Source organism: Emys orbicularis, chromosome 6, assembly GCF_028017835.1.
Source record: "Emys orbicularis isolate rEmyOrb1 chromosome 6, rEmyOrb1.hap1, whole genome shotgun sequence".
In the NCBI taxonomy this organism is placed as follows: Eukaryota; Metazoa; Chordata; order Testudines; family Emydidae; genus Emys; species Emys orbicularis.
In genome coordinates this window covers 93,373,187-93,661,544 of record NC_088688.1, presented here as the reverse complement: position 1 = coordinate 93,661,544, position 288,358 = coordinate 93,373,187, and the positions used below count along the sequence as shown (strand labels likewise).

At 42.9% G+C, this 288,358-nt stretch overlaps 4 protein-coding genes across 7 annotated transcripts in view; 2 read left to right on the top strand and 2 right to left on the bottom strand.

Annotated features, from left to right (window-relative positions):
* VLDLR (very low density lipoprotein receptor) overlaps positions 1 to 1,973 on the top strand; it is a 21,896-nt gene extending 19,923 nt beyond the window's left edge. For all 4 annotated transcript variants that reach the window (XM_065406427.1, XM_065406426.1, XM_065406425.1 and 1 more), the window contains 3 exons: positions 260 to 337; positions 924 to 1,096; positions 1,938 to 1,973. In XM_065406427.1, coding sequence (XP_065262499.1) covers positions 260 to 337; positions 924 to 1,096; positions 1,938 to 1,973 — 287 coding nt within the window. The remainder of the gene's footprint in view (positions 1 to 259; positions 338 to 923; positions 1,097 to 1,937) is intronic.
* A 69,618-nt stretch (positions 1,974 to 71,591) lies between these two features.
* Positions 71,592 to 77,431, top strand: KCNV2 (potassium voltage-gated channel modifier subfamily V member 2). Its single transcript, XM_065405905.1, has 2 exons — positions 71,592 to 73,025; positions 77,162 to 77,431. The coding sequence occupies exons 1-2, from the start codon at positions 71,592 to 71,594 to the stop codon at positions 77,429 to 77,431; spliced, it is 1,704 nt and encodes a 567-aa protein (XP_065261977.1).
* Positions 77,432 to 94,406: 16,975 nt separating this feature from the next.
* Positions 94,407 to 131,276, bottom strand: PUM3 (pumilio RNA binding family member 3). The gene is made up of 18 exons (XM_065406478.1): positions 131,205 to 131,276; positions 129,698 to 129,789; positions 127,851 to 128,033; positions 123,232 to 123,367; positions 122,567 to 122,642; positions 121,491 to 121,584; positions 121,147 to 121,213; positions 119,648 to 119,822; positions 117,827 to 117,930; positions 116,644 to 116,722; positions 114,745 to 114,843; positions 113,103 to 113,156; positions 109,569 to 109,649; positions 106,012 to 106,154; positions 104,604 to 104,826; positions 102,628 to 102,715; positions 100,285 to 100,375; positions 94,407 to 94,660 (listed from the first exon to the last, which is right to left on the bottom strand). The coding sequence occupies exons 2-18, from the start codon at positions 129,777 to 129,779 to the stop codon at positions 94,531 to 94,533; spliced, it is 1,905 nt and encodes a 634-aa protein (XP_065262550.1). The 5' UTR covers positions 129,780 to 129,789; positions 131,205 to 131,276; the 3' UTR covers positions 94,407 to 94,530.
* Positions 131,277 to 157,470: 26,194 nt separating this feature from the next.
* LOC135880312 (histone-arginine methyltransferase CARM1-like) lies at positions 157,471 to 286,729 on the bottom strand. The gene is made up of 12 exons (XM_065406572.1): positions 286,408 to 286,729; positions 242,647 to 242,772; positions 222,637 to 222,743; positions 222,327 to 222,431; positions 216,571 to 216,681; positions 188,317 to 188,494; positions 180,573 to 180,663; positions 173,997 to 174,078; positions 171,121 to 171,206; positions 167,482 to 167,571; positions 164,394 to 164,531; positions 157,471 to 157,564 (listed from the first exon to the last, which is right to left on the bottom strand). The coding sequence occupies exons 1-12, from the start codon at positions 286,727 to 286,729 to the stop codon at positions 157,471 to 157,473; spliced, it is 1,530 nt and encodes a 509-aa protein (XP_065262644.1).
* Between the last annotated feature and the right edge of the window lie 1,629 nt (positions 286,730 to 288,358).

The following is a 288,358-nucleotide window of genomic DNA, read 5'->3' as shown; positions in this document are numbered from 1 at the left end:
ATAGCCTAGCATCTCATGTTGGCCATGAAAATTACCAGTGAGACTCTTTTCCTAGGAAATCAACTTTCTGCAGTTGCATGAATTTGCAAGAGTACTTAGTGGGCTACATGCTCTAGAATGCATTCTTTACTTCTCACTATCTTAATGAGTAGAGACAAGGTGATTCTTAGCTACAGTCTGAGGAAGCTGCTAGCCTTGGACTAAATTCTACCAACCTAGCAGTAAATAATACATGAGACTGTATTTATTCCTCTTCTAGGACACAATTTCAGCAGTGCTGTGTCAGAAGTCAGTTCTGCCAAAGGAACTTCAGCTGCCTGGGCTATTCTTCCTCTGGGTAAGTGTACTTGGGTGCAGATAAGAGTGAGGCCCTACCTTAGAGTGGCTAGGTACAACTCAACATCATTCCAAGGGATTGACAAGTCTGAAAATAAGTCCTTCAAAATAGAGATGGTTCCAAAAGCAGAACATAACATTCTGATGTCAATGCTAGGGGCACTGTCCATTTTAAGAGGCACTAAATCCACTAGTGTTGAAACTAAGCCCATTTAAAACTACTCCCTGTTCCTGACATCCCATACAAAAGGGAACCATGCACTTGTAAAGATCTAGTCATTCAAGTCTTAAGCATTCTCACTTGTTCTCTACCTACTTAATCTGCTATCATATTCCACCACCCCTAAAACCAACAGTCACTGCATGGTAACTTGTCTTACTGTAGGGTGGGGATGCAACTACTACAAATATAGTAGCACAAGCCTGTCCTAAAAATTCAGTTGAGGAAAACCAAGCTTCTGGCTGTCAATGGCTTGCACCCATAGGAAGAATTAAAACTGGACTACCACAAGACTTATGAGCTAAGCCAAACTAGAAATCATTCTAGCTGAATGTCAGCAACTTATGACTTGTCTCCTTTATTGCAGTATTACTGGCACTGGCAGCAGCAGCAGGTGGCTACTTCATGTGGCGTAACTGGCAACACAAGAATATGAAAAGCATGAATTTTGACAATCCTGTCTACTTGAAAACAACTGAAGAAGATCTCACTATTGACATTGGGAGACACAGCAGTTCAGTAGGACACACTTATCCTGCAGTAAGTACAGATACTTGGTTTCTAGGTGGGAGCCAAAATGGCAGTTGGAGACCATGCTCTTTGTAGTTGTCTTGGCTTCTAAAGTAGTTACTCCTGACAAACTTGGCCAACCTTCCTATAATACAGTTGGAAGGCATGATCTGCACTTCAGACCTGACAATCTCCTTCCTATACTTCAGTAGGAGACCAAAGGAAGACCCATAGCCAAAGCATTGGGCTGAACAAGGCAAAAACTAATGCCACAGCCGTTACGATATGCCACTTTTAGGCAGCAGAGACAGGCTTGCCACCATGGCCAGGCAGCCTGTAGAATTCCTGGCAGATACCTGGTACATAGAGCTGTAAGGCATTGGGATTGCTATCAAATGAGCCTTGAAAAATCTGAGTTTGGCAAACATCCCTGTTGCATACACTTGAATGGCTTGCCAACAAGCTAGTTACTCTAAGCAGGGGTCCCTTTACAATGTCCCTTGTACCAGTATTAATTGGCAGGTGAAGTGAGGCCAGTGCCCTACATATTTTTGGGGTATGGGAGGGCAGGTGGTTCTAGCATGTCTAGTGGTTCTAGTAACATGCAAAGCAGCAAGCCTGGCTTCATCACTTCAGCTACCAAAAACACACAATACTGAAGTGCAATAGGCTTTAGATGTCAGACTTTAAAAAGGAATGTTTTATGTTTATTGTAACATAGCTCTGGCTTGCCTTTTTCCAAAGAAACCTAAAACCTTGCAAAGATACAAATTGTATAAGTCTCTGGACAAGACATCTTGCACAGTATGACTAGACTTTTTTCTTGCAACCCAAGACTTGCTTTTAATACACATTTGCTCCTTCCCTACAGATATCAGTTGTAAGCACAGATGACGATCTAGCTTGAATACTCTAGTTGGCAATCTACTTGTGTTCTACAGTCTTTTGGATGGTAACAGGCAAATAGCTGAAGATTCTTCCAAGATGGAAGAATGAAGAAACCTTCTGTATGTGTGTAAATATCTTACACAGGTTACCAGAACTCTGTAAATATCTGTCCACAACTCAGCTTTTGATGGTTACTGTTTATCTGTAACCCTTGAATTAGTCAGTACTACCACTGACCAACTATTTAAAGCACTTTCCATAGAAAGCCATATTCCAGGAACAACTTGTGCTATAGTGTACCACCTGTACATATTTGTATAGGCCACTTGTAAATATTCCTGAACAATCACTATTAAGCACTTTGAAATATTTCAATGTAAATTATTGTAAACTTTTTTTCAATGGTTGGGTCAATGGCAATAGGAGAAAACGGGTTCAGATAAATTGCCAAAAACTTGTAAACATAAGTAATTTTGTATGTGAATGAATTGTGAATCTTTCCTGCCTCCTACACCTTAGGGGTGTACAGAGGATGAATGCTCTATCAAAACCACTGTAAAGTTAAATGCTAAAATTAAAACAGTCAAAGTGACTAGTCATGTTCAGTGAATCTTATTATACACAATGGAATTAGAGCAGTTTTTTGGGGTCCCAGCTAGGTATGTCACTTAGCTCTTGGCCCCTTTCCTGTGAGCCTAAAGCAAGAGGAAATATTCTAGGTTCTTTCTACCCTAAAAGTCAAATTGGGAAAGCTAGTCTAAAAACTAACTTTCCAGTATATCTGTTTTGGCAGTACCCCAAATAGCTAAGGCACCTACCAGATCTCTGCAATTTATGCACACTACTAATGCTGCAATGTAAGCAATAGATCAAAAGGCCACAGTTCAGGATGGAGCTGCTAACTGTAGAACTGATTTCTGGGAAAGTCCAATCTAGTTATCTTATTGAGGGCTTATTGCTGTTTTAGCCTTGCTGATTGCATAAGGTATGGTGCAATCTCTGCCTACCCCCACTCTAGCTGCTATAAGCTATCCACAAACTCGTCATCACAGGCTGTCCATTTCTACTATATTAATGGCGGGCGGGGGGGGGGGGGTGCCTCTGGGAGGGGGGTGCAGGGTCTGGGAGGGAGTTTGGGTACAAAAAGGATTCTGACCTGGAGCAGGGGGTTGGGGTGCAGGAGGGAGTAAGGTGTAAGCTCTGGCCATGAGGTGCCTACCACAGGCAGCTCCTGGCTGGCAGCACAGTGGCCTGCTCAGGCTGCCTGCCATGGTCCCATGCCAATCCCAGAAGCATCCAGCTGCTGGATGTCACTGCATGACCCTGGGTGGGTGGGGGGGAAAGCAGGTCTCTCTGCACTGCCAGTGTCTGCAAGTACCATCCCTATAGCTCCTATTGGCCAGTTTCCAGCCAATGGGAGCTGTGAGGATGGTGCTGGGGGGGCAGCACATGGAAACCTGCTGCCCCTTCCCCCAAGGGGCACAGACATGCCAGGAGCAACATGGAGCCATGGCAGGCAGGCAGCCTGGCTGAGCACCCCACGGTGCCCCAGGACTTCTAGCATCCTGGAGATTGCAAGGGGCAGCCAAAGAGCCTGGCAGGCAACACAAATGTTAGGTCACACTTTGCCCACCCCTGAGCTAGTGTGGTCAATTGCACTCTGTAGTAGATCCTTTTTTCCTACAACTCAAAAGGCCTGTGGGACTTGTGCCAAGTCACATTTGCTTCAGAAACTCATTTGGCTTGGGTAAGGCTAGATGGAGGCTTTACTACATAAATTAGACCGCGAGGACTACATATAAATATAAAAGCTCAAACTGCTGAACAACTTTTTTGTGTGCAAAGCCATCAACTTGGTGTAATTTGCCCTGTTACCACTTCTGATTCAGGACAAAGCCATTCAAATGATGTAGCCCATGGCAGTATTTAACTTCACTTTTTGTCTGTAGCAAAAGAAATTGCAGCACAAACTTAGTCTAAAGTGAGATGTAGCAGTTAGAGGAAAAAGTGATCTATCCTCTCATAAGAGCAGCTGGAAATACAGGCAAATTTCTAATGTGAAGTTGTTGAACCTGAAATTCTGCCTGACCACCAAAAGGCACTGAATAGCATCCCTTAAAATTGGCTTCCATGCAAAGATAGCTCAGCAAGGCCACTTTAGTGAAACTTGCATTTCACTTAACAGCTAAGCTTGAAACCTTGCCCATAAGGGGTGTCTAGCCACCAGAGTGCATGTGTAACTGCAGTATGGATCTAGGGCTAGCAACCTTAAAGTATCTCCAGAAGGGCAGACTACTGAGAAAGGAGGCATCTAGCTGGTATGGCAGTAAGGTGCAAATCTTGTTGTCTGATCTAACTCAGATGTGCAGTAGAGTTGAATGAAAGACTTCCTGTAACAGTCTTAAACTAAAATGGCTCCATCCAATGAGACCATACAACTTTGTTCAGAGGGTCTTTATGCAAAAACCTTTTACTTGGTCTACAACATTCTAGCTTCCCTTAATGCTCATAGTAAAATTCAAAGTAAGGCTTGTAATTTGCTCTGATAGGGAGCATTATGCTCCAGTAACTTGCTGGGCATAAATCTCCATGGTAATTGAAGCACAGAACTTTTTTTAATCCTGCTCCCATCCTACCCCTCAATACCCACTTCTGCCAGTCACCCTGTAGGCCTCAACACCAGTCCCATACAGCATTCTCTTACTTCACTTTGAAATGCCAGAAACTGGCTTAGTGTTAGGTTAACAAAGGTGAATGACCCTCTTCTAAGGGTAACTATGTCAGTGGAAGAAGCTCTCCTACTGACCTAGTGCTGTCTAGGGGTTAAGGTTGCTAGTGTTGCTTGGGTGTAGATTCCCCCCCCACCCCTGTGTGAGTTAGGGGTACCTAAATATTTAGTGTAGACCTGACCTTAGTCAGATAATTCACCTCTATCAAACACTTAAGTTTACTGCAAATCAACTAACTGATCCATTGCTTTAACTCTCACTATGCCAAGTGAAAGGCCTACTTTCCTCCTATCTAACCTTTCCAGACAACTATTTCATCTTGAGACACTGAACACTAGCTCTTGATTCCGAATAATAATATATCAGTTAATTCAGTTTAAATGCTTAAAGCATGCAGACCTCAACAGGAAAGAGCTGGGACCAAGCAGGTCTTGTCATTTACAGACTCCAAGTAGCAATACCTAACTGGATAATAGCAACCAAATAGTCATCTGCTACACAAGGATGAGGTTACAAAGGAAGCATAAAACTTGTAAATGAGTAAGGGTCCTCATCCACTTGGTTTTGGGGGGGGGGGGTGTTAAACCCAAAACCTACTTCACCTAATCTCACAGGAAGCCTGGGCCCATCATGAGAAATAACATGCTCATATAAACCCCTTGCAATCCCATGCCAGTCAGTCAAAACAGACACATCTACCTTCTATACAACTGATAAAACAGTAGTCATTATGAAAATTAGGTACTCAGGGCAGGGAAGTAAATAACTAGGTTGAAAAATTAGTCATTCATCCATATCCCTTCAGCAGGATTGAAAACCTCAGCCTAAGTAGAAGGCCCATATCTATGCACACTCCTACTGGCACTTAGCAACTTAAGTTCCCCATGCAAGTTCCAAAGTGCTGATTTAAGCATTCAAGGTGAGATTTGATTGTCATATTCAGTCACCTGAGCTTCAAAATTGGGCCCACAAGAGTTTGATCCAGCTTTGCAAGTCTGCTCTACTCACTGAATGCAGCAACTACCTTATCAGAATGGATGAACTGACTGTTACTGGACTGGCAAATTTTCATGGCAATTTTGCAAGACTGGTTTAGCCCCCATTCTGGTACTCAAATGGGGTAGCCAAGTCCAAAGCACGCTTTCCATGTTGTCCAGTCTCCTGGGAGCTTTTATTCCCCACTTCTCAATTGTTTTCAGGGCTGTGAATGCTAATGGGAAGGGGGTAGGTTTAGCAGATAAAATAAAAAAAGAACAAGTTAAAAATCACTTAGAAAAGTTAGATGCCTGCAAGTCACCAGGGCCTGATGTAATGCATCCTAGAATACTCAAGGAGCTAATAGAGGAGGTATCTGAGCCTCTAGCTATTATCTTTGGAAAATCATGGGAGACAGGAGAGATTCCAGAAGACTGGAAAAGGGCAAATATAGTGCCCATCTATAAAAAGGGAAATAAAAACAACCCAGGAAACTACAGACCAGTTAGTTTAACTTCTGTGCCAGGGAAGATAATGGAGCAAGTAATTAAGGAAATCATCTGCAAACACTTGGAAGGTGGTAAGGTGATAGGGAACAGCCAGCATGGATTTGTAAAGAACAAATCATGTCAAACCAATCTGATAGCTTTCTTTGATAGGATGACGAGTCTTGTGGATAAGGGAGAAGCTGTGGATGTGGTATACCTAGACTTTAGTAAGGCATTTGATACGGTCTCGCATGATAGTCTTATTGATAAACTAGGCAAATACAATTTAGATGGGTCTACTATAAGGTGGGTGCATAACTGGCTGGATAACCGTACTCAGAGAGTTGTTATTAATGGTTCCCAATCCTGCTGGAAAGGCATAACGAGTGGGGTTCCGCAGGGGTCTGTTTTGGGACCGGCTCTGTTCAATATCTTCATTAATGACTTAGATATTGGCATAGAAAGTACGCTTATTAAGTTTGCGGATGATACCAAACTGGGAGGGATTGCAACTGCTTTGGAGGACAGGGTCATAATTCAAAATGATCTGGACAAATTGGAGAAATGGTCTGAGTTAAACAGGATGAAGTTTAACAAAGACAAACGCAAAGTGCTCCATTTAGGAAGAAAAAATCAGTTTCACACCTACAGAATGGGAAGAGACTGTCTAGGAAGGAATACGGCAGAAAGGGATCTAGGGGTTATAGTGGACCACAAGCTAAATATGAGTCAATAGTGTGATGCTGTTGCAAAAAAAGCAAACATGATTCTGGGATGTATTAACAGGCGTGTTGTGAGCAAGACACGAGAAGTCATTCTTCCGCTCTACTCTGCTCTGGTTAGGCCTCAGCTGGAGTATTGTGTCCAGTTCTGGGCACCGCATTTCAAGAAAGATGTGGAGAAATTGGAAAGGGTCCAGAGAAGAGCAACAAGAATGATTAAAGGTCTTGAGAACATGACCTATGAAGGATGGCTGAAAGAATTGGGTTTGTTTAGTTTGGAAAAGAGAAGACTGAGAGGGGACATGATAGCAGTTTTCAGGTATCTAAAAGGGTGTCATAAGGAGGAGGGAGAAAACTTGTTCACCTTAGCCTCTAAGGATAGAACAAGAAGCAATGGGCTTAAACTGCAGCAAGGGAGGTCTAGGTTGGACATTAGGGAAAAGTTCCTAACTGTCAGGTTGGTTAAACACTGGAATAAATTGCCTAGGGAGGTTGTGGAATCTCCATCTCTGGAGATATTTAAGAGTAGGTTAGATAGACATTTATCAGGGATGGTCTAGACAGTATTTGGTCCTGCCATGCGGGCAGGGGACTGGATTCGATGACCTCTCTAGGTCCCTTCCAGTCCTAGAATCTATGAATCTGTCACTGGTTCAGTTTAGCCTGTGGCACCTCCCTCGCATTCCCTTGAGTGACAATTAGTGTTGTGCTTATTTCTTGCAGTGCTAGTCTACAATGGGAGTCTGTGTTTTTTATGCCTCTCTCATTAATCCAGAAAGCACATCGCATATATGGTAAAGAGCTCTCTTTGTTTAGAAAGGTGCTGTAGGTGCACTGTTTGCAGCAGCACTTTAGAAGTCTCCAATACTGCCTCCTGGTGTCATCTCCACTGTTGCCCTCCTTACTCGCATTGGTGAGCAGTTACAATAGTCCCATTGACTTCAGAGAATTGCTCACCAGTGTGCTTTGCAGAGTCACTGTTGTCTGGCCCTTAGGGAAATAAACCCAGTTCTGTAACATGGCCTGGTGTTGCACCATAGGTAGTAACTTGTTCAAACCTTTGCAGCACATGCACAACCGACAGGAGTATATTCACTAGAGACCTCACTCCCTGCAGAGGAATATGGGGGTCAGGTGGATAACAAAAAATCTTTTTCCTGGTTGTGTTAGCTCAGATGAAATGGTTGGGTTAGAACCTTTAGATGTATATTCTTGTCTCCAGGTTAAACTGAAGCTTGTAGCCTAAAAAAGGTTCACTGTAGCTCAGACCTCTGTAGAGTCAGACATTCTCTCTAGGAGTCTTCCTATTCCTAGAAAAGGTTAAAAAAAAGGCTTCTGACTTTTCCTCTTCTCCTTTAACAAAGAGATGGAGATTCACCAGGCCTCTTTCTCAAAACTTGAGACTGGTTAATCTTTCTATCTAGTCATTAAGATTATGCTGATTTACTGTGATCCTGGAGCACCTTTGTCACCTTGGTGTTCCCAGAATGTTCTCATAAGAGGCTGATTATTCTTAATTAAACAAGTGTCAAAGAAACCACAATCTTCTTATGTTAAAGAACAGAATGAGTAAATAAGACATGTTCTTACAAACTGACCCCCAAGGCATAGGATGTGGTGCATTCTTAATGCAACAGTCCTGTCACCATGTGACACTGGCAAAACCATGAACGTAAGATAGCCAATATCTTGTCTGACAATAGGATAATGGTGGCTAGTACTGGATGCTTCAAAGGAAGTGCATAGTTGACATTTATGGAATAATCAGCCATAGGGGAATAGTTAGCAATTGCTAACCCCTTTTTCTTTTCACCAGCCTCCAGCGCTGGTGTAACTTATGTTAAATGAGCATTGAGAAGGAACAGCTTTTTAGTTGTTTGTTTACACATAGCCCATAATGATGTCATGAGAACTGCTTTTTAAAATATTTGATATACTGCTTTCACTTCAAAGAGAAAGATCAATACCCAAAATACACTGCTCTCACTGCCTCAGGTGCCAAGTGAAAATAGCCACCTACTGACAAAGACTAGCATTTATGTACCAGTTTTGACCATCACTGGCTAATCTGCAAGCTATAGGCATGTACAGTTGTATGATACCAAATGGAGGCCTCTTGTTGACTTGCCGAAACCTTTAAAAGGAAATTGTTAAGCTCCATTTGTACCTAAAGTGCTTATCTTAACATTATTTTATTTAGGAACCTATACCAGTATGTTTGTACAGCACCCAGCACTGTGAGACCCTAGTCCAGATAGGGGCTTCTGGGAGCCACTGTAGTTAGAATATGAGCATAAACAATGTTTAATTTATTCTGCTCTTCGTTGTCTGACTCTTCAGCTGCAGTTAGCTAACCTAACAAACACTGCAAGTCTCAGATTTCTGTTTATCCACCCACCGTGTTTGCACACAACCGGAAAAAGAAACAGCAGACCCAGGATTTTAGAGTCCTATTGCGATTTTTGCTGTCCTGTTCAACGTTATGCAGACATTGAGCCTTTGTGTAAAAAAACACTGGGGTCAGTGGAAATGCTCAGTGAATTGGGACACAAGGTGTCTCAAAGCCACTTTGGCAGCTCCCAGATCTTGATACTTTGTGGGAGCTGTTTCAGGGCTACAGTTAAGTTATACCAGCTGCAGTAATCCCCAAGGGGCCTTTCCATCAGCTAGGGATTGCCACAGTGCAATGCCACCGCCTCCTCAATCTAATGTTCCCCCAAGCTGAGGGAATGCTCTGTTTTGTGGTGTTGGACTGGATAGTTTCCATCTTTTTCCAGTGTCAAAATGTAAGCAATACAGCTTTGCAACAAAAAACAACAACAACACTGTTTACAGACAGACAGCAGCAGCAAAATCTTCAATCCAAAATTTTAAGATTACATAATTATTTTCATTTTATTGATCAGTACATTTTAAAGTTGAGGCTAACTCCTCATCATTAGCTTGGTCATATTGGGCCTATCCTGGGCACTTTGTAGTAAAGATTTTAAACCATAAATTAGCATACTAAATTCCAAATTTAACAAGAAGAGGAAAATACTCCATACATGCAACATCAATCGATAGCAACTTTGGGCTAGATTCACAAAAGGACTTAGGTGCCGCACTGCCACTATAAATCCCCAAATCAGGCCTCAGTGGAATTCACAAAGCTCCCACTCAGCTGTTGCTCAATCTTGTTGTCTCCTAATCTCACTTGACACCTACATTTTTGCAGTAGAAGTTCCTTAGGCTCCTAAGTTGCTACCTGTAGGCATGCACACTGCAACCCTACACTAGGTGTCTGGATGCCTTAGTGCACAAACGGGGGGGAAGTTAGGCACTCCTCCATCTAGCTCGCCTGCAGGGCCTGATCTGACAAGAGTGCTCAGAGCTCGCCTCCTGGATCAAGCCTCTATAAATGAGCTTACACAAAATGGCTAGGGGGGGTGTCAGAGGGGAGAAGTAGGATGAGGACTTTCATAACTTTTAGCCCAGTGGTTACGGTGCTCAGCTGGGACGTGGGAGACACCTGTCAAATCCCCCCTTTGCGTGCGGGGGAGAAGGGATTTGAACAGGCATTTGCCACCCCTCAGCTGAGTGCGCTAACTACTAGACGACAGAGTCATTCTCATGCTCGTGCTCTCTTTCTGGCTCAATGATTCTTTCATTATTTATCCACAGTGGAACAGCTTCAACACTGGGCCAGAGAGAGAGAAAGCAAGCATGAGAATGACTCTATAGCCTGATGGTTGGAGCACTCCCCTGGGAGGTGGGAGACCCAGGACCCTGTTCCAGTGCATTTTTTGGTTATATATCCACAGTGCATCAGCTTGAACAGGCCAGACAGAGGGAGTCTGACTATCCTATAGCCCAGTGACTAGGACACTCACCTGAGAGGTGGCAGAGCTCTGTTCAAATCTCTTCTCCTCCTCTGGCATAGGGGGACTCAAATCAGGGGGTCTCCCACATCCTAGCTGAGTACCCCATCCTCTGATGTTTTTCCATCCAAAAAAAAAAAAAAAACGGTGTGGGTGCCCAAATGCCATGAGAAGGTTTGCCATTGAGAAACCTAAAAGGAGCGAAGCACCTCCCTGCAACCCGAACTTAGGCACTTCTCTCTGAGAGAGGGGCGGAACTTAGCACACATCCCTTGCCTGGGCACCTCCCCTTGGCCAGCGTTGATGAGGAGCCTCCTCTGATACTGGCTTTTGTGAATCCCATTCTAAGGCCCCTCTCTCTCCCCATTCATTGTATAGGGAGCCTTGGCACCTAACTCAGGCTTTATGAATCCCAATGATTTTCTAGGCACCTAAAAGGTAGGTGAAATGATGCTCGGCCTCACCACATCTACTTTTCTTTGTGCCTCTAGCCCTTTAGCTCTGGCATGTCTAGTCTTTCTTTTTGTTTCAACTGTGTAACACTGATGTTACGTTAATATAGTTTTTTTCATTTAACATTTTGTGATTTCCACCAAGAATGTTTCTACTGTTTGCTATTGCAAAATATGCTGCATTTTTCATTATGCAGGTACAGTAGGGACAGCTTAGAAAAGGAATGTGCATTTAAATCATTATTCCAGAATGGAAGGAAGTCAGGCAGACAGTCTAGGTCATTGAGAATTTTATAATCACATTAACTGGTCTATAAAGAGTTGAATTCATCATAGTTTGTATAAATCAGTTTGGACTTAAAGCAATAGATCTTTTTTCTCTTCCTTTTTATCTTTTTTTTACAAATAGTCATATTCAATCAAAAATAGATGTCCTAATTCTTATTTACACTAAGGCTGTTTTACACCACTTCAGCATTGTAAGGCCCTTTATACTGCCAGTGTGGTGTAAACTGGCCTTTATGAAAATGAGAATGAGGCCCAAAGTATTTTGTGGCACCTGGATGGTTTAAAAGATTGGTAATCATATAAGGATACAAATTTACTCTGTTGTTGTCTCTGGGAGACATAGATACCATCACTCCCTCCCATTTTTGCAGCTATTGGATCTTACATTGATTTTTTTAGCCATTCCAAAGCTTGATTTAGAGAAGGACCTGGCTGTCTCTTTTGTTGGCAGATTCAGAAGATGGTGGCTGGGGGTCAGTTCTGTTTGCTTCTTGGGGAGAAAGGACAGGTTGTAGGCAGGTTTCAAAGTTTTGAGGGGGCTAGTTCTGTCTGCTTCTGGGATGAGATGGTGATGTGGGTTCAGAAGAGGGGAGTAGATAGAGACTGTTGAATGCATTTTTTTTTATTTATTTATTTTTGGAAGAGGAGAGAAATTCACTAGTTGAGAAGGGCCAGGTTATTATACCCCAGTGCTGGGACTCAGTATCCAGGACTTCCCAGTGACTTGCTTTTTACCTCTAATTCCCTCCATGAATTCTGAGGGTACATCCACAGTGCAAAAATAATGTGTGGTGAGTCTCAGAGCCTAGGTCAGCAGACCTGGACTCATGGGGCTCATGCTATGGGGCTAAAAATATCAGGATAGACGTTCCTGCTCAGGTTGGAGCCTGGGCTTTGAGAACCACCCTGCTTGTCGGGTTTCAAAGTGTGGGCTCCAGCCTGAGCAGGAACAACTACACTGCTATCTATGTTTATGCCTGTAGCGTGAGCCCAAGTCAATTGACTCACTACCACAGGGGTCTTTAGACTTGTGACACTTTTAAGTAAGGTAGATATGCTTTTCATGTCTACCACAGATCTCACATACAAATTCAACCTTCATCGGCAGTGACCCAAAGCCACTGTCTGGATAAGTTAGAGCACAAGCAAGGCATGGAAAACCCTGACATTCAACTGCCCAAGTAGCCACACAAAACTATGCAACACAGACTATGCAAACAACATGATAACTAAAAAAAGGAAATCAGCTTCTGGAAGGTTTCCATGCTGCCTGCCAGTGATGTGCTTTGGGGTGTACTGAGGGAGAGAGAATTCCAGAGAAGCATGCCCTTGAGAACAAGGCCTGGGCTCCCACCCTCTTCATGAGTGTGCAGTACAATGTCAGCAGTTCCTCATCCTTCCATCTCAATTGACACAAGGGGACCTGGAGCTATACGGGAGGGGGAGGTCCTGTACGTAATTTACAGCTTTAAAATATGAATAGTGAAACTTGTAATGCATATGGCTGTGCAGAATAAATCTGGTTTCCATAAAATCTATTAAAATCTGAGGAGAGGCTGCCACCGAATTGTTAACTCATCTCTCAACAAGCTTTTGCACTGTAACACAGAGATTCCTCTCAGTATTGAGTGTTATTTTATGAGCTGCAATACTTTTGGAGAAAAGGATGGAGTGGCAGTCTGGATTTTCTCAGTTCAAGCCTGTCATTTAAGATTATTTTGGGTTTCTAGACTCGAAAATGGGAAGGAGCAATAGATTGCTCTGATGGTTCAAGGAGGGTGAGTCCTGTGATTTGTGTTCTACTCCTGATTCTACCACAGAACTCCCATGTAATCTTAGGCAAATCACTTAACTTTGCCGTGCCTCATTTTCCACATCTGTAAATTGAAGATAATTGAGCATTGTGAGCATTCATTAGAGTTTGTAAAGCACTTTGAGATCTTCAGGTGGAATATAAGATCCTTAGATATATAGATAACTGTATAGATATAAGTGGATACATGATATGTTATCCTTATATAGTACAGTATAATATAGTATAGTGTGTGTGCATATGCATGTGCCTGTGTACACACTGTGCAATACTATATATATAGTATTAACAAATGTCTTGTTGCTCCCATTGAATGGTCTCCGTGAAAAGGGTTAAATGAGTTCTTTTAGCATTTAGCTCTGCTCCTCCCCAGCAGTAGTGTATTTGATATGCACCATCTGGACGTTTTCTTCTCTATTAATCATACATGTTTAAAGTATGTGCTTTCTGGAAATCTGCATGGCAAACAAAGCTCTGTACTTTGTAGTTACATTATAACTTCTAGAATTACTTTTTTTGCCTCTTGGCTCCTCAGAATTGGCATTTCACCACTCTGAGATGCAAACTAAGGGTATGTCTACACTATGATAGTAGTTCGATTTTACTTAAATCGAATATGTGGAATCGATATTAGAAAGTCGAACGTGTGTATCCACACTAAGGACAGTAATTCGACTTTGTGAGTCCACACTAACGGGGCAAGCGTCGACATTGGAAGCGGTGCACTGTGGGCAGCTATCCCACAGTTCCCGCAGTCCCCGGTGCCCATTGGAATTCTGGGTCGAGCCCCCAATGCCTGCTGGGGAAAAAAATGTGTTGAGGGTGGTTTTGGTTAACTGTCGTCATCCAACCGTCACTCCCGCCCTCCCTCCGTGAAAGCGCCGGCGTGCAATCAGTTCGCGCACTTTTCTGGTGAGTGACAGCGCGGACGCCACAGCACTGCGAGCATGGAGCCCGTTGCGACCATCGCTGCAGTTATGGCCATTGTCAACACCTCACACCTTATCATCCACCTTTTCCAGAGGCAGATGCTGAGAAATCGGGCGAGGAGGCTACGGCAGCGCGGTGAGGACATGAAGTCTGAGAGTGGCACAGACCTGTCACAAAGCATGGGACCCCGCGCCGTGAACATCATGGTGGCAATGGGGCATGTTGATGCTGTGGAACGGCGATTCTGGGCCCGGGAAACAAGCACGGACTGGTGGGACCGCATAGTGCTGCAGGTCTGGGATGAATCACAGTGGCTGCGAAACTTTCGCATGCGGAAGGGAACTTTCCTGGAACTTTGTGAGTTGCTGTCCCCTGCCCTGAAGCGCAAGGACACCCGGATGCGAGCAGCCCTGACTGTCCAGAAGCGAGTGGCCATAGCCCTCTGGAAGCTTGCAACGCCAGACAGCTACCGGTCAGTGGCGAACCACTTTGGCGTGGGCAAATCTACCGTGGGGGTTGTTGTGATGCAAGTAGCCAACGCAATCGTTGAGCTACTGCTGTCAAAGGTAGTGACCCTTGGAAACGTTCAGGTCATCATAGATGGCTTCGCTGCGATGGGATTCCCAAACTGCGGTGGGGCTATAGATGGAACTCACATCCCTATCCTGGGACCGGACCACCAGGCCAGCCAGTACATTAACCGAAAGGGCTACTTTTCAATGGTGCTGCAAGCACTGGTGGACCATAGGGGACGTTTTATAAACATCAACGTCGGATGGCCGGGCAAGGTTCATGACGCTCGTGTTTTCAGGAACTCTGGTCTGTTTAGACGGCTGCAGGAAGGTATTTACTTCCCAGACCACAAAATAACTGTTGGGGATGTGGAGATGCCTATAGTGATCCTCGGGGACCCAGCCTACCCGCTAATGCCCTGGCTCATGAAGCCCTATACAGGCGCCCTGGACACTGAAAAAGAACTCTTCAACTACCGGCTGAGCAAGTGCAGAATGGTGGTGGAGTGTGCTTTTGGACGTCTCAAGGGGAGATGGAGAAGCTTACTGACTCGCTCTGATCTCAGCGAAACCAATATCCCCATTGTTATTGCAGCTTGCTGTGTGCTCCACAATCTCTGTGAGAGCAAGGGGGAGACCTTTATGGCGGGGTGGGAGGTTGTGGCAAATAGCCTGGCTGCTGATTACGCCCAGCCAGACAGCCGTGCGATTAGAAGAGCCCAGCGGGACGTGCTGTGCATCCGGGAGGCTTTGAAAGCTAGGTTCCTGAGTGAGCAGGGTAACCTGTGACTATTAAGTTTGTTACATACCCCGTTCACCCCGTTCCCCCCCTTCCAACACACATTTAAAAATAAAAAATAACTGGAAATTTGTTAATGAACACCGTTTTCTTTATTACGGTTTTCGCGGTAAAGTGTTGAAACTGGGACGCAGACTGTGGTGGGGAGCGGGTGTAGTGTAGTGATGCAAAGGACGCTTCTAAACTCGAGGAATGACAGGCTCCTGCTCCTAGAGCGGTCCGCACTGGTGGACTGGTTGTTTCAACGGAGCCTGCCACCCCTCCTGTTTGGGACTCTGTGTGTGGGGGCTATGTGACTTTCTGGCAGGGGGAGGACGGTTACAGATCCCCTGGTGCGTGGCTCTGTGATCCAGGATAAGGACCGCAGCATAAGATCTCTAACCGCCCTCCCCCGCCACAAAGTGACATAGCCCCCCCCCCCACACAGAACATGAAAACCACCTCCCAGAATGACCAGGGTGCCTAGTGACTGCAATGTGTGTGTGACCTGCTGCTGAACCTGCCCCCGTGTCTGTACCCTGGTAAAGGTGACTGTCCTGTCCAATTACCAACCCCCTTCCCCCCCTTCAAACACACTCTCCTCTAAAAGAACATGATGGAAACAGTAATTAACAGAAACGTATTTTTTATTAGCAACAACACAGTTAGGGGATAAAACTGGGACGGGGGCTTGGGTGAGGCGGGAAGGAAAGGACTTATCAAATTTTGGGGAATGACAGCCTTCTGCTACTTGAGCAGTCTGCAGGGGTGGAGTGACAGTTTTCACGGCCTCTGCCGCCCCTCCTTCTTGGGACTTTGGGTGAGGGGGGTATGGGACTTTGTGGCGGGGGAGGGCGGTTACAGATAGACTGCAGCGGGGCTCTGTCCTCCTGCCTCCGGTCCTGCAGAACATCCACAAGGCGCCGGAGCGTGTCCGTTTGCTCCCTCATTAGTCCAAGCAGCGTTTGAGTTGCCTGCTGGTCTTCCTGCAGCCACCTCTCCTCCCGTTCGCTGTGTGCTCGCTGGTATTGCGACATGTTCTCCCTCCACTGGGTCTTCTGGGCCGCCTCGGCTCGGGAGCAGCCCATAAGTTCTGAGAACATGTCGTCCCGTGTCCTTTTCTTTCTGCGCCTAATCTGTGCCAGCCTCTGGGAGGGTGATGCTAGGGTAGGTCGGGAGACAGTCGCAGCTGTGGGAATGGGAAAAAGGGAGTGAATTCCTCAGAAAGATTATGTTTTTTGTGAACAAAGAACATAGTCTTTCTCTGTGAACAAGACCATGCACAGCACCTATCACATGCACACTCAGGACAAGGTCGAATTTTCGGCCTTCGCATTCAGTGCCTGGGGTCTTGCAGTGCAGATCAGACAAGCGGGGCAGGACAGCGGAATTTGGGTAGCAGGCTGACATGGTAAGCCGTAGACTTGTGGCTCCTTAAAACTTAAATTATAGCACTGCCCTTCTTTCACGTTCAAAGCAATGCTCCTAGCGTTGGCCAGTTCCTGCTGCCAGCAATCCGGCAAGCATGAACTCTGTCCCTGTCCCACCCCCTCGCAGCTGTCCCCAGGAAAGATCCCTGTATGCTGTCCCTCTCCCGCCTCCACCGCGTGGCTGTAAACCGCCGGTTACAGTTCTGTAAAGGAACTGGCTAGCAGTCCCAATACTAACATTCCCCTAATTCAAAGCAGGTCACCATGAGCGACATCACTCTGATGAGGATTTCTGAGACCGAGAACGCATGCTTCGTGAAAGCCTGCAAAAACCAGGGCCGTATGCCGCCATGCTCTGCAAGGCAATGATCCCGGAGTACTTGCTGATAGCCTGGCGCGGAAACGTTTCCTACTACGGAGGACCCAATAAGGCCGCTTTCCCAAGGAACCTCATGCAAAGGCTTTCCAATTACCTCCAGGAGAGCTTCGTGGAGATGTCCCATGAGGATTTCAGCTCTATCCCCAGACACATAGACCGTATTTTACTGTAGCTGCACTGGCAAGGACTAAACAGTAGAGCGCCTAGGGCCAACCAATCATGATAAACCGGACATTGTTAGATTTTTTGGCAGTAGTTGCACTGCCAAGGACTAAAGCGCCTAGGGCAAACTAATCATGAAAAACCCACTGTTAATATTCCTGTTCTGTTCAAAATAAATGTTTACATGTTTAAAACACTTACCGACTGATCCTTCCCCTGATTCTGGGTACGGGTTAACGCCTGGGGACAGTTGGTAGGGGATCTCTATGAGGGTGATGAAGAGATCCTGGCTGTCTGGGAAATCAGAGTTGTAAGCGCTGTTGACTGCCTCATCCTCCTCATCTCCTTCCTCATCTTCCCCGTCCGCTAACATCTCCGAGGAAGCGGCCGTCGACAATATCCCATCCTTAGAATCCACGGTCAGTGGTGGGGTAGTGGTGACGGCCGCACCTAGAATGGAATGCAGTGCCTCGTAGAAACGGCATGTCTGGGGCTGGGATCCGGAGCGTCCGTTTGCCTCTTTGGTCTTCTGGTACCCTTGTCTCAACTCCTTGATTTTCACGCGGCACCGCGTTGGATCCCGGCTGTATCCTCTCTCTGCCATGGCTTCTGAGAGCTTCTCGTAGATCTTTGCATTCCGTCTTTTTGATCGCAGCTCCGAAAGCACGGACTCATCGCCCCACACAGCGATCAGATCCAAGACTTCCTGATCAGTCCATGCTGGGGCCCTCTTTCTATTCTGGGATTGCACGGCCACCTCTGCTGGAGAGCTCTGCATCGTTGCCAGTGCTGCTGAGCTCGCCACGATGTCCAAACAGGAAATGAGATTCAAACTGCCCAGACAGGAAAAGGAATTCAAATTTTCCCGGGGCTTTTCCTGTGTGGCTGGTCAGAGCATCTGAGCTCGGACTGCTGTCCAGAGCGTCAACAGAGTGGTGCACTGTGGGATAGCTCCCGGAGCTATTAGCGTCGATTTCCATCCACACCTACCCTAATTCGACATGGCCATGTCAAATTTAGCGCTACTCCCCTCGTTGGGGAGGAGTACAGAAGTTGAATTTAAGAGACCTCTATGTCGAACTAAATAGCTTCGTTGTGTGGATGGGTGCAGAGTTAATTCGATTTAACGCTGCTAAATTCGAAAAAACCTCCTAGTGTAGACCAGGCCTAAGAGGTAAACTGGAGAAAAACTGAAATTTACAAGAATTCTGGTGAATGAGGACTTCCGGTGCACAATACTCTCTGGTAAACGAAAAACATCTGTACAAAAAGTTGCATATATTTCCTTAAACATGATTATACTTCCATGGTTCTACCTCAATACTTTATAGCTTACAAATAGCTACAGTCTACTGCTTTATTACCTCATACTATAGCAGCTTACTTTTAAGAGAAGCTTTTGATTACAGAAAAACAAAATCTTCTTGTATGGAATATGTTACTGGGTGTGGGTCTGAAGGAAATATTTTTGAGTATATAATTTTTAATCTGCCTTCTACTTTTAAACTCAAATGAAAATCTTTTCCCAATGAGTGAATATTAGTATTCTCTGTATATTTAAAGTGGCATAAAAAGCATAGGATTATGCTTTTAAATTAGTTTTTAATCATCATTTTCAAAGTGTAGGACCTGTGTAGAATGGCCAGTCATTAAATAAAATGGGGAAGTCTCTTGATTTTGGCTGCTGACTTTAGGCTTCTAACCTTGTAAATAAAACTTCAGGACCAAAGTTCTTAAGTACGTGCTTAAGTCCATTGCTATTCAGTAAACTACTTTAGCACATGCTTAAGTCCCATTGACTTGGGTGCTTTGCTGAATCAGGGCCATTGTCAATAGTTCCAAGGAAAGACTTGTTAAATTTGTTCAGGGTATGTAGGAAGCTCAAAAATAACACAGACTTTCCTTGTGTTGTCTGAAAGTCACTCATACATACCCACTTGATTTATTATAGATTGACCTCTTACAGCTTAAGAGCAGTTCCCAAAGCAGCCAGCCAAGAATGGCATAAAACAGTAAAGCTGCTGATCTCTGGGTATTCATGTTCTATTCTATGGGGCTATTTGAGAGAGGAAAATTTAAAACAGCAAAGCAAGGCAGCTCTTGGAAAACATTTACAATCCTTCCAAAATATAAAGATGCACATAGTATTCCTGGGGTCATGACTCTAACTGATCACATTGCAAAAACCTCTTGTCCTTAAGGAATAGAGAGGGAGAGGCCAAGTCTGGCAACAGAGAGCAGGAACTTTGCAAAAGTGTAGGGGATGATGGAAAAAGGAAATGTGTGAGGAGCTAATCAGCTCATTCACCAGCTAGTGAAATCCAATGATTATGGTTTGCATTACTGAACCATTTTGTCTTATTAACAAAGGACATAGGCAGTGAAGCTGGATGAACTGTACCCACCTGACCATCTGTTGCTATTTTAAAAGTGGCAAGTAGACTAAAATCTGCTGTCAGAAAACAGTCTGATGGTACAGTATTTAAAAACCAGCAGCAATTTGCTAGACCCTGGCTAATGCTGCACTATTGAATACATGCCTGGCTTCCTGATTCAAGAAGGCTGTAACTTTCACTTTGCCAGTCACAGGCCAAATCCAGCATTAACTTACTCAGAAAATTAGAGTCTCACTAAAGTCAAGCAGGATTTGGGCACTAATTGTTAATCTTTAAGACAAGCACAATGGAATGGTTTCCTTTTAAATTTGTTTGCTCTTGTGTTTGCATTGCCTTCATGACTCTTTCATATTTAATTTCCCGAGTGCCACTTCACCTCTCAACAGGCCTCTTAGACCGTTAACAAGAGTGAATATTCTGGGATAATTAATGTTTTATGAAACAGAAGGCAACCTCCTATCAGTGGTTAGGTCAAGCATGCATTGCTTAAAATAGTCAAAAATTGCTGAAACTAGTAAACAACCATGGACTTTCTAGTTGTTTTGATAATATTTTTGGTTATATCATATTCTGGAAATGAAAGGTTTACAATTAGCTGTCCCCTTGCGGACAATGAGTTGTGCAAAAGAGATATAAACCTGCTCTAACAGGGCAGCTGAGAAGTCCCACAGAATTGGAGGCATGTGTAGAGGATTATGTGGCTAGGGATAGCATTTGGCCAAAGCATGTCTGCACTTTGGCAATCCCTGGCCAACATAATGGCCCTTTGGGGTATCACCAGTTTAAATAGAGCTGCTCTGATTTATACTGGAGGATTAACTGGCCCCCAGGAATCAGGGGAGCACAAAGGTCATGTTTGCTTTGTCCCTTTCCCCACACTTGGGTCACATGCCAAGCTCAGGCGGCTAGACTGAAGGATCAAAGCCACTGTGTTCATTCTCTCTGTACTGGGGCTACGCATTCCTGTTCCCCAGAAATCCAGATAATTCAGTGGGTTTTATTTGGTTGTTTTTAAACTTGGAGACTCACTTATGCAGCCAAAATACAGATTTGGGGGCCTGATTCTCCACTGTTTTGCATTTTGAGCAGTCATTTAATAAAGAGAGAGGAAAATGCGGGTAAAACACTACCAAACCAGAATTCACCTTTTGCATTTGCTTTGTACAAGAGTAAATGACAATAGAAGGTGCACAAGGCAAGATGGAATCAGGTCCAAAAAGGGGGAAGTGTATCCTAGCATGGTGTATAAGGGCCTGAGTGCGCCTGATACACAATGTCACAATTGCTCCAAAGCCATCCATATTCCATTCTAGTATGTAAATAATTATTTCAAGGGGAAATATTTTTTGAAAAACTAATATTGAAAATTACTGCATAGCATAGCCTCCAATCATTGAGAGAGGCACATTTCTAGTTACTCACATGTATACAGTCTTTGCAGAATTGTGCCTAGACAGAACAGAGTGAGGGAGCACCTCCTGTAGGGGAGGCCAGAAAATGGTATTTTAAAGGAATATTGGGGGAGGGGGGAAGCAACACCCAAAAGTTTCCTGCACATTTTCATGAAAAAACATGCATTTTTCACTTTTAAAAAAGGAACAATCTGAATATTTGTTGCTGTTCAAAAACTGAAATATTTTTTGGTTTTTAGTAAAAATTTTGTGTTTTTGTTTTGAAAAAACAAAAAAATTACTGAAAACATATATTTTTGGTTTTTGAAACATTGAAAAATTTTAGGGTTTTTTAAATGAAAAATGTTAGGTTGGGGTTTTTCTTGGAAAACCTGGAAAATTTTGAAGTAATCAAAATTTTTCTATGAAAAATTTCATATTAAAAAAAGGACTTTTTTGTAGAAAAAAGTTTCAATGGATCATTTTTTATCAGACCTACCTAGGAAAAATCTCAAAGCGGGCAGGGAGGTTACAGCACGTGGTCTCCCTGAAAAACATTTAATTAATAATTTCAAAATATTCAATTTTCAGTCATCTTATAAGGCACATTTTAAAATGTAGATACCAAACTACACATGTATGTGTGTTTTGCTCTGATTTTTATGTAGCCTAAGTAGGACCCTACCAAATTCACGGCCATGAAAAATGTGTCACGGACCGTGAAATCTGGTCTCCCCCCATCAAATCTGGTCTTTTGTGTGCTTTTACTCTATACTATACAGATTTCACAGGGGAAACCAGTGTTTCTCCAACTGGGGGTCCTGACCCAAAAGGGAGTTGAAGGGGGGTCGCAAGGTTATTTTAGGGGGGTTGCGGTACTGTCACCCTCACTTCTGCTCTGCCTTCAGAGCAGGGCAGACGGAGAGCAGCAACTGTTGGCTGGGCGCCCAGCTTTGAAGGCAGCGCCCCGCCAGCAGCAGCGCAGAAGTAAGGGTGGCAAAACCATACCATGCATACTTACTTCTGCGCTGCAACTGATGGCGGCTCTGTCTTCAGAGCTGGGCTACCGGTCAGCAGCCGCCACTCTCCAGCTGTCCAGCTCTGAAGGCAGTGCCAGCAGCAGCACAGAAGTAAGGGTAGCAGTACTGCATCCCCTCCTACAATAACCTTGTGACACCCCTTCCCCGCCCCAACAACTCCTTTTTGGGTCAGGCCCCCTTCAATTACAACACTGTGAAATTTCAGATTTAAATAGCTGAAATAATGAAAATTATGGTTTTTAAAATCCTATGACCATGAAATTGGCCAAAATGGACCGTGAATTTGGTAGGGCCCAATTCAAAACCCTAAAATGCACAAATTTGCCATGATAAAAAGGCAGGAGTCTCATGTCTTATCTCCCCCAACACCTAGTAGCAACCTAATCTGTCCCCATTTCAAGCTCCCATCCCACTTTTGAGAAGTGAACTAACCTGAACTGACTCCTGACTGGAGTCAATGGAGAGAGACAAAAAGCAAAACAACTAGCCACATGGTATAATGTTTTAAAGTAATGGAATATAGGGAAATTCACATTTCCCATGGCTTCATGACTGAGCTAGGTACTTAATTGTGATGTTTAAAGATCAGTATCCATATTTCCAGCACTGCCACCACCGCAGAGAAAAGTCAGCTTAAAAATTCATGGATAGACAGATGTATTTTTGACAAAAGCCTTGCAAAATTGTTAGGAAAATGTCTCAGCCCAGAGACAAAACCTATTCACCACATATGGCCAAGATAATAAAAAAACTACTGCGCTCACTCATCCTCAAAAAATTACTTGCCTTGCGCAAATAGGTGGGTAGAATGTCACACACTTGACTTGATTATGAGAGAAAAATAGTAAGAAATTGTACATATGGGTATGACATTCCAGGTTGCAATCCAAACCAGTTAGGGGCTGTGTCACCCCTGCCTTGCAATCTTGGATGCCTCACAGTGCTTTGCTGTTGTAGCTCCCGCATCCAGGTCACACCTGAGTATCTGTGTATGGCCACAGTTCTGGTTCAGCAACTCTGATGCCAACAGTCCATCAGCAAACACCAGCTACATTCTGGCGCCCACCAGCCTTGATCATTACTTTCAGGGTGACTCTAACACACGCCCAGTCCTGAAACTACCCTCACCCCACCAAAATGTGTGTCCTCTACTGTCCAGCCCTTTCCTGGACAGGTCGGATATTTTTAGGTCCATGGTCCTTGTAAAGGAACAATTTACAACAACTTGCCACCTTAAATGTAGTTCCCACACAGTTCACAACACTGGATTAATTTTGATTAAAGAACAACAAAAGTTTATTTAACTACAAAGAGAGAGATTTTAAGCGAGTACAAGTATTAAGGTATTAAAATCAGAAATGGTTACAAGGAAAATTAAGATAAAATGCTTCCTAGTACTAAACGTAACAAACTAGACTTGGTTTAAAGTGAAGTTCTTACCACAGGTTCCCAGTATCATTGCTGACCAAGTTTCAGGTCAGGATCTGCACCCAAAGTCCATAGGCTCTTTCTTTTGTCATCTTCGGTGGGAAAAAAAGGGATGGTCAGGGAGCGATAACTTGGGGTGTTTTTGCCCCTCATTTTTATAGTTCAGTCACCCTTTGAAATGCATTTTCCTGAGAGTGACCCCTAGATAAAGTTCTTTCCAACTGAGAGACATGTAGTCTGATAGGAAGAAGATTGTTGCTTTTCACCTGTGTTTGCTGAAATGCAGATTGTCTTCTTTCTTCACTCCCTCTCACTTCTGAAGACTCTTTTACAATTTATATGCACAATGAGGTAAACACACTTTCCTTTGTTTAAGACCAGTTCTACCTAAGTGGGTCTACGTGAGTTTGAGCATGTGCCTTTAACATCATACAGGGGGAATTTCATAACTTTACACACAATGTTATTATATGCAATTCACCATGATTCTATTGACCTATGAGTTATTAATTTTCAAATGATACCTTACAAGGCATATTTTGTAGAAAGATTATTACAATAGTGTGTAGGGTGTAAATACAGAGGTGCATTCCATCACAATGGGGCATATGTGTTTGTTACAACATATATGAGACTAAGTCAAACATATATATCTCTTTGAGGCAGGGACTGTCATTTCTTGTATGTTTGAATAGTGCCTGAAACAATGGGAACACAACTTTGTTGAAGCTTCTAGGTGCTATCTCAATATAAGTGCTTAACAACAACAGTAACAATCACTGTATAATAATAAATGAAGTCCAAGGGACACATTTTATGTATGTTGAATCTCCAGGACACACAGAATTGCCTCAGTTGTGCCCTTGCTGATTAAGTGAATTATTAAAAATGTGAGACAAGGTGGGTGAGGTAATATCTTTGTATAAGCTTGAAAGCGTGTCTCTCGCACCAACAGAAGTTGGTCCAATAAAAGATATTACCTCACCCATCTTTTCTCTAAAACATCTTGGGACCAACACCACTACAACAACACCATACAATTATTAAAATGTGTCAGTTAAATTCTCAAGAAAATGTTTGCCATTTTGTTTAATTATGAGGTTTTGGGTTGAATGTTCTGTGTGGGATACAATACAACTTTGTACAACAGGGAACTTTATATGATACTGTAAAGATCTGGAGCATGTACTTACTGTGTAACAATTTAATCTGCTTGATTTGATAGGTTTTGTAACAATTGAATGAGTATAGGAGACTATTGAAGCTTTAAAGTCATGCTCGGTGAGATTGAATATGCCTCAGATAGGAGGGAAATTTCCATCTGCCTTTAAGAAAAAAAGGTTCAGTCTGGTTTTATGGGTTTAGCAATCTATTGTTAGCATATTGTGTTTCACGGACATTCTGCTGCATAGGGGATCCCATGCTTGAGTTTCTGGTAATAAAATCCTATTATAAAGGATTCAGAACAGTCAAATGGTACCATTGCAAAATTCAACCTTACTTTGAATTATTAGTATGACAGGGTATATCTTCAAGTTTTTAAACTAAAGTTTTTGATTAAAATTATCCACCTTTATCACATTTTTAAAAAAATAAACGGATCCCACTAAAAATTTTTTTTGTGTTCATATGCTCCTTCTGGCATAGCTGACCTGGAGGATGTTGGCTCACAAAAGTAGGAAACAAACCAAACCTGCCAGCTTCATTTCAGCTCCACAGAATATATATATATATATGCACATACACACACACACACTCACACACTCAAATTTTGTGAAATAAAAAAGCATAATGGTAAAAAACCCACCTTATTTTTTATCTGCCTAAATGGTATTATAAACAACTAGTGGGGAAAAATAATAACAAATTACTAGCAGTAACCTAGAAGCTGTCACACTTGCAAAGTAGTATTAAGGCTTTTATCTTCTGCAGGCTGCAGCCACTAGAGTTTGAAATGATGACGCACATACACTTTGGAGATGAAAATACTGTTCCTTGTATTCAGCCACTAGAGGGCAACAAAATAACACACAATAAAACATCCCTTGGCTTTCATCCAAAAGAAGACAGTGCTATTCAACATTGAAGGAGGACAAATAGAAAAAGGAAAGTCCAAAAACTACTTTCATGATGATTGTATCCTTTCTGATTTTCCTCCACTTTTTGCCTAGGAAATGCCTAGAAAATTAAATGCAAAAAACTATGTTAATGCAATGCTAAGACTGCAGGATTGGGCACTCAAAAAATCAGGACCTATGAACATAAGAACAGCCATACTGGTTCAGACCAGTAGTCCATCTAGCCCAGTATTCTGTCTTCTGACAATGGCCAGTGCCAGGTGTGTCAGAGGGAATGAACAGAACAGGCATCCCCTCTTGTCCACTCTCAGTTTCTAGCAATCAGCAGCTAGAGACACTTACAGCATGGGGTTACATCCCTGATCCTCTTGGCTAATAGCTATTGATGGACCTATCCTCCATGAAATTATCTAGTTATTTTTTGAACCCCGTTGTAGTTTTGGTCTTCACAACATCCCCTGGCAATGAGTTCCACCGGTTGACTGACAGATCTGTGAAGAAGCACTTCCTTTTGTTTGTTTTAAACCTGCTGCCTATTAATTTCATTGGGTGACTCCTGGTTCTTGTATTATGTGAAGGAGTAAACAACTCTTCCTTAGTCACTTTCTCAACACCAGTCACGATTTTGTAGACCTCTACCATATCCCCTCTTGGTCGTCTCTTTTCCAAACTGAAAAGTCCCAGTCTTATTAATCTCTCCTCATCACAAATGCTAATGCTACTTCCAAAATGTTAACACCTCTCCATTTTACATCCTGTATATGTCATAGTATATAGTAATAACAAATATTTACATTTAACAAGGGAACAGGGAATCAAAAATAAATGCAATGTAGCTGATGTTAATGTTACTAGAGTTAATGTTACTAGAGTAACCATACTTGTGTTTTTCTTGATCTTGGAACCTTTATATTGCACCTTTACGCAGCATTAAAGTCCTTGTTGTCCCTTAGGAGAAACAGGAAGGCAGGAAAAAGAAAATCTGGAAGTACACCTCTACCTCGATATAACGCTGTCCTCGGGAGCCAAAAAATCTTACCTCGTTATAGGTGAAACCGTGTTATATTGAACTTGCTTTGATCCACCGGAGTCCGCCCCCCCCGGAGCACTGCTTTACCACGTTATATCCAAATTCGAGTTATATCGAGTGGCGTTATATTGAGGTAGCGGTGTAATCACCTTGCACAGTTTACAAGCTCCATTGCCTTTGCTACCAAACTCCTAAATTCTTTGATCTTTGCCTATTCCACTTGTGCACCTTACAGACTTACATGCAGTGCTTCTAAGTTCCTTTCTCCACAACTGTCCACCTTGCACAACTTACAAGTTCACTGGTTTGGCCCACAGAGCTGGTACGTTCTCTGAAACAAGTGTGCACCTGACCAACTATGCACAAATGCTCAGTGCATCTGTGCTTAAAGCCAACAGTTTCAAACTTGGCTGCCTAAAGTTAAGCTCCATATTTAGACTCTGAAATTGTGGCCTGATTTTCAAAAGTGGTGATCACCTGCCACTTCCATTGACTTCAACTGAATTTGTTGGTGCACTGCACTTCTGAAAGTCACTTTTATTTAGAAGTTAACTATGGGAGCCAGGTTTACAAACTCTGGCTCTGGTGCACACTTGATGGAAATATTCTACTGCACATGATTCAATTTTCAGCTATTACCCGATGATGCAGGCAAGTTTCAAATGTCAGCTTATTAGTCCTTTTTAAATATAATTTACTTACTGATTTCACCCTTGCTAAACTCATATATGGCGGAAGAGGTTTTGCTCAAATTGTTTAGAAATAGTCACCTTCTGGCAGCCACCAAAAATGGAAAATCTCAACCCGAAAAGGGGAATGTTTTGAAATATTTTCAGAATAATTTAAGGGGAGGGGCTATAATGGAAGCTCTTTTGCACCCTTAGCTAGAGTCTAACAGGTGCTACCAAGTGCTTTTATATACTAGATGGAAAGAAACACAACAATAATACATTTTCATATAATTTTAGTTAAACTATGGAACTCGTTACCATGGAATGTCACTGAGGCCAAAAACTTAGCAGGATTCAAGGAAGGATTGGACATTTATATGAACAACAAGGTTCTCCAAAGTTATAATAGTTGATGCTAAATAAAATTTCGGAAAGAATATAAAATCTCACCCAACAAGTTGCTAACTATTAGGAATTTGGATGAGACTTTCATGGGGGACAGGTTATCTCTTATCCTACTGTTGGGTTTCATGCACCTTCCTCACCATCATCTGTTGCTGGCCACAGACAGAGATAAAATACTGGACTGATGGACCATGGGTCTAATCCATGGCTGTTCCTATGTTGTCCTTTTATGGTTTTGAAAGACTGACAGCAATATTTCAATTGTTTTGATGTAACAGATGGAGGTTATATAGCAGGTTTGGAGAACTCTAGTCCAACTCTGGAACACATAGGGATTCTTGTAATGAATGAGAAATTGAAAAGTATCTCAAGAATTGATGAGTTGGAAAATACTGGCATACAGTCTATGAAACATCTTCGACTGATTAATATTTTTGAATGAGCAATACAGGAAGATATTATTTGCTTCATTGGCTGCTTGGATTAGATCCTGTGATAATGAGTGGCACCACATTGTTTTTTACGTGGAGCCTGCCAAATATGAAAACTTCTACAACAACAATGCCACTGACAGTCCGGTGACCTGTGAATTACTGTCTACTGCACAGGCACCGACTTTCCAAAGTTCTGGGAGGTGCTTGACCCCCAGCTCTGCCACAGGCCCAGCCCCCACTCCACCCCTTCCCCAGGCCTCACCCCGCCCCCTCCTGCTCCACCCCCGCCCTGTCTCTTCCCGCCCAGTTCTACCCCTTTCCCTGAGCACGCCGTGTCCTTGCTCCTCCCTCCCACCCTCCTGCTCGCCACGAAAAAGCTGTTAGCAGCGGGCGGGTGGTGCTGGGAGGAAGGGAGAGGCGCTGATCCATGGGGCACGCTGGCAGGAGGCACTGGGGAGGTGGGGGAAAGCTAATAGGGGAGCTGCCAGTGGGTGTTTAGGGGGGAGGGATAGCTCAGTGGTTTGAGCATCAGCCTACTAAACCCAGGATTGTGAGTTCAATCCATGAGGGGGCCATTTAGGGAACTGGCATAAAAATCTGTCTGGGGATTGGTCCTGCTTTGAGCAGGGGGTTGGACTAGATGACCTCATGAGGTCCCTTCCAACCCTGATATTCTATGATTTTTTCCCTGTGGGGTGCTCCAACCCTGGCACCTATGGTCTACTAGGAATAAGAAATTGTCACCTATCAGGGATAAGCCAGGTCACAGATACCAGACTTCCTCACATTTTCTAGGTCTCAATGAAGTCTTGGTTAGGAACAAAATATTTTCAGAAAATTTGAACTCTTAATTTGAATGCTTTCCTCTCTTGTAAGCAATGAGGCTTGGATTTAATTGGTCTGAGTGGTCATTTTTAAGTATAGGGAGATTCCAGAAGAGGAAGAGATTTTTGGAATGGAGGATGCTAATTTTATTTTGGTTTATCTTCACATGGAATTAAACCATAGAACTTATCTTGAACTTTCAATTTAAGATTTTAAGATTTCATATCATGTATTGTGCAACTGAATGCCTTTGTGATTATAATCTTGCAAATAGCACTGAAACCACCACAGGGATATTTATTTTTCCCTGGTAATGGTATTCTGTTTGCTTTCCAGACTAGATTGTGACTTGAACTACATGCCTGCACAAGGAGGTAAGAATTCGCCTTATGCCATTGTGTGGGTTACCAAGAATTTGGGTCTGGGAAGGCAAAAGAAGGCAGGTGTCATGTGCCTGTTTACTCCCTACATGGAGCAGGGGAGAAGGGAGGAGGCAGGGAATAGGTAGAGCCTTGGCTCAATCCTCTACTCACTGGCCACCAGCAGTGTACCCTGCCATAGGTTTCTACCACACCAGGAGAAGGAGAAATACTGTAAGTGTAGAAATTGTGACTTAGAGGTGTATTTCTGAGTCACAGTGCCTTCTTCCTCCACCAATAGTAACCCTTTCTGTTCATCGTCAGGCTGGGACAGATTTTCATTGGTAATGTTGCAGTGAAAGTCTCATACACATTACCAGTTCCACAAGCTGTCCACTCTTCCAGTGCAATTATTTCCAAATTATGAATACCGCTGGCTGTGTAAAACGATCAGAGAAGTGATTAACAAATCATCCCACAAACATTCTTATAAAGACATGCAAACAAGGGGGAAGGGAGATGCTGGCTGTATTAGAGTCAGCTTCAGCAGTCTGACTTTTTAATAAGGAGCAAAATATGCATCCCCCATGACTAACTCAACACAGCTGGAGGAATTTCAGATGAATTTGTAACATCCACCAAAGCCTTTATTGTAAGGTGGCCAGGAGAGTAATGGAGACAAAACATAACTTTGGGTGCCAGCAGGGAAGTAGCCCCAGAATTCTGGACTGTTCCAAGAGCTCATTTCTCTGCTTGCTGAATGCCCTCAGCTCCCTTGAAGGATTAGTATATGAGAAATGCCCAGATATTACAGGGTGATGAGGGCCAAAATAAATACTATGAATCCACTCCAAAGTCTGAGATGAAACACTGGGCCAGATCCTCAGCTACAAATGAGCAGATCTCAGCACAGCTGAGGGGGTAGATGATACAAAGGTGCCTTTTGCATTTTGCAGTCGTAGGGCAACTCTACACTGGGCATGAATTAGAGCAGACTTTGCACATGCTGATAGCAGTTGATAGGACTAGCCTAGGGTTCACCGGGATGCCCCTGCACCATCATCATCCCCTTAGCCACTCCCCCATGCCAACAACTGAGGGGGATGGGAAGGTTTAAGAGCTACTATAGTGTCTCCACAACACCCAAAGACACCCTTATGCAGAGGAAATCCTCCAGGAGCTGGCTAAGCCAGTTTTAAGGCTGTTCCACACACCACTGCTAAGGCAAATCAGGCAAGGATCTGGGCCCCTGGAATGACTTTGAATGATTTGATAGCTGCTTTCAACTACCTGAAAGGGGGTTCCAAAGAGGATGGATCTAGACACTTCTCAGTGGTACCAGATGACAGAACAAGGAGTAATGGTCTCAAGTTGCAGTTGGGGAGGTTTAGGTTGGATATTAGGAAAAACTTTTTCACTAGGAGGGTGGTGAAGCACTGGAATGGGTTATCTAGGGAGGTGGTAGAATCTCCTTCTTTTAGAGGTTTTTAAGGTCAGGCTTGACAAAGCCCTGGCTGGGATGATTTAATTGGGGATTGGTCCTGCTTTGAGCAGGGGGTTGGACTAGATGACCTCCTGAGGTCCCTTCCAACCCTGATATTCTATGACTGTGAGAGTACAGAGTGCATGATTTAACATCCCTGCTTTGTCTTCTTTTGATTAGAACAAAGGGATATTGCAGGCAATGCATATGCAAGTGATATGTTGGTGGCCATGTGGCTGTCCATTGTCCTGCCTGGCATGTAATCTAGTGGAGGAAAAAATGTAGCAAATCTGATAAATTACTGGGGGCGGGGCAATTTTTTAAATATTTATTTCTTTATTAAAATGATTGTGCCTGGTGAAATTATTAGGAATACTGAACCTCTTATTACCCTCTTGTTCTTAAATTCAGTTTTGTCTATAAATTCTGGGTTATTTTGCAGATTTTTATTGTCATTAATTATCTCTATAATAAGCACATAATGTCCCTCCATTGTCAACTCCTGTCGGGAAACACTTCTCTCTCTCTCTCTCTCTCTCTCTCTCTCTCTCTCTCTCTCTCTCAGGCAACCCCTTCTCCATATTCTCACATTTTTAGCTTGATTGATATAAGAGTTGCTTTCAGGGAATCCAATCTTTAATTAACCAAATCATTATCAGACACTGTCTGTAGGCTATTCTTATAATTTAGGGAGATTGTATTCAACTTTTTTTTTTAAGTGGATTTAGTGTGGGTGAAAGTTGCTGACCTGGTAACCCTAGTCCTTTATATACCCACATGCCCTTATGCTTCATCCCATTAGCAATATAGCTGTTTGGTCTCCATGACCACTCAGCCTTTGTCATTGCTACTGACAGTGCCAACTAGTGCTTTTTTAAATATAGAGACCAGCTCTCTGGAACACAGACTGAGACACCAACTAATTTCACATAGATCACCAAACAGCCAGTAAATAGTAATGACTTTTGGTCATCTCCTGGCCAGAGCTGAGTCTGAAGCAGTAATCCAGAGGCAGAAGATACTGAATTCCTTTAGTATTCCTCTTCACTATTCAGTTTCCTATAGGTTATAATCCTACAGAGATCCACATGTGGAAGTTGCCCCCAAATTTATTGATTCATCTCTAGTTAGAGAAATATTAATTTTAAGAAAACTCTGTACAGTACCTAGCCCTGTGGGCACTGATCCAGAATGAGTAATAATAATAATGCTTTTTCAGCCCTTCAAATATTTGTTCAGCTGGATTCTAGCCATATGAATAGGTTTGTGTTGCCATTTAGATCATTTTTGCTTAACCACCTAGTTCCCCTTCTGCAGAGAATAAGTACGGCAGTGGCAAGCAAGCTGATTTTCAGTGGCACTCACACTGCGAGGTCCTGGTCACCGGTCCGGGGGGCTCTGCATTTTAATTTAATTTTAAATGAAGCTTCTTAAACATTTTAAAAACCTTATTTACTTTACATACAACAATAGTTTAGTTATATATTATAGACTTAGAGAAAGAGACCTTCTAAAAACGTTAAAATGTATTACTGGCACGCAAAACCTTAAATTAGAGTGAATAAATGAAGACTTGGCACACCACTTCTGAAAGGTTGCCGACCCCTGCTATATAGAATCATAGAAATGCAGGGCAGGAAGAGCCCTCAAGAGGTAATCCAGTCCAGCCTTCTGCACTGAGGCAGGACCAAGTAAACATAGACCATCCCTGCCTGGTGTTTATCCAACATGTTCTTAAAAACTTCCAGCGATGGGGATTCTACAACCTCCTTTGAAAGCCTATTCCACAATTTAACTACCCTTATAGTTAGAAAGTTTTTCCTAATATCTAATCTAAATCTCCCTTGCTGTAGATTAAGCTCATTACTTCTTGTCCTACCTTCAGTGGACATGGAGAACAATTGAGCACTGTTCTCTTCATAGCAGTCCTCAATGTATTTGAAGACTGTTATTAAGCCCCCCTCAGCCTCCTTTTCTCAAGATTAAACATGTCCAGTTTTTTTTAACCTTTTCTCATAGGTCAGATTTTCTAAACCTTTCATCGTTTTTTTGTTGCTTTCCTCTGGTTTCTCTCCAATTTATCCATATCTTTCCTAAAATGTGACACCCAGAATCGGACACAGTACTCCAGCTGAGGCCTCACCAATGCCGAGTAAGTGGGACAATTACCTCCCATATGTTACATAAGACATTCCTGTTAATACACCACAGAATAATATTAGTCTTATTTGCAACTGCATCACATTGTTGCCTCATATTATATGTGATCCATTCTAACCTCCAGTTCTTTTCAGCAGTACTCCCACCTAGCTAGTTATTCCCCATTTTGAAGTTGTGCATTTGATTTTTCCTTTTTATGTGTAGTGCTTTGCACTTGTCTATACTGAATTTCAGCTTGTTGATTTCAGACCAATTCTCCAATTTGTCAAAGTCATTTAGAATTCTAATACTGTCCTTGCAACCCTTCTCATTTTAGTGTCATCAACACATTTTATAAGCATACTCTCCACTCCATTATCCAAGTCATTAATGAAAATATTGAATATAACCAGACCCAGGATTGACCCTATGGAACCCCACTAGATATGTCCTCCCAGTTTGACAGCAAACCATTGATAACTACTCTTTGAGTATGGGTTTTCAATCAATTGTGCACTCATCTTATAATAATTTAATCTAGACCATATTTCTCTTGTTTTCTTATGAGACTTTCATCTGGGATTGTGTCAAAAGCCTTACTGAAATCAAGATATATCATGTCTACTACTTCCACCCTATCCACTAGACCAATAACCCTGTCAAAGAAGGAAATTAGGTTGATCTGGCATGATTTGTTCTTGACAAATCCATGCTAGGCTATTCCTTATCGTCCTCTAGGTGCTTGCAGACTGATTGTTTAGTAATTTATTCCATTATCTTTCCAGGTAATGAAGTTAGGTTGACTAATTTATAACTCCCCAGGTTCTCTTTCCCCCCTTTTTAAAGACAAGTACTATGTTTGGTCTTCTCCAGTTCTCTGGGACCTCACCCGTCCTCCATGAGTTCTTGAAGATAATTAAAAATGGTTCCAAGATTGCTTCAGCTAGTTCTTTAAGTACCCTACGGTGAATTTCCATCAGGCCCTGCTGACTTGAATTCATCTAACTTATCTAAATATTCTTTAACCTGTTCTTTCCCTATTTTGGCTTGTGTTCCTTCCTCCTTGTTAATATTAATTATGTTAAGCATTCAGTCACAATTAACTCTTTTAAGGAAGACTGAAGCAAAATAGGCATTAAACACCTGAGCCTTCGTCATGTCATCAGTTATTTGCTCTCCTTTCCTGCTAAGTAAAGGACCAATATTTTCCTTCATCTTTTGCTTGCTCCTAATGTATTTGAAGAACATCTTCTTATTGCCTTTTTTCTTGCTAGGTATAACTCATTTTGTGCCTTAACCTTTCTGATTTTGTCCTGGCATGCTTGTGCTATTCATTTTTACTCCTCCTTAACAATTCATCCATGTTTCCACTTTTTGTAGGATTCCTTTTTGATTTTCAGATCATTAAAGAGCTCCTGATGGAGCCATTTTGGCCTCTAACTATTTGTCCTATCTTTCCTTCTCAGTGGGATAGTTTGCAGTTGTGCCTTCCATATTGTCTCCTTGAGAAAATGCCAGCTCTCCTGAACTACTTTATCCTTTAGATTTTCTTCCCATGGGATCTTACCTATCAGCAGTAGAGTGCCATGACAGTTTTAGTAAGGCATGCCTTAAGCAGTCCAAAATGGCATCCTCCATGTGGCAAGACCTTTCACATATGGTGCACACAGCTGGTATGGCACACACGATATGCAGTGCATTCTTTGCTTACATAGACAGCATGCCACTGCCTATCAGTTCTCTGAGTTTGTTAAAGTCTGCTTTTTTAAAGTCCATTTTCCTTATTCTGCTTCCTTTCCTTAGAATCAGGAAATCTATCATTTCATGATCACTTTCACTCAAATTGCCTTCCACCTTCAGATTTTGCAACCAACTCCTCCCTGTTCATCAGAATCAAGTCTAAAATGGCTGTCCCCCTGCTTACTTCCTCTATTTTCTGAAACAAAGTGTTGTATCCAATACATTCCAAGAACGTCCATTAGATGACTGGATAGTTAAAGTCCCACATTACTACCAAGTTTTGTGGTTTAGATATTTCTGTTATTTGTTCTAGAAATGCCTCATCCACCTCCTCTCCCTGGTTTGGCGGTCTGTAGTAGACCCTCCCTCACTATGACATTTCTGCTATTTCCCCCCCCCCCTTTTATCTTTACCCAGAGACTTTCTACTGGTATGCCTCTCACCTCCTTCTGGACCTCAGAACAAGTGTATATATTCTTGACGTATAATGCAACACCTCCTCCCTTTTCTCCCTGCCTGTCCTTCCTGAACAAGCTATACTCCTCTATACCAGTCATGAGATTTATCCCAAGTCTGCTGAGCCGATTCCCCCCACTAATTGCTCCTATGACCCTATTATAACTTTCCATGTCCCCACCCAATATTTAGTTGTCTGTTAAGGTCACCTTTTTTATGCTTACCTGTGGGCTTTTGTCACGTGCCCCCTTCGTAGGTAGTAAAAGACCTGCTCACTAGGCTGGTAAGTCAGTACACAAAGGTGCTCTTCTCCTTCTTGGTCAGGTAGATCCCATCTCTTCACAGCAGTCCTCCTTCCTGGAACAGCATCCCATGGTCAGGGAAGCTGAAGTCCTCCCATCATCACCATCTGTGCAGCCATGAATTCATCACCAAGATGTACATGTCACTGACTGATACCCTCAAGTAGGAGGATGTACGAGAACGCATCCTGCACGCCCAACTCTTTCATCCTTGCCCCCAGAGCCCTGTAGTCACTGATGATCTGCAGAGGGTCATGTGCCCACAATTTGTGCCCACCCATCATTAGTGCCCACATGGATGAGCAACAGAGGGTAGTGGTCAAAGGATGGATGAGCCTTGGCAACCTTTCTGTAACATCTCAGATGGAAGCTGTGGTCAGGCAGCATACCTCTGGGACACTGTGTCAGGTCAGCAGATGAATGCCTCCATCCCCCTCACAAGGGAGACCCCAACCACCAGCACCCTATGCCTTCTCCTCTTGGCTGTGGTGGTCATGATCCTCCCAGCCTGGGGGACAGGTGGCTCCTCCTTCTCAGCCCTTGGGGTCTGCTCTTCACCTCCAATTGCCAGTACAGTATATCAGTTCTTGACTGCAAAGGACGGAGGACCTGGGTGAGAGATGGAGCACTTAGGTGGCCAACAGCCAGTTTCTTCCCCTTAAAGCAGTTGGTTCTCCTTCCTCCTCTGATGCCACTGTTGTTATCTGTAGTTGGCTAGCATCCTGCATCCCAGATGTTTCGATATTCATTCTGTTATGAAGTCCTTGTGCTTCCAGATGCTACGCAGACGAGCCACCTCCTCTTTCAGCTCTCTTACCCGCTTCCTGAAGCACTTCAACAACAGACACCTCTCACACATGGTGGTTTCCCCCACCTGGCTTTCGTCAATGGGAGCATGTAGGCCACATTCCCATTCCTCATTCAAGACCAGGGCCCAAATGGAAGCCTCCAGGGTCAGGATGCCGGTCTGGTGGGTGAGGGGGCGGGTACAGCCAGAGGAAGAGCTAGTGGTGGTGTTGGCAACATGCTGTTTTTCTCCCATTGCAGGTTCTTCCTTGCAGAGTATCTGCAAGTTAAGGAAAGAAAAAAAGGCTTTGTGCAGTGCCAAAGGGATATTGTGTTCTTTTTCATGTCCTACCCTCCACATTTGTATAGAGTTACTGTCTGCTCTTAAATAGCTGAATACATGCTCTCAGCCACCTGGAAGCAGTTGTGATTCACTGAGGGTGAAACAATCCCTTTACATAGTTTATATGAGTTTCTATAGCAGTGTGGGGGTCTAAATTGACTGGATCATAGCCTCAGTTGGTGTAACCAGTGCAACTCCATTAATCACCTATGCTGATCTACGCCAGCTGGGGATCTGGCTAGGTGGGTATAGTGGAGTTTGGATAACATTAATTAGATCAGTGATTCTAATACATTGTATGCTTACCACACCACAGGTCTTACAGATAACAGGTTTGCACTGTTTGCAGTAGGTTAGCCATTTTGTAAAGAAAAAGGTGTCCAGGTGTGCAGTGGTCTTTCGTCTCTGAAGCTCTAGGATTAAAGTTTGATACAGGAACTGAATTCAGTTTAGCAATCTCACTTTTTGAACTTTCACTGCATCCCCAGGAGAACTGAGATAACTGCATATCTGAGAGCCTTCTATAGCACTAATTAAATACAAGTACGATTTTGTTTCATAGAGCCTAAGGTAGCTGAGGCAAAGAGGTCAGCAGGGTTATCCAGCCTGACATGTTACAGTCTGTTGGAACAATCATGCTTTTCCATCTTTTTTATGACCTTCATTATTTGTCTTGACAGTGCCCAGAACAGACTTACCTCCCGTCTCGGTTCTACAAATGATTTGGAAACATTTTTCTGAAGAATTACTAACTTTGCACGGTGTCATCCAGATAACTGTAGTCAGACAATGGGATGACTGCTGAGATAATTATTGTTTTCCTCTTTATTATCTGAATCCTCTCTACATGAAAATAACCAAAATCAGACTGATGTTCACATTAGCAGTTTGAACCTTTGCACAGAGTGATGCTGTTGGCCTCAGTGACTCCCAATCAAATCAGATACAGCAAATCCAGTGCAATTCTGATCACCTCTTCCTGTGATATAATATACACCTTCGTCTTTGTACTTGTAATAGGATAACATACTCAAAACTTCCATATTTTTCCAGGTGAGAATGTTTAAAGGATCCAACCCCCCGACTCCTGCCCTCCCCATGCATCACCCATGATTGTTTAAGACAAACTCTGAGGCTGGATTTGCCCCTTTGGGCATAATCTGAAAGCAATAAAATGCCATGGGTGTTACTGAGGGCATAATTTGACCTGCAGAATCTTTATTGCAGGTGAAGATGTGCAAGAGAGGAGAAAAGCAGCTTGGTTTTCAGATCCCAGGATGAGTTTGCAAGGCTGGCAGTTTAGAAAACACCTTTTTACTTGTAATCTGAGCAGTTTTGCTCTGGTAATCACTGAGTGACAACAAATATGGAGCCCCATAATGCCATCTTTGCAGCAGAACCACAGTTTTGTTGTGTGAATCCAAAGGTCACATTCATATCCCACTTTTATAATGAGCTGAAACAAAGCCATGAATCTGAATGCCCCTTAACATTGAAGAGGTTAAAATCCAGATTGAAATCTGTATCTTGCAGCTGAGGCTGATGCCTTTTTTTAAAAAAAAATTAAAGAATGGCAAGAATGGCAAATGTTTGATGAGTAAATGACAAAAATTAAATAATCAAACCCACAGATCACTTTTACCCACTTTCTTTCCTTCCCATTTGTTTTAAATGTGGGAAGTAATTAAGTAGTAAGAACAGTAATATAAATGGCTTATAAAAATGCAAGCCTGATCACTACAGTATGTTAATTGCTAGTTCTGTCCTTGGATATTTTCCTCCTATGAACAAACTAAAATGTAACTTAAAACTATTGAAAGTTTTTATTTGGCTCAGCCCCCACACACACACATGTCATGTACTTCTCTGGAACACATCTCCACACTTCATTTCATCTCATGAACTCCAGCATGCTTAGAACTCTTTCCTTCACGTGGTATAACACACTCCCTCCTTTGCACCTTCCAGTCCCTTCTTAAAACACACTTCTTCCTAAAAGCCAGCAAACTCTTGTCCTTAGGCCAGAGAAGTGCTAGCACAATACTGAACAAATCTGAGCAAATATCACAGCATAGCTAACAAGTGTTGTGCTAACTCTTCCATTCTCTCACTTTGGTCCCTCTTGTGCCCCATCCGCTATCCTTTTTCTGTACGTTGTCACTTGAGGTTGCAAGCTTTTCTTTCCTTTTATTTTCTCAGTGCCTATGCAGCGCTCTAGGTACTTTTCAGGCCAGGAAGCTTGTTTTCACACTTCTCTGTTAAGCACCGTGAGCCAGATTTTCAACGGTGTTTAGGCAACCAAAGATGCCTAAGGAGGCACCTAAGGAACCTTCAAAAGTGCCTTAGCAAGTTAGGTGCCTAACACCCATTGAAATCAATGGATCTTAGGTGCCTAACCTCCTTAGGTGCTTTTCAAAATCCCACTAGACGCCTATCTGCGGCTTTAAGTGCCTAAACACTTTTGAAAATCTGATCCCTTCCTAGTACACAGTTTTCTCTATACAAATTCACTAATTAATTTGGATTACGAACCCCCTTCCTTTCTGTGTGGAATTCATCCCCTGAGCAGAGAGCCAGCACAAGTCCTATGCACCAGTCAAACTCCATTTAAACCCTACTCTGAGGCCTTCGGTGGAACTTTACGTGGTTCATAGGCCTTGTGGTGCTCTCTAAGGAGGACTGAATTTCACTCTCTATGAATAATCTCACTGAGAAGCATGCTCTGTTATATTTGAAGTATCTACAGATGAATGCTTACTGTACCTTCAGTGATTGACTTTATGCTACATGTCTTAGTTAAATAAAATAGTATTTTTTTAAACCTGAAATACAGGGGAGAGTGTGATGCTGGCAGGCCAGATGCCAGCTCTTGCCCAGGTTGCAGGCATTAGCTAAGAACAGACAATCTTGTAGCTGGAGACCAGACCAGGAACCCTATATGTTAGTTTTGTTCAAAAGAGGTATTAGTCTTATAAGAATGTATTTAGTGTTTAGACTCTGTGAAATGTTTGTAAGTTGCTGCATTCATTAATCTCATGTGTAATGTCTGTATTCCATGCTATAAGGAAATATGTAAGTTTTGCTTTATAACTTTGAAAATATTTGCCCTGAACTTGTGAATTCAGGCACGAGAATCATTCCTTCCTCTCCCCTTCCCACTTTCCCACCACCCATCCAGAAGGATTATCAAAATCAGATGAGCCATCAAGCATCATTGCAATACAAAGGCTGGTTAATTGCCCTGTGATGGGGTGTTTGTCCGACACAAGTGCAGAAAGGGTTAACCTCAGCAGGGGGCAGTGAAGGTGAGTCCTCTGAGCAGCCCAGAGAGGCTGCGTGAGGTGCAGCCAACAGGAGAGAGCTTCAACAAGCATCCAATTGGGGCCCAGCAGGCTTACATAAAAGGACCTGCAGGGCAGAGCTAAGGCCAGTTGCTGCTGGGCGCCCAAGGGGTGAGGACTGTGTCCCTAGCAGGCTGAAAGAAAGCTAGCACCATGGACAGGTCAGTTGCTGGCGGGGAGCAAGAGAGAGCTTCTGTTGGGCTGCAGCGATTGAGCAGCTGAGTACCCTGAGGCAAGGGCAAAGAAGGTGCTAGGGTCATGGGGAAGTGACCCAGGGGATCATAGCAGTTGTGAGAGGAACTAGAGACACAGCAGGATGCTGCTATCCATAGGGTCCCTGGGCTGGGCTGGGCTCGGCCCGAGAGTAGTGGGTGGGCCCAGGTCCTTCCCCACTCGCCACTGGGAAAGTGACATGATTATTGGACTGAGACACTAACCCCTGGAACAGGGGAACACCGATGGTGACACAGCCGGAGGGCTGAGTCATGAAAAGGATGCTGCAGTTCCTGAGGCTGCAAGAGGGGCTGCAGGCAGACAACAGGGATAGGGCAACACTGTGGAAACCATGGATGGGGAGGTGTTGGCCTCAAGCTAATCCCCAGGAGGGAGACAGCAGACCAGCAGTGAGTGACACACCCCATGACATTGTGGTGGAGAACACAGGCATACAATCACCCCTGATACTAGAGGACGGTGAAAGACTGTGGAGACGAGTGCCCCTGATACAAGGGGAGGTAGCAAGACCTAGAGGGACTATGGAAAAACTGCAACAGGCAGGGAAAGAGACAATGGAGCTGCAATACGGAGAGGCATGTTTTGCTGAGGGCTCAAACCTTCCCAGGCTGGACTCCAGAGTTGGTGCCCCTGTGGAAAGGGGCTGACAAGCAGCAAGGGTGGCTGCAGGCCCTGCTGCTGCAGGCACTCAAAATCCAACAGAGACAGTGGGAAACACAGGAGTACCTACAGGCCTATTTGGCACAGCTAGCTGAGCAGCAGCTGTATATATTCAAGCTCCCGCAGGAAGAGGCCAATAGAAGCAGCAGAGAGCAAGAGAAGAAGCAAGGTACCAGAGCCAGGAGGCTGTCTGCTGGAATAGGACTGTGTTACGCCTGTGAGCAACAGCGACCCTTGAGGAGGGAGTGCCCCCAGCCAGGATGGGGGACAGAAGCCTCACCCAGAGAATGGGAAGAAGAGAAAGCCCAAGAGAGTCTGACCTGTGAAGAGAACAGGGAAGGGATGAGCATGTTGGGCCTGTGGGCAACAGGGACATCTGCAGAGAGAATGCCCATACATGAGTTATGTTGTCAAGGCTAGCCCAGGGGAAGGGGCAGAGCAAGAGAAGAACAATGGGAGGCCCCAAGACAAGGCAGAGAGATTGCTTATGGTGCCATGGGGAGGTCCATATAAAGAGGCATTGCCCCCTTAGGAGAAGGCGAGATAGAAAAGGGGAAGACGGACCCTGTGAAAGAGAAAACAAGGAAAGCGTATCTGCTCTGTTTTCTGACAGTCTGCTCAGGGGCAGGTACTCAATTGTGAGCCCCTCTAGATAGTGTGACAGGGACCATTTTGAAAAGGGCCCCGGACTGTCTTTTGTTTTCCAGTTTCTCCAGCAGTTCTTCTCCTCTTGCCATTCCAGCAACATCTCTTCAGTACTTTGGTGAACGAGTTGTTATGTAGTTCGGTTATGTGCTGCAAGAGGGAGACAGAACCATGCGATGTCTCATGACAGAATGCTCCTTTGAGAATATTTCATCTTGGATGTTGATTCTATAGTACCTGTAGTAATTGACATGGCGCGCTGACTTTGCAAGACACTGTGATTCATTTTTCTGGACTGTTGAGTGGCTTAAGTTCTACATATATGCAGATATTATATTTAACCATACACATGTTTTTGTGCATCTTGGGAGCAATTGCTGCAGTTGGTGAGAGGTGCCATAACAATGGTAAATTGTGCACACAGGACAAGGTACAGAACAAAACAAGTTAAGGAACTGGTACAAACTGGTGGGTTGGATTTTAGTGATGTGTAAAGAGTTTTTTAACTTGTAAAATCATACAATGAATGCTACTGGCTGAAATGCATATCTTTGAAGCACACCTACTGTGTAAAACAAACATGCTGCAACAATTTGCATCCCGGAAGGGGGGGGGCATACCGGTCTCCTTTTCATATTGTACTGCTTTGTCTTTAGATAATAAACTTGGTTATTTGATCTCTTGAACATTTTGAGGAATGAACCACAGGTGCATTCAAACAATCGGCTCTGCATTTGAGACAATATTATGCCTTGTACTTTTTGAGCTATGAAATTTCCAGTATTTCATTGGGAATTCTAATACACAGCTATCTCAAATGTAGCCATACATATACTCACTACTTAACACATTGCTCACAGACAGGGAAATTGTGAGGTCTCTCTCCTTAAACATCTCACAATATTCATTCAGGCAAGAAGTGAGACTCTGTCTGGTCTCATCAACATACTAAATATTACACTCATCACACTGTGCACAGCGTATAACTCCAGGGTGATTAATTACCTAAAGTACTTCAGCTCTCAGAAACACAGTAATCCATTAATATAATTTAACTTTACAGCCAACACTGCAAATTAAAATACAGAAACAAATCCATTTTTTTCAGTTCATTAGATAGGGCACAAACTATCCTGTGAGCAGGCCTGATAGCTGGAACTTCCCTTCAGGGCGTTACTTATGAAAACTGACAAGTGTAACATTTCCATCCAGCACAGTGCTGAGTTTCCGTCAGCAAATCCCAAACCCTTACACGCTTCCAAATTGCTTAGAGGAAGATTCCCCTTTCTGTGGATCTCATTAGGAGCCCTTTTCCCCATAAAACGTATCTGGGCTATGACATTACAGGCTCTCCACTGAGGCTACGTCTTCACTACGGGGGGGGTCGATTTAAGATACGCAAATTCAGCTACGCGAATAGCGTAGCTGAATTCGACGTATCGCAGCAGACTTACCCCGCTGTAAGGACGGTGGCAAAATTGACCTCCACGGCTTCCCGTCGACGGCGCTTACTCCCACCTCTGCTGGTGGAGTAAGAGCGTCGATTCGGGGATCGATTGTCGCGTCCCAATGAGACGCGATAATTCGATCCCCGAGAGTCGATCGAGAGATCGATTTCTACCCGCCGATTCAGGCGGGTAGTGTAGACCTAGCCTGAGAATCCTCAGAAAGCCCTCAGGCATGGCTTGTTGGCAGGAGGCCAGGTACAACTGATTAAAAATAAAAATTCCAATGTCTTGCCAGCTAGATGGACGTGCTGTGCTGGCACTCACTAGTGTGTAGGGAGAAAGGGGAACCCTTAGCTGAACTGACACTTTATGCCATAGAAAGCCACTATCAAGTTAACCCATCAATCTTTTTCTGCACCCAGTCACCCTGGTATCTTGTCCCAACAGAAACCTCTCTTTATGTATTATCTACATATATAGGGCCATCTTTCACCTCCAGGGCCAGATCATGCTTGCATTGCCCATCCAAATACAGTAGTCCCAATGGCTTCAACTGGGCTACTTCTGTGACTTAAATGAGCAGGATTTGGCCCATAATAATGATACATGAAGAATCAAATCCTGAGGGTCTTTACTCTATTTTTACTTGGGCAAAACTTCCAGGGGATTTTGCCTGAGAAAAAAATAAAAGGAATTTGGTTTGTAATTATTTATCGTATCTGTTATGCAAACTATTATACATATATAATATGCACATATAATGCCTCAATTCTGATTTAAATATGGGATGTAAATATATTGGTCTAGAATCTCAACTGATGTAATTGTTGTAGCTCCAATGAAGTCCATGCAATTTTTATAACATATAATAGCATAATGATTTACACTAGTTTAAATGAGAGGAGAATCAAGCCTGAAACATACTAAGTACTGTTGTTGCAATGAGGGAGACGTGTTAGAAAATAATATGTATCTTCAATTATGCCTGTATAAATTAGACTACAGTCAAGTAAACAGTATTCATTTTAAGCTTCTGCAGTTACTAATATACTATAACATCTCTCGAGGAATCATTACCATTTAGTCTGTAAGTGTTCATGCCTTCGTGGAATGGATATTTATTTGCTCTTACTGCATTTTCTGAAAAGATAGCTGTGAAAAAAGGAAATGGAAGTAAATAAATTTCTAACTTAAACTGACATTGCCAGGGCAATTTAAGATCAAAACTTAGCTTTTACAAAAGCATAGTTTTAAAAAAATCGAAGTCAATAGAATTGTTTCTTTTAATTATTTAATTCCAATAATTATGGTTTATTTGAAATAAACAAATATTTGTCTGTAGTGTTGGTGTGATGGAATTGGAGCTGTTCTGTGACAATTTCTGAATACTTATGTTGGCCTGTTATTGGTGTGTTTACTATATGAACATATTGGTTTAGTTCAATATGAGCCTGTTTAGAAAAACAGGTGGGAAAGAAAAGAATGGTTCAAGATAAGTCACCTCTCAGCAAACACGTAAGGGTTGTTAAGAGACAATGCCAGAACTATTAGCTTTGGCTGGAGACAGAAAAAAAAAAATCATCAATCTACAAAACTGGTTTAGACCAGGAACAGAAAAGGCCAAAAACCACAGAAGAACAAAGACCGATAGCCGCGTTTAAAGTGGAACATTCTCAAAAGAGTCTTTCAGGGAGAACCAGAGGGAGTTTCAGGAACATGTCAGGGACATCTGAAGAAGCGAGTCCTGCCCAGGGCAACATCAAAGGATGGTAAGGCTTTAGATAAGACAGATATGTGTGGATGGTTTGTTCTTTAAAGATTTTTTTTTCTCTAATCCTTTGTTCCTGTTGATAAAATATAAAGGTTTGTTTGTTTGTTTGTTTTAAGTAGGCTGTCTGATCACTGGATACCACTGGCCACAGGCTCCCTAAAAGAAAAGCCACAGAAGCCTGCATTCAGACCTGCAGGGTAAGTACAACTGATGCACAGGGCCCAGTCTAAGGGTATGTCTACACTACGAGAGTAGTTCGATTTTACTTAAATCGAATATGTGGAATCGATATTACAAAGTCGAATCTGTGTGTCCACACTAAGGACAGTAATTCGACTTTGTGAGTCCACACTAACGGGGCAAACGTCGACATTGGAAGCGGTGCACTGTGGGCAGCTATCCCACAGTTCCCGCAGTCCCTGCTGCCCACTGGAATTCTGGGTCGAGCCCCCAATGCCTTCTGGGGAAAAAAATGTGTCGAGGGTGGTTTTGGGTAACTGTCATCATCCAACCGTCACTCCCGCCCTCCCTCCCTGAAAGCGCCGGCGGGAAATCAGTTCGCGCACTTTTCTGGTCAGTGACAGCACGGACGCCACAGCACTGCGAGCATGGAGCCCGCTGCGACCATCGCTGCAGTTATGGCCATTGTCAACACCTCGCACCTTATCATCCACCTTTCCCAGAGGCAGATGCTGAGAAATCGGGCGAGGAGGCTACGGCAGCGCGGTGAGGACCTGAAGTCTGAGAGTGGCACAGACCTGTCACAAAGCACGGGACCCCGCGCCGAGGACATCATGGTGGCAATGGGTCATGCTGATGTTGTGGAACGGCAATTCTGGGCCCGGGAAACAAGCACGGACTGGTGGGACCGCATAGTGCTGCAGGTCTGGGATGAATCACAGTGGCTGCGAAACTTTCGCATGCGGAAGGGGACTTTCCTGGAACTTTGTGAGTTGCTGTCCCCTGCCCTGAAGTGCAAGGACACCCGGATGCGAGCAGCCCTGACTGTCCAGAAGCGAGTGGCCATAGCCCTCTGGAAGCTTGCAACGCCAGACAGCTACCGGTCAGTCACGAACCACTTTGGCGTGGGCAAATCTACCGTGGGGGTTGTTGTGATGCAAGTAGCCAACGCAATCGTTGAGCTACTGCTCTCAAAGGTAGTGACCCTGGGAAACGTGAAGGTCATCATAGATGGCTTCGCCGCGATGGGATTCCCAAACTGCGGTGGGGCTATAGATGGAACTCACATCTCTATCCTGGGACCGGACCACCAGGCCAGCCAGTACATTAACCGAAAGGGCTACTTTTCAATGGTGCTGCAAGCACTGGTGGACCATAGGGGACGTTTTACAAACATCAACGTCGGATGGCCGGGCAAGGTTCATGACGCTCGTGTTTTCAGGAACTCTGGTCTGTTTAGACGGCTGCAGGAAGGTATTTACTTCCCGGACCACAAAATAACTCTTGGGGATGTGGAGATGCCTATAGTGATCCTCGGGGACCCAGCCTACCCGCTAATGCCCTGGCTCATGAAGCCCTATACAGGCACCCTGGACAGTGAAAAAGAACTCTTCAACTACCGGCTGAGCAAGTGCAGAATGGTGGTGGAGTGTGCTTTTGGACGTCTCAAGGGGAGATGGAGAAGCTTACTGACTCGCTCTGATCTCAGCGAAACCAATATCCCCATTGTTATTGCAGCTTGCTGTGTTCTCCACAATCTGTGTGAGAGCAAGGGGGAGAGCTTTATGGCGGGGTGGGAGGTTGAGGCAAATAGCCTGGGTGCTGATTACGCCCAGCCAGACAGCCGTGCGATTAGAAGAGCCCAGCGGGACGCGCTGTGCATCCGGGAGGCTTTGAAAGCTAGGTTCCTGAGTGAGCAGGGTAACCTGTGACTATTAAGTTTGTTTACAGAGAAGCTGAACCTGCCCCCGTTTCTTTACCCAGTGAATGTTCACTATCCTCTCCAGTTACATACCCCGTTCACCCCGTTCCCCCCCTTCCAACACACGTTTAAAAATAAAATCACTTGAAATTTGTTAATGAACACCGTTTTCTTTATTACTGTTTTCGCGGTAAAGTGTTGAACCTGGGACGCAGACTGTGGTGGGGAGCGGGTGTAGTGTAGTGATGCAAAGGACGCTTCTAAACTCCAGGAATGACAGGCTCCGCACTGGTGGACTGGTTGTTTCAACGGAGCCTGCCACCCCTCCTGTTCGGGACTCTGTGTGTGGGGGCTATGTGACTTTGTGGTAGGGGGAGAACGGTTACAGATCCCCTGCTGCGTGGTTCTGTGATCCAGAATAAGGACCGCTGCATAAGATCTCTAACCGCCCTCCCCTGCCACAAAGTCACATAGCCCCCCCCCCCCCCACAGAACATGAAAACCACCTCCCAGACTGACCAGGGTAACTAGTGACTGCAATGTGTGTGTGCCCTGCTGCTGAACCTGCCCCCGCGTCTGTACCCTGGTAAAGGTGACTGTCCTGTCCAATTACCAACCCCCTTCCCCCCCTTCAAACACACTCTCCTCTAAAAGAACATGATGGAAACAGTAATTAACAGAAACGTATTTTTTATTAGCAACTACACATGAAACTGGGGGATGAAACTGGGACGGGGGCTTGGGTGAGGCGGGAAGGAAAGGACTTATCAAATTTTGGGGAATGAGAGCCTTCTGGTACTTGAGCAGTCTGCAGGGGTGGAGTGAGAGTTTTCACGGACTCTGCCGCCCCTCCTTCTTGGGACTTTGGGTGAAGGGGGTATGGGACTTTGTGGCGGGGGAGGGTGGTTAGAGATAGACTGCAGCGGGGCTCTGTCCTCCTGCCTCCGGTCCTGCAGAACATCCACAAGGCACCGGAGCGTGTCCGTTTGCTCCCTCATTAGTCCAAGCAGCGTTTGAGTCGCCTGCTGGTGTTCCTGCCGCCACTTCTCCTCCCGTTCCATGTGTGATCGGTGGATTTGGGACAAGTTCTCCCTCCACTGGGTCTGCTGGGCTGCCTGGGCTTGGGAGCAGCCCATAAGTTCCGAGAACATGTCCTCCCGTGTCCTCTTCTTCCTACGCCTAATCTGCGCTAGCCTCTGGGAGTGTGATGCCAGGATAGGTCGGGAGACAGTCGCAGCTGTGGGATGGGAAAAAGGGAGTGAATTCCTCAGAAAGATAAAATTTTTTGTGAACAAAGAACATAGTCTTTCTCTGTGAACAAGACCAGGCAAAGCACCTATCACATGCGCACTCAGGACAAGGTCGATTTTTCGGCCTTCGCATTCAGTGCCTGGGGTCTTGCAGTGCAGATCAGACAAGCGGGGCAGGACAGCGGAATTTGGGTAACAGGCTGACATGGCAAGCCGTAGACTTGTGGCTGCTTAAAACTTTAATAATAGCACTGGCCTCCTTTCACGTTCAAAGCAATGCCAGTCCCTGCTGCCAGCAATCCGGCAAGCATGAACTCTGCCCCTGTCCCACCCCCTCGCGGCTGTCCCAGGGAAAGATCCCTGTATGCTGCTCCTCTCCCGCCTCCACCGCGTGGCTGTAAACCGCCGGTTACAGTTCTGTAAAGGAACAGGCAAGCAGTCCCAATACTAACATTCCCCTACCTAATTCAAAGCAGGTCACCATGAGCGACATCCCTCTGATGAGGATTTCAGAGACGGAGAAAGAAAGGATGCTTCGGGAAAGCCTGCAAAGACCAGGGCCGTGTGCCGCCATGCTCTGCAAGGAAATGATCCCCGAGTACTTGATTGTCTCCTGGCGCAGAAACGTTTCCTACCATGGAGGACCCAATAAGGCCGCTCTCCCCAGGAACCTGATGCAAAGGCTTTCCAATTACCTCCAGGAGAGCTTCGTGGAGATGTCCCAGGAGGATTTCTGCTCTATCCCCGGACATATAGACCGGATTTTACTGTAGCTGCACTGGCAGGGACTAAACAGTAGAGCGCCTAGGGCAAACCAATCATGCTAAACCGGACATTGTTAGATTTTTTTTCAGTAGTTTCACTGCCAAGGACTGAAACGTTAAGCGCCTAGGGCAAACTAATCATGAAAAACCCATTGTTAATATTGTTAATATTCCTGTTCTGTTAAAAATAAATGTTTACATGTTTAAAACACTTACTGACTGATCCTTCCCCTGATTCTGTGTCCGGGTTAACGCCTGGGGACGGTTGGTAGGGGATCTCTGTAAGGGTGATGAAGAGATCCTGGCTGTCGGGGAAATCAGCGTTGTAAGCGCTGTCGACTGCCTCGTCCTCCTCATCTCCTTCCTCATCTTCCCCGTCCGCTAACATCTCCGAGGAACCGGCCGTCGACAATATCCCATCCTCAGAGTCCACGGTCAGTGGTGGGGTAGTGGTGGCGGCCGCACCTAGGGTGGAATGCAGTGCCTCGTAGAAACGGGATGTCTGGGGCTGGGATCCGGAGCGTCCGTTTGCCTCTTTGGTCTTCTGGTAGCCTTGTCTCAGCTCCTTGATTTTCACGTGGCACTGCGTTGCATCCCGGCTGTATCCTCTCTCTGCCATGGCTTTTGAGATCTTCTCGTAGATCTTTGCATTCCGTTTTTTCGATCGCAGCTCGGAAAGCACGGACTCATCGCCCCACACAGCGATCAGATCCAAGACTTCCCGATCAGTCCATGCTGGGGCCCTCTTTCTATTCTGAGATTGCATGGCCATCTCTGCTGGAGAGCTCTGCATCGTTGCCAGTGCTGCTGAGCTCGCCACGATGTCCAAACAGGAAATGAGATTCAAACTGCCCAGACAGGAAAAGGAATTCAAATTTTCCCGGGGCTTTTCCTGTGTGGCTGGTCAGAGCATCCGAGCTCGGACTGCTGTCCAGAGCGTCAACAGAGTGGTGCACTGTGGGATAGCTCCCGGAGCTATTACCGTCGATTTCCATCCACACCTAGCCTAATTCGACATGGCCATGTCGAATTTAGCGCTACTCCCCTCGTTGGGGAGGAGTACAGAAGTCGAATTTAAGAGACCTCTATGTCGAACTAAATAGCTTCGTTGTGTGGACGGGTGCAGAGTTAATTCGATGTAACCGTGCTAAATTTGACATAAACTCCTAGTGTAGACCAGGCCTAAGAGTGAGAGCATTGTGAAATTTCAGGCTGGGAGAAGTAAAAGCACACGACCTGACACCTGAAGGAGTGCACTCAGAGGGACCAGAAAGGAGACAGAGGTGCAGCTAGCCCTGTAACACACTTCACAACATAGACATTGCAGAATTTTGCTACCGCTGGGCAGTCTGAAAATTATACTGACTAGGGACAAAAGTGAAAATGATCTATTTTCATGGTGCAAGTTGAAAGAATGGAGAAAGTTTTTAAAAAAACAACAACCCAGCATTAGTGGTGAAAAGAAAATTCTGCCAGTTTGAAAACAAGCCTTAAAATGAAAACCATGTATGGACTCTGGCCCCTGCAGTGAGAATCATGTGAGCTCAGATGTTAATTGAGATCTGTTCATGAGTGACCTTTTAGTGTATTTTGGTTTTTCAACCAACTGTTACACATCCATTGGCATATACGTACACATGCATGTGCACACACACCTACATATGATCAGTGTCCTCATAATTAATAAAATGTAAGGTTAAAAACATAAGAATTCTTAAGCATCAGTCTTCAACTGTCAAAAGCAAGGTGGTCTAATGAAGTAGATAAAACTCACAAGGATAGGTTGAATGAGTCTATATATCAGGGGTCGGCAACCTATGGCACGCGAGCTGATTTACAGTGGCACACTGCTGCCGGCCTGAGGTCCCCACCGCCGGCCCCGCTCAGCCCGCTGCCGGCCTGGATGGATGGAACCCCGGGCCGGAAGTGGGTTGAGCGGGGCCGGTGGCCAGGACTCCAGACTGGCAGTGGGCTAAGCCAGGCCGGCGGCTGGGACCCCGTCTGGCAGGGACAGCAGGCTGAGCAGCTTAGCCCGCTGCCGGCCTGGGGTCCCGGCCGTGGGTCCCACTCAGCCCGCTGCCAGTCTGTTCCATCTGCCAGCCCCTGTAAATGTAAAATGTATTACTGGCATGCAAAACCTTAAATTACAGTGAATAAATGAAGACTTGGCACACCACTTCTGAAAGGTTGTTGACCCCTGCAATATATGTTTAAAAGGTTCCCAGATTTTGGTCATAAAGAACATTCAGGGGATAACAGAGATGAATTCTCTATTTCTGGGAATGGGATCAGATTGTTATAGTATATCATTGTTTCTTGACTTGTTCCCTTCTCCTTAAAACCCACCTCTGCTGTGATGTCTACAAAACACTCAATGTTTAGGCAGCTGGTGAGCTCTGACTGCTGCTTATCTGAGTGATCACAACCATTTCATTGTTACCTTGTGCTTCACCCATCTGTTTGTCATATCTACCTGTCTCAAACATAGATAATATCTTTTGGGATGGAGCCTAATTATGATATTTTATAGTATCCCGCAGCCTCCTTTGACACAGATGGATTTCAATACTTCTTCCCATTGCTCCATATTCAACGGTTCTTTAATTCTTCAAAGTCTGCTTTCCTGAAATCTAATACTCTTGTATTTTGTAAACATATTTCTGACTATACTGAATACAAGGAGTTCACAGTCACTGGTTCCAAGTTTCCCTATTCTTTGTAACCTGTTGGTCTCTATCAGGAAGGAAGTGGATCATAGAAGGTTTCTTTTGTGGCTTTGCTCTCTACTTTTGGGATTATAAAGTTGCCTTTTGTGTAGCATAACACCCGCTAGTACAACGGTTCTCAAACTGTGGGTCAGGACCCCAAAGTGGGTTGGGACCCTGTTTTAATGGGGTCGCCAGGGCTGGTGTTAGACTTGCTGGGGCCCAGGGCTGAAGCCAAAGTCAGAGCCCCACCACCCAGGGCTGAAGCCGAAACCCGAGGGCTTCAGCCCTGGGCAGGGGGCTCAGGTTACAGCCCCCCTGCCCAAGGCTGAAGCCCTCAAGCTTTGGCTTTGCCCCCCACACACACACACACCCCGTGTGGCAGGGTTGAGACTTTGGGTTTGGTTCCCCTGCCCGGGGCAGCGGGGCTCAGGCTTTGGTCTCCCTGCCCAGGGTCATGCAGTAATTTTTGTTGTCAGAAGGGGGTCATGATGCAATGAAGTTTGAAAAACCCTGCTCTAGTAGGATGTATGGTTGGCTATATTACCCTACAAATATCTGAATAGTTAAACCCCTGCATGTTTGTCATATTACTGTGATAAAGCATCACAGAAACAGTTATTTTCTTCTAACACTGAATAAGGATCTTTATTTGAATAAGGAAAACAGTGTTATTTTTAAAACTATTGTTTCTGTCACTCTACTTCACCTTAGAGAGCCTAGCTAATATCTTCCCTAGTCTCCTTCCTGTCTGGCTTACTGCTACAAAATTATAGAAACATACATATAGCCATAAAACATATAGAAGGCAGTCTTTAGATTGAGCTCCTTGAGTCTATCACTATATTCAGTTAAACAAAGAGAAGTTTAAAGGGTGACTTGATCACAGTTTATAAGTACCTGCTTGGGAAACAAATATTTTATAATGGGCTCTTCAGTCTAGCAGACAAAGATGTCACCAGATCCAATGGGTGGAAGTTGAGGCTAGACAAATTTAAGGTGCAATGTTTAATAATGAGGGTAATTAACCAATGGAACAACTTACCAAGGGCTGTGGTGGATTTTTCATCATGGGACACTTTTACTGCAGAACTGCAATTTTTAAATCAAGATTGGGTGTGTTTGTAAAACATAAGCTACACTGGCACAGCCCCATTGACGTTAGTGGAACTGCACTGGTTTACACCTGTAGAGAATTTGGCCTGCAAAGTTATGACAGAGTTGGGAGGGTGCTGGGCTCATGAAAGAGGATGGTAACTGGGAAGGTCCTTCATCCAGTATTAGACCATATGTCCTCTTTTTTAAAGGTTTGTCCTCATCTGGTACTGGGACAAAAACTCACGTAATTTTGGGGGGATGGGGGATGCCGCTCTGCCTCCTCCTGCTCTTAAAAATGGTGCCCCCCCCCCACCCCCCGTGGCGTGACTTCACATGCTCTGTGTGTGTGAGGTCACACCCGGAGGGTGGACCCAGGCCATTCCCAGAAGTAACGGAATGTCCAGTATTCTAGGAATGTGTGAGTGGCCAACCTAATGGTGACATGGGTTTGTTTTTTTAAGGGGCACTTTACCCTGGAAGGGGATTCTAGTGGATTATTGGGGTGGAAGTGTTTTGTATGTTGTCACAGGTCCTAGTGAGTGCCCGTTGCTGGCCACTCACTGGGATTACTGTAAGGGGAATCCAAGCCTCTGGATTTCCAGGGGGTGTTTTAAGCGCCTGGAGCCTGAACGGAGTTCAACCGCTGCCCCAGCCTCAGGATCCCAAGCCGCACGCTCTGGGTGCAGACCCATCTGGCACCCCCTTCCAAGTACTGGGACCTGCTGTCAAACCACCTACCCCCTCTGGGCAGAGCCCTGGCTACTTACATACCCCCCTCTCACCAGGGGTAAAGCTTCTGGTTTACAGTTAACACCCTTGGGCACATGGTAGTTGTGAAGCATATTCACACATGTACACTTTGTACTATATTTCAACTTTATGGTCATTATGTTTAATCACACAAAGCGTAGGAGAGTACAGATCATGCAAAATAATAAAACATCCTAAACACAATGTCCCTCACTAACTCACCCTTCTCTTGGGAGCTCTTGGCCTTGGGAGAATCATCTTGGTTCCAGCAGGCAAGCAGGGTCCACTACCCCCTTGCCTACCCCGCCCCTGCAGCAGCCCCCCTCATCTGAATCCAGTGCAAAATGACTCTCCCCTAGTTTCCACCTTTGAGGCCCTTTATAGACTGAGACTGGGATCACCTGCTTCTTTGTTCTGCCTTTGGTAATTTTCCATTATTTCCAAACCCCCCACCCCACCCTCCTTTCAGAAAAGAGGAGAATGTGTCTTCCCCAGATAGAACAAACCTATTGTCCCTAGGTACTTTGCTTTGAATAGATGATCATGGAATGCTGATTATTCACTATTGGCTCTGGCCTGGCAGAGACATGACACAACCCTGCTAACAATGGCGAGAGCCACATATACAGCGGCTTTCCATGACACAGTAATTTCATGCTACAATTTCATAACATTATCCAAAATTCAGAAGTGGTACAGACAAAACCCTCCATTTGTCACATGCATCTTGTGGAACTTATTGAGTGATAGGACACATGCATAACACCTAAATAACCACAACCTTATATTTGTAAACCTCATCCACCCATCCTCCTATTTGCCTGATTTGTCCGTAGCTCTCCTTTATTGCACCTTGTCTCACATTAGACTGTGTGACCCGGGTCCCAGGGGAGCCATGCTGAGGTCACTCAATTAAGGCAAACTGCAAAGAGTGGGGCAGACAATCCCCAAAGCTGGGGGATATTCCAATACTTAGATTTACCCAGCCAGCAGAAAACAGCTTCTGTAATACCTTACTGGTTACCCAGAAGCCAAAACACAGTTCCCTTTAGCAACCCAGCCTTGGGCTTCCACCCAGACATCCAGGTATGATGAAGATTACTGAAAATCTTATTCATCATATAAGAAAGTTCTACCAATCCCAAAGGATCGGACACATTACGTCCCAGGTTAATGAATATTCCAGATCTTACCCAAATACACACTTACAGCCAATTCTTATTAATTAAACTAAATTTTATTTAAAAAGAAAAGAGAGACAGTATTGATTAAAAGATCAGTATACATACAGACAGGAGTTCTGAGATCAGTTTCATAATAGAGATGGTGAGCTTTGTAGTTGCAAAGAGTTCTTTCAGAATTAGTCTTTAGGTGATAGGCCAGTGTTTATATGCAGGGTGATCTAGTTGGGACTGGAGATCTCAGTCTTACAACTCAAGCTTCCCCTGCATAAAGCAGCAAGCAGATCTGAGATGAAAGGATCAGATCTCAAGAGTTTTTATATAGTTTTCTGGCAGCCTCTTGACCATACAGTCCTGGGTGAACAATAGGCTTTTGATGTAACCTTCTGTTTCCCAAACATCACCGGTAATTAACTACATGTATTAACATAAGGTAATTTATCCATTTAGCAGTTTATCACAAACTTTAAAGAGACATATAGACAGTGACATTATTTTACCCAAGATTCATCTAAATGTTAATATTCCCTTTTGATCTCTGAATCAATAGCGATAGTAATAGCCAGGTCCTGTCTAACATCTAACAAGATATAAGTAAACACATACAATTAGGCTTTGTCTACACTGGACTTTTGTCGGTAAAAGTTTTGTCATTCAGGGGTGTGAAAAAACACACACATACCCCAAATGACAAAAGTTTTACCGACGAAAAGCACCAGCATGAACAACGCTTTGTCAGCAGGAGAGCTCTCTCCCGCCAACAAAGAATGGCTACACTGCACACCTTTTAGCAGCACGGCTGTAGCGGCACAGCTATGTCGCTAAAAGGTGCGTAGTGTAGACATAGCCTTAGTATCACCTCTAATTTTCTAACAATACAGGTTTGCATTTCAAAGTTCTAGCCTATCTAACATGGAATGGCCCTAATTACCATTTACATACTTTTCTGACACGTCTCTAAAAGTTGAATCTGGGTCAATTAGCCTGCAAGCTGCTTAACCCTTTCTGGTCATGTGTCACAGACTGGTAAGGTCTTCAAGGTAGGGAATGTTTATAAATATGTTCTGTAAAGTGCTGAATATACCATGATCTCTACAAATAAATAATAATTATACTTTTTCTTCCCTTTCTATCTCCTGATGCAGATTGCATGGTGACATTCTAGTTAGGAAAATAATTTCACTGTTTCAGTTATGCCTAATTGATTATACAGTTGTCCTTATCATTTATTAACACTGTTAGTATGCCTGGCTTGTTTTCCCTGAGATCCCTCTTATATTTGTGAATAACTTGCACACTTTGGTACCTTACTGCTGTTCTTATTCTTCATTTGCTGTTTCAGAACAACTCCATCCTCTGTTTCATTTTCTGTGTGGGCAGTACATGCCTGATCATTTGAGTTAAGCAAAAGATTTCCCCCTCCTTCCTTCCTACTTAGTTTTAAGACAACCTAACATGACCTGCCAGTTTTGAATCCTGAAAGATAGCACCCCATCTGCTTAAGTGGAGACTGTCTAGTCCCAACAATCATGTCCCATCACAAAATGCATTCCAGTGCTGTGTGAATCCATAACCCTCATCTTTGCACCATCTGCACATCTGTCAGTTGTTCTCTAGTGTCAGTTTTCTCTTCTCGTCACTCTGTACTTGGCACCAGAGGGTTCTCTAAGAAGATCATCTGGGCCTGACTTGTCTTTACTTCTCTCCCAGGCTCCTGAAGTAATTCTTGATTATACTGATTTATATTAAATCATCTTTCTCTGGTATCATTTATTCCCACTAGAACTACAAGCAGTGGCAGATCTCCAGCATGTTTAGGCTATCTGGCACCCTGATTTTGATATCTTTTATCCCAGTGTCCAGGAAGCAACATATCATGTGCCAATATTGTATCTACTAAGAATTCTCACATGACCCTCGTTTTGCGGACAGCTGGTATACTTTCTTGATTTTATTCTAATTTCAACATATTTGAATAAAATATTTAAAAGAAGCCAAAGGCAAGGAAATGCATAACGAAGGATGAAAACTCCATGTTAATTCTTATCCTCCCTAATGCTATTTGCCTGGCTCCTGATATTTAACACTGTATTTAAGTTGATGCAGTTCCTCGGTCCGGTGAAAAGAAGGAACACTTGCCTTTAAGGCACCAGGCCAGATCCTCAACAGATATAAATTGTCTCAGCTCTTTTGAAACAAATGAGTCTCTGACAATTTGCACCCACTGAGGATCTAGCCCACCTACTTTTGCAGAGCATAAACACCACAGTGGAGGGGGGATCAATCCCCCTGCATATCCCAGTGGGCGAAGTCCTGGCAGTATGGCTACAATAGAGCTGAACCCTGCCTAGGGAGCAGAGGAAGTGGGGCAAACTCCACCTCAGTCATGGTAGAATTCAGAGGAAACTCCTGTAAGGGACTTTCACAAAGTTTTCCTCCCCCTCAGAGCTTCTGCTTGAGAATCAGTGATCTAGCCCATAATTACTCCCTGCAGTACTGGCAGCATGTGCCTACAGAATACTTGGTAAATACTGTCTGCCAGGTAAATCTGAGAATAACTACCTTGCCATGTGGAGGTTTGAGATAACCTGGCAACTCTGATATGATATAAAGCATCATGCAATTAACCTGTCATTAAGTCTTCATCAGAAATTGGCATTCAGTATTAATAAATCAGGCTTTGGGGCCTGTTTCCAAAAAGTTGTGCCTACTATATTTTCTAAAAGGAATTATTTTCAGTATGATTTTTCTAAATGGTATTTTATGATGGTGGTAATGAGGTTAAATAGGCAGTTGGCTCTCCCCTCCCCTTCCAGTGACCTTCTGCAGATCACTCAACTGCAGCTCGGTCTGCCTTTCTTTCCTGCTGGCTATCCTGAGGGTGCTACAGCCTTTTCCAAACGACACAGAAAATGGAAGTTTAATAAAGGGTATATTAATGCTTCTCCTTTCCTTCAGAGACAGCACAGGCAAAATGTCTTTTCTGTCTCTCACTCTCAGAACAATGTAAGGAAACAATTTCTGAGAGCAGTAGAGGACACAGAAGTTGAACTCTTGGATAATTACAATACCTTGAGAATGCAGAGGAGTACAGAATTAGAAATTGAACTTTTATCCGAGAAACAATGGTCTAGACTGTAAATCAAACAAGCAGTACATAATGTTCAGTGGGTGTGGGAGACTAACAGACAATGCAAATAACCTTTTAAAACCACTCACCTATAAACTTATGAAATGCATGATGAGAGTTCAGGCTATTAAAGTGACTGACAAATGGCACATGGTTATGGTATGGATAACAATTCTGAGAATGTAAGGGAGACAGAGAACCACACACACAAAATATGACAGGAGTCCAGGTTGCAAAACTTTTCTCTGCCCATATAGACTGATGTATGCCTCGGTACACAGCTCTGTCACCTGAAGTATGCCATTCTATTTGCTCTCAGAAAATCCTCCCTGCAACTTAAATCAGAGCTTATTACTGACTGAAGTGTCTTCATCAGGAGTGAAATCTCTTCTTCCGCAGCACGAATTCTTTAATACCATTCATTTTCTCTGAAAAGACCACTGAGTAGCTTGATTATTTTTAAACAGCTTTTTTTGTGTAAAGAAGCGCAAATAATTTTGCAGGCAAATATTTCAATTTGTATGCTACAACTCAACAGAGAGAACTTCACACTGACAGCATATTAAAGTCTCATAATGAATCTGAGAGATAAGCCCTTCAGTGTGCTGTATATAGAGTATATTTCATTCTATATACAGACAAGCCACAACTGAAATACACTCAAATCATTGGTTATACTTGAAGGGGCAAATCTTGGTTGCCACTGCACATACGCCTATGCAAGGTAGAGCAAGTGGAGTGAGAGATTCAAGGCAGCATAAGACAAGAGCACTATGTGCAGAATAAGTAGCCAATTACCAACTCCAGAAACAAGTGGCATAACAGCAGTTATGTTGCAGCTGATGTGTGAGCCTGTAGAATGGCACAAAGTGGTGTCATTTGTGCAAATGAATAATCCACATGCATGAAAAAGCAAAACCAGCTGCACAAACCCCCATGTGAGCTTCGAAAACCCACATAAGTATGCAGCACCAGAGTGCGCCATCTCTGAAGTGGAGTCAAAGGGGTCCACAAATGGGTTGAGGTGAAAGCAAACGTATCGGTGACATCCTTCATAATAAGGAAGCTAGGTTCTGCTCCCAGTGGGACCAAGACAGGATCCCTGGGATGTGTATCTTGCAGTTACAAGGGTTCTGGACACAAAGTTCAACAGCAAAGCAGAAGACCATGGGGCAGAACACAAGGGTGAGTGATGCCAACTAATTGCTAGGTGGAGTGCCTCACTCAGCAGGAAAATCAAGGACCCAGGAGTGGGAAGAAAAAGAGTCCATCCCTACCAGCTGAGAGGAAGGGCTTACCTAGGGGCATGACTAGGACGGAAGTGTCTGTCAAGGGAGGCAAGACTTGGAGGAAAAGTCTGTCAGCAGGTCCCCCAATGTTAGTAGATCTAGACCTTGTTGATGCTTTATCCACTCCTAGAGGGTTCTGCTGCAGACCACACGAGTTACCTTTTTCCTGTTAATATCCAACTTCCATGATGACTGCCTCTTATACTGAGTATTGGTGCCTCTAGTCTCTGGCTAAGGCAGCATGGAATAAATTATAACAATGAGAACAGGCATTCTGAGCTCATGGAGTGTCTATTCAACCCAAAGCAGGTAGGTGTGTACCTTGTGGTTCTACCATCTTGTCCAGCATGACACCATCATTTCACCACAATGAGTCCACAGCCTGCTGATCACATGCACTGTCCCAGCTGTGATGTTTTCTGTGCAGAGATGGGGGTGGGGTCTGGATCCTGACAATATGGCTCAACAGTGTGCCTGGAATTTATGGCACCTGTCCTCAGAATTACAGCCACTACCCAAGTAGCCATTATCAGGATGAGCAGTTCCTGCTGTCAGATGTGATTATGCAGGGCTGTTGGCAGGCAAACATAGAGCAGCAGTATGATAAATGTGGTGAATGGATTCATGAGATTCTTTCAAATTGGGTTTACAGCAGTGAAGTGGCCAGGTACCAAGGCTCCAGCACACCAGAGGGACACAGAGTCCTGTAAGTGGATGTGTGCTTTCAAAAGGACCTAGTAATATTTTGTGGAATGATGCATTAACACTTCTGTTTCCTAGTGGAAAGAGCACTCGACTGAGACTCAGGACACTTGGATTCTATTCCTGGCTCTGCCATTGCCTACCCTGTGGCTGTGGATCTATCATTTCACCTCCTGTGCCCAGTTTCCCCATATGTAAAATGGGGACAATGATCCTTACCTGCCTATGCTTATGGCGCCGACTCCCCATAGGTTTGATTTCTTCCCATCCCCACTTATTCATAATCCCTTTGCCAAAGAATTGTTTTATTCTGTTTTCCTCTGATGCTATCTGCACAATGATATTCTGATATCCTTATGATATTTTCAAGCATCCTGGTTTGGTCAGAGTTCTCTGCTCTGTAGCCAGCATCATATGCTTTGTGTGAGCTAGGTCTAATTCAGAATAAATAGCCCACTGCTTGTAACATACTTCACATTACTCACTTTTCCAATGACCAGCTCACACTTTCTATTTTGAAGATAATGTCTTACCTATAAATGCTTTTTGGATGATATCACAGAGGGAATGACTGACTGTGTATGTCCCTTACTGGGCTCTTTTAAGTGCATCTGGGGTCCACTTCTGATTAAAATTGTATAGTATGGTTTTATTTTATTAAAATATGTGCAACTTCTGTAGATCAGGACAGGTTAATAGGGGCAGGGAAGAGGCACTACAGAGCCAGCTGGCTGAGACGGGAGGGAGAAAGAAATGGATAAGGACAAGGATGGGCTGTCTGGATGGGATTGTGTGCTGAAACAGAAAAAGGAAGAAGCAGACAGCAATGAAGCCCCCAAGTGAGGAAAACATAAAGCACCTGGAGAGGGGTTGGATTTAGGAGGAAGAGGAGGGATAGGAGAGACGCCCCAGAGGAAAGGGAGAGGGAGAGGAGAGAAGCCCCAGAGGAAATCTCCAAGTGGGTGTAGTGTGAAGGAGCCAGGAGGGGGCGCTTGTGACAGTCTCTATTTGGAGGCAGCAGCAGCTGGAGCATGCATGGAGGAGGAGGAAGCTGCCACAGAGGAAACCCCAAGTCAGAAGCAGCATAAAGAGCTGGGAGCAGAGAAAGTCTTCAGCTGAGGACAGCAGGGAACTAGAAGAGACTGACCCTTCCCCAACCCAAAGCTTCAAACATCCCCTTGCCCACTGTGGCTTGTTTTCATGTCTTACGTAACTGGACGCGGGGGAGGTTCTCAGTGCTGAGGGGATCTAAGTCTTGGCATGGTTCTAGTTGAGGACTTTTTCCCCCCCCTCACAATCACTCCTTATAATGGATTGGTGTGTGGAGGAGGAGAAGCAAAGAGCAAGCATGAGCAGAATGCTGATGATGCTCCTCCTTGTGAGGGCCCCTCCCCACACACAACCCTCTGTCTAAGTCCTGCTCCCTGTTCTGCCTTGTGAGTGTTTACAGCTCATGTAGAACTTCTGTTGTCCAAATTCTCACTGGAGTCTAATGGTGAAATCCAGACCTATTTAAGTCAATGGCAAAACTCCCATTGGCTTCAATGGAGCCAGGTTTTCACCTGAGCTGTCCAAGCCCATTACCCCATACTGAGACTAAGTGAAAGAGCTTCCATTGAAACTAAACATACAAAGATTTGGTGTATCATGTTCATCAGCATTACCTAGTGTGAGTTTTCCAAAGAATTCCCCACTCACTAAGCCTGAGAGATTGTTCATATAGTGCCTGAAAATTAAGCTTAAAGGCCCATTACCATATACTGGTAAAAATCTAATTTAAGTCAATAGGAAATGCATTCGTATCTGAGGGCAAACTTGGTGCCCTAGCTATTTTGATAATTATACCCTTTTCTTGGAACTTACATCCTTGACAGATTGATTTTTTTTAATTACTTGCCACATTCAGTCTTAAAAGTGTGATTCTTTGCTGAACAGTGATTTTGTGAAAACGGCTTTGTGCCTTGTTCAGTTTACAAGTAAAAATGTTTTTTCTAACTGCCAACCTAGCAGAGTCACCCTGGGATCTGAGAACCAAGCTGGGTTCTTTCTGGTTTGTGCATCACCAGTAAACAAAGGTCCTGCAGACCAAATGCTGCTCTCCATTACACCTGTGCTGCCCTTCAGTGTCTCTCTGCAAGTGTAACTGAGCACATAATTTGAAGCCCCTAGGGTTGAACAAAGACTCATGTTAATGGAAGTTGTGTTAACTTTAGTTGAACCACAATTGGCTGCAATGCAGGGATTGCAGGGTCAGGGTGTAATTCTGTGGTCAGTGTTGGGTAGGACATCAGACCTGATTATCTTAACAGTCCTTCTTGGCCTTGACATCTATGAACTGATATTTCCTTCCAATTCACTTTCACAGAGCTGTGCTGGTTGTGCAGGGCCAGGGGCAGTAAAAAGTAGTAAAATCATACTTTCTTTCAACCAAGTAAGCAGATCTGGCTCTGAATACACCCACGGAGCAGATCTGCTCAGTAAGAAAATGCCACTTTTATACTGTCACTTTTCAAGGAGGAATAGGCGCACTTCATGGCTTGCTTGCTCAGCTTTGTCTTCCCATGGCCTTTGTCCATTTTAATTCTAGATAGTTTTACCTTTTGTAAAAATGCTATTTTCAGGAAGTCTGTTATAAATGTGTCATCTGATTGATCAGTCAACATTTTCTCAAGGGATGCTGGCCACTGCCTGGTTACCTAAGCCTACTTTCTTCTTCCTCCAGCCCATAAAAATATCTGCACACACATAATTACTGCACATAATTGAAAACCTGCTACCACTATGACCATAAGCAGTACAACTGTACTGGTCAACGCCAAGTGCTGGGTGGCGGTTAATTAACCCAGAAACCTCAGGAAGTGCCAACAGCTTCGGGCTGATGAGTGCCTGAGGGGGTAGTGGAAACCTTGATAGAGGAAATCCCATCAAAAGGTGGTTGAGCACACTCACTCAGTGTTTTTGCCAACGACATCCACACAGGACAGATTGGGCCCTTCAGCGGTGGCTGATAATCAATCTAGGAGTGGAGCCCTAAAAGGCAGCCAGATGGAAGATCTCGTCTGCACTGGCAACTCCTGCAGTGTAACTGGTTCCAAATGTATCGACTCCCGTCCTTCCTTTGGTCCAAACCAGTGAAATCAAGAGGGGTATTTTGACACCTGGGCAAAGCAGTGCCTCCTTATCAACTGCCCAGGCTATTGCAGCCACATCACATGGAGAGGACACTCCGTCCTTGCTTGCAACATTGACACAACACGGAAGGTGACAGTTATGGGTTATAAGTTCTCACTTGATTGACGTAGGGCGGGCTCAAAGGGTCACCTTCGATGGTGGGAAGAATCACTGCATTCCATTGGTCAGCCACAGCCTGCCACAAAGACGCGCAGCCCCCGGACAGTTAGGTACTAACCCGCCACGGTCTGTCTGCCTCATGGGGTGCGTGGGGCTAGACCAAAAGTTGAAAGGCAGACAGGAACCTTGCACCTGGCAAAAATAAGAAAAGAACCCGTAGGAAGCAAGCAGCTCCCAACCAATATACATACATTTGCAGTAACTGCCAAAGATCATGCAAATCTCGGATTGGACTATTCTGTCACATGAGACATTGCAAACCATCTCTTCATAGGCTGCAATTCCCACCGTCTCTCACAGACGAAAGGATGCTAATTTTGTGATTTGTGAACATAACACATCAGGCTTTTATCTTTTTCTTTTTTCCCCATTCCTTTTACTTGTTTTATTCTTTTTTTTAACCACTAGGAAATGTCGGCTTGTAATAAAAGCTGATGGTGGACAGATGCACAAAGTATTGACTAAAGTGGCTAACAAGAAAGGAAAATTTGTTTTACGTGTTAGTTTATTTCCTCAGAGACGGCAAGCCCACTGTCCATCTTATCTACATAGGCTTGGTACTTAGCACCTTAATACCCGAGCAACTCCCAAGTGTAAGAATCACACCAATAGCATCTCTCTCAACCTCCCCGGTCAACAGGAAGCAAGATTAAGGGTGTGTATTTTCTTTCAATTGTACATAAAAATGTGTGTGCACTGGTGTATGTAAGAGTAAAGCTCACGAGAAAAGCTGAGACAAGGAGGTGTGTTATACATTTAGTCCTGAAAGAGGAGAGATGAGTGGTAATTCTTCCTCTTTCTAGTAGGCATTTCCATGGTCTTGGTCCAGCCCCTGAGAAGAGTCTGTATCCCACAAGTCACCCTCTAGTAGTCAACATTTTTATTGTTCCAGTGGAATGTAGCTGCCTGGTGAGTTGGTTACTTTAGAGAGATGATCTCTCAGGTAGCTAGACCCGACCCCTATTACAGCTTTGCAAATCAGGACAGAGATCTCGAATGGGGAGCTTCAGCCAAGTGTCGGCCTAGGGCAGTGTTTTTCAACCTTTTTTTGGGCAAAGGCACACTTGTTTCATGAAAAAAATCACGAGGCACACCACCATTAGAAAATGTTAAAAAATTTAACTCTGTGCCTATATTGACTATATATAAAGTAATTCTCTTGAATAGGAATCAAATAAACACAAAGAAAGTATTTTATAATTACTTTATTATGAAATAGTAAGTAAACAGAAATATGAAAAATTATAAAATACTTTATTCAGTGCGCAACCTGGGCCTGTTTGGCTGAACACAAAGCTGATATTCTGGCTGGAATCGAAGAAAGACACACACGTAGCTCTTCGTCAACAGCTCTCAGTCTCTCTCTGTATTTAGTTTTTATAGCAATCATGCTTGAAAAGCTCATCTCACACAGATATGTAGTGGAAAATGGGAGCAATGTCAAAATAGCTTTGTTTGCCACGGCACACCAGGCAACATCTCGCGGCACACTAGTGTGCCGCGGAACAGTGGTTGAAAAACACTGGCCTAGGGTAATGCTTTGCAGTTAGCCTTCAGACTGCTGTGTTGTGTTCGAGCTGGAGCTTTTTCAGGACAGGGGGTTTCATTCATCCAGGGATAGGATACAGAGGGACCTAGACAAATTAGAGGATTGGGCCAAAAGAAACCTGATGAGGTTCAACAAGGACAAGTGCAGAGTCCTGCACTTAGGACGGAAGAATCCCATGCACTGCTACAGACTTGGGACCGAATGGCTAGGAAGCAGTTCTGCAGAAAAGGACCTAGGGGTTACAGTGGACGAGAAGCTGGATATGAGTCAACAGTGTGCCCTTGTTGCCAAGAAGGCTAATGGCATATTGGGCTGTATAAGTAGGGGCATTGCCAGCAGATCGAGGGACGTGATCATTCCCCTCTATTCGACATTGGTGAGGCCTCATCTGGAGTACTGTGTCCAGTTTTGGGCCCCACACTACAAGAAGGATGTGGAAAAATTGGAAAGAGTCCAGTGGAGGGCAACAAAAATGATTAGGGGGCTGGAACATATGACTTATGAGGAGAGGCTGAGGGAACTGGGATTGTTTAGTCTGCAGAAGAGAAGAATGAGGGGGGATTTGATAGCTGCTTTCAACTACCTAAAAGGGGGTTCCAAAGAGGATGGATCTAGACTGTTCTCAGTGGTACCAGATGACAGAACAAGGAGAAATGGTCTCAAGTTGCAGTTGGGGAGGTTTAGGTTGGATATTAGGAAAAACTTTTTCACTAGGAGGGTGGTGAAGCACTGGAATGGGTTACCTAAGGAGGTGGTGGAATCTCCTTCCTTAGAGGTTTTTAAGGTCAGGCTTGACAAAGCCCTGGCTGGGATGATTTAGTTGGGAATTGGTCCTGCTTTGAGCAGGGAGTTGGACTAGATGACCTCCTGAGGTCCCTTCCAACCCTGATATTCTATGATATTCTATGATTCCTAGATATAAAGATAAATAGTCAAGCCTGGAAATTATAAATATTTGTCACTGTGGCCAGATCTGTGTCAGATAGTATTGGGCACAGTCTTCTGGCCAATCACAGATGGGAATGGGCATTTTTTGCTATCATACCTATTTGGGTATCCAACTGCAGTATGGAGTCTGAGGGTCCCAGAGCCCCCAAACCATGGAGTGTGTTAACAATCTGAGGGCAGATATCTTTAATGAATGGTCTTGTGATGGAGAATGAAAACATTTTAAGCATGTGTTTTCCCCTCCCTTCCCCAATGAGCATTACCCCACTCTAGTCTGGGTTCAGCTTCAGCCAGCTGCTATCTGCCTGGGTCCTAATCACAGTTAGGCCATTAGAAAGCTGTGTGGTGGTGCTGTTTAGGATTATGGTAAAGGAGGCATAGAGCTGGTGTCATCATCTTTGAATCTGCCTGTCAGCCTGTCTTGTCTCACCCCCGCCCTTAACAGATTCATAGAGATATTGAATAAGAAGATGGAGAGTACACTACAGAGCCTTCCATGAGCTCAATTGTAAGGGTCCTGGAGGTGGAGGAGCAGATGCCCATAATAACCCTTTGGGTTCAGTCTGAGAGGAAAGACCTGAGCCATTTCATTTCCATTCACCCCTGCAGCCTGTTAGAGCTGGAACAGGGGAGTTTACTGATCAACAGCACTGAGTGTCACAGAGAAGAATGGCAGGATGAGTATGGATGTGCTTTCTTTCTCTGTGGATGAAAGGAGGTCATTCATCAGGGCAACAAGTACTGTCTCTGTATTGTGCCCTGTCTTGAAGCCTGATTAGGAAGGATGCAGGATTTTGGCAGCAGAAAGGTGGCATTGTAGGCTATTTTTAGCTAGTTCTCAGTTAGCTGGCTTAGAAAAAATAAGCCTGGAAACTGGGCATTAATTTGCAAGGTTGCTGGTGTCAAGTGATGGAGTACTGCATGTTTTAAAGTGTTAGGTGGATTTACTTCTACAAAGAAGGTGTTGGCAGTCCCTGTTAATAGAGGCCTTACTCTCTCTTTTAGCAGCTAGGAAGAATCCAACAGCAAAATGCTTTCATACAAATCCAAAAATTAGTAGCTAACAATCCAATCCTGATATTGTGATGTAAAGGAAACTATAACCATTCAGTGCAATGCACATGATGCAGATTGGGAGCAGTGGTATTATAAAATAGTCAGCCTTTAGCATTTGCCTGTAGGGGACCATCTCCAACAACACAAAACTATATGCTTGAACAGAGAAGGAATGCCTGGTCATTGTTTTTGCATGCCCTGAATTGCATGCACTTCTGGGATGTGATCATATACATGGACACAGATGCTGAAGGTTTGCAATCTATCTTCAAACAGTCTTTCTTATCAGTCCCAAAATCTACAAAGAATGTTAAAGAAAGTTCAAAACTATTGCTTGAATGTACAATACAAAATAGGATCTTTGATGTTCACTGAAGACTTTCTTTCTAGAGCTGCAGTGCCATAAAAGTGAATGACCCTTGAAATATATACCTATCTCATAGAACTGGAAGGGACCCTGAAAGGTCATCAAGTCCAGCCTCCTGCCTTCACTAGCAGGACCAAGTACTGATTTTGTCCTAGATCCCTAAGTGGCCCCCTCAAGGATTGAACTCACAATGCTGGCTTTAGCAGGCCAATGCGCAAACCACTGAGCTATCCCGCCCCCCAAATGAAACATCCAGTGTGCACCAAAACTTGATTCCAGTTAACCATTCTGAATTCCTTTGTGTGAGAGGTAAACAGCTTCTGTAGATAGACATACTGAGACAAACACATAGACTCATAGAGCCAGATCCTCAGCTGGTGTAAATCAGTGTAGCTTCATTGACACCAGCTGAGGATCTGGCCCATACTACTTCTGTATGGAGCTCTTATAAAAGCCTAGGGCAAGGATCATTGCTGCTGGTGTTAGTACTGCCATCACTGCTTCTTGTAAGAATGGTTTCAAATTATTTCAAAGAGGACATTGTGTTTCTTGTCCTGAGCTTGATTTGCTGCTGCAGGAGACTCAAAAGGCCTGGAGGCAGACTCAGTTTACATAGAGTGACCATATTTCCCCAAAATGACTTTCAGCAGAAAGAGTTGTGAGGGGCAAGACTTTGCTGTCTCTGTGGCAGATGAGAAGTAGGTTCCCTTTGCTTCCTTCACAGCAGTGGTACAGGTTCAGAGGAATTCTGTTCCTGCATCTGCCAGTCAAACTGAATTTTTCTCCAGTACTTCTCAGGTTTTCTTCCTTCTAGCTTTTTCTGTCGCATGAACGACACTAGAGCTGTAAAGCTCCCACTGGATAACATCTAGGGTGGTACAAAAAACAGGATATCTGAGATGATCCTGAGTCCATTAAACTGGACAGCTAGCAGTGTGTACTGAGCACCTGTACAGAATTCGCGTGACAGCTACCTCCAAAAGGGGATGATCTTGGAAAAACCTGGACAGAGGGCAAACTTAATAACATCACTAGTGTGCTATGATCTGTGGAAGTGGAGAAAGAGGATCAGGTTTCAGGAGGGACATGATTTAGTGCATTATCTGTGGCTGAGGAATGTAAGCTCTGACCATGCTACCATTCAGCAGGTAACATTAGCCTATGTTAAGGCTCAGTAAAGATCTCTTTCCTACAGCTCTGCCTGCCTCTCATGTTCCTTATTGCTAATGAAACAGCGGGAAGCATTGCCTCTTCCTAGTGTTCTCTAGAGTGTTTTATCTCAGAGCTGAAAGATACTAATGATGCAAGTTAATATCTAGAAACTTTGAACAAGAGAAGATTTAATTTAAGATCATGAACTGTCATAAGTCCCTTTCCCTTACTTTTCAGCCTGTCTTTCTAGGTTGTGAGTCTGTCAGAACAGGGATCATGCCTTACTTAATTTTTTGCACTGTATTTTATTTTAGCACACTGAGCACTACTTTAAACAAATAGTAATAATTAATTATGCCAACATTGTCTAAATTTGCATGCCTAGAATTAGGCATTGAAATCTGTATGAATCTTTTATGTTGACACCTACATAAAACCAACCTAATTTTTCAGTGGCTCTGAATGCATGAAGCTCCCATTTAAGTCAGTGGAGTTACAGCACTGTAAAACCAGAATAAGTGTATTTATTAATATATTTAGATTTATACGGAGTGTAATAAAAGAGCATCCATCCAAAACTCTGAATCCCAGCAATATCTTTGGGGACCAGCCTCTTGAAAAGATTTAGAAAAGTAGCATGATTAGCACTGACACAAAAATACAAATTTTTAACACTAACGTCAAGTCTGTCCTCTGTGGAGCAGGGTCGTGGAAATCCACAACAGCAATTGATAAGAAGGTCAACTCATCCCACAGTAAATGCCTGTGAAAGATTTTCAGAGTCCATTGGAAAGAGTTTATTATAATATTAGAAATTCTAAGTAGAGTACACCACCTTAAAGTATCAAACATGGTAAGAAGAAGACAATGGACATATTTAGGACATGCTTTAAGGGTATCACCAACATGACTTCCATGTCAACTGACAACATGGACACCAGCTGGAAAGACAAAAAAGAGGGTGACCTAGAGAAACATTATGAAGGTCAATACAGAGAGAAGCTAAATCCATCAACATGACACTTGGAAGCCTGAACAGACCAGCACAAGACCAAAATAAATGTTGGAAACTGCTGGATGCCCTATGCATCTGCAGGTACAGGAGGATAAAGAGAAAAGAAAGAGATCCGAAGTTCTGGTTGTCCTTGAGAATTTCTTTAAAATACATTAAAATAAATAGACCTGTCTGGTCCCCCTCACCAACCAAATACACAGCACCAACATTAATATAACTGTAATTAATTGGCCCTGCACACAGTCCCCAAAGTCCACTGCCATTGCTACCCTTTCCTGACATCTCCTCACCAGCCAGGAAGAAAAGGACACCCAGCAGTCTGATAAACGTAGGGATGAAATGAGTTCCAAAGGTCCAAGGCCAGGCCAGAGAGATCCCTGCCAGCCACAGAGCGTGGATAAAAATCAATTCTTTTTTAATTTAAAAAAGCCCAGATTTTGTTGTTTAAATTAAATACACGGTTTAAAAAAACTATTTAAAATTAACTTTGACGTTGACAATGTATAATGAGTTTGGGCCTCAACCTAACATATTAATCATTTAAATTAAATACAAAAATAATATTAAGCAGTACATGTTTGCTGCCAAATTTTAAAGCAAGTGAAATCGCTGAACTGGTGGAAATCACTGGTGTGATTGAAAGCTCCTGTATTCACACACTCTGCACCCCATTGTAATACTCTTCGTACAAAATATGGCTTGTAAATTAGCATTTGAAACCTAATCCCTGGCTGGTCAATAATACCACGGTGAGATGTATGTAGCAACATTATAAGTAAAGTTATGAACATAAGCTGAAATCACAACTGAAGTGTGTTTACCACACAAGTCTGGGGAGTGGATAAACTTGTTTCTCAAAGATAAAGGACAAACTGATGCCTCTAGCCCAGTGTCAGCAAAGCTGATGGGCCATCACCTGTCTAGTGCCCATTCTTTGGCAAGGAAAAGGTCCAGGAACAAACAGTTCTGCATCTTAGCAAACAACAGCATGAAACCTCTTTCACCTCACCGCACCTTGTCTCTGTCCTCCCAGCAGGAAGGACATTTATCTAGGGGTACCCCTCACGAAAATGCATTTCTGAGGGGGGCTGAACTATAAAAGCAAGGGGCAAAAACACTGCAAGTTCTCTCTCCCTATCCACCATGCCCTCCTTCACCCAAGAAGATAAAAGAAACAGCCTTTGGTCTTTGGGAGCAGATCTTGAGAATTTGGTCAGCAGTGTTACTGGGAACATGTGGTAAGGGACTTCATCTGGAACCAAGGCTAGTTTGTTAAGTTTTATATTTGGAAGCATGTTATCTTTATTTCTGTGGTAACTATTTATAGTTAACAGGCCCTAAGGGGCCATTCTGGCATCCAAGGATTCAGAGTATAGGGACACACCTTAACCCCCTGCATTACAGCAGCTCTATACTGCCTGAGGATTCCCCAAAGTAGGCAGTGTCCTCATTGGGCCAGGTAATGTGGCATTAAGGCTGGTTAGCATTGCTGGCGCTATGTGAAGTTGCTGGATCAGGGCCAAGGATCTGGCCTATGATCTATTTCAGTGGGTCCAGAATAATAAAGAGGAGAGTTTTGTCCTGAATGGTGCCCAGAAAAGTGTAATTTTACACTTAAAGGTGACTGGTACCGGAAACATAAATGGCCTTGTACCCCTCTTTTTTCTCTATGATGTATAAAAAAAGGCTTGAAAGTTGGGAGAGAGGGGCAGAATGCGGGGAGGGGAATCTTTTTTTCTGCCTTTTATTTTATCTTAGAAATATCAGGAGTGACAAATCTGAGCTTCTCTGGTTTTGTTGGAGCAGTCCTTGGAGGGGTTGTATGTACAGTGAGTTTTCTCAGCCCTTAACCGAATAGGTGGTATGTTGATTCTCCAACTGCATTTTCGTTTTGCCAAGGGAAAACGGGAATAAATATACTCACCCACCTTTTGCAAAGAGCTTTAAGAGCTATGGGCGACAATCACTAAATAAGGTCAATTTATTAATGATGAATTATTTTTATTACTATTATGGAACATTCAGACAATCTGTAGCTGTGTCTGGTGAAAGGCATCAATACTGTTCCCTATTTCCCCATTGCCCCCCTTTTTCAGGTTCAGAATATCCTGTGCACATACAAACTGGGGGTTGGGAAATGCCCTTTTTTTTATTAGCAATAAAACTCTGTCTTTTTCTCCTGATTATCCACAGATTTGTGGATCCATAATCATTCACGTCATAGACTCAGGGAGCCGGGGCTGAAACAGGATAATAGCCTTTAAATCCCCTTCTCTAAGCACTCAGATCTTCCCTGTCAGCAAGATTAAAGCGGTCAACAGCAGTCCCCATGTGTCTGTATCCCAGCCTGAGCTTTAACAACAACTGGAGGTGGTGGCTGGCCAATAGAGAAATGTGAAACTGCAGCTGTGTTTGATGCTCCAGAGGGAAAGAAAGAAGCATTGTTTGTCTCAGTGGTGGTGGCAGTGGGGACTGGTGTTAGTGGCAGCAAAGGAAGGAGAGGAGAAGAAGGAGAGAGAAGCATCATGTTGAAGTTTAACCGAAGGAGACTGTTCCCATTCTCAGACTATAAAGGAAGGGAAAGAGCTGCAACAAATATTGTTCCCCCAGAAACCAATGCGGGAGAGGAGAAAGAAATAATGCGCTCACAGATGAAGAGTGGGGTTTCTGCTACTGCTCCATGGGCCTCTCAGTCTGTGCTACCTGTGGGAACTGAGGGGAACTACCATTATTATGTGGATGAGGAGGAGGAAGAGGAAGAAGAAGAGGAAGATGAAAGGCAGCAGCAAAATCCCTCTCAGGAGGGAAGCAAGTTCTCAACACCCTTTCCCAACCCCCCTGCCTTCTCCTCCAGAACAGCAGCGTCTGCTTCTTCTGTGCTGAACATAAATGTAGGTGGCAAAAGTTACCGCCTCACCTACCAGGCAGTGGCCATCTACCCCAAGACCCGTCTGGGCCGCTTGGCCACTTCCACCGATCGCCGTCGCCAGCTGGGTCTGTGCGATGACTACGCAGTTCAGGGGGATGAGTACTTCTTTGATCGGGACCCCGCTATCTTCCAGCTGGTCTACAACTTCTACGCCTCTGGGGTGCTGCAGGTGCGAGATGAGCAGTGCCCACTCAGCTTCCTGGAGGAGCTGAGCTACTGGGGGGTGCGGCTCAAATACACGCCGCGCTGCTGCCGCATCTGCTTCGAGGAGAGGCGTGACGAGCTGAGCGAGCAGCTGAAGGTGCAGCGGGAACTGCGTGCCCAAGCGGAGTCCCAGGAGAGCGAGCAGCTCTTCCACCACATGCGCTACTATGGCCCCCAGCGCTGGCGCCTCTGGAACCTAATGGAGAAGCCCTTCTCCTCTGTCAGTGCCAAGGCTATGGGGGTGGCCTCCAGCCTTTTTGTACTCGTCTCTGTGGTGGCACTGGCTCTCAACACCGTGGAGGAGATGCAGCAGGTGGACAAGAAAAGCGGAGAGAGTCGCCCTATGCTGGAGCACGTCGAGACGCTGTGCATCGCCTTCTTCACCCTGGAGTATCTGCTGCGGCTGGTCTCCACCCCAGACCTGCGCCGCTTCGCGAGCAGCCCCCTCAATGCCGTGGATCTCATTGCCATCCTCCCGCTTTACCTCCAGCTGCTGCTGGAGTGCTTTGCCGACGATGACCAGCCTCGGGGCCGGGGCTCTCAGCACGAGCATGACATTGAGAAGGTGGGACGGGTGAGCAAAGTAGGGCAAGTGCTGCGCATCATGCGCCTGATGCGGATCTTCCGCATCCTCAAGCTGGCCCGGCACTCCACAGGCCTGCGCGCCTTCGGCTTTACCCTGCGCCAGTGCTACCAACAGGTGGGCTGCCTCTTGCTCTTCATTGCCATGGGCATCTTCGCCTTCTCCGCCATGGTCTACTCTGTGGAGCACGACGTCTCCAGCACCAACTTCACCAGCATCCCCCATGCGTGGTGGTGGGCTGCTGTAAGTAAATGCATTGCACTTTGCCAGGTAGCCATTGCTCCCTCCCCTGCTAGAGTTGCTGCCTGTCTTGAAAACAGGAGGGCCGTCCCAGATTTGTGAACATCTGTTCTGAATTCAGAGCTTTGCTTTTACAGGACATGCGCGCGCACACACACACACACACACACACACACACACACCCCTCTGCTGCAAGCTTACGTCGGTTACTGCATCCAGGGATAATCAGTGAAGCAGAGCTGGAAGTCGGTGGCTATGCCACACACTCCCGCTTCCACTGCTGCTCATTAAAGAAAGGGGGAGGACTTGTATGTGGGTGGGGGAAGTGTATCATTTCTTTCTAGTGTCAGCATTGCAGAGAAGTGTACTGCTAGTAGTTTGTGATAAATATATTGTACAAGGTTTTTTCCCCCTTTTTGGGGGGAGTTTGTAAAAGGCTGTGCTGACCCAGCATGACAAAAGATTGTTCTGATTTCATCGCTCAACATTTAAATCCTCCAACTTTATGGGAGTTGAAGTAGCTGCAGAGGTCTGACCCCGTAAAATATTTTCTAATGGGCAGTTCTCCAACGGTAGGTGGCATCTCTACAACACACTCAAAATGGCATTTGGTTGTTATTTATATAATACCAGTGGCAGACAAAAATAGATCAGGTGGGGTCTGAATGACTCAAGGGATTGGTAATTGGATACAGAGCCTTTTGCATCTAGGTCACTAGTTTCAATCTAGTACAGGTCAGTAGTGACAAGAAGTTGGTGACATGACATTTCATGGCTGTTTAGGAGGAATGAATAGGGGGGTCTCAGGCTAGTTCCTAGTGGGCAGAGGTTTATATTGCAAAATCACCAGTGGCATGGTTGCTGGTGGTCTTAGCTGAGAGGCCAGAGACTGATCTCACATGGAACCTGAGGGACCTTTTCATCTTTAGCATTTACCCTTGTGGATGAGGTTTGAGGCACAGGGGCAAGTCTACATGGGGAACCTTTCACAGCCATTGCCTGTGCTGTACTTGTGACTATACGGAGGAGGTCAGTCTGTTGCCCAGCATTTCCCAAAATGTGGGACGCACTCTCTTAGGCTGAGCTAGGGCCCATTTGCACAGACATGGGACAGTACAGATTTTCCACGTGCTGCCCTACTATCACGGCAGGGTTGAAGGCTGGCACGATTGCTTTCATTTTCCTGAAGTGGGGGCTCAAACTTCTGAAGTGTGGGAAAGGAATCCAATCCCACACCTGTGCCACCTCCGCAGAGTAATACAGTCACACAGAACCCTTACAGAGCACAAACGTTATTGTCTCAAACAATAGAGATGTCAAAATGATTGTTCTCTCCCTAACAGTGACCTGCCAAGGCTACAGCACCACTACTGACTTTACTCCTAGGTGCTGACTGAGTACTCCTAAAAGCCAAGCTAGGAGAGCCTATGCATTAGCAGTGGCCCACAGATCCTTTCTTCTCAGCCGCAGAATTAAACATGCAGGGACTCAGTCTGGGGGTTGGGGAGGAAGAGGTTGTTCCTTTGCGACATGGTCTGCAGAATGAAAGAGCGAGAAGGCCACAGCTCTATTGTTATTCTGTGATAGCTGTGGCAGGACAGCATGGTGCATGCTAGATTGTCAGACTAGCGTGAGAAACAGCCCGCATGGTAATATGGCTAGTGCTAAAAGAACAAAGGGCTCAAATCTCAGTTGCAGCCAGTATTGTCTGGGAGGAGCAGTTGTGGGGAAAAGGGGTGCAAAGGATCTGCTTGCAGTTCCCTGATTCTAGGGCCAGTCCTAGCCCCAGTGCATCCTTAGGGCTACTCCTTTTTACAGCAGCTGACTCTGGCCTCTAAGGAGCCATGGGTCAACTGAGAATAGCTAAACTGCAAGTGTGCTGGCCACATCCGTGACAGACTCCCCAGACTGTGGGCTACAGCCGTGCATTCTTTTCTGACTCTCTGCTAGCTGTGGAAGCTCTAGCAGGGGAGACCGAGCTCCTTTCCAGTCCCTTTGGATCACTCCAGCTACCAGCAGAAAAATCTAGCCCCATTATTTTTTAACTTCATGTGCTGAGTGCCCCTCTGAGCCTGGCTACTGGGGTGCCCAGCACATATTGGAAAAGTTACTGGAATGCAGCATTTTGCCTTTGCGGGGTCCCGTTTAATCAATAGACGTAGTACACCCAGAGGTTATAAATCTCATGCTGAACACTCCAGTGGAATATTATGACAGTAGACCTAGATCCATGGGTTCCCTTTTCTGCATACATCCAATCATTCATAGAGTTCAGAAGCAGTAAAAATACAGCCCAATCCTGTAAACGCTAACTGATGCGAATAATCTTTATTCATCCAAGGATTCCCATTAGACTTAATGGGCTTCTGTAAAAAAAGGTTTGCACATAAGAGCAAGGGTTTGCAGGACTGTCTTTAATGTGCAAATAGCAATTATGTGTCATGGCTCTCTTTTAGTCCCATGCATTATAGGAAAAATTTAAGAGATTCAGATAAGTTAAATAGTGGATAGTTTTGTCAGTCACACACACAAATGATTATTTCCTCAAAATTCTAACACAAGAGTGAATGTAAGAGGACTAGATCCTTAACACAGGATAAAAATCTTGTAGGGGCTATGCTAGATATGTATCTTGCTTTCAACTCAGTATTTGAAGATATTGATCCTGTATGATCATTCAATTCCAGTGACTGAAGTGCCATTAAACCAAATGCCTAATGCCTTTTATGGTACAGGAAGCACCAGGTGCAGCCTTATGTAATCTACTGTTTCATTCATCTGAAATAACATTCTGTCTAAAAGGTGAGAGGCTGGCACACTGCCTGCCATAATGTTCAAAAATTAATTCAGTGCTATAATCACAAGAGCACTGGTTTCTGCTAGCATGTTTATTATGATACACCCCCCCCCCCAAAAAAAATGTATGTTGTAGACGCAGACTGGTAATGCCCGCTTGGGATCTATGCTAGACCAAATGTTAGTGGGACGCTTGATGCAGTTCTAACTGTTGCAGTATTTTGTGTCAATGTAAAAGCCAGCATAACACCTCCGCCATCAGTGTATGGTAGAGCAGGCAAAATATGCTACTGAATGAAGAGGGGCAGTCATTAAAGTCTCAGACGAGATATGGATAAAGAGAGGGCAGGATTCACACTTTCACGTAATATGGTGATGCCTAAAAAATTATTTCCTGAACTTTAAAAATGATTTCACTGAAACAGCTAGAGTTGTCACTGAGATCTGGTGTCAAAAGGTTTCCCAGTACCCAAACTTCAGTTAAAACACCCAGGGCAGTCCTATGCACTCATCCACCATCCTCTCTGTGCCTGTAACATGGCAGAATTTGAGCAGGAAAGATAATCACTCACTTGCTGACATACACTTCAAACAAAACAAACTTTTAAGCAGCTGAAAAGGCTCTTTGTTATTTACACACTTCCTTAGTCTCTTTATTTAAAAAAAATCCATATTAAAATGAGCTAATGGACTGTTCTTCCCAGAGGCAAGTGTTTTAAAATGTATTTTACTGCTAGAGGACACACCCCAAGTCTGGGTCCTGCTCTTCACCACATTCACCACTTTATGCACCAGACAGGTAAAGGTAAAATTCACTTCACACACACTTCACCCCCAAGTTATTGGGCTGAAGTGAATGGGGGTGGGGGGTGAGGACCAGTCCATTCCTTAAAAACAGGGTAAGGGCACAAGGCTGCCATGCAGCTTCAACCCAGCCTCTACTGCAGCTAGTTGCACAGAGTGGTAGGGTTACTGGATGGGTCAGGTCATAAATCTGTGTCCACTCCCTTGGACCTAACGCACACGACCATCTATGCAGACCTGCGTGTGGTTGGTTCAGGGATGCTGTCTGCAGCACACAGCAGAATCCAGAGAACTTCCTAATTACAATAGTGGGGTTAATTATTTAAGGATAGAGTTTACACTTTGGGATGGTACCCGGGGTGGGAGGTGGGGGGAAGGGGAACAATGTAGAGCCAGTGTGTAATAATTCAGGCTTTTAGTATACAAGTGTTCAAAATATCTTAACTGTGTTGAAAAGCTGTATCCCCAGCTGGATAGATTAAAGAAAGGTATGTGCGCTCCTCTGTTTGGATAATGAATTACTATTGATTTGCCTATAGGTCAGCATCTCTACAGTGGGCTATGGTGACATGTGTCCAGAAACTCACCTCGGGTGCCTGTTTGCTTTCCTCTGCATTGCTTTTGGAATAATTCTGAATGGAATGCCCATCTCCATCCTCTATAATAAATTCTCAGACTATTACAGCAAACTGAAAGCCTATGAGTATACAGCTGTAAGGAAGGAAAGAGGCAAGATTGACTTTACACGAAGAGCCAGGAAGAAAATGTCCGAGTGCTGTGGAGAAGGCCCATTATTTACCAAGGCCTAGATACAATTAATGCTCCAGGAAATATAAAGGGACAGAGGAGGAAAGCAGAGAAAACACTATTACAACGGATCACCCAAGTCAAATAAAGATAAAGCAACAGCTCTAAAAGGAATAAGAAAATACTGAAAGCGAATCTCAAGCTTTTGTCTTTTAAAAAAATTACAGATCTATTTTACTACAGTTTCTTCTCAGCTTCTTTTTGCTGGTGCTCATTATTACAGCAGCAATGCGCCTGGTTTATATGTGTGACGCCAGTATTGGTGGCGCTCGATGAATTATCCAGCCAGAGACTCTGAGTTGTGCAGCTGACTCAGGGCTGTAATGCCATGCCCAATATACATCCTACAATAATGACCCACCATGGCCAAACCAAAGGAAACTGATGCTGTTCCCATGCAGTGGCTGCTACTCAGCAATAGGCAGGATGACTCTTACCTCAAAAATTAAACAGATGTAGAAGGGGGGAAAGGCAATATATTGCTTTGCTGTGCAGAAATAGGTTAGGTATTAGGTTTTTAAACATGGAGAGGACACAGATAGTATGTACCCGCTATAGCTACATCAGTTGCTTTCACATATAAACAACGTCTTTCTTAGGTTTTTGGACATTATTTGTGCTATAACACATAGTTCATGGTTCGATTTGCCAATATTATTTTTTAATGCAGCCTTGCAAAATTATACTTGCTTCCTTGCTCAGAGCGAGTAACTTTAGGTGTGAGGAAAATGTTGATTTTATTCTTTTTGGTTTTGTTTTTTCAATTAATATCCTCCATAATGGCAAAGAACTGGTGAGTAAGTTTGGGTAAATGTTTGTGATAGATTTCCAAGCCCATTTTAATGCAAAAATCTGTTTAAGAATGCAGATGTAAACTAAATGTACTTTATATGAGCAACAGTGTTTAATGTGAATATCTTCTATTAGTGTGTTAAGACCAATATGGGTTAGTTGTGGTTCAGATCTAAGTTCAAATAAAGTTCTCAAAAACAGCCAAAATGGAGTGAGAGGAACATAAGAACAGCCATACTGGGTCAGACCAAAGGTCCATCTAGCCCAGTAGCCTGTCTTCTGGCAGTGGCCAATGCCAGGTGCTTCAGCGGGAATGAACAGGCAATCATCAAGTGATCCATCCATTGTTTCCCATTCCCAGCTTCTGGCAAACAGAGGCTAAGAACACCATCCCTGCCCATCAGAAGGGAAAGGACATGGTTAGCTAATAGGGCATGTTCTTCCTCAGGATTTTATCAATAGGTCTTCCAGTAGTTTTGAAAATATAATAGTAAGATAAGAAGCGTTTGAATTTGTTTCAATATTGATAAAATCATAATAAATGGGGATATGAGTATACATTGATCCTCTTGATAGAATCATGTACCTACTGAGGACCTAATTCTGTCACCCCAGGTCACATTCAGTAGTATTTTATTCCATGAGAACATCATTTGAAATCAATGGGATTATTTGCATAACAAGGTCTATCTAATGCTCCATTAGTAAGAATAGCAGAATCTGACTCTAAATTAGCTATAGCCAAAATCAAGTGGACATAGGGTTTCATTGTTTTATTTCACTGGGAACATTCTTTTCACATAAGACAAATCATAGGGGGTTTAAAATAGGAATGAGGGCAATGATCTGAAAGCTAGAAATGTTATTTGTATGCCTTCACATAGGGCTTAAAATGGGGAAAGTGGTCAGCTCTTTCGAGGAAGTAATGATGACTGATGCCATCAAGGGCTGCTATTCAGCACAGCAGTCATTTCAGAGCAAAATAACCTGACAGGGGATGTGTATTTTAAATGGGTCAGCTTTTGCTTGTTGTTTGCTGTTTGCATTGTACTGCTGAATGTAAGTTGCCAAGTTCAAGTCTTACAGTGACACTGGAGACCTCAGTGTGAGGCAGTCTCTCAGACAGCTGAGAAACACAAGGGAAGGGCCATAGCCATGAAAATTTAACCGTGGTGTTAAGCAGAAAGAACTATTTTTCTATCAAAGGAGAAGTCAATTAGCAACCCAGTTGCTTTTCTTACTCTCGCTCGTCAGACAAACCTCTTATAACCCCGCCTCTCAACTCTCACTTCAAAAACCGTATTCAGAGCACCAGGGCCGGCGTTAGGGGAAATAGCGCTCTGGGTGAATTTGTATTTTGGTGCGCCCTGCCACCCATTGCCACCCAGCCCCTACTGCTTGCCCAGGCTCCCCACAACAGGTCAGTAGTCCAAGGGGAGGCCTAGCAACTAGAGAGTACCAGAGGGCTATGGTGGCAGGGGAGTATGGTGACCTGAGAGCCCCAGAAAAGGGGGTGGGGGGTGGGCAGGAACCAGAGGCGTACAGAGTCTCACTGGTGTGGGGATGTGAGGGGCAGGGGGTAGAGCGTCATGGGGGCGCCAAAAGGGCAGATCTCTCCCCACACCCCAATACTGAGCATCCCCCTTCAAGTGCTCCTGCCCAGTCCCAGGGAAGGTGGGTTATTGGAGGATGGAGGAGGTTCAAATGCAAATGTCCCAGCGCACTGAAGGTAGCTTGGGTGGGTGGTGATGGTGGAAGGTTCATGCCCAAAAATATCTCCAACCCGCTGCAATACCACCTCCCTTTGGGATAAGCTCAAAAAAGGGGGAATCCCCTGAGAACTAGGGACAATGGGAAGCTGGGGGGTCAGAAAAACAGCATGGGGGAACTGCAAAGACCTGGGGGGACACCCTGAGAACTGGGGACAATGGGAACTAAGGGGCAGGGGGGGAGGCCTCTTGAGAGCTAGGGTGGGCTGGGACTTGGAGGCACAGGGAGGGACCCCTCCTGGGAGCTAGATGGACATGGAGGAGGACTAAGGGGACAGGGAGCCCCCTCCCGGGGGCTTGAGGGATGGGGACCTGGATGCACAGGGAGGGGCCCCCCTGGGACCTGGCTAGGCATCGAGCAGGGTCGGGGGCACAGGGAGGTACATCCCCCCGCCCCAGGAGATGGGTGGGGCAAGGACCTGGAGGCACAGGGAAGGCTCCGCCCCGCAAGCTGGGAACACTGGGATCTGGGGGCACAAAGAGGGATCCCTGGGAGCTGCAGGGGTTGGGACCTGGGGACACATGCATGGGACTACTGGGAGCTGTGGGGGGCTGGGCCCCAGAGGCACAGGGAGCGGGCTCCTGGGAGCTGAGCGGTGGGGACCTAGAGGCACAGGGAAGGCCCATCTCAGAGCTGGTAGGCATGGAGGGGATTGGAGGCACAGGGAGACTGCCCTAACCACTAGGCTAAAAGCTGTGAGGGAGGGCCTCATCCTACTCATGTTCCCCCTGGCCATTTTGTGTAAGCTCATCGATGGGGCCAATTCGGTAGGTGAGCTCTGAACACACTTACTGGATCAGGCCCCACAGGTAGAGCCCTGCAAATCCGTGGGTATCTGCTTTATATCTGTGACCTGTTTCTGCAGATACCAGTGCAGATGCAGCTTCAAATTTTGTATCCACGCAGGGCTCTGATGGTAAGAGCCAGGCGGGCAGCTGTGAAGAACCGTAGTGCAGATCCTCCACGTGCCCTCAGCAGAGGGCCTGTGGGGGGCAGGGATACAGGCCGGGGGCTGCTCGGGCTCCCTGCCCAGGACAGGTGGAGGGTCACCCCCAGTTCCACACAGCTGCCCACGTGGCTCTTACCGTGGCCGGGCTGTGGCTCTGAGCCTCCTCCCCGCCCTGGCCACAGCCCAGTAGGGGAGAGCTGCGCTGGCAGCTGTGGGGAGCCTGGGTCCCTCCACTTGTCCTGGGCGCGGGGGACAGGGACACTGGGTGGCGGGGGCAGGGACACAGGCTGGGGCCTGCTCGGGCCCATCACCCAGGGCAGGTGGAGGATCCCCCACAGCTCCCCACCTGGCTCTTATCATGGCCAGACTGCGGCTCTGAGCTGCCCCCCGGCTGGAGCCAGGTTGGGGAGAGCCATGTGGGGAACCTGAGTCCCTTGCCCTGGGTGGGGTGGGGCTGAGGAGCAGCGACATTGGGCGGGGAAGCTAGGGGCAGGGATAGGGACTGGGGGCTGCTTGTCCCTCCCTCCCCCCGCCCAAGGCAGGCGGAGGATCCACCAAGACTCCCTACAGCTGCCAGCGCATCTCTCCCTGACCAGGTTCCGGGGAGGGGTGATGCCTCGGAGCCTCAGTCTGGCCCCCGGTGTAGAGCCCTGCAAATCTGCGGAAATCCACATATGCAGATATCTGCAGATAATTTTTGTGGATCGAATGCGGATACAAAGGCTAATTAGGCAGAGGAAGTAGCACTTAGGCACTTAAATCCTTGTGTGAATCTAGCCCTAGGTCCATACATATTAAAAGCCTTCATTATTCTCACCTCCTCTTCCACATTCACAAAGGCTTCCATGTGTGTAATCAGTGCACTAAGCTTACTAAAATGAAAGTCAAGTACAGTATGTCAAGGATCTTAAAATCATCCCGTGCAACCTTGGTTATTTGGCCACCATGAGGAAAACAGTAGTTGGATAACCAAAGGAATGTTCAATGCACATAGTAGACATCAGCGGAAATACTAGGAGGGACAGAGCATAAGACCTTAGCTAGAAGTCCTTGTTTTGTGTAAGGGATAGTTAAGGGTGTTTATTTTTTCATGGCATTGTGAAATTAAAATTCTGTCCTGTTAATATGCCATGTTTGAGTTTGTTGCATTTTAAGTGATTACAGATACTAATGAGCCCTTGAGGGAGACCAAAAATCCATTCTTTCCGTATGTTTCAATGCAGGCTTAGTGAAGATCTTGACTCCAGCATTCAAGGGAGCAGCCAGTGTTCAAGATGTACTGGTCTCATCCATTAGAACAATTAATTATTGTTTCCCCCCCTCCCTTATTTTAGCCCTGCAGGATTAAAAGGCAAGGCAGACCTCCCAAGGGTGAGCCCCCAACATTAAGGATTAAAAGAAAGCTGCATTGGAAAGAGCTTTTGCAGAGATGCTTGTCTGAAAAGATCATCACGCTATAGATACAATTAAGCATCTACGTTTATTTTTCTAATGTAGAAATATAGCTGTTGAAAGGGCAACCAAAGAATAATAATTTAATGGGAATCTGGTACTATTCCCATGCCTCCAAGGCAAGTAGTAATTTTTTATCTTAAACTAGGCAGTTTTAGGTTTAAGAATCATAAAAAGAGTTATCTAAAAAAGTTCAAATTTTTAAAAAATGAAGGGACTTTATTAAAACCCAAGATAATGGAAACCGCTTCTGCTCACTTCAGCTAGCTTTAAAAAGATCTTTAGATGTTTTGGTAACTGAGTTTGTTCTATTATTATGTACCTTAAAATATATATGTGCCATGCTTATCTGTTATTTACATAACCTTTATTAACTTCCTTATTCAATAGTAGAGAAATTGCACAATATATAACAGTCATTCAGGACTTTAGCTTGGATTGGTAAATGAACAGTCAGAGGCACTAGGTTGTTGTTTTTTTTAATGTATTTTGGAATGTTATTTAAAATAATTTAATAAAAATAGTCTGAGTAACCTAAAAATAATCCAGGTGTCCTTAGACAGGGGATTACCAAAACACCTCATTATAAAGCTACGACAGTTGATGTTCAGTTCCACTCCATAAAGTGATTTTGTAAGAATAGCAGTGTGAGGTTCCATATTTATTGTCTCAGTAAATTCCACATCTAGTTTGCTCAGTTTACAAGCAAAAGAATTTTTTCCTCCCTTAACTGCTGCCCATGCAAACCCAGGCTGGGATCTGAAAGTCAGGTTGTGCTCTTTCCTTCCCATCCATTGTTACCAGTAATAAAGATTTTGCACACTAAGTTTTCTCCTCATTGTATAATCCTATTGCCTTCATTGGTTTTGGTAGGTGAAACTGGCTGGAATATGTCCATTGCTAATTGACCCATGGCCACTGGGAGCTGCGGGCAGCTGTGCCTGCGGACGGTCAATGTAAACAAACTGTTGCGTGGCCTGCCAGTGGATTACCGTGACAGGCCTCAGGTTGCCCACCACTGCTTTAAGGCAACAGCATATGCTGGAAGCGGGTTGAAACCATCACTAAGAGCACCGCACGGTTAATGCCCAATTTTAGCCTACCACACTACTGTCCATACAGAAAACCCTATGACCTGGGTTTGAAGATGCTTTAAGCCAGGGGTTCGCACAACAAAATTTTTGGTGGCCTCAGAGTGTGGCCACCAACTCTTGCTGGTGGCCGCTATGATAATTTTTCCTAAAATACTTAATTAACTTTAGAAAAAACATATAATTATGAACATATACATGTCCAAATCATTGTAATCTATCTATGTAGGGTTTTTTTGCAGACTCAATAATAAAAATAATGTACAGTTGTCTCTGTTATTTACTAGATCTAAACAGAATAGAAACGTAGATAAGGTGCTTTGCATGTTCTTGTCTTATTGTTTCTTTTGCTTTTTTTGGTTGCATTTTTGTTTTAGACTTGCTAGCTAGTAAGTCTGCTTCTGTAAAAAATGGTATTTTTGTGTTTATTAATATCATGTTTCACAGCAGCAGACTTGTTAGCTAGCTGGGAGGCAGTGAAACGTGATATTAACAAACATACAGATATCACTTTTCACAGCAGACTTACTCAGCCAGGGCAAGTTCGGGCACAAATTAAGGGCTTGTCTACACTACCCGCCAGATTGGCGGGCAGCGATCGATCCAGCGGGGGTCGATTTATCACATCTAGTATAGACGCGATAAATTGACTGCTCAGTGCTCTCCCGTCGACTCCGGTATTCCACCAGAACGAGGAGCGCAAGCAGAGTTGACGGGAGAGCGTCAGCTGTCGACTTACCACAGTGAGGACACCGCGGTAAGTAGATCTAAGTACATCAACTTTAGCTACGCTATTCATGTAGCTGAAGTTGCATATCTTAGATCGACCCTGCGCGGTAGTGTAGACAACCCCTAAGCCTTGAATGAGGAGGTAGGGAGGGAGGCAGTGGGGGCCAGGGGTGATGGGGTGGATGGGGGGATGGAGCCCACCTGGTCCTGCTGCTGGGGGGCCTGAGCCTGTGGATTGAGCCTGCCTGGAGCCTGCTGCCTGCCACCCCCAGGGCTGAAGCCAGAAGCCAGAGCCCCACCACCCCCAGAAAGGCAGGGAACTCACACCAGCTGTCTGCTCCTCCAGCGTTTATGGCTCCAGAGGGGGGCAGGGCCCAACGCTGTCCTCCTCCCCCCCCCCCCCCCAAATCACTACCCAGAAGGCTGTGGCCGCAAGAAAAGCCCCTGGTGGCCACATGCAGCCATGGTGGCCACAGTTATGAAACGCTGCTTTAAGCCAAGTCTTGCTTACCTGGGAGTTGGGTTAGAGCCTGACTCTGCTTTAACTTAGACTGGAACTCACATGTTGCAGTGACGGCACAGGGAAAAATCCCTCTAGTGCTAATAGACCTCCAAACTCCTTCCAACAATTCCCCAATGAAAAGCAGAGAAGTTCTCCTGCAATTGACACAACTGACTGGGAAAGAATCATAGAGCATCTCAGCATAAAGAACCATGGGATATGCCCACAGCTACGTGAGCGTGGGCAGAAACAGTGAGGACACAGTCACCAGGCAGGACTTTGCAGTGGAGACACTCACCACTGGGCTAGGGCTAGCCCAGGTGCCAATCACTCGAGTTAACTGTGGAGTGTAGCTATAACCAAAGGGTCAGAGCCTGCAACAGAATCGATGTGAGCATATCCCTGTGCCTGCCTGGAGCCACACTGAAGTCAAGGGGACTCCATGCGGGGGCAAGAGTCTGCTCAGGTAGATCTAGTGCCTGGATCCTGTCCTCAGTGCTTAAAACATAGCAGCCTTTTTATATATTTTATTATATACTGGATAAACAAATGAAAAAATGTTCTGACAGGTCAGGAAGATTTGCTTTATATAATATCTTATCATCATGTACACATAGCTATAACACTGACTGTAGTGGTATGGGGGCGCTATCCTCATCTTATTGCACAAGTGCTAGGGCAGGAGTTCCTGGAGGATATTTAGGCAAAGTATTTTGTGTTGAGAACAGTGGACAACTGTCATCAAAAGGTTAATGGGTGAGCGTGTCTGATTTCCCTCTTCTGCCACTACTCCTGTCCTGCTAAAACAGAAGACAAATACATGAGCAGAGTAGAACAGCTTGCTTACTTTACTAATAAATACTTCAGTAATAAGACTATGTATCAACTTACAAGAGACACATTTACCAACAGCAACTCCATTTAAAGTCCCTGTTCTGTTTTCCATATTTATTCAATCAGTGGTGACGCTACTAAAAAGTAACTTTTTAACCTGCATTGTAAAGTCCACACTGTTACCACACTGAACTAGATGAACCCTCAGTCTAATTCTATATACATTACACCAGAGATGAATTTCCCCATTCTTTTTACTTGCATAAGACAATGTCAATGCCTAAATACTTCCCAAAAGTCACTGCACAAAACAGCACTGATTCCAGGCACCGGTCCCAGGGAACTTCAGGGATTTGTTTAATATTCAGCTTGCATGTTTCAAAAAGGTCAGTGAATGTTTTTACAATTTCACTGCCATTTTTTCTCCTTTAAGACCAGAGCCCACATTTCCAAGTTTAAAAGGAAGTGTAGATAAAATAAAAAAGTGCCAAAACCCAATTAATAAAAGAAAGAAAGAAACAAAAAACACCACCGTCACAACTGACCAGTGAATGAGGGCACAAGCTAAAGTTACTTTAATGGTAGGTTGAACATACTAAGCTTTAGACCAGCTTCACTAATCTTCATCTTTTTGCTGATGGGATTAACAGGCAGCGAACAATGCACATTCTCAAAATCACAAACATGTGTTTCTCTGCTTTAAAACAAGATATGGCTGGAGCCAAATGGCAAGCTCAGGAGCTGTAATGGAATGGTGGATCAGAAAGCCAAAATGAGCTGGCTTTCTGGGTAAATTCTTATTTTGCTGCATGGGGGTATATGAATTTGCAAGTCTCCATCCACTGGAAGCAGTACAAAATCCTTTATGACAGTGTTGATTTAATGTAAACCTTTTATCTGCTCTCCCAAGCACCCAGCATGCAAAATGCAGTGCTTTTAGCATCCATTGCTCAGACAAATTATGCCTCTCTGAACACTTTCAATGGCTACCTCTTGTCTTCTGCATCAAGCTCAGCCTTCTCATCCTCCCCTTCAGAGTTCTGACCCCGGCTACATCTCTGCTCTCTTGTCCCCTTTGCTACACCAACACATTCATTCTACCACATCACTCCCTTGCCTCTGTGCTGTCTTCCGTGCTGCTTTCTATGCCTGAAATGACATCCCCAACCCAAAGCGCCTTGTGCCAACTCCTCTCCTCATTCAAACCCCTCCTTAAAGTTCACCTCATTCACAAAGCCCACCAATGCTAATGTCAATAACAATGCTGACAAGCAACCTAAAAATATGGCTCCCTAAACTAGAACCATCCCCTAAGCCAGTGGTTTGGCCGGGGAGGCTCAGGGCTGGGGCAGGGGATTGGGGCAGGGTGTTGGGGCGTGGACTTACCTCAGGTGGCTCCCAGTCAGCGGTGCAGTCGGGGTGCAGAGGCAGGCTTCCTGCCTGCCCTGGCACTGCAGACTGCGCTACACCCCAGAAGCGGCCAGCAGCAGGTCCGGCTCTTGCCTGCAGACACCGCCCCCCCGTTTCCCATTGGCTGGGTGCTCGGGGCGGGGGCAGCACATGGAGCTGTGGCCCCCCCCTGCCTAGAAGCTGTTTCTGGGGTGCGTAATGGTGTCGAAACAAGTAGGCACTAGCCTGCCTTAGCTGGGCAGCACCGCCGATGGGACTTTTAACGTCCCGGTCGGTGGTGCTGACCAGAGCGACCCAGTGCCTGACATGTGGTGACCCGGTCCTGGGTCGCGACCCGAAGTTTGAAAAACACTGCCCTAGGCCCCTCTGCATAGTTTGGGTGTGATTTATGTTTTCGTCTGTTTAGGCTCTCAAGCTATTTCATATTAGGGAATAAATTTTAAGATACAGATCCCTGCATGGACCTTGCCTATACTGGGAAAAACACCATGTTAAAATTAGGGCTATCAAGGGATTAAAACAATTAATCATGATTAATCGCACTGTTAAACAATAATAAAATAGCATGTATTTAAATATTTTTGGATGTTTCCTACATTTTCAAATATATTAATTTCAATTACAACACAGAACACAAAGTGTACAATGCTCACTTTATATTTATTTTTTATTACAAATATTTGTGCTATAAAAAACAAAAGAAATAGTATTTTTCAATTCACCTCATACAAGTAATGTAATACAATAACTTTATCATGAAAGTTGAACTTACAAATGTTGAATTATGTACAAAAATAACTGCATTCAAAAATAAAACAATGTAAAACTTCAGAGCCTACAAGTCCACTCAGTCCTACTTCTTGTTCAGTCAAATCGCTAAGACAAACTAGTTTGTTTACATTTACAGGAGATAATGCTGCCTGCTTCTTGTTTACAACGTCACCTGAAAGTGAGAACAGGCATTCCCATGGGACTTTTGTAGCCGGTATTGCAAGGTATTTATGTGCCAAATATGCTAAACATTCGTATGCCCCTTCATGCTTCGGCCCACCATTCCAGAGGACATGCTTCCATGCTCGTTAAAAAATGTGTTAATTAAATTAGTGACTGAACTCCTTGGGGGAGAATTGTATGTCCCCTGCTCTGTTTTACCCACATTCTGCCATTTATTTCATGTTATAGAAGTTTCGGATGCTGACTCAGCACATGTTCATTTTAAGAACACTTTCACTGCAGATTTGACAAAATGCAAAGAAGGTACCAATGTGAAATTTCTAAAGATAGCTACAGCACTCGACCCAAGGTTTAAGAATCTGAAGTGCCTTCCAAAAATCTGAGAGGGACGAGGTGTGGAGCATGCTTTCAGAAGTCTTAAAAGAGCAACACGCCAATGCGGAAACTACAGAATCCGAACCACCAAAAAAGAAAATCAACCTTCTGCTGGTGGCATTTCTCACTTTCTGGTGATATTGTAAATAAGAAGAGGGCAGCAGTATCTCCCATAAATGTAAACAAACTTGTTTGTCGTAGCAATTTGGCTGAACAAGAAGTAGGACTGAGTGGACTTGTAGGCTCTGAAGTTTTACATTGTTTTGTTTTTGAGTGCAGTTATGTAACAAAAAAAATCTACATTTGTAAGTTGCACTTTCATGATAAAGAGATTGCACTACTGACTATAATTGAAATCAATATATTTGAAAATGAGTAGAAACACATCCAAAAATACTTAATACATTTTAATTGGTATTCTATTGTTTAACAATGCGATTAAAACTGAGATTAATTGCAATTAATTTTTTAAATCGCAATTAATTTTTTTGAGTTAATCATGTGAGTTAACTGCGATTATCAACAACTCTAATATAAAACTAAATATTTTCCCTACCATACTGTTTAAATCTGAATGTATAGTAGTATAGTAAATGAAACAATGAATTCACACTACTCTTTTGGGTAATGTTGATCAGTAGTTTGGCTCTTGAACCACTGAGATCGGAGTATCACTGACCTAGAAGGAGAATCATTTTTCCTCTGGCTAGGTGTTTTAACACAAATAAGAGCTCTAAATTCCTGAAATATTCTTGAGAGTTATAAGCCATTTTCTACTGTATTAGAAAAACAATCGTTAACAGTACACACTGAATATATTGGCAATATTGTAAGTTACATTATCTAACATATCTAACACGAGTGGCTTACCAGGTACAATATTTCAGAGAGGGAAGAACAAGGAAATACTATCAAAATCCTTTTTATACTCAAGGTCTTTTAATCACCATGTCTATTAATCTCCATCTCCACACAAAGGAGGTCCCACAGCAGACAAGGAAATTAACAACATGGTGTCTGTTAAATTAGTTTCACCAGGAATCAGGAAAAATTATCCCTCCCCCCCGTGTCAAATCCTTTTTCTTTATAAGTAATTTATGATTTACATATTCCATATGACTAGTTCCTTAACCCTCAAAAAAGCCCCTTTCATAACAGATGTGAAAATCTTCCTCCCCATCTCAGTCAGTTTTCAGAGGTGTTGTCTGACACTAACAGAAGTTGGACCTGTTTCTCTTGTGAAAACAGTAGAAATTTTAGCATAACCAAAACAACATTTTATTGCAGTGCCCAGAGGCCCCTTTATGTTAGCTGCTGCAAACACATGGTAAGAGACAGTCCTTGCTCCAAAGAGCTTGCACTCCAACTTTCCTTGGTAGCTGCCAGTAGACGTTCTAATAAAAACCAAACACTCGAAACCAAAAACAAGCTTCAAGCCAAATGGTCATATTTGCATGGGATACAAAAGGAGGACTAACCTAATAGGAATTCAGGAGAAAGAATTGAGTGAAAGTGTCTCTAGATAGAGAAACAAGATATAAGAAATATATAATCAAATTATGAATCAAATAACAGCAATCCGTTCTAGAGGCATTAGGATAATTTTGAGGCGGGGGAGAGAAAGCTAGGGGGATGTTCAGGCAGAGGTACTGGTATATGGAAATAAAGAAAGTAAAGACCAACCAGGATAATGTAAGCAAATATTCGGATACAACTTTGCAATTCAATCTACCAGTGGTTATCTTTAGTGGTATCTTATTTTCTCTAACGCCTGTAAGTTCTCTGTACAGAGAAATATTCATATATGCCAGACGTTTTTCTTTGATTGTGAGGCTGTTGAAGAAAGTAGCTAATGATCAATCTGACTGAAGGAGCCTTTTCTATTATTCCATCATTGCTATCATTAGCACTCAGTCACAAATGCTGCTACATGTTTCCATCAGGTTTGTTATTTAGGGCAGTAACTAAGACTTCGGAAATACTTCACTGCAGTTTAAATTCATTATCTGATGCTAATTAAAATTATCTGTTTCACTGTCACAAGAGAAAATCCAGTTAGAGAAACGGATGAGTTGCAACAGTCCTTCAATAGCTAATCCTGGAGTGGATACGTGTCTACAAGTATGAACATTTTATGTCACTGCCAACTAGGTCTAATTGGGATTAACCTTTAAGTGTTTACTACCATTTATAAGATTAAGTGGGATCAGAAAGAAGCATAGTCAGCACAGTACAGCCACATCAGTAGATATGAACTGAGATAATGGTGGAATCTCTTTGCTTTAATTGTGACATGCAAGTGTGCACTTCCAGGTTTAATTAACCTAATATTCTATTAATCTATTTATTGGGTAGGACTTTTGTTTTTTTTGTTTACATATTCACATCACAAGAGTTCTTTATACAGTAACTCCTCACTTAATGTCATCCCAGTTAACGTTTCGTTGTTATGTTGCTGATCAATTAGAGAACATGCTCGTTTAAAGTTGTGCAATGATCCCTTACAACATTGTTTGGCAGCCGCCTGCTTTGTCCACTGATTGCAGAAAGAGCAGCCCATTGGAGCTAGGTGGCGGGGGCTTGGAGCCAGGGTGGACCAGCAGCCCCCCTATCAGCTCCCCTACATTCCCTGTGCAGCAGCCGCCCAGCAGGCTATCAATTGCTGGGCAGTTCAGCTGCCCCTCCCCCCCACTGCCCTGTGCTGCTCCTGCCCTCTGCCTTGGAGCTGCTCCCAGGAGCCTCCTGCTTGCTGTGCCAGTGGGGGGAAAGGGGTGCTAATGTCAGGGTCTCCCCCTGCCCCCGCTCCTTTATCCCATCTCCACAGAGCAGGGCATGGGGGGGGACACGACAGGGCTCAGGACAGAGGGAGCTTGCTGGCAGCAGCTGCTGTCTCAACTTGCTCATCTATTTAAAGTGGGGTCACTGTACTTAAAGGAGGGTCAGTGTACATAAAGGGGCAATGCACACGCGCGCACACACTCTCTCTCTGCCATGCTGTCTCCCCTCCCTCCATTCGTGCTGCCTTGTAGAATGTGAGACTACATTAACAACGTGTGGGCTCAGCCGAGTGCTAGATCATTTAGCAGTAAGGCATTCCCTGGGAAATATCACACCCTCTGACACCTCCACCTCAGCCAAGCTTCACAATCATCATTTCCCTGGAACCTAACCCCCCGGTTTACATTAATTCTTATGGGGAAATTGGATTCACTTAACATTATTTCACTTAAAGTCGCATTTTCAGGAACATAACTACAACGTTAAGCAAGGAGTTACTGTACAGCGTGTTAATCTGTGAACAGGATAGTTGGAAAGCAAGAGAGATTTGCTTCTCATGAAGATTAAACAATGTGTTTCATTTGTTTTAGGATATGTATTAAACATAAAACTAGAAATTAATGCAAATAGTAGAACCTGGGCACAACACAGCAACACTGAATGGTTTTTCAGAGCGGTAGCCGTGTTAGTCTGTATCAGTAAAAAGAACGAGGAGTACTTGTGGCACCTTAGAGACTAACAAATTTATTTGGGCATAAGCTTTCATAGGCTAAAGCTCACTTCATCGGATGCGTGCAGTGGAAAATACAGTAGAAAGATATATATACACAGAGAACATGAAAAAATGGGTGTTGCCATACCAACTGTAATGAGACTAATCAATTAAGGTGGGCTATTATCAGCAGGAGAAAAAAAAACGTTTGTAGTGATAATCAGGATGGCCCATTTCAAACAGTTGACAAGGTGTGAGTAACAGTAGGGGGAAAATTAGCACTGGGATAGTTTTTACTTTGTGTAATAACTCATCCACTCCTAGTCTTTATTCAAGCCTAATTTAATGGTGTCCAATTTGCAAATTAATTCCAGTTCTGCAGTTTCTCGTTGGAGTCTGTTTTTGAAGTTTTTTTGTTGGAGAATTGCGACTTTTAGGTCTGTAATTGAGTGACTAGGGAGGTTGAAGTGTTCTCCAACTGGTTTTTGAATGTTATAATTCTTAATGTCTGATTTGTGTCCATTTATTCTTTTGTGTAGAGACTGTCCGGTTTAGCCTATGTACATGGCAGAGGGGCATTGCTGGCACATGATGGCATATATGACAAGAAGTAGAGTTGCACCACTAAATTGATGCTTAAAAGCTACCCAGCACTTGAGAGTTGCAGTGCTAAAAGTTTTCCATTTTAATAAGGTACAAGTCACTCTTTTACCAGAGAAATAAGCTTTGTCTAGATCAGGGGTAGGCTAACTTTTTGGCCCGAGGGCCACATCTGGGAATAGAAATTGTATGGCGGGCCGTGAATGCTCACAAAATTGGGGCTGGGGTACTGGCTCCAAGGTGGGGCCAAAAATGAGGAGTTCAGGGTGCGGGAAGGGACTCCGGGCTAGGGCAGGGGAGTAGGGTGTGGGCTCCAGCTGGGGGTGAGGGCTCTGGGGTGGGGCTGAGGAGTTTGGGGTGCAGGAGGGTGCTCCGGGCTGGGATCGAGGGGTTCAGAGGGCGGGAGGGGGATCAGGGGTGGGGCAGGGGGTTGGAGTGCAGGAAAGGGTCCAGGCTCCAGTGGGGGGTGCGGGCTCTGGGATGAGGCTGGGGTTGGGGTACAGGAGGGTGCTCCGGGCTGGGATCGAGGGGTTCAGAGGGCAGGAGGGGGATCAGGGCTGCAGCAGGAGGTTGGGGCGGGGGGAAGAGGCTCAGGGGTGCAGGCTCCAGGTGGAGCTTATCTCAAACTAATTTGTCATGCATTTCAATTCAGTAACAGCTATACAATTTACAATCAATGTTATATTATTCATTATCTGAAACCAAAGGAAGTTATATTTTACCAGAAAACAATGTCTAAATATCTGCAGTTATAAATATAGCAAATTTTTAATATACAGCCCTTCAACATTGCTGAAAGTTTCAAGCCACTTCAAGATTTCATCCTTCAAGTGATAATTTCTGAGCCTGCATTACTGACTTATACTTTTAATATAAATACTTGCAGATACTATGTTACATTTCCTGACTTATACGTTCATGTAATTAAAAGCTGCAATATTGCACAAATATAGGAGGTAAAAATACTGTCACAATGCAAATCTTAACCCTGAGTTTCCTCATTTTGGGGAGATTAAAACCTCAACAGTATTTCACTAACTATGGTCCCACTGCTGCTCTCAGAAAAGTAAGTTACCATATTCCACAAATTTACTAGGAGCAGGGATGGGCTCAAACACTAGGACTTGGTTCCTGCATGCCTTACTCTCAATGACTTCACTGGGACTGCTCACGAGAGCAAGTGCTCAAATACTAGCCAAGGATATATCCTATAAGGAAATGAATTAATCCTGTGCCAGATGTGATTACCGTGTTTTATTTCATATTTCTACATTCTGCTGTGCCAAGAGATTATATGCATGTTGTGGTTGGCAGCACTGTACCTTTCTATTTTCTCAAGGCTAGTTAAAATTTATCAGCCAACAGTAATTGTAAGTAAATTAAATGTGCTCATTAAATTCATTTTTGTTTCCACTAAAAGGAGGAGACAAACAGAAAATTCCATTTGCTGAACACCTCAAATGTTAAGCTAAAAAAGCCTATGCTTAGTGGAGGAGTGAAGAAAAAGCATCTTGCCGGTAAGAAATCTGCATAACCCATTACAAATAACTATTGACCCCTTTCAGATCTATTTGCAAAGCCAAAGCAATTTTTGAGAGCTACTATCAGGAGCTCTCTAACTGTGCACGTCACATCCATCTCTGTTCAACAGGACAGGGCAGGATTTTGGTTTGTTTTGTTTTTTTAAAAACAAGGCCAGACAGATGGAGATGATCATTATTAAGAACGGATGGATTTGTCCAGTAAATAAGACTATCTCCAGAAGATGTGTTTCAGTTTATACAGTAATTAGGTGATCACTTTTAAAAGAAGTATATATAATTATTAGCAGTATAAATCGATTTTATACAAGATAATGGGAAAAACAAGCAGAGATTTAAATTTTGAGCTAGATGTTCAGATGTCTTGATAAGCTGTTATTAGTCTGCCGGAGCTTAAAATCCCCTGATGATGGATTCAGTGTCATTCAGGTTCTGAAACTAGAGACAACTGGATTTATGAGCAGAACAGCCAAATCATTTTAAAAACAGTTTAATTTACAAATACACTTTTACAAAGGATATTACAAAAATAATCAAACACTGTGCAAAACCTCCACTGACTTGTATTTGGTTACAATGATAGGAAACTGGTCTTTCTGAACCTCATTTAAATTAGGAAGTTAACGTCTCTAGCAGAGCCTCTATTCCTTTTACATTTTTATTGCATTTCAATTGCGGAATGAGGCTTTTTAGTCCTCCTTTGACTTTATTTGCCACTTCTTGATCTGTGCTTCGGAGAAGGCTACAAGAAAGGGGGAGAAAACATTATATTTCAAAGGTCAACGTTTAGGTCAAACAAAAATAATGTCAGACAGTATAAATAAAATCATTAATTATTTAAAAAGAAACCCACTTCAGGCCAGACACACACAAAAATATGTCAGCAATTCCACCAGGCAAACACAGCAGATGATGGCATAGCTCTATAGTGGATCTAGTAGTCTCTACTCGATGCTCTGGGATTCCTATACTTCAGGACCATAGAACTTTACCTGGAAAGCCAGCTTCCTTGCTGAAAAGTAGCATTATTTCAGCAGTGATAAGGATGTATAACTAATAGGAATAGGATGAAATGAAGAAAGAAAACATTTAGGATGATCATCAGGAAAAAAGCTTCCCAGCAGTGAGGTTAGTCTACAGAACCTTTTCACCTAGGTAAGCAGCAGTAGGATGCCCTGTTGCTTAGGACTTTACACTATGAGGAACAAACATCCATTGGCAGGGAGATGGCCTGAATGACAACAGATCTTTAACATCTCCAACTTCTATGGTTTTTACCATGAACTTGCGATTAGCCAACTATAACCTCTTGTTAATTTGTTAGATTCTTAACAAGGATAAATAGTCCAAGCTGCATGGAATGTGAAAAGAGGAATTAATATAGCTTGTTTATATACATATCTGTCTTCTCCCTATGACCTAAAATCCCGCCGAGGCTGACGGTACAAGAGGCAGGAAGCCATGCCACATCCAATAAAGAGCAGGTCTATTTTCAGCTACACTATTCTGAGATGTAATTCTTTGACTATGGACTTATAAGTCCTACTGGGAATTTCTGTTAAGCTTTTAGTTATAACTAGAAGTTCTCTTACAATCTAAGGAGGAGCTTTGTTTCTTTAAAAAAAAAAAAACCAACAAAGATATAGGTCATATTCATATGGCCTATCTACAAGCAACACAAACTAGTAAGGAGCAAGAGAAGCAAGATACTGACAAAAACATGCCAAGTATGTAGAAAATTAACATTCTATAGGGTGAATAGCAAGGAGAAACTGGTATGGTTTACCATTTGGGACAAAGAGCATATTACAGTGTAATCCACTCTGGACTGCTTCTTATAAATTTCTAATTAAAAGTTGTATTTATCAACTGTTTATATGAGCCAAGTTTTGTATAGCAGTGTGCAAGCTTTTTGAATTAAACACACTGAAAAGGAATTTCTGGTCCCCATATTGTTTAAAGAGAATAATTGCTGAATATTTGCAATTATGTATTCCAAAGGGGCAAAATATATGTTGTCCTCTGACTCATAAGACCTCTTACTGGCATAAAAAGCTATGTGTTTTGTCTATACAATATACAGGAATTCTAAAAGCTATGCCTTTAATTCTTGACATCATTTGTTGATGCACATTTTTTTCATGATCTCTCAATACTGGATATAATCCTTATGGCCAGGTTATTAGGCATTCAAATACCATGGCGCCGGTAGAAGTACAAGAACTTAAAGAGAATAGTATCATTCATGTAGTGGTTCCACATAATTTTAATTCTGAGTGAGTTGCCGATAGGAAGTTGCACTCTATGTGCACAAGTGAACTGGATTCTGATCTTACGCTAGCTGAACACTCGCATAGCTCCACTTACACTTCAATGGAGCTATGCCTAATTTACACCAGTCTGCGATCAGAACCAGGAGACCTCTGATTCTCCATTATAAAATCCAGTTCATCAAGAGTGACAAAAATATCGGAAGTGTTCAGCACATGCTATGGTGATTAACAGAATGCACATTTGACGCACAAAATAGGGCAGCAATTTAAGCTTCTATAAATATCAAAGCCAAGACCTTCAAGTGAATTGGATTGGTAAAGCAGAGATTTAGATAGGCATGTGAATAGATGCTTCTATAAACCAACAAAAAATGAACAAAAATCAACTTCTACAGGCAGAAAGGCACTTTTAAAACAGGAACAAACAGAAGACAGATAAAATCCTACAGCCATTTGGGCTCCCTTACTGGCAAAAGAAGAAATTGACAGAAATATCAGGGGCACCTTTTATATATACACATCTTTGTTTTGTTTTTTGTATTTCAATACATTTTAAATATTTTATATAAAAAATTTTTTGCAGTCATTACCCGTATCTGATTAAGGTACTTTTGAGCTCAGCAGTGCTGTATAATTTAGGCAGCATCTTTAGACTAAAAGCACGCAATTAAGCATGGATAAGATTAATTATTGCACATTACGGAAGTTAAATGAGTGCCACACAAAATGGCGAGAAAAAAGCAGCTTGTTAAGTTGCTCTGAGCATCCTACAACAACAACAACAACAAAAATAAAAATGTATGAGGAGCTGATAAAAACCTGAAAGTTGTAATTTATTAATTAACAAACGAATAAATGTGAAGCACTTGAAAGAATTCCTATCTACAAGGATTAATTTGTGATGAAAGCCTAGAAATTCTAGTACAAGAGGAAACTACATACTTATAACCAGTGTGCATGTGTGTCCCTCTCCTTTGGGGAGGGGTTAGATTTTAGTATTGCTGAAAGATGTTGGATTGGCAATCTTGGAAAATGAATTCCTCTCTGTAGCCACAGAGCAGCAGTAATCCAGGCTTCCCAAACAACTTTCTTCAATCATGACCCAAATTACCAGCTCTTGGGGTAGGTAAGGTCTCCCCTTCACATTCTGTCCTTGATCTCTCCACTGAGATTACTACCAAGCATGTCACAGTTAGCACTAACTGTTGTGAGGTTTGAGGGGTGGACGCTTGTCTACTAGGAAATTAACTGAAACTACAAACTGTCAGGGCACCAATCAATGTTTCAATCACTACTGACCTGAACTGGTGACCCAGCAATTAAAAGGTCCCATATCCATTACAAATCCTGTGATTTGTCCAGTTTCTCTTAACACTAGTGACAAGGCATGGTCATTTTCCGGGAGAATTCAGAGAAGGAAATGTGGCAGTCTACAAATTATTAAATCAAAGTGAATTATGTATATTTGACGGAACACATGTACAGTCATATGATTTTAGACACCGTACCTATAAAAGGTACAGTTTTGTTTTTTTTTAAATCAAAAAGTCAATGTGACTACCACACTCTACAACAGTGATATCTGAATCATCATTAAGGCTACGATTTTGTTGCAGAAGTCACGGAATCCGTGACTTCCAAACAGGGCCGGCTCCAGCTGTTTTGCCGCCCCAAGCGGCGAAGCGGAGGGGGAAAAAGATAAAGCCGGCGGCAGCTCTATCGCGCTGCTTCATTCTTCGGCGGCAAGTCCTTCACTCCGAGAGGGACTGAGGGACCGAGGGACCCGCCGCTGAATTCCCGCTGAAGACCCGGACGTGCCGCCCCTTTCCATTGGCCGCCCCAAGCACCTGCTTCCTTTGCTGGTGCCTGGAGCCGGCCCTGCTTCCAAAGACCTCCGTGACTTTAGCCCTAGTGGCTGGGAGCTGCAGGGTCCCACTGCCTCCCGCAGTGGCAGGGAGCCGTGAGGTACCCCCGTCGCCTGAGGAAGAGAGCCCCCAACCTCCGAGCCGCCATGGGCAGCGGGGGCACCCCCGCAGCTCCCCATCCGGGCAGGGGCACCCCCGCAGCTGCCACGTGGGAAGGGGGGACAGGGGCACCTGGAGCTCCCAAACATCCAGCCCCTTGCCATTTTCTCATGGATATTTTTAATAAAAAGTCAGGGACAGGTCACGGGCTTCCATGAATTTTTCTTTATTGCCCGTGACCTGTCCGTGACTTTTACTAAAAATATCCATGAGAAAATCTTAGCCTTAATCATTAAAAGGTGAAGGGTGAAGATAGAAATTAATTTCTTGAATGCTCTAATGTGTAGGATCAAAATAATTCAATAGAGGGTACATATATAAAGAAAACTGCCAATGGCACCAGGGATGAGTTAATCTTTTAAACAAATCTCAAAGCCCTAAGTTAAGGACAAATGTTAAGTAACAACATACTGTCAATGTACAAATCATTCTACACAAATCCTACTGAATATCTGTGTGCAGGATTAGAGAATTTAAAGGAATTAAATGTGCTCATCAAACATTAGGGGTCTGTTTATAAAAGCTAAGGAAAAAAGATGTGAAAACTCTCTTTGTAAGTCAAACAATTTTATCACAATGCAGAGTTTACTAAATTCATTTGTACGCAAACAGTATGTTACACTACCAATTCCCATCAACAGCAACCCTACTGAAGTTTGCAAAACAGAATTAAAACTGAACTTGGATCACAATAATCACATTTTATCACTTAAATGGTTTCTAATTATCTACAGAATCAGTCTGAGCATCAGACTATCCTTACCCTACAGCAATAGGAATTAGAGTTGTAAAGCAAAGAGACAAGAGATTCAATTAAAAGATTTTATTTTTTTTAAATTTACAAAGGATATGTTGTCTACTTACGAGTTACCAGGTGTGTTTGACTCAGTTCTGTCAGATACTTATGAAAAGCTAATTAGGTAATTTGTTATCTCTGCTGAACTGAGGGTTTTGAAACTTCACAGATTAGATGTTTAAGGTTTATTAAGCCACCAATTTCCAGATTTCCCTGATGTCACACTGAAAGTTTCTATTACAAAGTGAAACTGACACCTATTTACTAAATGCCAACAAATGTATTAATAAGCAAAGTAGGATGCTTGGTGTGATAGTCTCATCCTGGGGAGGTGAGGAAGACAGTGAGCTTTATGGCTCATGACTTTATTACAGAGAGCAGGTTGGCACATAATACACTTCTGCATGGCTTACTCTAAGAACCACCCCTCCAGCCCAGGAAGTACAACACAAACATATCTCCAATACCTCAGGAAAGGCCTTGAGAGACAGCCTGTACAACAGACAAACTGAATAACATTTTACAGAAGATGCCCGAATACCTGTTTGCTACCTTTGAATACAGGTACATACAAGAACAAAACATATTTAGTATATACTGGCATATTGTTTCAGGATTTTCATACATGTGGTAGGGACACTGGTGGGCACAGAGTTAGAAATAAATAAGTTTTTCAATCTCTAGAAGGCTTTTTCAGCACAGAGCTATTTCATAGCAGTACCAAAGCCTGAGCTCAGGGAACTAATAGGTTTGGTCTGTGCTTGCATGTGCCAAGTGTTATTCTCTACAGCAGTTGTGGGCAACACACGGCCCATCAGGGTAATTGGCGGGCCGCGAGACAGTGTTTACATTGACCGTCCGCAGGCACGGCCGTCTGCAGGTCCCAGTGGCCGCGGTTCGCCGTTCCTGGCCAATGGGAGCTGCGGGAAGTAGCGCGGGCCACAGAGACGTGCTGGTCGCCACTTCCCACAGTTCTCATTGACCGGGAACGGCGAACCGTGGCCACTGGGAGCTGCGGGCCACCGTGCCTGCGGACGGTCAATGTAAACACTGTCTTGCAGCCTGCCAGTGGATTACCCTGATGGGCCGCGTGCAGCCTGCGGGATGCAGGTTGCCCGCCACTGCTCTACAGCCTGCTTGTAAACACCACAATTAAAAGCAAGTACGTAAGTGCATGAAAACTGACTTATTTTGGTTGAAAACTTGAATGCCATTCTCTGTATAAGAATTAAACAATGGTACCCAATTAGAAACAGACACATGTCTTACATACCAACAAAGAATCATGGCACCTCGATTTACTTCTGCCCAGGACTTCATATTCTTAAGGCTGACACATTCCACCAACGTTCTTGCAAAACATCCTATTAGAGGGGAAAAAAGAGCAAGGCAAAATTACGCAACGTGGCCTATTCAAAAGTCTTCTGTAACAGTGATTTAATCAAACATTTTAATCCACTCTATATTTAGAAGCTCTTGCTTACTCTCAAAATAATTGACTATTCAATACAGTCAATACCTTTGCAAACGTGAGACTAATTCTAAGCAATGTGCAGAACTAATTAGACAGTAGCAACACTGAATTTTATGAAAACTCACTGGTATAAAGACAGACACACATTTGTTTCTTTCTACTATTTCATTGTTTAACAGAGTACCAACAGGTATTCATGTTTAAAAGCATGTTTCCACACTGAAAAGGAACTTGGTAAATGATGCCTTGCTACTGAAAAGATCTGCCTCCTGGGTGCATTCAATCATCGTCACTTACTTACATGACCAAAACAAGCCCATCAAGTTTTGCGCCTGTTATCCCTGCTATCAGCATGGCTAAGAGTAAGACGGTTCTACCCCTTCTCATGCATTGCCAACAGAATTATTTAAATTTATTCCAATTACAGGCCTTCAGTTGCCTCTGTTCAATCCCACTGGAGCAATAGAGTTTACACACGTGTCCCCGAGGGCACAACTGGTCCTGCAAAACCATTGCTACTGGTGATGTGTAAGAAGGGAAGAGCGCAGTGTGACTTTCAGATCCCAAGGCTGAGTTTGCACAAGTGGCCTTTAGAAAAACATTTAACTTGTAACATTATCAAATTTGATTTTGAAACTGAGAAACTATAAACACTGAATTCCATTTTAAAGTCACTTTACAGAGTAGAACTGCACATTAAGGACTGATCAACTACCAATTATGTAAATTAGGCTGGTAGATAAAAGATATTCAGACAAAATTCCCCCTTTTGAATGTGACAAAAAGTTCTAATTCAGTACTAATAAGGAATTAAAACTGTGCCAACCTAAACTCTGACAGGGAACAGTAGATATCAGAACTATAGCGAGACTCCAAAAAAAAGTATTAAACATAGACCAATATAATTAATGCACAAAAAAAGCCTAGTAACGTCCACTCCATATACACCTGAACTCCTATCTCAGCTTTTATATCAGCATTAGAAGCAGGCATCTGGTAAAAACTGTGAGCCCATACTAATAGGGATTTCTATGTATTGCCCGTGAAAGAAAACTGTAGCAGGGGTTGAACAAAGTTGCATGAAAATTGTCGCAAATAAGACAATTAAACATTGCAAAAAAAATTTGAGCTGTCAGTAGGACAATTGTTTCACAGCAACTTTCGAAATTTGTTTTAGTTCTGCATTGGTTTGCAGACTGGAACCTGAGAGCTTGTGTGCACATTTTTTCTCTCTCTCAATCCTTCCATAGGAAAATTTAGTCAAAACCAATAAATTTCCACCTGTTCCATGAAGTAACATATTTCCTCCAAAATATTCCAACTAGCTCCAATAAAAAACAGGCACACTACATAATCTGTTTTCCAAAGTTGCATTCGAGATACCTAGTGGTGCCAGGCTCACAGTAAAAAAAAATAAAAATACATACAAGTTTTGCATAAAAAGATTAATTTTACTAAGATGGTAGAAAGACATCTTAGGCTAGGTTGAAAAAAATCCACAGGGTGCTAGATTTTGTTGCTCTGTAACAAAATGCTGAATTAATTTTTTAAAGATTACATTCCGGATGACAACATCTGTGCCATAAAATAGCAGAGATGTCCTATGTTTGAGGTGAAATTTTATAATGAAAGTGGTAATCCAGCAGCAGTAACAAATACACTCTAGTAATTACAGGTCTGCTTAGCTGGTGATCACAATATTCATAAACTGGAATAAAACATCAAATCTTTTAATTAGAAAGATGCCATCTTCAATCTTGTCTACGTTTTTAAATGCTAGATACCTTTAACATGCTAAAATTTATTAAGTAAAATGGCAAAGGAATAGAATACACTCTTGATACCAGCAAAGCACATTTGGGATCTTATGTTTCTAAAAAACAGGTCAACCTCCTCTGATGGAAAAAGTGAGCTTAGCTTCCATCACTTCATTCATACAGCATCTCACAACTGCACAGAGACAAAATACTTTTTATGAACATCTAAAGTACATGTAAACCATGTATTGCCTATTCGCCACCTTTTATATATTCCGATACATCTAAAAATCTACACAACAATCTTTTGTTTGAATTTACAAAATGAGTTTAATTATGCTGAGAGCTGACAGATGGTCTATTAAAGATGAATTTCCCAGCCTACCTTCTCTTCCATTATCTCTCATTTTTTCATCTTGCTCTATTAACCATTTCAGAACCAGATGGCCTGCTGGATGCTCTGCGATGTGAAGCTTTAAACAAATCAATGAGTAACTGTTAGACTCAGGAGTCTTTCACATATGTATTGGTGTGTTTATACTTGAAACGCAAAGTACATTGTCAGATGATTTTATAAAAAACATTCCAACTTGCTCTTCCCCCCCACACATCATATTGTGGTATTTGATCATTATTAACGATGAGCAAATATCAAAACAGCTGAGAATGCAAGTGTTTGGATGCTTATTCAAACATTAACTTACGGAGGTGCAACCCATTCCTCATTTCAGACTCTCAGTGCACAGACTACATCCTCTGCTCCTCACTAGCCAACCCTTTCCCCTGGCCCGCAAACACACCTTCAGCTTCCCATTAACACATAAGTGTAGTTTCCTGGTCTAGCTGCCTCTATGCAAGTCTGTGGCTCTTCCAAATTTTCACCAGCTGACACGCACTGAAGAATGGCTTATATGGAAATCCAGAGCTTGTTGGAATATATAAGAGGTCCATGTGGAATCTAGCACAGATTGGTCATAAAATGGTGGAAGTGGGGGTCATGTGCAAAGAGAAGGATATCAGAGATATGGGCGGTGAGAGAAATCACAACTAGAAAAGGTAAGACAGTGAGGTGCTTTGGTGGCAGTCTGGACATCATAGGGCAAGGAACACTGGTGGTCCTGAACTTGTATAAGTTGGTTCTAGTTCAGCTTGGAACAGACAGGAGGTTTAAAACAGCTCTTATTTTATAAAGAACTATATTTCACTTCCATCCCTAGTCATTAAACCAACTTGCTGTCTCCATCTTCAGCAGAATCTTGCAAGTGATCTAGTATCTCACAGCTCATATGCACTGAATCATAGACATGTACAGCTGGAAGGGACATCAAGAGCTCACCTAGTCCAGCTCCCTGTGCTGAGCCATTCAATGTGTATGCAAAAACACGGGAAGATAGAGGGGTGGTTTTCGCTAGGGTACCATGAATACATGGACGACATGCAGCTTTACATCTCAAAACTGGAGAAAGCAGTATCTTTGCTTTCCCAAAATCAGGCTAACTTGGGGAACGGGGTGAGAGCAATTTGGCTGAAACTTCATTCAAGTAAGACAGAGGGAATGAGGACTGTAAATGCTTGCCCAATCACACAGTATGGTGAGGATGCCATTTGCATTGTGACTGAAGGGTCTATCGAGAGGGTTGCGTGTTGTGACTGAGGGGTTTATCAATAAAGCTTGTAATCTTGGGATACTTCTAGATCCCAGCTCTTCCTGGAGTCCCACAGGGTTGTGGAAACCACACATGCATGTCTGAAGGCACAGTTTGACTTTAGCTTACTGATGAAGTTAGCAATATTACAATAAACTGCTATAGGAATCCAACCTTCTTTCCTTGTCAGAAAGTTAAGAAGTTGGATCTTGGTGCCCCTTCCCTGTGTGCAGGTGTGTGCTTATTTAGTAGCTCACGCCTACTGAACACCCTCATATCAAGAAAATATCTTCATTGTGAGCAGCAATTCTTTATAGTCTCATTTAACTGCTACCACTACAACTCCTGAGAGATTCTGTATAATATACATTTCTGCCACCCACAAAAAGTGTAAATCCACTGTCATAGAAAGACTTTTTACACACTAGTCTGGCAGATTCAAGACCACAAAGAACTAAGTACCCAATTCGGAGAGATTAATTAAATGCTTAGTTAAGCCATCATTATTTCAAATGCAGTTACAATATATAAATACACAAGACATGGCCAGAAAATGCAACAGAAAGTGCAGATTCCCATTAATAGGGAAAGTTTCAGAGTGCAGCCAGTAAAGCATGCATTAGGTAACTGTAGTAAATCTTATTTAAATGATTCAATGGAAACAAATTCACAGCAATATCTCTACTGCTTGCCCTGTGTTAGATGCATTACCTACCTGCCCATCTTTGCCACCTGGAACCAGCTCCTCTGCTGCCAAACTAGCAATTGCATTCATGGCAGGCTGGACATCACCAAGAGCAGATCCTAAAATATCAGCCACCAACACGCACGTAGTTTTGTCCATCACCACTTCTTGGGCATGTTCTTGCAGATAACCTAACAAGGCCGGGGAAATGGCTTCTAAAAGTTCGCAACGGCGGACATCTGAATCTTTTTTACTGGTGAAATAGTATACACATACGGTGGTCTAATTATTGCAGAAAACTTGTTTTGTATAAAAGATCATGTAAAAATAAATTCAATCCATGTTTGCTATTTAGACAGATGATGTCCTCATTAAAAGGTCAAATTAAAACACAGTCCCTTTTCTGTATTCCACAGCAAATCAGGTTTAATACGGTCTTTGGATAACCATCAGAAGTTTTAAAAATAGCCAGAATGAGAAAAGTATCCAATCAGGTGACACTGTAGTCTTTAACTTCAAGGTGATTGCCAATGTGCCATACACACTAATTCCACCCTTTCATTTTAATTCTTATTTGTCCTGCCATTATCATCTCAAAGCTCTGACACAGACTGTGTAAAACTGTTCACAGATCCTTTTGAAATTGCCGTCTCTTCAGTATTTAATAAACATCAGTAACAGTTAAACTAGCAGAATGGGAAAATAAATATCCATCAAAATCCCACAGTTTATCTTGGGCCTGCCAGACTGGTTTATTATGGTCTCAGATAAGGAATCACTTAAAGAAGGGCTGCTTATGCACGAAGGAGAAATATAGATAAGTGAGCAATGCATTAATTATTCAAGAAAAACTCAGTTCAGCTTTTTAAACAATTATCTAAATTAGACCATATGGGGGGCTGAATTAGAACTAAAATCTTCCATTTTTACTGCTAGATTTCAAGTTTACTCTTGTACAACTTAGAACACCAATAATGAATATCCAAAAAAAAAAAAAAGGCTTTAAATCTGTTCTGAGACTTAAACAAGTTTAGCAATGGGTAAAATCTGTCCTCTCCTTTTTACAGCTGAAATACTATTGCAACCCAAATACAGTCATTATGTGCATATATTAGGTATATATCTATGCAGAAATCACATCACAACTGTTACCATTTCTGTCAGATAGCTGACATATTTATTTGATTTTGGTGTTTTGATTTGTATATAGGTTTATAGAGTGAGAAGAAATAAAACGTTATAGAAACTGCAAAATATTAACTCTCAGCAAAATTAATGACATTATTTGGAAACCAAGAATTGTGGTAACTGATCTCCATAAAGAAACTGTCACTGTCATTAAACCAAAACCAATGACTAGGCGTCCTGTTCAAAAAGCTGGAGTAGGGAAAACATGTGTGGACTGTTTCAGCCTGCCAGTTATGCATTTCTTAGTTACCTGTAAGCATTTCCATCTCCCTGTTGCAGAATTTTGACGATCTCTGGTAAGAAATGTGCAGGATCCCTTGGACTTAGCAAGTACAACAGGACCTTCCTTCCATATTTGTTGTTTATAATATCAGGCAAAGAACCACTTATCTCCTGTAAATATACACAAACATCAATAACACACTGCTGGAAGAATACTTTTCAGCAACAAGCCTGGGCTGAATATGTTCAGACTGAAAGCTGGGGAAAACCGAGATGGGTGCCATAATTTATAGTTACATAATCCAATTCAAAACCCTAAGTAGTGTATAACGTCTAGGTGGGTTTGTCAATGTATGGTGCTGAATGAGACCAAGTTTTGATATTCAGTTTTTGTTTGTAAAATGCTTTGATATCCTTGGATGGAAGATACAATAGAAGTACAAATTATTATTTGCATTACCATAGTGTTCAGACATCCTGAAATCAGGGCCCCATTATGTGAGGTGCTGTACAAACACATAGTAAGAGACAGACTTCGCCCCAAAGAAGTTACAATCCAAACAGACAAAAGATGGAAGGGAACATATTATCACAGCACCCAAGTATAGCCAACACTGCATGAGTAATCAGGTGTGATTATCAACCAATTGTACATCTGTGCAGCAGCCAGCACACAGAGGACAGTTGAGGATGGGGAAGAAGACAAAGAAGTTATCCTGAATTCAGCTAGGCAGAGAACATCCAGCAGCAATAATTAATTGTAAGTAACAAAGTAAGCCACATTTCTGCTGGGAGGATAACCATTATCACTTGTAGTTTACTGAAGCATTAGCAACAAATGCAGCGGGCATTTCCTAGGGATTAATGGCTGGCTAGGAAAAATCATTACATAAACAAGAAAGCCGGTGCCCAACGCAAGTTGGCAATATGATTTTGCCTTCTGAGTGCAGGACACTGCAGTGCTGGAGAATTAATACCTTGTACGTTAGCCAAAGAATTTTCAAAAACTGGTACAGCAGACTTATGGTAAATATTAATGCACATTTCAGTTATATTTTCTGAAACAAAAGGGATGGTGTTATGGAGCTCTGGGCAATTTCAGTATATTTTACAGTCCATACTGTTTGTTAAGTAACCCTTCTGCTTTTTAAAATCCCTTGTTTCCACCAAGGAAATCCTTCCAACAACAGCTGGTAAAAGATGAAGTGAACAATTGAACCAGTACCTCTTCACCCTTTATCTCCCAAAAAACATGCTAATAAAGATTATGCTGGGGGTGGGGGAGGTGGGGGGGAGTGACTGGGCAGAAGACAGCAAGGCTCTTGTTATTACATAAAAAGATGAAGAAAATGCACAAAATCAGGTAAAATTTTGTTTAGTGGAAAAATGTGCACATTTTACAATCCAGTTGTGGATTTTGAAGAACTGAAACCTACCAGAGGCCAAGACTGGAGTTTGGGGTGACCTATGGTAAGCTTTTTCACATGCGTGTAGTTCCTTTACTGTTTTTATGTTTTCTCTGTAATGCTTCTACCTTAGGAATAAATTTATTTGCTTAGAAGGAGCTGTGTGGTAACCTATACTTGTGGGCAACACTGGTCATAGCCCTCAGAGAGAAAGCAAACCACAGGCACTGGCCTTTTTAGGCAGTCTGGCTAGCTGGAGATATCATAATGTAAGGCAGGGAGCTGTGCAGCATATGGTCAGGAGGAGTACAACACGCATCACCACTCAAGAGAGGTGATAACTGGTATCTGAAAGTATAAAGTTGGTTGCCCTTGGTGGGCCATGGAGCAGGAATACAGGTGCACTTGCCCTGAAACTGTAATATTCTTTAGCCAATTTTAAATTTGACTTTTACATGTCAAACCTCATTGCCTACTCTCTGGTATATAGGGCCATCTCTCTAATAGCCATTGGTCTTCATTTTTAATCAGAAGAGCTGATTTTTAGTCCTAACTGATAATCTGACATTTCTATTTCCTTCTTTTCTTACTTTGTTCTGCTAGCTTGACCTACTAAGTCGATACTTCAAGCTCTTGGGCATTATCTCGGATTAATATTTTGATCACCTGAACCAAAAATCTTTGAATTTTCTTGTTAAAAAAAAACAAAAAAACACAACCCACCACCTATACCTTTCCCAGGCATTTGGCCAGGTTTCTTCAACTTCTCTTGGCAGTTTAATACAAATCTCTGCCACTTTGAGAAATCCAAATTTAACGTTATTTTTCAATTTGCACTACATTTCTACCAAAGACAATCTTCATTACAATAGAATGTTGCGCAGTAAGAAACTACATCGGGGTGGGCAAACTTTTTAGCCCGAAGGCCACATCTGCGTGGGGAAATTGCATGCAGGGCCATGAATGTAGGGCTGGGGCAGGGGGATGGGGTGTGGGAGGGAAGGAGTATGGGGTGTAGGAGGGAGTGTGGTGTGCAGGAAGGGGCTCAGGGCAGGGGGTTGGGGTGCAGGAGGGCTGTGGGGTGTGGCAGGGGGCTCAGGCCAATGGTTCGGGGTGCAGGAGGGGTGCGGCAGGGGGCTCAGGGCAATGGTTCGGGGTGCAGGAGGGGGATCAGGGCAGTGGTTCGGGGTGCAGAAGGGGTGCAGCAGGGGGTTGGGGTGCGGGGTGGCAGGAGGGGTTTCGGGTGCAGGCTCCGCTTACCTGAAGTGGCTCTGGGGTGGCAGCGGCGCCGCTAAGGCAGGCTCCCTGCCTGCCCTGGCCTCGCGCTGCTCCCGGAAGCAGCCGACACCATGTTCCTGCGGCCCCTGGGCGGGTGGCAAAGAGTGCTCTGCGTGCTGCCCTCACCTGTGGGTTCCACACCCAAAACTCCCATTGGCCGGGAACGGGGAACCGCGGCCAATGGGAGCTTCGGGTATGGAACCCACAGGTGAGGGCAGCACGCGGAGCCCTCTGCCCCCCCTCCTCCCCCAGGGGCCGCAGGGATGTGATGCCGGCCGCTTCCGGGAGCGGCGCGGCGCCACGGGGGGGCAATCCCACGGGCCGGATCCAAAGCCCTGAGGGGCCGGATTCGGCCCGCAAGCTGTAGTTTGCCCACCCCTGAACTACATAGTGCTCGGGTGTAATCCTTAGATGGGTCAAATGAAATATCTGTTCTACGAGTCTAGCACTGAAGAAACTTAGTTGAACTAGTGAGAGCTCTCAAAGTCATCTATTACTTGCAGTCTATTTTGAAGAATTTCAGTTAAGAGAAAATCCAGAATTTTGTAAAGTCAATAAATGAAATTAAGTTCAATATACTTTAAATTTCTAGTACAACTAGTCCCTAGCTAGGTCAACAGAAGTACAAAGTAGGGTTTCCAGTAGATTTTAGATCTAGTTTGAAGACTGTAGTAAAGGGGATATAAATTACATAAACATTCAAAACCTTTACCAAGGTCTCCTCATGCTAAGAAAAATCATAATCGTTACTGTATGCATTGAAATAAAGACAGAGAACTCAAAACAATAGTTTGAAAAACATGGCTAGAAGTCATATATTAGTATCCTAAGTATGAATGACCTCTTGTTAATTGCACTGGTAACATTTAATAGAATATTTTAGGAAAATTCAACTACTTACAGATATGATTAGCTGTTTCATGAGCTTGGTATCATCAATGCAATCAAATGCTGCCAGCAAGACCAAGTGAGAGAATTCACCCTGTAAGGGCAAGGCATCAAGAAGGTTTAGAGACATGCAATGCTGCCCTACATACATATCATTTCCTACATGTTAGCTGTGATGAAAACTTGCCCAAATTGTGGAAAACTACACTAAGATCTGATGAATGATTTCCTCTAATGACTGGAGTAGTCCTACAACATACAATTATTTTCTGGAGGCAACGTTTATAATAAAAGCATCTTGTTTAAAACAAAAGTGATAAAAATCAGCGCTGTCTCTATAAACTGATGAATTTCCCTGTCTAGACAGCTGTGCAGCATGCTGCACTCTCAATAATTGCCAGCTGGATTCTATGAATACTCATCCATTTGAGGACAAAGATTTGCTTTATAGAATAAAAAGTAAAATCTAATTTCTCCAGTAGCTTTACCTTACAGTCAACATCTTTCACCAGATTTCTGGAGAGCAAGTCTCAGTGAAATCCAAACCTACAGGATAAGGGCAAGATCCAACTCCCATAGATGTCAATGAGACACTTTCCACCAACTTCCCTAAGAGCACAACCAGGAGGTCTTGACACAGTTCTTAACTCTTAGCTACCTGTTGTCTCTCACAAAGTGATTCATATATGTATATACTATAGCTTTTTTCATCTAACAAAACAGGAGCTGCTATACTGAAACAGACCAACAAGTCATTTCCATTAGTGGCCAAAGCTGGATGCTTCAAATAAAAGTTATTATTCCAATAATTCTCCAAACTGAACAATATGATACTGTGGAAGAAGGCAGATGGAGAAGGAAAGATTTCTTCATGGTTCCAGATGGCAGCTAGCTTTTGCTGTGAATCATGTGCCGTAATAGCTTGTGAAAAGGAGCAGCAAACAGGGGAGTTCTATGAAGGAGTTCTCCAGATGAAGCAGGTGTGACTACGTGACCCTTAGGGTAAGTTTGTTATCTGCTTGTTTGCTTGCTGTGTGCCTGCTTCAATTAAGCTTATAGTGTGGTCTGTTTGGGGGACCATGTGCTGAGCCTAGTGGCCTGGTAGGCAAGGCTGAGAGTATTTTAACGAGACTTTGACCCCTAATCCCTTTAGGATCTGTTAACCCGCGGGCAGGGCTACTTGGGGAGAACAGGGGTTTAAAAAGCCAGTTCCTAAGTGACCAGAGGAGCTAGTGAACAGGAGCAGCAAACCTGGTAATTTTGCGAGGGAGTGCGAGAGCCAGATACACCTAACATTCTTCACACACACAACTCCAACAAAAAAAACCCAAACCCAGAAAACAAACTCATGGCTCTGAGAGATCAAGTATGGACTCTTGATGCCAGAGTGGCTGAATTGGAGGATATGAGGGAGACAGAGAGGTACGTAGATGAGACTTTCCGGGACACAGTAGAATAATCCCACCCCCAACCTGGCCCTTGTGCTGTTGAGGAAGAAAGTTTTGCAGAGAAGAATATCAAACTGGAGCAGAAGGAAATGATCCCATAGTTGGAATCCTCCCTCTTTCCAGATGATGTCATGGTATCCTCTCACAATGAAGATATTCCTCTTAGGCAGGAAACCCCACTTATTAGAAAGAGATAGGTAACTGTAATGGGGGATTCGATTGTTAGAAATATAGATAGTTGGGTTTGTGATGAATGGGAGACCTGCATGGTGAATTGCCTGCTGGATGCAAAAGTTACAGATCTCTTGAGACATCTGGACAGACTTATGTGCAGTGCCAGAGAGGAGCCGGTGGTCATGGTACATGTACGTACCAATGACATAGGGAAATGTAGGAGAGAGGTCCTGAAGGCCAAATTTAGGCTGTTAGGTAAGAGAGTAAAGTCCAGGATCTCCATGGTAGCAGTCTCTGCAATGCTTCCAGTTTGACATGCAGAACTGTAGGGTCTCAATGCATGGATGAGACAGTGTAGGGAGACGGTTTTAAATTTATTAGGGAACCTTTTGGGAAAGAAGGAGCCTAAACATGAAGGATGGGCTCCACCTAAACCAAAACAGAACCAGATTGCTGGCATGTGAAATTCAAAAGGTTGTAGAGGAGTTTTAAACTAAGAGCTTGGAGGAAAGCCAACAGGTGCAGATGAGCACATGGTTCAGACAGAGACATCCCTTAGGGGAGGGTCTATTAATGGAGACGCTCTATATTCTAATAAAGAGTGGAGGATAGAAGTTGATAAAGCACAGGTAGGAAACAAAGAGAAACAGTCAAATGAAAAAGAGTCCCTCTCAGTTACATCATGTGAAGGCAGACAACTAAATATTGACAAATTTTATAAGTGCTTGTACACAAATGCTAGAATTCTAAATATACCCCTACCCCGATATAACGCGACCCGATATAACACGAATTCTGATATAATGCAGTAAAGCAGCGCTCCAGGGGGGCGGGGCTGCGCACTCCGGTGGATCAAAGCAAGTTCGATATAACGCGGTTTCACCTATAACACGATAAGATTTTTTGGCTCCCGAGGACAGCGTTATATCCAGGTAGAGGTGTAGTAAGATGAGTGAACCTGAGTGGCTGGGATTAAAGGAAGATACAGTAACTCCTCACTTAACGTTGAGTTATGTTCCTGAAAAATGCGACTTTAAGTGAAATGATGTTAAGCGAATCCAATTTCCCCATAAGAAAGAATGTAAATGAGAGGGTTAGGTTCCAGGGAAATTTTTTTTTTGCCATGCAGTACAGTACTATAGTTGGGAGGTGCCCCCGCCTTACCCCATGCAGGCACAGCCCACTGGCACTGGAGACAATGAGGCAGGCAAGGAGGCTGAAGGTGCTGTGGGCTAGAAGCACGTTGCGCAGCAGCAGCGGCAGCTTCCCCTACTCTGCAAGCACCAGGGGCAAGGGGCTCAACCCTCGGCCCGCCCACACCACCCCTTCCCCCAAGTCCCCACCCTTAACCCACCTCTTCTTCCCCCCTCCCCCTTTACTCCACACACCGCATCCTCGTTCCTCCCCACTCCCTCCCCTGCCTCCCGCCCGTGGCATTCAGGTGGCAGGAGGGAGAAGCTAGGACACGGTGCGCAGACTCCCACCTCCCTCCCCAAAGCTGCAAGCCAGCTGATTGCCGCAGGCAGGAGGCAGGGGAGGGAGTATTTCTCTGAGTATTTCACACAGTAACAAGGAAGAGAAAAATATTTTGAAAAAAATTAGAAAGATAATAGATGTGCAGCACCTGCACAAGCTGCAGGAAACACAGTATACTGGGTACTTGTAAGATACTTTACTAGCATGAAATACAACCCCAGCTAGTGAGCTTTTTATTCTTGCACGGCTCTTTCCTCAAAACTGTATATTAACATTTGATACAGTTAAGCATCAGTATTTTAAGTCTAAGTTTACTATCAAGACTGCAGTTTCAGAGTTTGTTCTAACTTCAGAGTAAATTCAAATTCATATTTTGTAAATTGGGAATGATTTGACAGTTATGAAAATGCTTCAGTGACTACTTCAATATAAGGTTTATAAACACTCACAGTAGCTATTTTTTCAACATATGTCTTCATGGTTTTCATAATGATTTTTCTGTCCTATCCAAAGAAGAGGGAGAAACATTAGTAAGCCTTTGTCAACAATTTAATAACTAAGTTGCTATTTGCAGCTTCTTTATATGAATTTAATTTCAACTCATTTCTTAAAAAGAAGAAATTACTATTATAAGCATTACTTTTGCAACTGAGACTGTGAAATGTTAGACCCAAATTCTGTGGCAAGACTCAGCACAGTAGAGAAACCCTGGGGTTTTTTTTTGCAAGATTGGGCTGGCTGGGGGGAGAACTGAGAAAGAGCAGCTGTTATCAAATTAAATATATTTTAAAGGTAAAGGCTGTTTGCCTAATGGACATCCCATAGCTGCTGATTTCCTGCTGTGTACAGGAGAAGGTCAGTCTGCCAACCCGCCCATGCCCAGGCAGTCAGTTCATTGTGGCACAGCTCCTACAGAAAACAAGAGGGAACTCTTATCCCACATACCTCAACTCCTCCTCTAGGGCAGACATCTGCTCAGCAAGGCTCCTAAACTATGCATCAGCAGGGGCTCTGTTCTCAAGGGGCTTCACTAGGAGTATCTCCTCCAAAAGACTTCCTCTCCGGCCTTCATTTTTGGCCCTTCAGCCACTGCTCTGTCCCTTTTTACCATTCTACTTAAGGCCCATGCCCTATCAAGGTAGGTAGACTTAAATTACAAGTTCATTAAAATAATATATATGTAACTTTATTTTTTTTCACTTAAGGTATGTCTACACAGCAGCTGGGAGCTTGCTTTCCAGCACAGATAGTGCACTAAGACGACCAATGTAGCCGTAGCAGCCTTGGCAGCATCTCAGGCTAACCATCCAAGTATGCACCTGGGTGGTCGAACGGGCTTGTACTTGGGCAGCTAGCCTGAGCCACTGCAGCTACACTGCTATTTTAGTGCACTAACTCAAGCAGAGCTAGTGTATGTCCATTTACCTGTGCTGGAACGCACACTCCCCGCTGCTGTGTAGACATACCCTTACGTGGAAGGTTCCATGTAATTTCTGAAAGCGCTCCTGACACCCCAGCACCTAAAGCAGAGCGGGTAACTGCTATCCCTTACATGGCTTGACATATCATCAACTCTTGAAGGAGAAACCCTAAACACAAGTCTTGGCAAACAGAGAAGCCTTTCAGTTTATTTATAATTTTAAGCTTTTAAAGTAAGTTAAAAATGTTCTACATTATGAGCTTCTTTACCGTTCTTTCCCCACCTCCAAATTTCCTCCAGCTACAGGAAATCTAAGGGATAGATACTGAGGAAATTGTAACACATTCAAAAAGTTAAAAGCACTATCTGGTGGCCTCCATAATTTTTTTTTTTTTTTTTAAGAAGTTTTTCCATTGTAAAAAATGGTGTGGCCATTTCCACCCTCAAATACAGAGATTATATTTGCTAATAGGTCAGGGACATGGTTTGGCCCATTTTCATGCATGCCCTGACAAAGTAATCTATACAGGGTAATTGCATTAGTGCAAAGATCACTGGAAAAAGCAATACACAACAGTCTCAGGCACAAACAAAATCAAAGTTTCCAACGACAGCAGAGTCAACTAAGAACCTATTGCATAGGGGCAAGTAGGCTAAAGTGCATACTGTACCTTGGGTGTACCATGCCATAAAGCATGCATGGCTACTCGGGCTCCATCATGTGTATGTGCCAGGTAGATTACTGCTTCTCTGATTGCTTCAATCATTTCCTGAGAAGAAAAGATAACTGGGAGATTATTTTTTGAGAAGAGTCTTAGAGAAAAGATACATATTTTACCTGTAACCCTGTGAAGAGTATCACTGTGCCTAGATCCACACTCTTGTATTGTGCCGGCCTATACAATTGGCATCAAAAGGGTCCTAAAGCTGTAGAAATGCCTTTGACCTGTCTACACATGAAAGTAAACTTGACCTAGCTACATCGCTCAAGGCTGTGAAAAATTTTGAGTCCTGTGCAACATAGTTCATTTGACTTAACCCCACCATAGATGAAGGTAGGCTGACAGAAGAATTCTTCCATCAACCTAGTTACTATTTCTTGGAGATGGTTTACCTACCATCAATGGAAAAAACATTTCCATCAACATAGGAAGCATCTGCACTACAGTAGCATTGTTGAAGCCCCGTAGCTGTGTCGATGCAGTGTAGACATATGCTTAGACTTCCCCTCTCAAAACTGTAATCACAAGCATGGTGACTGGGAAGGAGTTACTGTGTTAGAACCTCTGTAGGTTCTTAAGTCAAGAGTCTAAACATCTTGGTATAGGATGTGAAAGAAATTTCAAAGGAAGGATGGGCAGATGGGCAAGCAGCCATTTACATAGTATGGCCCTGCTCCTGCACCAATAAAGTCTTTGCCACAGACTCCAGAGTGTAGAATCAAGACCTATTGTCACTTTCAGAGAACCACCACTGCAAGTAAAAAGAACAGGAGTACTTGTGGCACCTTAGAGACTAACAAATTTATTGGAGCATAAGCTTTCGTGGGCTACAACCCACTGCAAGTAAGTTACCTTTGGACAGACTGTTAAAGAATCACTGCACACTTTCAAAAAGACATATTCGTTGCAGTTATTATGGGAACTGTTTTTTAGTTATTGCAAAATTTATTGTGAAATCTCATTAAAAACATTTGTTGTACACAATGGGACAAAATATTGTTTTATTGTGAGAATGCATAGTAACCATGGAATGACTAGAGAGACAAGGTGGGGGAGGTAATATCTTTTAATGGACCAACTTCTGTGGGTGAGAGAGACAAGCTTTCGAGCTACACTGAGCTCTTCAGGTAGAAGAGCTCGGTGTAGCTTGAAAGCTTGTCTCTCTCACCCACAGAAGTTGGTCCATTAAAAGATATTACCTCCCCCACCTTGTCTCTATAATATCCTGGGACCACCAGAGCTACAAACATCAAATTACTATGCATTACTGACATATATCTCCATCTCCTAGCGTCTCCATAGGTAGAGAGAAACTTCCAATCAAGATGACAATGCTCGTTTACATGAAGGGACTTCAACTTAAGTAAGTATACGTGTAATAATGGAGGACAGGAGTATTTCTTGTTGCTATAAAAATTCCTAAATAGTATATTTTTGTAATTATTACTCAAATAAATTCTTTGAATTTTTGTTTTAAAGATAACCTGCAGCTAAATAAAAACGAGGGTATCCTACCAATAAGATCTTTGTTTAAGGTTGTCTCCTAAAACAAGATAAAGGGGCTTATCACCATAATTTTAATGTTTAATATCTTTTTGGTATTTGTTTCAGGTCTACAAAGCACAGAATCTTCAAGAGTCAGGGCCAGTGTTTCAGAAGGAAGGAGTTGGTGAATTGCTACTTCAGGAAACCTAAACACCACACACAAAAAACCCAGCAGAAACATTTGTGTGCTGAATATCCCACCTAGTTCACTATCTGGGGCATTTAACAAAACTCTAGTTAGTTCATAAAAAATACTGCAAGAAATTAAAACATTTATACTTAAGTCACTTTAGAAATACTTACAGATCTTTGTTTTGGGAGGGCATGGATGAAAAAGTCCAAAAATACTTTATGTACCAGTGAGTGCTTTATCACAGCCTCTCTGTGCGTGGGGGGGGAGGGAAAAGACAAGAAAGTCACACACACTTTCAAACACACAATTCCATTTTCTCTGGTCTAACTGTAGCTTGCAGTTATCTGTCTTATGATGCTGAAAATATTAGGATACTCTTTCAGTTTAGGAAGTCAGTCATAGTGAGGAAGAGAAGTTACAACCAGCAGCCCTAATGAGGCATAAGCGAAGTGTCATAGACAAAGTATTCTTAGAGGCAACAACAAAAACAGTTCTTTTAAAGCAGGGGTGGACAAACTTTTTGGCCTGAGGGCCGCACCAGGTTTCGGAAATTGTATGGAGGGCCGGTTAGGGGAGGGGGTCGTGGCCCGGTCTCCCCCTCTCCCCTGGGACTCCTGCCCCATCCAGCCCCCCCCCCCCCCCCCGACTGCCCCTGGAACCCCTGCCCCTGCCCACCCCATCCAACCCCTCCTCTCATTCCTGACTGCCCCCGGGACCCCTGCCCCCCTATTCCCTGTCCTCTGACCGTCCTGACCCCTATCCCCACCCCCAACCACCACCCCAAACTCCCCTGCCCTCTAGCCAACAAACCCCCCGCCCCCGTTCCCTGACCCCTTACCACGCTGCCTGGAGCACCGATGGCTGGCGGCGCTACAGAAGCGCCACCCGGCTGGAGCCAGCCACGCCAGCGCGCAGCACAGAGCACGAGTCAGGCTGGGCTCTGCAGCTGCGCTGCCCTGCTGCCCAGAGCACTGCGCCTGCAGCGGAGCGAGCTGAGGCTGCGGGGAAGGGGGAACAGCGGGGGAGGAGCCCGGGGGGTAGCCTCTGGGCCAGGAGCTCAGGGGCCAGGCAGGAGAGTCCCATGGGCCATAGTTTGCCCCCCTCTGTTTTAAAGTGTGAAAAAGTCAATCAAGAACTGCACTTTTGCACACCTTGCAGGATGTTTTTCCAAGAGACCTAGTGGGTGGAATTACAGTCAGTCACTATGGCTTTAGTAGTAAATGTGGCTGAACAGGAAAGAAAACAGCACTTTTTGCAGTGTGACCACAATATCCCCCCTCCCCCATCAACATACACAATTGTCATGTCTCTGATTGTCATGTCTGGTCTTCAAAAAGTTATTTTTGTCCTTACTTTTGTGCCATTGGGGTAAGAATCTGTTTCATTTCATCCATAATGGCCTCTTGCTTTTCAGGATGAGCCTCTAATACTTTGTCCAGTGTAGGATAAACTGGGGACTGAAATGAAAACACCCCACACAAGGTTTAATTATTACTGCTGCTTTTCAGGTTCTAAAGAAAAGTTTTCTTCATCATCCATTCACAATTTGAGAAGGAAAAACACCTCATAGTATATGCAACAACCTTCATATCTTAATTTAGTTTTGTGGGTGTTTAAACAAAATTAAGTTACACCATTTTAAAGATGTCAAAAACAGTTATAATTTAAAACTAAACAAATGTATACAAATTAAGCAAAAGCAAACAAACTGACCTACACTAACATATATTTCCAGATATTCATAACATCGTCAGGCATTACATGGAGAAATAAGAGAATCAGCCAAAGGCAACATGCTAAGTACATATATTTATGTGCCTCTCTCCCTGTAAGATTTCAAAGCATCAGGGCTAGGCATGGCAACACATCAGTTGGATTATAAATTACTATCCAATAGAACAGAAAGAGGAAACCTCCTGGAATTTTCCTATCCAAGACTATGCTGGTCCATCAAATAAGAGAGCCCCTTTTGGGGTTCAGCCCATCAATTCACACTGGTAACTATTCCAAGAGAAGCTGCTCTTAGCAGAGCCAGCTGATAAGACAGAACGTTCCAGTGACCAGCATCTCATTAAAAGGAAGGGGGAAAAAGAGCTGGAAGTCTTTATTAAGGAGTATGCTATAAATCATTATAAAACCAAAGCTTTGAAGAACTAAGGTCTTGCAATATTAGGATTCTTGGCTTCAGAAGAAAGTGAAATGATTTTCCTGGTCAATTGTTAAATCTGGTGTCTGTATAGAGAATTGACTCCCACACCCTTAAGAATTAGAATTCCTAATAAAACTTTTTTCCATGACACTTCATACAGTGCTCCTTCTCTAACATGTACATTTGTTACTTTTGTTTCCACATTAGGATAAAAGAGTAATTATTGCAATTTGAAGACAAAGGCAAAAATACTGAATTTCAAACTAAGAACACACTCGCAACTGTTGCACAGGCAATTTGGGGGGGGGGGGGAAACAAAAAACGTATACTGCATGTTTAATTTATATCTTTAGGGTTCTGTTTTATTCCCAGCTAACATTATGTATTCATAGCCAGGGGAAAATATGCACATCTCTGAGGACGACGCAAAAGATTTTAGTAACACAAATAAAAAGATGACTTGTCAAGGGAAAATAAATCCTATTGACCCAGAAGACAAGTGTTTCTTAAATTTAAATGCATCTGAATCAGAGTAGTAAATGCAAGTGGTAATTTTTCTTTATATATCTAATAGATTTTGTGTCAGGAAGCAAAATTTCTCTCAAATGTTATTTTCTAAATGCTTGGCATTTTCGACTCCAGGTTAAATTTACAGACTTCACATTGGACAAGTTAAAAGGTTACTTTTGTCACTTACATAATAGATTTGGTGTTGAATAGGATGATGGGGAAGACAGTTAAGTCAACGAGGGATGAGATTTTCAAAGAAGCCTGAGGGATTTGGGTGCCCAATTTACTTATGCTCCTTTGAAAAATCCCAGCCTAAGTTACACGAAAGCAAAAACCCACTAATATATAATGGAAATGTGCTGTTAACCATTAATCTGAAACATGAAAAACAAGTTTACAGGTGGGCCATCCTTCAGGACATAAATTAATTTAAGGCTAGCAGATAAGGGGAATGACACAGTAACACCATGAATAAAATATCATAGACTAGAAGTGGAGGAAGGACCAAACATTACCTTGTAAACTTGGAACGTATTCCCGTAGAGCTCTTCTGTTAGCATGTTCCTTTGCTCCAGAATGGCTTTATCATTGTATGCATACTCTACCACAGCAGATGCTTCAGAATGGCGGAGCATTTTTTTTACCTCACCTTTAAAGCTTTTAATTATTTCTGCAACTTGTGGTTTTGTTCTGTACCACGTGTAAAGATGGACACCAAGAGAGAGAGGAGATTAGGGAAAAGAGATGTTAGTAGCTTTATTTTTGGAAATGTATATATTTAAGTGATTAAGTATTAGCACAATAATACAACAAAGACAGGCATCTACACCTGGGACCTTAACTAAACACCTACTATGAAAATACAGTTAGAAAAGCAAACAAAAAGCTCATGTCTATGGTGGTAACAGTAGCGCTGCAATTGAGTCCCCCTGAGCTTCTCACTAGCATCCACAGATATGAAGGGAGCCCACCATCAGTTAACGCTGCTGCAAGCGCCATTAACTGCAACTTAAAGTCTCTGCTTGGAAATGTGTGGACTGAATAGGTATGCTGATGGGGTGTGTTAACCATCTGAATCATCTGGTGCCTGTAGGTGGCTGTGTCTTGGATCCATCTAGGCATTCTCATTCAACCTTTTGTTTCCCTGTCAGCTCTGCAATAGTGTAGAAGCAGAGAGGGAAGGGTGAGGAGCACATGGGCCATACCTACACTACAGGTGCCACAGCTAGTCAGCATAACCCTGTGTGCAAATGCAGATTACAGAGACAGAAGGGGGTTTTCTGTCACTGTAGGAAACCTGCCCAAGCGATGGTAGATAAAGCAATGGAAGCACTCTTCCCATCAACCTAGCTACATCGCTCAGGGGGTGGATTTTTCACACCCATCAGCCCCGTAGCTATGTGAACCTAAGTTTTAAGTCTAGGTCAGGCCACAGCTAAGCTCCATAAACCTAGCTGAAGGAAAGAGAAGAAGAAAATGACCAGTGACAGTTTGTCTACCAGAGCAAGGGCAGAGCAAGCTATGGACAAACAGAAAGCTCCTTGTTCCACAGTAGGGGTGCACATTTATTTTAGGAGACTTTGGATAAACTCTACAGGGGGGGGGGGGGGAGGGAAAGGGGAAAGGACATTTTTCTGCACTACTGTAACCTTGACAAAGGGAAGGGCATATCTTTGTAGGACTTTATTATACACTGAACAAGGGACGGTTTTGAGAGTGTTTTTTTCCCCCTCTCTTTTGCACTTGTAGTCTGTTTTTTTTATTTGCTGTTCAGAATTTCTGAGAAGAGAAAGCCTATCCTGTGACAAGGAAACTGTATTATGGACAGCAGGTAGTTTGCAATCCTCACTCCCAAATACACTACCAAGATAATTTCACATGGAGGGGACAGCCTGGGCCAAAGCCATTCTTCATGATACACAGATTAATAATAAAGAAGTACATTCACATTCCAAAATTAACAATATATGTAAGAAAAATATATATAAAAACTGGTTTACTTCTTCATACCCACCCATACATAAGAAACTTCTTTACAATATTTCTGGAATATTTGGATTTGCTCAATTCTAGTAGGCTATCTGGGGAGAAAAAGACAAAGAGCAGTTAGTTTTTATCACCCCTTGAAATTGCATGTTTGTTTACTTTCCTACAAAACAAAACTAAAAGCCATTGCTCAGTGACCTTTTGCACTCAAGCAGGAATTAATTTATCAGAAAGTGATACCTAAAGAGAAAAAAGTAACTCAAACACGTGTACCAATAGAATTTTGGGAGCAAATACATACATTAAGGAGAGCTACATTATACAAAACAGTGCCAATTTCCAAAGCAAATACGATATAAAAAGGGAAAATACCTTTTAATTCTTCAAATGTCTCTTGCCTTTGCTTGTCGTTGCCATACTGAATGAAACACTGGATAACTCGAGTCGAGTCATGTGCAAATGCCATCTGTAAGATAAACATTTTTATTATCCCAGCCTTTTGCGTGACATTATGTGGCAAAAGTTTATTTTAAACACATTTACTCTGTTAAGAGTATAGTTTTATGCAGCACATAGGATGCTATGGCAAATAGAGGCTATATAAATAAAATACATTATAAAGAAACAAACAAGCTTTAAACTAAGTGTAGTTTTAACAGTTTTCATTGCTCCAGTATTTCTTTACCAAACATAGACTACAATCAATACCTGCTACTGAAGGCAATGGAACGTTTTGTGATCATCTGTAAATATGTACCAAAAATACTGAATATTTTATTGACTGGAACAGCCCCATGAGATGCACATCCTGTTTTCTTGAGACTCTCACGGGGACAACAGTCACGCAGTCTCACCCTAGCACAAGACAATATGATCAGGATGCTCAATCTAACACAGTAGGCAGCACCGAGCAGCCACAATTTCAATTCATTTTAAAACCCAAGAGTTGGCTATGCTTCACTACAATACACAGTGAACATACACACCCAAAAAATGAAGTAAAAATGAGACTGTTAGTATTTAAAATGTAATGGTAGAAATGTGCACCAGGGCATTAACTTTGGTGTAGGGTTTTTAAGAGAAACCATCGCAAAAATCCACTACAACTCTTACTGAAACTGCAAGTTAACCAAAGTTCACTTACATCCAATGGGAATTTTAGAGATTAGAATGCTGGCTAACAAGTCCCCTTTAAAGCCAGCTGATCAGCAGTTTTCCTGGCACTATTATCCTAAAAGACTGGGAGCACAGAGTGCAACCTTTTCAAACCCAATTTCTTCATTCACTGAAACCTTGTTCTATCTGGATATTTTCAATGTCCCCCGTAGCTTCTGGATAAACAAGGTTGTACTGTATAGTTCACAAGGTCATTTAGTGCAACACAAAAAGGGGTTTATCAACTTGCCCACTTTGATTTTTAATTACGTGTGTTACTGTATTTTTCTTACAGTTTTAATTTTCCCCTGAAGCAGTTTATGTAGTTCATTTATTAGCTTCTCTCGCTTCTCCTTGTCACAGTTTTTCCTACAAACAAAAACAGACAAGCAGGAGAATCTTAGATGAGAAAGCAGCTTTTTGGAAATACAAAAATAACTGGAAGTCATGAGCTAAAAAGCAAGGCAGCCAAAAAATAATTTTTAAAATGAGCTCCCACAAGTCCACATTTAGGTATCCATTTATGAAAGTCCTGGCCAGAAGCATAAGTATTTTTCACTCCCTAAGAGTAAGGACAGATCATAAAATTTCAAAGAGCCTCAGACAGTTGGACTCTAAGGTCCTGAGCATTTTACAGGATCAGGCCTCAAATTATCTTAATCTAAATGATCTCCCCTTAATTTATGCCCACTTATTATTATTATTGTACATTTTTACAAAGATCAACCCAGGTGCCTCAAGACTATTTCTACTGTCAGCCATCAAAATTTAACTTGAGACCTCCAGAGAATTCTAATTCAAGCTAATTAAATTATAATCTATTCATGAAATTTACTTGGAGAAATACAAGCATACCCATTCATGAAGGTACCAAGACAGAATGAGCAACGCTTCACCACTGCATGAGTACTAATTAAAAAGAACTGTATGAAAGAAAATATAATAGAGCCATTATTACCTTCTCACACTTTCCCATATTTGTTTTGATTTGATGATTACATCATAATTTGTTTTGTCATTAAGTTGTCTGCTCTGCTTTAATTCCTTCTTTTTCTTTTTTAAATCATCCCATTTAGGCTTCTTAGGTACTGACCCTGATGATAAAAACAAAACATTGTTTATAACAAAGTAATAGTCTTCTGTTGGAGATTGGGAGGCAGATCCTCAACTGGCCTCCAATGAAGTCAACAGAGCTATGGCAATTGACATGAGCTGAGGATCTACCCCGACTGCCTACCTAGCCAATCTGAAAGGGTTAATACATACTAAACACTTGGGAGTGGGATTCACAGGGGGACTCAGGTACTTAACTGCACTAAGACCAAAATGCCAGTGGCATTCACAAAACCCCTGCTCAGCTGCCACCTAACTGTAGAAGCCTATGTTTCCACTGATAAAAGTGGGAATCATGCCTAACCCCTGGTGGGATTGGGATTCACAACCTTCACCTACAGGTACTGATTGAATAAACCTGCTAGGAGGCTGCTTTAAAAGCACATCTATCTGACGGGGCTCCACACAAAATGAAGGATGTAGTGATGGTGGTCAGTATTCATTAGAGCAGGGACTGGTACCTTGTCTCCCACTTCCCAGGTATAGTCTGTAGCTCTCTGAATATCGAAGCATTCATACATCTTCAGTAGGAGAGGTTAAGAGAGATCTACTACAGAATACCTCAAATTAGGGAACTCACCTGGGAGGTGGGAGACCTGGGTTTAAGTCCCTACTCCAACTCAGCCAGAGTTGAGACTGAACCCTGGGCAACTGGAGATTGTCTCCTACATCCTGGGCAAGCGCTCTAGCCACTAGGCTATTGGGCTCTTCTTGAGCCCTGGCTTAAATGCCTACTCCAGGTGAGAGTTCACTGCTGTGAATCATGAGTGGAGGGAGGTGCCATCCTCTGGCCTGGATTTAAGCGCCTAACTCCTTTTGAGGAGCAGGGCTTAGACCAAACCCCATCCTCCGCATTTCCTATTGGCTAACTTAGGCAGCTCCACCCTCAGCATGATGTCTTTTGTGAATCCTTCTTTTTAGGCTCCTAACTTTCCCCATGCATTGTATATGGAACCTGGCTACCTAATTTTGGGTTGTGAATTCCACAAGGCGGCAGGTAGTCTAATAGTTAGGCACTGTAATGCTCAGTTGTAGCCCCCTTTGTGAACTGCATCATTGGTGACTTGCTAGGACTGGCAGCTTCTGCCTGGGAGATATCAGATATTGGAAGAGCAAGACAACTGCCAGATTATTCTGAAAGCTTTGACAAAGAATAGAGGTAAGTTAAAGTCTTAATAGGATGAATTCTGACCCAGATTGCACCTACAGCCCCCTCTAATGACTTTACATCAGAATATGGCTCAACATATCCCCCCTTCTCTCCTCACTCCCCACCCCCAAAAAGTGGGAGAGTTGAATTTTTTTTTTTTTACAAATATAACTTAAATCACCAATTTTTTGTGATATCTTAGATAACAAGGAGTATATACCCTCAAAAATTAAACTTGATGGGGTTCTTGCCTTTCACATCCTTAAGATAAACTGTCAGAATTCAAAAATGTTGTGCTAGAAAAGAATACATTCCCAACTGCAAACACTACATCTGCCTCTGATCATTAACACTGGCACCCTCCTTTTATGAAGGAATGTAGATAAAAAATAAACATTCAAAAGAGGAAAAATGTGAAACTAAAGGGCACAATCAGTTTATGATCTCCTGCCCTCTAATAAATGACAACTGTTCTTATACACAGATTTTGTCTTTTAAAATTTGTTCCTATTAACATGTTAATGTCTTTTACTGGGATCTGTTCAAGATGTTTTCAAGTATGTAAAGCACTGGAGGGGAACAAAAAAAGATTCTCGACAGATGAGTTCATTTATAGATTTAAGTATACCAGCTCTAACAATAACCCACTGCGACTTTATACGTAAAGCCTTCTTGCATGCTTAATCCTTTCATTCAGTGGGATTCATTAGGAGCTTTTACTATACAATGGCTAAAGACTGCTGCACAGCAAGATTATTACTTTAAAAGGATTCTTCAGATGAGATGTCATAAATGAACTTCAAGGTACAGAAAAAGTGGACTAATGTTTGCTTTTAGCTTTAATCATCTCGTAGCAAAATTAATCACTATATACAATACAGATTCCCAGAAGTGAAAAGTCAGGGGGTAAGGCATGCTAACTAGCACTGTTCAATTGAAGCCCAACAGAATGGATGAATTAAACGCGCTCACTCTCAACAATAAATTGTTTAACAGTTTAGCACTACACACTTCATTTTTCTCCAACATACCAAGCCTTCCCTTTTTTAAAGGATTGCAATTTACACAAAGTATTTTAGAATCAGTTTATGTCTCAGAATAAATCACTAATTTTTTTAAAAATAGAAGTGAGCAAATAAGAGAAAAGTTAATAGAAAACCTGTCAGTCTCTTGATATAGTTAGTGACAACTGAAGTGTTGCTTGAAATTTGAATGAGCAAGACTGGAGGCTTACAGTTGTTTTAAGATAAAATCCATTAAAAAAAACAATGCAACTCTGATTTAATTCGACCACCACCTCTATTTCTATAAAGTTTTCAAAAAATAGGAGTATTCCCCAAACTAAATCAAAGTTAAAACAGTGAAAAAAACTTATAAAACAGAACTTTAATGTTACTGTATGAGCCTCCAGTTTCCCTCAATTATTAAGCCACGCTTCATTTGTGATAGCCCTTTACATGCAGAACTGTACGTCTGTGGGAAGCAGCAATCAAATGACGGCTCTCATTAAGAGACACCAGAACCAGAGAGTTATGAAACTATTAAAATAGTGACAGAACTAAATATTTACTAAAACATGTCTGTATATGCACATACACAGAAAAATAAATTTACAAAAATGCAGAAACATCCAGTATAAAACACTGATTGAACTGGTGAATAAATGCTATAGGCCTACAGACCAACAGTACAAATGGAGAAGAAAAGCCCTTGTTCTTCAAGTTTTGGCTATGATTGTTAGAAGCATGATACAAGACAAAAACTCATGACTTTTACATTTTGACACCAACACCAGTGGTTAGTCAGCAGCTGGTGCTCTTGTATCAAAGGGGGGTCTTTCCTCAAAAGGAGACCATCTCCAAATGGCCCCACTATTCATACTGCCTTTATCAGATCTGTGTAAAAATAATCAGTAAGGTTGAAAGGCAGATGATTAAACTAAAGCTGTGACTTTTTCTGTCATTTAATACTTGAAGTTCTCTTTGTCACTACAAACTATTATGCATCAGTTTATGCCACGGGTGGGCAACCTTTTTGGCCCGAGGGCCACATCTGGGTATGGAAATTGTATGGCGGGCCACGAATGCTCACAAAATTAGGGGTTAGGGTGCGGGAGGGGGTGAGGGCTCCGGCTGGGGGGTGCGGGTTCTGGGGTGGGGCCAGAAATGAGGAGTTCAGGGTGCGGGAGGGTGCTCCAGGCTGGGACTGAGGGGTTCGGAGGGCAGGAGGGGAATCAGGGTTGGGGCAGGGGGTTTGGGCACGTGAGGGGGTCAGGGGTGCCCGCTCCAAGCGGCGCTTACCTCAAGCAGCTCCCAAAAGCAGCGGCATGTCCCCGCTCCAGCTCCTAGCGGAGGCACAGCCAGGTGGCTCTGTGTGCTGCCCTGTCCGCAGGCGCCGCCCCTGCAGCTCCCATTGGCTGCGGTTCCTGGCCAATGGGAGCTGCGGGTGCAGCGCTTGGGGCGGGGGCAGCGTGCTGAGCTCCCTGGCTGCCCCTAAGCGTAGGAGCCAGAAGGGGGACATGCCGCTGCTTCCGGGAGCCGCACCGAGTGGGGCAAGCCCCTGACCCTACTCCCCAGCTGGAGTGCCGGAGCAGGGCAAGCCCCGGATCCACTCCCCGGCGGGAGCTCGAGGGCCGGATGCGGCCCCAGGCTGTAGTTTGCCCACCCCTGGTTTATGCCATCATACCAAGAAATTAGCCAATAAGTTTAGTTTACTGGTGGACTGCCTATGTTAAACTGGAATTTTCACTGCCACAGACTGTGGGTCATGTGACTTGTATAGTAATCAGTTTAAATTGGCTGAAATAACATTTTCCATGGGAAGTCCAATAGGGTGCTACAGAGAAGCATTTTTTATAGTTAGAGGTTTATTAGTATTAGAAATACTATGGAAGTTGGTGATAATATAGGAGTGTATTGAAAAGAGTAGTAAGACAATCCCCTTCTCCCTCCATATTTCCAGTGCAAGCAGTTTGGTTCCACATATATTTGTGATCATGCCTATCTCAAATTTCTACTATGGGGTTCTCAGGATAACAGGGGCACAGGCATGACCTAGTTACTTATGCCTATGGTGATTACAACAGAGAACAGTCAACTCGTACCGTTGAATTGTGTGAGATTGTATAATAGACTTTTTAAGGCAATTATAGCATAACCCTGATCCCACTTAAATCTATTAACATATTTTAGAATATATATTGTTGAAAGAAAATACGCTTCCGTTTTATTGTAAGAGTATACTTTACAGATGATATATCACGTCAAAAGAAAAAAGTAAAAAAACCAAACACACACCAACAATAATATACTCACCACCCTCATTATCCTCCTGGAGTTTTCTCTTCCTAGTGAACTTTTCTGGTTGCTGCTTACTCTTGAATTGTTTCCCACTTGCCTTACCAAGTTTTTTGTTTCCTTTCTCAGACTTCTTGGATCTGAATTTAGGCTTTCCTTCTTCACCTCCTTTGCTATGAAACTTCTTCGGTGGACCAGAATCTATGCACAACAAAAAAAAGAATTAGATTGAAAAGGACACAATCCTAGAACTGATATTATTTTCCGAGTTTCATTCACTATTAAACGTTTTAATAATTATTTTGTAATAATCAGAGTATTGTACATAATACACCAAAATCCATGCATGCTGATACAGAATAAAAAAGAAAAATCAGATCCTGAAAAGCCCCCCAGCATTCTTACTAATCTATAACAATTTTATATCCCTCCCATCTGGCCTTTTCATCATAGCCTTATGATCCTTCTCCTACTTTTGCCCTAAATCCTTCATATAGATGCAATGCAATACCAAAGGTGAACAGAGGATAATTCTAAAGGAACAAAGCTGCCTTATTTGTAGTAAGAGTTTCACTGCCTCCGAAATCTAAGGCCCCAGTTCTGCAAACATCTTTAAACACACAAGTAGTCTAATTAGTATAATGTGAATGGATGCAGGTTAGTTTATCTCTGGCTTGTATCTGGCGACTCTAGATACAAGACATGGTAATTGCTTACTCTTGGATGCTCAGAAAACTTCTACCAATGAAAGCAACCAGGCACAAATGGCATAAAATGGCTACATGTTTTGTGTGATGGTTGCAAAGCAAATTGTGGTAAGTCTGTACACCTTCTGAAGGTCCAGTTTGGCAGCAAGGACAGCAAAATACAGGAACACAACGTGTATACATTTTAACAGAGCAATTTCCCCTCTTTTCTGTTTATTAAAAGCCTCTAGAAAAACACTTAAAATATCTGTGGTATTCAGTTAAGTGACAGCACAAATTGCGAGCAAGTAGGCACTTAGAGCATGGCAAGAAAGTACAGAGAACTTATATACAACTCATCCTCTCAGTTGCACAATTAGATTGTTTTGTTCTTTTTATTTTTTTTTAAACCTAGGCTATGCCTACACTGCATACCTTTAAGGTTTCCTGTGTAGCCGCTCTCCTGCCAGCAAAATAAAATCACCCTCAATGAGTGGTGGTAGCCAACAAAGCGCTGTCCACACCGGCGCTTTTCATCAGTAAAACTTTTGGTCAGGGGTGTGGGGTTTTTTCCACACCCCGACCGACAAAAATGCAATGTAGACATAGCCTTAGAGAAAATAACTGTCAATGAATTGTTTAGATTTATGCTTCCTGAACCTAATAAAGGACTCTGTTCTTGATCATAGTCATTATTCATGTTATTTTCACAGTAAAACAGCTTTATATAATTAATCTGCCATCTGGTGATAATGCTGAATATTTTCCCCTTCGCATTTAATAAAAATAGGCAATGCAAGAATGAGAAAGTGAAGAGACAAGCACCAGCTTGAGCTACAGTTCCCTAAAGTGTCTCAATCCTATCTTGTAGCAATATTGTTATTCCAGTTGTGGGAGACTCTCTTAAGCAGAGAATGCAAAGTGACTACATTCTTCAGCATGGTTGGCAATTTTCAATTTTAACCCAGTATAGTATTTTAGATCAGATTTTCAAAGTTGAAGGGTTTGCACATTTAACCCACTTGCGCCATCTCAGCTCCTCATTTTCAATATTATAGTTAATGTATTGTTTGTAAGATTAACCCACTTATGCAGATGAATTTGAGTTTGTTGTACCTGTTGCATTCTCCACCCTTCAATAAGAACAGTTTTATGAAATATTATTCTTTGCGGTCTTACCATTGTCTTTTTTAAATTTATGTTTTCTTTGTGGTGCTTTTCCATTTTTCCCCGTGAATCTCTTTTTACCTTTGGCTTCCATAGCAGTGACACTGAAATACAGAAAAAGAGGCACAACTTGTTGGGGACCATGAATGGATGCATCTGTTTTAGTTCAAGAGCATAATGACTTCTCTAACTTTAAAAAAAATCCTTTGTCATAAACTATATGATAGAACTGACAAAAGAAAACAAGTACTAAAAGACTGTGGCAATAATTCATAATTTTGTATCTCTAACTAGTACTTTTCTCATTATAAATTTAGTTTCCCATTTCTCTTGTAATCATTTGTGCATCTGATTACCAAACCAGGTTAACTAAGATTACAACTGTTTACCTAAGTATCCCATAATGTTCATAATCAATGCCATTCTCCCTCCCACCAAAAATTCTCCACGTTAAATACCTCTATTTTTAACAGAAATGATAAAATGCTATAACTGAGTATTTTTGAATTTTTTTGTATAACATCAGGCTGAACACTAAATAAATGCTATGTTTTATCACTGGGAAGTTCTGTACTTCCATTTTTTAGGGTGACATCATCTATTTTCATTCCTAAAGGTCCAGATCCTGAAGTTAGATGCAGGATGGGGGCAGAAGTAAAAGCAAACTGTATATAAAACCTTGTTTACTAAGTGTTTATTATTTGTACTGTGCCCAAGAGTACAGTAGGCACCTTAAGGTCTCTGCCCTGAAGAGTACAGAACTAAGTTAAAACTGAGGAGTCAGAATAAATGCAAATAAGGAAGTGAGACTAGGACAAGGAAACATAAACAAAACCTCTCTATCCTGCAATCATTAATGTGTGCGCTTAACTTTAAGCATGCAAGTAAGGTTAAGCACATACGTGTTTACTGGACTGGAGCCTAAAAAAGTACAATAAAGCTATAATAGTAATGTGTACTTATTAGAAGCTCAAAATGATACACCCACCCCATTCATTCATTGAATCTGTCCAAATTAATCCTGTTAGAGGCTGCTGCCCAAAGCACCGAGGAGGGATGTGAAGTAGGAGAAGGCAGAGCCCTGCTGGACAGGAGCAGGAGGCAAGGCCCAGATGTTTGTGGGCAAGGAAGCCAGGCACGAACGGCGCTGAGCGGGGGATGAAACCGGGGGTGACAGACTCCAGCGAGTCAGGGCTTTGCGAGCCGCAGGAGTTCAGCGCACTCCGCACAGGCCACCTGCGCGGTTTCACCCGTCAGACGGGACAGGCGCAGCGCGTGTCCCAGGGCTCCTGCGCTGCGAGGAGTTTCTCAGCGGGCCCCGTCCCCTCACCCGCCCCCGCGAGACGGACACCGACCCCGAGATCCCGCCAGCGCGGTGGAGCCGGACGGGTCGGGTCGGGCCGAGCCAGGTCGGGTCGGGCCTGGCAGGGAGGTCGCAGGGGCTGGGGAGATCCACCCCTACCCGCACGCGACCCCCGCAACAGGCGGCTCCCCCCAGCGGCCTCCGGCCCCCACTCACCCAGACACGTGCGCGGCCCCGGCAACCTCTGCACGCACCTCTGCTTTACGGCTACCGTGCTTGGGGGCGGGGGTCACCGGAGCGTTCCACATTGGCTAGCCAAGCGGAAGCAGCGCGACAGCGTCGGAGCAGGCTGCCGTAAAGCAGCAGGAAGGGCTGGGGTCATCACAGTGGGAGGATTATTCTGCTTGGCGCGTCCACGTCCGCACACGCTCCCGGGCACAGTGTGGGGATGGGATCGCGTCTCCCCCGAGCCCCTCCGGCTGCGGCAGGCCCGGGCCGAGCAGCGGGGCGGTCGGGCCCTATACCCGCAGCCCCGACACGGGCGGAGCCAGGCGGGAGTCGGAGCTGCCCCGCCGGAGGTGCAGCGAGGCCCGCGCGCACCTGCGGACTCTAGGTGGGGTGTGAGTTCCGGGCCGGGCGGGGGGGGCTGCTGCCTGCACCCCCTGGGATAAAGCAGTAAAACACCCCAACTACATGGCGTCCGTCTTCAGCGCCCCCACTGTAAAAACTGTACCAGCATCACTGTGCTGGGAGCCTGTTTGTCTCCTTGGCACCTCACCGGCTCCCAGCTTCCCACCTATAAATTAATGGAGATATCCTATCTCCTAGAACTGGAAGGGACCTTGAAAGGTCATTGAGTCCAGCCCCCTGCCTTCACTAGCAGGACCAAGAACTGATTTTTGCCCCAGATTCCCCAAGTGGCCCCCTCAAGGATTGAACTCACAACCCTGGGTTTAGCAGGCCAATGCTCAAACCACTGAGCTATCCCTCCCCCCCTATGCAAAGACACAGTCTCTGGCTTCATTTTGTGCCTGTTTTCTCGCTTCCATCCCATGTGTCACTTTGGGTCTACTTGGGAGCTGACCTGAGGCTGTGTCTCTTTGCCCTGGATGGTTCGAAGAACCCTTTGAACATTGCCATTTAACCACACACTGTTTTCCTGTTGCAAGGTGTGCCAAGCTGCTGTGGGCCTGTGATGGGCATGCTAGCCTATGTGTAAAATCTAAGGAGTTTAATGTCCTCACTTTTGACTTTAAGTTGTTTTGTCTAGATTTCTCTTTAAAAATAAATTCCCTGCTAAAGATCACTGTTTCAAAGTGCTCAGGTCCGGTACAACTCCTCCCATAACAGTGCTGAAGTTAATTATCCTGTAATCTATATTCTGTAGTGAGTCAACTCAGGTCTTGAACCACCTGTTGCATGTTACTTAAAGTAAGAGTAGGCTCTCCCCTTGGGTGTTCCAAAACTAGCACTTCCAAGGAGCAATATTAAAGTTAGTGAAAAGTTGCTTCTTTAAAACATGCCCCATATATAATATGTGGGAAGATAAAGTCACTCATACAGTTTTAGTTTTTAGCTGCTGCTTTGATTTCCCTGAACCTCGTATACTTAGTAACCTTTGACTGATCAGGAGGTCACTGCTATAACTATCAGTATATCTGTATTATTATAATGCAGGGATTTTTATTTATATAGATCGGTTTTGAGCTATAAAGCCTTCAATAGACCTAAACAGGGCCTGCATCTAAAAGGGTGTCATAAGGAGGAGGGAGAAAACTTGTTCACCTTAGCCTCTGAGGATAGAACAAGAAGCAATGGGCTTAAACTGCAGCAAGGGAGGTCTAGGTTGGACATTAGGAAAAAGTTCCTAACTGTCAGGGTGGTTAAACACTGGAATAAATTGCCTAGGGAGGTTGTGGAATCTCCATCTCTGGAGATATTTAAGAGTAGGTTAGATAAATGTCTATCAGGGATGGTCTAGACAGTATTTGGTCCTGCCATGCGGGCAGGGGACTGGACTCGATGACCTCTCGAGGTCCCTTCCAGTCCTAGAATCTATGAATCTCTAAGGCCACCCCCTACCCCCTTTGTACCATACTGCCACAGTTACAGTAAGTAGCCCCCTTGGTTTAAAAGAAAGAGAGTTGCTAGCAGGGCATTCTCCTGATCTTTGGAATTCACTCACCCACTTATGGCTAGATCTTCAGCCCCAGCTGGTTTATGTTGCAAAGCAGTTAGTAAGCTATCTTAAAGATGTAATTAAGGATTCCCCTACACCATCCTATCACCATGAACATGTAGAGATGGGGAAAGTATGTGAGTGAGAGAGATTTTGGTCCCTGGTTGTCTCAGGGTGGGATGGAAAGGTGGCTTAGCGTTACCTTCCCCCACGTCAGCTGTGTCATGCTTAGCTAGGGTGACCAGATGTCCCATTTTTAAATGGACAGTCCCGTTTTTGGGGACTTTTTCTTATATAAGCGCCTATTACTCCCCCACCCCCAGTCCCATTTTTTCAGTTACTATCTGGTAACCCTATGCTTAGCACAACTCAGGATTTAGCTCTCAGTCCAAAATAGCCCAGATCCATTGGCTGGAAGGACACAATGAAAAGTTTATCTTCCCTCTTTCCCTGAGGCTGGGATTGTACACTGAGGTTTGGGAATTGTGGCTGGAGAGGAAGGTTTTATTCTCTTCCTAGTTTTAGGGAGGCTTCTGACTTTATTTTTGTTTGTATTACTTTGTTTATATTTTTAATATATGGCAACGGCATCTAGAGCTCTGCTTTGGAGGATGCTGTACCTCAGGGGTAGGCAACCTTTGGCACGCGTGCCGAAGGCGGCACACGAGCTGATTTTCAGTGGCACTCACACTGCCTGGGTCCTGGCCACCGGTCCGGGGGGCTCTGCATTTTAATTTAATTTTAAATGAAGCTTCTTAAACATTTAAAAAAACGTATTTACTTTACATACAACAATAGTTCAGTTATATATTATAGACTTATAGAAAGAGACCTTCTAAAAACGTTAAAATGTATTACTGGCACGCAAAACCTTAAATTAGAGAGAATAAATGAAGACTCAGCACACCACTTCTGAAAGGTTGCCGACCCCTGCGTGTAGCTCTTCAGCTCAGTGAATTATTACAACAACCTTGACTTGTGAACTAGTCATTTGTACAGATATTACTTAATCATGGTAATTAGTGTAACTAGATATTATCCAGGATAAAAGAAGAAGGTGATAAAGAAATGCATCCCACACTTAAGAGAAGAAGAAAATATGTTGTACAGCAAGCAGACATTTCCCCCCAGTTATACTGAATTTTTTTGTTTTACAGATTCACCTATATTTTCATTTTAAAAATAGATTTCCAGTCCAAAGGTAAGAGAAATGAATAGAGGAGGTAGTGATGGGACTAGGGGTTCAGCTCTCCGCCTTCTGAAATCAATGGCCAAAAAACACCAAACCCACCATTTAATTCAAGGGCTGCAGGATTGGGGCTACAGCAGTAGTTAAGTATAATTTTAGAAGTGGATGTACTGTAAAATGATTAGTAGTAGTCATGTAGTATCATAGATGTGCATACCACTTTACAAAACAGAGCTGTCTTGCAATCCATGGATTTGTGAAACAAGTAGTTTTTTTTCACTGAACATTTGCTTCAAAAAGTGTATACTTCTGCCTCTAAAATTAAAAAGTGTGTAGTCTCTGGATACTCCCAGTTGAGTGCCCCCCTCTCAGCTGTTCACTAGACTTTTGTGAGGGAAATCCAAACCTCTGGATTGCTAGCTGTATGACCTCTCCAGAGCCTGACTGGATCCCAATCACTGCCCTAGTCTTGTGGTCTCTAGATATACTCTCAGGGCACAGAGCTTCTGTCTTCCACCCCCTCTGGAGAGCTGGAATCTGTTCCTATGGCTCAGTGCTGACCTTGCAGCCTCCCTCATACTGTGACAGTCAGCAGCGATCCCCCCCCTTAACAGCTAGCAGCCGTTATGGCAGCCAGCGGCCATTAGGGGAAAGCAGACACCTCAAGTACACAGCAACCTGAACTTTTAAACTGTCTTCTCTCCTCTGCCTTGAGGCAAAAGAAACTGGCTCCAAACCGGTTTTCACTAACCAGATAGCAGAAGTACGGAATCTGGCAACCACCAATCAAGTGTTAACACAGCAAGGGTCTTTGTCTGAATGTGTATAAAAAATCTGTAAAATGTGTGTAAGACAGAGTTTTTATACCAAAGTGCAAAGCTCTCCTTTCTTCTGCAGAATAAAGCAACCTTTTCCTTTTCCCTGTCTAGCTGTTATTAGCTCTCAGCTTGGCAGACCCAACATTTCAGTAACAATAGCTTAAACACACCCTTTCCCAGAATTCTACCCAAAGGTGTGAGCCTTCTGGGTTACTGTTTAACTCTCGCGGGAGGCATATGGTAGTTGTGAAGTTTTGTAGCGTTGTGCTGGGGTGGACCTTTGTCAAGTGACATCCTACTCAGTCTCCTCAGGTGATCACTGATCCTTGCCAGGTGACTTTGTTAGCCAAAGTGACCTCTCCCCTGACAAACCAGTTCTGGACAGAAGCCAGCTTTTGTCTAGAGTGCTTCCTTCTTGACTAGAGAACAATCCAGATTTAACAATCCTGTATTGCTAGGCCTTTGCCACTCCCATATTGGAATTTCAGTCCAAAATGGAGGCAAAAGAATAACAGAGAAGACAAAAGGCTGTAACTTCAAAATGTGGTTTGCAGCTTTATAAGGATACATGTAGAGTTTGTAATCTGAGACAGAATTTGTAAATTGTATAGCTGGAATCCCCAAATGACCACACATATAGCCATCAGTACAAACCAGACCAAGAGTGCTTTAGAGAATGTATAAATGTTCATGACCAAACTAAATATGGCATGAGGTTTTTGGTCACAATTTCAGGGGGTAGGATCCACAAAAGAACTTTAGCATTTCAACACCGAATTTTGCGGTATCTAATTTTTAGGTGCCTAGATAATCACAGGAACAAGACTGCGACCCACAAAGGCTGAGTTAGGTGCCTAGGCTACTATACAATGAATGGGGAGAGATAGGTACCTTAGATGGTGATCCACAAAACCAGCATGCTAGGCAGGGAGCTGCCTAAGCTAGCCAATGAGTGATGCTGATCAGAGGGATGTGTGCTAAGCCACATCCTTCTCACACGAATAGGCTTGGCTACACTTGCGAGTTAGAGCACATTAAAGCAGCCCCAGGCGCCCTAACTCATGACGCATCCACACTGGCAAGGCATGTAGAGCGCTCGGACTCCGCAGCTGGAGCGCCCCTGGTAATCCACCTCCACGAGAAGCATAACGCTTGCTGTGCCCTGGCTGGAGCGCCGCAGCGCCAGTGTGAACGCCCTGGTCTATTAATGCGTTCTGATCGGCCTCCAGAAGTGTCCCACAATGCCTGTTCTAGCCACTCTGGTTATCACTTTGAACTCTACTACCCTGCCCTTAGGTGACCAACTGTCAGACCTGCCCTTTAAATTTTCTGGGAATTTTGAAAAATCCCTTCCTGTTTGCTCAGCAAGGCGTGGTGTGCTCTCAGCGAATCTTTCCAGGTGACCATGCCTCCATGCCCAGGTGATCCCCAGTATGGAGCAACGGCGAGGTGCGGGACCTCATCAGTGTTTGAGGGGAGGAAGCTGTCCAGCCGCAGCTGCGCTCCAGCCTTAGGAATTACTATACCTTCGGGCAAATATCAAGGAACATGATGGAAAGGGGTCATGACTGGGACGCACTGCAGTGCAGGGTTAAAGTGAAGGAGCTGCGGAATGCGTATCGCAAAGCGCATGAGGCAAACCGCTGCTCCGGTGCTGCCCCCGCGACCTGCCGTTTCTACAAAGCGCTGGACGCACTACTTGGGGATGACCCCATCTCCACTCCGAAGACCACCATGGACACTTCAGAGCCCAGTTCAACAAGGGAGGAGGAGGAAAGTGGGAACGAGGGTGCTGAGGAGGAGGGAGACAGCCAGGAGCTGTTTTCAAGCTAGGAGGAAGGTAGCCAATCACAGCGGACGATGCTTGGGGAAGAACAAACACCAGAGGAGGTGCCGGGTAAGTGGCTTTTATTTTGGGAAGGAAGTTGTTCGGTGTGGGCTCTTGGGGCGAGGAGGGTTAGGGCTGCATGCATGCCTAGATGCAGAATAGGGCCTTGATATGCTCTCTCACATAGCGGTAATCGGCCTCAGTGATCTCTTCAAAGGTCTCATGCAGAAGCTGGGCAATCCGCTTGTGCAGGTTCCTTGGCAGAGCTACTGTGCTCCTTGTCCCAGTAAGGCTTACATGTCCACGCCACTGTGCCATGACGGGCAGGGGAACCATTGCTGCACACAGGCAAGCTGCATATGGGCCAGGGCAGAAACCGCATTGTAGTAGGAGACCCTCCCTTGCTTCCCAGGTCACCCTCAGCAGCGAGATATCTTCCAGGATGAACTCATCCTGTGGAAAATGTGGCGACAGTGTTCAGTATAGGGCCCCCTGCAGCTGTTGGCTCTCCCCAAGGCACAGAACCCCAGAGGACAGTACGGCCGTGAAACGATCAGTCCCCCTTGCCCCTGTGCTTACTCACCATTTGGGGGATCCATTGGGTTATGTGTGCTTGCTTTGGGACGGGCAATTTCTGCTATTGTGTACACTGTGCATGTCTTTAAGTACGGCCGAATCATTGCTCTGTCTGGTGTGAACAATGCTGCCTCTGTTAAGTTTTGGCTTTACAGATGCAACCTTGAGATCCCAGCCGTCCTTGTTATCACCAGCCAAAAGACTCCAAAGAATCAGGAAGCGGCCGTGTAGAAGCAAAGAGGACATGCTGCATGAAGTCATGCAGCAGTCTCTTAATGAAAATCAAAAATTGCAGGAGTGGCGGGAGAGTGAAAGGAGGGTCCGCGAGCAGAATGTGGATCACTGGCACCAAAGCACGGAGTGGCTGCTAAGCATCATGGAGCGCCAAGCGGACTCGATACAAGCGCTTGTAGCAATGCAGGCAGAGCACTTCCGTGCCCGCCCCCCCCTGCAGCCCTTGTCCCAAAACTCTTTCCCTCATGCCCCCATGTCACCGCCAACCCACTTTCCCCAACATCTGGGTTCTTATCGCCACCAGCTGCCTCCAACATCTGTAGCTTCACCACCCAGCCCCGCAAACTACGACCCAAACCCACTGCACTCAACCCCCATCCCCATGCATTTTAGCCAGCCTGAAGTGCAGCACTCATTGCACGGCACTCCAGACAGGAAGGCTGAGTATGATAACAGGACATATGCAAATCTGTGATTGTCCCATTCCCCACGCCATCCCCTTCCCTCGTCCCAAACAGCACAGATGTGTCATGCCCTTTCTGTTTCCCAAGCAGTTGTGTTTCTTTTCAATAAATGAATTTTATTTTCAATAAATTAATTTTTTGGCTTTGAAAACATTCTTTATTGGTGCATAAAGTAAAAGATACCTGTCAGGGTTCCTTCCCCACTCTGAACTCTGGGGTACAGATGTGGGGACCCGCATGAAAGACCCCCAAGCTTATTTTTACCAGCTTAGGTTAAAATTTTTCCCAAGGCACAAATTCCACCAACAGTATGTAGCCACCACCAAGTGATTGAGACAAAGAATCAGGGAAAGGACCACTTGGAGTCCTATTCCCCCAAAATATTCCCCCAAGCCCTACACCCCCTTTCCTGGGGAAGGCTTGAGAATAATATCCTCACCAATTGGTACAGGTGAACACAGACCCAAACCCTTGGATCTTAAGAACAATGAAAAATCAATCAGGTTCTTAAAAGAAGAATTTATTTAAAAAAAGATAAAAGAATCACCTCCGTAAAATCAGGATGGAAGATAACTTTACAGGGTAACAAAAAGATTCAAAACACAGAGGATTTCCCCTCCAGGCAAAACTTTAAAGTTACAAAAACAGGTATAAACCTTCCTCTTAGCACAGGGAAAATTCACAAGCTACAACAAAAGATAATTATAATCTAACGCATTTCTTTATTATTACTTACTATTTCTGCAATATTAGATGCTTAGTTCAGATATGGCTTAGGAAGATATATTTTCCCTGCCCTGGTTCCTTGCTGACTCCGAGAGAACAAAAGAACACAAAAACAAAAACCTTCCCCCACAGATTTGAAAATATCTTCTCCCTTATTGGTCCTTTTGGTCAGGTGCCAACCAGGTTATCTGAGCTTCTTAACCTTTTACAGGTAAGGAGGGATTTTATGCTACCCTTAGCTGTATGTTTATGACAATACCTTAGCCCAGGAAAGCAACAGGCACTGCAAGTCAGCATAGCAAACACAGATTCCTACTAACATTGGAACCACTGCACTTCACTTCCATGCAGGGCACCAGACATTACTGGTGGCTTTCAGCCTCAAATTGCTCCCTCAAGGCATCCCTAATCCGTGCAGCTCCACGCTGGGTCCCTCTAATAGCCCTGCTCTCTGGTTGTTCAAATTCAGCCTCCAGGTGTTGAACCTCCGAGGTCCATGCCTGAGTGAAACTTTCACCTTTCCCTTCATAAATGTTATGGAGGGTACACCACGCGGATATAACTGTGGGGATGTTGTCATCGGCCAGGTCCAGCTTCCCATACAGACCACGCCAGCGGCCCTTTAAATGGCCAAAAGCACACTCCACAGTCATTCTGCACAGACTCAGCCTGTTGAACCACTCCTTGCTGCTGTCAAGGCTCCCTGTGTAGGGTTTCATGAGCCATGGCATTAAAGGGTAAGCGGGGTCTCCAAGGATCACAATGGGCATTTCGACTTTCCCTATGGTGATTTTCTGGTCTGGGAAGAAAGTCCCGGCTTGCAGCTTCCTGAACAGGCCAGTGTTCCGAAAGATGCATGCGTCATGCGCCTTTTTGGACCAGCCTGCGTTAATGTCAATGAAACGGCCACGGTGATCCACAAGCGCCTGGAGAACCATAGAGAAATACCCCTTCCAATTTATGTACTCGGAGGCTAGGTGGGCTGGTGCCAGAATTGGAATATGCGTCCCATCTATCGCCCCTCCGCAGTTAGGGAAACCCATTTGTGCAAAGCCAGCCACAACGTCATGCACATTACCGAGAGTCACGGTTCTTCTGAGCAGGATGCAATTAATGGCCCTGCAAACTTGCATCAACACGATTCCAACGGTCAACTTTCCCACTTCAAACTGGTTAGTGCCCGATTGGTAGCTGTCTGGAGTTGCCAGCTTCCAGATTGCAATAGCCACCCGCTTCTCCACTGGCAGGGCAGCTCTCAATCTCGTGTCCTTGCGCCGCAGGGTGGGGGCGAGCTCAGCACACAGTGCCATGAAAGTGGCTTTTCTCATCCAAAAATTCTGCAGCCACTGCTTGTCATCCCAGACTTGCATGATGATGTGATCCCACCACTCAGTGCTTGTTTCCTGAGCCCAAAAGCAGCGTTCCACTATGGTGAGCATGTCCGTGAATGCCACAAGCAATCTCGTGTTGTATGTGTTATGTGAGTCAACATCATCATCGGACTCCTCACTGTCAGTTTGTAGCTTAAGGAGTAACTTGACTGCAATTCGTGACATGCTGGCGAGACCCATCAGCATATTCCTCAGCAGTTCGGGATACATTGCCGCAGACCGAAAGGGAAGACAGCGCGCGCAGTACAAAAAAAGTTGAAAGATGGCGCCAATGTGGATGGAAGCACAGGGATTGCTGGGATGCGAAGCGATGCATCACGGGGCATTGGGACAGGGCCCAGAATGCCCCGCCCCCCCAGCCCCTTCCCACAAGCCACAACACCAGACTGGGAAGGGGTGCTCTGTGGGATAGCTGCCCATAATGCACCGCTCCCAATGCCGCTGCAAATGTGGCCACGCCAATGCGCTTGCAGCTGATAGTGTGAACACACTGCAGCACTTTCCCTGCTGCGGTCTCCGAGGGCTGGTTTAACTCACAGCGCTCTACATCTGCAAGTGTAGCCATGCCCTAAGATAGGCTGCAGGGAGGAGCTTATCCCTGTTTGCAATTCACAGACTGGGGAAGGTAGGTGTTCGGCCACTGAAGTCACATGTGGAGCCCAAAACAAAATGGAGGCTCTCTGTTATAGCCTTTAGCCTAGTGGATAGGGAACTCACTGTTAGGATAACCAGGCCAACAAATTTATCCTAATTGTGAGTTCAACTGTAAAAAGTATGTTAAAGTTCATAACCTATAATAATACATATTGATGGGAAAAGGTACAAAAGGGAGACAGAAAGACTGAATTAGTCTAAACAGAAAGGGCTAACTCAAAGACTATGTTAAGATCATGTTTGATAAACAAGAAAATGTGGGTCTAGAAATCAGTGAACCAAAATTGGTGTGTCAGAAACTAGTCCTAATTGGACAAAATAATGAGGGTATGGGCTAGTCCACCCATCAATCCCTTTTTGGGTCCTTACAGAAACATTTTTTTTGGGGGGGAGGGAAATATGGAAGAACAGAGATGCTACTGGAGTGAGCTTCGCCATTGTGGGGGCCATGGGCGGGAGGTATAAGAGGCCACGGGAGGCTAAGCCTCCCTAAATAGGATGTGGGGCACCTCCCTTTGGAGGCGCGCCGTCCGGCCTTCCTTGGAGCGCCACTGCCGAAAGGGCTCCATCCCACCTGCCCCCTCCCCCCCGGGAGCCGTGGCCCCACTCCTGGCCCCAGCTCCCGACTGCATCTCCTGGGGGGGGAAGAGGGTTATGACATGAAAAGTTTGCAGACCACTGTGTTAAATTTTCAAACAAGCTCCTCTGTGCTTTATCCCATACTGTCCCTCACACTTGGAAGGATCTCCCCACAAATATCTGCAAAATTAAAGCATTATCCCCCTTCAAATCTTTCCTTAAAGCTCTCCTTTTCTATCATAGCTACAAAAACCTTGACAATGGTTATAGGCTGCTGGTGTGCTGAGACCACTGCCTATCATGCTGACCCATATTGTCTCATTGTTTTCTTTTACTCCCCTGTTTCTGTGTTTGACTCTCTTGTCTCATATTTAGTTTGTAAGCTCCTTAGGGTAGGGACCCTCTTTTAGTGCTGTGTTTATACAGCACCTAGCAAAATGGGGTCCTGGTCTATGACTGGGGCTCCTACAGAAATACAAAAAATAAATCCTAATAATAAATATGACATGCCACCAGATGGCACCATTATCTCTAAAATAATATACAGATGGTTGGCTCTGTGAAATGTCAAAGTCAGATCTGTTTCAGTTGATAGGAGGAGTTAGACATAGCTATGTCACTTCCAAATGTAAAAGGATCCCATAGTCATACATGCGACTGTCATTATTCTTGCTTCATCATGGTAGCTATGAAGTAAAGACAGAGTTTCACAAATACTTCTGCAATATGACTTATAAATATAACCAGTTACAGAAGTGATACAAAGAGACAGACAGACAAATACTAACTTAATGGGGAAAAATTGTTCTGTTACTGTTGCCAATACTGTTTTTTTCCCCCCTTTTGCTATTATTTTTGTCACCAAGAAACAATTTGCAAAACATTATTCCTTTTGAGGAACTGCTTGAGCTGTAAAAAAACCTACCTGTTAGGTGAAGTCATTCTCTTTTTTTAGAACGAGAACTTTTAAACAAAAGGGGCTATGTGTAAAGTTTTATTATTATTATTCTAAGGTCAAGAAAGGAAGCAAAACTTTAAGAGGATCTTCACTGTTTAAACCCAGGGTGTCATACCACATTATTTAGATTGCTGACAAGTTGCCGATGTAACCCTCAGGATCACATGTTTGGGCTATTCTTATGAGGCCCAATCCTACCTTGAAATATTTCTTCACTGGCCTTGCTGGGAGCATCTGAGAGCGCAACTGGGTATATGTCAAGCAGATTGGACCACTTTTCTGAAGGATGGACTCAGTGCTCTAGCTGTTTTCCCCCACATCTATATACAGTGCTAACAGCCTTTATTCTTTAGCCCCTGTTTAAGGTAGTACCTACGGTATTTCACTATCACGGAATTGTATCATGGAATGAGCGCACTGGCAGATTTGGGGAGGATCTCTTACTGTTTGAAGGACTAGAAGTTTGTTTTTTTTAATCTGGCGTGGTCTGTGTTTCTGGAGTTACACGATTAGCACATGTTAATTAGAGGGAGGCGAACGTTGCAAAGTTTGGCTCCCTTTATAAAAATCTAGATCTGAACTTCCCAAAAATCGGTTGAGGGGTGGAGCTAGAATTCCAATTCAAGCCCCTCCCTAATGTTAAATGTACAATTCTCTCTCTAATGTAATGCAATGTCTCTCAGGGTCAATTTCTGTGATGGGCTGAATGCCTTCAATTTCCATTTATATTATTTCTCAGCATCTCATAGAATTGTACTCTTAGTTATAACTATGCTTCTGAATGTTCCCCCACTTTACCCTTCTCCATTTTCCTTTCTATCTCCCTATCTGTTTTAGAGGGAAATGGTAAATATTTAAAAAGAAAAAAATTATAGGCAAAATGATATCATTTAGATGTCTCACCACCTGGTACATGGGCACAGTTAGGTAGTTATCTTAATGACATCAGTATTGCAAGTGCACAAAGACTAGCTTGAAGTCATGCTGAAAATAAGGCACAATTTCACAATATCACAAGCTCCCACCACAAATGTCTTGCATCAAAGTGTCATACATTTTCCTCTGGCATGTTCTGTATGAGTGAAGTCTCATCTCCCCAACACATTGACACACGTTGCTGATTTCTTGTCCAGAAGAATGACTATAGCATTACATCTCAAATAGGAACAAGTACTGCTACGAAAAGTGTCATTGCTATAATTGCACACCAAACAGGCCCCTTCCTATTTTGCATACACAAATGAGTGTTTATATGTTTGGGCATCTTATAGGCAAAATGTAGGTACTTTTTTAAAAATATAGTCCGGAATCTTTGATTAAAACATTTTCCAAAAGAAAAGGAGGGAGCTGGTCTTCGGCCTAGGGGGAGAAAAAAATCTCAGAGACCTCCTAAAGTAAGAAAAGGGAAGTGCACTGGATTGCTTGAAAGACCTCTTTCACATTGTATTAAGAGCCTAAGTAAGATTATCATCTAAGGTATTGAACGTTTTCTTCCTTAACACAGCAGATACATAGCCAAGAGACTTTGTAATTGCAATATAATAGCTGTATCAAATGTGGACTCAGTGTTAGCATATTTATACTGGAAACCAGCACCTTGCAGGGCATCTATGTCAATCTGACATTGATTTTCAATCTGAAGAAACGAGTGGTAACATTGAACAGTACTGGGGTACATACTATGTGCTCTCTCCTGCTTCACTCAACAAGTTGAAGGGATAAGAGCTGTTGTAAAGATAACAAGAAGTTTAAAAATAGTAATTGTTTCAAGTTACATAAGGAGGCACTGAGCATTAGGATACCACCTCTGCCCATTTCGTTCTAGCCAAAATGGGATTATATATTGTCACTGGTAAATGGGGGTGGAGGAAAAATAATGGGTTGACCCCTTATTCATACTTCTGTTAAGTGAAGTGGGTTTATGACCCCCTCACGATTTCCCATTTATCTGAACGCTTTTGAATATCTCAGAAACACACTGGATAAATAAAGCTGTGTGATGTAACGGTTTTTAGCTTAATTGCTGAGGCAAGTACAGGAAGGATGGTAACAACGGAATGTTCCCTAGTGGCTTGTGTGCCAGGACCCCTGGATTCTATTCCTTGCTCTGCTACCAATTCACTGATTCTCTTTGGGCAAGACACTTGAAGATGGCCTGCAAAGCTAAAATGAAAATAGAGCCAAGCCTAGCTTTATGTCATAGATTCATAGAAAGGCCAGAAAGGACCACTGTAATCTTCTACTTTGACCTCCTCTATAACACAGGCCGCAGAACTTCCCCAAAAATAATTCCCAGAGCATGTCTTTTAGAAAAATATCCAATCCAAATTTAAAACTTTGTCGGGAATGCTCCTACTAACCATGTGGTGGGAGGCAATCAGCACAGAAACCAGTTTTCACTAACTTTTTATAATTTAATTTTTACCTCTGTGAAATTCTCATGGCACTGTCTCAGTCACTGAAGATATCCTAGGTTGCATTGTCTGTGGTGTTATAGATAGCATGGGCTACACACAACCTACTGATATCTGTGAGGTAGGTTGTTCTCCTGCTCTCATAAACATATTGGTTAGTGTAACCTAAGGTGCCCTTTTCCTACCATTCCTTATGGTCCTTTGAGGAATGGACACCCTTCTGGCACACACATTTGATAAGCGGTTCCTCCTTCTACTAGTCCTCATCCCCTTCTGACACTCCCTAGAGAACAGAAATTCTATTCTTCTTTATAAGAATGGTCCACAAGCTGCTCCAATAAAAACAAATAATATTATTATTTGAATTATGGTAGAGACCAATGGATATTGGGGCTCGTGGCGGGGCGACGACTCGCTGTCGCGGCGCCTCCTGCTGGTCATCCAGGGAATTAGCTCACCAGCCTCAGGAGCACCCTCTGCAGGCCGGTGTCTCGTCTTGCTGCTGGCCCCCATGTCCCTCCCGGACCCCGGTGCCCCTTCTCTCAGGGTTCTTCTCCCTGCAGTACCCCGCAGTCTCGCTGGGTCTCCCCTCCCCAGGGAACCCCCAACCCCCTATCCCCACCTCGCCTCAGTCTTTGGCTACTGCCAGTCACCATCTAGCCCCCGCTCACTGGGGCGGACTGCAGTGTAATTGCTACTCATCATCAGCAAGGAGGGTTTGGACCTGCTGCCTGTGCCTACCCTTGGGCTACCCTCTGCAACCCCAGTACCTCTTCCGGCCTTTGTCAAGGCCTGCAGCCTGGGGGTTTTCCAGGCCAGAGCTCTCCAGCTCCTCTGGCCTTTCCCCAGCCCTGCTCCACTTTCGGTACCCTACTCAGCTCCCCGCAGCCAGGCCCATCCCTCTCAACAGCTAGAGAGAGACTCTTTTTGAGCTCTAGCCTAGCAGCCCCTTTATAGGGCCAGCTGTGGCCTGATTGGGGTGTGGCCCCAGCTGAGGCTGCTTCCCCAATCAGCCTTTCCCCAGCCACAGCCGTCTTCAGGGCCGTTCTTAACCCCTCCAGGCAGGAGCGGGGTGACCACCCCGCTACAGGGCCCCATTGTGCTAGGCACTGTACAAATACTGAATCAAAACTAGTTCTTGCTGAAGACTCAAGGTCCCTCAATGAACTCTCGAGGTCCCTTCCAGTCCTATCCTTCCATGATTCTAAGACTTCACCATCTCAATCCAAAGTACCTTAAAGTAAGCAGTGTTTATTAGAAAATTGAGAGAAAATCAAAAGCACAGCTAGTCGACCGTCTGGCTAGCTATGGTAAAATAAACGTATCTTCTTATATTGCCACCATGACTGAATACCTCAAAAACATTTTGTGAACTTATCCTCCTACCAGCTCTCATTATCCTCATTTAGAGATGGGGAACTGAGGCACAGAGATATAAAATGACTTGCCTAAGGTCACTCAGGAAGTCCATGGCAGTGCCAGAGATTGAATTCTGATCTCCTGAGTCCCAGTCTAGTGTCTTAAACACAAGATCTCCCACCCTCTTGTAGTTACAGTTGATTTAAGGAAGCTTAAAAACTTACCTTCTGGACTTGAAGGGTCTGTCCCTCTTCCCCCGCTAAAATGCATTTTTCCTGAGTGTCCTGGGGTCTGTATTTACACATCTTCCAATAAATCTCCCTCCCAACCAGGGTGCATCTCCTTAATTGTTAATGTAATCAGAGTATGCACATCCACACATTCAAAGATCCCCTTGCTTTGTGGTTTTTATCAATTACTTCTGTCTGGTAATTCAGACTGCTGCAGTCAGTGACCAAACAGTCCAATATATTGCATTCCAGTGTGCTACCAATCTGATGTCTCTGCCCCGCCCTGCTCCGGAACAAGTACCATCAAGGCAAAGACAAGATTGTGCATTCAATGGTAAATCCAGGCCCCACCTCTGCGTCTGACAATGGAAACAGTGCAGTTCTGCTGGCAGCAGCAGAGGATATGCACCATCTGTATGATGTGGCGCTCGCTCCACGGTTGTTCTTTGTTCGGCAGGCCACAAAAAACCCATAGGAAAGTACAGCAGGGTTACAAGAGCCACTGCTGCACAGATGCTCCAATCCCTCCTCCTCTCACAGAGCAAGAGAACACACTGGTCATGGGCCAGAAGTAGAGTGACCAGATGTCCCAATTTTATAGGGACAGTCCCGATTGTTGGGTCTTTTTCTTATATAGGCTCCTATTACTCCCCACCCCCCATCCCGATTTTTCACATTTGCTGTCTGGTCACCCTAGCCAGAAGTAACACCGTGAAGCAGCTGAGGAGTTGCAATGTGGTCCAGTGGTGGGTAGGATTCCTTGGACCATCGCCCTCTTGCAGAGACATTCAAGGCCTAGCCCACTACTTCAGTTTGACACTTGGTCTCTGGGTTAGCCCTAAATCTTCTAAACTGAAAAAAGGTTACACTGCAATGAATCAATTGTAATGTTCAGTAATTGGAACAAAAGTTAAGTACCTGACGGGAGTTCTAATGCTATATAAGTGCCACATATTATTTATGATTAAAATCACCTCTATTTTGAATATTAAGACTCAGAGAGGAAGGATTACAGAGGAAGATGATTGTGTAACAGCAAATGTCACAGTCCCGTCATTTAACAGTGAGCTGGTTAGAGACCAGCAGCAGATGGAGGAAAGCCTAGAGGGAATAGGGAAGAGGTGATTAAGCAGGGGAGGCAGAGGAGTAGGGATTAGAAAGGAAGAGAGCACAGTCTGGACAGAGACACTGATTAGCGTGTTTATCTGTGATGTCACATCCCACCAGTCAGCTGGCCATAGGGCCGTAGCAAGTGGAGAAATATGAGGGGAAGAGGAGAGGGCAGAGCACCAGCAAGTGTACATGTACCAACTAGTATTTTCATAATGGTTATAAAGGTCAATGCTTTTAATTTGTATTCGGAAGTGAGAGAAATTAGGAAACACGTGTTTCCTGAGTTGTTTGGCATCATAGTGAGCCTCTTTAGTGCTCCAACTGGTTTTGGACAGACCTAAAGCAACTACTATTGCATTCCTTATTTTCTTAATAATTGATTCAGCCAGCTTCCCAGATTAGGCATCTTGGCTGCTAAAATTATACGTCTGAGGAGTCTCAACAAAGGCAATAATGAAAGGGATTAGTGGATTACTCTCTCAACTACAATTGCATGCCATAGCATCCTTAGCCCATCACAGCACACACAAAAGACACAGCTAGTCCAGGCCATTTGTGTCTCACTGCTGATCCACTACACTGCACCCAAGGCCTGTGGCTGTTTCTTTTTTTAGGCACTGTAAGAAAAATGAACCTTTACAGCAACAGTGAGTCAAATGTTGGCAATTTTGCACTGAAGAATTATTTCACTAAATCCTTCCATTTGGTTATGCAAAAACTACTGCATTCTCACAGTTTTAATTGCAAAACACTGGTGTCCTGTAATCTCTTGGTGGACTGAATGGATTGGGATTTTTCACTTCATGAATCATTTACAATTCACTGCAGTGATTCCACAAAGTCCTCAGACTGAAAAATTAATAAATACTTTTTAAAAAAATTAATGACCCTTTAGTAGCAATTAGAACTAGTTACATTGGGACAGCTGAGCTGGTCTCATAGGGAACTGCCACCGATTTACATCCATGTTACTCCCTTGCTGGCTTGATTTACACTGTGTAAACGAGAGAAGAATCAATTCAACAATGTTTATAAATTGCAAAGGCTTGGGGAAATTCATTAAGTCTAATGTGTCGAATAGTCACCTAGAAAAGCACAGGTCAGGCCTTTTAGAGCCAAAGGCTTTGGACTACCAACCATCTTGATCTTCATTTGCTTTTATTTTCAATTCAATCTACCCTGATTTTAATGTCTTTATTCTACTTGACAACTTTGGTGTATTATAAATCAAATTTTTCGCTGGACACCCCCAACAGTAAACACAAGGCCAGCTGTTCTTATCGCAGAAGTCTCCATTTTGGGTGTAAAAGAGAGACATTCTTACATCTTATCTGCCAGCTTCAGTGTTTGTGAGATGATTTCCAGGAACTTCTGATATCCAGAATTACAGCTGAAACCTGTAGGCGAGGACAGGCTCATTAATGATGACTATTCTTTCTCTTATATTGTCGTCTATAAAAAGAACTGTGGCTGCTTTCTGAGTGAGCCACATGTTTGGCTTATTTGGGGGGCATTTTACTAACAGATCTCTGGAGCTGGCTGTTCAGTTAAAATTCTTTTAACGTTTCAAAAAGTGTCTTGCTAAAGTATAGCAGGAACCTGAAGAATGGCTCCATCCCAGTATCGAGACACTGCACATGTGCATGACCTATTTTGCTTGTTATTAAAGGGAATAATTTGACCTTGTTGTGATTTTGGAATTTAGAGTTTTATTTACAAACTCCCCCCCCCCCATATTCCTTTGAACTTTACTCTGGTTCATGAACCAATTGTGCGTTAGAGGCTGTGCAGCTGCTACCTTTTATTACTGCCGATACTGGAGTTCTAGCCAGAGTTACCAGGTTAAGGAACATCAAATGACCTGCATCCTGTTAGCTCTGGGTGGTAACCCTAGAAAACCAACCACAGAGCTGAAAACTAGTAACAGCTCTAAATGCCGCCATTTCATCATCCACTGAATGAACTGTTAGTGGAACAAGCATACAATCTTTTGGGATGCCTTCACAAGAACTCAGGAGTGCCGCCAGCTTTTCTGCCGCCCTAGGCGGCGGAAGGTCCCGCCCCGAAATGCCGCCCCCGACAGAGGCGGCGGAAGGTCCTGCCGCCGAAATACCGCCGCGGTCGCCGCCCCCCCAAATTGTAGCGCCCTAGGCGACCGCCTAGGTCGCCTAATGGGTTGCGCCGGCCCTGCAAGAACTAGGACTAGGTGGTACCACATAAGCTGTACACCATAAACTAATTACAGAGAAGGTTAGTGGGTAGTAAGTTAGAGTCAGGGTAAGTGAGAACACTGGCTCTGGTTCAAATGTCAAGTTTATTAAGAAAGAGGATTTATCATCACTAGTTCCAGTGGTGGTGAACAATGCTCCCTCTCTTTTGTCCATGCAACAGTTGTGGGTGATCCTGACCCACCACAAATCTGGTTACAGGCTGGTTAGCTAAGGGATACAAGCTCAAGGTACGTCTACACTTGCACTCTTCTTTAAGTGGCATGTAGTGTACTTACATTGCTAGCCCCTCTAGCCTGGGTATAAATAGCACTGTAGCTAATGAGGCACAGCTTAGGCAAGTAAAGACACACTTGAAGCCTATGGGTATGTACCAGTGTATTTGCCCTACATGGCCTCTTCATGCCCAAGCCGTGCCTCCCTGGCTAAATTGCTATTTTAGCAGTGCAGTGTCCTACTGCCTCTCTGCTGCCTGAACCATCCCCCACTGCAGGGAAAGACTCTGCCAGCTCCCCACTGCTGGAGCCTTTCCCTGCCTTAGGGAGACTCCAGTCGCAAGGAAAATCTCTGGAGGGAGGAGGCAGCAGGGAAAGGCTCAGCCCACCAGAGCGTTTTCCTGACATGTGTAGCTACACACTGCGGTGTGGACGCAGCTTGTTTTTCAGTGTGGTGTGTAGCTCCATGTACCCTACATGCCACCGACACTGGTGTAAAGTGTAGATGTAGCCTTAGACACCTTCCCGTAAGCTGTATTATGCTTGCAGTACTGCTGTTCCATCTGTACAACACACCACATGCCAGTTGCTTGACTGGCTGAGTTGAGAGAGAGAGAGCCATTAGAGAAAGGAATGCAGACTTTTGATTCTCACTGTTTAATTCATTGTCATGTATCCATTTACATTTGTGTCTTTTTTGGAAGTGGGGGTAATTTTTCACTGCATTGCTGAATGTGAATACGTATTGGTGAAGCCATAAGGAGTGAGCTGTTGGGCAGCACCAAATAGGTTTGGGTATTAAACTCTTGACCTGTACTACTTTGGCTAGAAAAACAGAATTGGTGTTTTAGGGCCCAAGTTTTAAGCTCTCAGTTCCATTGACTCAGCTCCTGCTCTCTCCCAATGCCTTGTTCCACAGCTCTGCCTCTGAAAGGCAGAATTTAACCCTAAACTTATGACCCAGTACAAACTAGTGAAAATATATATTTGGGGGAGGAGAAAAGAATTCTAGCTGCATACCACATATGGCTGAATGAAGAGGAAGAGAGCAGAATGTATATGATGTTTGTGTTTTTGCACCTGCAACTGCCATGGTTTGTAACTTGAGAGAAGAGCATGACTCTTGGAAATCAAGCCAAGAAAATAAATACCAGCTCCGCTATGCAGTTCCAGTGCAGTCAGAGCCAGATGCATCAAGATTGTTTCTGGGCATCATGACCATTGTGAGTGCTGAAGGGGTATCACAAGGGAAGATTTCTGAGTCTGGCACACTTTATAGTGTGCGGCAAATGATTATATTCCTTGGCAGTCTCTGTAGTAACATCAATCATGCTGAATTCTTTTAGTATTCTTATGGATTAAAATATCCTATTTATCCATTGGGATGAAGGACAGATACAGATAGAATGTAAGCTATTGAAAATGCAATTTATCATGAATAACTGTCCATTTATTAGTATTATCAACTCTTTTAATGCATCTCTACTTCTAGGGTGAAGAGAAAATAACCAAGAGCAGTTGAACAATAAGCTGTTAAGAAGTATCTCTTCCCTGTTACTTCTTCGAGCAGAGCCGCCTCAATGACTCTAAATCCTGCAGAGAATGAAAATTCACAACTCCTAGCTGTGATACTTAGCATGGCCCCCTGTGGTGCTTTTCTCATGTCTATGGGATGTATGGCAATCTGTCATTTTTATAAAAGTTTGAAAATAGCCTCTTCATCATTAAAGAAACATTGTGTTTCACAGGGCAGTCAAATTGATGCAAGTCTCAGGCAGCCCACCACATTCTCTTTGCTTCCTCCAGACATCCTCTCCCCACTTGTTTCAGCTTCCCTAAGCTGCAGTTCTCTGCATTGAGAGGACAACTGATGTATATAATGTTGTATCAGTTTTTAAATACGCATTGCCATCATGTTTGCTTTTTGCATCAATCAGATGTTTTCACTGACACATTTTAAAAGCATGTTTCAAGTGTATTCTAATTTTTAGAATAATAGACACGGAAAGACTTCTAAAACTGAGGCTTGTACATTGTACCACTTCAAGATAAATTGTGTATGCTACACGGTTACCTAAGCTTCATAGCAGGAAAGAAGAGAACATAAGAGATTATGAAAAAACTAAGACACACAGGACCACATTCTTAAATGGGAATGATGTGTGATGTATATAACACTAATCTCGTCCTCCATTTTGGATTGCAGTCTGAGAATAAATAGAATTTCTGAACTGAATAGAAATATGAATACCAGTTTGACCAGATCATCCTGATTCCCCCCACCCCCAAAAGTGACTAGTTATGAAATACTTCTAAATTGGTTAGAGTGCGTAACAAAGCAATAATTTCCACAGACTCTGTGTAAGCAGCTAATCAGATACATCCGCTTTTTTTCATTGAATTAATGTGGGGAAAACTACTTCATATCCCTGTTTTGGTTTTTTCTCCTTTCATCATGTTTTATTTTCAGTATGGTAAGATTGTGGGGGGAAGGGGAAGAGAGTAAAGCAAGTGGACTCCATCCACAAGGAGAGAGACCGCATTAGAAACTGGAAAACTCATTATCTGGAGGGAGACCTTGTTAGAAACTGTAGCATGGCTACAAGTTTCTCTCTTGACCTGCTGTGCCAGGAATAAAAAAGTTCCCTAGAAGTACTGGACAATCCGCAAGTTTCCACTGAGCTACAGAAACAGTAAAAGTCTCATAGCCCATATTTTATTTTTTATTGTAAACTGTATTAGCAGTAATTTACAAGTGTGTAGTGTTTCACTTTTATATCTACAGAGTAATCACAGAATATTTATAAGGTTTATGCATTTTGTTTCCATGTTTCAGAAAGAACAGAATTAATGAGTCCATATTTAACATTGGTAACCTATAAGACCAGCTCCAAACATATTGAAATCACCAAGAAACTTGTGCAGGAAACTCCAAGAAACTTACATATGAATATTGTGTTCTGCTTTTAAGATTCTACAATGTATCACATATATAAACATGAGGTAGGTTTGTTTTGTTGTTGTTTTTTTTTTAAAAAAAGCAACAAATGTCAACTTTGCCGAAAACCCAAACAAAAACCAACAACATTTTATATATATCAACAAAGCATTTCAGAACAAAGTAATGTGCTGTGATGCAAATGTGAGCCCAAGCAAAATTTCAGTTTTTAAAAAATGAATGGAACTGCAACATTCCCATATCACACTGCTTGCATAAAATCTTTTATTACAGATATGTACAGTTACAATCTGATTTTGCACAAGGACCAGCAAGCCTATTACTCTGAATAGGTTTTCAGTCTTATAGGTTACTTGGCTTGGTGAGAATCTAGTTTCTGTTTTTCGTTTGCCATATAACAATATATTCTAGGCATACCTAAAAATAAAAATGGATAGGAGAGAACACAGGAGTTAAAATAAAACACAGTCTTTGATGGCTCTAATTGAATTAAGCAAATGAAATAATTTCTATGTGGCTTTTCTGATTAGGCCTGGGGAGAATAGCTAAATGACAGCCCTTTAATATATATATATATATAAATAAAAGGCAGAATGTCAGATGTAATAAAGGCCCATAAGACAGGAAATACTGTGGGCCGGATCTTCAGCCAGTGTAAATCAAGCTAGTGTTGTGGAACTAGGGTGATTTACACCAGCTGAGGATCTGGATCTGGGTTTGTATTAAAAGTAAAATAAAATACAAAGTCACCAGAATGCTATTGCATATGCTAAAATTTATATGGAAGGTCTTTTTTGCTCTCCTTGTTTACAATTCTTGAGTTTGGTTCTCCATTGCCCTGCCTCCTGTGCAAAGGGAGTGAGACATGCTACCAGATCAAAATGGTAGCATTTTACAGAGCCCAAGGGCTTTCAGAAATATCTACTCTTGCATATATAGTGGCTCATGGCTAAGTCTCTAGAGAGCAGGGGCCAGAGCGGAAGCAACACTAAGTAGCTTTAAAGGAGCCAGACCCAGCCAATGGAGAACTCTCCCTGCGCAGAGGAGCTCTCCACCCACACTTCTTCTGTAAGGGGAACTATACGAGTGTCTGCGGCATTCTAGGGCGGGGAAAAGTGGGGATGTGGTGGGGTGGAGCAGAGTTGTGCTATGCCCAGTCATCCACTGGTGTGTTCCTGAGGGATTTTGCACCGGTGGCATAAGTTACAGCTGCCGTGTGCATTCTCACTCAGGTGCCCTCGTTTAAAAAAATCAGTTCCCCAACTTTTCATTTTAAAGAACTTGTCAAGGTTGAAAGACCTAAGTTTGAACTATTTGTTAGAATAGTCCATGTAACATTTAGAAAATGCTCCTCTCTTTTCCCTCCAACCCTGGGCTACCTGAGGGTGGGTTGGGGGGACACAACCACTGAACAACATAACAGTGATGCACAACCTTCCAAAGAGAACCCTGCGTGCTCATGCACTGAAGAGAATTAAATGGTTTATGGAAGGAGATTTCAGTGTCAAGCCTGCAGAGATTCCTGTATAGAGTGTGAGTGAAACAGTATTTTTTTAAAATATGAAAATTGTACTTTAAAGTCTGGTTCTACTTTGAAAAGTGCATATACAAATAAGTATTCACAATTTTTCATTCCTATTAGTCCTGCAGAGTCCACATAGCTAAGGGAGAGTGACATGGATTCTATTTCTTCTTGTGTATCAAACTGTTTACTAAGTTCTAATTACAAGATCAATCAATTATACCTGTGCAAGCCCAATGAAGACAGTGAGGATGCACAAGCATCAATGAGGGAAGAATTTGGCTTTACCGATTTTTTTAAACTAGAGGTGATGTTCAAGAAAGAAAGTCCCCAGCCTGACTTTCAGATCCCATGGTAAGTTTGCAGGGCTGGCATTAGGAAAAAAAATAAAAACTTGTAAACTGAGCACATTTCAACCGAAGAGTGTGAGGGGATAATTACAGCCCATGCAGTTCTGGAAAAACCCTCTCTTACCTGGATTGTGCTGGCAGCACCCACCCACAACATTTGCAAAAGGACCAGGTTTCCCCATGACCCACTGTGGGCATTACTTTCCTTTGGGAGCTGGGAAGGAATTTTTCCCTCGCCACCAGTTTGGCTGAGGCAGGGTGGGTTTTTTCACATTCCCCACACCAGATTTGGGACCCAGTGGGATGGAGCCAGGGGCCTAGGTTATAAGTTAACTGCTTAGCACATAAAACTGGTGCCAGATGTCCAGTGCAGGTACGTGCTATGGAAGGGATATTGTTATCAAATAAAATGGATTGGAAAAGGATTTGAAGGAAAGCATCCCTTAAGGGAGCTGACAAAGGTTTTTTTGGGGGCTTCTGTATCTAGCACAGGGGGGAGCAGACTCCTCCTTCTTTCTAGCCCCCTCAAGGGAACTGAGGAAGGGGGTTTGGGACTCCTACATCTAGTACAGCAGAGAGCCAATCCCCACTCCTGTTACAGTCCCCCTTCACCTCATGCAAGGGGAGGGCAGCAGAGTCCCAGCAACGGGATTGTGTGGAAATGATTAAAGAAGTGATGATGACCTCACTGTCCTGTTGATTGCTGGGTGCTCCCAGGTACGTTAGGTGAATAAAGTTGCAGCCTAATTAAACCACATCCATTGCCTCCTGTTTTTCTTCTGGTATGGGCAGACAATTGCACTCAACGGGGATACTGTACATGTCAAATGGCAGGTCTGAGGAAATGCAATTTTTACACCATGGAGATTTGCTTAGAGTGACTGCAGGTTTGCCCAATCTTTATTTATTTAACTGCATTTTAATGTATACACAAAGTGACCCACTCTTAAAAAGACAATCTCTAATGTGCTGCATGTATAAAGGAATGGGAAAATGCCTAAAATTTCACCACACACAGGGGACAGCCTGCCTTGAAAGGCTTACAAAGGAGTCATCATGTCAGTCTAATTAATGTGGGAAACACATAATGAAATAGGGAAACACCATTTCCCATGTGCACCTCTGAAAAGACCCTAGAAAAATCAATTCCACCATTTCTATTAGTCCATCAATTCTTTATGTTCCTGCTGCTGCAGTGTGAATGTGTGACAAGGAGGAAAAGGCAAGGTGGCAACTGCCTCAGAAACCAGCCACTACCTCCCCAACTACCTTCCAAAATAGCCTTACAGATTATGGAAGCAGCCCTCCTGAAGACTTGTGGAGTGGGGAGCAGACAGCCAGCATGCCCCAAAGTGAACAGGAAGCCCTTGGAAACAGGGTCATGAAGGAAGAAATGAGTGCCTGGAGAGGATAGGCAGCTGTGTAATAACATCCCTCATTACTTCAGTCACTTCTCTTCATACCTACTATGAGTTCAGCTCCCACAACTCCACGTGTCCTAAATTACTGTTGCCCTAAGTAGCAGTACTGCAAAAGGAGTGTGGGCCAACTGCAACCCGCCAGGTGCTCTGCAGCTGGAACTGCTGCTGCTGTCTGTAGGAATGGACAGGCTGTTATTCCCGCAGATCTCTGCCCTCTGTGAGAGTTGACGGGCCTGCTTCCTGGCTGTTCTGCTCTCCAACTGGCAACTTTTCCCAAAGGGAACTATGCAGCAGAGAGCAGCCCAACAAAAGCCCACTGAACTGGTTGGGGAGGGTGGTTCTTTCCACATGGTTTTTATAGAGGAAGGTGGGTTCTTGGCACCAGCATCTAATCTCAGTGAAGTTGCAGATTTCTCATGATTCACAGCGATGAGTCATGTGGCTGAAAGGTGCAACTGATTCTATGCGTAAATTAGCACCAAAAAATTCATCACCACATTCTGTGTGACAGACTTGCTGTGCTCAGTCACAGCATTGGACGATTAAGGGGCTTGCGCATAGTTTCCCTTGTAATTCTTTAATAAAATGTACATGTAATACTGCCTAACCATGAGACCTGTATTCAAATTAAAGACAAGAAAATTCCACTGTTTGTTAGTTGTGTTCCTGGTCTCAAAAAACAGTATTAGGACTCAACTTTAGTGCTGACATTTTTAGTCTCAATAGAACTCTGTATCTGTGTCGGGAGGGAGGGGGTTGTTGGCTATAATATTTATTTTTATGGCCTCATTTACGGAGAGTGCATTGAAGTTAATTTGTTGCACCTGTTTTAATGGAGAGTTTTTTAAATCTTGCCTTTTCCTCCTCAGAAAGAAAAAAAGCACAATTGCTGCTAAGTGTATAGTGATGGCTAAATGCTAACCTGTAGTTGTCTCTCCCTAGTAACTGCAAAAATAAATAGCCTGTAATATCAGAAATATAGCTAGCAAAAGTGATGTATTTCTGAGACAAGATCTCCCCATCCCTATATTTTACTATATTAATAATGATGATGTATTTTAGCCAAGAACATTTCTTACCTAAAAAATGGATTCTTTAAATCAAGGATGTTACCAGATTTAAAGCCTGTCTGGTCCACCACAGCCACAATCTGAATGTCGTAACTCTGTCTGTATCAAAAATAAAAAGTACAAAAAAGACAACATAACTGATCTACAATTATATCGGTAACATCTGAAGTCAAATAACAGCATTGTCAGCATACCTAGTGTTTGAGTTGCAAGCATTTGGTAAATGTAAAAAGCAAGGGGATCAATACCTCCGATTTCATATATGCTTGACTAAATTAATTCCTTATTCATAGCCAATGGGTAAAATGTACAAAAGTGCATGGATGACTTAGGATTCAACATCTAAAAGAAGCTACATAATATGCATTCATTGCAACTGAGGCTGACATTCAGCAATGAGTTTTGTTCGCCAAAAATGCAGTAAATATCATTATTTGATCATTACAATATGCAAGGCAGTGTATTTCTTGGTGAGTGTACCACACTGAGTGGTAGTACAAAATAAATGGCCAAATAATTTTAGCCACCCAAGTGCAATCACCCAGAAATGCATTTTCTGTAGGGACTTGTTGATAGGAAATGGAATTTACACATAAAAATAAGATAAACAGTAAAGATAAGTGCATCATTACCATAGATGACACTGTTGGTGGCCAGTCCAAAAGCTCAATTTGTGTCCAAATTTCTGAATAAAAATCTTACTATTTGTCTCTAGGCAGTACCAGTCTAGCTTGTCATTAAGACCCAGGAAATGCTCTGGGCATTCTGCATTGAGTATTGTTATTACTACAGGTTTGTTTGCATGTCACAGAACCATCAAGAACCACACAGAGTTTCTATTTTCCACAAATCTCAAACCAGTTTTAGGGTTCACAGCACTAATTCAAGTTGATGAACCACTTTTCAACTTAATTTAAACCCTCTTTCTCCTGGTGTGTGTCACTATTTAATTTTTTTTTCCGTAGTGGGAGGCTGAAGACAAGATACAAAATTGAAGGAATTATTTTTAGATGTTGGCATTTTTTTTCAGTTGCTACTGCCTCTGAAGATGTGCACTATTTGTATTCTTGTGCATGTATTTTTGCATCTACATGCAAAAGAATGATTGCCACAGAGGGCTGCTGCTGCCCTGAGCAGGAGACAGAGGACTCTGTGGAAGACTTGGAGGAACCAGCAGCCATGCTGATTGGCCTGCTAGAGGCAGTCCCAGTTGGTCAATAGTGAGGACAGTGTTGTTGTAGCTGTGTTAGTGACAAGATATTAGAGTGACAAGGTGGGTGAGGTAACATCTTTTACTGGACCAACTTCTGTTGGAAGGAGAGTCAAGGTTTTGAACTTGCACAGAGCGTGGTGTAAGCTCGAAAGCTTCTCTCTCTTACAACAAAAGTTGGTCCAATAAAAGCTATTACCTCACCCACCTTGTCTCTCTATTAGTAAGGACATCAGATACATGGCTTAATACAGTCCTGGGCTGCATCGGTATAACCCAGGACAGAGGAAATCCTCCCCTACATGGTTGTGGTGGCATAAATTACCCACAACCCCATCTTTGCTAGTGGGCAAACTGCCAACTAGTGCAGCCCCACAAGTGAGTGAAACCAGACAAGAGGGGAGTACGACCAGGGCAGATAGAGGCAAGAGATGAATTAGCATATCCCCTATCACCTGTGCTTTTATGGGACCATGACTTTGCTTTAAAGCGACTTCCTGCTGGTGGAACCGCCAAGGGAAGGCAGCAGTACAAACACTGTCTTCTTTCAGAGGCAAATTTCTTCCTTAGGTACAGCAGCCCTTGCTGATACAGGGAGTGAAATTTGTACTCCTTTGAAGAATTAGGGTAAATTGAGCCCTCAGAATGTTGCCCAGCTGAACAGAAAGATTGGAGAGAAATGCTGCCATGTGAACAGTCCAGACCAACTGTGTGCAGTGACAGACCAGATATAAAATGGTGGCAATGATGGCAGGGGGGTATCTGCCCCATGACTGAGTGGGTTTCCAGACTGGAAATCAGGAGAAATTTTTTAAATCAGACTGGAAATAAGGCTGTGACACTGAACCAGTGAGGATTAAGCACCTAGCAGATGGTTGATCTAAAAGCAACCTTTTAATGACATATGAGAAAAGTATTGAAATGGTAAATAGGGCCATTCCTTGTAGATAGTTATCAAAGCCATGTTAAGTAGACTACAAGTTAACATGGAGGCCTGTATTGTTAGAGGATTAAGAATAGATACTAATTGTATTTGTCTGTGTTTACCTATATCTTCTTAGAAATTAACAATGTAACCCGATTAGCTTGTGGATGCTAATTCCTTTTCATGTCTTAATTACACTATATTATGCATGCAGATGGTTCAGTTAACTTTAAGATCAAAGATGTAAGATATTGAAGGAAATAATATTACTTACATTGTCTTCAGCTTAAATTGTCTATGCCCATAATGGAATGCCTTGATAGTTTGAATGGCTAATTGCCTTATGTTAATTAATACTACTAGTGTACCTGTGTATACATAGGAAATAGAAGTTTAGCTTTAAAGCAACAACATACACTGCCTCTTCTTCATCTGGGAAGGCCCTTGCTATGATGTCTGCTGTCAAGAGGCTATCAGCCTGCTAGAGAACTATAAAGGAAGCTTAGGGCTTAATCCTGTTTTATCTCAGATCTGCTTTAACTTTGTTAAAGGGGAAGTTCAAGCTGCAAGACTGAGGTCTCCACATCTAATCTAGATTAGCCCGCAATTTCTCATGAAAGAATTTGAACAAACTCTGCACATAGACTGCCTATTGGACTATAACCTATTGAACTGCTTCTGGAAGGACTTTTACAAATCAGCAGGTTCACCATCTCTGTACGAAACAGACCTAAGAACTTTATTCATATCTATATCTATACATATATAATGATCTTTCAACCACAGTAACTCTCTTTCTTTTCTTTTTTAATGTATCGTAGATTTAGCTAATAAGAATTGGCTGAAAACGTGTATTTGGGTAAGATCTGAAATATTCATTGACCTGGTGGGTAATGTGTCCGATCTCTTGGGGTTGATAGAACTTTATATATGGTGAATAAGGTTTTAAATAAACCTCAATATATAGACTGGGCTGTCTGGGTGGGAGCCAAAGGCTGGATTGCTTAAAGGGAACTGTATTTTAGCTTATGGTGACCAGTAAGGTATCACTGAAACTGTTTTGTTACTTGCTTGGTGAATCTAATTATAAGAATAAACCACCAGTTTTGGGGATCATCTTCCTTATTCTTTGGAGTTTGTCCTGATTGAGCATTCTCAGTATAGCCCCTCCAGCGACCACGGTCACAAAGGCAACAGTGAAAGCTATTCACCATTGGAACAATTTACCAAGGGTTGTGGTGGATTGTCCAACACGACAATTTTTAAACCAAGATTGGAGGTTTTTCTAAAATATCTGCTCTAGGAATTATTTTAGGGGAGTTCTATGACCTGTGTTATACAGGAGGTCAGACTAGATGATCACAATGGTCCCTTCTAACCTTGGACTCTATGAATCTATGAACTCTATGCAGTCCTTGATTGCTTCTGGCTGCCCAGAGAGCAGAGGTGGCCAAAGGTGCCTTAATACAATTTTGGTTGGCAAGAAGGTTTGACCTTTCCTTTTGCATGAAAACCTTCCAATCATGTATGCTTTGGTAACCTCCACAATGGATAATTACAATGCATTGTACATGACAGTATCTTTCAAGACCATTCTGAAACTTTGTCTAGTGCAGAATGTGGTTGCCTGCTCTCCCCCACATGGAACAGATTATATTGATGCTCCATGGACTGCACGGGCTTCCACTTCATTACCTGATGCAATTCAATATGTTGCTTTTAACGTATAAAGTCCTGTATCATTTGAGTCATGTCAATCTTCAAGACCACCTCTCTGTGCAACTGAAATCAGTGCCCTTTAGCAACCAGTCTCTATTTTTGTATTGTGACAAAGTTCTACAACCTATCCTGAAAGATGATCCTTTACTCTCATAGATCTTGGGAGACAGACCTGTCCTCGCTTACAGACAACCCCCCAACCTAAAGCAAATACTCACCAGCAACCACACATCACTGAACAAAAACACTGACCCAGGAACCTATCCTTGTAACAAAGCCCGATGCCAACTCTGTCCACATATCTATTCAAGTGACGTCATCATAGGGCCTAATCACATCAGCCATACCATCAGGGGCTCGTTCACCTGCACATCTACCAATGTGATATATGCCATCATGTGCCAGCAATGCCCCTCTGCCATGTACATTGGCCAAACCGGACAGTCTCTGCGCAAAAGAATTAATGGACACAAATCTGACATCAGGAATCATAATACTCAAAAACCAGTGGGAGAACACTTTAACCTGTCTGGCCATTCTATGACAGACCTGCGGGTGGCTATCTTAAAACAGAAAAACTTCAAAAACAGACTCCAACGAGAGACTGCTGAGCTGGAATTGATATGCAAACTAGATACAATCAACTCAGGATTAAATAAGGACTGGGAATGGCTGAGCCATTACAAACATTGAATCTATCTCCCCTTGTAAGTATTTTCACACTTGCTTCTTATCAAACTGTCTGTACTGAGCTATCTTGATTATCACTTCAAAAGTTTTTTTTCTCCTACTTAATTGGCCTCTCAGAGTTGGTAAGACAACTCCCACCTGTTCATGCTCTCTGTATGTGTGTATATATATCTCCTCAATATATGTTTCACTCTATATGCATCCGAAGAAGTGGGTTGTAGCCCACGAAAGCTTATGCTCTAATAAATTTGTTAGTCTCTAAGGTGCCACAAGTATTCCTGTTCTTTTTTCTAAATTTAAGATGTTTTCTCCCTGATTCTATATGTAATTGAAAAAGAAGCACCCTTTAACTCATTAAATTTTGAGGGAAGCTCATTGATGCACCAGACTTTTAAAAATTATTTAAATGACTTTAATAAATTATAGTAAATTTTGGACTTAACATAGGCTGTCAATTTAAAACAGGTTTAATTTTCAAAAAGAAATATGTGTTTAATGTAAATAAAAGCATGTGATTTTTTTTTAAATCACTGATTTTTATCCACCCTGATTTGCGGAACATATGCCACACACACACTAAATAGCCAATCACACGCACATGTATAAACAGAGTGGATGTGGACAGGCATTCAGACACCATAATGACAGGTCTGTATAAAACACTAAATAGATAAAAATAATCAATTTTAAGGATTCATTAAGTGTCAAGTTTCAGAGTAGCAGCCATGTTAGTCTGTATCCGCAAAAAGAACAGGAGTACTTGTGGCACCTTAGAGACTAACAAATTTATTTGAGCATAAGCTTTCGTGGGCTACAGCCCACTTCTTCGGATGCATCCCACGAAAGCTTATGCTCAAATAAATTTGTTAGTCTCTAAAGTGCCACAAGTACTCCTGTTCTTATTAAGTGTCAAGTTTGCTTCTACATATACTTTCATCTAATCTTTGTCATAAATATAAAACCCTGTCCTTAAATCCTTAATCCAGCAAAACTACTAAAGAAGCTGGGCCAAAAATCCATCAAAGAAAGCCAAGATACACTGGAACTTCCAGAAAGCTTACTATAGTTCATTTGCCAAGGCAGAATTGCAAGGAAGACTATACTACTATGTAATTACAGTAGCAGCTGTATGGTCACTTAGTGCAGCACACTGGTTCTCTCTTTACACATTTAGTAACTGATACTTTTTACTTTGAAAGGGATGTATTGTGACTTGTGTTATTTATCTCCCTTAAGAAGAGCTCCTAACCCAAAAACTTGGAAACTGGAAAAATTCCCACATTGGGCATTTATTGCAGGTGTGAATGAAGTGCTTTGAGAGTGCTTCTACCACTTTTGATCTTATGAGAACTCTCTGGACTCATAAGGCATATATCCAGAGTTAAACAACAACAACAAAATGATTCACATTTCTACATTTGCTTTCAGTTACAAGCACACATACACGCAGGTGTGCTGGATTGAAATGAACCAGCTGTGCAAACCAGTCTCTTCAGGGAATGTTTTCATAGCAGAGCACAGGGGTGATAGTTCTCACCTCCCATTGACAGCAAAAGAGTAGGAATGCAGCTAACTAAATCTGTTCTGACAAAAATGTACTCCTTAGAGAATCATCCTCTTCACTAGCCACACTAAAAAGGGAAGGTTGTGTCTCAGTGATACATGAGTAGTGTCGTAAATAGGGAAAAGTGCATCCATAGGAAATCCTTTTCAGAAGTGAAAATTAGCAAGGATATAGCACCACCTCCACGTTACTTGTCCCTAACACAAGACTCACTAAGGGAAAAAATACAAATATTCAAAATCTGCAGAGGAAAAATGTTGCATTGAAAAAATGAGGGTGATGAATGCAGAATGAGATATCTCAAAAACCACTGACAAACTGGGACAGGTGTGCACTTCAAACTAAAGAACACGCTGCTTCTGACAATGTTTTTCCTTCCGTGAAAATCAATTTTGCTGTGCTAAATTTGGGATTGTGTGGATAGACAGATGCTTATAGGCACTGAAAGCTGATCTGATCTTTAAATTGGTTGATAAATCAAGTCATTCGGCAGATGTACATTGAGCTAGTAGTTTTTCCAACCTCCACATGATACATGGAAATACGCCTTTCATATTTTGGCAAGACGTGTTTCCTTTGGGCACCACGATGAAGGGTGAATTTATACCCTGCAGTCTTGGATGTAGAGATGTGAAGCACTAAAACAGACCCTGTGCAACTTGATTTTTCCATTTCCCCAGCTTTTTAGACTGTGTATTTGTATCCCTGATTCTACCCTCTCTATACTACTAACTACCCTAATGGGTGCAGCATTTTGGAGAACCTCAGCATCAGAGGCACACCACAACGAGACGTCTCCTGGAGTTGCTTTGCCACTTACCGTTTATTCGCTACAAACAGGACTTTCCCTGAGAGAGTTTCCCCTTCTTTGGCAAAGAGGGGAGTCTGAAGGAGGCAGCGTACTTGATACCAGTGAGTTAAAGGTTCCGTCGGAGCAGTTGACAACCAAACAGTTACCCTAAAAAAAACAACAACAACAAAACAATACATAGGCTCCTTCTCATTTGTTCTATTAGAAAGCAACACAACTTATATACTTTAAACTACTTATGAATCAGTTGTGCAAAGTGCTAAATTCTTGATTTATAAGTGTCACTGATTTACCTCCATACCTCTTCCCTTCTCACATCTAGTATGACAGACCCACACAATTAAGGTTCGATCCTGCATCTGAAGGATGGGAAATGGGCAGACATGCATCAGGGCATACATGCTCAGCAGGTTTGCAGGCAGCAACTGAATTAAAAAGTACTCAATAGCTGCCCTTAGGCCTTCAACTTCTCCTCCAGAAGTAACATCACAGCTGGGCTTCATGTAGTCCTGCTGGGAAGGAGGTTATTGCTTTCTAATGTCAGATAAGTGCTATTTTTCTAATTTGAGGGACTTTCTTCCCATTCCCCTTCTTCTTACTGAAAAAGCATTTTGTAAAACAGCTGCCTGGAAAGCCATGCAATGGATATTGAAAGAAAAAGAGGGAGAGGGCCTTTTATTTTTTCCGTAAGGGAAAATTGGAAAGATTATTATTGATATAGTTTGTCTCAGTGGGAACAGCAGGAAAGATAGAATGAAAAAGGAATTCAACAGAGGGTCCTGTGGCACCTTTAAGACTAACAGAAGTATTGGGAGCATAAGCTTTCGTGGGTAAGAACCTCACTTCTTCAGATGCAAGTAATGGAAATCTCCAGAGGCAGGTATAAATCAGTATGGAGATAACGAGGTTAGTTCAGTCAGGGAGGGTGAGGTGCTCTGCTAGCAGTTGAGGTGTGAACACCAAGGGAGGAGAAACTGCTTCTGTAGTTGGATAGCCATTCACAGTCTTTGTTTAATCCTGATATGATGGTGTCAAATTTGCAAATGAACTGGAGCTCAGCAGTTTCTCTTTGGAGTCTGGTCCTGAAGTTTTTTTGCTGTAAGATGGCTACCTTTACATCTGCTATTGTGTGTCCAGGGAGGTTGAAGTGTTCTCCTACAGGTTTTTGTATATTGCCATTCCTGACATCTGACTTGTGTCCATTTATCCTCTTGCGTAGTGACTGTCCAGTTTGGCCAATGTACATAGCAGAGGGGCATTGCTGGCACATGATGGCATATATAACATTGGTGGACGTGCAGGTGAATGAGGGTGCCACAGGACCCTCTGTTGCTTTTTACAGATTCAGACTAACACGGCTGCCCCTCTGATACTTAAAGGAATTCAGTTATTCCTCCAGTCCTCTTTCCTTCATTCATAAACTGTTATTAGTTAGTGGACACTATTCCTTGTGTTAAAAAGCCAGAGGAAATGTGTGTTAAACTTGCACTGTGACTGGTCCTGAAGGGATCCTATTTGATTTTTATTGTTGTTTTTAAAACTTTAAAATATCCATCTGCCTTCAAAGAACAATCAAACATCCGGGGATTTGGTCCATGATGAAGGCGAGGCTTCAAATGTAACAACTCACGTGTCTATTCTGATGTATACTGTGTTTGTAACCCTGGTATCTGCACACCTAGCCAATGTTGATTCAAAACAGATGCTCCCTACAGGACCCTGTATTTTCTATTCTCTCTATTTCCAGGAAGTAGGATGTTCATTTCTCCCCCATCTTCCCTCTGTTATTGGGTTTTTTGTTTTGTTTTTGGATCTAATTAAGGGAAATGATGGCAAAGAGATGGGATTGTCCTGAAAATAGTAAAGTTTGTGGTCTTTCCTTTATGCTGTGGCAAGGAGTCTCCCTGCAGAGGACCACCCATTGAGAATGTCCTGTTTCCAGCTTTCATGCCTCTGGCCAATGAGATTTCCATAAGTCTCTAAGGAGACTGTGGTTGTGAAGATAGGGGCAGCCTGTGAGATATCCTCCATCCAGCCCTTGAGATCTCTGAATACTAAGAACAGGAATTTAAACATGACTTGATATTTAAACGGTTATCTGATGCAGTGATCAAAGTCCCACTCCTGTCAGCCGATGTTGGTCAGCAGACAGGGTGCTGCATTCTACACCAAAATGGAGACTTCTCTGGTTGATATACTTCAATCAGCTCCCACATAACTGGAAACTTTCTCTGCTGCTTTGTGCCACATGGGGCTAAAGATAGGCTCTATTGCGAATCCGCTTGCCAGTAAAATTCGAGTTCTACAGTAAACTACTACTTTTAAAAAAAAGAAAAAAGGGAATGTAATGTTATTAGAAAAATCCTTACTCGGTGAGCCTTATATCAGGGGCTGATGAAGGGTATTTATCAATAAAAATAAAAAGAAAATCAAATAATTAAAGACTTAGCTTCCCCGGGTCTGGTAATAATTCTTTGTTTCTTGAGGATGTGTCCAATTCTCGTATCAAGTTATTTAATATGAAAGAAAAATCCCACCCCCCCATAGGACATGATTTTTTTGTTAGACTTAGGATGACATTCTCTCTGCTGTGGAGAAGTTTACTCTTCTTTTCCCCTGTGCAGTTCCACCACTTACTTTCCAGAATACTAAGTAGTAGCACAAAGCACAGCAGGTCCCAGCTGCTCTCTTGAGATGCCTCTGGCCCCCGCAAGAAAGACCAAGCACATGTTCCTGTTCTTCCCCATAACACTGAACAGTTACACTCAAATAAGACAATAATTAAGGAGTTGTTTTTGTGCAGAAAGACATAGGGATGGCACCTAATAGAAAAATACTTAAAAATCCCAAACTATCACAATTCCTGAACATACCCCACATAAGGTAACAGGGAACAACCCCAACCCACAAACTGCTGGAGGCAAGAATGTCAGTGCTGTGTTGTCATTCCCATGGTTGCTACCTCAGGAAGGCATTACCTACTGGGAATAACATGATAAGTTCAACATTAAAGTAAGATCACACCTTCCTGCATGAATAAGGAGGCAATTTTTTCTGCATTTAATGTTTCATGGGAATGATTAAAAAAAATACATACAGTGATCCCACAAATGCCACGTCAAACCAAAAAGCCAGGCCATGGATTAGTCCGGACTGCATCATCTGGAAAACGAAGGGGATTTCCACTCTGCAGGAGGAAAACTAGAATGTTGCCAGGTTAACATACAAACGTAGTGCAGACAAAATTCCAACAGAAACATTCTACTGAAATCTGTCTGGTAGGGTTTTCCACACTTCTACCTTTACCACAACAATTTGTGCTTGAATTGTCACCTTCCAGATAAAATCAGTTAAAAAAATTACACTAGATAATTCTTTTACATCATTTAGAAACATATAGCTTGATTTTCAGAAACGCTGAACAACTGCAAATCCTAATGAAAAATTCAAGTGCTCAGCACCTGTAACGTTAGGCCATTAGCTGTTCTGTATGCACTCTGCAGCTTAACCCAGTGCTACTGCATTTTTGGGACAATAATCTAGACTTCTGTGCGGGGAGGGAGTTGTTTGTTTTTTAATATAAGGGATGCTCAAATATGGTTTTTCAAACATAAGGCTGTTAAATTTTTAACAGCAGCTGCAGAAATTCACTCCTCAGAAGCAATAAATCCAGAATAATGACAGCAAGCTATTTGTAGGATTATATAACACCTACAATGGTCCATGGTACTTTTAAAATAAAAACAAGTGATGTGTGTGTGCATGCTCATACACATATGAGAGAGATTCTCTGTACCCGCTTTCTTTTCCCCTATGATTAACACGGTTGTACAGTAGTTTTAAATAATGTTTCAAATTCAACCACTGCCATACTTCTCAAAACTTTCATTAAAAATCTATATGATGAAAGGCTTTCACCTACTATTAAAGGCAACAATCTTAAAAAGATTTAAGCATGTGCTTGACTTTAGGCATACAAGTGGATTCCTTGGGGATCTTTAACATGCCACCAAGACAGCCACTGAAAGTGGAACAGAAGAGACATGCATTCTCATCCTTTCTAAAATCTCTTACAGCAGAGTCAACACTGACCAGAAGTCCAATTTTTTTTGTAAGGAATTTGAACTCAACCTTCTAAATAAAGCTGATCAAAAAATGGAATTTCCATCCTGCAGAAAATTCAACATCTTTTCCCCCGTCTCAAATAAGGACAAAAAGTCAAAATATCGTAACTTGTTCTGAAAAAATATTGTAAAATGTTCTGGAATTTTTTTTTTAAAATGTTGAATGGCTTCATTTAAGCTTTTCAATTAAAACTAAAAATTTCATCACTCCCCCACTGAAATGTTACATTTTGAGTTGAGTCAATATTAACCTCTGCATCTGCCTGAGCCATGGGACTCCCAGGATGCAAATGGCAACTCAGTGCACAAACAGACAGACTGTAGTGCCTTATGGGATGTATAGTCTGGCTGAAGAGCAGGTCCCATAGAAAAGAGACCTGGAACTACAAGTCCCAAGGGGCCCTCAGCAGTGCAGGCAGATGCAGAGATTAATGTTGACCTGAAACATAAGGTTTAAATTTTACTAACAGAAAACTCCACTAAAAATCTCTCTTTTCCTGCAGAAAAACTTCTATTTAGATTAGGGTCATATTTCCTGCAAGCTTTACTCCTGAGCCAGAGGCAAGCATGCTGCTAATTAAGCCAACAGGCAGTAGAATATTACTTCACTTCACCTCCAGGATTACCACTAAGTAAGGCAGTACTTCTGGGAATGACATATCACTGGCTAAGTAGCTACACTCAAATCTCTGCCATTCCTGGGAATATGAACCATAAAACTAACACTTGGAGGGAATGGTAATAATCAGAATAGTGATGTTCACCAGTTTAGAGGCAGGTATGGGTAGCATACTTAAATATTTCCTGTGAGACTCATTGAAGCAAGCCAGCATACTAACCAGGTGAAACTGGGAAGCAATTCTCTCTCACTAGACCATGCTATTGTGCCATAAAATACAATTGACTGCAACTCATACTGGAACTATAGGAGGTCTGAATTTCATCCAAAAGAGCCTGGCAGATGTGTGTAGGAGTCTGTGTCTGTCTGTAGTTCCTGTGGTGTTCCCTGAAAGAGACCCAAAAGTTCTCCCATTCTGGTAGGGTACACCTCATTCCAGTTGTGTACTTAGGGGCTGTCAAGCTGCACAATGGTCTAAAGTTTGGGGTGAAAATCCTCAACAAAAAGTTTAGAGGCAGGCGGCAGCCAAAGAAGCACCATTAGGAAGCTAATAAGGTGCAGCTAAGCCTTTTTAGGCTGCATAATTTAAAGAGAGTTACTCCAAGAAAGGAGAGGGACATGCAGGACAGGGGGTTTGTGGCAATGCTACCAAGTCAAATGGGGATTGGAATCTTTCACGGTATGTAGACTGCACAGTGGGGCTTGGTCTGTCACCAGGATGAAAAGGGCCCCTGCAAATAGTGCTACAGAGAAACCACTGCTCCCTGGTATACAGATAATGTCTTTCTATAGTGAACTTGCTTGACCCAATCTCTCTCTCTCTCTTTGCAGGAATGAAAACATATACAAAGGCTACTCCACCAATGCCTTTTACAATTAATTAATCTAAAGCCAAACAGCAACTACCTTCCCTGACCCCTCATTCACGCAGCATTTTATCCAAGTGACATTATTCTTCTTGGTGCTGGAGGTACTGCACAAAATAAAGGAGCTGTTATGAATGTTGTTTCTACACCATCAAGCTTTAGTAACTTAAACATTCCTGTACAAAAGCTATTTTTCAAAGACCTTATTGAAAGAGAAAATACATTCTCGAGTCAGGATAATCATAAAAACTAGTACAAAATTGCAGTGATTTTCTAAGGCTGGTCAAACAAAAGGCTCTGCATTGTTAAGATACTGAATGAGCTGGCAACACATTCAGTCTCATAATTTCCACTGAATATTAAAAACAAAAATTAAACTAAAAGATCAGGAATAGGAGAACTCAAACGGAACCTCTTAACCATACATATTTTTATTACAAATCTCAAGCAGGCTGCATATCACAGCGACTGTCTGTATAAACAAAATCACCACATAATTCGGCACAAGCGGTGGCAACCTGTGTACCGCACATTTTCCCATTCAGATTCGGTGTTAGCTTCAAAGTTCTCCTGATGCCCAAGGAAATCTTTCGAAGCCTTGTTTTCACTTCCCTCCCTGGCAGGTTGTGAGGATTAATGAATGTCTGTAGAGAGCTCTGAAGATGAGAAGCCCTATCTAATAGGGATGTGTGTCGTGAATAATAATCTCCCCAACGGCCTGAATCTTGGCATATCTGGGGGACCTGAATGTTCCTAAATATCAGTAAATGTCATCCTCAACCCTGCAGAATGGTCACTCTTCTTGAAGAAAATAAACACACAAGCTATTATTTTCCCTCCCCTTTAGAGGGATTTTTCTTTTCTTAGGTTCATTCCCAATAAACTACCATTAATGAAAATCCTGCTGCCTCAATACCAGTTACTGAACAAATTTACTACCCCCAATGTTGCATATGTGCTGCTGTTGTAGGGGGTAAGAGGGCACTGCAGGTGACAATTCTGATACATTGCTAGAGCCACGCAAGTAATGTACCATGGACCACAGCTCCAGCCAGAGCCAACAGCTTCTTCTAAAAACACAAATAATTAAAAAACTGGGTAAGAATATGACACTGATCGATACTAACCTATGCAAATCTTCCTCTTCAGCTTCTGTAAAGTTAACAGTGTACTTCACTGTCCGAGCCATCAAAATTCTGATGTCGAAAGTGTCCTGAGGAAAAAAGTCACAAATGTTATCATTTTGTCTTGCCACCTTCTAAACTAGGTATCTGACAAAAAAGAAGATATCTTTATTTATTTTAATGACACATTATCTTTAACATGTGTCTCTAAAAAACACTCTACTGGAGTTTACATTACTATTATCTGCAATTAATGCATTTGATAGTTCACTTATGTTACAAAACTTTTTTAAAGACCCTGCTAAATCATACAAAAATACTTTTCATTTTGTTTTCATCAACAAACACACAAATAATTCATGTGGCCTCCTCCACCACACGTACAATGTTTGACCAATTAGAGAATTCTGGAGATATGAAGAGTTAACTACAACTACATGCGAATCAAAATTATTTATGCAGAATAGTAACCAGGCTAGGAGCAGTCAGTACACCCATAATTGAAAACATCTTTTTCCCACCTCCTTTTGCACATCCACTAATCCAGACCCTCCATGGACACAAACTCCCAGTTGATGTTAAAATCTTAGCACAAACTCTGCTTGTGATATACACTGAATTTAAAAACTAGAGTCCCAATGGGGAATGAAGTGTATGTATGGGGAAAAGGCACATCCCAGGGTGTGTGTTTGTTCATTTTAACAATTGTGTGTGGTTTTTAATAATACACTCTATTATTGATCTTAATGGAAGGGCATAAATTAAGAAAACAAAGGCTTATAAACCAAGCACACATCTTTACATATACATATATATCTTATATAGGACGTGCTTTACCTCTACAGATTAGCTTCATTCTCTAGTGGACTGCCAGAAAGCGTGATATAACCAACACAGTGTGCATGTTGGAGTGCTAGGTTGAATAGCTGCAGAGACCTCACAAAGGGCTGAACCAGGGCTGGTGGCAAATTTTTGAAAAGCTCAAAATTTAAATGGAAAACGAATTTTGTTACTTTTTGCCATTTTTCAATCAAATGGAGTCAGGCCTGATGCCAAAGAGAGAGAACAGAATTGAAGAGGCTTATTCTGAGGCAGCCAATAAATAGGAACATATGTAAAAAAATAATGGTTGTCTTTATATAGAAAGCTGGCTACCAGCTTGATTTTTTTTATTTTGTTTTAATTTGCATGGTAGAGGAGGGAAGGGAGAAACAAAAGTATAATGCAAATTCCAGCTGAAAGCTGCAATGCCTCTTTTAAGGATTCTGACCCCGCGAGGGTTGGGTGGAGAGAGAGAGACCTTTACATGCAGTGGACAAGGAAGGGACTGTTCAGAACTGTGAAACCATGGAATTTACAGGTTTAATGCTTTTGGAAAGGCACCAATATCCCTAAAACCCAGGAAAACAAACTATAAATGGTAAGACATGAGTGGTTTAATGATAAGCAGCCGAGAAACCAATGACTAGAAAGTTGTAAAAACTAAAGAGCTTTAAAGATCTAGTTTTCTTTTAATTCTGTAACAAAACCCACACAGGTTTGTTTAAAAAATCATCAGCAGCTTGTAAACATAGGGCAGTGGTGGCGACGGTTTGAGAGCAATCAAACGGAAAGATAGAGGGACAAGCTAGGTTTCCTCTTTAAGTAGGGTACACAAGAGGCGAACAGCTAATGTTGAGCTTATGCCTGCAGCTGAGGAAACTCTGGGTCTCTAGACTAGGTCACTTGAATTTATTGTACTGATGTTACAGTTTTCAAACATAGTATCCCAAACTGGGTACAGAGTCCTGATCACATAACAGACTGATGTGGGCATAAGTGGTGATCCCTGGAGAAACAGAGCGGCAGTTTAAGGTAAAGAGAGCTCAAAAGTATTAATTTTCAAAGCCAAAACCAAGTGCATTCAGTCCTATGACCTGCCTGAGATTTTGCAGAGTCACCTGGAGTTCTTTGGATTGCAACTTTGCTTTGAAAAGTTGTCTTCTCAGGAGCTCACCCAACATAACAATAACTCTGTTTCATCTGTATGCTAACATCTCTTCTGGCTAAGCCAATGCCAGTACCTCATTTACTATTATAGTGCAGGTGAAGGGGACAGAAATAGTTATAAGGGAGCTGTGCAGCCAAGGACATAGGGGTGTGGGGGGAATAGGGGCAGGTAAGCCACAAAGATAGCTGGGCTTTTCTGGGGGATGACCTAGAAACTAGACGATCTGCAGGCTGCATTGCCCCCTTTCCCCTTGAGAAAAAACGTTAAGTACACCTCTACCCTGATATAACGCGACCCGATATAACACGAATTCGGATATAACATGGTAAAGCAGTGCTCCGGGGGGGGGGGGAGGGGGGCTGCGCACTCTGGCGGATCAAAGCAAGTTCGATATAACGCAGTTTCACCTATAACGCAGTAAGATTTTTTGGCTCCCGAGGACAGCGTTATATCGGGGTAGAGGTTTATAAACTCATTGCACTTTCTGTTCCTCTTTTTTCCCTCCAAGAGGGTGGCATGTAACACATCTCCTCTGAACAATCTCTCTGTTGACTTTCACACCAGTAAATGTAGATAAGCAAGGAGGAGACGGGATGCCGTGAGGATCAATCATGACAGTTTGGCATACTATATATGAAGTAGCTGCCACAGGGGCATACAACTCTGCACTTCTGTTATTCATGACAAAAGAGGAAGCCAGGTATAGTACATACAGTAATTAACCTCTGACTGGGATGCTCCTGGTTCTAACAGAACTGGTCACTGGAAGCCAAAGTTCTGTACACAAACCAAATGACACTATACAGTTACTGTTCGAGCTCTCCTAGACAGGGTACTGCAAAACTTCATGGAGGGGATGAGTTAGGCAAGAGAGAGAGAAAATACTTACTACGATAGGTTGTCGGAAGTACTCATCCACCGCTGCACTGCGGAGACTGGACAGATTGACCCCATAAAAACACTGCTGGTACCTAGAGACAGTAATGTATAGTAAAATATTTAGTGGAAGAAGTCTCTCGGGGCTCTCACACCCAGAGGACCCATGCACAATTATGTCTCCAAACAGAATGTGATGTGTGGCTGAACACTTAAACCCCTTCCTAGAATTTGTGGCGAGCTCAAATAATCTCCGTCCCCACCTCACTCTTCACCCCCACACACCACATATGCACGTTCCGGGTTATTTCCTGGCATCAGTGAAATCGACTGCTGGTTAGACTATCTTGTGCATTCTTCCAGGTTGAGGAATCTGATGCCCTCAGGTAAACTGGTGAGAGGCCTCTCTGCATCAGGAAAGAGCTCCCGTACTTCACCTCTTACTGGCACGGCACAGAATCCACAGACTGGGGGAGGGGGACCTAAGGTGGCTTTAAGCTACCTTTGTGCTCTCCCAATCCTGGGCTGCTCTAGGAACTGGAGAGGCTTCTGGAACAACTGAAAACTGCCCCGAGGGCCTATTCTAAGTTATGGCAGCCTCCCTAGGCTGCCTTGTTGGCTGCAGTGCTGCCCAAAAACCCTACAGCACTGCAGGGTGCAGCCCCATCCTGACACACCCCTGCAGCCCTCACCGTGCCCCCTAAGCTTTCAAGGATGTCCTCTGAAGACATCTTATGGCTGTCTCCACAGTGCCTGTGCTGAGGGGAATTGTACCCTAGCTGGATCGAAGGCTATTAGGGCCCCTATATATGTCTCTGGCCCTTTTACCAGGCATAAAGGGGGAAATGGGTGAGAGGATCTCACCCTAAGTGAATAGGACTTTTTTTAAACAATAGAGACAAGTTACATGCTCAGCTAACCAAACTGTGCCAAGCCCTCACTGACAGCAAATCCAGCCCCCCTGTAAAACTCCTTTGAAATTAAAAATACCTGCCACCAATAACTACCCAGAGTCTGAGGTTTGACCCTCTTATCAATCCAATGGAGAGCTGAAAAAGGCTAGAGACACTCATTAAAGCTCAGCAATTCTCTGGCAATATAAACAAAAAGATGTCTGCAACCGAGGCAAATTTCTAATGGTGAAATCATCATCCAGATGCAAAATCAAGGTCTCAAGTCTACTGCAGTCTCTGAAAACACCTTAGGAGAATGCTTAAAACCTCAAATTCCTGTTTTAACTTTAAAGACATCATACAAATATTTTAAATATTATCTGTATTTTTTTCCAAAACACAATTTTTATGTTTAAAACAGGTTAAGAATGCCCCTTTCAGATGTATTAACTTTGCTTTAAAATATTAATTTAATTATTTAATCTGCTACAGTGTGAACTGTGTCCTATGTCCCATTTCCAAGTGAAAGATGCTTAAAGGGAGTACTGTACTTCCCTTCTTAATGGTAAGCCTAGCAGAAGAGATCATCTAATGCCACCAATCACAGGAGATCTTCTATCCCCTTTTCAGCATGATTACTGATGCACAACTAGAGAACCTCTTATCTATTGTGGCAGAAAGTTCAGTTAATCAATTGAAACCTCCCCCATTCATATGGAGGGAGCATAAGAATTTCTGTGCATCTCAGTGGTTGGTATTAAACACTGGACCACGCTCCCTTAAAATTTAGTCTGTGCGGTATTATTCAATGGAATGTCCATTCAATGAAATGAATTATCTGGAGATACTAGAGAAGAAAGTCTGTCTCTCATTTAAGCTGGGGGCAGTCACAAAGTACACAAAAGGCAAAGAACACACTGTTTTAACCACCTGGTGTATATTTATGCTTCGTACCGACCTTCAGAAGGCTTTTCACAACAGAAAGAGCGGTCCCCTCTTGTAAGATACATTGCAAACAATCACCCTTTCCAGCAATGTGCCATCCTTGATTTTGACACACACAACACAAGTTAATTTGCATCTGTCAAGCATCAGGGTAAACTAGCCTTGAAGTGTGAAATAACAAATCCTGCCAGGGCCTCGCTGGATCGTGGCCATTATTGGATTTGGATAGTAATAATTCTGTGTTTGCGTTAACTATTTCATCCTTCCTTCCCTCCACTAATAAACAAACTATGCATACTCCTAGTAACTAGTGATATGACATGCACCAGGATTCTGCGATCAGGTTTTTTTGGACCATTTCACAGACCTGATGTTTTCACAAGAGCCAACTCAAACTGCAGTTCCAGCCATTTCTTTTACTCTTTTGTTGCTTACAGCAAATGGGACAAAGAATGTGAAAGATCTGCAGCAAAACCCCCTTCAGACACTATTAGCTACATAGGAAGGATTATTAAATATACAGCAGGCAGATTTTCTAAAAAACAAACCAGGGAGTTAAGTGAAAAGGGAGTTCTGAGGCATGGAATTTTCTGCTTATACAGGTGCTGGCTAGCACGAAACAGCACAAGCAGGCACAACTAAAAAAGAGCAGATAGACAGCTTAAATTTGCCGGGGACCCTGTGCCCAGGGACTGTGCTAGGGCTTTGTCTTCACTACCCGCCGATCCGGCGGGTAGCAATCGGTTTATCGGGGATCGGCTTACCGCGTCTAGTGAAGACGCGGTAAAATCGATCCCTGATCGCTCTGCCGTCGACTCCGGAAATCCACCTCGGCAGGAGGCGGCAGCGGAGTCGGCGGCAGCGCGGCAGCGGTCGACTTTCCCGCGTCCTCACCGCTAGGTAAGCCGACCTAAAATACGCAACTTCAGCTACGGTATTCACGTAGCTGAAGTTGCGTATCTTAGGTCGGACCCCCGCTGTAGTGTAGACCTAGCCTAGGTATATCAGTATATCTTAGTACAAAGAGAAGACTACGGGGAATAAGTGAAGCAGTGATAAAAACACTGCACTTTCACCTCTAGAGACCTGGATTTCAACATTTTGCTCAAGGTTCAAATGAAGTTAATTTGTTGGTCTTTCCACTTAAACACCTGGTCCTGCGAAGTGCTCAGACACTCCAGGAGTTGCTGGATACCTTGTGTGATCAATCCCCGCTGGACACCCATCCACACTGAAAGACCACTGCATGATTTAGGATAACTTAGGATATGAACACTTCTGTTCCAGAAACTCCCAGGGCTGGAAAAACTCCAATGTTGCAGGTGCATTGGATTATTCATGTAAACTCATGTAAAGTATGTAAGAGTTTATCCAGTGTTATTAGCCCAACATTTACATGGCAAATATGTTCAAAGTTTATTTACCAAAAAATAAGAAAAGGGGTAGTGAAATGAGCTGTTGAAACACTGGGGAAAGGATCCTGTTACAAAGACTGTAAGCTCCTTGGGGCAGAGACTCTTAGTTTATGTTTGTACAGCTTCCAACACAATGAGGTTCTAATCCTGACCTGCTCACTACTGCAATACAAATAATAAACAAATAAATAAACGAACAAATAATAATGATCATGGTGGGGAAGTGAATTAAGTTCCCAGATCCAGTTATCTGTGAAGGACTTCCAGACCTGAACGATTAGGATCTTCCACTTCTATCATTCTCTTAGCAACCCTGTAGTGACTTGTTCTGAGTATTCACCTGAATAATTGTATCAGTGTGCAATATTCTAGGACACAATGTATGTATTAGATCTAGATGTCATTTTGCAGGTGCTCTTAAATGCAGACTGGATATTTTTGTTAAGAAACTGGATGTAGATAACGTCACCAGAACATCAGCAGTTCAGAGCTTGTGGCATTAATTAATGGCAGAATAAGTAGAATTTTTTGCCATTAATACAGATACTATATACATACGGTATATGTAAAGATAGATACAGACAGAATATTTGTGTGTACATTACACCATTTGTATTCTCCACTTGTAGGCTGTCAAATAGAAGTCTTACATTCCCTAACGATGGAGATGAAGCATCACAAGCAACCTTAAAGTGAAATGCTTGGATACTGCCAATAACATCTAGTTCTGTAGAGCCCTGTGAAAAAGCTGTTATGTTTCTGCTTCAGACTGCTAATTCAGCATCTATTTCCCTCACTAAGCGATAACAACCCCTATTAATCAACCCCTAGTTTCTACTATGGCTTCCCAAGGAAGCTGGCACATGGAACAAAAAACAAAATATTGGGCCCCATTCCACCCAATTTGTAGTTTATTATAATCTTTTTTGTATTCTTGAGAACAACCAAAAAGAGCAGAAGCTAAAGATTAAGTGGGGAGAAATTGAAATGATAGATATGGTTTGAAAACATTTTTTTGATTAGATAAGTTTGAGTAATAAAGGTAACAGAGTTGATGTAATATACTTCAACTTCTGTAAAACATTTGACTTGGTACCACATGAAATTTTTGAATAAAAAACTAGAATGACACAAAATTAACATGGCACACATTACATGGACTAAAAAAATGGCTAATAAATAGGTCTCAACTGTAAATGGGGAATTCTTCATCAAGCAGGTATATTTCTAGTGGGGTTCCACAGGGCTCAGTTCTCGGCCCTATCCTATTTAACATTTTTATCAATGACTTGGAAGAAAACATAAAATCATCACTGATAAAGTTTGCAGATGACACAAAAATTGGGGGAGTGATAAATACTGAAGAGGACAGGTCACTGATACAAAGCGATCTGGAGCCCAAGCAAACAATATGCATTTTAATACAGCTAAATATAAACGTATACATCTAGGAACAAAAAATTTAGGCTATGCTTTCATGATAGGAGACTATCTTGGGAAGCAGTGACCCTGAAAAAGATTTGGGGGTTATGGTGGATAATCAGCTGAATGTAAGTTCCCAGAGCGACACAGTAGCCAAAAAAGCTAATGCAATCCATGAGTGCATAAAACGGGGAATCTCAAGTAGGAAAAGAGAGGTTAGTTTAACTGTGTATTTGGCACTGGTATGACTGCTGTTGGAATACTCTGTCCAATGCTGATGCCCACCATTCAAGAAGGATGTTGATAAACTGGAGAGGGGTCAGAGAAGAGCAATGAAAATGATTTAAAGAATTAGAAAACATGCCTTTTAGTGATAGACCGAAGAGCTCAATCTCTTTATCTTAGCAAAGAGATGGTTAAAGGTTGACTTGATCATAGTCTATAACTTCCTACATGGGGACCAATTATTTGATAATGGTCTCTTCAGTCTAGTAGACAAAGGTATAACAAGATCCAATGGCTGGAAGCTGAAGCTAGACAAAATTCAGATGGGAAATAAGGCCTAATTTTTTTCTAACAGTGAGGGTAATTAACTACTGGAACAATTTATCAAGGGTCATGGTGGATTCTCCAACACTGACAATTTTTAAATCAAGATTTAAAAAAAAAAAAAAAAAAGAGACATGCTGTAGTTCGAAAGGAATTATTCTGGCAGAGTTCTGTAGCCTGTGTTATACAGGATGGTCACAATGGTTGTTTTGGAATCTATGAAAAGCCCACCTGAAGTTGTTTCTATTTTTTCTAGACTCTAGATACATAAAAACAGTTACAATTTTCTCACATATAACATTTCAAACTAGACCCTATTCTGAGTTACACTGATGCAAGTCTGTAGAACTTCTAGATTTAAACCAATGTAACTGAGGGCAGATTCTGGCCCTACATTTTCAACTAAAATAGAGTGTTCTGGACACGGAGAATTAGACTGCTACATTGAAGAGAAACATTGACAAGCAACACTGTTGTCTCTAAAGCAGGTGGAGAGTTTTCATATAAGCATAAAAGTTGCCATACCAGATCAGACAGCTGGTCCACCTAATTCACTATCCTGTCTGTGATGTTGGCCAGTACCACATGGTACATTATAAAAACGTCTTATAGAATTTTAACAGAGACCAAGATAATATAAATAGAGAACAATAGTCTCTCCATAGGCTTTTTGAACCATCCTATGGAGTTTCATAGAAGAACTATGTGCCTATTATGGAATTCTACAGGATGGCCTGACAAACCTAAAGAAAGGATAAAGGCCACATTCTCAAGTGGTGTAAATCAGCAGGTGATGACTTCACAGCACCTGTTTAACAGTGCACCCCAGCATTAACAACAATTTAGGGCAAGAAGTGAAGACCATTGTTTCTAGCTGAAGTTGCAGGAGGAATTTAGGTAGACAGAATGTAATTACTGACTTAGAATTTGACCAGGATATGGAAGTCAATACCTTGTCTCTATGAAAAACGCCACTGGATCTTTGACATCTGTGTATGGTCAGGAGCCTGAGTTGTTCAACGCCCCTCAAGCACCATCCTGGGGCAATGGCTTATTACTGACACAGAGGTGCAACTACTAACTATGGATTCATAAACATCTTTTTCTGCAGCACTTGAAAGCTCAGTGGACGTGGTTTCCCATCCCAGCTCTGACCTAGCCAGACCCTGCTCCTCTTGCTAGATCGGATAGGCTCACACAGCATAGCTGCGGACCAGGTTAAAGGAAGCGAGCATGGAGAATTAGAAGGATTTTCTGCCATGTGCTTTGCTTCACTTCATTCAGATTACAAGAATGAGTTTCATTTTAAAACCTTTACTGAGTCTCCAAGCAAAATTTTTTTTTAAAAAACATAACAATCATTACCAAAAATTGGCTCTGGAGTAGTGTTCCATGTAGAGCTGCTCATCGGAAAAAGGAGCCAAATGAATGTCACTAAATGTTGGAAACATCATTCCTAGTAAACAAAAGATAATATACAGTAGCAAAATTCAAATGTCTGGTTAGCCCTATGGAAACATGTACAGAAAATACCAGCAAGCAATAATTGCTTTGCACCTCGAACAGACGAACATCAAATCCCATTACAGGTAATAATATGTAGTTTATTGAAATGCAGTTATAGGTTAAAGCAATCAATAACAAAAATATCCACTTATGAAATGGGTCAGGATATTTCAAAAGCCTGCCAAGAATGATAAAGCATTATAAGTTTTATGTCCCTATATTAGGCATTCAAATCATTTTCTCTCTCTTTGAATTAAGTAAAATGCTAGATGTTACTCTAAAATACCTTTTCACCATTTCCACAATTGGAGAAACAGGTTTATTTAAAGCTGACCATATACACAAATCTTTCCACAGATATTATCACAGAAGATATGTCAACAGACTCAATCATAAATCAAACTGCAGAGGGGGTCTAGCATTAGCAGCTTGACATAATAATTACATGGGAACCTTGTATCCAGATATCTCAAAAACGCTTTACAAAGCATTAATAAAATAAAGCTCAAACATGTAAAGATAAGTATTATATCAATTTTACAGATGGTGAAACTGAGGCATATAGAAGTTTACATAGCTCACACAACAAGTTATTGACAGAGCCGGGAAAAGGATCCAGGTGTCCTGACTTACAGACCTATATTAATTAGGGACTGAATCCAATGGCCACTGAAGTCAATGGGAATTCTTCTACTGATTTCAGTGGGCACTGGATTAGGCTGCTTGATAAGACTTCAATATTCAAGAAATATTTTGCACACTGTTGTTTGTGCATCAATGGGGAGAAGGGGCCATAGAGCAGTCATTTTTGGACTGGAACATGTTTCTTCAAACGTCTGTTTTAACTGGTGCAAAATGTGGTGCACAAATGAAAGAACAAACGGCTTTCTTTTTGCAAATACAACATATAGCAAGAGACCACAGGAATTTCAAAAAGAATCACACACCCACTCAGTAAATAAGCATGCCTTTTAAGACCTGCTGCTTAGAGAATACTAATACTTCTGCAGAGTAAAACCTGGGATGGGGATTAAAGGTTTTTAAAATTGCTCATGAGACCATGCTGCTTCAGCTTCTGCTACTACACACTTGCCACTTATACATCATTTTACATTTTCAATGTGCTCTATAAACAATAATTAATTCTGGAGAAACAAGGTGGGTGAGGTAATATCTTTTATTGGACCAACTTCTGTTGGTGAAAGAGACAAGCTTTCGAGCTGCACAGAGCTCTTCAAATCTGAGATCAATGCTGCTTGAAAGCTTGTCTCTTTCACCAATAAAAGATATTATCTCACCCATTTTGTCTCTTTAATACCCTGGGATCCACACAGCTACAACAACACAGCAAATAATAACTAATTCTAACTACCATTCTTGTGTGAGGTAGATATAAATAAGTCTCATTTATATTATACAGATGGGGAAACAGATACAGATAAATTAAGGCCTACATCCTCAAGTGTCCATTAATTTTTGATTCCCTTAGTTTTTAAGTGAGCAACTTTAATTTCAAAGGGCCCAATTTTCAGAAGTGCTAAGCACCCACAACTCCGACTGAAGATAATAGCACTTGCAAGTCATCGACACTTCTGAAAAATCAGGCTCTACCGTATGTCTACATTGCAATGAAAGCCCAGGCTCGGACGCACGCTTAAGCCCAAACCCCGCTTCCAGCTGTACACAATTCTGTCTGACTCAGGGCTGGGCCCAGGTCTCAGGACCCTGCAGTGTGGAGGGTTTGACTTGGCTCCAAACTCCATCTATTGCAGTATCGATGCAGATCAGGCCCAGGCCCCCCAGACTCTGGTCCTGTGAGTCTGAAAACTTCTATCTCACAATCCCGTAGGATGGTCTTCTTAATCAACACAAAGGGAAAGGGAAGCCACCCCTTGGTTCAAGTACAGCTGCTCTGCATTTAACAGTTCCATTTTATTCTGTCTGCTGAGCTGCAAGCATAGGGAATCTTCTCCGTCATTTGTAATGGCCACCGACACGAAGAAGTTCTTTGCCAATCGTGTTGCTAGCTGGTCAGAGAAGCGCAGCCAGATTTTGGTTAATCTCCGGTGCGAGGCAAGCAAAGAGTGACTTTAGCAAGAGTTCCAAGGATGACGACACATACAGTACCAGGAAATATGAAAGAAGCTTGCAGCATTGGGGATTCACTGGACCAGTGCAGGCAGCGGATTAAGCAGAACAAGAACAACAGGAATTTGCCATCATCCTGCCCCTTTTTGAAGGAGTTTGACCGGGTGCTGGATACTGTGCTGAGCACTGAGCCACCAGTGCTTCACAACAGCCTGGTCAGCCGGGACAGTGACCTTCTCATCCCTAAATCCACTCTAGGACTGGAGAGGAGCCAGCAAGTGCCAGATGAGGCTGCCAAAGTGACTCTTATGCTCAAACTGGTCCCCAAGGAGGCTTTGCTGCCAGAGTAGCGGCAGCACATTCTGGATCCCTACTCGGAGGAGCTTTTTGATGCCTCCCCCACCCCGAGAAAGAGCCAGCTGTGGAACTGGCAGCAGAAACATAAGAGGCAGAAGGAACCCCTCAGCCTGGTAAGTTTCTGGCACCATCTTTGTTGTTATTAATATAGGGGGTCGGAAGGATTTCCAGTTTATGACCCAAATGAAAAATGTATTACAAGCCGTGGGCAGCAGCACGTATCTCCTAATGGCGGACTGCAGGGCAGTACATTGGCATCGCCCCTCCGCCTCCCAAACCACAAGGTGGAATTCAAAATGGAGACTGAGAAGTGCAAACAACAGCAAAACAAGCATTTAAAATTAACTTTTTACTGGAAATTCTTACAGAGATGTGCTGGGGTGTTAAAAGTAAGAACTTTATATTGCTTTTCAGAATGCCATGCCATACAAATCAGGCATTGCACAACGTTAAGAGCTTCACAACAGCCTGGTCAGCCAGGACAGTGGGGGGAGCGATAGCTCAGTGGTTTGAGCATTGGCCTGCTAAACCCAGGGTTGTGAGTTCAATCCTTGAGGGGCCCACTTAGGGATCGGGGGCAAAAAATCAGTACTTGGTCCTGCTAGTGAAGGCAGGGGGCTGGACTCGATGACTTTCGGGGTCCCTTCCAGTTCTATGAGATAGGTATATCTCCATATATAAAAAAAACAAACCTGTAAAAAAGAAAAGGTTGGGTGGAGGCTCGAAGTGTGGCAGGTTGAATACAATCCACAGGTGATGAAATCTATGCCCAAAGTATGGCCAGGGTTTTTATGCAGTCCAGAAACGTGCTGGGGGAGGGGGTTGGCTGTTTAGTTCTGTGAGAGTTCCTGTGTGTTTGCATGTAGTCCCAGGGTGGATGTGTTCAGAGCAGCTTGCACCGGGAGCCGTGGGAGGCAGTAATTCATTTGGATGCTAATGCAGTATCCTGTTAATTCACTCATAAATTTTGATCTAGTCCTGGGCACTGACAGTCACAAACTTTTCCTGTAGTAGAAACTCTAGACAGGTAGTCAAATTTCAATGAAGGGCATATTGTCCCCGCCCTCTTCTGTAAGTTGCCAGCCCACTTCACTCATAGATGTGCAGCTCCATCACCATAAGTCTGAAAATCTCTGTGGCGTACTCCTCCACCCCATCCCAAGGACCAAGCAGGTCTGCAATTTTTAAACAAAAACAATTATAAACAGTAACTCACCATTGTTTGTGCAGTCTTTTCACTGTGATTAACGGAGCTGTGTCCACGGAGCTTCTGGGATACTTTTTCAAAGTATCATTTTTTGGCCTTGGAGATTCCACAAGGCGCTTTTGCCTACTGAACCTGTTGTGAAGCACTGAAACAATAATGCGCGGTTTGATGTCTGCTTTTTGGCCCTTCAACCTCCGCTGGTCCTTCCACCTCAGCAATATGGGCCCACTGCAGCAGGACCTTGGGATGCAGAACTGTAACAGGCCAGTCCAAGCAGAAGTGTTTCCGTGATGAACTTATAATGGACATTCTGGACAGTGCCAACAAGCGGGTGCAGCACCAGAGTAAGCAGAAAGGCACAGGCAGGCTGCCGAGTGAAAGGACAGAATTTCAGCGCACCAGGCGAGGCTTGCAGCACAGTTTCTGTAGCAGGAACATGGGCTGAGGGTGACGACAGAGCCCAACAGAAAGACCTGTTTGAGAGGCTGCTTATGCTTGTGGCTGCCAGATTACAGGCTCCTGCTGCACCCACACCATGTCCTGGGTCCCCTCCACGGAACCACGTGCTGTAGACCAGGAACACTTTGAACAATTCCATGGCTGGGTGGCCCAGGCAATTGGGACTTAAAAGAAACTGAACAGAGCAAATGTACCACATGCAGTCCTCCCTACCCCCTGCAGGCTTCCACACCTGTGCAGATGCCCACCCTCTGCAGCGGCACCAAACGTGTGCTAAATGTGGAAGGAAGGGAAAGGAGAACAGGGAGCTGGGGGACACACAACAACGGAGAGTTTATTTGTTAGCAATGTTTTACTGTTTAATGTGTGGTTTATGCACTGTGTTTTATCAATGGTTTTGGTGTTGGTTTATTACTGGTGTTTTGGTGTGCAAATGACAGCTGGCCTGCTGGCACTTTTTTCTTCTCATTCATGTTAAAAAATAAAGGCTTTTCTTTTATTAGGACATTTCATTACCATTACTGCATCACATCATATAAGCTGTATTTCACATAATAAAGATAAAACACATGATAAAGGACAACTGGTAAGTTGTATCCAAACGCTATTTCTCAATACATTTATCTACATCAAGCCATACTGTGTATCTACAGTTCTTGCCACATACCCATTTCCCCATTTCATAAGCAGTTATGTCATTCACAAGTACAATCCATGGCAATCAATCCCTGCCCCCACAGTCCCATTTTGTTACATGATGTGGCTGTACCTCTTTTACTGTAACCATTGTACAAGCACATGAATAAAAACACACTACTCTCCCATGCAAATCCATAATGTGTGAGCATAGAGCATTCCTGATTTGTGTTCCCTGGGCACATCCTGCCCCAGATGGGATAGGTGCGCTTTCCGATCCACTACTGTCATAGCTCCATTCAGAGGCAAATGGCTTACCTTTGGCTTCAAAAAGACTGTGAAAAGCACTGCAAGCCACAGTGATGCAGACAGCACTGATGACACTGGAATCCAAACAGGTCTGCAAACAGCACCACACCAGCAGGATTTCATTTGCCAAACACACATTCAGTCACCATTCTGCAGCTGCTCAGAGCATAAATAAACCTTCTTTTGCCAGGGCCTCTGAGATCAAGATATGGTTTCATAAGCCAATGCAAAAGGGGATGCACAGAGTCCCCCAGAATAGCAGTGGGGATAGTAACTCTATTTATGACAATGCCGTTTGGTAGCAAGAGTGTCCCAGTCTATGCATGAATGTAGACTCCCAGTTGTCAGAAAAAACTAGCATGATGAACTTTTCCAGTGCAGCCCATGTCGGTGTCCATAAGTTGGCCTCTGTGGTCCACAGAGGCCTGCATGACAATGGAGTAGTACACTTTGTGGTTTACATACTCATGTGCTTCTTGAGGAGAGCAAACTGTCGGCACGAGTCCCATCAATGGCCCTAGTCCAGTCTGGAAATCCCATTCTGGAAAGCCAGCAATTACTTCAGGAATATTGTTTATGCCCACCACTTTTGGGTTAATCACATGCCTGATTGCCTCAGAAACTTCTGCCACCATCTTACCCACAGTTGACTTTCCAATGCTAAATTGGTTAGCAAGAGACCTGTAGCAGCATGGGGCAATCAGCTTCCAAACGGCTATAACAACCTGCTTCTAGACCCATGTGGACACCCTCGTTTGTGTTTCCTGACACTGGAGGGCTGGGGCAAGCTGCTCACAAAGCTCCGGAAATGTAGCTTTCTTCATGCGAAAATTTTGGGCACATCGCTGCACCCCCGAGGTCTTCACCACGATGTGGTCCCACCGATCTCTGTCTGTGGCCCTGCTCCAGAAGTACCTGTCTACATAGGGGGTATCAGCACCTATACTGAGAGTCGCAAACAGCATCGGCCAGTTCAAGTCTTCCATGTTTCCATGTGCGTATCATCCTCCTCCTGTCAGGTGCCTTCTGTAGGTCAGAAAACGATGTCGGAATGTCTACCAGCATCTCATGGATGCTCTGTCTGTTTGCTGAAACTTGAGTGAAAGCACAAGCAAGAGGAGCACTTCAAATGTGACTCCTCCATGTTGCTGGCTCCAGTTGCCGGGAGTGTGCAAACCCAAAGATAGCACAGCAGGTTATGTTGGGAACTTGGCAGGCTGCAACAACTTCCTGTAATGTGTAGGGTGGGTAGTCAATTTTTCCCATACCGTACCGTCAACTGAGGGCTAGAGTGGCCACAGCTGGGGAGGGTGCTAGGAACCCTGGGACATGGTGGTCTGACTTGAGTTTGCGTAATGCAGTGTGGACACTGGAGCCCCAGGTTTGGAGCCTGGGTCCAGAAACTGTAAACCTAGGATCACCAATGAGTGTGGACCCTCAAGCCTTGGGCTTGCAAGTCTAAGGTCTGTGGGCTCAAGTCCACCAATCCTGAGCTTACATTGCAGTCTAGACATACCCTAAGAGTTTGTAGATGGGTACCCAAAATCAGAGGCACTAAAATTAATGAACACTTTTGAAAACACCAGCCTAAGTGACTTTTGTAAGACCAAGTCGGTGGCAGAACCAGGATTAACTCTCAGTAGTTCCCAGTTCCTAGTCCTGTGCTCAGCCTATTAGCCCATGTTCCCCTAAGTAGTTTAATATGCTAAAAACAAAAGTCTTCAACTTCCACATCCTGTTTTTCACATTGGTGTCATATGAGAAAGTCTCTCTCTTTTTAACAAAACCTGTTTGTGATCTTTTAGTTTGTTTTCAGGAATTCACCTAGTGAAATATAACTTATGGCAACTGCAGGTTCAGACTTGCCTACAAGGAAATTTCTCAGGAGGCCCCTGGATTTAGAAGCCTCCTTCAAAACTTCTCCAATCAATAACAGATTGAAACACAGATCCTATTGAACTGACCTGTGGATCTCAGTTGTCTCTGGCTGGATTGGACACATCACTGGAAAAGAGTGGGGTACCAAGAGGCCTTGGAATTAGGAATTTGGGTGGGGTCTGACTAGAGCTGGTGAAAACATTTCAAATTTCATATTTTTTTTCAAAGAAAAAAGAATAAATTTTTCATTACGTTTCCCATTCTTTGCCCAACTCTAGGTCTTTATCTTCCTTCTGTTGCCTTGCATTTTAGTTTTTGCATTATAAACTCTGAACTGAGAGGCAACCCATAATGCATACAGTGGCACGTTAAATTCAATGACACAAGAGGCAGCCAAGGGCAACAAATCCAGCACATACAGTTTAAGTGCTCAAACAGCTGTGCTCACCAGCAAATCACAATATGAAATAGTAACAGTGGTGCTTCCAACATGCTCAAATGAAAGGAGAAAACTCAACTCTCATTCCCATAGAGCCTACAGGAGGTGGTGAAACAGAACACCAACCAGTGCTGTCCAGAGCCACCATTTGGAGGTCCTTCTTGTCTCCTTTCTCTGAAAACTCCCATTTTCCCCAATCCATCACTGGGCAACGGTGCTGGCATACTCACCATTTGACTTCAACCATTTTTTGGAATGGAGGTAACTTTCCAGCATCCTCTCATTGAACAGCATGTAACCCATTGGTTCAGAAATAACCACATCGACGTTCTCCGGTAAAGAGATTTCCTCAATTTTACCTGATAAAACCATGATCTTATCAGAGAGGTTGTTACTTCTCACTAGTATCTGGAAAGAGAAAGGAAAAAAAACCGAATCATGTTGGCTTCTTTGATTATGCATGGTTCTACCAGAGGTCTCTGGGTAATGTGAAACCCTCTGGATTGTTCAGTATCTAGTAACTTCATCAGCCTTTGAAAAGCCTGCACTGTAATTAAACTTTAAAAAATGGTACAGACTCATTCCTTACTACAAACAGAGTTTCTAAATACCCTGATGAGAGCAAACTCATAGAAGTGTGCAGAATCAGCAAGTAGCAGTACAAATTACAGCATCTTTTAAGAAATAATTAGAATCAATATCTAGAAGAAAAGAATACAACATATGCACACACAGAGAAAGAGGGAAGTTAATATTCACTACAGAAGAACACACAGTAGGGATCTTTAACATTCTTCACAGAGAGCTAGAAAAGGCTATTCCTAACTGATCTACACAATCATAAAGGCATGAATGTTCTCAGGGGATGAATGTTCTCAGAGGCTGAGGAAAGTCTGAGGCATGATGTTTCTAAACAAAAACAAAAACAGGGATAACCTTTTATAGAGCATGCACAATCCCTAGGTACCATGTGCAGAATCCTATGCAGGCTGAGAACTTCAGGGCAAACTTTTCTTAACTTTTTGATCTACATTTCTTTCATCTGAACAAGGGAAATGGACTCAGAATTTTAGGTAGTGTGTGGCAATATGTTTGGGGAAGGAATAATCTCTCTAAAGTCACTCTGATTAGAAATGTATGTCATATTTATCTGTAATGTACCTTGGCACTCAGAGAACAAGTCTCTTTGTAGCGCCAAAATATGTTTAGACAATGTTTAGAATTTGCCTTTAGGATACAAATACATACTGTGTTATACATACTGATAACATTATCTCATATGAACCAGTCTGAATGGGGAAAGGTTGTGCAAGGGGATGCTGTACCATGGAGCACTACTCTGTGGGGGCACCTTCTGCAACAGCACAGTGGGAGGAGATTCAAATAAGACAGGGACACGCCAGGAGAAGCAACCATACAAATCCATTGGCCAAATATAGTTACTGACAGCACAGTGGGGCTGCAGCTGCCAGCAAAGCCTTGAGACTGCACCAGAGGTGGCATAGTGGCTGTGTATCCTGTCCCTGGATTGAAAGACACCTTCACCCCAATCCTTGAAAGCCCATTTCCTGCTTTGTGTATGGGACCAGGATTTGAGTCTATGCATTCTGCATTATAATGTAGAGTCAGACCACAGAAAAAAGGAGGGAGTTGGGGGAAAGAAATCTTCTACATCAGGGATGGGCAACCTTTGGCACGCGGCTCGCCAGGGTAAGCCCCCTGGCAGGCCGGGCCGGTTTGTTTACCTGCCGCGTCCGCAGGTTCAGCCGATTGCGGCTCCCACTGGCCACAGTTCACCGTCCCAGGCCAATGGGGGCTGCGGGAAGTGGCGCAGGCCAAGGGATGTCTGTTAGTACCCCAAGGTAGTGCCCAGGTGGAGTGGAGAAGGAGAAAGCCACCTGAGTGGTACACGGAGGGATGAGGACTGGATGCAAGAGCCAGAGAGTGGGGGCAGCACTAAGGGAGGGGAACAGGAACAGAGGGGGACTGGGGGAACAGGAGCAAAACAGTTTATAACCACTAGAGAACACTCTCTTCAAGAACCTGCAATTGAACCCAGGAGTTCTAAGTCTCAAACCGGTGCTTTTGCCAGTATAAGCTGCATCTCCAATAGGAGGGTTCACTGATGTAGCTATACCTGTACAGATATACACCTCTACCTCGATATAACGCTGTCCTCGGGAGCCAAAAAATCTTACCGTGTTATAGGTGAAACCGCATTATATCGAACTTGCTTTGATCCGCCAGAGTGTGCAGCCCCGCCCGCCCGGAGCACTGCTTTACCGTGTTATATCCGAATTCATGTTATATTGGGGTAGAGGTGTACTGAGAAACCTTTTCTAGTGTAGTGTAGGCTTCAGCTAATTTACCTTGCAAACTGTCTTATCCCTTTCTAACAGCTGGTCCACATACAAGATAATAGACTACTACTGCTATCCAATTACACAATCAGCTCAAGTATTAGAGGTCTGTTCTGTGGATCTCAAGATTTGAACCCTGCTGAGCCTAGTTAAGGGTTAATATGATTCCATGTGACAGAATTTCAGGGGTGTGTGTGTGTTTATTTGTTTTTTTTTTTAATTAGGAAATTGCATTAAAAACTATATTAAAAGATTATGATTGCAAAGTCAAGCACTCAAAAATTAGGAAATGCCACGATTTCCACAAATGTGCAATCTTTAGTTCAGCCCCCCTTGGGTATATGCATTAGGACATAATATGTGATCATGTAATGAGGATTGCAGGAAGAAAAAGGATGATTTAATGTGGATAAATATAAAGTAATGCACATTGGAAAAAATAACCCCAACTATACATACAATATGATGGGGGCTAATTTAGCTACAACAAATCAGGAAAGAGATCTTTGAGTCTTTGTGGATAGTTCTCTGAAGACGTCCACGCAGTGTGCAGCAGCAGTCAAAAAGCAAACAGGATGTTAGGAATCATTCAAAAAGGGATAGAGAATAAGTCAGAGAATATCTTATTGCCCTTATATAAATCCATAGTATGCCCACATCTTGAATACTGCGTACAGATGTGGTCTCCTCATCTCAAAAAAGATATACTGGCATTAGAGAAGGTTCAGAGAAGGGCAACTAAAATGATTAGGGGTTTGGAACGGGTCCCATGTGAGGAGAGATTTGCTGACTGGGACTTTTCAGCTTGGAAAAGAGGAGACTAAGGGGGGATATGATAGAGGTATATACAATCATGAGTGGTGTGGAGAAAGTGAATAATGAAAAGTTATTTACTTGTTCCCATAATATAAGAACTAGGGGCCACCAAATGAAATTAATGGGCAGCAGGTTTAAAACAAATAAAAGGAAGTTCTTCTTCACACAGCGCACGGTTAACCTGTGTAACTCCTTGACTGAGGAGGTTGTGAAGGCTAGGACTATAACAGGGTTTAAAAGAGAACTAGATAAATTGATGGAGGTTAAGTCCACTAATGGCTATTAGCCAGGATGGGTAAGGAATGGTGTCCCTAGCCTCTGTTTGTCAGAGGGTGGAGATGGATGGCAGGAGAGAGATCACTTGATCATTACCTGTTAGGTTCACTCCCTCTGGGGCACTTGGCATTGGCCACTGGCGGCAGACAGGATACTGGGCTGGATGGACCTTTGGTCTGACCCAATACGGCCATTCTTATGTTCTCATGGTTAAGGCAGCTGAAGGCTGCCCTGGAGAACTGGATCCTAACCCTGCCGCTGCCACAGAGTTCCTATGTGATGCTGGGCAATTCACTTGAACCAAACTTCACAGGTGGTCACTAATTGTGTGTTCCATATTTTCTTGGTGCCTGAGACACTTGAGGCCAGATTTATAGAGAGTTCATGACTGCAACTGACCTCAACAGGAACTGTGCTCTATAGTAGGGAGCTTACATTGGCCAGAGACAAATTTGAGCATAGACACATGCACAACGAAGTCAACGTAAGAGGACTTCTGTTGACCTAATTTTGTAGCGTAGACCAAGCCAAATTTGCTGATTATATTTTGGCCCGGGTTTCTACTGGAAGAGGAGCTATGAATATTTCATATGCATTCATATAGTAGGCTTATTTTTATGAATCTGTTGTAACTTTCATCTCTCTCATCTATAGAAATTTTATCTAGGGGAAAAGGGGAACACAATTTGGGATGTAAAATCCTTAACTCCAAAGTGTTTAATGCAGTTTGATTGGTGAGTCTGCCTTTCCATCTCATGACATGAGTCACTAACCAGAGTTACAACTAGTGTTAAATTCCAGGTGCAAAAATATAATTTGAGGTTAAAAAATGGAACTACGTCACAACTCTAACTTTCAAAATGGTAAGTTCTTTATGACTTTACAATTAAAGTTTTATTGTCATAGCAAGTCAGTTCCATCCTATGTCAGTAGCAACCAAAAGTTACTAGCATCTGATAGGTGTTCTGTGGCCTAGGTGAAATAACTCCAGTGGTCTCAGTTCAGTTTCTGCCAGACAGGTGTTTTTCCCTATAAAAACTGGCACCTAAACTGGCACAAATTGATTCCCTTGTCGATACAGGCAGACTGAGGTTTGAATAGGTGTAGAGGTGCCAAGATCCCCCAGATCAATCGAGACATTGGCAGGGCAGTGTGAGGAAGCTGTCCCTGCTATTGCCTGTGAAGTACCTCTTAGATGGCAGTCCTTTGGTTATCCACGTATCTCTTGGGCTGTGTGATGGGGCAAGGCCAAACGGCTACAGTAAAGTAGTGAGGAACAGGTATGTTAGCACCAGGCTAAACAAATCCCTGGTACCATGGTAACCAAATGGCAGTTGCTCCAGGTTAATCAAGACACCTGGGGCCAATAAAGATCCTTCTAGAAGGCAGTGGAGATAGCTAGATTGATTGGGACACCTGAAGCCAATTAAGGACTGGCTGGAACTAGTTAAAAGCCTCCCAGTTAGTCAGTGCGGAGTGGGTGTCAGGAGCTATAGGAGGGAGCTGTGCTGCTGGAGGAACGAAGTAGTACGAATCCATATCAGGTTCAAGGAAGGAGACCCCGAGGTAATTGTGAAGAAGATATTGAGTGGGGGCTGCTGTGGGGAAGTAGCCCAGGGAATTGTACATGTCCTATTTCCAAAAAGTCAGCTTCCATAGCTGCTAATTTTAGGGTCCCTGGGCTGGAACCCGGAGTAGAGGGTGGGCCCAGGCTCCCCCCTCCCCTCCCTGATTAATCACTGATACTGGGAGACAACAGAGACTGTGTGAGGGAGGGTTGTTTCTCCTCACCTCCCTTGCTGGCTTATGATGAAAATGGCTCAGTAGACTGTGACCCTTGCCTCTAGAGAGAGAAGGGCTATGTGGAGGGTCACAGTGAGCCTCTGAGGTTAGCAAAATCCGACAGGAAACGCAGGACCCACGGAGTCAAGGACAGAACTTTGTCACAACTGGTGTCAAGAGTGGGATCATCATTCACAGCGTGGCAGAAGAAAGAGGTTTAAAAAAAAAGTGCACTGGGTTTGGATTTGTTTTTGGTTTTGGTTTTCTTTGTATCACAATGGAGGAGGTGGTAAGAGCTCTGGTACAAGCCACTGCAGCCCAGCAGGATGCCACCCGGGTTCAGGCAATGGCGCAACAGGAGTCTATGCGGCTACAGCAAGAAACCAATCAATTATTAATGGGCCAGGCAAACCAAGATCGTGCCCTCTTGCGAGAGGTAGTGGACCAGCTGAAGATCCTCACCACCCAGGCCCGGGGGTCAGATGGGACGCGAACCCTGAGGGCCACTGGTTGTCTGCCAAAGATGACGTCAGAAAATGATGTAGAGGCATATCTCCTCTCATTCGGAAGGACTGCTCAGCATGAGACGTGGCCCCAGGAGCAGTGGGCCAGCATTCTCGCCCCTTTTTTGTGCCGAGAGGCCCAGAAGGCCTACTTTGACTTGCCTGCCAGGGACGCCACTGACTATACCCAACTGAAGGCAAAGATCCTAGCACAATCAGGGGTGATGGCAGCGGTACGGGCCCAGAGGATCATGGAGTGGAAGTACCAGGAGAACAAACCCCCGAGGTCCCAGCTATTCGACCTCATACACCTCACGCAGAAGTGGTTACAGCCCGAGGTGTGCAGCCCGGAGGAGATATTGGAAACCCTGGTCATGGACCATTACATGCGAGGACTGCCACCAGATCTCCGCAAATGGGTAGGCCAGAACTATCCATCCACCTATGATGAAATGATCACACTGGTAGAAAGACGCATGACAGCCAGGGAATTGACCCGACTACCCAAGGAAGGCCCCTTTCGAAGCAAGCACCCGACCCCAACCCTGGAAGGTGGGACAGCCAAACCCCTGGGGAGTCCTAGGTGGAAAAAGGGTGGGGGGTGCTGAAAACCAGCCGGGACCCTAGAAGGAAGGGATTGGCCTGAGTGGGGGGAACCCTGGGACTAAACCCCCTAACCTCCATGATAGGGGAGTGATTAGAAACAATTATAGATGTTATGCATGTGGGGAGTGGGGACACATAGCAGCACAGTGTCCCAGCACTGAGGAGCCTATGCAATGCAACTTGGGGGATTGGGAGATCCCGTGCTCCCTTATCCACCTTGCAGGCGTCGCATTAGCCCCGCATAACTATACCAGGCTGGTGAAGATAAATGGAGCAGAGACTACAGCCCTTGTGGACTCGGGGAGGGCTATCACCCTTATATCGGGTAAGCTGGTAAAAAGTAGCCAGCTGCTACAAGCCAAACGCATAGCAGTGACGTGCGTGCATGGGGCCGTGAGCCATTACCCCACCATCCCAGTGGAGACAGAGGTTCAGGGGAACCCCATTGAGGTGACAGTGGGCGTGGTTCCTAAACTCCCATATCCTGTAGTCATTGGGAGGAACTATGCAGGGTTTGATAATTTACTCCCCCCAGAGAGGCTGGAGGGAAGTGGGGACCCTGATGGCAGCGACTCATCATTGGGGGAATGTCAACCCCCAGTGTTCGCTGAGATTTCTCAGGATCTATTCTCAGCCCCCCAAAAGGCCCGGACGACAAAAAAAGAGAGGAAGGCTGCGAAGGCCTTGGGAACCCGGATCCTGACCCAGGGCCAGAAGACCGCCCTAGTAGGCAGATGGACACGAGCAGCCATCAGAGAAACTACCACCACGGAAGGTGAGCCAGAGGCTGGCCCCAGCCGTGACAGCGGCGAGCCACTGGAAGAAGCAGAAGCCGGCCCCTGGGAGCTCAGACAGGTTAGTCCTGGGAAAGAGACTTTCGGGCGGGACCAGGCAGAGGACCCTAGATATGATAACGTCAGGAAAGAGGTGGCTGAGATAGATAGGATACCAGTGGAGGGGAAGGTCCGGGGTCCAGGACCTTACTTTACAGTGAAGAAAGATCTCCTGTACCGCGTGGTGCAAATGCAGGAGCAGGAGATGCATCAACTTCTGGTGCCACGAAAACATCAAAAAGCCACATTGAGCCTCGCCCACAGTCACCTGTTTGGAGGACACCTAGGGGTAGAGAAAACCCAGGCACGGATCTTGCGGAGGTTCTTCTGGCCAGGAGTACATGAAGATGTTCGGCGATACTGCACCTCTTCTCCAGAGTGTCAGCTACATAGCCCTCGCCCGCACTTGCGGGCCCCTTTGATACCTCTTCCAATAATAGAGGTACCAATTGAACGCATAGCCATGGATCTGATTGGGACCCTAGAGAATTCAGCTAGGGGCCACCAACATGTGCTTGTTGTACTAGACTATGCAACCCGATACCCGGAAGCCGTCCCTCTATGCAACACGGCTTCCAAGACAATAGCTAAGGAGCTAGTACAGATCTTTTCCCGAGTTGGTCTACCCAAGGAGATACTGACTGATCAAGGGACACCTTTTGTGTCCAAGTTGATGAAAGATCTCTGTTCATTGCTCCATGTACAAGCCCTACGGACCTCTGTATACCACCCACAAACAGACGGCCTTGTGGAAAGGTTCAATAGGACCCTCAAGGCCATGATCAGGAAAGTGGTGAGCCGGGATGGGAAAGATTGGGATACCCTATTGCAGGGGTCGGCAACCTTTCAGAAGTGGTGTGCCGAGTCTTCATTTATTCACCCTAATTTAAGGTGTCGCGTGCCAGTAATACATGTTAACGTTTTTAGAAGGTCTCTTTCTATAAGTCTATAATATATAACTAAACTATTGTTGTATGTAAAGTAAATAAGGCTTTTAAAATGTTTAAGAAGCTTCATTTAAAATTAAATTAAAATGCAGAGCCCCCCAGACCGGTGGCCAGGACCCGGGCAGTGTGAGTGCCACTGAAAATCAGCTCGCGTGCCGCCTTTGGCACGCATGCCATAGGTTGCCTACCCCTGCCCTATTGCCTTACCTCATGTTCGCCATCCAGGAAGACCCACAAGCCTCCACAGGTTTCTCTCCGTTCGAACTACTATATGGGCGCCACCCCTGGGGCATATTGGATATAGCCAGAGAAGCCTGGGAAGAGAAGCCAAATCCCGGAAGGAACATAGTCGAGCATGTACTGCAGATGAGGGATCGGATAGCCCGAGTTACACCCATTGTACGGGAATACTTGGAGAAAGCACAGGAAACCCAACGAACCCATTATAACCACCAAGCAAAGCTTCAACGGTTCCAACCAGGGGATCGAGTGATGGTCCTGGTGCCCACAGCAGAAAGTAAGCTGTTGGCCCAGTGGCAGGGACCCTACGAAGTGATCAAAGCCGTGGGAGAGGTAAACTATAAGGTGCGGCAGCCAGGCCGCAGGAAACCGGAGCAAATTTACCACATCAATCTTCTAAAACCTTGGCATGATCGAGAGGCGTGCTTAGTCACCCAGGAGACCCTTCCCCAGGAGGATAACTTACATGAGCAAGTGAGGATATCACCCGACTTGACGCCGATCCAAAAGATCGAGGCAGCCGACATGATTAATCGCAACCGAGATGTGTTCTCTACAAAACCGGGGCGGACGACTGAGACCTATCACCATATCCACACGATCCCCGGAGTCAAGGTAACATTGAGACCCTACCGAATCCCAGCAGCCAAAAGAGAAGAAATCAAGGCCGAAGTAAAGAAAATGTTACAATTAGGGGTTATTGAAGAATCTTACAGTCAGTGGTGCAGTCTAGTTGTTCTAGTGCCTAAACCTGACGGTACCATGAGATTCTGTAATGACTTTCGCCGACTGAATGAAGTATCCCAATTCGATGCATATCCCATACCACTCATCGATGAACTGGTTGACCGACTGGGTAGTGCCCGATTCTTGACTACACTGGATTTGACAAAAGGGTATTGGCAGATTCCCCTGACCAAAGAAGCTAAAGAAAAGACAGCGTTCTCCACCCCGGACGGGCTATTCCAGTACACCGTCCTCCCTTTTGGGCTACATGGGGCCCCGGCCACATTCCAACGCCTCATGGATAAGCTGCTGCGCCCCCATACTAGTTATGCAGCCGCATACTTAGATGATGTCGTCATCCATACGCCAGACTGGGGAACCCACTTGGAGAAAGTTGAGGCAGTACTGCGCACCTTAAGGCGGGCTGGCCTCACTGCTAATCCCGCTAAATGCGCCACAGGGCTAGCAGAGGCTAGGTACCTGGGATATATTGTAGGGAGGGGCATAATGAAGCCCCAAATGAATAAGCTAGAGGAGATTGAAAACTGGCCCTGGCCAACCCTAAAGAAGCAGGTCCACGCGTTCCTAGGCGTGGTAGGCTACTACCGACGTTTTATTCCCCATTTCGCCACTAAGGCAAGTCCCCTAACAGACCTGGTGAAGGCCCGAGGTCCAGACATGGTGAAGTGGACTGATGCAGCAGAGGGGGCATTCATAGACTTTCGGATGGCCCTCTGTAATGACCCCGTACTCATAGCCCCGGACTTTAACAAGGAATTTATCTTACAAACAGATGCTTCCGAGGTGGGGTTGGGGGCAGTTCTGTCGCAAATGGTGGGAGAAGAGGAACACCCAATCCTCTACCTAAGCAGAAAGCTTCTCCCAAGAGAACAGAAATACGCAGCAGTTGAGAGAGAATGCCTTGCTGTCAAATGGGCTATGGAGACACTGCGCTATTACCTCTTAGGCAGGCGATTTACTCTTGTGACGGACCATGCACCCCTCCAGTGGATGCAGTGGAATAAGGAAAAGAACGCAAGGGTCACCAGGTGGTTCTTATCCCTCCAACCATTCCAGTTCCGCATACGGCACAGGGCTGGATGCCACCATGGCAACGCTGACGGTCTGTCACGGGCACACTGCCTGGCGTCCCAAGTTGCCCAACTCTATGGTGTTGAGCAGAGGGTGGGGATATGTGATGGGGCAAGGCCAGATGGCTACAGTAAAGTAGTGAGGAACAGGTATGTTAGCACCAGGCTAAACAAATCCCTGGTACCATGGTAACCAAATGGCAGTTGCTCCAGGTTAATCAAGACACCTGGGGCCAATTAAGATCCTTCTAGAAGGCAGTGGAGATAGCTAATTGACTGGGACACCTGAAGCCAATCAAGGACTGGCTGGAACTAGTTAAAAGCCTCCCAGTTAGTCAGTGCGGAGTGGGTGTCAGGAGCTATAGGAGGGAGCTGTGCTGTTGGAGGAACGAAGTAGTAAGAATCCACATCAGGTTCAAGGAAGGAGACCCCGAGGTAATTGTGAAGAAGATATTGAGTGGGGGCTGCTGTGGGGAAGTAGCCCAGGGAATTGTACATGTCCTATTTCCAAAAAGTCAGCTTCCATAGCTGCTAATTTTAGGGTCCCGTGGCTGGAACCCGGAGTACAGGGCGGGCCCGGGCTCCCCCCTCCCCTCCCTGATTAATCACTGATACTGGGAGACAACAGAGACTGTGCGAGGGAGGGTTGTTTCTCCTCACCTCCCTTGCTGGCTTATGATGAAAATGGCTCAGTAGACTGTGACCCTTGCCTCTAGAGAGAGAAGGGCTATGTGGAGGGTCACAATGAGCCTCTGAGGTTAGCAAAATCCATCAGGAAACGCGGGACCCACGGAGTCAAGGACAGAACTTTGTCACAGGCTGTCATAAAAATATTAGAACAGCCATACGGGGTCAGACCAATGGTCCATCTAGCCCAGTATCTTTGTCTTCTGACAGTGGTCAGTGCCAGATGCTTCAGAAGGAGTCAACAGAACAGGGCATTTTATCGAGTGATCCATCCCCTGTCATCCAGTCCCAGCATCTAGCAGCCAGATGTTTAGTGCCCCCTCCATGCCCGTGGAACGCTTGACCCTGACGAGGAGGAGAAAGAAGAGGACTCAGGAAGATAGGTTCAGCGAGATCCTACAAGCCAGTGCTGCATCAGACCATGAGCAAAGGGCCTGGAGGGTGAACATGGCAGATATCATGGAGAAGGAAAGAGTGAACAGGAGAAAGGCCCAGGAGTCCCAGCAGGAAAAGTAGAGGAAGATGCACCAGGAAATAATGGGGCTTGTCTGGAAGCAAACACACACTCTTGTTGCCCTACAGATTCAACAGTCATGGGCTCATCATCCTTTGCAATCAACGGAGAACTGCATTATAGCACTTCCCTACACTTCCCAACATTCCACATGGCAACAGGGGCCACATCCCTACCACTACAACCGCACCCATGGGAACGGGAAGGACAACCCCAGCTTCCCTTACACTGACCTGTGAGAGCCACAGTTACTGTATGTGTAGCCAAAATGGCCTGGAATGGACATGAATATTCTTTCCCCTTGTTAAGTTCTGTTCCATTAATTTATTTTTTAAAGTTTTATTGTGTTTGTTTCTGGAATTGCATACACATGTTTCGCACTGGTTTTGGTAAACAAAGAATTTCTATTTTTTTAAATTAATTCATCTTTTTTGCTTCACAACACGTACTGCAGAATGCCTAGAGCTACTCAAAGCACTGACAGCTTATTATTGTACCAGGCCACAGAACTCATAAGTTCAGTGAAAAACACAGTGTACATATTAAAAATATACAGCAAGCACCACATAGTTCAGAGGTGCATTAAAAGACACAATCATAAATATACATCAAGCACTACACATCTCCTTCCTAATAGCCCCCCCCCAAAAAACTTTAGGGCCAGGTAGAGCACGGTTCACCAAACCCATTACTGTGGCTAACTGTTAAAGTGCTCTTTCAAGGTCTCCCTCAGCAGCATAGCTCTGCATTGAGTTCTTCTAACGGCCTTTGCATCTGGCTGTTCAAACTCAGCAGCTCCCCACCTCTGCTCTTCACCCCAGCAGCAACTTCTCCCCCCTCCCCCCTTTGCCTTACAGATATCACTCAGGACACAACAAGCAGCTATAATCATTGGGATATTTTTCTCACTGAGATCCAATCTTGTGAGTTACCACCACCAGTGGCTCTTCAATCTACCAAAAATACATCCAACTGTCCTCCGGCACCTGCTGCGCTGGTAGCTGAAGCTTCCCTAGGTGCTGTCAAGGTGGCCAGCGTACAGCTTCATGAGCCAGAGAAACAAGGGGTCCCCAAGGATCTCTACTGGCATTTCAACATTGCCAATGGTAATTTGCCAGGCGGGAAAGAATGTCCCTGTCTGCAGTTTTTTGAACAGTCCCATATTCTTAAAGATGCGAGCATCCCGCATCTTCCCAGCCCAGCCCACACGGATGTCAGTGAAGCATCCCTGGTGATCCACCAGTGCTTGCATAACCATAGGAAAGCAGCCCTTTCTGTTGATGTACTCTGAGGCAAGGTGGGCTAGTGGCAAAATAGGGCTGTGTGGGCTGTCAGTTCGGGAAGTCCATTACTGCAAAACCATCCACTATGTACTGCACATTGCTGAGAGTTACAGCCCTGCATAGCAGGAGACAATTAATGGCCCTGCACATTTGCATGACAACGGCCCCACTGTGGATTTTCCAACTCCAAAGTGATTGCCCACACTCCGGTAGCAAATCTGGCACTGCAAGCTTCCACATGGCAATTGCCATTTGCTTCTCCACTATCAATGCCACTCTTATTCTGGTCTCCTGGCGCTGGAGGGCTGGGGTGAGCTCAGCACACTGATCCGGGAATGTGGTCTTCCACATCCAGAAGTTCTGCAGCCACTGCTTGCCATCCCAAACCTGCTTTACAATGTGATCCCACCAGGCAGTGCTTGTTTCTCAGGCCCAAAAGCGGTGCTCCACTGTCTGCAGCTGCTCTGTGAATACCAACAACCACCTTGAATCAATTTTGTGATGTCCTTCAACAAACCGTCCTCAAAGAAATCGTCATCTCCCCTATTGCTGGGGTTCTTCTTGTGGGTCTGCACATATTGCAGGATCATGCATCCTCTGCTTGCAACACTCATGACAACAGTGCAGAGCTGTGTGGGCTCCGTGCTTCGGTCAGAGATAGCGGCCAGTAAAAAATGCTGTGGAGGTTTCTGGGATTTTAAACAAGGTATGAAAATTGCAGGAAATGGATGGCGCATGATGAGAACCTGATGCCTTGCTCCCAGTCACTCTGCGCGATTTGTTTTTGCCCCGCCATGCAATGCTAATATCTCCCAAAAGACAGTGCCCAGGATGATGGCAAGGGGCACACTGACTGGTAGCAACGCAGTGAGTAGCAGCGCCAGTGCAAGGAACCAAATATGCATGTGCACAAGCAATATACTCACTGCAGTGGCTTTATGACAAACGTAACTACTGTTGACTAAAAATGTAGATATGGCCTAACTTGAATACTGGCAACAACAAACCCTATGAGAAGCAAAATCAGCTCAGTCCAGATTAGTGCAGCCAAGACACAGAGACATGATCTTCAACAAGAACTTCTAATTTATAATCTGTAATACACCAGTCAAACATACATGAGACGTTTTGCAATCTAAAGATATTTCTATTAACAACTAATGTGGATCCACTGATCAGGTAGAGACAGGGGAGCTCCTGTTTTTTAAGAAAAGTGAGTCTGGGACCTAATTCTTGACCCTCGTTTCCAGCACCCTGTCCCTAAGACTCCCAAAATGGATCTCCAGTTGTTCATACTGATCTCTTGCTAAAATAGGTTGGCAGTGAAACCTTTTTAACTAGGGACTACTTATTTAAATATACACACCCATATTGAAAATATTTTTGATTTCATGTACATGGCAAGTGCTGAGTGAGAGCAATGCAAGTTTGTCATGAGCGTACAGCAAGTTACCCAAACAGGCTAGAGCTCTACTGGAACTGGTGACACTGGGCAAGAAATATGATGCAAAATGAGACTAGATTTATACACGCATTGACAGTGTGATAGTCTCCTACACAGCATATCACAAATTCCTGCAATAACCAACCTTGCCCATAACCAAAACAGACATGCTTTTATTGTGTACATCAATGTATTTAAACTAAAGCAACAAAGTACCTGGGTGGTTTCAGTGTTTCATAATAAAGAAAAGGTTTACAAAGAAAACAGAACATTCCATCTCTTTTCCCCCTTCTCCACCTTTGATTTTTCAGAGAATGAACAGTGGGTATGTGTGTATTGTTTTTAATAGCAACAGTGTCCAGCCAGTGACCTAGATTTCAGACAATATGAAAGCAGGGCAAGAAGACATTGATGAAAAGATAAGACTGTACACACACATTCCACAAAACAAAATACAACAGCTAAATTACTCTCTGATGCAATTCCATTGACTTAAAAGGAGTTGCATCAATCTGCCACCAACTGAGGGTATGTTAGTGTTTTGGTTATTTTTTTCCCTTCATCTTCTTTATGCAGCATTCATGACACAAGTCCTAGTCAAACAGGTGGACCTTTATTTGATCAGTGAAGAGTTTCTTGACTAATCTCAAATACATACCGGTAACAACAGATCTCTCAGGTACATCCCTCCTCATCAGGAGCCCTAACCTGATTCCATTGAAGCCCTGGCAAACTCCCACTGAATTAAACGGAAGCATGATCAGGACAAGGTGTTGTACAATAAACTTCTTACCTACGATAATTTTTGAGGATCAGTTATACCATCTCATCCTCCACCTGGCTTTCTCCAGAGAAACCCCACTACATCTCTTATACTCTGATACCTGATAATTAAGAATGTATTTCCTCTCCCTTAGCTCATACTGGTATATTAAACAAAATACTTTTAGCTTCCCCTATGTAACAGTGGTTTTCTTCTTGCTTATTATGTAACTTTGTAATTTGATTTTAAGAACACAAATTTCTCCAAAGTACAATGCATCTCCCAAAGCCATGACAAGCAGTATAAAATATTTCATATATTTTAAAAAGTAGTCTGTTTGCTAAGCCTGCCACAGGGCTTTGCCAAAATGGAAAAGTTACAGCAGCCTTAGCAATTAAAATATAAATATTGAGTAGACAGCTTTTTACTTATTGATTTGGTAGCCAGAATTTTTTGAGATTCCTCTTAGGAATTGTGTCCATAAGTGCAATTGTCAGTGTCATAACTATAAAGGGAAGGGTAACAGCTCTCCTGTGTACAGTACTATAAAATCCGTCCTGGCCAGAGAGTCCAAAATCCTTTTACCTGTAAAGGGTTAAGAAGCTCGGGTAACCTGGCTGACACCTGACCCAAAGGACCAATAAGGGGACAAGATACTTTCAAATCTTGTGGGGGGGGGGGGGAGAAAGGCTTTTGTTTGTGCTCTTTGTTTTGGTTGTTGTTCGCTCTTGGTTCTGAGAGGGACCAGACATCAATCCAGGTTCTCCCCACCTTTCTAAACAAGTCTCTCATATTTCAAACTTGTAAGTAAAAAGCCAGGCAAGGCGTCTTAGTATTACTTTGTTTTCTCAACTTGTAAATGTACCTTTTACTAGAGTGTTTATCTTTGTTTGCTGTACTTTGAACCTGAGACTAGAGGGGGGTCCTCTGAGCTCTTTAAGTTTGATTACCCTGTAAAGTTATTTTCCATACTGATTTTACAGAGATGATTTTTACCTTTTTCTTTAATTAAAAGCCTTCTTTTTAAGAACCTGATTGATTTTTCCTTGTTTTTAGATCCAAGGGAGTTGGATCTGTATTCACCAGGAGTTGGTGAAAGGAAGGAGGGGGGAAGGGTCAATTTTTCCTTGTTTTAAGATCCAAGGGGTTTGGATCTGTATTCATCAGGAGTTGGTGAAAGGAAGGAGGGGGGGAAGGGTCAATTTCTCCTTGTTTTAAGATCCAAGGGGTTTGGATCTGTATTCACCAGGGAATTGGTGAAAGGTTTCTCAAAGCTTCCCAGGGAAGGGAATTAGCTTGTGGGAATGGTGGCAGCGGACCAGATCTAAGCTGGTAGTTAAGCTTAGAAGTCCTCATGCAGGCCCCCACACTTGTACCCTAAAGTTCAAAGTGGGGATACAGCCTTGACAGTCAGAGAGAAAACCATGTCTTCTTATCTGAAAATGGACATACACAAGTTTCAGAACAGAATTTAAGTTTAATTTTTTTACATTTTCCAACAAAGGATCTAATTCTGCAAACCATTACTCACACATGTAGTTCTTACTTTTGTGAGTACTCTTATGCACACAAAGATTATTCACCTGAGTAAGAGTATGCAGGATGAGCTCCGAATTCAGTAATTTCAAGTTATAGCACAAACTAATTTTAAAAACTCACAACACATGTATACAATGCCAAATTGAAATCTTTTCAATTTTGAAAACTGAATTAATGGTAATTTCCAATGCTACCTCTGCTCATTTGCCATTTGGGGTTTTTTACAATCACACTTTCTTTGAATATATAAAGTTTGTCCCTCCTTGGTAGCCATTCGAAAGATAAACACAAACAAAACAGGAAAGCTGACTATACAGAGAAAGCACTGAAACTCATTACACAAAATTGCTATCAAGTGCACAAAATAAACAAACTAAAAACTCTAATCTTTCTTTTATAGAAATTTTAGGTGCTACTTGTAACAATAGTTCATAAAAAAATTGAACTCAAATGCAGCTTTTACATTGACAATGTGTCTAACACTTTCATACAATTTCTAATTAGGCTTTGATAAAACCTTCGATATCCACTCATATTTCAGTTGCTTATTACTATTTTTTTTTAAATCAGCAAAGGCACCAATCTTAAATGCTAACATTTACATTTCAGCTATTTTTGCTGGAATCCTCTTTTTAAGAATGCAGGTAGCTGTAATTATTTTGTAAACAATGGGGGAAAGAATTATGGAGGTGAAAGGACAATGGCTCAAAACTATCCTTGAGCGAGAAAAATGCAGTCATTGGACAGCAGTCTTGTCTATTCCCAGTAGGGTTCACAGGCTAGTTAATGCCTCATAATTATCATTCATTAAGTGGGTTGCAGTAGCACCTAACAGCCTCAGTCATGGACCAGGACCCCGTTGTGGTAGGGCTGTGTAAGCATAGAACAAAAAGATGGTCCCTCCCAAAGAGCTTACAATGAAAGTAACTGATCTACAGTACCGAAGACAATTGATCAATCTAACAATATTATCATGGGCTCCTGATTTTCATCTAAATACCAGGTGCTCATCTACCAATGCAGTCCAAGTTTGTACTCGGACTGATAAAATTCAAGAGGATCAGAGGCATTTAGATATTCAGAATTTTCTCACCACAGCCTTCTCAATTATCTAAGCCAGGAACAGGAAGCTACATAGCAAAGGCCAGAGACTGCTCTGGCTGAGCTGGGCTCAGTGTGTGGTCAGGCTGGGGGAGAAGCAAACATGCTTCCATGCCACCTTTGTAGCACCCTAATCCTGGGACTACTTAAGCCCCAGATCACATCCCCTTTTCAATCACTGTACCCTGTTCACTGAGTATAGAGAAGCATGTAGGAGCCACTAGGCTGGCTGTAGAGCACATACAAATTTCCATGTACACTAGGGGAATCCTCAGAAGGACACTTGGTGGCTTCATGTTTCTTTTGTGCACCTGGAGCAGGGCCAATGATCTGGCCTGGGAGAAACAGTTTGCCACATTCTCAGCATCCAGTTGTGTTTTTCTGAGCAACAGTCATAGGACAGCTTCCTCAAGAGAAGCCAACAACCTGCCCCTCCTAAGGGAGGAAATGACATACTCTCAAGCCTTTATCCAGTGACACTCTGTGATGCAAAGTCCTCAAACACCTGTTTTCCATCACCATTTTACATGAGCCCAACAAAACAGCACTGGATGTTAACACTCAGTGTAGCATATGAGATAACTGCAATATTTACATGGTAAATTGTTTGCTAAGACATATTAATGTAAATAACTGAAAATGCAAACAGGTGCAGTTTGTCTATTTGTTGCTCAGATTCCAATATGGTACAAATAAATATTAGGTAAACACTACACTACAAACAGGTGCAAGTGTTCTGCCTCTGTCACCATTTATCCTTCATCTCTGCTGAAGTGGCAACTGCTCCCAACTCATGTGAAACACCTTTCTCAATTACATTAGCTGTACAGCATGCATGGGCACGTACACACAAATCAATTCTCTCAAGACTACCCTTTTTTTTTTTAGAAGATCTGTACCCTCACTGTTGGTAGTGGAAGCAGCTAAATGGTAGCCTTAAGAAAAATTAATTCTACACAAATCTCTTCTTCTTGATTCTCTCATAAGATTAGTCATCATGGAGCTCCCAGAAGGGCTTTCCTTTACTGGTACCGCATGGCAAACACACTTGGATTCCATGACTACTTTTTTATTTCTGATGATCCCATCACTAATCTTTGCAGTTTAATCATTTTTAACTCATGCATAGTAACCCTTTCTTCCCTTTTATTCAAGTGCTCTACATAAAAAAAATGTTCAGCCCAGTAATACTGTTTTCCCCCCGTGGCCTTACATGAGCTGCTTAGAATAACTAGGGTGACCATACGTCTGGTTCTGGCTGGGACAGTCACCTTTTTAAGCCCTGTCCCTGCTGTCTCGACTTTTTTTTGCTCTTGCCAGCTTGATCAGTTGGCAGGAGCAAACAGGACAAATGCCCACTTCTGTCAAAAAAGTGGGGTGCGGAAGAATGTGGGGGGAAGGGGCGGGGAGGGGCAATGCCAGCCTTGTACTGGGGCCAGTCAGTGTTTGGGTGAGCAGCGATGCTAGTCCTGTGTGGGGAGGTGGGGACTGGGCTTGGGCAAGCAGCTCGGGCCAACACCATGCCGGGGCGGGGGGAGAGGGACGGGCGCTCGGGCTAGTCCCATGTGGTGTTCCTTTTTCCCTTTGGGAAATATGGTCACCCTAAGAACAACATTTTATGTTTAGACAAATCTAGTATTATTGCCAGGTACCCACTCCCAATCTTGTTTCCCCTGTTTTTGCCTAATGGATTTACTATAATGAAGTTAGAAGACTGAGATTATGCATTCATTTCATGGCTCATTCGTACACCACCAAGGAGTATTAGCTATACCCCCTCCCTCGCCATGCACCAAATTGTTTGTTTTCTTGGGCAAAGGCTGTTTCAATCTTTTCCCCCTCCTGCAAGCAAAGTGACTGTGTGGAGCAGGATCCAGCTGTCAGCAGTTGCATATCCAAGGTGTGGAGTCATGGAACAGGAGAAAAGTTGGCACACTGGTCTGAAAACCAGCTAAAGAGCTAGACACACAGGGTTTCTCTATACCGTACTATATACTGAAGCTGGAAAGAGGCTACTAATAGATGAATCAGTGCTGGTAGGGATGGAGCCACTCTTTTATAAAATTTTCCAGTTTGCAGGCAATGTTAACAGGAAGGCACAGCACAGGATGACAGCTATAATCTCATTATTTTAAGCATGATACACTGTCAACTGCATGGGAGGAAAAAGAACAGATTATATTCCTTGGACTGTAATAGGGAGTCACATTTGATATCATTTTTTAATTCTTGCTGCACTCTTTAGGCCAAATTCTCTCCCTTACATGAGCTTAAATCCAAAGTAACTCTATTGGCTTCTCTGGAGTTACGCCAAATGTACACCCGTGGTATGGACCGTGGAATCTTTCCTGCACAGTTTAGTGAAGCCACAGAAGAAAATGTAAATGCCAGCAAATTAAATTACCAAACACTGAAAAGGTCACAGGAGTACTGCACAGTACAGAGTGAAATAATATTCTTAGAATATTGCAAAAGGAAATATCTTAAACAACTAGATTATTCAGCTATAACCAGCATATCTCCCTATGCAGCACCCATTATAACTTCCCCCTTAATTGCCCTATTTAGAAATCCTATGTAACCATTGCACATCTGTAGGCAACACACAGCATTCATCTTGAACTTCAACCCTGTCTTATTGTTGTGTACCTTTGAGTGTCTGCTAGTCATTGTACAGGGTTCAAATCAGTTTTACACAATTCCTTCAATAAAAACCTCTATAATCAAGCAACAAAAAGATCTACTGCAAAACCACCATTTATCTCAGTAAAATACTACTGCATTACTTTCTATGGTGCAAATATAAGGAATATGATTTTACTGCAGTCAGCAAATCAGATCATTGCATTGTTGTCATATGGCCCATGTTAAAGTGGAAAGAGCACAGAATGAGCTCACTGCAACTGAATGTGCTCTGTCTTTATTCAGTTGGCCAGAAGAAAGGGGGTTGTTGTCCCTCTAAGAGCCCCCGCTCCCAACTGGGTGGCAGCGGTGATAGGAAGGGGAAAATTTTCCTGGACAGAACAGGGAGGACAAGAAGTGACTGGACAAGGTGTGTGGGGGGGGGAGGGGGGGGCAGTGCCCTCCAGGGACCTGGGGGTGGTATTTATACTCCAGGCACTTCCAGAGAAGCCCCCTTTCACAGCAATCAGGCGAGCAGTATTATACACTGGGCACATAGGCAGACTGCCAAGTCACCTGGAGGTTCGAAGCTGAGCCTTGGTAGCAAGGAAGGCTGAGTTGGTATGGAAGGAGGACTATGCTCTGGGACCAGGTGATGCCCCTCGGGCGCTCTTTGGCAGCCCGGGCACAGACATCAGATGTGATTATTTTTCACTCTGATGTGGGACAGACCCAGATTTCTGTGTGAAGGTGATGATTATTTGGTCTGAGATGTTACAGAGGAGGAAGCCATAAAGCCCCCACAGGTTGATAAGGCCAGGAGGCACACGAATAGGGAGGTGGCTAAATTTGTATGCCACCAAGATGGACTGGCAATTGCTCACGCGGAAATATCATATTGGGCACCCACGTTATTCAGGAAGGATAGGATACCCCTATCCAATCAAAGAGTGGATATATTTATGGCCCATATGAGGGAATGAATTGGTAAATATCTGGGAACCCAATAAAGGTGAGGAGGAGGCAGCCAAGCTAACTGCTGATGCTTCCTTGTGGCAGGTGTCCAGTACAGGTACGCATTACAGAGGGGATAATGGTTCTCTGATCAAATGAATGTGGAAGGGGATTCAGTGGAAAGCATCCCTTAAAGAAGCTAAGGAAGAGGGGTCCGGAAGCTAGGGAAGATATTAGGGGGCTCTGAAATCTGGTATGGTGGAGAGACAAATTCTCCCCCTTTTTCCAGCTCCCTTAATCCTCATACAAAGGGAGGGGTGCCGTCAGCCCTTCCAAAAAGATGGACACAATTAAGGAAATAATCATGACTAAGGCTACGTTTTAGTCACAGTATTTTTAGTAAAAGTCACAGACAGTTCACAGGCAGTAAACAAAAATTCATGGCCCATGACCAATCCATGACTTTTAATAAAAATACCAGTGAATAAAACTTGGCCGGGGAGGTGGGGGGATGACTGCCCAGAGGCCCTGTGGGTGCTGGGGGAGGGCGGCCCGGCTGCTTGGGTGCGGGGGGGGGGGGAAGTGGGCGCGGGCGGCGGCACACAGCCCAGGACCCCCACTGGTGCTGGGGAGGGGGGGTTGGCAGGGCCGGCAGGCTCTCTACCTGGCTCCATGCCTCCCTGCCCCAGCAGCAACAGAGTTTGGGTGTGGGAGGGGGCACGGAGTTGGGGCATGGGACCGGGTGAGGCGGGCTCTGGGCGGCGCTTACCTGGGGGGCTCCCCGGAAGTGGCAACAGCCCTCTTGCTCAGGTGCTTGGTGGAGGCTTGGCCAGACAGCTCTGTGAAACTGTGTGCTGCCTCCACCTGCAGGCACCACCTCCACAGCTCCCATTGGCCATGGTTCCTGGCCAATGGGAGCTGCTAAGTCAGCGCTCTGGGCGGAGGCAGCACGCAGAGCTGCCTGGCCAAGCCTCCACCTAGCAGCTGAGCGAGAGGGATGTTGCCAACCCCCCCTCCCCAGCACCAGTGGCGGTCCTGGGCTGTGTGCCGCCGCCCACGCCCCCCACCCCCACGCCACCCTCCCCCAGCACCCACAGGGCCTCTGGGCAGTCCTCCCCCCCCCCCCAGTTTTATTCACTGGTATTTTTATTAAAAGTCATGGATTGGTCATGGGCCATGAATTTTTGGCCCGAGACTGCCGCAGCAGTGGCCGGTGCGCCTGGCTCAGGGGCTGCCTGAGCTGCCCCTGAGCCAGCCACACCGGTCACTGCGGAAGTCACAGACGTCACGGAAAGTCATGGAATCCGTGACCTCCATGACAAACTCACAGCCTTAATCATGACCTGTATTATACAATTTATTGTTGAGTACTACCGTACACATTGAGTGAATAAAGTTGTGGTCTAATTAATCCTCATACATTGCCTCATCTTTCTTCCAGTGGGGCTGGGACAATCATAGAAATGTAGGGCTTAAAGGGACCTCAAGAGGTCATCAAGTCAATTCCCCTACACTGAGGTTGGAGCAAGTATGTGCAAATGGACATCTAGACTGGTGTTTGGTTAATCTGTTCTTAAAAACCTCCAATTATGTGGATTCCATAACCTCCCTTGGAAGCCTATTCCAGCACATAAGTACTCTTACGGTTAGAAAGTTTTTCCTAATATCTTATTAATTCTCCCTTGCTGCAGATTAAGCCCATTACTTCTTGACCTAGCTTTAGTGGACATAGAGAACAATTGATCATTGTCCTCTTTATAACAGCCCTTATCATATTTGATGACTTATCAGGTCCCTCGCTCAGTCTTCTGTTCTCAAGACTAAAACATACCCGTTTTTTTTAACCTTTCCTCATAGGTCAGATTTTCTAAATCTTTTATCATTTTTGTTGTTCTCATCTGGACTCTCTCCAGTTTGTTCACATCTTTCTTAAAATGGGGCCACCAAAATTAGACATGGTTCCCCAACTGGGGCCTCATCGCTGCCAAGTAGAGCAGAACAATTCTCTTCCGTATCTTACATATGACACTCCTATTAATGCACTCAGAAAATTAGCCTTTTCTGCAACTGCATCACATTGTTAGCTCATACTCAATTTGTGATCTACTATAACCCACAGATCCTTTCCAATAGTACTACCACCTAGCCAGTTACTGTATTTCCCATTTTGTAGTTGTGTGTTTGATCTTTCCTTCCTAAGTGTAGTATTTTGCATATGTCTTTACTGAATTTCATCTTGCTGATTTCAGACCAATTCTTTAATTTATCAAAGTTGTTTGGAATTCTAATCTTGTCCTTCAAAGTGTTTGCAACCCCTCCCAGCTTGGTTTTATCCACAGATTTTATAAGCCCACTCTCCACTCCATTATTCAAGTAATTAATCAAAATATTGAATAGAACCAGACCCAGGGCTGACCCCTGCAGGATCCAACTAGATACATTCTCCCAGTTTGACAGTAAACCATTGATAACCATTCTTTGTGTATGGTTATTCAATCGATTGTGCACCCACCTTATAATAATTTAATCTAGATCACATTTCCCTAGTTTGCTTAGGACAATGTCATGTGGGACACCGTCAAAAGCTTCACTAAAAATGATCATGTCTATCGCTTCCCCCCAGCCAGTGGGCCAGTAACCTTGTCAAAGAAGGAAATTAGGCTAGTTTTTCTTGCCAAAATCACGTTGGCTATGACTTATCACCCTATCATCCTCTAGGTGCTTACAAACTGATTGCTAAATAATTTTTTCCAGTATCTTTTCAGGTAGTGAAGTTAGGCTGATGAGTTTTTGAAGATAATCATTAATAGTTCCAAGATTGCTTCAGCTAGTTTCTTAGGGTGAATTTCATCAGGCCCTACTGAGTTGAATACATCTAACTTATTTAAATATTCTTTAACCTGTTCTCTCCCTATTCTGGCTTGTATTCATTCCCCCTTGTTCTGATTTTGTCCCCACACACTTGTGCTATTCTTTTGTTCTCATTCTAAGCAGTCTGTCCATGTTTCCACTTGTAGGATTCCTTTTTGATTTTCAGGTAATCAAATTGCTCCTGAGGCAAAACATAGTGCCCTCTTACTATTCTTCTTATCATTCCTTTGCATCAGGATAGTTTGCTATTGTGCCTTTAATACTGTCTCAGAGAAACTGCTAGCTCTCCTGAACTCCTTTCTCCCCCTTAGATTTTCTTTCTAAGGGACCTTATCTCCTAACTCTCTGAGCTTATTAAAGTCTGCTTTTAAAAAGTCCATTGCCCTTATTCTGCTGCTCTCACTCCTTCCTTTCCTTAGAATCAGGAAGCCTATCATTTCATGATCACTTTCACCCAAGTTGCCTTCCACCTTCAGATTCACAACCAATTCCACCCAAGTCAGAATCAAGTCTAAAATGGCTGCCCCCCGGTTACTTCCTCCACCATCTGAAACAAGAAGTTGTCCCCAACACATTCCAATAAACTTATTGGACATTTTGTGTTTTTCTGTATTATTTTTCCAACAGATATCTGGGTAAAGTCCCCTACTATTACCAGGTCTCTGGATATTTGTTCTAGAAATTCCTCAATGAATGTAACTTGTTAATTTCACATTCTACAGTATATACTTCGGACATCTGAAACAGATGGCGAGAAATACCACAAGAGGAATGATGACTGTAACCAGGAAGAAATTGACAGAAACTAATCCATTCTTGTTATAACCCAGGTGCTATATATTAGAACATTGCTAATGAAGACTCACTGTGTGTTACTAGATTTTGAGAACTAGTATGTGAAAAAGCACACAATAAAAATGTTAAGGTTACTGAACCACTCAGTGTGCTTTATTTAACAAACTATTTTTGTCAAATTATAATATTTCATAATGTATTAGTCAACCTCTTGCCGTATATTTTAAAAAAGTAAGGAAGGGATGACAGGTTACCCACTAGTATAGGCTCTGCAGCTGTGGGAAGGAAGCCATTTTATTTACAGCAGCATTTGTTGTTGCCTTCTCTGTCACTTTTAGAGTGAGTGAACTGGTGCTTATGGCAGCTGTGGACAGGTCCCATTAAACGTAACAGATGATGTGCAACTATCTGCAGGAGCAGTGTCCCTGCACTTTTGGTTCTCAGAAACAGACCAGAAGGGAAAGGAGGCTTATGTGGTGGTGAAGGAATGTGCAAATGGGCGCTTGTGCCCTGTAAAGGCAATAAGAGCCTTGCTAAAAACCTGGGGCCTGCAACCAGGACCGCTGTTCATACATGATGATGGCAGTTGTCTGACAAGGTATCAATTCAGCGCAGTATTGAGAAAAACCCTGCGCTGCTGTGGTCTTGACCTCCCTCCAAATTCGGTACTCATTCTTTCAGGATTGGGACAGCAACATCCGCAGTTACAAGGGGTTTCAGCTCACAGCAGGTGCAGGCAAGAGGGTGCTAGAAATCACGGTGTTACAGGACTTACGTCTGCATCAAGCAAAAGATGGCAGGGAAGAGCAAAACATAACTAACTTGTTTGTTTCAGAAGCTACACATAGCATATGCAATATCTGGATTTGTGGGCACTCTGTGGTGCATTGGGCGCACAAGAGGGCAGCCAGTACGGCAGCTGGATCTCAGCTGGGCTGCAGCGGTGAAGTTGTTCATGTCGAGAAGAGACATGCAGTGGGATCAGCTCATGCCACTTCTGCGCTCACTGACAGGCAATGGCAGGGAGCAGACCTAGGGCATGTGGGCAAGGCTCGTAAGAAAATAAATAAGGGGGTCACCATGATATTCCTGGAGAAAGGGGGCTCAGTGATACAGCATGGGGACATCCATTACAATCAGCCAGAAGTTTGGGGGGATGATGGTGTATATCGGTCAAATGGAGGTTCTGACATACAGCTAGAGGATGTGCGGGCATGGATTGGACAGGTGGTGTGATACCAGGCGGCATGCTTGGGTAGGGAGTGACCTCGCTAGAAAGTTGGCATTTGGAAATTCAGTGCTCTGTCAGCTAATATTGTTTGTGTTGGTGACTGACTACATGACATTCTTCCTTCTAAAACAATAATGAATCCATATTCTAGCACAGGGAAGGGAGCACTGTGCTCCTGAAGGTATCATAATTTGAATTAAATGTAAAACCAAGAAGCTGAGAAGGACATTCATTAACCCAACTTCTTCTTATGTCCAGGGTAAATTCCAATTTGGGCAACTGCATTTTTCCCACCCAACATTCTCCCCCCTGTAGTTACAATTGAATAAGTTGTTCTTCATTTCTGCTCCTAAACTGTCAGATATTGTTAAGCAGTTGTAGCATTTAACCCTGGAGGTAGTTGACATTGTTATACATATTCCCTTTTTAAAAATTATTTTCAGTGTTAATTTAGTGCTTGTGAGAGTAGCTGGGCTGACAGCCTTGGGACTGAAGTTTTCTGTCTATCCACAAAAATAAAAGTGGTGCAAGCACAGTCAGCAGCAGTGCAATTTGCCCCACCAATGTACGTTAGCCATCACCTGGAGAAACCAACTCTGAGAGTGGGAAGGCAATTCAGTTACCGGACCTAGTGGATTCTTGGTCTCTCTCTACCAATAGGGCACCAGTTATTCTAATAAAAGGTCTATATTGCACCATAAGTTTATATAGCACTTGACAGAACACAGACATGGCATGAACTCTATCACAACTGTGAGGGGTGTGTCTCTATTCATTTCTTTATGTATAATCTACCTGTCCACAGGCTATCAGCTCATTTCATGTAAAACACTGATTAACCTACTGATAACAATGACTTTTGTTTACTTCTGACCTGGACCAAATTCAAACCTGTGATCAAAAGGCAAAAAATGCTATATCTCATTTCCAATGTCCCGGGTCATTTGAGTTCCCTTTTGTTCTTTATTATTAGAGATCTGGTATCCCATTATCCTGACCACTGCTAGTTAATACTTCAGTTTACCATGAAACTAAGAGACTGGACCACAATTTTAACTCCACTGAACTTGTCCTTGCAGCTCCAGCGAAGTCAGAACTTGGCCGTACATAATTTTTTGGGGTGTGTGTAACTTTTCAGATGTTTTTTGATGTCTCTGGCAAATGACAAACATCACAAACAGTTCTCACTTTAATTAGCAAAGCTAAAACTCAGTGAGAGTTCTTCCATAACATAAATTTGAAGACAGAAAAGATTTTCCAGAAAAAAAGTGGGCCTGCTATGCATGTCTTTCCACAGTCCTTTCGAGTGATTACACTCAACCTTTTCCTATACTTACCATCTACACAAAATGTCTATACACAATATCTTGATTATGTATAAGCAAATTAACAAAAACAATGAGTAGCCTCTATTCAAGCATTTTCAACCACAGCATAAATAAGTTGGAAATATGAAGGTAATGCTATTCGACTCCTAGCTCAATTCTACATCTATCACATTATTTACCTTTGTTAAATCCAGAACATTTCTATAAGACATTCATTCACTGATACAAATTTATAAAACAATGAACAGGGAGACTCTTTGGAGCCCTGTATCAGAGCCAAAAGGAAAATGTTAAAAACCTACAGGTTTGTAGCTATGTATATTTGGAAAAAAAATAAGTATCTAATACTGCAGATGTTCTTCCTTTAAAACCCAAACAGCCTTAATTCCCAATTGACAGGTTTCCTTATCACAAAAACCATTATTACAATTGACAGACAGCACAAGGACTGAATTGGTTCTGCAGGATGAGCTCCCATCTCAACTCTAGCAGAGCAAGATAGGGTCACATGGTTAGGGTAGCATTGGCAAACTTCCACTGCAGCTCCTTAATTGCTTTGTCTATGCTTAAAAGACTGCCAGTTCTGAGTGCTGTCCATCTAACATCTTTAAATTAGTATTACAACTCACTGAAAGAAAAATAAGATATCTGGATCAGAAAGATGTACACAATTACATTATTTAGTAATCAATGACGTTAGTGGTTATTTCCCGCTCTCGACTTAAACAAGGCGAATATTATAGCTCAGTAAAGTGAGTGATTATTTCCTAAAACCAGGGAAAGAGCTGACCAATCACACTAAGGGATTGGAAATTAAATCAGAGCACCTACCGCCAAAAGAATTTTTTTAAAAAATTAAAAAAATACTTAGTTGCACAGAAACATCAAAAATAAGGGAAAGGCAAAAAAAAAATTTGTGGGGGAGAAAAGATTTAATCATTTGTATTTTAAGGGCACTTGTGACCTTATTAAAAAGGAAGGCAAATGATTTATTATATTACTATCAGTATTACATTGTATGATCAACACTAACACCACACATCCTTAGTCACGTTATAAACAGAAATCTGCAGCATTGCCATCTGTAACATGTGGTCCTAGATATCTGTTGTCTTTGTGGTGCACTAGTTACCTACAGACTAGTTTAACACCTGGTTGAACAAAACACTTACCTCGGCATATTTTGCCACTGAACTGGCTTCAACTGCATAGACTTTTCTAGCTCCAGCCTGCACTGCAAAAAACGAAAGGATTCCTGATCCACAGCCAACGTCTAGGACCACCTTGAAAACAAAAGGCACACCAAAAAAAAAGTAGTTTAGAAGGTGGATTATTTTTAAAGTTGTTATTACATTCTTGAGTGTCTAAGTCCCAGAGGGCCAAGCATGACATCCTAAAGAAATATTTAAACTGGGAGGAAAAACAGTGTTAAAAAGCCAATCATCATAAATTTTATTTTGGGTGCTTACATTTAAAAAGAAACCAAAACTCCAGCTCTAGTTTCCAACTTTACAGAGGGTAAGGATGTCACTATCATGTACCATAGAGAGTTACACTTCACCTCTGGCTTCATGCCTTGGATACATATCACTGGAACCTGCTAGTGGGTTTCTATTTCTGAGACTTGGCATCCTCAGATTTGCTTTGTTCTGTGAGGCAGTAACAACACAAATTATTGTTGAATCCACATAGGAGAGGCTGGGAGTTTATGAGAGATTCAAATAACCTAAGACATGAAAGAGTTACTGAAAAATTGTACTGGCCACAGCTTGTGACATGTCAAAGAAGCTCAAGTGAGATTTTTGATTCTCCCTTTGTTTTAAAAAAAGTTCAAGTTTAAATACTCATAATGACAGAAAATTTGAAAAAGCAATTGAAATGGCTACACCCCACTTCGCTATACATTTTATTCTGATCTATTTTTGTTTGAAACTTATTCACACACACATATTTCATGTGTATAAAACACAGAGGTTTGAGCTTTAACTGTGTATTATATACATACAGTATAAGAATACAGACACTGGGTACAGTATTAAGATTTAGATAGATTAGATGTACATGCACGCACGCACACATATATGTATGTATTTCGTGCAATATTTTTACATACTGCTAGGACCATAAGTAGCTGGGTGTAGTTTTCAAATGACGGCCCTGATTCTGAAAAAACTTATGCACATATTTAACTTTAAGCAAATAGTATCACTGCAGGATCGAGTTTGGGTTTTTTTTTTTTTTTTTAATGAAAACACTTATGCAGATATATAACTTTACTCATATAAGTAGCCCTGTGGAGCCCTCCAATGGGATTCCTTATGTGAGTAAAGTATGCAGTGGGGGTTTCTTTCAATGTATTTTCTCTTTTCAAATGCTGGTGCCAGAGATGTTGCCTAAACAGTCTGCATTTTGCTGCTAGCTTTATTACCAACACCAGTAGGTCCACACAAATCCCTCTGTACTAAGCTGCATAAAGATTGTAGCAATGGAATTACAAGTCACTCAAGAGCTCATGGTTAAAGAGATTCATAAATGCATAGATATGACTGAAAGCATGCTCCACTTTTAAAAAAAAAAACTTACTTTATATGAAACCTAGGCTACGTACTAATGAAAGCAATCCAACCGCCAGTGCATATTGTAGCCAGTCTGAATCTCTGTTACACAGATACAGGGAATACTAAGGCAACTAACATTGTTTCTTTTATTTTACATAGCTTCAAATTAGGCCTTGGGGCCAAAACATTGCCTCTAATATTATTTTCTTTTCCTAGTGCAAGATTTTATTAAGATCATTTTTTATTTCACAGACAACAGGCTGTCACAAAGCCAGTTTTGTTTCCGTGCTTTGGTGGGTATTAGACCACACCTCCATGCCCAGAGGAACTAACTTCAAAACAGCAAATTACAGCAAATATTGGGTAAAGGGGAATAAAGAAAAGGTAGGGGGAGGGAGCCAATGACAATCAAGCACTAGTTTCTGTTTAACCACAGGGTCGACAGAAGGATTTGTTGGTAGAAGATTTCTCAAAACCTATTGGGGAACACTGCTTATCATAACCTTTCCTCTTTGTATATGCTGAGAGGAGAGGGAAGAACCAATGGCTATAGTTAAACATTACCAATGGAATGGAGAAGTGCGGCTTTCTACTTAGGGCCAGATTCTGAGCCCTTTCCTCACATCCAGTAACACACGTTACTTCTCAAATGGTCCATCTGACTTTGTAGAGTAAGGTACTGCTGTAGGGCATGGAGGTGCCCCATGCTGAGATAACTTGGTGCTGCAGGCATGCCTGCCTTGGTTTCCCTTCTTTTAGGGCCTTTTAAGAACTCCACACAGTCCAAATGGATGAGAGACAAGATTCCCCTGAAGGGGTTCTACTTTATTAAAATACAAGACAAATGTGACTTTAAAAGTCACAAAAATTGGCTGGGGAGACTTAGGGCAGGTGTAGTACATAAATTACTCAAATAATTTGTTTTAAAAATACACTTATGGGTAACATTTTCAAAAGTGCCAAGTGACTTGGGAGTCTAAATCCCATTTTCAAAAGAGAATTAGGAAATTATTTCTAACTTTACACTTACCATCTATTTAAAAATATTTTATTTTTCATTTTAGGGCATTACTTCTAGTTATACCACAAGAAGACATCTTTACTTGCAAGACGCCATGTTAGTAGCACTTCAATGTTTGAACTCCAGGGTAAAATTTTCAAAAGTGACATAGGCACTTAGAAATAATTTCCTAATGCTAAATAGTGAGGGAGACCAGACAAGAATAGAAAAAAAATTATGATTAAAAAGTTTGAGGCAACACTAGTGAAAGTACTGTAGAGACAACACTTACAAGGTTGTTACAGAGAAGAGGACAATTTTAAGTAGTGCAGAGGACAACCCAAGCAATGTTTTCCAACTTTATTATCTAGGATTCATTACTTTTTAAAAATTGTCTCCATATTCTTTAGGCTTCCTTAAAAACACAAATGGTTGGTACAAGCACTACCCACAGTTGGTTCTGAAGTATTTCATCTGTTACCCTATTACAAACAGAATGTGTATTGAAAATACCGCCAAGAACATTATCAAGGGGTCCAGAATCAGTTTTTACCACCACAACTAAGACCAACTGCTTCATTCCTTCACAAGGATACTTTTTCCAAAAAATAATTGAAATGTGAAGGTGATTGCTTCTCCACCATAAATGCCTTTCACTCCAGGTAATTTGACTTCCTTACATCAAAGGAGCAAAGTGACAGAAATGTGAAAATCAATGGAATGGCCAAACTGGCTAGGAAACAAGTAATAGCTGAATCAAACCTCTTTTTGAAGATCTGAAAATTACTGTGCTCTTTTATCCTCATCCTACTCCCTCCCCCGCCCCACATCACCCTTCTTATATATTTCAGTCTTTCATATGCCTCTACGCTTTCTGGCTTTAACAGTAAACACTGGTGCAGTATTTCTGCCCTGGCTAGCCCAAACCTAAGCAGCACTGGAATTCTCAGATTCTCATGGGAAAGAGTTTTCTCACAAAATATCCAGTCCAATTTTTCAACCACATTTGCTCTGAAACTTCTCATTTCACAGGACAGGGAATAGGGAGATCATTCTCTAGGTGGGTGGCCAGCAGCATCAAGTTTGTAACAGCTTTACTATTAGGTATGCTGAACAGAGGCCAAGGCAGCTCCAACAGTTGGAAAAATAAATACACCAAGAGAGAACACAAGCAGCTGTACAGCTGTACAACAGCAATAGCTGCTAAAGGGGCCAGCAGGTACAAAATGTACACAGCCAACACACTTCCTCCTCCTTAATTCAGTGTAAAACAAATGTGCACAATTGGGTTCTGCTGTTCATTTTCTACCTTCTCACTGTAAAAAGCAAAAACACTCATTGGGGTTCTCATTGGTAGGGGGCCCAAGGACAAGGAGTGTCCCCAATCCACTGCTGTTCTACTAGTTACAGACCCTGCAATACAAGATTTCTACCTGTTCTGGTAAGGAAATTAATCAGTTGATGATGGAACAAATCAACAATCCAATACCATTCACACTCTTATGAGCCAGGTACTGGTGTTCCAGGCAAACTGGGCAAGCCGTCCCATGCTCCTAGCTCACTGGTATTGTTGAGTTGATGGTAGGAGAGGGTTGTCTCAGGCAAGGGGTTAAGGTGTCTTAAACCCCTTTGTTTTACTTTTACGAAATTAAACAGTTAGTATGGTTTGAGGTTTGCATAAAGGTATGACTGGTCTATTCCCACTGCAAACAGGCATCATAAAATGTATCTTAACCTTTTACTAAACACACAAAAAGAAGAAACACCCAGTTAGAACATTAGAAGGGGAAATTTCTTGCTTAATAATTTAGATTGTATTAAAAGTCTTGTTTTGGGGTGGTGTCAATTTTAGATGGCCCTGAGTTGAAGTCAGCCTTGTTTTTTGATATTGTCTTAAAAACAGTTAAGTGCACACAGAAAGCAGGAGTTGGGGGAAGACATTACAGGTGCAGTGCACAGTCTTAGCCATTTACAGACTTGGAAAACTTTTAGCAGATTGGTAAACTGTTGCTTTCAGATTGCATTTTTGGTTATAGCAGTATTCCATACTGGATCCTATGCTGCTTAATATGTTGATTAATGTTCTGGAAGAGGGATGAATAGTGAGAGAGCAAATTCTGCAGATTACACAGTTATTTAGGTTAGTCAAGAACAGAGAGACAGAGAGGAACTGCCGAGGGACCTAACCAAAGCCAGGTGTGACTGCGCAATGTGGCAAATTAAATTCAGCACTGAAACACAGAGTAATGCAACTTTGGTGTGAAAACATTTTATCTACTCATATACACCTTACAGGGTTCTAAATTAACCATATCAATTCAAGAAAGGGGACTGGGGATCCCCGTAGATTGCTCAATAAAGACTTCTACCAATTTGCAGCAGGGACATTCAATTAAACTAAAAGATGGCAAATTCAAAACTGATAAAAGGAAACTTTTTTCACACAATGTGTGAAAAAGTAAACAAACAAACTGTGGAACTCATTGCCACAAGATGATGTCTTTAGGGGTCAAAATTTAACAAAATTCGAAAAGGGATTGAGCATGTATATGGTACGATGGTTAAGCACTGGAATAAATTGCCTAGAGAGGTTGTGGAATCTCCATCATTGGGGATTTTTAAGAGCAGGTTGGACAAACACCTGTCAGGGACGGTCTAGATAATACTTAGTCCTGCCTTGAGTGCAGGGGACTGGACTAGATGACCTCTCGAGGTCTGTTCCAGTCCTATGATTCTGTGAATATCCAGAGGTATGATATGATATACATTTTGCTTCATGATTTAAGCCAATCTCTTAACTATTAGCAAGTAGGAGGAGACCTAATCTTTTTTGTTTTGGGGTTTTTTGGGGGGAGGGAGGGAAAGAGGGTAGATTGCCCCAAACCTGCCAAATGCAAACTTTATCGCACGTTCCTGTGAAGCATCTGGGCACTGTCAGAGACAATACACTGGACTAGATGGAACCGGTCGGAGCCAGTATGGCAATTCCTATATATATATATATGTATATGTATATGAAAATGAAAAAAGGGGTGGGCCTAAGGTGCCAAGTTCGGCTTCTGATTTCTTGGCCCAAAAATTTCAGGAGTGTTCAGATTTGGGTTTCTGGTTAGTCCGCAGGGGCCAGCTGTGAAATTCCGATCTAATGTTTGGATCCAGGGTTTAGGTTCAAGTACATCTATCCTAAGGTGCCTGTAATGCACCCATCACCATAGTGCCTAGGCATCCATATACTTGTCACCTATTTTTGTAAACATATGTGTTACATGTCAGTACACTCATGCACAAAGTTCTAGGAAAGATCAGACGGGAGAGTTCAATCAATGTTATTCTTCCGGACACGATTATGTTTGGATCCAACAGAGCTTACCTTGTCTTTAAAATCTATGTGGTTCTGTAGGATAGCTCTGTGATATGTGGCCGTCCTCACAAAATCCTGCATCATATTCTGTTGTTGAGATAGACAGCCATAAAACTAAAAGGAAAGGAGGAATGGAAAAATAGAAAAAGATAAAGCCCATCTTCTACCAAACTACCTGTATTTAACAGTAACAAGGGCCTGACCCTTTGCTGCAGAATCCTGAGCTAACTTTCTACCTGGTCCGGTGACTAAGGTCAGAAAAACATGGAAACATCTATAACTTAGCTTCCACAAAACTGGCATTAGATGGCTTTGTTACCTGAAAATACTGAGCAGCAGATGCCTCTTCTGTTCGCTGATTGAAAACAGAGTGTTCCTTCTTCTGATTCCAGCACCTCTTCAGTGCATTTGAAAATGTGCTGTATTCTACAAAAGAAAAAAAGAAAAATGGAGCAAAATATGAACGCTACTAACGCACAGAGAGCAAAACAGCATGTTCACAACAAGAACTCAGTGACAGATTTTGTTTGGAGTGGTGAAGGGGAATGGTGCCTCTTATAAAGTTAACTATTTATTAGCTGACACAACAGTCTCAGCTACAGATGATTATTTACATTAAGAAAAATGTTATGTTAATGCAAAACAGCATAAGATGATGGCAGAGCTGGTAATGGAATGCATGTGTTAAATTATTAGGTTATATTACATGGTATGGAATTCTCCATCTTTGTTAAACTTTGGGGAGCCTTAAGAGAAGAGTCTCGGTATCTGAACGGATTATTGAGCACGTGGGTGGACATGACACTGGTGCCCTGTGGAGAATCCCAGACAGGCCTGTTCAAGTGGCCATGAGTTATAGCTGACTCTGTTGGAGGAGTTTCTTTGTGTTGCAGAAAAGCTGGGCAAAGGGGAGTTAATGCTCAGAGTCCACCTAGAGTAGCCTCGGCCAATAATGAGAACAGTAGGGATAATTGGGGGAGGAATGGTTTTGTGCTAGGAAGTATCAATCCTAGGATTAAGTAACAAAAATTTGCGGGGCAGAGGGATGGTCTAAGAAACCGCTAACTAGAGGCTGCTGAGGACCATGCACCTTACCAATATTCTAGCTAGCACCCCTGGAACGGGACAGGCTGGGCGTCTGTGGATCTGAACATTTTTTACATTGGACATGTGATAGGAAAACTCAAGCAGGCCCAAAAGCAGACAACCAAATTGCTCAGCAGCTTTTGGATCTGACTGAAAAAACTGAAGCAAAACTTTTCACACAGGGAACAAAAGACAACACGTACTAGAAATTCAATAAAAGTAAAATTTATTTAGAAAAGGAAAAGCTCTGAAAAGAGGTTTCTGCATAAAAGTAGCATAAATGGTAATAAAATCAAGCATGAAAGTCTTTCCTCCTCTGTTCATGGCTGGCTCCTGAAATAAAAGTTAAAACAAGAGCAGTCAGAACAGTTTTAAATAAACCACACAATACTAACAACTTACTGACCCCCCGCCCCCCCCCAAAAAAAAGAGAAAGGGGAGGTGGGGGAGAGAACTCCAAAACTCACAGGTCTTCAAATAAAAATAATTAATTTCTGAGGAATACAAAGTACATACACAAGGAAGTAGTCACTTAGTGCTCTAGTCAAGTAGGAACTGTTTGAGTATCAGCCCTTCAAACCCAGAGATCTGGAAAATAAAAATAGAACAGCAGTTAATTAGCCAACAATAATAAATCTCAGAATATGGTAACCAAGGAAAACAATCACCTCCTCCATCCTTTCTTCGATTTTTGAGCTCCCCAAACCAGGACTTAAGTTGTACTGGTCCCTCTCTGCTGGGGACAGCTGCCACAAACAAGGCAAAGACAGATAGGAAAGACAGCAGCTGGCTTTCCTAACCCAGCCCATAAAAACTTCAACAAGTTGGACATGAGCTTTCCTAAGGGGAAACACACACACAACACAACAAGAAAAAAAAGTAGAACTGATGAATCAAATACAAATAAAGGGTTCTACCCTATTGTCCTTGCTCAGGCAAACCTTAGTCAATGGGAGTTCTGTTTGAGTAGGAACTTCAAAGACAGACTCAGAACGTAAAATTTTTAAATGTTTGGTAAAAACGTATGGCAAACAGCATGCAGAACTCACTAGAAATTTAGCAAGCTACTTACTTTTCTGTTGCTGCTACTCAGGTCTTTCAGCCCTTGTCCAGGTAGAGTCATTAAATCTGGAAGGGTGGACTTGAATAGAGTCTCCACCCTCCCTACAGCTATATATTCTGTTTCAGTGAGAGGGCTTAGCACTGATGAATAAGACAAACACATGCATGATTCCTCAAGCAAGTCTGAACCAAAACATGTAACAACCCACTGAACTTGTGGGGCAACCCAGGGCCAACTAACGCAAAGGCTTTATAAGGTCTACACCTAAGGCCTAGATAACACACTAAGGGGTATTAAGTTCAAAACCCATTGCTCTGGCGGACCCTGCCAACACCACCCCAACAGGGGACTGTGCATATAGCAGTGGGAGAGTGCAGCAGGCCTGGTTCACTCCCAACTCAACCAGGTACACTTTGGCTGCAGAGGTAAGTACTGGGCAGGGGGAGGGAGGAGGAGCACTTGCTGCTACCATGGCGGGGTGGAGGATCCCTGCTGCCACTCCTGTGAGGCAGGGGACAAGAAAGCCCATACTGCTACCACTATCTCTTTGGGAAGGGCAGGACCCATCCGCCTGCCACTACAAGTGGGGCTCTGTGATGGGATCCCTGGGGTACAACCTGGAACTGGGATACCACTGTGCCCTCTTAATGCTCCAGCCTGGGCTGTATCTCACAATGCTTTGCTAGTGACAAGCAACAAACCCCTCAGGCGCTGTTATCACTCAGCACAACTGCATGTAGAGCCCCACACTCAGCTATATTGCGTGAATGCTCCCTAAGCCACTCACAAATCACACAGAGAAAGGCACCAGCAAATCTCCCAAGCCCCCAGCCTTGCATCCCCGGAACATACTGTCTTGCCCTGGTCAGAAGCCTGTCTGCCCCTCCCTCAGTGTGGAGAGGACACGCACCAGCCTTTGTAAACTGAGCTTAGATTTCCCAAGCACTTCAACCAAAACACACTGTTTTTGGTAAAATATAAAACAAATGTATTAACTACAGAAAGATAGATTTTAAGTGATTATCTCTGATCTTTTTTGCCTACCACTTATAGTTACCTAAGAAAATAAAAAGTAAACATGCAGTCTAAATCTTAAACCTTATTAGACTAGGCAGTATTTGGATCAAGCAGTTTTCTCACCCCACTGGATGTTGTGGGCAGGTTACAGTTCTTAATACAGGTCCCCTTTAAGCCTGGGGCAGCGTTCTTGTTGCTTCCAGCTTAAGTTGGGGAGGAGAAAGGTAAAAGCATGATGCCACTGTTTCCTATTTTATATCATCAGTCCATGTGCCTGGAAAACACTAGCCCAGACGTGTCCTGGTGGACTTTGCTGAGTCACAGAGGTGAGCAATCCCCCACTGTGTGTTGCTTGCGCAACCCTCTTACGGCTTTTGTAAACCCCTTGATTACAACTCCCCTGCTGATTAAACAAATACTCTCCTGGGAGTGGGTTGTATGATATATATATTAATTATATGACATGGGTGAATATGGAGGCTCCAGATTGCTGCATTGAGGTAGAGTGCCACAGGCTCCTGTGTGAAGATGGGGCCATGGTCAGTGAGCAGGGCCAAAGGATTGGGGTGGGGAGAGAGCCTGCCTTGCCATATGAGCCTAGGGTCCTGGACTGACTACATCCAGCCCTGCCTATAAGCAATCTGGAATCAACATTGCCATGACATGATGTATCGCTGACATGCCCCTTTCCATCCCTCACAGCACAGAGAAAAAGTAAATTTGAGAAACCTCATTAAAAAGATATTCAGTCTCCATGGGATGAACAGAATCTTGGGAGGCCCAGCTGCTTGCCCTGCATCTAGAGGTGGGCCAAAAACTAACCCATTTCACTCTACTGCTTTACTTCATGGGAAGATAACAGCAGAAAACAATCGTGTGCCAGGGGAAAAAGTTTTTTCCCAAAACAGCCAATATCTTATACCTCTTCCATTCCTTCTTAATTATTTGAAAGGTGAGAGCTGGTGCAATAGCTTTGCCTTCCTTTCCCCTCCAAGGACAATCTTCCCTTTCAGACACACACATTGTTTATCCTGTTAACACTTTTGCAGAGAATAGGAACCTTAACTATGACTCATCTTTGATCTCAGAGGATGTGCATGGTGGGAAGAAGAGAAAGAACTATGTTCATCTGCTCGTCGTACTTTCTCCTCTGGGTCTGGATAGATGATTGCAACAGTAATTGTCCACTTACGATCCCGGCAAATTATAAAATTAACAGACATTGGGTTAAAGAAGAAAGAATAGTGGTCCTACATGAAGTGTTTATACAAAAGTCTGGTCTTTTTCAGTACTGGCCTTGGATGCCCTTAGTCCATCAGTTTCCTTTACATAAGCCCTGGGTGGATGCTGGAAGAATATAAGAGCGTCTTGAAGAATGCAAAGGGGAGAAATGAGGAAAGAGACAGATGCTCCATGTGTCCCTCCCCACTCTCCTCAAAAATACAGAATTGATTAAAAAATCCCTGCAGTTGGCTACTAGAACTTGCCGTAATAGTGGAACTGTACTGCCATCCTGTTATCCAAATATCACACAAGGTACTCAAGATTCAGGAAGAAAAAATACCGGCTGCATTACATCTTCTAACTCCCAGCAAGCTTACAGTAAGCTTTTAATCCTGTCTCTATTTTCTGTGTGTACCTCAGTGACTTACGCTACAGAAACTATTTGAGCTACTTTTATATAAAGAAATACGAATCTTGATCATCATTTTTGAGTAAGAAACAATGGATCCATTCCAGCAAAATGAAAAATAAATCTTAGCTGAATAAATTAAAGCATCAGTTTACAACGTTTCCATGAAAAAATAATTGTTTCACCTGTTTGAAATCCCCACAGCCTTCTATCCAGCTTCTGACTGAATCAACGTACCATACAAAGCTCGCGCCTCTTATTTTGTTTCCATCTACTGAAATTTAAATGTTAAGCCCCTTCAACCTTTACAAATTTCACGTCTAAAGAGAGAGTATTTTACTTATGCAGGAAATTATAGATAAATAACTTCAAATTCCAGATCAGCCTGCAAATAGAAATTATGATTGCAGCTTGGAGATTTGATTTTTTAAATTTATGTTTGTTCTCTTCCTCATACAGGACACTGTTCCTAACAGGAAATCATTTAGATTTCTTTAGGTAAAAAGTATTCATTACAAGGTTATCGTTTTCAGATATTGTCTGTTACTTGTGTTTGTCTGTGTGAATCCCACGGTAAACAGCCACAGTTCTACATGTTTACCATTGACTGTGTAAAAACTGAACGAATGACTGGAAGAAAACTGTAAATAAAATGGATACAGAAGATAAATGAGAAGTGACAATCTGTAAAGGAAAAGCTGCATACTTTGAGTTCTTTTTAGTATGAATGGGGTGACTATTTCATTCATAGATTGTTCCTGAAGGAGGCAGAACATTGCAAGCTATTCTGTCTTCTATGTGAAGCAGGTATTTCCAATAACTCCTTTGGTTCCATTTGCAGCCCACACACTGATGTAGTATTTTTCCTTTCTGGTTAATTACCCTACTTAACACAAAAAATCTCTTCAAACGTCTTTTAAAATTTACAACTCCTAGCTGCTGATAACCATCACAGATCTTATGAATATGTTCACGATCATATATTGATTAATGTTCTTTGATTGAAACCTAGTTTTCTGACTTCCCAGAAGGCTAGGAATTTAATCTGCTGCAGCAGATCTGGAGACATGCCAAAAACACTGCCCCAGCCACTATGAAAATGGACTATGTATACTTCTGTATTTAACAAAGATTTTATCCCAAATTGTCTTATTTTAAATATCTATTCAACTTCAGAATGTAAAGCAAGCTTTCAAAGCTGCATGCCAGTAGGAACATTCATAATTTTACTTGGACAACTAAAAAACAGTGTCCATGTACAGCGGGGGGAAAAAAAAAAAAGGTTAGATAACTTAAGGCTGACCGTTCTCTGTAGTCTCTTTGTTGAATCAGAATTACTTGCAAGTCTTTGTTTGAAAGTAAAGTTCAAAAATAATCTACCCCAAGAATGGTTAAACACATAACTGGCACATTTCTGGGTTGCCCTGATTATAACTCTACATTTTCCAACCAAGTGTCAAACACTTGGCACTAAAAATCTATTCAACATTCCTGCTTGATTTTCAAGAACAAAGAGAATATTTACTGTTAATCCTAGGGCCCCATGTACCTTACCAAGGTTCCAGGACTCCGTACAACAAGTTTTCCTTCTAGTACGGTAGTGGAACTGATTCCCTTTTCAGAAGGCTGCTGGGTTGCCAGAGATGGTGCCACACTACTACCTGTAAGATTGATTCTGCATCCCTGTGTCTTTAAAGTACTTTGTACTGTTTTGTGGTCTGTAAATCCAAGTACAGCACTATTAAACCAAGCGGCGCATGGCCTAGTAATCTGAGTCTCAAAATCCAGACTCCTCTAACTTTGCTCTGACAGAGGCTCCTCCTGTTGCCTTGGGTAAATTACTTAATCTAGCTGCTTGTTTCTTCATAGGTAAAACACAGTAATGCTTACCTACCTACTTCACAAAGTTCTTGTGAGGATTAGATTTTCAAAAGTATTTAAAGGTCATCTGCAAAGGAAAAGATACTGGGTTTTGTGGCCCTTTTTGCTTCTTTATGTCATATAAGGATGGCCTGAAAATTTTTCGCCACCTGCGTCCCAAAAAGTTTTTTCTTTTTTTATTAAATAGTAGAAATTCAGGTCTTTTCTACTTTGGTCTTCCTTGAAGGTACGATGGACAACTTGAGAATTGGAAGGATGATATCATAATATCAAGCAAGTCAAATCAATTTGAGAGGGGAAGTGATTATAATATTTTGCTAAATAAAACCAAAATCCCAACCACACTTATCTAACTCACAGTGTTCTATGAACAGTTGAAAGGAAAAATCTGTCAAAGTTTCAACACTTCTCTCTCCACTAATTCATATTATGAGACCTCTAATAAAATCCTTCAAAACCCCGAAATTCTTGAAATTCTGAAAGACTTGAAATTCCCTAGCCTCTGTTTGCCAGAACCCAGGAATGGGCAACAGGGGATGGACCACTTGATGATTGCCTGTTCTGTCCATTCCTTCTGAAGCACCTGGCATTGGCCACTGTCAGAAGACAGAATACTGGACTAGATGGACCTTTGGTCTGACCCAGTATGGCCACTCTTATGTTCTTATGTAATTCTTAATATTTTTAAGTAAAAAAACCAAGCAGTTTTATTTACTGCCTTTTTATACACATCAGAACGAAGCAACAAAAAAAGGCACACCCATTCGTTTTCCTTTTCAGGTCACATAAGGTGGAAATTGCTATGTGCAGTAAACGACAAGTATTTTTAGGCACTGTGCAGCAGTCACCAATACAGCCTTGTCTAACAAGCAAAATTGCATCAGTTTAACTAAAATTGGTTTAAAAACCAATTAACCTAAACTGGTTCAACCCCCCTATGTAGATACTTTTAAATCGATTTAATCCTGTCTCATGTTGATTTATCTTAAATCAATTCCTTCACAAATTAAGTTAAATCAATTAAACCAGGGTGTATGCAGGGGTTAGTGCCAGTTTAACTAAACTGATTTTAAAACAGACCTTTAGTTAAACTAGTGCAACTCAGTGTGTAGACAAGGCCTTATTAGTGATACTACAATGGATTATGCGCTTCTGACTGATTTTATCAGCTAAGTTAAGGAGCTTAGGGTGGAACTTTATGGTGGCCTTAAACAGACACACAGCTACATGCTCTTCTTCCAAATGTAATACCCAATTAGCTCCTTTTAAATGAGGCATAGAAGGTCCCTGTCATGGAGTGGTATAGACCCCCTGTTGGCTTAGCAACTAAAGGGTTAATGGGGAAAATTGCCTGCCTGCCCAGCTGGCACCTATTGGGGTATGTCTAGGTAACCTGTGGCAGTGAGCCTCCTCCCCAGGCTTCAGAGCCTGACCTGCACCTTCAAAGCGCTGTCTATACAGCTATTTCTAGAGCGCTAGCACAAGCCTCTATCGATCAGCCTGCAAGCTCTCTGAGACTAACAGGACCCCAGCAGTCTGTCTGCTGATTTCTTATTAAGGACCTGGCCAGAGGACGAGGTGATTGACCAAGGGCAGAATCGGAGTCAGACTCGGTAACAGTCCCACACAGCTGTAAGCGGGTGCCAACTGGCAAGGCAGCCTTGGACACTCCCCTTCAACATAGCGCTCCCGCGCATGCTTAACTTTAAGCAAGTGCTTTAGTGGCCGGCTGAATTGAGACCTAAGACTTCTTCACATGGATGCCTGGATTTATTGGATTTCTTTTATGTGATGCAGGTAAATGCTGCCCAGAGCCTGCACCCCTGAATCCCTCCCGCACCCCAACCCTCTGCCCCAGCCCTGATCCCCCTCCCAGCCTCCAAATCCCCTCGCTCCCAGCCCAGAGCACCCTCCTGGACCCCAAACCCCTAATCCCCACCCCAGAGCCCGCCTCCCCAGCCCTGATCCCCCTCCCACCCTTGTTGCAGCTGGGGCTACGTTATATCCATCTTTTGGCATGTGCCACCTTAGAATGTCCATACTGCAGTCATGGGGTGTGATTACTGCTGGTGCTGACATACCCAAGCTAGATTGCATCTAGCTAGCTCAGGCACCAGAGCAGTGAAGCTGTGGCAGCGTGGGTCTCAACGTGGGCGCACTGCCGGAGTAATTCCCCAGGGTTCCAGGTGGGTTTGTAGAGCCGGTGCTGAAGCCCAGTGCTGTGGCTTCACTGCAGTACCAGAGCGATCTAGATTGAAGCGACCTCAGGTATGTCTACATGAGCTGTAATCACACCACGTGACTGCAGCGCAGACAGACCCTTAGACTCCATTACCCAGCACTAGAGAGGATGCAAGTAGCTCTAAGGGTTCTATAGTCTGTAAGTCAGTGTAAGAGGAACTAACTTGCTCCTCACCTGTGAAATTGGCCCTCAGGCTTTGAATAAGATTCTAAATAGCTTTAAGGAGAAGACTTTCCTCATATTGCAAACATTTTAAGACAGGGATCTTCAGTTCTGAAATTAGACCTCCCAATACATTACGCACTGTACTGTGCATACATTCAATTTGGCAGATCTTCCCCTCTCCCAGTTGTTGTTTGCTCTGTGGCTTTTCTCTGATACCCCACACTTCTTTGTCAAATTGCCTTTGCAATACATCAGGTTGGGAAATGATTTTTTCCTGCAAAAAATTTCAAACCAAATGAACAATTTTTCATTTTCAAAGTTTTCTGTGAAAGGTTCTGTTTTTTTGAGAAAAACCTGATTTTTTAAATGTTCAGGTTTTAATTGGAAAAAATAATCTGAACTATCTATTTAGACAAAAGGGATTTAAAAAACAAAACAAAAAAAACCTCTTATTTTTAATTGAGGAAAACCATTTTTTGTAGAAAAATGTTTTGATGGAATTTTTTTTTTTAATCAGCTCTACCTCTCAGCCATCTGATGTAGTTATTAACATTACACAAAAATCCCCACTAGTCCAAGAAAATCTATACAACCAGTTTGGTAACCTTTCAGAGATATGCTGTATCTATACTGTGTTTATATACTATTTTAGTGCTTAGTGACTGCAATGAAGCAGTTCAGAGATCCTTTGTGGGCATGAAAACTGAACTGTGCAGTCATTGAGTAAAGGCAAGTTCTAGACAGGACTTAAATTCCCAGGATACAAACCAATAAATGTTTTTTTGTGAGGGGGCCAGCCTATGATGTGAGTGGCTCAGACTTCTTTCAAGAGGGGAGCAGATGCCCCGATACGCTGTCACAACTCATGCTGACCAACCTGTACCGTACCACTGTAAATGCCAACCAAATGCTACATGACATTGTATTAGCAATACAGCTATACTGATTTCTATCTGAGAGATGCCTAGCCTCACTGTAGATGAAACATACTCAAATATGGAACGTAATATTAATGCACCTCTCCCATCTGCTCAGAGCAGATGGAGTCTCTCAGCATTATCACCGTGGGGGCCTCCAGTAATAAAACTGGAAGGGCGTGGGAGAGAAAAACAAAACAGAATATGGCAAAAAGAGAATCATGATTGGAAAAAAAAAACAGAGTACAAAAATAAAACCACTAGTGATAAGTCATTAAATAAATGCATACTACAGTTAGCCTCTAGCCCTTTTGATTTCAGGCGATGGGACTTAACAGCGGTGGAGAATAATTCAGACACATTTAGATGGAACATCGGCTGGAGTCTGCAATTAGAGAGTTGTGGTTCTACTAACGGTAAATTTGGGCCGTGATTTGTAAGTTTACACAGCAGTGAATTTGGTCCCATGTCTGAAATAGAGGAACACGAGATTCTCTAGGTGATGATTGGGTTATACAGAATATATGAAACCCTGCTAGGTTCATCAGCTCTTCTACTGTTAATAAGTGAAACGCTCTTACATGCACAACACCGGGATCTCAAAACTCCAACCAAGGAAATGGAGGGTTAATTCTCCCTTTGATAAGGACAGTACCATTGATGATGGCATTAGCATTGAAATCAACTGTATATACTCATCAAGGATAGACTCTCTTCCAAGTATCTGATGCAGAAACAAAATAAACAAACCAACCTACCCTTTTACATACTCAAGATGATATATTGGGATTTGAAGTTAGCAGTGACCTAGCAGACACAGTAACAGCAGTAGTAACAACTGCAACAGGGGCAGCACACACCTGAAGGAAAAGGCTCTCAGGAGCCCTTGTGGATTGCCACAAGTTTGGTAGCAAAGGAATTTTTCTCTTAAAATAACAAAACAAAATTCTGCAGAATGTGAGCCTTTACATAGCCATAAACATGGCAGGCTAGACAAATGGAATTCAGATGTTCATTTTAACACTTAATTTATTAACATTTCAATCAACATTAAATAATTTGTTTGTGAACATGACGACTGAACATTACATTATAATTTGCAAACTAATTCAGTTATTTGTACTGCTTGTTTCCAAGTGATTTCTCTTCTGTCCTTTTAAGCTCTTCTACTGATTCCAAACTTACTGCAAAAATGTTGGGAATGTTTTTGTCCCACGCACACTAGTGGATGAATCACTTCCCGCAACAATACAGGAGAACTTGATGCTCACAGACTTTGTCCTCAATGGGCCAATTTGCAAACACAGAGGGGATTTTATATCAACTGTGGTTTTTTGATATGCAGCAGGACTGATGACACCAAAGTAGTTCATATCCAAAGTAAACCAATAATGATAAAAGGAGCCAATCACCATCATCAAACTGTCTTCTCAGCAGGATATTAAAATAGTACCTTCAATTTCAAGCTACTATAATACTACAAAAACAACTTAACTTCCTGTAGCTCATCACATTTTATCAACCTCATATTAAAATGGATTATATATAAACTTAAATCAGGACTGTTTTAATTATTATATGCATTGTAAAGTATGAGATATAGTGGAGCATTTAGAAATAATCCTGCAAATTGGAGAGAGCAGTGCCATGAGATGTGGCTATTAAAGTTCCATACCAACTTTGCACAAAGATTATATAATTACCAGAACCTCTCTGATTTAAACTAAAATCTCAGAACTAAAGGAAAGTGGTGTATTCTCCATCTTTTCAGATCTGCACATCAAAACTAGATGCCTTTCTGGAAGATATGTTTTAGCCAAAATACAAGTTATTGGGGTCAATACAATAGTAACTGGATGAAATTTAATGGCTTGTGATATACAGGTGGTCAGATCAAATGATCTAATGGTCCCTTCTAGCTTTCAACTCTATGAATCTATGTTAATTACAGAGAACAAACATGTTTGGTAACAGTTAATTTTCATAACTGAAGCATGGTTGTAGACCATATGCACCACAGTAAACAATTAGTTCAACATGGAAAATGTGTTATTGCCTAATTTTTTAGCTCTGTATCATACTTAAAGAAAATGTACACAATGCTATATGTCTACATCTAGGTGCATCCTCTAATAAGGTTGATGAATATATGGGGGTGAGACGCTAGGTCCGTCATGAGAGATCAGGGACATGTTTCTCCTCACTTAATCTAGAGTGAGTGAAGACTCACAGTCCCGGTGTGCATAGAGCAGGCAGAAATCAACAGATACATTAATCAGTGTGCAGATTTTAGTTTGCTGGAGTGCACTCCAGATTTGCAGGGATTATATTTTACTAGTTTTCAAAAGGTAATGGGTTAATGGCATGGTATTGTACCAAACTTATTCCACAGTTTCAACGTACAATCCATGGTGTGTTGACAATCATCCACAGAGTGTTTCCCACAACCTCGTTTTTAATCATTTCAAAAATAATGTGTTTTGCCATGTCTTAAGATACTGATAAATTACATAAACAAACGCATACTGTCACACTCACCTTTTAAAAGCAACATAAACCCTGAAACTACCCTCTGTTCACATGGAGGGAATAAAGCTCTGTACCTTAAAAAGCTTTGATCAAATTCCAGCCAAAAATTTAAACAAAACAAAGTTTAAGCATAGTGTGTTTTCTATGCTAAATACTATAGATTAATCACAGAAAACAATACAGGACCAGCACATGGCACCACCAGATTTTGTGAAACATACAAACTATGGTGAGTAATGACATTAGACTGGAGCTGAGCAATTGTAATTTCTGTCACATGGGAAATTAGGATACTTAAATATTTGTTTTCATCACAAATTAGGATGAAAAGTTGACATATCAGAATTTTCCCAGAATGAAGAGTTCTGAAAATTTTTCATTTAGAAATGGTGAAATGTTTTGCTCCAGCATTTTCAATTGAAACTGACCATTTGGATATTTCCAAATCAAAGTGTTTTATTTCAGTTTGCTGAACTGACACCAAATGTTTTGTTTCAAGTCAGTTCAAATTGAACTGCATCTACTGGTGGTGACACTTTGCATCATGGGAGTTGTAGTTCAGATGTCTGGTGCCCACATTCTCTCCTATGGACCAGACTGCCTAACCAGACTATATCTCCCATGATGCAATGTGTTTGGTCTCTGATCATGCCTCATGGGACACCATGCGAGATATAGGGTACGTCTTCACTTACATCCGGGTCCGGATGTAAGCAATCGATTTTCTGAGTTCGATTTATCGCGTCTGGTTAAGACGCGATAAATCGATCCCGGATCGATCCCGGAAGTGCCCCGGATCGATCCCGGAAGTGCTCGCCTTCGACGCTGGTACTCCAGCTCGGCGAGCGGAGTACGCAGCATCGACGGGGGAGCCTTCCTGCCGCGTCTGGACCGCGGTAACTTCGGACTAAGGTACTTCGAATTCAGCTACGTTATTAACGTAGCTGAATTTGCGTACCTTAGTCCGAAGTGGGGGGGTTAGTGTAGACCAGCCCATAGTCTAGCCAGGAAGCCTGGCCCATAGGAGAGAATAGGGACATCAGGCAACTGTCCTATCACTGCCACAAGGCAATCTGGCACCATCAGGAGATGCAGTTTAATACTGAACTCAAAATGGAACTGTTCGTTTCAGGCCATCAAAGTGAAATATTTCAATTTGGGTAAAATCAACTCAAACCAAAATATTTGCAGGGGGAGGAGCGGGTTAAGAGAACACAAACTGTGTAGTAGGGGCTATATTATTTCATTCATCCAGCAATTCTACATACACAGCCCCAATTCACCAGGCATAATATTACATGCCCAGCTACATATAGATGGAGATGGGTCCCTGAACACCTTACTTCACATAGGGTCCAATAAAAGCAAGGCCCACCCTTGTTCATGACACACTGACACTTGAATGACTTGGTAGATATAGCAGTTTGTAGAATAGTTAACCAACCCAATTTCAAAATAATGCCAACATTGTCTAATATCTGTCCTGCTTAACTGATTGAACTAGAATATATATTTAAACAAGAAATTAACCCAAAAACCCTGTACTCTCACTGGAACATGACAATTGAAAATTAAGTGGGAGTGAAACACTCCAGGTGCTTAGACATTTCCCTAAGGCATAAATTTTAAAATTTCAATGCAAAATGGAGAAAAAATTTTATTGAAACACTCTTTGGAAATTCCAAGGGATGTCTTTGCTGAGACTGAGAACGGAGCTACCAGACAACATTAAAGAAGAAGACAAACAAACCATAACATGACTTTTTCAGTCAGATAACCCCCTCTTCTGAGAGAAAAACAGATCCATTATGTAGAGGTTTACATGCAGGTGTATCAAAGAGTGGTGAAGAGAGCTATGGCTGAGCTGAAAAAAAAAAATCAGTTTCCAAGTAACTGTCTTCATGTCATTTACTCAGACAGTTTGGCGGAATATTAATAATATTGACTGTAAAACACAAAATCTGGAAATTTAAAATTATCCAGATCAGAACTAAAAAAAGACATGAAGGAAACAAAAAGCAAAAAAATGTTCTAACTCACGCGGCTACATAATAAAACAAAAAAGCACTGGATTACACAGTTGTCACATTTGATAAACCACATTAAACTTCAAAAAATAAATATTACCATACAGGGAGAAAGAAAACAACATGGATTAGCTCCTAGATCAGGGGTTCTCAAACTTCATTGCACCGTGACCCCCTTTTGACAACAAAAATTACTATACGACCCCAGGAGGGGGGACCGAAGCCTCAGCCCATCTGATTCCCACTGCCCCGGGTTGGGGAGCCAAAGCCTGAGCCCCACTCCCCTGGGCGGGGAAGGGGTCAAAGCCGAAGCCCAAGGGCTTCAGCCTCAGCCAGGGGGCCTATAACCTGAGCCCTGCTGCCCGGCAAGTCTAAGCCAGCCCTGGGGATCCCATTAAAATAGTGTCCCGACCCACATTTGAGAACCGCTGTCCTAGAGCAATGGTGGGATGTCACATGACGCACAAAAGCTGGGAAGATGTGATTGATCTTTCTTCTGCTCCCTTAATTCCCCTCTTTATAATCATTTTACCAATTGCTGACCTTAAATGCCAGCAATGGATACATTCGCACAGATAAACTAAGCAAGAGATTGGAGGAATAAGAGGTTCTGAAAAACAAGCAGCATGATATCACATTGAGATAACATGGCAGCAGCAGAATCAGATTAGCCCTTGGGATACCCTTTAGATCTTATTGCCTTGCAAATAGTCAGTGAGATATTCAAAATAGCGTGTACGTTTTTGGTTGGCAGACTCCCTCATTGGATCAATGAGTAGAGAGTCCGTAAAGGTCATGACAATGGAAGCTATCACTCAAGGGGGATGGCACACTCAAAGTGCCAACAGCAAGAATAACAGACATGAAAAATAACAGAAGGCATAAAAATCATTTACTGAGCCATCCAGAGAGAGAACAGAACAGCAGGCCTCAATATCACTTTATGTATCTTGGATCCTGCACTCCAAACACAGCCTGGAAAACAATGAGGAAGCACACACCTCCCTGGAAGCAAGACAGGTCATAGTGGTAACTATTTTAATGAACAACTATATTTTGATGTCTAACAAATGCTTGTTCCACTCATGCTGGAGAGATCCTCCACTGGGTTAAAACTTTAGGGCACTGTGAACCCCCGCAGAGAGGTGAAAGCAGCCAGAGCACTCCAGGACCAGGACCTCTATTTATATCTGCAAAACTAGGGGTGCAGTTGTGCATTTTTACATTTTCCAATACAGTCACACTTTATTCTTATGCATTAGTAACATTTAAGATTTTTTTCAGTAAATTCTGTGAATTTAACCCTGTTCTAAACTGACTGTAATAAAGCAGGTCTAGGTGAAGCAAACCATCTCCTCTTTTTAGAGTCTCATGGAAAAAAGTCAGAACTTTAAAAAGAAACTAGCAAGTGATTACATAGTTATATTGGAGCAGAACTTCACATGATGCATATTAAGATTCTGAATCAGCAAAACACTTAAGCAGGTGCTTAACTTTAAGCATGTGACCAGTCTCATTGAAGCATGTGAGTAGTCAATGAGACTACTCGCATGCTTAACATTAAGCATTTGCTTACATATTTTGTTGAAACAGGGCCTAAGTGTGCAGCTGAAGTTGAAAAAGCAAAAGTGTATGAACAAAAATCAGATTATTTTCAGAATCGCAGCTAAAAGACCTAGTGCAACCAAAAATTACTCAATATAGAGGTGTGCAAAAATACATGAACAAATTAATCAGTGAACAATCCAGCCATAAGAGAGCCTTTCTAGTGAGCAAAGTGGTCTCTATATGCAAATTTCACAACCACGTCTGGGCACCACAATGGAACAAATATGAACAGGTGTTCTGCATGGAATGTAATATGAGTATTTGCATTTTTGACACGCCTATGTGCTGTTGCATTCAAGTACAGGCATAATTCTTAAAAGTCACTATCAAATACGTTATGTCTGCTTAGGTCCATATCGCATCAACAAATACAATTTATTTATATAGCAAATACATTCTTTTGGAAATCTAATATTTACTGTATATGTAAAAATTCTGTGCCTGGAGATCAATAACATCAAATACTTAAAGTGAAAAACTATAGCTAACCTATTTCCTTTCCCCCCTTTTACTGTACCCACTTGCATGTAGCATAGAGTATTGTTGCTGTCTGATTTTTTTTTTTTTTTAAGGATTTGAGAATTGAGTTGATTAGGCTGTGTAAACACAACTACTGTTTGCTTGTCTGTTTGATTTCTGGAGTCACTCCTCAAATAGCAATATGCCAGGACTAGGAGGATTGTAAAGCAGGAATCTGCATTCCTACGGCCACCCTGGAAGAGCAATTTATCCTACCATCATCATGTAATTCTGTGCTAAATTAAGCAGGGCATCTGTACTATGGAGCAGACCTACACACCAAACCTACCACAGATGGGCTACAGACTGGTTGGTTAATCTGTTCCAAATAAATGATCTTTGTTTTTGAAAGAAAAGCCTGTAGGTACTAGATACATTAACTTTCATTTTTATGGCCTGCTTGAGCCTATTCAGATGTTGCACATATGTTCAGCAGGAAATGGAGGATACAATCTATGATTTACTGCTGTCTAAATGCTGGAAGCAGAAAGGCACAGAACAACAGTTCTCTGCCTGGGCACAAGCGGGGCATGAATTTTTCCCCATCTAGAAAAGAAATAGGACTTTGAGCACCCACAGCTATTAAAACATATTTTCATAACTATAAAAATCTCTTGAAATTTAAAAGGACAAAGTCTTCACTTCAAGTTAGCATTATTTTCTCTCATTTTAAAAAAAAATTTATATGCACCAATAAGGCCTACGCCTAGGACACCAGACAAAAAATGGCTGCTGCCCTATAATCTTTCATTCATAAAATGTTGTTAGCTTTCTCACAATTGGGGCACTGTTCAGTATTATGCAGTATAGTATCTTTATACATTTAAAATATTATTTAACTTGTGATTCAGGAATCATGCAAAAAGAAATGCCATTTTTATTGGCAACTTCAAGTTTACTCAGCAGCTGGTACATTATATTTGATATCAACAGGGTATTTTTTTAAACTCAACAGACTTTTTTTGTGTCTCTGGGTAAAGTAACTTGCATGGATTTACATGGACATTTCAATTTATTTTTTCCCCATTTTCAAATATAATAAAGAGAACATTGGACAATGGCTTGTTTCCGACTAGCTGCACGTAATACTGTATTCTCAATTTCTTATAAAATTTTTAGCTAACAGTTCCATAATATGAAGCTGTATTAATAACTAAATCAGATCTCTCTAAAGAGTAGGACCAAGCCTCATGAAATCTTTCTTTCCTGGCAAAACTGCACTTGCCCCCTAATGACCAGACCTTTGGAACACAGTGAGCTGGGCAGGGGACATTGTTGACACTTTTGAGTGCTTGTTTGGAGTGATCCTTTCCTGCTGTTTGCGGCAGAGGGCAGTAGAATTAAAAACAGACTCCTTGTGCCCTGATCTCCTAAACCTAAAATGCTCTGCAGAATTGGGACCTTAATGACTAAATGAGACACTTCGGAGAATACAGAAAACATTAAAAAAAGAAAAACGTGTCAGGCTAAATCCTCAAGACATACATCACAGATTATTTACGGAAAGATCTGTTAAACAGCTTGGAAATTTAGCAAACAGATAACTGAAAGGTCAAAGTGTGGTTTTACATTGGTGTACTGTATAATGTCAAACACTGGGAAAGGTCAAGAACAGTCAGGATTTTAAAATAAATTATTCAAACCCTGGCACTGAAGATTTATCTAATAATTTATCCACACAGCTATTCTGATTATTTGTCAAGTCCCCATTTATTACTGAATTGTTCTATAAACACTGTTTTGGCATTTTCTTTTTTTTTTAAAGTATTATTTCTTCTCAATTGTGACACTATTTTGTGGGAAACAATATCGAGCTATAATTGTATGTTGTAACTGTGTTGCTCTAGCAATGTAGGAGGATGCATGAATGATTTTCCCTTATAGATGTATGTGAGATGATCTAATAATACACCGATTTTAAAAACTGCCAGGAGGTGGTGGTGGAAATGGTTATGGTACCTGACCAAAGACCAGGTGATCTAGAAAAAGGAAAATTCTATTCATCATCGTCATCATGTTCCCATTACGCCTCTGGAGTTTAGGGCAGCAACGAAGTTCCTCCACTCCTGTCTGTTTCTGGCAAGTCTTTCAGTGGTTCTCCAGCTGTGCTCCAGGTTTTTCACCTTGGCTTCCACAGCTCTTTGACATGTTGTTTTCGGGCGGCCTCATTTTTGCTTGCCTTCAGGTGGTGTCCACGTTTTTGCTACTCTGGTGATGGAATCAGTTTCCCTCCAAAGCACATGGCCAATCCAACTCCAACGTCTCCGGATAATGATGGTGCTCAGATCCTCTTGGCTGCACTGTGTCAATAGATCTTGGTTTGAGATTGTTCTGGGCCAAAAGATATGGAGGATTTTTCTGAGGCAGGTTGTATGGAATGAAGATGGTTTGGACTTGTCATACTTTCTCATTCCCCAGCATTCTGCACTATAAAGTAGTGTTGAAAGTACGCAGCTCTTGAGTTTGGTTTTGGTGTTATTTTGATGATTTCCAAACTGTATTTAAGCTCCTGAAGGTGTTCCTGGCTTTACTGATTTTGTTCGGGATGTCCTGGCTTGTTCCACCATCCTGGCTGATGGTGCTGCCCAAGTATGTGACTGTTTCTACATTGGTGACAACATAATCCTCTATCCGTACTGGTGATGGTGAGGCACTATTAAAGGTCATGATATCTATCTTATTGCGGTTGATTTTCAGTCCAATTTGCTGGCTGAATGCGTTGAGTCGAATTGTTTTTTCTTGTATATGGTGTTGGGTATGTGATAGGAGAGCGAGAATTCTAGTCATGCTATGTCAAAATTACATTTGGTCTGCAATGCACATTCCTCAGAATAAATGAACTAGGCTTTTGAATTGCCCTGCACAGGAACTAAGCAAGCTTTGAAAGGTCAAAGTGAGAACATTTCTCTTATTTATGCATATGGCTATTATAATAAAATTATATTAAAATAAATGTTGCTGCTGTTAGACTTAGGACAAATTTGGTCAAGTGGAACTGCAATTATTAAAGTTTCACAAGTTCACTTAAATGCAGTTGATAAATGATTTTTTAAAAGAATGACAGTGGGATTCTTTTTCAGCATCAGTAGTACACTAATGTACAGAAACAGAATACATACAAACTGCAGATGTATGTTACAGTACACCAATGAGCGTAGATGCTTATATTTTGGTAGAAAAGCTAAAAACAGTAAGGAATTGCTGGTTTCAAAAGCATTTGAATTACCAAACTGTTCAATGACATAATTGTACAGATGAAGAGCTTAACCTTAAGGTAAGGACAGCTTTCAGGACAATTAAAAAACTGCTGGCTCTTACACACAGAGGCTTACTTACATTTATCAAGGATGAAATGTTAAGAGTACCATATTCAACTGTTATCTGTTCTCAAGAATAAGAATGGGTTTCTGGTGGTGTTTTTGAAAATTGATGCCTTCTATGTCAATGGCTGGTTAGAATCTGAGAGTGATATGTCAAGTCACATGGATCATGAACTTCATAACATATTGCAGTGTGTAATAGATAATGTAGAACAGAGGGAAAAGATAGGAGGAGTTTTAGTAAAAATATTCATAGAGCAGCAAAGGGAGAGAAAGACGATTCTCAGAAATGCAAGATGTCCGTGATGCGGCAAGCACTTACCAGAATGTGACTTGAATTGGAGTAAGGCACTGTTGTACCCCAGTGTAATTAGGACAGACTCTTTGCCCACACGACAGTATTCAGTGTCTCTGTTAACCAAGCATTTAAACACACAGACTCCATCAGCTGAAGGGGAAAAAAATACTTTAGAAATTTTTTAAAAGTTAAACACATAACACAAACAGAAGTATAGATATCTACAATTTAAAACTGTCCTAAGCATGCACTAAAGATGGGCGATTTAAGGGAGAAATTTATTCTCCAATACAGTGGTTCTCAAACTCCCCGCCCCCCAACCCCGTGATCCACAAAATGGCTGAAAATTCATCCCCCTACCATCCATATGCCACAGGCCTTTGTGAGCTGTGCTGGGGGAGGGGGGCAGTTGTAGATGCAGCAGGAGGAAGAAAGGTGAGAGTTACTCCTCCTCTCCACAGCCCTGGGTTCCCATAGGGTCTTAGAAACAGTGGAATTTTACTGGTTGCTCAGCTGGTGCAGGCAGTCCTGTAAACATCCTCTAACAAACCACTTTTGGGTCACACCTTTGGTTCAGAACCTGCTGCTCTAACCAGTGGAATTGCAAAGAAAAAAAAATAGGAATCGAGCTGTAGCAACAAAACAGAATGAAGGAACTTCAGCAATTTTTCCTTCTTTTGCATCTTTGGCATTTGGGTGTCACTAAATGCAGTTATACTATACCACACTGTGTGCGAAACGAAATCCACCCATAAACCCTACTTTCTACAACTTTAGTGATGATGATCCAACTATTTGGCTTAACAAGAATATACTTTTAAGAACTCTTCAGCTGAGGTAAGCACAGGCACTACTCTTTGGAGAGGAAGATCCAAAATCAGAGGGTTGGAAAATGGTAAATGATCAGATTCTCCCAGAACCATCCTTGCAGCTGTCAGGAGGTGAGCATGTGACGCAGTTTGCATGTGTGCACGCCCTGTAACAATATTCACCCTTACTTCCAGCAACCTGAAAATGGCTGGAAAGCTTCAAATTTATCTGGCATCTACAAAGCAGGGGCTACCAAAGATGAAGCCCTCAAACAGGGTTTTAAACTGCCACTCATCACCATAGTATCTAAGCTCCAGTGTTTTCAGAGACAATACCCTGATAGAAATCCCAGCACTTTCCCTTTTCCCTGATATTTGGGAGTCGGGAGGAGATACCATCTCACTGTTTCCAGACAGTTGCTCCTCTCATTATAGTGTAATCCTCTGTGTAATTTTAGTGTAAACCTCTGTCAGTTAAGTGTCTAGTAATTTTTTGAAGACCTACAAGTAAGTAAATGCGTTGGTAGAGCTGAATGAGTGAGTGTCGGGGGGGAGGGGGGAAGAGATTTTGGGGGACAAATGAGAAAAAGCACAGGGGAAAAGGTGGAGCACATAGTGTAAGGAAAGAAAAGGACATAAGAAAGTGGATTGAGAGAGAAGGGAAAGAGGCAGTCAAAATAATGTAGAAAAATATACTATGATCTGGTATAGAACATGAAAGAGAAAAACTAGAGTGAGGCCAGGATGGGAAAGGTAGCACAAAAAAAGCAAAGAGATTTAATAAGTTACATTTAAAAACAGTAATTCAACAGAAAGTTAATGGAAACATACTGTCCATCAAATACACTATATTTATTCTCTTAAAAAGCAGGAAGTTCCACTAGAGCAGGGGTCGGCAACCTTTCAGAAGTGCTGTGCCGAGTCTTCATTTATTCACTCTAATTTAAGGTTTCGCGTGACAGTAATACATTTTAACATTTTTAGAAGGTCTCTTTCTATAAGTCTATAATATATAACTAAACTATTGTTGTATGTAAAGTAAATAAGGGTTTTAAAATGTTTAAAAAGCTTCATTTAAAGTTAAATTAAAATGCAGAGCCCCCAGGACCGGTGACCAGGACCCAGGCAGTGTGAGTGCCACTGAAAATCAGGTCGCATGCTGCCTTTGGCACGCGTGCCATAGGTTGCCTATCCCTGCACTAGAGGGAAGGAGAGATACATAACAGCACACATACACCCCACTCCACCCCGGACCATTGGGCTTAGTCCTGGGGCTAGGAGGTGTGAGGTACTTTTTTCAAACTCTGCACTTCAAAGAGATCTGCTGTGGTGAGAAGTAAATACAATATAAAGATAGTGGCCACTCTAATACACATTTCACATGTTATTTTAGGCTTAACTATTCAAAACCTACAAATTTTCAAGAGTGTGTTCCCAATTTGAGCTTGTACAAACCCAGACAAATACTTACACATTTGGGTTTCAAGACACACGCACTTATGTATGCATGTACCTTCCTCCCTGGACTCGTGCCCATGAACACATCAGGATGGTCCATGAGTAATACAATTGCCTAATACATATAACCACCTCAAGTAACAAGCCAAAGTGACTATGCAATCAGCTACTTCCCCACAGTTATATAGGGGTTCTCCTTTAGTTCTAGTAGTAGAGGCCTGTGCTTTCCATGGTAAACCTCTGCAGGGTTCAATCCCCACTGAAAACGGCAATATCTATACAGCCACAGTCCATTACACAGATCTCACCTTTGGGAAATGAGACATTTTCTTTATCAAAGAACCAGTTCAAATAATCTCTTTGGAACAGTGAGCACACATGCATTCGAGAGTGAATTTCACTCTTCCGCTACTCTATTATGTTACTGTTTTCTCAGTGTTGCAACTTACTTTCTTCTGTCAATTTATCCAGTGCCCACAAATCAGATACACTGATTGCAAAATTTAGCAGAAGTTTCATGGAAGTGGTAAGGCTGATACACAGTACAAAGTTACAAAGAGAGACTGGAGCGAATATGGAAGACAGAGCTATATTGCTAGATTTACTGGGTGGCTTTTTGTATAGACAGACCTCAACTGTAAGAGTACAGATCCAGATTTGGAGACTTACTCCTCCAAAATCCAGGTGTTCTGAGTCAGCCCCTTAGATAGAACTGAGCCACAACATATGACATCAACAAATGAATCTGGATGTGGATCCCAGCTTTTCTAAAATTTAGAGAGGAGCTGGGGAGAGCAGGTTCAATATTGTGGTTCAGGCAGATTTCTTCTCGTCAGTTTCCCAGTGTGTAATATTTTCACTGCCAATATGAAAGTGTGATGCTCACATACGGTATTATTTAAAGAGGCAGCAGCATATACTACACCAGTAACTTAAAATGTAAAGAATGGGGAGAGTAATAGAGTAGTAGTAATAGTAGAGTAATAACCTGAGTGTAAGCTTCACATAATTCTCAGTAACATCAACGAGACCTGGCTCTAGAACAAGTGCAGGACATACAGAAACAGATCCATAGTATCCTTCTAAGGATTAACTTTTGTCATATTTGGATTTATACCTAAAACTAAAGCTGCACAAATCTCAGTGGTTTCAATTCACATGGTCTCATATAAATCCTTTTCTTTGGTTTCTTCTTTTGTGAGGATTCATACTCCTTGAGTTTTCCTTTGAGATCTGGTAGGGGGGCAGCAGGAGGGACACTCCCACTGTTATATAATTGCAATGAATCTTATACAAAGTGTGACACATGGCCAGAAAGGGTTAAGCAGCTTGCAGGCTAAATGACCCAGAGCCAACCTTTAGAGACATGTTAGAAAAGTATACAAATGGTAATTAGGGCCATTCCCTGGTAGATAGGCTAAAAGTTTGAAATGCAAACCTGTATTGTTAGAGAATTAGAGGTGATACTAATTGCATGTGTGTACTCATATTTTGTTAGATGTTAGCTATATAAACAGACAGTTCCTGTCTATCACTATAGCTGTTGATTCAGAGATCAAAAGGGAATATTAACATTTAGCTGAATCTTGGATGAAATAATGTCATTGTCTATATGACTCTTTAAAGTTGTGATAAACTGCTTAATGAATAAATTATCGTATGTTAATCCCTGTAGCTAATTACCAGTGATGTTTAGGAAATAGGTCTACTTCAAAGTCTCAATAATTGCCTATTTTTCGCCTAAGGACTCCGAGCTGTCAAAGAAGGCCTGGAACTGTATAAGAATGTCTGGGGTCCTGATCCTTTTAATCTCAGATCTGCTTGATGATTCATGCAGGGGAAGCTGAAGCAATAAGGCGGAGATCTCCAGTCCTAACCTGGATCACCCTGAATATGGACATTGGATTATATCCTATGGACTAATTCTGAAAGAACTCTTTGCAACTACAAAGCTCACCATCTCTACCATGGATCTGATCTCAGAGCTGTACTCATATCTGTATGTATATTGATCTTTTAACCAATACTCTCTCTTTTCTTTTTTAATGAATTTTAGTTTAGTTAATAATAATTGGCTGCAAGTGTGTATTTGGGTAAGATCTGGAATATTCCTTAACCTGGGAGGTAATGTGTCCGATCCTTTGGGATTGTTAGAACTTTTTTATATGACAAATAAGATTTTCAGTAATCCTCATCATATTTGACTTGGGTGTCTGGGTCGAGGCCTAAGGCTGGGTTTATTTAAGGTAACTGTGTTGTTGGCTTCTGGGTAACCAGTAAGGTATTACAGAAGCTGTTTTGTGCTGGTTTGGTACATCTAAGTATTGGAATATCCACCAGCTTTGGGGATTGTCTGCCCCACTCTTTGCATCAGCGGGTTGGTGTACTCGCTTCATGAACTGTCGTGGTCTCTGTCTTTGTCAGCGAACAAAGATAGCGCAAAAGCTGCCGAGAGATCTGGAAGAAAAAATCGAATCTTTCCAAAGATTTATTATAAAACATCAAAAGGAATATGCATTTGAGCGGTCACAAATAGGAAATATGGATGAAATACCTATGACATTTGATCTCCCGAGCAACAGAACAGTAACCGGTGTTGGTAAAAACAAGTTTTATTTAAAACCACTGGCCAGGAAAAAATCCATTTTACGATGGTTTTATCGTGTTTGGCCAATGGATCAAAGCTCCCTCCTGTTGTTATTTTTAAAAGAAAAACCTTGCCTAAAAACATGAAATTTCCTGCTGGTGTCATCGTACGTGCACACGAAAAGAGATGGGTGGATGAAAGTGGGACTATGAATGGCTGGAAAAAGTGTGGAATAAGAGACCAGGAACACTTTTCAAGAAACCTGCTATGCTCGTTTGGGACATGTTCAGGCCCACAAGACGGATGAGGTGAAATATGTGACCAAAAAAACAACTTTGGCAGTAATACCTGGAGGCTTAACTTCTGTTCTACAACCGCTTGATGTCTGCCTGAACAAACCCTTTAAAGACAGGCTATGCAAAATGTGGTCTGAATGGATGTGCTGAGGCATGGCGAAGTTGACAAAAGGCGGGAATCTTATGAAGCCCAAAATCAATCTGGTCGCCCAGTGGGTCAAGGACGCATGGGAGTCCATTCCCTCGGAAATGATAGAAAAATCATTTTGGAAATGCTGTATCAGCAATGCGCGTGACGGGTCAGAAGACGATGCCATATTTGATGATGACACAACAAAGACTGATGATGAGAAGGAATCTGAGTCTGAAGAAGACACTGCCGACATCTACGGTGACAATGCAGGTGCAGCTGTGACTGAAGCAGAGTTTAATGAACTGTTTGGTGAATCGGAGACTGATTTGGACTTTGAAGGATTTTAAGAGCAATAGGAGAATTTAAAATCAGTAAACGGATATTTAAAACATTGACGGTAATTTTCAAGGTGACTACATATTTGTTCATTTATTATTATAACAGGTTTTTCGTTAGATTACATTAAAATAATTCTAGGAAAACTTTTGAGTGTTTCTTGTGATGCCAACTTTTAAAATATAGCAGAGGTCAGCAAACTTTGTCTCCTGGCCCGTCAGGGTAAGCTGCTGGTGGGTCGGGACGTTTTGTTTACCTGGAGCATCCGCAGGCACGGAGCCCCTCAGCTCCCAGTGGCCGCGGTTTGCCGTTCCCAGCCAATGGGAGCTGCGGGAAGTGGTGCAGGCCGAGGGACCAACCCCTGAAATATAGGGTCAGCTTATGAAAGGGTCGTACAGTTTTTGCCATTTTTACCTATCCATCTTGGGGGGTCGGCTTATAAATGAACGGGCTAATGAACAAGTATATACGGTAAGTGGTTGAAAAGTCAGTTATGTCCATTAAAAAAAACAAAAAAACAACAACCCACAACACTTCATCTTATCTAATTTTTAGTTGATTATATAACTGATACTTTGTTGGACTAGTAATCAACTAGTGGTCAAATGGTCAGAATGCATTTTGATAATCTGCCCTCTGGAATATAGCAGCATTCTCAATTAACTGGAGTTCACGCATGATCATATTAGACAGTAAGGTAAGGACTTGTAAATATTCTCTCTCTCTTTTAAGAAACACTACCCAAGGATCTCAAAAGGTTTTAAAACATTAATAAATTAAGCCTCACAATCCACCTATAGAACTAAAATGAATGCTCCCCATAAGTCACTATTTAAGATTCCAGTAGATATTAATGGCACCATTTTATCACAAAGCAAGAACTCCCTCCCTACCAAACACAGCCACCAGGAGCACATTATTTGGAGGAACAATTTGGCTGCCATCAGTCATTTAAAATGACAAGGCTGGGAGCAACGTTTTCTTCATATCAGGTTTGGAGTTAAGTTCTTCAAGATCTAAAACCAGATATTAGGTAGATGTGATGATACACATGATATAATTACTGGCCTCTCAGAGTCAGAATAAATGATAACAGTCCTACCTCTTATATAGCCCTTCATCTGTAGATCTCAAAGCACTTTACAAAGGAAGTCAGTAACATCATCCCCATTTGACTGATGGGGAAACTGAGGCAGAGATAGGTGAAGTGACTTGCCCAGGGTCACCCAGCAGAACTGTTGCAGAGCTAGGAATAGGACCCAGGTCTGCTGAGTCCCAGATCAATGCCCTATAGAAATTACAGCCCTCCTCATCCTAAAGAAAAATACTTGCTAGAGTATCTTGTTAATGCTACAAAACCAAGCAGTGAATCATCTTCATGCTGAGCAATGATGGGATCATAAGTGAGACTATTATGAATGGCAGTGAACTGAGTTCATTAAGACAGACTGGTGATAAAAACCAAGCACTGAACTCAAGAGATCCATTAATAGTCATTAGTGCATAATGCAGTCAAGCCAATACTTTGTTCACCGTAAAAGTCTAATGCAACAGATAATTCAAGTTGGATGAAGGCTGAAGGAGCAGAGGCAAGCCTGGTAAATAAACTCACAATACCTAATAAGCACCATTTTGGTAGTATGGTCAGAACTGAAACTAAACTAGAGCTTCTCAGATAGCTAAGCATTACTGAAGACGGACAGCATCTTTGAAGCAATTAACACGTTTGAAACTTTGCTCTGAAGGGAGTTTTGATGTTGGTGGGAAATTAATAAAGTCTTCCCAGGTTAAATTTGTTTCTCTAAAATGTAGCAGTCTTAAGAGTGGATCCCAAGAAGGAATTCATTTTTGAGACGAAGGAATGATCATTCAAGAGTGCTGCACAAAAGAGATATTTGGACCTTCAACTGCTCTGGAAGCTATTTTATACAATACTGCCAGCCAGTTCAAAAACATCTGATTCCAGTTTCCCAGAAGATTAATCATTTATTTAGGAAAAGAGATTACAAGAGTGAGAACATAGTAAGACTATTGGAGAAGATTTCAGCGCCAAGAAACAGTTTTAGAAACTTAGGAAACAGAATGAATAACTACTTAAGACTATTGATCCTTGCAGGTAAAGCACTGAGTAGTGAGAATCTGGCAGTCTCGTCACCTTCAATCTCTGTCTTAAAATGCAGGCTGTTTTATAGAAATGGAAAGTCTTGCACTACACATTTCAGAAGAAGCTAAAAGATTAGTACCTTGCATGGCTTCCATATTCATCCACCCACCCACCCTTCAAAGCAAACACAGGCCCTACAAATTAAAAGAAAAAAGTGAATTATAGTATGAATGTTTGGCCCACTTTTTCTGATCTGCCACATAATCTGATCTTGCTACACACCTAATTATGATGTATTGCTTTGACTGATGCTGTACCATTTGCTTAGTTGGTTTATAAACAAATAAGGAAATGTGCACAATCTGTATGTCCAAAAGTCTCAGTGTTTAACAGATTTTACATTCACCAATTAAAAAAATTCCCACCTGGGATGATGACTAAAATTACTGAGCTCCTATCAGCAGGTTCTTTACAACTTTAAAACTTCATTTACATGATTATAATTTTGTTGATAATGTGAGAAGAGAGCTGGCCACCTAAATAGAAGATGCCAAGATGTCACATTGTTGCAACCTATGAGATGACCATACTGATTAGTGCACACTGAACCAGAGTCCTGCAACTAGGTTGCTAAAAACCAATGCCATTCACTTTTTATGGCTCATTATCTTAAAGACAGTAACAGGAATGAGAACGTTTCTTTTGCAAGGAAAGCCAACATATAAGGGAGAGCTAAGAAAGGTGGAATCATAAACATCTTTAGCATCTTTTACAGAATATCTTTGGAAATAATGATACCTAGATTGCAAATGCTGAACAGGGAAGAAAAGTGTGAACAATCCAGAGGAGGCAAAGGGGAGGGGGGAAAATCACAGGTCAGAGAAAGAATAAGGTGACTAAGAAAATGAGAGTTGGTAGCAATTATATATGTGACCTTCATCTACTGAACAAGACAATGCATCTGAAGTTGCCACACAGTAATGTAAGAAAGAATTCAAAGCTGTACCCAAGTAGATATCATAGTAATCCACAATCACAGGCACAATAATATGAACTAGTTTCCAATAGTAGATCTACTAAATCAGCAAGAAAGTGAACAGAAACAGAAGTTCCAGTCACCTAAAAGAGAATTCTAAGAAGAGGGGACTTACTAGCACATATGGCAGGACTGGTCTGCACTCAAGTTATCTTGCTGAAATAAAATGTCTGACATTCCCTCTGCATCCAGAATTTAATATCTTCAAGGACTAGAGCCTGAAACACTGCTTATGATACAACAAACCATGAATCAGTTGGGGGCCTTAGCACAGTCGAGTTTCATATTGTCATGGATGGGGGGGGGGGGAAAGGAAATCCAGGAAATGGAAAACAGCAGTGGTCTCATCACTGCATGGATGGCAAACAGACTATAGACTGTTATGGCAAAAGAAAAACTGGTTATTTCTAATACAGACAAACATCATGACTACCTGTTATGTCTCAGAATTGTTAATACACTGAAATCTACAAGGTTTATAAAACTTGACCAACTGCAGAATACACACCAACTTTAATAAATACAGGCCATAGTTAGCTGCTCCAGACCAATGGGAGCTGCAGGAAGGGCGGCCAGCATGTCCCTCAGCCCGCGCCACTTCCCGCAGCCCCCATTGGCCTGGAGCAGCGAACCGCGGCCAGTGGGAGCTGCAATCAGCCGGACCTGCGTACGCGGCAGGTAAACAAACCGGCCTGGCCCGCCAGGGGCTTTCCCTACACAAGTGGCGGCCCTAGTTTGAGAACCACTGCTTTAGAGTACAAACAGAGCTCAGTTGAGTGAAAATTTTACTTGTGAAATAAAAGGGAAGGCCAATAAGAATGTAAAGCTGTGGTTTTATCCAGTACCTTAAAAAAAAGCCATTTAAACAATGAGAAGCGGAACTGAAATATCATCTATACTGTAGTAAAGACTATTTAACCCAGATTATTCTTTGATATTGCTTGAAAGAAAAGCATTTGAAAGTGTCAAAAGGCATCTAAAGAGAGCTACGCTAGAATTTCACTCTTATTTCCTTCCAGGCTGAAGGCTGTGTTCAAAATTATGACATATCGTTTCCTTATCAGAAGAAACTACCAGCATCTGGGATCAGTGCGCACAGGAGACCAAAATACAGACCCACCAAGTATCATGCATCTCATGTGACATTTATGAATTTGGCAGGTCTGTCCCACATCTCATGGAAAACTCATACAGAGAAAAAAAGAGAGAGAACTCATTTAGCAGGATCAATGTGCCCTTTGGCACCACTACATACATCCACACAATTTTTTAAGTAGAAGTTTATGGCTATATGCAACTTATTTACAAAATAATCAAATTAGTTCACTAATTTGTATAAACATCACACATGGAGCTGCACCAAACTTGGCAGCTATGAAAATGAGTTTGCCAGTTTCACTGCCTGAGGGCTCTATTATCTGAAACTGTCAATATTAAAGAACAAAATTATGTAATTGAATTTGTTTAAAATTCATTTCTGAGTGTTAATACTCATTTGCCAGAAGGCCAAAAGCATAAAATTTTCATTTGGTATTTAGGCCAGAAATTGTCTCTTCTTAGACGCCTTGTATATACTCTAATTCTAGACGTAATTCATCCCATATCACGCAAAACCCAAGTAATTAAGACTTTGCATGGGGAACTCAGGAGGAGTAGCGAGAGATGAGATTTGCAGATTGCCAAATTGCAGATAGGTCCCTCTGGGGCTACTGTTCCCACCTACATATGGGAAGATTGCATGCTGAGCACCTGCACTCCCCAAACAGTGATTTTGTGCCACTGGATACATTTAAAATATTGATCTAATAGTTCCCAACTCCACTCCCCGGCCCTTACTTAAATCCCTGTCTCCACTCCACCTGGCTTATCAGGGTTTTCAGGGACCCCCTTCTCCAGCATGCAGAGGCTGTCTGCCTGCAGAAACCCCCATGCCCCATGCCATCCTATAGAGAGCTAAAGCAGATGTAAGTTGTGTTGGAAAGTCTGCTGCAGGATCTTTCTGCTCAGCTTAATTCCAGTTTGTGAATTTCCTCTAGCAATTTTTGAAGAGTATCCCTATCTACTGGAAATCAGGCATGTGGGGAACTCATATGGCACAGTGACCTCAGAGGAACTGTTTGGAAGGTCCTCCTACCCCAAAATTTTAGCAACGCAAATTGGCGCATAAGCTGAACTCCTTCAGATCTCAAACAGCCCTCCTCTCTCCAGTTTTCTTGGGTACTATAAACTGAGTAAATCCCACTGAATTCCTTCCCAGCTCATTGGACTTATTTGACCCCAGCACAGCATTTCTACTTGGTTCCTTTTTCTGAGTCCCCTTTCTCACCATTATTTGTCTTGTTTTTTCCCCTCCACTTTTTTTTTTTAATTGTTTTCTTGTTTTTAAGTTCCTCTCCCCTCCTACTCAGCAGAAAACTACATATTGTTTGGCACAGGGCTGTATGGGCACCGCCACTGGTATTCTCCACAGTTGTGCGACGTGCCATAGGAACAGAACAGAAAAGCCCGAGCTAGCAGATTGCTGATTGAACCTGCAGCAACATATATGAGAGCTACATTTGGGACTGCCATAGGAGCAAGGAGGCAAGATGGGAGACTTTCAAGCAGTCACTTGCTACCGGCAACAGAAGCAACTGTGGCAGGGTTGGGAGTTGGCAGTGGCTACGGAACATGAATTCTCCACCCTTTAATTCCTTTGCCCTGCATCCCCCTCCTCTCTAAGGGCTTGTCTACACACTTATTTTGTGGCAAGCTGAGATGTAAATCTACATTGTGCTGGCCTGCCAGGCATTAAGTGTTCACGTGGACCCAGCTGCTGCACATTAAAAGTTTCGCGGAGTGCTCTGAAACAGGAGTAGATTGAATGGCACTAGGAAACTTTTAGTGCATAGCAGCGGGGTCCACACAGACAGTAAGTGCTTGTTTGGTACAAACTAAGCATTTGTGTAGATAAGCCCTAGTCGAGAGAGAGAGAAAACAATTTTTGTGTACTACAGTTCTACTTAAATAATTGATAGGTTAGAAAATTATTTAATGAGTTCCACAAAGCCAAAATAAAAGAAAAAAAGGGTAGAATTCTCACTACCCAGAATATGATTGGCAAACTAACAGCAAAAGTCTTTTGTGATATAAATTGACCCAACTGTGGATCTGAAATACATTTGGTCCTTGATAAATTGAGCAGGATGAAAATCAGCAACAATTCTTTAAGAGCCCGATTCTCAATGTTCACATGAATGCTAACAATGTTTACAATTGTAAGAATTAGAAACCAAGAGAAATCTAACCACTGACAATTGTTAGAGATAACAGCTAGTATGTCAAAAACATCAGTACTAATACATTGCATTTATTGAACCCCTGCATTAGTTTATTTTCACATTAGTTATGTTTGAAGCAGAATGTCTAATGAAACCTATTTCTAGACGAATCCTGTTACTACAGGTGAGCATCTCTGTTGCAGTCTGTCAATTAAGGTAGGGTAACTTTCATACAGCAGTATTAGGCTTGACTCCATATGCAACATAGGAAAAGAACTGCAATGTCCTTGCTACCCCCATGTTTTAGCTGACAAAAAGGTTTGAATTTGGCAATAATGGCCCACCATTTAGTACCTAAAAGAGTATACAAATAGGCCTTTGCAGTCTTTTGCTGATGAGTTATCAATGAACCCTGAAACAGTAAACCAAAAACTGCAGGTGTCTATAAAATGATTGCTGAGCTTGGCAATAGTGTATATAACGTTTAAAATGGCACTAATTCAAAGCAGTCTTAATGAATCTCATGTGGAATTCATATTGCTTTAAAACATTAGATCAGAGGCATTTGTGTTTTTAATTCAGCTACACTTAGTAGAGAAAATGTTCTGTAGGATTTATGATTCAATGTCTTCTTAAATTATTAAAAATTGAGAATAACTATAATAGGACTTGTTATAAAAAAGCAAGACCTGTGTACTAAATTGGCGGCGGGGAAATCAGAGGGACAAGCTTAATATAATAAAGTACATGCCAGACTGTAGTTGTCACTAGATGAATACTCTAGCTATGTCTCTCTACAAACCCTTCCGGGCTGTTGCTAGATGATAGCATGATATGGATAGGTTAACTGATTCTACTAGTCAGAAGCTAGCCTACAATTCAGGTGTGCTACATCACAACAGGTTTTCTCTATAAATGGAAGATATTTTAACACTTACATGCTCTGCCTCTTCAAAGCCTAATGGTGTTGATTTAAACTGGATGAAAACAGCAGCAGACAAAACTTTAGGCCAAAAAATACATTGCAGATTTTTAAAAATTGTACTGTACCAGATGAGACAATAGCCAATCTGCCATATACACCTCTACCCCGATATAACGCGACCGATATAACACGAATTTGGATATAATGCGGTAAAGCAGTGCTCCGGAGGGGCGGGGCTGCGCACTCCGGTGGATCAAAGCAAGTTCGATATAACGCAGTTTCACCTATAACGCGGTAAGATTTTTTGGCTCCCGAGGACAGCGTTATATTGAGGTAGAGGTGTAGTTTTATACTGTCCCCATCAACACAGTATCTGAGAGCCTTCATTATAAGGCTGATTCATATATGGCTTGCATCATCAAAACCATACGCATGCAGAGTATTTGATTTTATAATGAGATGTGTGGTGATGCAGATTACACATCCAAAAGCAAGAATGAAGGCAATATTCTTCCTTCAAATTCCATGAGTGGAGGGAAACCAAAACTCTTCCTTCCTTCTTCCCTCTCCCCGTTTTTAAAGCAAGAATCCAGTTGAAATGATCCTTGGCAGCAGATACTGAAATCCACAGTCTGAGAAGAAATATGATAAAGCCTTAAAAAAAAAAACCTAGAGGAACAAGTTCTGCATAATTTCACTTTCACAGCTCAGTGCTCAATGATATTTGAAATGAAAACCCTTTATCCCCTTGCTGGAAATATGTCTAGACAGTGATTGTTTACTTGAAAAACACAGTTATCGGCAAGATCTCTATTTCTGCACATATATCCCTACTTTACAGTTGAGAGGCAGTAGATATTTAGTTTTATTTGCTTTTGGACTGCTGTTCCTTGACTTAAGGTATTAGGTGAGTTGGCTCTCTCCTAGAGGCCTTAAATAAATGCCAAAAATGTACTCCCTGATACCAATAATTATCTGGCCAATAACACCGAGGACCACCCAAAAAAAGCCTGTATATCACAGGATGGTTTTCCCTAAACTACTGAACTTTTGCACGGAGTGTGCAGTCTTCTTGGTCTATTTTTAAATATATTTTATTGACTTTTCAAGAAAAAGTTTTTTAAAAATCCCCAAAGGCAATACTCAAAATACAGTATTTAAATTAATCCAACAATCGTTATTACCAACTTCCGGCCAAAGGAATGCAAACATACAAGTCTACTGCTTTAGCTTCTGTATTCTCTCTCTTTCCCGTCTCCACAATATATTTAAAAAAATAGGTTGTGTGTCTAGAGGAAGACATACATAGAAGACATTCACCACCAAAACAAATTCCCACATTGCCTCCTTCCACATAACCTTGCCCCTCCACCTATTGTGTCTTTTGCTCTTTACACACCAAACCTAAAATGAAGGAACCACACAGGCAGGGTGGGGTCCAAATAACCATGTTTACTAAATATACACAACACGCAAGGCCTAGCTGTATATACAAACTGGTGGTCTCGCTGGCTTCTGGGGGCTCCTAAAACACAGAACACAGAGAGTGCTGCTAAAGGGCTCACAAAATATGTAAAGGGACACTACACTATTCCTATACACTATGCCACCCCCAGAAAATAAAACCAAAAGTCACTTTTGGTGCACTAGAAATTTCGACAAATGGTTTTGTTCTTTTAGGACTCAGTCCTGCAGTTTGCAAAAACAGAGAGAGAGGGAAGAAAAGCTGCTCCTGTGCCACCTTCTCTCCCCCTGCTTCATAATACAAATAATTGCTATTGACTTAAATGAGAGTTACTCGTATCACAAGGAGTGAAAGCAAGGACCCCTGTGTGCAATGACAGCACATGTATCGTTGGCCCCCATTATTGGGTGCAAGAAGGCCCAGCTGTGACCACATCTACTCTGACACCATGCCCCATCATCTTCACAGTGTGAATGTGGTCAGACAGAGTCAGATGATCCATTTTTATGATCCAGGCAAATGACATCAGGAGTGAGGACTCTCAATCTCTCCTTATGCTCCTTTAAAAAAAGTGAGCAAAATGCAACTGTACTTCTATCTAAGGTTCTTCTGTGGCCCCCGTTATTTTAGTATCTGAAACACCTCACAATCCAATGTATTTATTCTCGCATCATCTATGAGGTATGTATGCCAAATATTTTTCCTTCCATTTATCTGGTGGAGAAGAAAGTGTATTGGATGATTTTTTGTTTTAATTTTTAGATCCACCTCCACTCCCCTTTTAGGTGAGTTCCATTTTACTGCACATTAATTTGGGTTGTAGAAGGTCTTATAACCTGACCTTTGCAACTATAGCAGACTATTATGCACATGCACCTGTGAGGGCTCTAGTCTATCAGCTTCAAAACTCAGCTCTGTCTTTGTATTCTGAAATGTGATTTAAGCAATACAATTTGTAACCACAAGCAGATTAGGAGTCACTTTCACTGCAAAGTGTGGGAAGAAAACCGTGTCATGAATAACAATATGATTCGTTCCGATAATAGGAAAGTATGCTGATTGCTCAAACTCCATTCTGAGGGCCTCAATGGGATGAAGTGTCATGTTGTGATTACCACACAAATTGCAACCAAACAAATTACCTTTTTCAGCTGACATGGTAGCACGTACAGTAAAAATTTTAGGAGCAAAACTCAGGTTATAAAGGAGGAAGCTAGGGTTGGGCAAATAGGTTGATATTTAGATCCAGGAGTTCTAATATTTTTAGGATAGTCAAATCACCAAATCCAAATATCAGCCTCAGCGCCATCTTCTCCTCAGCCATGCCTCCTCCAAATATTCATTGTTCATATTAACAAAGAGTGTTACCCAACTAAAAATGGTGCCCGAGTCAGGAGGTGGGGCGCGGGTAGCTCTGTAACTGTCCTCACTGAGCTTTTGTCTCAGTCAACCACTCGCTGGATATTCTAGATTGTTCTAGAGGTAGCCGGCAAAATGAAGGGTCAGAGACTGGAGTCAAGGAGAACACTCTAAAACAACCAAGGGGGTGTGCGACTGAGAAAAAGGGTTGCCAGTTTTGGTTGGACATCTTCCTGGAGGTTTCATCACATGACATAATCCTTGGTTAAAGATTAATCTTTAATTCTTGGAGACTCCAGGACAATCCTGGAGAGTTGGCAATCCTCCACGTGAGCAAAGATGTTCAATGTGGAGTGACGCATGGATGTCGTTATATTGCAGCACCGTTTTGGATACAGATTAATTATTTTTTATCAATATTTTTATTTGTCTTAAAACATGCACATGTACTTTGAGAAATGCACTGATGAGTCACCTTGAATGTCATGCAAGTACCTCGGAAAATGTTGGATGAAATTCTCTGCTGGTATAAATTGGTGCAGCTCCATTAGCTTCAAATTGGAAAATATTAATCAGAAGCTACTACTATAAATCCTTGTGACTTACAGAATACCTGCTGTAGCACTGGACCTGCACAAAGTCCAGATGCAAAGAATCCAGTAGAAGTGCATAAGCTATCTCCCTGTACCTTTTAAGGACTTAGGGCAAGAAAACCAAAAATAGCATTTCATAATGCCCTGTGTACTGTTACTAGTAAATTGATCTCACACTGTTGGCTTCTGCTTAGCTTGACATTTAAGGAGTCTGTGCACCAATCTCTTTATATGAAAATGTCTTGGAGAGGACTGGTGTGAAGTGACCAGCCTTGCAGAAATTAAAGGTTAGACAACGTTTCCTCAGTCACCTTTGCAACTGCTTTTTTCTGTTTTTCTTTTCACCTTTCTACCTATTACTTTTACAAGTGAAATATGATTAATGTTTCCTAAACAGATGCACCTTGACACTATTTTATAGGACAGAAGTAATTTGTCAAATAGGGAGTCGAACTATTGTATGAGAATAGGCAGGTCTGTGAAATATGGGCAGTTATGATATTTATATCCATTCTATATGCAAAACGATACTTCTTTCATGTTAAGAGTGATTTTTTAAATTAAGTTCATATACGTAAATACATGCAATCAATAGCTAGGTATAATTGGACACGTTCTTTTGTCAATAAATGCTAAATCTCAATACTTGTTGTTTTCATTAATGTTTAAGAGGCAATATAAAATAATGCAGCACAGTATCCTAATAAAATTTTTTGTACCAAAACATAAAAAGGCTAATATGTAATTTTTTCTAATATATAAAGTCACATGGGGAAAGTGATCTGATTTTATGTGCAACAAATATCTTTTAAATGTCATTAACTTGCCTCACATTTTCATTTAGGTAGCAAAAAACAAAAACAATACAGAACACACACACACAAGAGTGCTATATCCTCTATGACATGAAATATTTTGAAATATAAATGAAACATTCACAAACCATCACTTTATTTTGCAATTTTATGTCTATAAATATGTTTTGAATGTCTTACTAAATTTTGGCTATATCAGCACAAATACAAAACTTTAAAGGGTAAATTGGCATAATATGATTCACCCCACTTTTTTTTTTTTTTAAACAATATATTTTAGATGGTCACTGAAGTAAAAACGACAACAAATTCGATCAAAGGCCTGGTATTCTGAGCAACAATACACAGTTAAAAACTAAATTTTTAAAAAGGTAAAAAATAGGAACGTTATATTCTAGCTTGCTCATCTTTACCAACAGCTACTTTAAGCACTTGTGCGTGGTATAGCAGGGAAAATTCCAGCAATTAAGGATTTGTAACACTTTATTTAAAAATATAAAATGAAATAGACTATGAGGTGCAAATTAACATCTAGTATTTAGCACCGGCATTCTGTAGTCAAAAGAAATGTCAAGATATTAAGGAGAAACGATTTTATTTAAGAATTCATCCCCAAAAGAGAGAGAGAGAGAGAGAGAGAAAATCCAGAACATTTTTCTCCATGGAGTTCTAAGGAATCTAGTCCATTCTTCATAATCCCCACCCCCAGTAACTGGACTGTAGCCATTGCCTGATGCACAAGATTTGCTGAACCGGCAGGATGCATGTGTGGAAGTATTAGGTTTCTTTAGTCAATTACCGGGGGGGGGGGGGGGGGGGAAAGAGACTTATTAAATCTACAGGACTTTAGTGGAGCTACACCAGTTAAGGATCTGGTCCATCATTTTATATCATTCCTTCTTTTTGTTTCCAAACAACATTAGAAGTATTGTAACATCTAGCCTCAAGTTCAAAGTCTTTCCCCCAGCTCACAGATATTATTGTATTTGATTCAGAAATGCCTGTCATGCATGATGTGCCAAATATACATCCAGCCAATAAAATCTCTTACTACTCAGACAAACAGGGGCACCTGCACTTTGGCATGCCAAAGCACTAGATCTATAGAACATAGTAACTAATAATAAAATTCTGGCAATGGTCCTAGAGTTCAGCCAAAAAACTAGAATCTCTTCCTATGTTACTTTTCCATGCATTTTTGTACATGTTGTAACTATCTAGATGCTAGTTCAGTTTTGAACAAACTCTTCATGTTTCTAATTAGCCAGTTGAACACATAACCTGAGCTACAAACAACAAAAATAAAGTTCCCCAATAATGTATTTCTGCTACAATTCTGGAAAGACATTCAAACAATTCCATTTCAGATTTGGAACATTCCATACATCTGACAATATGAGATGAATGGAAGGCTTCTCTCTGGAATACACTTCTTAGTTGCCAGAAATGTTTGGCATAAAAGCAATTGGCACTGAAGTGGTCACACCATCATGATCTCAACTTTCATGGTTCAGTTTCCAGTTACCTATTATTAAACAAACAGTCATGATTATTTGTTTTTGGACACAAAGAACCTGATCCTAGAAACATATGTAGGAGTAACACATTACTCAGTTTACACACATGAATACTCCCCAACTGAAGTAAATGGGGTTATTCATATGAGCAAAATTACTCATACATGTTTGCAGGATCAGGAACTCTCACTGTGACTAGAATGCTTATTGGATTTATTTAAATAAATACAAAGTGACACCATCAACATAGAAAAGTCACACTTCCACTTGAAGAAAATTTAACTACTTTGGGTACAGATAACACTCAAAATTAATACCAAGTGAAAGACTAAGAGAAGGAGGGTTTTTTTTAGTTCATTAATTTTATTATTTGACAGTCAGAGTGTTGTTTTATGGAGAAACAAAAGAGAAAAACATTTAAAAAAAACAGGAAAAAGTGATCATAAAAATTACAAAAAATTGGTAGAGGGACTACTTTGAACTCTCTCTTTTTTTTTAGGTCTAAATTTCAAGTTGATAGTGCTCTCTTAAGTTGGACTGATGTTTTACCATACAAACATTTTAAGGATACTCCTGCCCTTGCTTGCGGGGAGGTGGGTGGGGGGGTGTTCCCTTGGCTGGATTACAGCACAAAAATATTAACGTTTAAAAAGAAATATTAATATAACGATTTGCAGTAAATAAACAAAATAAAAACAGCAATGACTTCTTGGCATACATTTGCAGCAAAACTGACAGCAGGGGTGCAAATGAAGAAAAGGAAGCACTGTCCAGTGCAGCAAAACTGAGTTGTCAAAAGTTGTCCTAACCCATGCCAAGTTTACATTTTGTTGCTTCTATGATATTTGTCCCCTTAGGTGGTATAGATTAGACAAAACAGGCTCTTGCAGGGCTGATCCAAAACCCACTGAAGTCAATGGGAGTCTTTCCATTAACTTCAATGGGCTTTGAATCAGACTGTCACATGTTTCTGTATCTATCCATTATTTTTCTCTGTGCTTGAAATGTAGCAAATTCAGCAACATAAACATATTCCCCTGCAACAAACAAACAATAAAACAAAAACAAAAAACCCAGCACACATCTATTTTAAGGGTAAGTTATTCCTTGTCTATATAATTAAGAAACTAAACATAGTCTACACTTCAGGTCTTCAGTACCTGGATCGGCGGGTAGTGATCGATCTATCAGCGGTCGATTTATCACATCTAGTGTAGATGTGATAAAATTGATCCCCGATTGCGCTCCCTGTCAACTCCGGAACTCCAGCTCGCGAGAGGTGGAAGTGAAGTCGACGGGGGAGCAGCAGCGGTTGACTCGCTGCCGTCCTCACGGCCAGGTAAGTCGACCTAAGATATGCCGACTTCAGCTACGCTATTCGCTATTCGCGTAGCTGAAGTCGGCGTATCTTAGGTCGATCCCCCCGCTAGCGTAGACCTGGGCTGACCTTCACACTAATCTGCAGATTCTTACTGTTTTTAGAAAATTTAGTTCAATTTTCCTGATTCCCCTGCTCTCCGTGCTTCAGCTTCCTCATCTGTAAAATGGGAATTATACTTCTTCCTCTCCCCTATTCTTTGTCTGTCTTGTCTAGTTAGATTGCAAATGTTTAGGGCAAGGACTGATTCTGAATGTATCCTACCCAAACAAAGCCTCAGCTTTGGCTGGAGTACATCAATGCTGTTGCAATAAATAAAGGTGGAACAGGTACTCATACTATGGTGATAAGCACAGCATAAAAAGATAGATAAAACAAAATATGCACAAGTGAATCTTGATGGTTCATTACATAAATTATATAAATGCCAGAGAGAGAAGTTAACTCAAACCAGGCTGCCACAACTGTGACCGAGCCTAGCAGCATCATAACTAGGGCTCTGTGTTTGTCACAGAGGTCGCAGAAGTCATGGATTTAGTGACTTCCTGTGACCTCCGTGACTTCTGCAGCGGCCAGTATGGCTGACCCCAGGCCAGCTGTTGGCCCCCCCGGGCCTCCCTCTACGGCAGCAGCCGGAGCAGCAGTGGGTCTGCCTGGGCTCCCTCCGCAGCTGGTGCTGTGGGCCCCTGGGGCTCCCCTCCGGCAGCTGGTGCCACGGGATTCCCCCCGGCAGCACCTCCCCCCCTAAGATTCAATCAGGGGTATTTATGGTGTAAGTCATGGACAGGTCACGGGCTGTGATTTTTTGGTTCTTGCCCGTAACCTGTCCATGACTTTTACTAAAAATACCCATGATTAAATTGTAGCCTTAATCATAAGTCAACAAAACAGTTTGTTAATAGTGATATTTATTAGTGAAAAGAGGGATTTTCAGTCTCTTTGCTTGCTAACATGTTTTTAGGCTTGAGGAGTTTGATCCCATCTGTAAACCAGAGACCACATTTAGAGCTGAAGTTTAGAAACGGGGTTGTGGTATCGTCACATGCGCACACACATATACCCTGCCAGTACCTGAGGCCAGCCCAGAGCACGTGCATATGTTCAGGTAGGCCAGGAAACTCAGAGTCTGACATTATTTCTAGAAAGCTGTACTTTCAGAATTAGCCCCAGAGCCAATCAAGCTGCACTTTCAAACTGTTGCTACTATTTCAAACTACAGCACATTAATTTCTAGAGGAATACATAGGAGGAGGTGCAGTGGGACTGTTTTGGAAGTGGTCATTTTCATACATGTTAAGGCCAGAAGGGTTTATTAGATCATCTGGTCTGACCTCCTGTATAACGCAGACCATAGGCTTTCACCTGTATTGCATGCCCAATAATTTGTTTGACTGTAGCATATCTTCCAGAAAGGCACCCAGTCTTGAAGACATTAAGAAATGGAGAATCCATCACATACCTTGGTAGTTTGTTTTATCCTTTATATCCATTGGAGCAATTTCACACTCAAACATGAGGGGGAAAGTTGATGATTGGGGAGTCAACCCCCCTCCTTCCTCCAGCAACCTCCAATATGGACAAAGACTCAGGAAAATAATTTCCTTCCCAAAAAGATGTTGCTGAAATTAAAGAGCACATGAAACCCACCAAATCTAAGAGGATTTCATATCACTACTTGGTAACTACATGGAAAACAACAAAATCTGAGGAGATTAATTAATAAAAACTGATATCAAAAGAAAAAAAGGTGGAATCTGAGGTGAGGGGGATTATAAAAAAGGATAATTAGGGAAGTGGAACATTTTGAGGTCCAATTATAAGCAAAGGGGCAAAACCTGAGAGGATTTTATATCACTATTCTAGAAACAGATAGAAAAGGGCTAATATGAGACTTTATATGAGGGGGAAAAATCAGAGAGGATATTAAGACAATGACAGATAATTAGAAAGAAAATTGAGCCAAATATTAGGCGACTGTATGTTAATATTTTAGAACTGGGAAGAAAGGGGGCAAAACCTGATTATTTGATAATATTAGAAATAAGCAGCATGCTCTGAGCAGATATTATATAGATATTCATAATATGAGAGAAAAGGGGGACTCTGAAGGGGGGTTTTATATCAATGTCCGATAAATAACCAGAAAATGGTGATTCCCCCCAGCCTGTCATTCACACAGGCAGCAGCAAGCTCTGGACTACTGTACTTTAACAAGGGAAGGTGGGGTGATGGATCGGTGGAGTGAGTAGAGGGAAGCAGTGGGGAACGGACAGCTGGTGGTTCTGAGGGGAAGAAGGTAGGACAGGGAAAAGTGGGATTAGGTGTATATTCGTATTAAATAATTTAGTAAAAATGGGGAAATAATCTGTAGAGGATTGTACATCTATATTTAATAATTAGTTGGAAGTTTAAAAGCCAGTCAGTCAGGGTGTGGCCACCTGTCCCATCAGCAGCTCGGAGACACTGTTCACCCATATTCCATTCAGGCCCTTATTACCACCCTCATCACCATAGTAGCCGAGTCCCTTTCAGCAGGGCACCAAATTGCATGACTAGCAGTTGTTACTAGTTGATTCTCTCTCTCTTTTCCCCCCAGTGAGAAATGAGCGTGAGGGGCTCTTTCATTTAATTCATTTGATGCCTGCTGCTGGGCTCTGTTATTGACTGAGAAGTGCAGCAAGCATTGGGATTGCAAAGTGAGGATGCTTGAGGAGGGTCTTAGGGTACAACTATACTGCTGCTAGAGGTATAATTTCCAGCTCAGGGAGGTGTATACACACTAAGCTTTGATTGAGCTAGCATGCTTTAAAAAAAAAAAAAAAAATACGGCATAGCCATGGCAGTGCAGGCAACAGCACAGGCTAGCTATCCGAACGCGTACCTGTGGTCTTGGATGAGACTGTGCTCGCCTGTGCTGCCATGGCTACACTGCTATTCTGATCCACGCTAGTGTGTGCAGGAGTTTGTTCCACCTAGGAGCAGCTCCAGAGAAAGATACAGCTCCTGCACAGACAAGCTCTACCCCTGCCATGAGCAGCTCCACTGTACTTGAAGAGTGGACTTCAGTCTTCATCCTGATGCTTCAAGCAATCTTTAGGTATCCTGGGCCCACCCAGACCATTCTGCACCAACCCAGGGGCTAGTCTGTCTAATATACTTATATGGCCCTCATTACTGTAGTATCTGAGCATCTCACAATCTTGTGTGTATGTATCCTCACAACACACCTGTGAGGTAAGGAAGCACTATTCCCCCATCTAACAGATGAGGAATGGAGATATGGGGGGCATCAGGTCCGAGGTCACACAGGAAGTCTATAGCAGAGCAAGGAACTGAACCTGGGTCTCCCAAATCCCAGGTTACCACCCTAACCACGGGGCCATCCTTATTGGATTAGGGTGAAGATAATATACCTTGGTGATGGGTGCAGTATAAAAATCTATGACTAATAAGATATGTTTGGGACATCCTATAAAACAGCAAAACCCTATCCAGAATCCAGTCTAGTCTCCTGGAGGTTCATTATGAATAACGTCTGCAAACTGTTATATCAAGTGTCCTATCATATCTATTTACACCTCTGATTCATGTACATATATTCTGAAGTGTTAATAATTAACAGTCTTGGGCTCATTGCACATCCCCCATTTTTACTTGCCTGTATGTCCAAACCTAAAGAACCATTACCTTGAAATCTGCTTTTCTTAATGAGAGCATCTCAGTCCATGAAAATGTGTCAAAATCTCATGTAGATTAGCTTAGTCTTTTAAGTTACACAAGTTTTCAATAAAAACAACGTCCCACTCATCAAAAAGGCTAATCAGAGAGCATTGTTTTTGGACAATCAAGGTATGTCTACACTGACAACAATAATAATCCCTGGCACCAAGTATCAGAGCCCAGGTCGCCTGACTTGGGCTCGTGGGGGTTGTACTACAGGGATAAAAGGAGCAGTGTAGAGGCTTGGGCTAGAGCTCCGGCTCTGACTGAGACCCTCCCTCCACACCGGGTTTGAGTCTGGGCTCCAGCCCGAGCCCAAATATCTACACTGCAGTTTTAGCCCCCAGAACATGAGCCCTGTGGGCCTGAGTCACTTGATCTGGGCTCAGACTTGCTGCCACAGGGCTTATTTTATTTATTTATTTATTTATGCAATGTTAACATACCCTCAGTGTCCTGAGGCAAACATATACTAAGGGGATGCTCTTGCTATGGCCTGCCCTACATACTTAAACTTCAGTCTGTAACCAAGATGGATGTGAGCGAGCGGGTGTGGAGCATGGAGAAGGGGGAGGAAATCACACACTCACAGTAAAGCACTGAGATACTCTGCTCTTCATCAGTTCCTCTTTATAGTAACTAAGTATCATGCTACCCAGAGACATTCAGAAACCAAAGAGCTAGTGCCTATTCACAGGCATTTTATCAGCATTGATAAAGAAAAGCAGCAGCAAAGATACAAGCAAACCATTGAGAAAGTCACTGCAGAAACAAAGTCAACCAGTGTTACTCTTCAATGTTAACTGTTTGAGTCTCTTGTTCATTCTGACAAATACAAATAGTCAGTGCAAGACTACCATGCACAGAAGGTCAGATTGACCTCAAACCGCAGCTGACCTTGGAACAACACACAGCTGCTCAGAGCTCCCAGATACAAGAGGGTTAAACCTATTGCTCCACCCCTTAAGAGGCTGCAGCATCTCATTGCCTCACAGCAGGTTCAGCCAACTCAGGTGGCCTGTGTTGTGGTAGAGGATGGACGAGAAAGGTGTTGTGTAACCGTGGCCCAGGCGCTCTCTCCCCCTCCTTGGGGTGAAGGTGTATAAATGGTAAACATTACTCTGTCATTCAGAACCTGTAATAAATGACAGGTTTCAGAGTAGCAGCCGTGTTAGTCTGTATCCGCAAAAAGAACAGGAGTACTTGTGGCACCTTAGAGACTGTAGCCCACGAAAGCTTATGCTCTAATAAATTTGTTAGTCTCTAAGGTGCCACAAGTACTCCTGTTCTTTTTGTAATAAATGAGGAAACCAAGGTCTTTCTTCAGCAAAGTAACCCTAGCCAAGAAAGCACTTAAAGACATGCTTAAAAAAATTAAGTATGTGCTCTAGTGCTTTCCTCAGAACAGGCCTAAATCTGAACATAGGAAATGAAACCAGCACTGACATCTAACCTTCACCAGTGAGATTGGTTTTTTTTAACCACTCAAAGAAATAATGCAGTCACTATATCCACTATGTTTGAAATAAAGGAGAAAGAAGAGTGCTCGCTGTTTCTGGATAACCATTAATTGATAACCCCACAGCCTGGTGCATGTTCACTTTTCTTGTACTGCAATTCTAAGAGGACTGCTGATTAGGGTGGACAGCTAGAAATGTTTATAGCTAGCCTTTTGGATCTAAAGGCATTATAGGGGCACTAGATTTTTCACAACTCTATTCCCCATAATTGTGGATCACCACCAGTATTGTCTTTATGGCTAAATGCAGTAAAGATTTAACTAGTTCTCACTTATTTCCCACTAAAAATTTAAAAAAAGAGTTGTTTATCTGATTTAGGGCTTTTCTTTTTGTAAATGGAAAAGCCTGAAGATTTATATTAAGAAGTTCTGACATGCCAGTATTTGTTATTCATCTGGCTGTGTTGTTCTAGCAGAAACAGTACAGACAACACAAGAAAAAGTTAAGTATCTATTGTGCACTCACAGTCTAATCAAGAAGAATATGTGAGATTTACTATTTAGGTTGCCAGCTATATCTGACGGTCTTGGCTACTTAGAACATGCATGGTATAGTTACATAACGCACACCATTTAGAGCAGTGGTTCCCAAACTGGGGTTCGCGAACCCCTGGGGGTTCGCAGAACATTACGGGGTTCACCAGAAAAATTTCACTAATGGCGGACAGAAGACCCCGGGCATTAGAGACAGCAGGTGGGACCCAGTTGCAGGGCAGACACCCCGAGCCCCAGGGAGAGGGGGCCGGGCAGTTGGGGCTGGCAGCCCGAGTCCCGGCAGTCGGCGCGGGAGCCGGCAGCCCAAACCCCAGCGCTCCGCGCGGGGCTGGCAGCCCGAGCCCCAGGGAGAGCGGGACCGGGCAGTTTGGGCTGACATCCTGTGCCCTGCCCCCGTCAGCAGGGTAGCCAGCAGCCCGAGCCCCAGGGAGAGCAGGGCCAGGCAGTTGGGGCTGGCAGCCTGAGCCCTGCCCCCATCAGCGGGGGAGCCGGCAGCCCGAACCCCAGTGCTCCCCACGCAGGGCTGGCAGCCCAAGCCCTGGGAAGACTGGGGCCAGGCAGTTGGGGCTGGCAGCCCCAGCTCTGCCCCTGTCAGCGGGGGAGCCGGCAACCCAAACCCCAGCCTGAGCCCCAGGAAGAGCGGGGCCAGCAGTTGGGGCATCCATCACATTGAGGAAATTTAAACTTAAATCCCTGAAAATATTCATTTTTAGGAGGGGGTTCACGAGATTTCACAATTTAGTGAAAGGGGTTCGCGGGCTGTTAAAGTTTGGGAACCACTGAGCTAGAGCATCCCATTTTAACACTACTCATTGTTGAACCTAAGAATGAATTAATGGTATCTACGTTAAGGTTTTTCAAATTTTGAGAATATGATCACTTACCCAGATTACATAAAGGTCACATATCGTTAATATTGTGGTTACTATAAACATAGATGTTATGCCAGATATGCTTCAAACCTATGCAGGTGACAACAAGAGCTTGGCCTATGTGAAAAATAAGGGAAATAAATTTTCAGAATGTAGTTATTGAAAAGTCTTGAGTTATGATCTGTTCTCATTAGGAGGCATGGAACTATGAAACAGGAAAATCTCAAGATTCCTATTTTTAATTGCACCACATTCAGCCATACTAATTCTTCCTTCATACAGACTAATCTGCTCCCTTTCAAGAGCTGCCTGATGGAAAGGACCTGCAGTTTCCCCTTGAAAAAAGAAAAGAAAAAAAGTAATCCTCTAAAATAGGTGTGATAATTTAAACAACCTTTAAATTATTTGTTTAATCCCTCCAACAAATCCTCTATGCTTCAATGACACTTCTGAAAGACATGGAAAAGAGCAATTATAAGCCTCCATACAGCCTGAGTACCAGGGAGGGCCTGAATTATACTCCCAAAGTACCATCTTCATGATTTTCTTAGTCTTCAGGAGCAACCATTTGTCCTCACTAAGAAAAAGGAGGCTTTGCATGGCATAAAACATAGATAAGAAGCTACAACAGCTTTGCTGCTTAGAACTGTTTGCAATCACTACTGTACTTGGGCAGACCGTTGTTGCTAATAAAGCCAATGCATATGTATTTACAGCACTAGAATAGATGTATAACTACTTTTCAGTTCCTAATACAGATTTCCAAATTTGATAAATTTGGTTCAGTTTATAACTAAATTGTAAGTTTTATATGTTTTGAAACTTATCAGGAGATTAAACAATCTAAATATCTACTTGGGGGAAGTAAAATAATAGTGCAGTTCATCAAAGTATCTGATGTGGGGAAATGAATGGCCCAGGGGACTGGTAACAGAGTATGAACTGTGTCCCCTCAAGATTAACTGCTTGTATCCAGCTCAGGTCAGTATTGCCTGAAAATCATTATAATTAGTGTTTAGTGGCCTATGAGAAATGAGTTGGTCATCTCAAACTAGTTTCATATCTCAAAAAATTCACTATTGCAAATTACAGTAGTTAGCACTCTTGTGCCAAGGATTATAATGAAGGGTAGGAATCCTACATATTTTCCGTGTTTCTGGCATATTACATACTTCTCATCTTTACTCAGTATTGACAATTTTACACCAGCTAAGGATCTGGCCTAAGATACGTTCTAACAATTGGGCCTATAATTTTGCCCTGCTTGAGAACTAACTATAAAAAGTAAGTCAAGTTGTTTTTAATAGTGAATGTTATTAAACAAGTGCAAAACCCCCCCAGAGAAATTAAAATTAGTCCAAATAAAAGCTCTAGCTGCCGTAGCTCAAGGATTGTGAGGTTGAATTTAATAAATAAAAAAATCATGGAAACAAAGTTACCTATGCCAAGTTTGGCCTTACGCAAGTGAGTTAAATTGGTTAATTGAAATAATGAGATGAACTAGGATGCCCATTTTTCAACCCACTCCCTTTTGTGGGGCTTCTTACAAGAAGACTTTAAAAAACTCTCATCTTATGTTCCTCGATCCCAAAACAGAAGGAAGAGACCAGACAAAATGATTTTCTTTCCAAGAAGAAGGACACCAGGTCTTGCTCTTGTTTAAGGAACTTTGTTCTTCACCGGGCTGCGAGTCCTGAAAGTCATCATATCATCATGATATCCTGTCCTCAGCCCATCAGTAAGGATACATAATTGTGGTATTTTCTGCCCAACCATTCTTCCTCCTGTCCTCTCTCTCAGCTTTTCATCAAATCCTAAAATCAATTGCATTGCATTCGTCAGCACAGCAAGATGAGATGGGCCATCCAGCCCTGCTTTGTCTGAGAAGAAGGTGGCCAACCAAATGACATTCCTGACTGGAATGTGAGCCAGGGTCCAGAGCAACAGGTGTTGTGGCCAGCGTGCCAGACTAAAGCATCCATTCATGACTGACTAGCGTTCCAAGAACATGGACAAAAGCCTTATTCAACCCCCCCCCTCCCAACCATCTTTTCTATCCCCTCTCTTTTTCACCTTGTGTCTGTCTGTTAAAACTGGAAAAGTAAATACCCTTCATACATCATGACTTACTTTTACTCTAACCCTTTCCTTTTCATCAAGGAAAGGTTGTTAGTAAAATAAAAAAACTAATATTTTGCCTCCAAAAGAAGAAAGACTTTAATAGGTTGTAATTACATTCGTTTTGCATAATTACTCAATTTCAGTTTCAAAGTTCTTGTTTTGTTTCTTGTTCTTTCTTGCATTTTAATCAATAACCTTCTAACTTTAAAATAAGTACTTTTGGGTGTTTGCCAAAAAACGGAGTGAAGCAGCGCCTCCAGAAAATGAATTGTAACATTGAAACAATGTTGGACAGTGAAAAGATTTACAACACCTTAAACTCTTTTGACTCTTGAAATCAATAAAACAGGTATCAACAATGGCGGAGGTGGTGAGGAACTTCTTTAGTCAATGTAGCCTCTGAGATAGTACTGTCCGTCCCCCCGTCCCCCCAAACACACACACACACACACACACACACACTTCCTCCACCTTTCTGCCCTAATCTAGCTGGTTTATAGGTTTGGCTTCTCTCATGACTGAGAGACGATCATGCACTACTGAAGTCAGTGTGAGTTTTACCATCTACTTCTGTGGGCAGAAGACCAAACCCCTGCAGAGGAGGAGGATACCTTAAACAATTTATATCACCTCATTAAAAAAATGGATCAAAGTTGGATACTATTTCTCCAAAGATTCAGAAGTTGGAAGCTTCAGCAGAACAAAGGGAACACTTAAGATATCAAATTATGCTATATTTAAATATAAAATAAATGTTATTGAAAACATTAGTACCAGACAATGTTATGTTGCTTCTGAGATTGAAAGCCCTGGAAAAAAGTCCAGTGTCTGCAGTCTATAGCCAATAGGCTTTAAAAAAAAAAAAAAAAAAAAAAAAAAAAAAGAATACTAAAAATAATCTTTTTACCTCAATGCTCAAATTATTTGAAAACTGTTGGATGAAAAATTTAATCCTGAGTTAGCCAAAAGACTTTTAATTTGTCTCAGTTCAAACTTTTTGAGAGAGACTGGTATACAGAGCAGGGACCTTTCCAGAACCCTACACCTTATTTTCAATATTCTCAGAAGTTGCATTTTTAAAAAAAATAATCAAAAGGGGAAAAAAAGGCTTAATAATTTCCCAAACTTAAGACCCAGTTCTGTAAGACTAATGTTTCAATTTTCAAGTGAAGCATTTGTAAAACCTTTCTGCTCAACATGCAAGTTTTTTTTTCCAGCAAAACTTAATACTAAACATGATACTTAGTTATCTCCCTCTTTTTATGATGGAGTACAAATTTGTGTTCCCACAGCTTACTTCTGAAATCTTAACTGTAAAACTAGCACTTGGAGGAAAGACTGTAGTTTTGAAAATCACTATAAATTCTTATCTTCCTGATTACTGAATTGAAGCAAATCAACAGAGCATTTATTAGACTTCAAACTATGTCTTTGATTGAAATAGGAATTTGTCCTATGCAATGTTTATGTGGAGCTGTGAATAGGTTTTTGATTGGCCTAATGTACTTCCCTTGGTGATTTCCTTTTTGGTTAATGTTCTACTGATTGTCTTGTAATTCAAGACCACTCTCAGATGCCCATACTTTTAAAAATAACAAAAAGCTAAAAAAAATTAAAAAGTAAACTCACACTAACAACCAATAGAACAGAAATATATTTCAGTTATCCTCAAGTCTCCTCTCTTCAATTTACACAACTTTCTCTTTCCCCCTCCCCCAAAACTCACAAAATATACAAAGAACAAAATGCATACTTATTCCAGATGTGAATTTCGACTAGCATGAGGCTACCAGTCTCTGAATTGGGAAGTCTGTTTTGAGTAAGATAGGATAGTTTAAGTGTAACTACTGTCAGGGAGAAAAAAGAAAAGCAGCAGTGTTTAGTAGAGGAATTTTTTTCTTTCTGGTCGAAACAAACAAGCCTCGTCATCCAGTTCACTTTTGGCTCCTATACACTATGCAATGCAGGTCCTGTGAATAAAACTGTTTCCACCATTTAGGCTATCATTCTTATGTGTACTTCAAATATAATTAAATATATTTGCTAGACAGCACTACTGCATTTTCCTATACATTCTATAAAGCCAGAAAATGTAATATGATTTAAGTTACCCTGGTTCACAGTCTTTAACTTTTTGTTACAAAAACAGCCCTAAAATTGTAAGAATTTTATTTCCCATTCTGGTAACAAAAATCAAAATGAATTCATCTGGGGAACAGTCGATGTATCATTCACTTCCACTCATTCCCTCCACTTTGATACAGAAATAACGAGTAGATGCAGCACCAGTTCTCTCACAAATCCTATTCAGAGCTGTTTTGTCGTGAAGACACTGGGGGCTCAATCCTACAAAGTGCACAACACACTCAATTCCATTAAAGTCAGTGGGAGTTGAAGGTACTCAACACTTTGCAGGAGCGCTTGGCATCTTGAAATATGAACCCACCTATGAAGTGTGCAAGTTAATGTTAGTTGTATTTGTAAAATGATACAAATTAAACATTTGTATAAGGCACGACATCATCAGTAGGGTAAGAAAAAGAAATTTTAATATCCAGCTTCTGAAATTTTACACTGTATTTTTGCAGTGTAAGCATTAAAGCTTATTTTAATTACTACAATGCAATCAGAGTGATTTTTTAAAAATATAAAACCTTGATCTCAAAAGTACTGGCTAGTGGTCTTTCACAGCAGTTAAATATTGATTCCGCACACCTCCATAAAATAACAGATTGTAGTAGTTAGATAAGAGAAGGATGCAAGATTTTAACTATTTTAAAATGAGTCAAATTTGGGAACTACATGGCTGCACAGTCTTCACTTTGCTTTTTGAACTATGTAGTTTGTTTCTAAACCAAAACAAGCATGTTCTCTTTCTTATTTTAAATAACTTGACAATAATATTGTGATTCTATAAAAAAGCACACTCTAGTCTCATTAAAAATTTGCTTTAGAATGTTCAAAGCTTTGCTGGCTTGAATTTAAGGTTGCTATTTCTTTGTATATCAAGGAGTGTTACGGGGGAACACCCCCTCCCGCCCCGCCAAATCCTACAACTTCTGAAGCATGGAAATAAACATTTAAGGGTGGGTAGAGAAATATTAAATATTGCAAACTCTTGTGATTTTATCATAAATCTTGTGATTTTGGGGATATCTCCAGAAGCTGCAAACCAGAAATTGCATGAGAATCTCAGCTTTCATTTATTTAAAAACATTTCTACCCCTCATGGTTATGGAAAAAAGCTGATCATGAAGTGAGTGAATCCTAAAGTCTCAGAAAACAGAAGGGGGGGGAGGGGCAACATTGATGATTAAAAAAATAACCTCATGATTTTAAGTCACTCATGATTTTTGAACACCGAGGTAGGCAGTACTAAAATATTCAAAATCACTCATAGATCATACATACAATTCCACTGTACTATTGTAAAATCAAATCACATATTCGAAAAAAAAAATCTTTTCCACCTCCATATACCTCTCTTGTCTCAGCCTAAAAATCTTTTCCACCTCCATATACCTCTTTTGTCTCAGCCTAAAACACCAGACACACATTGCCACCCAGCTTAGCCATCCTACATTATCATAAAGACTACAAACTCTGGCAAACTACCAACCACAACATATGGCCCACATGCAACCACACCCTGGTCCACACTAACCCCCCACTTCGAACTAAGATACGCAACTTCAGCTACGTTAATAAAAAATCCCCCGTCGACTCCGCGTACTCCTCTCGCGGAGCAGGAGTACCGGCGTCGACAGCGAGCACTTCCGGGATCGATCCGGGATCGATTTATCACGTCTAGACAAGACGCGATAAATCAATCCCAGAAGATCGATTGCTTACCGCTGGACCCGGAGGTAAGCATAGACGTACCCCTATAAGTTCACTCTCCCATAATTAGCCAGAGACGACATCATCTTTATGTTCTTATGGGCCCCATCATCATAGTACCTAAGCACTTCACAAATATTCATGAATGTATCTTGCTTGTTACTATCCATATAAAGACCAGAGATTTGAGCCTCCCCACCCACCTACCCCACATGGTCTAGAGATTAAAATAGGTCACATCTTATTTTCCATGTACATTTCAGAAGCAATGCACCTTTTCCCCACCCCACCATCCCAGCCATATGCAAAAAGTCAATCTGCTACATCCACTTTCCCTATAATGGCTGGAAATCCCACTATTCACCCTTTGAATAAGAGTCAAAAAGTCTGTCCCCTTCTGGACACAGTATACATGTTCACCTACATCCAATCCACTCTATAAATACAGGCCACACACCTGTTCATCACAGCAAGATAGAACATTATCTAATTACCATACTAGAGAGAAGAGAGTCAACATGTTTACAGTATGTATTACATTTTGATTCACCATTAGAACTAGCCAAAACTTGGGATTTCTGGTTCACAATTTGCCATGAACTGGAAATTCAGAAAACCTTTTGTTTCAGAAACACCAACCACGTGGCATTTCTGAAAATAATTATGCTCCTTAGGAGCCCATCTCAGGACTTCCAGGATCCCTGCTACACATCTGGGAACCAATCCCCAGGTTCCTGAAAGTTTTGGCATGGCGGGGCTGCCCTGCAGCCACAGACCCTGGAAGTCTGGGCTCCACAGCAGCCCTCCAGGCGATCTGGCAGGAAACCAGGCAAGTTTCCAAATGAAACCTACCTGATGGACAGGGTTCCATTGGAACCCTGCCTGTGGTACAATGAAAATTCATTGAATCCAAAGAGTTTCATGAAACTTTATGGGTTTGACAAATCTGCCTCTTCTCTGATGAGCTCTAGTCATGGTCAGCATACAAAAATATGGTTAGTATTATGTCTTTGCTCTCTACACAGCATTAAGGATATGATGAAGCCATATGGACACAATTGGACTTCAAGTAACTGTATTTGCTACCGCCCCTCCACCCCCCAGTCAGAGAGTGAGTCTCTCTCTCTCCCCGCCTCTCCTTATATATATATATAAAATTTAGCTACTCTGTTAGATACCTGCTGCTTCTGCAATTGAAGATATGAAGGCCCAGTAGAGGGCTCCCAAAGGGATGCTACCCAATTCCTATATACTACAGTTAACAGAAGCATATCCTTGCTAGATGGATAGTGGGAAGCCAAAGAGGGACAGAGTTACAGTTATTTTTTTGAATAGGTGATGTAAATGTTTTATATGTACACTTACCCAAGAGTTTTAAGGACCAAGAAAGTATCTGAACATTTTTCTACCTTCCCTTGTAAGTGAGCAGCTAAATAATTATACTTAATACTCTTATTAACAGTACTATTATATAGTACTTGTCATCAATAAATCTCAAAGTGCTTTTCAATGGAAGTATCATTATCGCCATTTTACATATGGAGAAACTGAGGCACAGAGCAATGAAGTGACTTGCCTAACGTCACCCAAAAGTTTATTGGCAGAGGTGGGAATAGAATCCCAGGTCTGCTAAGTCCCAGTGCAGTGCTCTATCCACTAGGCTACACTGCCTCATTGGTTAAGATTTATTTATTTTTTAACTCTAACATTCCTTGGTATACATATGTAGCAGAGCAACATTAATCAAGATTGAGGAACCAAGTTTTTTATTTAACTTCCCTGTTTACAAAAAACAAAAATAACAGCAACAAAAAACTTACTAGGCCAATATAGAGCTTAGTAGCTCCACAGTGTCTTCTCTCCCGCCATTCCAAAATGCAATCTGGGCATGACTACAAGTCCCTGTTGCCCCAAGCTCACACTGTCCAGCAAAGCTCATGAGCTCCACAGGATCTCTGGCTCCCTATGGCTTCCATTTTCTGGCACAGCTTTGGAGCTCTGCAGAATACCTGTGTTTATGCTCCCCTCCTTTAGCTCCTACGTTGCATATGGCAACGTATCTTCAGCATTCCCATGACCCCTCCACTTCTGCACAGACTTTATAAAGCATCTGTTGTGCCACGCAGACTTCACATTGGTATACTGTACATGCTTTAATTAAAGCTGCAAGGTCTATATTGGTAAATAATTTCCAACATTTAAATTCAATTAGCCTATGCTTTACATGTTAGTGGTATGTGACTGTGTGTAAAGTTTGAAGATTTGCAATCAAGCTGTTTTTAGCTAGAGGGACGACCCTCTCCCCAAAAGTGGACTCAGAATAAAATGTCAAGTTTTTAATCATTCATAACTTAACAATGGTAGGAGTAATAGACTTCCAAGGTTTTGAACAAATGGTCTAGTGATCACAAAATTACTTGCCCTGTGCAATGTTAGAAGTCAACAACTTTGCACCTGTGGTATAATGGAACTCTCTACAGGAAATGTAAAGCTCCTCTGTGCAGGAGACGGTGCTTCCTCAGGGGCTGGCCCAAGACTGTGGAATGGACTCCCACAGGAACTAAGGACCATCACAAACCTCACCCCCTTCCGCTCCAAATGCAGGGTACACCTCTTCAATGTTGCCTTCTCTAGCATAAACATATAGCAACGTGTGTGTGTGTATATATATTATAAAAAATTCCAAAACACTCCACTGTGCACCCACTCCTCCACTGAGGGAAAGGATAAGAGAACAAACACATGACAGAAGTTGTCGTGATGCTTAATGCACTACTGGAAAGCACTCGGATAAGATGATGAGCATGGTATAAAACCCAGATAGAACAGAATAAATGGACGTGATGACAGGACTTATGTTGGAAATCAGGGCTCTGTTATAACTACAGATCTGCTGCTACAGAGTGCCTCCATATTGACAGTCATTTTTAATCATCTGTAGCTCAAAGACAGGGTAACCAATTTTCCTTTACACTTTGAAGAAAAAAATAGTGTGCCATTCTACAATGAAGCCATTGCTACAAATAAAGCCTACAATTAATAGACAAACCACGCAAGTCTGCAAAGACCAGAACAGAACCCTGGTTCTTAAGCACCAGAAAAACCAGTCTGCTACTCCTTGAGCTAAGAGAAAGCCTTCTACCTTGGTTAAATAGAGGAGGAACCTTAATATTTGCTCTAAGCTGAAACCATCCACCAGAGGGCAAAGTACTCATACACAATAATCATTACAACAAATATTAATAAGTTTGCTGAATTACAACTTTTTGCCTAAACTTAGCCTTTGCACAATTTTGGAAGAAAATTTAGTCACACAGAAAGTTTGATGGGTTAGAAGTCATTTTTGAGCTACAGAGACACTAAGGCCTGGTCTACACTAGGTGTTTATGTCGAATTTAGCACCGTTAAATCGAATTAACCCTGCACCCGTCCACACCACGAGGCTATTTAGTTCGACATAGAGGGCTCTTAAATTCGACTTCTGTACTCCTCCCCAACGAGGGGAGTAGTGCTAAATTCGACATGGCCATATCGAATTAGGCTTGGTGTGGATGGAAATCGACGCTAATAGCTCCGGGAGCTATCCCACAGTGCACCACTCTGTTGACGCTCTGGACAGCAGTCCGAGCTCGGATGCTCTGACCAGCCACACAGGAAAAGGCCCGGGAAAATTTGAATTCCTTTTCCTGTCTGGGCAGTTTGAATCTCATTTCCTGTTTGGACAGCGTGGCGAGCTCAGCAGCAGTGGCAACGATGCAGAGCTCTCCAGCCGAGATGGCCGTGCAATCCCAGAATAGAAAGAGGGCCCCAGCATGGACTGATTGGGAAGTCTTGGATCTCATCGCTGTGTGGGGCGATGAGTCCGTGCTTTCCGAGCTGCGCTCCAAAAGACGGAACGCAAAGATCTATGAGAAGATCTCGAAAGCCATGGCAGAGAGAGGATACAGCCGGGATGCAACACAGTGCCGCGTGAAAATCAAGGAGCTGAGACAAGGCTATCAGAAGACCAAACAGGCAAACGGACGCTCCGGATCCCAGCCCCACACATCCCGTTTCTACGAGGCACTGCATTCCATCCTTGGTGCGGCCGCCACCACTACCCCACCACTGACCGTGGACTCTGAGGATGGGATATTGTCCACGGCCGGTTCCTCAGACATGTTAGCGGACGGGGAAGATGAGGAAGGAGATGAGGAGGACGAGGCAGTTGGCAGCGCTTACCAAGCTGATTTCCCCGACAGCCAGGAGCTCTTCATCACCCTTACAGAGATCCCCTACCAACCCTCCCCAGCATGTAACCCGGACACAGATTCAGGGGAAGGATCCAGCGGTAAGTGCTTTAAACATATAAACCTTTATTTTGTACAAAACTAGAATATTAATACTAATAACAATCTTTGATTCATGATTTCTTCCCCCTGGGCGCTTAAATAATCAGTAACAAGTATTTGTAAAAAAATCAAACAGTGTCCGGTTCTGCATGAGTGTGCTGCCCAAGCTGCTCCACTCTTTTGTCGCTGCTACTGCAGCTATATGAAAAGCCAGTCTATATGTCCGGGGATAGAGCAGTAGTCCTCCACAGACATCTCAACAAAGCTCTCCTGGAGGTAAAGGGATAGCCTGTTCATCAGGTTCCTTGGGAGAGCGGCTTTACTTGGTCCTCCAAAGTAAGAGACGTTCCCGCGCCAGGAGACAAGCAGGTACTCTGGAATCAGCGCCTTGCAGATCATGGCGGAATAGGGCCCCGGTCTCTGCATGCTTTCTCGAAGCATCCTCCGGATCTCGTTGTCCGGGATCCTCATGAGGGTGATGTCGGTCATGACAACCTGCTTTGAATTAGGTAGGGGACTGTTAGTATTGGGACTGCTTGCAACAAGTTCCTTTACAGAACTGTGACCGCTGGTTTACAGCCACGCGGTGGGGGCAGGAGAGGGTCAGCATCCAGGGATCTTTCCCTGGCACATCCGCGAGGGGGTGGGACAGGGCCACAGTTCTTGCTTGGCCGACTGATGGCAGCACAGACTGGCATTGCTTTCAATGTGAAAGGTGGCCAGTGGTACTCCTAAAGTTTTAATCTGCAACAAGTCTACGGCTTACCATCTTTGCCTGCTACAGAGAGTACCGTGTCCTGCCCCGGTTCCCAGATCGGCAGTGCAAAAGCCCAGGCACTGAAGGCGAGGTTCGAAAATTCGACCTTGTCCTCAGTGCGCATGTGATAGGTGTGGTTCATGGTCTTGTTCACGGAGAAAGACTATGTTCTTGTGAATCAAGGTTCTTGATTCACAACTACATTTATCTTTCGGAGGAATTCACTGCCTTTTCCTCATTCCCACAGCCACATCTGCAACTGTCTCCCAACCCAGCCTGGAATCACACTCCCAGAGGCTAGCGCACATTAGGCGGAGGAAGAAGAAGACGCGAGAGGACATGTTCTCTGAACTTATGGGCTGCTCCCGAGCCCAGGCAGCACAGCATAACCAGTGGAGGGAGAATTTGTCCCAAATGCACCGGATACACATGGACCGTGAGGAGAGGTGGCGGCAGGAAGACCAGCAGGCGACTCAAACGCTGCTTGGACTTCTGAGGGAGCAAACGGACACGCTCCGGCGCCTTGTTGATGTTCTGCAGGAACGGAGGCAGGAGGACAGAGCCCCGCTGCAGTCTATCAGGAACCGCACTCCCCCGCCACCAAGTCCCATACCCCCCTCGCCCAAAGAAGGAGGGGCGGGAGAGTCCGTGAAAACTCTCACTCCACCCCTGCAGACTGCTCAAGCACCAGAAGGCTGTCATTCCCCAAAATTTGAAAAGTCCTTTCCTGGCCGCCTCAAGCAAGCCCCCGTCCAAGTTTCACCCCCCAGTTTCATGTGTGGTTGTTAATAAAAAATACGTTTTTGTTCATTACTGTTTCAGTCATGCTGTTTTGAGGGAGAGTCTGTCTGCAGGGGGGGAAGGGGCTTGGTAATTGGACAGGACATTCACCTTTAGCAGGCTACAGAGGCGGGGGCAGGTCCAGCAGCAGGGCACATACACAGTGCACTGACTAGTTACCCTGGTCAGTCTGGGAGGTGGTTTTCATGTTCTGTGCGTGGGGTGGGGGTGGGGGGGTTGCTCTGTGACTTTGTGGCGGGGGAGGGCAGTTACAGATGTTATGCAGCGGTCCTTGTCCTGGATCACAGAGCCACGCAGCAGGGGATCTGTAACCCTCCTCCCCCTGCCATAAAGTCACATAGCCCCCACATACACGCAGTCCCGCTCAGGAGGGCTGGCAGGCTCCGTGGAAACAACCAATCCGCCACTGCGATTCCTGTCATTCCTGGAGTTTAGAAGGATCATTTGCATCAGTACACTACACCCGCTCCCCACCACAGTCTGCGTCCCAGGTTTCAAACATTCCCGCGAAAACAGTAATAAAGACAACGGTGTTCATTAACAAAATAAAACTAAATTTATTTTTTTGGAAGGGGGTGGAGGGGGTCTGTAACTGGAGAGGATAGTCATCCTTAACTGGGTAAAGAAACGGGGGCAGGTTCAGCTTCTCTGTCCAGAAACTTTAAAGTCACTGGTCACCCTGCTCAGTGTGGAACCAGGCTTTCAAAGCCTCCCGGATGCACAGCGCGTCCCGCTGTGCTCTTCTAATCGCCCGGCTGTCTGGCTGGGCGTAATCAGATGCCAGGCTATTTGCCTCAACCTCCCACCCCGCCATAAAGGTCTCCCCCTTGCTCTCACACAGATTGTGGAGCACACAGCAAGCAGCTATAACAATGGGGATATTGGTTTCGCTGAGATCACAGCGAGTGAGTAAGCTTCTCCATCTCCCCTTGAGACGTCCAAAAGCACACTCCACCACCATTCTGCACTTGCTCAGCCGGTAGTTGAAGAGTTCTTTTTCAGAGTCCAGGGCGCCAGTGTAGGGCTTCGTGAGCCAGGGCATTAGCGGGTAGGCTGGGTCCCCAAGGATCACTGTAGGCATCTCCACATCCCCAAGAGTTATTTTGTGGTCCGGGAAGTAAATACCTTCCTGCAGCCGTCTAAACAGACCAGAGTTCCTGAAGACGCGAGCGTCATGAACCTTGCCCGGCCATCCGACGTTGATGTTGGTAAAACGTCCCCTGTGGTCCACCAGTGCTTGCAGCACCATTGAAAAGTAGCCCTTTCGGTTGATGTACTGGCTGGCCTGGTGGTCCGGTCCCAGGATAGGGATGTGAGTTCCATCTATAGCCCCACCGCAGTTTGGGAATCCCATCGCGGCGAAGCCATCTATGATGACCTCCACGTTTCCCAGGGTCACTACCTTTGAGAGCAGTACCTTGACGATTGCCTTGGCTACTTGCATCACAACAACCCCCACGGTAGATTTGCCCACGCCAAACTGGTTCGCGACAGACCGGTAGCTGTCCGGCGTTGCAAGCTTCCAGAGGGCTATGGCCACTCGCTTCTGGACAGTCAGGGCTGCTTGCATCCGGGTGTCATTGCGCTTCAGGGCAGGTGACAGCAACTCACAAAGTTCCAGGAAAGTCCCCTTCCGCATGCGAAAGTTTCGCAGCCACTGGGATTCGTCCCAGACCTGCAGCACTATGCGGTCCCACCAGTCAGTGCTTGTTTCCCGTGCCCAGAATCGCCGTTCCACAACATCCAGATGACCCATTGTCACCGTGATGTCCTCGGAGCTGGGTCCCGTACTTTGTGAGAGGTCTGTGCCCCTCTCAGAGTTCAGTCCCTCACCGCGGTACCGTAGCCTCCTCGCCTGGTTCATCTGCATCTGCCTCTGGGAAAGGTGGATGATAACCTGCGAGGCGTTCACAAGTGCCACAACTGCAGCGATGATCGCAGCGGGATCCATGCTCGCAGTGCTGTGGCGTCCGCGCTGTCACTGACCCGAAAAGCGCGCGAACTGATTTCCCGCCGGCGCTTTCAGGGAGGGAGGGAGGGCGGTATTGACAGACGGATGACGACAATTACCCAAAAGCACCCTCGACCCTTTTTTTTTACCCAGAAGGCATTGGCGGCTCGACCCAGAATTCCAATGGGCAGCGGGGACTGCGGGAACTGTGGGATAGCTGCCCACAGTGCACCGCTTCCAATGTCGACGCTTTCCCCGTTAGTGTGGACTCACAAAGTCGAATTACTGTCCTTAGTGTGGACACACAAGTTCGACTTAGCAATATCGATTCCACATATTCGATTTAAGTGAAATCGAAATACCCTCGTAGTGTAGACATACCCTAAGAAACAAGTCAAGATTTCAAGTCAGCATTATGTCTTTTAAAATAACCTATTTTGTAAAGAGAAGACACATCATGACCAATTTTATTCAACCTTAACAGAAAAGTCGTCCTTATCTTTTAAAGTAAATGTGACAACTTTCAGCCCAAATCAATTCTAACAGCCAAAGTCATAGGGGGCTAAAATAAGGCACACAACAGATGTGTTTGCAATCTTAATCTCTCTCCTAATACAGTAACTGCTCAAGCAGCAAATGATAAAACTGCCATATGGCTCTAAAAAGAATCTCACCTCACACCTGGTCTGACAGTGCTTAGGGTGCCCTGTGAATGTGCAGGAGGTGAGGACAGGCAAGATGTGCAAGCCATCTAAAGAGCTACAGTTGTGGATGTATTCCCCTCTTTTGCCAAGGATGGTACTGCCCCCAATGCTAGTCAGTGTCCAAAAGCCATAATTGAGCCCTTAATAAACTGGAGCCTGATCCTGTACTCACATGAGTAGTCCTCACCGAAGTCAAACACTTGCATGATTAAGGAACTGCCTTTGGTGAGTAAAGGCTGGGAGGATCAGGCTTCAATTCTGTCCAAGTATCACATGTAAATGCCAGCCTTTATTAGATTAGCATGGCAGCACCGGGACAAATCTGTGAATTGGATCAGCAGCAGAGAAACCAAAGCAGCATAAAAGGGTTTGGGATTTGTTATGGACTTCAAAGGCTGTTTAAAAACCTAGACTTGATCAAAACAATGTCTTCATTGTATTTTTCAAGTTTTCAGTTGGGTCACATGATCCTTTTCCAATTCAAATATCTGTTAACTTTAAATGCTGGTAGAAAAATAAAATCCAGTGTATTTAATGGATGATGATTGTCAGTGCTTATAAAAGCCAAGCGTATCTGAGGCATAAAATGGACATAACCAGTCAGATAGGTGATATCCAATCTTCCAAACAATGGACCTCTAAATCCCAGTCCATACCATCTTACTATCCTTACCTATGGTCAGTTTTGGAGAGAGAGAGAGACGGACAAATGCTACATTATCTGATTGTTTAGTAACATGGACAGGTATCTACTAACAATTAGGATGAGATCAGACTGATTTACACTATTGACCCAAACAGGATCTTAATCTGCTGTACCAGCTAGTCTCACACTCCCTTTCAGCACTTTTTGGGCCTAGTCTTCCAAAGTGCCAATGGGAGTTAAGGGTGCTCAACACATTGCAGGATAGTCCCAGGGTTCATTTGCTTTGCTAACTGATAGCACTCATTTTCCTTTTGTAGCCATTACACTTTCAAAGTTTTTTTTTTTTTTTTACTGTGCTCTCCCTAGCCCCAGATCCCTTCCCCCAGTTTTTTTTCTTATTGAAAGCCTAACGTACTAGCAAATAAGTGTATAAAATACACCATGCATTGGACAAAGTGACCAAAGTTCTCTTTACATTTTGACAGAGCATGTGCACAGATTAACCCTTTACCTGTGCTTGCCCCTTTTGAATCCTAAAATAGGATGACACATTTGCAGACAACAATAAGAAGTGATTGGAGGGCTGATCCTTGCCATTCACAATGTATGGAAAAAGGGAAGTATTTTCTTGGATTTTATTTATGAGACTAATTGAACACCACAGCTAACAGTGGTTGGACATGGCTTTGATACATTGCCTTGCAGCATTACAACCAGACTAACACAGGGAACAAGTGTGTGAGAAGTTTTAAGTGTTAACATAAACACAGAGTCAAGTTAATGCATCCAGGGAATGGTTTGCCCCCGACCCCCCTTCAATTTCGTTGCTTTTACCCTCCTGTCTAGGGAGGAATCAAGAGCTTCTCCTTCAAGGATGTTAAACAAAGACCTATTCTATCTATGTCTGGTTAACGTTAAAAATCCCATAGCACACACTTAAAATAAAACAGTAGGGGGAACAACCCTGACATTCCGGCCAATACTTTCCCTCCATAAAATTAGTTGATATCAAAAGGTCCTATGTGCTATTTACAAGCACATAATGGCAGCTATGTTTTCACTAAAGTCACAGTAAGAACCTGTATCTAATCCATTACTTCGTAGGACATTGTGAGATAGATAATACCATTTACCCCACTATTATCAGCGGGGTTTGGTGCTGTACAAACAAATGGAGTCACAGCGCCTGTCCAGCTGCAGCGTCTCTCCCCAAACATTGCTATTGCGCTCATCACCACAGTATTGTTATTTATTACTTGTACTGCAGGAGTAACAAGGGACCCCCAACGACAGGAGGTACACAGAATAAAGGAACAGCCCTGCCTCAAAAGCAGACAAAATGCAGTTTCTTCACCAGATGCTAAGTCATGTTCTCCTCCATTCAGTCACTGTTACAGCACCTGAAGCCCAGAATGGTGCATGGAGTAACTGACTCAAGAAGGGGCTCAGTGCACTGCGGACAAGGCAACTACTGACTACGCAGGAAGAAACTTCTGTCCTGCAACTGAACATGAAAATCAGGTGGCCGCAGTCATTACACCGGATCTCGGCCTCAGCGTGAGTCTAGAGACACAGACCCTCTGCAACAAGTTGTGCTGCCTGCCGCGGGGGGAGAGGGATTCCCGCGGTCAGAGCAGCCGCCCAAGCTGCGCTCGGCGCAGCAGCCGCGCAAACGAAGACGGGCTGCGCCGAGCTGCCCAGTGCGCGCACACGCCCTCCAGGGGAGAGTTCCTCGTGCAAAGCAAGCCCTGCCCCTGCAGGGGCGAGCCCCGGGGCAAGCGGGACCCTGCTCGCCGGGCAGGGAGCTCACTCCCACGGCGGGAGAAAGGATGGAAAACAGCTTTCACCAGCAAGCCGGGCGCTCCCCATGAGCTGCCTTGTCAGGAGCGACCCCCCGCCCGCGACAGCCACCAACCCACCCACGCATCCTCACAACCGCGCGTGCTCAATACTTCACCGTCTGTCACAGTCACGTCTGCATCCTCCTCGCCCGGCTGCACCGCCAGCTGGAGCGCGCCCTGGTTGGGGCTGGCAAGCTGCAGCCCCCCCCGCAGCTGCTCCTCGCTCACCAACAGCAGCTTCACGCTGTACTGCAGGAGCTGGTGCTGCTGAGGAGCAGCCATGATCCCTGCCGCCGCCCAGCCTCTGAGCTCAGGCGGCTGCTGCTGCTTCCCCGGCCCAGCGCAGCGCGCAAGGGAGCTGAGGAAAAGGGAGAGACGGCGGGTAGGTTTCACTGATAAACAAGTCCCACAAAGACACCTCCCGGCTCTTTCTGGCATTGGCAACGCAGCATTCTCCCCTCCCTCCCTGCCTCTACAAAGCCGGCTCAGCCACTAGCAGTTTCCCAGCCGCTTGGGGTGAGCCCTGTTTGGCGACATCTCGGCGCTTGCAGCAAAACAGTGACATCTCCTGGCCACCGGCGTGGCTACACCTGCGGACTGGAGGGCAGCCATGGCTTCCCCCACGACTCTCCAGGCAGCCGTGCAAAAGCCTGGCTCACGTGAGCACCCCCTCGGTGGAGACGCATCGTCAGGCCTGGTTCAGTGCATCTCACCCTCCTGAGGAAGGATTTTGTGATGAAACATTTAAAACCGCTTTTCCCCTCTATAGCACCCACGTTCCGAATGAAGCAGTTGGCCCAAAAGGTGGGTGATGTGTGAGTCACTCAGAGCAGGGTGTCAATGAAGGTCACAGATCACATTCTAAATGTGGGAATTTGAAAATAGCAAAACATCTGGGGGTAAGGTTCCTTGACCCCAGCTTTTCACATTTTGGGGAGATAAAAGAGCAGTAGGGGTGGAATTGGTTTAAATTGGCCATGTCCAAACTAGACCCTATTTTTAAAATTGCATTCTGGACTTCATTTTTGTGCTTTTCAGAATAGTTGTGAAGCTAGCCAAGACACTCAAAAATTCTCTCTCCTGGCAGTGTAAAAACTGTGGGCCTTCAGCATATAGCTTGTTTGCCCTATGTCTGCTGAGAACTAGGAAAGAAAAGAACGGCTGTTTATTTGGAATGTAGTAAAACACAATAAGGCTCCAATCCTCTAAACTCTTAGGGTGGAAGCCACAAAGGGATTTAGGGTGCATCTACACTGCAAAAAGAGACCTGTGGCAGCCAGTCTCAGAGCCTGGGTCAGCTGACTCAGGCTAGCAGTTTAGACAGCAGGGCTTGGGTTGGAGCCCAGGCCCTGAGACCCACTCACACTTGCTGGGTTTCTCATAGCCCCGGGTTCCAGTCGGGCCCAAACATCTCCATTGCTATTTTTAGCCCTGTAGTGTGAGCCCAGTCTGTTGATCCAGTCCCTGAGACTTGCTGCTGCAAGTCTTTTTTGCAGTGTAGGCATATCCTCAAGCGCTGCAATGCTGAGCAAAGAAATGCCTAGAAAATCACATGTACAACACTGCTATCCCTGTGGGTGTCCTAGCCACTGACTAGAGTCATTCTCTCTCTCTGCCCCAATTACCATGTAAGTATTTATCCACAGTGGAACAGTCATTGGGCTACAGAGTGAGAATGACTTTGTAATCCAGTAGTTAGGACAGGAGGTGGGAGTTGCCGAGTCCAGGCCCCCTGCTCCAATCACTATTTCATTATTGAGCCACAATGGAACAGTTTCAATAGGAGATGCTGTGGGAGCCCCACATCAGAATATCCCATAAAACAGTGGTTAGAGCACTCTATTGAGAGATGGGAGAGATCCCTGTTCAAATCCTTTCCCCCCTTCCGGCAGAGAGAGGGGAATTGACGGTGGGTCTTCGACACCCCCGGTGAGTGCTCTAACCACTGGACTAAAAATTAGACAAAAGTTAAGTGCCACTTCCTCCTCCTTCTCTGGCTGGATTTTGAATGGGACCGAAACCAGTAGGCTTGCTCAGAGGCTGCCCACCGGATCAAGACTTGCACAT

Coding starts and splice junctions, on each gene's coding strand:
- KCNV2 (XM_065405905.1), top strand. CDS start 71,592: ATGTTGAAGTTTAACCGAAGGAGACTGTTCCCATTCTCAGACTATAAA. Junction 73,026..77,161: donor ATGCGTGGTGGTGGGCTGCT/GTAAGTAAATGC, acceptor ATTTGCCTATAG/GTCAGCATCTCTACAGTGGG.
- PUM3 (XM_065406478.1), bottom strand. CDS start 129,779: ATGGAAGCCAAAGGTAAAAAGAGATTCACGGGGAAAAATGGAAAAGCA. Junction 119,823..121,146: donor AAGAAGTTTCTTATGTATGG/GTGGGTATGAAG, acceptor CACGTGGTACAG/AACAAAACCACAAGTTGCAG. Junction 114,844..116,643: donor CCCTCCCAAAACAAAGATCT/GTAAGTATTTCT, acceptor TTTTCTTCTCAG/GAAATGATTGAAGCAATCAG.
- LOC135880312 (XM_065406572.1), bottom strand. CDS start 286,729: ATGCCAGAAAGAGCCGGGAGGTGTCTTTGTGGGACTTGTTTATCAGTG. Junction 222,744..242,646: donor CCAATTCAAGTCACATTCTG/GTAAGTGCTTGC, acceptor TTTCTTTTGTAG/AATACAGCACATTTTCAAAT. Junction 164,532..167,481: donor GTGGCATTTGTGGGATCACT/GTATGTATTTTT, acceptor TGTTTTTTTTAG/GGTAACTGTTTGGTTGTCAA.